Source organism: Melospiza melodia, chromosome 4 (assembly GCF_035770615.1).
Source record: "Melospiza melodia melodia isolate bMelMel2 chromosome 4, bMelMel2.pri, whole genome shotgun sequence".
NCBI lineage: Eukaryota > Metazoa > Chordata > Aves > Passeriformes > Passerellidae > Melospiza > Melospiza melodia.
Window position 1 is genome coordinate 87,959,548 of NC_086197.1, and position 288,358 is coordinate 88,247,905.

General features: G+C 37.7%; 2 protein-coding genes across 2 annotated transcripts; one reads left to right on the forward strand and one right to left on the reverse strand.

Annotated features, from left to right (window-relative positions):
• Window positions 1–47,748: 47,748 nt before the first annotated feature.
• Window positions 47,749–188,875, reverse strand: TBC1D22A (TBC1 domain family member 22A). Its single transcript, XM_063155450.1, has 13 exons — window positions 188,721–188,875; window positions 185,998–186,054; window positions 183,963–184,303; window positions 183,097–183,276; window positions 168,270–168,340; window positions 163,926–164,054; window positions 162,719–162,781; window positions 157,004–157,118; window positions 137,969–138,078; window positions 127,880–127,955; window positions 115,022–115,149; window positions 80,512–80,607; window positions 47,749–50,986 (listed from the first exon to the last, which is right to left on the reverse strand). The coding sequence occupies exons 1-13, from the start codon at window positions 188,780–188,782 to the stop codon at window positions 50,858–50,860; spliced, it is 1,557 nt and encodes a 518-aa protein (XP_063011520.1). The 5' UTR covers window positions 188,783–188,875; the 3' UTR covers window positions 47,749–50,857.
• Window positions 188,876–217,231: 28,356 nt separating this feature from the next.
• CERK (ceramide kinase) lies at window positions 217,232–258,443 on the forward strand. Its single transcript, XM_063155451.1, has 13 exons — window positions 217,232–217,370; window positions 226,223–226,336; window positions 227,554–227,676; window positions 229,598–229,723; window positions 230,237–230,300; window positions 234,450–234,595; window positions 243,326–243,400; window positions 244,883–245,035; window positions 245,851–245,956; window positions 247,710–247,780; window positions 252,412–252,617; window positions 254,571–254,779; window positions 255,709–258,443. Exons 1-13 carry the CDS (start codon window positions 217,232–217,234, stop codon window positions 255,806–255,808), a joined length of 1,632 nt encoding a protein of 543 aa, XP_063011521.1. The 3' UTR covers window positions 255,809–258,443.
• The last annotated feature ends 29,915 nt before the right edge of the window (window positions 258,444–288,358 follow it).

Consider the following 288,358-nt stretch of genomic DNA (forward strand, 5'->3'; position numbering starts at 1 on the left):
TATACCAGGGGTATTTTGTTAAGAATTGCAAGGAGGATCAAATCTGAACTTGTATAGGATGAAGTTTTGCAAGGACTGAAATGAGATCTTCCCTAATGAGAGCAACATAACACCCATGCATCTGCTCCACCACGGAACAGTGAGCACATAATCAAAGAGTGTTATGTTATTGCGCCGTGCAGCTGAGGCTGCTTCCCAGCTTTTCATGGTGCTTTTCTTGGTGCTTTGGCCCAGGGACCTTGGTTACCATGAAGACATGCACAAATGTCCATACTGGCCAAGGAGGCTGTAGTGTGAGCTGGACACTGCACACCACGGGCACTCCTGGGATACAGCAGATCATCTATTTTTTTCCTTTAAGGCAACCAGCATTCAGCCTGTGTTTAGATTTCCTACAACTCACCACCACCACAGGATGGATATTCCCAGAGCTGCCTTAGGTCTTGAAAGGAAAAGTAATTGGTTATTCCCCCTGCTCTGCAAGAGTACATTCCGAATCTCATAGTAAGAGCTTATGGGGCAGCCAGTGACTGCAAAGAGAGTCAGGGCCAGACATCCTGCAGATAAATCAGCTCTGGAGTCCACTTGGGAAGTAGGAGACTCATTTGATCCCCAAGAACTCTAGCAGGCTGACTCCACCACAGCCCTGAAGATACTCCAGGGCAGAGAGTTTGATGTATTCATTGGAGCACTATTTTAGGGATATTTTTTAGAAGCACCAAATTATTATTTGTTGATATTGTTTAGATGCATCAAAGCCCTGTTGCACAGCTGCCATCCAACGTGCCTCTTGCACCGCTGAACCATCCCAGTCTGCATCCTAAAAGAGCACCAGAAGTGCTTGCAGGTGTAATGGCTACAGAGTTAGAGCTTGAAGGGGGAGGCAAGTCAGTTGGATCTGCAAATCTTAACGTAAAAATATTCTGAAATCAACAAAAAGAAATTATAGTTCCAAAAATACCTATAAGTTGTGTTCCTGACACAGGGATGATCTCCAAGCAAATAATCTTCTCTCATGATGAAAACTAGTCTGCCCCTGCACACTTTCAGTAAGGAGCCCACAGACAATAGAACAGGGACATTTTCATTTTCTTCATGTGAATGAAACAAAGCATCTCATAAACGTGAACAACACCCACCCTCTTTAACTAAGCACACTGGCAAATTTTCCCATCTAGTGTAAAGGAAATTGGAAGAAAAAAGGCTGAACCTCTCCTTGTGGTGGTAAAAAAATCCAAGAAAATTCCAGTAAAGTTGCAGCACAAAATGTAAAGGAGAGCTTAAGAAACTTTGGCACTCAGTTTTTGCTGAATATCAGCTGGAGGTAAATTACTAACTTTTCTGCACTCCTTCAAAAATCCTTCTGAAAACTATATTCACTTCATGACCTCAGTAAAACTTTGTCTTCTGCTTGCATATCACATATCCCATCAAACTTGGGACTTGCCGCTTTAAACAGAAGACTTACTATCAGTAAACATGTCTTTTCCAGGCTTACTCCAGCATGATTCTATTCATCAGTAATAAACTCTGAGTATAAATCTTTTTTACTGCTGTGCTTCCCTCTGTGTCAAAAATTCACATATAGATTTGGTACAAGCAAGTCCAACTTCCTCTGAAAGTTTAGGAGGCAAACTCTGCAATGACAGAACATTGCAAGTTATGGGCAACTATAAAAACATTCGAGTGACAAAATAAGCCTGTTTGCAATTCAGGGGGAGTATCAAGACAGCAATTCATGCTACCATTTTCAGAATAACTAAACCTCAATAGCTGGGACAAAAGATTAAAAAAATTCAGATCTCTGAACTAAGACACCAAAGGAAGTGACCAGGTTTTAATATAAAGTGAGTCCACAAGTTGTCTACTAGGGGCTCAGCATTTTCTCGAGCTAACTCCAGCTCTAATTGTGATCAGGTCTACTGAAAATTTAAAAATTAGCACATGAATTATTTTCAAGGTCTGTTCCCTAAGGACATTTCAAGAAAATTCTGGAAAAGATTATATGAAGAGTAAAGCAGTTCGAAGTCATGACTTGACCCTCATGTCCATACTGCTTAACCATCAGCTTGGGTGCAGATTTACCATATGGTAGTTAATTCATCTGCAGAAGACACACTCTAAGTCACAAGTGTCTCTTTCAGCTAGTAATATTTAGGCAGTAAGCATAAAAATGTGCTGCAATGTTTTGAATCATTTGGGGTTCCTACATTGGTTTACCTCAGACTCTTTCTCAAAGTCAGCTATCTTCTGGCTGGGAATAGGTGTAAATTAATCTTTTCATCTAGGAATAAATAATTCCTTCTTAGTACAGTCTTCCTCTGATTTTCCAGTGATTCTTTCTTCTTTAATGATGTTTTAAGATGTATCTTCAATTAAGGAGTAAACAACCCATTCTGAACTTGTTATTTCAGCTCAAGAAAAATGATTAGATCAGTTCCTTGTAGTCAAACTATTATCTTGGACAATTATTAAGGACCAATTAGTTACAATGCAGTTCTGAAAAAAGTTCTTAAATATATATATATGAATATAACCTAAATTCCATCAATTATATGCAAAAAGAATATTATACAGTAATCATGATTCTATTTTTGGAGAATTATATAAAACACATTTCGTTTTTAAATTGACAGGTCTGACAAGCATATGCATGAAAAACTTTTTTGTTTAGTAACCAAGAAAAAAGTTTCAAAAATAATGTGACAACTCAAAAATATATGATATTATCCTCAGTAATTGGCAAAATCAATACCTTACTGCATGACCTACAGTAACTGTTCCTAGGGGAACAGTAAATTGAATCTACTTCAGCACGGGGAACAGTGGTAAACAGAACCCTAATCTTTTCTAGAACTTCATTTGTCATGTATGATTTATCAGTATTTTTTCATTTCACAATGCAAGTGTCACTTGTTGGTTTCATCTTCTGTAGAAAGCAAATTGTTTTGATGAAGGTCAACTGTATGAGTTGGGTAAAAAAGGCAGACTGGTCATGATAGTTCACTTAAATGGAAAACCATCCTACATGAGTGCCATTAACAGTATCCTTCCTGATGGCAGAGTATCTTAATGCAGTGACCCAAGAAGGGAAATGCTCAATCTCTGAGTTTTACCTCAGGCATATTGAAATGCAAGTCTGAGTGTAGAAGACTAAATACAAGGTATTTTTCAGCTTTTCTTGCACAGAAAAAAAAAATAGACCCTAAAGAAGACATTTTAATTTGCATTGCCAATTTTATTATAACACCTAGAATTTTCCCTTCCCCTTAACCATGTCTTACCCTATTAAGCACTCATTTTGTTAAATACTGTTGATAGAGAGAGGCCCCCATGGACTGCAGCTCAATTGGAACAAAATTAGTGAGAAGGAATGGAGTAAGAAGGCTGAAAAAAATCCCATAGTTATTATGGTAGACTATTAACATTAAAGAATTTGTTATATGCACACAAGGAATGAGGAAAGGACCATGAATAAATGACGTTTCTTTGGGAACTTCTTTATGGGATTAATGATACACAGGAAAGAGCACATTGTCTGTAGAAGTGATTGGACTAGTGGAAATCAGTGCTTTTGTCAAAAATGGGGTGCATGTTCAAGAAAAATTATGAAGGAGAAGCTATAAAACCCCTAAAGGAAGAAGCTGTGTTGTACCTTGACTGCAGATTAAGGTTCAGTCTGATACTAACATGACCATGGTCTGTAGAGAACAAAACCACAAAATTTCTAGTTTTGGTATGAAAAAAGTAAATATTCCGTAAGAAGTTAGTGTCATGGAATCTCCTTGCTTTTGCAGAGTGCTCAGGGTGATTCACATTCCACCACAACTATCATAATTCCATAAAATCCCATTGAGTAGCATCAGTTTTTACATAGACTGTGTTCTGAGTGGAGCTAGCACAGATCTTCATTATTTAAATATGTCTGATATGTAGAGCAGCCACATTTGATGCAAATCATATTTAATAAAAACCTAAAGAACTCTGCTCCTTCTCAGCCCCAAAATTCTCTTGAATGGAAAAATTAGATGATGTCTAAAATGTCAGTCCCTTGTTTTCACACAGTATTAAACCAATCTCCCTCTAATGCCTTGTGCTACTCAATTTGTTTTCAGTAATGTAGTTTTCCCCCCTCTTTTCCTACGTAAGTAAAAGTTATATTATTTAATCACTAGAAATCTTTGTCTGATATTAAACTGCTAGCAATTCAACCACACATCTTTAGACCTTTCATGTCTCCTTCAAAAGTGAGCTGTCTCCTCTGAACAACAGAAATTGCAAGATGAATTTAAGAGTCCACATCAAAAAGAGGTAGCAGTAAAATGGAAGACTGATGCATATAAAAAATACTGAAGCAGCTACTGTTTTATATTTAATTTTAATACTTAAATATCTTCTGCACTAAAAGTTACTAAATCTTTTCCCTTGATCGTGATTTGTGCACAATTCACTCATCAGTTGCACAGATATTTTTTCATAATTCCAGAGGAAACGGAACTGTCCATACACTATGGTTATGCTGCAGTCTTCTGAACTGCAATTAATTTTATATATATTTTTTAAGATATTGTTCTGGGTAACTGTAGGAGTAGCATGGGCCAGGTGCTCAGTCCTGAGGTGAGCTGAGACCCTGGAGCCCTGGGTAGGGCATTCCAGGAGGGTCTGAGGTGAGGGGGGTCAGGGGTTCCTTGAGGATCTTTCATAGTCAAGGCTTCAAAGCTCAATTTCAAAGGCTTTTCTCAAATCAGGACCAGCATATTATCTACCACAAATGTACACATGAAACTTGCTCTGTATTGAGTCATCTTTCACCCTAAAAGGGTCACTCTCTGGGAAAACTGAAATTAATGAAGCTATCTAAGGCATTCTGTGAACAGTTTGGTCCTTCTCTTTTCCTTTCTCATGTCCTTCCCCTTGTTTTCCTCCCAACACACAACTCCCAAACATGGAGTACTCTGCCAAGTGTGGAAGAAGCTGAAATATTAAATTCACTGTGAATTATTCAAAGAAACAGGAAAGATTAAATCCACTTCCACCTCCAGACCAATTGCTCAGCTGCTTAACCTGCATTTGCAAAAGGGAAGAGGAGACAGTGCTGAGACATAAAATGGTGCATGGAACCACGGTGACCCATTTCATCTTTCAGGCAACCTCTCAGGCCCTGGTTTCAGTGCTGGCAGAAGGGGGGACCAGAGCAAAGCATAAAATTGCTGAAGTGGTGTGACAAGCCTCTTTGGCAACAATTAGAGACTGTCAGGCAGAATTAGCAAGAATCAATCATGCAGTAAGTTCATCGGAAAAAGAAAATGAGAATAACAAGGGACAAGCTAAACAGTAGCTCAATAAGGTGGAAAGGCAGATTCTCAACAGGCTGGTGAGAAGCAGTTGATGGAGGATATTACAGCCACTGAGGCAGAATTATGGCAAGTAATTAAGCATAGGGGCATTGTCAGGAGGTGGGAAAACACTGCCGTTCAAACATGGGAATGGCTCTGGCCAATGCTTATTCCAGCAGAGCTCAGCAAGAGGATGATCAAAGCTGTCATTTGCAAGAAAGGGTCTGATTAACCCCTGGGTGGATAGATATATTTATTAACTACTGTGCCTTGTATGTACTTGGTGCCTTGCAATAGAACATAACTCAATAGGGCTTATAACCTTTAACAGCAGAAGGACTTTCATATCCCTGTGTCTTGACATGAAAACTTATTTCATATTTCTGTGTCTTGACATGAAAACTTATTTTTACCTGCCCTATACATCATAATTACATGATCTTATGTCAATGTCTAATCTCATTTCATCCACAATAGTCTCACCTGTTTCAAGAAGGTAGTCATAAAACCCTTAAAGGCATATATCCAAAGGGTAACTTGGATATATACAGAAAAAAGGAAGATAGTATATAACCTAATAGCAAAATAGGGATCCAACTTCTGTTTACTTGCATTTAAAATGTTTGATTGTTTTAATAACAGCCTCACTGGCAAACTTCTAATTTGGATCTATTATCTTCCTCATTAGAATTCCAGTGGCAGGGTGAGCACATAGGCTGCTTATTATACAGGAGTTCATTATCAAAATCTACCAGAGATTGATTATCAATAAAGTGTTTTTCATTTCCTTAGAACTCTCATCACAGCACTCTTTTTATTTATTATCCTTCCACTCTCTTTTCTTTATCTAATCAGCCTGTGTTGAATCAGCTGCTAAGTATTCAAGAGCAAATGGTTTCTTCAGCCTCATAACCATTACAAGTCAGTAGGAGCTATCCTTCAGAGCAATTGTTCTGCTTAAGATCCAGCTCTCCTTTCATTTTTAAGTCCTTATCCATCAAGAGCATAATGATACCAAATGACGACCAAATGTTTTTCAGTTAGAAATAGAAAACACACTTCAAACAAAGAATTTACCTTTCCAATCTAAAAAGTCAGAGTGTGGACATGCACAATGGAACCCTCTTCCTTACCAGCTGGGGAGAACAAGTATTGCCCTCCCTGAATTTCTGCTGGGAGAGAGAGAGGGGCTCAAGAAGGGACCCAGGCAAGCTGGAACCCAGCAGCTAAATCTCAGTTAAATGTCTGAGGTTGAGTTGCACACAGCTGGTCTCTCTGGGTGCCTCTCTGATTAACAAGGGTGGGTTAGGAAACAACACATGGCAGCTGAAATTCCTGCTCATCTGCAATCAGGGAAATGGAAATAAGCCTCCTCCAGGGCAGTGATTGGTAGGAAACAAGAGGAAATCAGGGCAATGTTTTGACAACATCTTTTGTACATAGAAGTTATCAAAGGTCATATCAATAAGTTATAGAAAGAGGAAGTGCTGGGCACTCTTTTCAGTGGAAAAGAGGGAAAATAATTCAGGAGGCTTAAAGATCAGATCAGATCACCCTGTGATACTAAACCAGGGAAATACTACATTCATCACCTATTTGGGCTGAAAATAACAGAGGGAACTGAGATGGCTGGAAAATTTTACTAGCTCTAGTAAAGCTCATTTATATGGTAGTTACATTATTTGAGTCTTAGTACTAGTAGGTGGAGATAAAATAAGAGAAAACTACCTCCACCTACATGCTAGAGAGGGAAAAACCTAATTTCTGCTCTATGATTTCAATCCCAACTGTTCTTATTTACATGAAGTGTGGTGCAGAATGCAGTACATTACTCTGAACTAGTTACAACTAATGAGACTCAAAACTAATAATGACTCAGCTAACTTAGCTGATAACGTTCCATGAACTGCTCCAAGCACACTCTCACAAACAGTCACTACGAACTGACTGTGGTCCCTCAGGCATTTGGGAAAGAGCATTTCAAGGGGCTTTGAGATGAACTCCCCAAAGTTTCCCAGCTGGCCCATGACAGGCTGTGATGCTGGTTTTGGGGGACCCTGCAGTGCTGGCCGGGCTGTCCCTGGCTGGGGAAGGTGATGGCTCTGCTGGCTGCAGGCTGTGGCACTGGAGAGCCTTCTTTCTGCAGCTGAGGCGGATAATGCTCAGCTTCAACTCGGAGTGGAGTTTCTAAGTGGAATGGAGGACAACATCAGAGCACTGGCTCCAAACATGTCAACCACATCTAACTGGAGCAGCACTGCAGCACACGGCTGATTTCCTGCTGGAGTTTCACTCATCTGTTTGAAAAGAATACTTCATATGTTTTACCCACAAAAGGCACCTACATATCCCATTCTCAAGGATTTTTTTCATTACTTAAGGGAAAGAAAAATCTGTAAAGACTGTAAAGTACCCAAAAACCGGTAAGTGACGCTGTATCCATGGTATCCATGTAAGAGAAGTTCCTCAGCAAGTGGCATCTTGGTGATTCTCTCATCCCAAAGGCAGAGGTTTTAAGGAAACAAAACTACTGTCTAGCTGAAGGCTACCCAAAACTTTCTATCTAAACCTGTCTTCTCAAGTCTATCTTTCTAAAGTTATTGTCTCAGTTCCCTGTCTCACCATTGAGCTTTACTAGAAATAACCCTGCAACCCTGTCCTGTGTGTTCTTCCTTTACATTTGGAAAGCTGTCCTTTTTCTTTTTGTGTCTTGGACCACAAGTCCAGACAGTGTGGGTGAAAGACTCAATTGAATGTTCTTAAGAAAACTTTAGGAGTCATATATAAACTTAAAAGCTGAGAGAGGAAGGATCCTGCTCCAGAAAAGGTGCATAAAGCAAAACACCTTTTTGTTCAGTTGTTTTGTTTATGTGTAGGTAGACGAGGAAAGTTTTTTGTAAGCAGATGTTTTCTTAGCATTGAAAAAGGCTTCTCATTTAATATGCAAATAACCAACACAGTATTTACCCAAAATGTTGAAATGATAAAATTTTACCAGCATAAAGTACAGCTGCACAGAAAAAGGCCAAAGGTAGTTCATACTAGCTGAAATAAGAACAGTGAACTATATAAACTAAAGCCTGAGGGCTCAAACTGATCAATGCTGGAAGCCAAAGAGGATTTATATCCTCTTACATAATATTTTATTCCTGTCTAGATATCCTGTGAGCTTTTTCTGCCCTCTTTGACAAGCTAGTAGGCTTGATGAATCATTGTTTGTTTTCTGATTTGGTAATTCCCATGTTCTTATAAAGAAAATAACGTATGACAAGGTCAAGAATATGAACACAATTATAAAGGAAGCTTGACAGATCAGATAAAACTTCTGGGGTATAAAGGGAAAAAAGTAAATAAGGAGTTTGAGAACAGATATTAGGAAGCATAGTAAGAATACAAGCAAAAAAAGAGAGCTTAAGTCCTGGAAAAGCACAGCTGGAAGTTTTCTGTCAGTAATAGGAAAAAAGAGGGGAGATGTAAGCATTGTTACATATTTGCAAACCAAACTAGGAATGGTAAGATATACAATCATTGTTGAGATTTTTTTTAACTAGACCAAATTTAAATGAAAGAGAGAAAAAAAGAAAAGAAAGGAGGAATGAAATTCTGAGCAAGCATAATTGCAAATAAATCAAAACTGATGTCAGCCCACTTACATGGCATGCTCCCTGTGAGGATCTGGTCTGGATACACTGCAATTGGTGTTCAAAAGTGTGTGCAAGCCAACGGCACAGAGTTTGTCAGGAAATGAAAGACTGAGATGAGTAGATTCAGAATGAAGGAAAATAATCAGAAACTGCATATCAGGTTTCAGGTAAGCAAAGAAAAGAAAGTCTTCTTGAATGAAAAGCAATTTACAAGTGAGCAGAAGAAAAAAAAGATGATCTGAGGAACATCAAGTCTTTGGAACAAGAGGGGAAAGTTCAGTAAAAATTAAATTCTTTTGATATATATTACAGGAAATATGAAAGGATTTGGGGTGACAGTGAGAGATGGGTATACAGGAAGAGGAGAGAGAAGAGCTGAGGTAGAAAGAGGATGGTGTAGCAGTCCAGATGCTGAGGGTGGGACTGTGATGAATAGCATCTGTTTAATTTTCTGGTTTGCAGTTAGTGTTTTTTATGTTCCTTTTTAAAATCAGTGGCTGGTAGCAGGCAAGAAGACTGTTTGTCTGCCTTGCCTTGGCTACTTTGTCACTGGGCTTTGGCAATAGAGGAACCTTTACAGACAGGGCAGCTGCTTCTCTTCTGACAGCAATGAACTTGCTCAGTGGGGAAAAGGTGAAGGAGAGCAGAGCTCAGCATCTGGGAAGGGACAGACTTGGCAGGCAGGGAAATGCTAAAGTGGGGAAACAGGTGGAGGAGAGCAGAAAACACTCATGTAGTCCAGAGCTAAAGAAAAGGGAATTTTCTGAGGTACTTGGTGGGATGGTAGAAGCTGATCCAAAGCAGCAGGCTATTTAAATGTTCTAGACTGAAAACAGAGCTGGAAGGAAAGTCCTGTCCAGCCCAGTAGAGGAGATGAAGGTTTGTAGTCTCTTGTTTTCAGCCCCTTATGAGTTTGAAAAAAATATTTACTGTTCTGTTCTAATAAAAAAGTAGTGTTAGATGTTCAATGTATTCTGATACATTTTGCAGTAGCCACTTTAAGAAACAGAGGCAGTCTATGGCTTTACTTCAGGGTGAGGATATTTTCAGCTCAATTTCTAGTCCCAGCACAGACATTTTAGGGGATCTTGTATAATATCCTTTTTGTTTCTACTTCAGTCTAAGGTATCTGATATGTAGACAATAAATAGTCAGTGCATGACAATAAACTCTTGCTTAATTCTGGAAATTGCACATACCCATATAAGTATAAAGAAACTTTGTGTGTCCTTTGAGAATTTGTCCAGTTTCTCTCATTTGATACTTCTGCAAAAGCTTTTCCATTAACAAAAATACCCTAGGTTTTAGGTGTGGTATAATAGAATATTAGTGCTAGTGAAGGTATATGTTCAAAACAGGACTATATGGGAAAATTAAGTGCCTCAGAGAACAGGTTAAATTTTAAGAAGGGAGAGGGAGCACTGAAGATGGAGCGACTGTAGCTTTGTTGCTTCTGCCAGTTGGAAGTGATGATTCCTGCAGGCACACAGTGTCAGCAGGGAAAACAGGGAGAAAACAGGATCTGTCATGAGCTTACCCAGACTTTGTGTCCTTCCATTCTGAAAATCCAAAGGAAGACCTGCTGCCTTCCCTAAGCTCCTGCCTAAGACCACTGAGCTTGGCTCTGAACTGTAGGTTGTCTGAGGACTCCATTATTTTCAGCAGAAAGAGATAAAAAAGGGTTAATTCCTTATCCTAATGAGAGCTACTGGCAGCATGCACATCCTGGCTAATGGACCTGCAGCAATGGAAGACACCTTGTCAGTGAGAATGCCTCTGTGGTCAAATGCAAAGGGTACATGAACCATGATTTTGTTGCATTATTATAGACTGCACTGTGAAATCTGAACTGCATTTGTGAGACTACAACAAAGTAATGCACTTTCTCAAAACCCAAGATATATATTCATGAGCTCATCATCACAACAGTGATGCCTACAGTTAAGCTGATAACTGCTACTGAGGCGAGCAAAAACACAGGATGCTGAAATAGTGTGCTGTGATTTAAATTTAAATTTATCTTTAACCATACAGGTGAAACACTAGAGGTACTTTTGTGTACTGAAACACAGTGCAGGCACTTAACCTGTATCCTTGTAGTAGAGTTCAACCTGTTCAGTAGCAAAACTATTTAAGGAAGGAAAGCTGATATCTATTTCATGAGATCATAGTGCAATCACACTGCTTCAGTGCCTTTGGCTCTGTTTTGGTGTGGATGTTGTTTAGGAAAGAATTCTGATAAGTAGGCTGAAGAAATGCAGCATATTAATATGTTAAGAAAAGTGACATATTAAATTATGTGTACATTGCATTAGCTGACACTATCTCCATATCACCAGGCAGTGTGTCAACACCTGCTTTGAGATTTTTTTAGTTGATCAGTTATAAACAAAGGGAGTAAAATTTTTAAAAGGTGAACCTGTATTGCACCTATAAAACAGGCAATTTTGTGCCTAACAGGCCATACAAATGCACTCTCATGTTCTTGAGGCTTTTCTGAGCACAAACATTATTATGGACCTAACTGAGATTGAAGTGAAAAATGGTACAGCCTGAAGCTATGTTATCTATTGATAATAATAATCTTTCCCTCTTGAAAGCTGTATCCAACACATTATAAGATTTCAAGGTAAAATTAAAGAAATGTGTTTCCTGAAATGGAGTTTGGGTCGATACAGCCAGAGTTGGCTGCATGAAAGATAGTTTCAATCCTTTATTGCAGTCTGAATTTGCAGGGACACACCAACCTTTGAACCCAAGACCTGTGCAACTGGAGAATGGAATAAAGAAGTGCTAATAAATTGTGTTACTCTATTAAGGGCTAAGAATCTTTCAAGAAGCTGCAGCTAGTGCCTTGCTTTTTAATTATGTAAGATAGCATCTTTAAACATAGAGAAAAGCTTTGTTCATTACTTGTCTTTCTGCCACAAAAATGCGTATTATTGCTGAATTCAAAAGCATTATTTTTCATGACCCATTTCAGGCCAGAAGTTCACAAGTGCTTTAAGCTGGCATTTGCCAGCATTGACCCTAAGAAAATTGCCCTGCTGACTTCCTCCACTTCTCCTGCCTGCTGTGCATTTCTCCACCCTGGCACAAAGATATGTGAAGCTGAGTGGCAGACTGGGGCAAGGAGCTGAAGCCAGCTCAATTTAAAGTGGGAGAGGGGACAGAATGTTCATTACATTATTGCATGAGAAGTTTAAGCATGAGGATGAAGGCAATGAGCTAACAAGACCAGGCAGAAGCTGCTGGGGAAGGGTGTTTATCAAGGTTGGTGCTTTAGCAGCAGTGCCAGCTCCTGGAATTACAGTGTGTGATCATCCTGCTCTTGCCAGTGACACTCAGCCCCCTTATCCTTCCCTCCACTGAGAAATCTTCAAATGCTGAGAGGAACAGGCTAGACATAGCCCTAATTATTTAAATGTGTGCCTCAAGCATTTCTTAAATCAGATACTTCTAAAACTACAGGAAATCTGTAATTTACATCCTGCAGAGTTTTCATCTGCACACTGAAAACAAGTCTATTTGCTTTAGAGTTGTCAAAGCAAACTGTCAATTGTTTGGTGTTAGATTCATGTTATCTCTGTCCTAGGACTTTCTTTTTTGCTCTTCTGCAAGAGTAATTGTGACATTATAATACAACTTTGGTTCAATCTAAGAGATGTGTGCAGTGTAAGCATGAGGTATGTTGTATCCCATGCTTCGAAATGGAAAGTAATTAAACATCCTGAATCACAATTTGTTCAGAAAAAGCATCACTTGAATTCTCTGTGGGCAATATTCCACATTCTGTCTCCCTTTCCAGCACACCAGAGGAACAGTTCTGCTAGAGAATTGCATGTCTAAGGAGGTAAAGCAGAATTGCTAATAACTATTTTAGTAAGTGTTCTATTTTACATGATTTTCTTTTTTTAATGGTTATGAGTTCAGAAAAGAACATCTCATATTTCCATGAGATAAATAGGAGTGGGAGCAAATACTCATCAAAAGCTGATAGGTCATGACGTGCCTGGTTTGGAGTAGGTATTACCTAAGGAGAAAAGCTTTTGTTTCTGTAAGAGGGAAAGGGAAAAATATTCAGTGAAATAGAAAACCTGCATGATGATTTCATAATGTCGGGTCAGTGATCCTGTTTGATGGACTAGGACACTCAGTACCAGCAAATCTTCTGGCTAAACATGCAAAGGAGGAGGTTATTCACCCTTCCAGGCTTATTTAAAAAGACTGCAGGCATCATGGAGCCTTTTAAGGACAGTTAAAGACGGTAGTTGTCTTTGCTGGTCACATATAGTTAGGTAACTTGTTGCCTGGAAACACAATCCCAGTGGTTGATACACTAAAAGAGTCAATTTAAAAGTTGTCTTTGTTCCAAATTTTAGGTATTCTCTTATTTTCAGCTCTTGCCTCCTATAAGGCAACTGCTCTATATTTTATAAATTAGCCATAAAAGACATTACACTGATTAAAGCCTTTCATGAAAGTAACCCTTAGTAAAATAACTCATGGCAGGAAAGAGTACTTGAAAAAGCACAATTAACTTAGAAGTGGTGTAAAGGACTGAACATCCTTTTGTCCATCCTTTCTTGATTGACTGAGTAACAGAAAGGTGTGGGATAAAGTAAAAATCACTTTAAAGTGCCCAAGAGGTAAAAGTGAGGAAAATAAAATAGCAGTGGAAAGCTATTAAGGGAGCTGGCTGCAGGCAGCACACTTGTGTTTGCATAAGGGCTGTCCTTCAGACAGGCTCGTCAGAGTGCTTGGCCCTTTATAGAACATCAGAGACTCTGAGGCTCAATTTAAAATAAAACCTGATCAAACACTGGATGTAATCTATGCCTACCCTGAAGTGAAGGGAAATACTCCTGAGGAATGAGCTATGTGCTGTTTCTGAATTACAAACACCTCAGCCCAGATTACAAAGAGACAAGGTGCTGAGTCTCACGGCCCCATTTTAGGAACTTGGCTCCCTATCTGAAGAGATGCCTCAAGAAAGGATCACAAAATAAACCTGCTGAAGGGGAAGCTGCTTATCTAGCCCAGAGGAGACAGAACAGGTTTTTCCTTTTTTTTTTTTTCTGTTCTCCTTCCTTTCCATCTCCTTCCATCTGGAGGAATCTGTCTGAGATACTTAGTGCCCAAGGGTAAATCTTTCCTCCCTGAAACTAGCAGGCTTTCATGCATGACATTTAACCCATGTAAGATGCAGGCTGTTTCATTCCCTTCGTCTCTGCATATTTTGAAACTGGAATTTCAGAACTACCTCTCTGGAGGAGACTGAACTGCTGGCCAGGCTGTAAGGACTTAAAGAGCAAAGTAGCCCATCTCAAAACCCTGATCCACAGAAGGACCTTGCCATAAGAACAGCCACCACAGCAGGTACTTGCAATAAGCACAGAGGGGAGGAATTTGCAATAGGAATGTGCTAATTCCCAGTCTGGCAAGGTGAGATCTGGTTTGCACAACCTGGTTAATGCATCCAGACAAAAATTCCCACTGTGGCAAACTGAGGAAGGAGGCAACTGCTCATACATATATCACCCTAGTTATAAGGACAGCATCTGCAACTACCCTGTGGATACCCAGGAGCTGGGCTGTGTAAAGGTGGAACCTGCAGAAGAACGACTCCAGGGCCCCCAGCACCCCTCTCTATTTCTTTCCATCTCTCTATCTCACTACTGAATAAACTCCATATTACCGACTTTGGCATATGGTCTCATTTGCACCTTACTTTGGACAGAAGCACCTCTCACTTACCAAATCAAAGCACCAGCTCTCGCCTTTGTCAAAGTTACAGCACAGTCCTGGCTGAAAAACCAGCCAAGGCACAAAGAAATCTCCCAGCAATGAAACTGGATTGCTGCTACACCACGAGGGAACATGCTGGGGAGGGGATCTCTGGCATTTCACATCCCAGTGTAAGCATTTTACAACCTAGCTAGCAGCTTACTCAGATACTGCACAATATATCAACAGTCCTCAGAAAAGGACTGCAACTCAGGATTTTCCTTTCCCTTCTTTCAAGTGAGGATCCAAATTTCTGATCCAAGAGCTAGGCTGAGAGCATGTTTAATACACCAAATATCCATGCTGAGACAGATGGCACAGCATCCACTTTGTGAAACGTGAAAGCACTCAGGTGTAACACAGATGCCAAAATGCTCGATATTGTCAAATAGAAGGCATCTGTGAGCATGCACGGAGGCGAAGCTCCATGTTTCTGTAGCACATAGGGTTATCCAGCAGCTGAGCAAAATGCTTTGGGATTTAGTCATCAAACAGTATTTACGTCTCTCAGAGCAATATAGGATTTGATCTTCAAACCCGTGAGTAGGATTATTGTTTGATACTTTGTCACTGGCCCATCTGGAGCCTGCCATTACAGCTTCCTCTGGGATGAGCCATTTGCAACATGTGGAATCTGCCACCAGAAAAGAATTAAGCTCATTTAATTTGCAGGATTAGAACTCAGTCTACAGGACTGTGTTTTGTGAGGAATGGGTAGGTGTGGTACAGCTTCCAAAGGAGCAGACAAGTCTGCAGAATAATTGCAATACAGGGACATGAATTAGTAGCTATTATCTTATTATCTGGTTTATTATGCACTCCAGACCAAAGACACAAATTCATTTGCATATTCTCTCATACAGAACTGCCACATTTTATGTCCCTGACATGGATTCCCTTTTCTGCACACAGGAGGAAATGGGTACATTGGTCTGCCTGGAACTGCTGCAGCAGCATTGTGAGTGTGGAGAGAGGTCAACAAAAAAGAAATGCTGAACTGAAGCCTGAATCTGAAGTATTTTGTGCAAAGGGGATCTGAAAATATTTCCTAGGGTGAGGTACTCATATCAGTTTTGATATACAGACTTTTCATCTATTGAGGGGGAGCAGTTTGTGTGCATGTTTGTATTTAATACAATAAATTCAGGTGGGAAGGGACCTCAGGATGTCTCTAGGCAAACCTCCTCCTCAGAGCAGTGTCAGGTCTTAGATAAGGCCAGGTTACTGAGGGCTTTATCTAGCTGAATCTTGAAAAACAAAAAAGGATAAAGACCACACATATTCCGTGGGCAGCCCAGCACAAATTTTCCCTGTTCCCACAGAGAAAAAGGTCTTCCCTTTTTTTGTTTCTTCCTTTCCTTTCCCATCTGAACATCCCTGTTTCAGCTCATGCCTGCGGTCTCTAATCCTCCTTCCATTTTCCGCTGTGCAGGGCCTGGCTCCACCAGCTCAGTCACTTCCTGCAGGCCCCTGGATGTCTCTGAAGCCCACCAGCTATCCCTGCTCCAGGCCAGACAGCCCCAGCTCCCTCTGCCTCTCCTCACAGGGCAAGTGCTCCAGTTCCCCATCACCATGGTGGCCCTCAGCCAAACTCATTCATGGCTATGAGTTATGAGTCTCTGCTTGGGGCTGCTGACTAAAACTTCTTCCTCTCTTTTCTACACTTTCACTGGTTGATACAAATACTCAGGAAATAGAAATCTCCTCTTCAGTGCCTTCTTCCCTTTGTGGAGTCAGCTTCCAAGCCACTTCTCTGTCCTCCTTAAGGCTTCTAGATGCCTGCTGCTGTAGGATAGGAAGGCACATGCTCTGCAGGTACACCAGGCCCTACAGCTCAGGATGGAAGGTGGATTGAGCCACTGTTCCAAATTTTTATCTCCAAGTTGTTTGGGAAAGGGGGAAGAAAGGTGAGCTTTTCTCCTTTTGCACATCTTTGTTTTAGCTTAACAGCTGCTTCATTCAGCTGAACTTTGTAGTTTCTCAGCCAAAGTGATTTTGAAAGTCCCAGCTTCTCCAGCTGTTTTGCATGGCTGTAAGCCTTAAGTTTCCTTGTTAAGATGAACTTCGTTTTCCAGCTATTGATCTTACCTTCTAAATTTTTCATTCTCTTTTTGAAGCTGCAGCCAAATAGAAATGTTCCTGCCACTGACTGTGATTTTCTCACATGAAAATTAAGCTCAGTGTACAGTGATATGTGAAGGTAATGAAATCATCTGAGAAAAATCAAAGCCTTTACCAAGCAGCTTTTATGAAGTTTTTCTCTTTTTTGCCTGTACAATGGAGGGCCGTAGTCTCTCTTGGCCTAAGTGGAGCACTATTCAGAAGATAAAGGTATTCTGATTCCATATAAGATTCATAATGATTCTGTTTACTCTCATAGATTCACTTTCAGCAGATTAATGATTGTTTTCTTTCTAGAGAAGATGATTCAGTAATAATACTTTCATGTAAGAAAGAAAAACTTACCAGATAGAATTGCTAATGTTTAGGTGAAATATTGTACAGGACGGAATTGTAAATTAATGCCACAAACACATACATGAAATGCCTAAAATTCAGCTGAATTTTTTATATATTTACTCTTCTATGAATGTGGGGAAATTAGTTAGAGCAAGGTGGTGATCATTAGTCAACTATGAGATTAAGAGGTAGGAAATGTTGAGTTCCTGGACCTGCAAGACTATGCAATTAAATTTTCTCCTATTTTTAATCAGTGTAACCCTAATTATAAATTCATAAACCACCCTACTGACCAAACTACTCCATGTAAATTGTTTCTGTGCACAGCCCCTGACTTGCAGGAAGGGTATTTGTCAAAGAAATAGAGGGAGCAGCAAGAATTAGAAAAAAAAAATCCCAGAGTTGCTCTGAGTTCTATTTTACCATATCTGGGAGAGCTCTTACTTATTGTAGGGAAGCCATGGTCAGACAGACTTTTTAGGCATCTAGTCTAAGCTCTGAAGCCTGATCTGGTACCTCCTGGAGGCAGATGCTTCAGTGTCCCCAAGTCACCAAGTAGCCCCTGAGGTGTGAGTGCAGCTCAAACCAGCGGAGTCTGAGCAGTGACAAACAGCTCGGGCACAGCAGTGGGATGCTCCTGAAGCCTGCCAGTGTCAGAGCATGGACACTGGGATGTCTGGAGAGTGTGGGGCCACAGGACACACTCAGCACTGTGAAGCCTGGCCCACAGCTGTGGGTGGATGCAGTGGCACCTCAGGGCTTCCAGAGCCTGGCAAGGGGAGCAGCGGCTGCCAGCCCTGACAGGTGCCAGAGGGTGACACTGCTGGGTGTCCCCACCAGGGCCAGCTGTGCGGTGTGGGAGGGCCAGGCACTGCCCTGCAGCTGCAGAGGGACAGTGTGGGACTGGGGCTGAGCAGCCCAGGGACTGGTGGACATGGTGGGCTGTAAATCAGGCTCTGTCCTCAAAGTCAGATGGGCACAAGAGCCACAGGGATGGCACCAGATACAAAATTTCCCTGTGTACTCTCAAACTAGCAGGACTTCTGGCTACCCTGTGCTGCCCTCTGGATTTCAGTTTCAGCTCCCAGTTTTACATGGAAGTCACTCAGATATCCCAGGGATGGAAAACTGTTTAAAGCAAACAAGCAATTACACTTTCTTCACTCCTAAGCATGGTAATCACTGCAAATGTTAATACAGCTGTTAATTCCCCATTTCATAATGAAAATGCCTGTCTCAAAACTGCCTGACTTTTATCTGTAAGCAATGATACTAGAATGCTTTGGCCATCCTTTGATCTTAGATACAATGAGACACTGAAAAGCAGCAGACTGTCCATTCCAGCCTCAGAAGTCTCCTCTCTGATCACAGTGTTTCTGTCAGAACAGCCCTACTTTAATGCTGCACTTGCAAACAAAGATCCTGCCTTCTTTCCTCACCTCTTCACATCTCTTGCGACCTATTTCCCAACAAAACTTTGTTCTTTTCAGAAAGTAGCTAAGAAAAATTTGCATTTCTCCTTCATTTCTGATTTTTTCTTTTCCTTTTGTTGCCATTGGTGACATGCTGGACTCAGGACTCCACTCTCAGCACTCCCTTCCTCCCTCTGGCTCCATTTGTGCCACCCCTCCCCACCTTCCTGTGCTCCTTCCTCTTTATGCTATTTGGTTTATGAACTCAATGAATATCCCTGTTCTGTTTAGGAAAAAAAAGATCACATTTTCTTTTGATCCACTTCCAGTGCTCATTCTACTACCTCTTATCCCATTTCTTCTACAAAAGTCATTGTTAAGCCCTTTTTTTCAGAAGTATATGCCTTTTTTTGATTCAAAAATCACTACTTCAGTGCCTTTTGAAAACTCTTTTATCAGTGCCGATATCTTTTGTCAACTCCCACCACATTTTCGATCTCCATTTCCCTCAGTGTGATCCCTGAAGAATTGCTGTATTTTTCTTACCTCTCTCCTCCTCAGTGCTCATTTCACACAGGTTCCCATGATACAAACAGCACAGTTACTGTAATCCTTCATATTTTTTGACAAACTGCACATTTTACCTTCTGAACATTAGTACACTGAAATTAGTTTCATATCTGCCATTCCAACTCATTAAAGTCATATTTTTTTGCTCTGCAGAAACAAGTGATCCTGCAAGTAGTTACATTCACCCTCCACTAATCTTTGAACAGTTTACAGTTTTCCCTGTCTCAAAAATGCCTGTGTTGTGATTTTCCTATATTTGTGCGTATTTACTTTCTAAACTGAAGAATCAGCATCTTTCTGACCCATACCTTGTTTTTGTCCCATTGTCCCAAGCCACTTAGAGGTCAGCTTTTGAGTGTACTAAGCCCAACAGTGCATTGGACCACTTAGACATTGACTGACTCTTCAGCACACATAATATGTGCCCCAGCTGGAAGCACCTGCTCACTTATTTAAATTTAAGTATGAAATGAAGTCCTCAGGTGGATCAGAGTTCATGGGTCGGTTGCAGAGCTGAGCCTCATGTTTTCCTCTGGCATCCTGGGATGCTGCTCAGTGCAGAACCACATCCATGCAGCACTGAGCTCTCCAGAGACAGACCTAAACCACTACATTTTTTGCAATACTAATGTGGAGGAACTCTGTGCCTTCTGCATCCTCCAGTGCTGACATTTGATTCCAGTAAAACTAAATATAATGCTGGCAGGCACACCCACCTGCCAATCCCCACACTACCAAGTAGCTGTCAGTGGATGTACTAAGTCATTTTACCAGTTCTCTGTTGAGCAATTCCCCCATGCTCTTCAGCCACCACCCCAGACACTCCCCAAATTAAACTAGATTTCCTACACTACTGTTGCAATAACTTTAACATACATCCTAGATTGCTTTTCAACACAATGATCTGTTACTTGTAGCACAGGAGGAAATACAGCCTGAAATATAAATTTGGAAATGAATAGAGTCCAAGTAATTATAAAACCTGATACTGGAATATATTACAGTTATGAAAAGCATACCAGAGAAAGTGGAATAAATTGAAAACTTATAGGAGAGAGGATATTAAAAGAACAGTACAGTGCAGGGATCAAATTTACTTGTGAATATCTGAACAAAATCAAAAGTGGTAGTGCTGCATATGCTAAATGGTTAAAAAAAATTAAACACAAACTAATTGTGTCTTTCCTACAAAGCTATCTCATTTTCTGCTTACAAAAGCAGATGATTAGTGTCCCTTGAATCAGTGTCCCTTGAATATCAACTTTTTCCCATGCAAACTTGGCAAGGAGTGATTGAGTTTCAGTAAGATAGCTGTAACCCAGGCTTTTTTGCACATTTGCCTTATGTAGCTGCTTTTCCTATCTAGATCATTTCTTCAAATTTCATGAGGAATTAATATTTTCACTCAGGGTCAAGATATTAATTTACATTCTAAAGTATTTTCTACTACTGAAAATGCAAAATATAAAAGCAAACCATACCAAAAAACCCACTAATCCTCTCTCTGTTTTTAAAAAGCCACTGTCTTGTAGAGAATAAGTACCAAATACTGAACCTAATCTTCAGAAGTATGTGTTCAGTTTTATAGCACCTTCAAAACAACTGGAAATTGAATAAGACATTTAGATTAAAAAATATTCTGGAAAAGGATTGCTTCAGAGCAAGTTTTGGCTGGCATTATTTTTAATCCTTTATAAACTTCTAAAAGGAATGGAAGGTGAGACATGTTTTGCAGATTTAAATAATTTAAATAATAATAAAACACAGACTAGTTAAGGGGGCTGGATTATTACTCTCATTAGTGCCTGAAACTCCCAAGTGATCTGACCACTGCAGCCACTCACAGTAGCTCTGTGTTACCCTGAAGTTACTCAGGTTTCCATCAGGGAAATATCCCAACATTTGGGGATATCAGGAAGTTAGAAGCTTGACTTGATCATCTGACTCCAGAAAAAATAAGGAGCAACTTCAGTATTGCAAGAGCCTGCATTGGCTCCCTCCAGGGCTGAGTCCCAAGCAGCAACTGCAGTGACTGTGAGCTGCTTTAAAAGTTACCTAAAATTCAACTGAGAGCTTGGGCACAGAGCTCACAACTGAGTTAGGAGAGATAAGGACCTGAAAAATCTCTTTTGTGGACTTTCTGGACATGCTCCAAACACATGTGGTGTGAGCAGGCTCACAAGTTTAAAGCTAAACAGATGCTGAGACATCCATGGGCCCAAGGACAGCCACAATCCCTTGGAAAGAGCTGTGATGTTCAATGAAACAGCCCTGGTGGCCCAGCACCTGCCTGGCTGCAGAGATTGCAAGGCAAGCTGAAGAAGCTTGTTAAGAAATGCTTCCAGCAAAGCAGAAAATATCGTTGTAAGGGGAAAAAAAGGGAACACTTCAAACAGAGCCAAAAATGATTATTCTGCAAATAAGTACTGCCTTCAATCTCAGTAAAAATACCTGTTAGCATGAAGCCAGCTGTGGAGGAGAACAGTGCACACTTTAACTTGTAAAGCAAGACAGGAGACACACACTTTGGGGTCACACAGCAGAGCACAGCACAGCATGTGAGAAATCTGCTCCCCTGTTCCCTTTCCCCATGACATCCCCACAAACCTTCCTCTGTGCCTCAGGGGACAGCTCAGCCTCACCAGGAGCAGCTATGGAGAGAAGGGCACTCAGTCTCTCCAGGCATTCCCTTGCCCTCATGCCCAGCTTTTCCTGGGCTGGCAACACCCACAGCACAGCAAGGCACAGTGTGGGGGCACCTGCCTGGCAGCACCTGCCTGGCACATCTCCCAGGTACTGCCCCAGGTACCTTCCTCAGCACCCAACCTCAGAAACACAAAGGAGAACTCAGTTGTCCGTGGCAGAGACCCATTTGGGAATGCTTTGCCAAGCTTCTTTGAAAACAAAATTATGTAAATACAGACCAGCCAGCCTGTACTAGGAATTCCTTCTTCCCTTACAGCCTCAGTTCAGGGATCAGCAGGACTTAGAAACAGATGGGGTCCTCTGGAGAGAGCCAGGCTTTGGAGTTTGCAGTGTGTTTGAAACACTGCGCTAGCTCCAGCTCCTTCTTGCTGGCCCCTCTGGAAGCTCAGGAGAGGAGGATGCCATGGGCCTTCCCCTGTGTGCAGGCGATGCTGCTGCAGGGCTGGGACACCCCAGGCTGGCTCTGTCAGCCCTTCTCATGTCCAAAGGGACATGGACAGGCTTGGCAGCCTTCCCCAGTGGCTGTGTGGCGCTTCTCCCCTACCATCACAAAGCAGCTCTGTCTTCTCCTGAATACTGCCCACCACAGGAGGAGTTTTAGTGCTGCTCAGCTTTCTAACGGGTTGGGATTGCACTGATGTTGTGCTTCCTCTCCTCAGATGGTTTCCTTTGTGAAACTGCCAGGAATGAAGATTGAACTTTGCTAAGTGCCAAATCCAGTAGCCTGGCAGAGGAAAGGCTGCCACTGTTCCTTGTTCGAGGCCACTCCAAAGGGACTTTGTCCTGGTTCAGGGCAAATTTGGGAGAGAACCCCTAAAGGGGCTCTGGTAGAAAAGCAGATTCAATCGGCCCCTCCCCCCAGCCAGTCCAGGAGGAAATACCTCCTTGGAGAAAAGTAGATGGAACCTGTTTATAAAACAATAAAACCTAAACATTATTAAACGATAAAACCCCTTGCTGCTCCAAAAGAGATGACAAACTGAGAAAGTCCCCTCCCTGGGCTGCAGCTCAGCTCACTCAGTCTCTGATCAGTCCCTCGGTGCTGGAAATGCCGCGGGCCAGGCCTGGCCCGGTGGGCCACAGCTGCAGCTGTCGGTGCTCCCCTGGGTGTTCAGTCCAGAGCAGGTTTAAACTGCTCCAAAGAAAAGGGAAAAAACCACAGTCCAGGGAACTTCTTTGCCTCAGCTAGCTAAAACTAACTAAAAGCAAAGGCGAGCTCTGTCCCGCTGTCTGTGCATCCGCAGACAACACAGTCCAGGAGCAGGAATGTGGAGGAGTGAGTGCAGTGTCTGAAAAAAACCTGCAGCTTCTTCTCTCCCTGCTTCACTCTCTGGAACAAGTCTTAAAGGTGCAAAATTTATTATTCATAATAAATAGAACAAGACGATTGGGACTAAAAGCATCATATAGTCAACCTAGGACAGACCTGAAGGTCCATCTGCCTACTGGGAATCCATGGGGCTCCAGAGACCATTTACACCAGGCTTCCAGTCCCTCCTGTAGCCAACTCAGTCTCTGGACTCTCCAGCGCCCATCCCAGAGTGGGAGCTCTCTGCCTGACTGGGCTACTGGAGCTGACCCTCTTGCCTTCCCTTGTGCCCCTGTGTTCTTTACATGTGTGTGGAGATGATCTTTTAATCCCATCATTTAAACATTTATGTTAGTATCTCCACGTTGTGCTGAAGTGAGACGTTTTACTATAGAGACTATAATTTGGTGGCTACTAAAATATTACTGGAATTCATGTGGTCAGTAAAAATATGTACCTTTTAAGAATATTTTCATATTTCCACACCATAATCATAACTTGCTTCAGATGGGCTGAGATTTATCACACAGGACTAAGGAAAAGATCATGCTGTTTCTACAGCTGCTGCCTTATGTCTCTGTTTTCCTCTAATGCCTGGCCATGTACCCCCCCAAACTAGAAAAAGCTTATTTTGTTGAGCAACTGAAAATCTTGAGAGTGAGATATAGAAAGACACTTGCACCTAGTTTTATAGTTGAGACATTTCCAGATGATTCTCATATTTCCATTTAGTAGGTCACTTACAAAGAAAAGAATATAAATTATTAATGGAAGAATGGATCTCTTATATTTTTCTTTTTTATCACTCCCACTGGGCCCTGATCAGTGGAGTCACACCAGAGATGAACTGTACCACAAGCAGGTTTTTTTTTTTTTGTCTATTTTGTACTAATCAAAATGCATAAGCAGCTTGTTAATCAAATTACTTCAGAATTGCATCCTAGTGTTCAGTGATTGTTCTAACTCATTACTGCCAGGGCAGAATCATCTTTCAGATTCTTTCTTTTTTTGCTATTCTGAAAGTGTATGCACTTCTACAACATAGAGGAAAAGAAGAATGTTCATGGATTCACAGTAGAGATTTTGTGTCATCAAATGTTACCTTTTCATGCTGGCATATATTATTGCTCTTAAATAATCAGACCTATTTGTGCCAGCAAAAGTATTACCATGATTATTGGGGAAACATATTTTGGAGATAAAAACCCACTCTGAAAGACCAAACTGTAGCTCTCAACTTACTGAACTCAGTAGGACTTAACTTAGGTTCAGTAACAAAATTTCTGGAAAACTCAGGTGAAAAAAGGGTCTGTCTTTTTGATATTAAACATCTGCTTTTCCTTTCCATCTCTATAGTTAAAAATATTGAGTTTGTTTCCAATTATCTTCTATTAAGCTTGTATAATAAATTGGGCTTTTTAATTACAGAAATAAAAAAATTAAAAGCAATTTGAAACACAGAATGCTTCTTTCTGCCACCAGAGGTGGAAGATAATTACCACCAGAGTAAAGTATTATTTGTAAAAGACATCAGGGGAGGAACAGCTTTTCACAGTCACAAGTGGCAATTATACACTAACCTCTCCAGGAATCTCCATGGCCACTGAATGCTATCAATGCTTCTGTGAAAAATCCCCTTGTTAATGTATTTCAGCATCTCTTGCTAGCACTAAGATGGGTTATAACCTGTTTACAGAATAAAACACTAGAAAAACACTGGCAAATCTACATATGCCACAGCTGACATCCAGAGGTTTGTGAAAGTCTAATGACTGAAAAGCTCACTACTGCCCTTGCCAGGTGAGCAGTGAAGGAAGCATATTTGTACATAGGCAAATTTTATTTGACAGTTATGCAGTTCCTTCTGTGGAGTTTTTTATGACTAAAAATTTAGTTTTGCCTAAAATATTAGTTCATGTTTTTACACTACAACTTTCAGTGGAAGAAGATGATACTGGCAAAAGACAGTGTCAGTAAAAACCACTCTGGAGTAAATACAAATTTTAGATGCTACTCAGTGGGAAGATGTGTGGTTCAGAAAGTGCAGGGAAATATATTACAAGAGTTAGTGCAGGCTAAGTAATGAAAAACATGCAGAAGCACATTCTGCAGTTATGAATCATTTTTCTATCACAACTATCATTTTTATTAGCTGCAATACTAATTGAGTTTCTTTGTAGCTACTTCAGTTCATCTCATATTAGCAGAAGAGATATTAAATTGCAAATCAGAGCCTGTGGTGATCTCATGGAGGTAGGTTCATAATGAAGGAATAAAAGTTCCCATTTCTGCAGCTATGCTTCATGAAGCTGCAGAGAGAATTTACTGAGATCTCACTCAATTTTCAGCTTCTGAAGCTGACAGGTAAATGTTTACATGCCACAGGAAAATTAGGGAGAGTGGGAGAAATATGATATAGAATAAGTTATGGTTCTCATCGTGCCCTGATCTTCTTAGAGCCTCCTCAGGAGTGTTCTAGCGGAGCCCCAGCAGGAGCAGTGCCCGAGCCCCTGAGCTGCCTTTTGTCACTCAAAGCTCTGCTGGCTGCTGCAGCCTCTGCCCACAGGGCTTACAACCAGAGCTCCCTGCAAACCTGACATCACCCCACAGGGATGTCAAATCCTGCCCTTAGTCAGAATAACAGGGCAGCATCCAGTTTTCTTTTCCACATAGCACAAAGGGGATAGCTGCACATGAATTCTGAGCAAAACTGTGCCCTAACTGTGTTTTTTTCCACACAGAAACCAGCCCAGCAGATATCCCTTGTGCCATGTAACAGTTATCAGTTATTAGTTGGCAAGTTGATCAATTTTCAAATAACAAGTAACCTGCATCAAAGTTCTGCAATAATGATCTGGTTTCTCTTTTTCTCTTTACTGTAAAATATTTTGTATGCATTTGTGTTTTCCTGATTGCTAAATTTCTGAAATGAAAAGGTTATGCTGTTGATAATTGACTTTGGGGCTAGAAAGTGGGAGTAGATATGAAATGTAAATACTGGAATGTCCCCTCTATCTGGAAGGGTTTTGCATGCAGTGAGCTGTAAGGTTTGGCATGTCTGATATCCAAGATCAAAGTTAGTTGCCGGCAGGTCTGTCCATTGTGGACACAGCCAAGTTAGTCACAAAGCTGGTTTATGGAGGTGAGGAAGAAAGGGGATTATAAGTTCCAGTAGCACAAAGTTGTGAAGGAACCAAAGGTGACTTCAAGCTCTAAAATGCCATTGGTGCCACCAGGTGGACTGAACCAAATGGCTGCCAGAGAGAGGCTGGGCATGAACAATTCTGTAAGCAGAAGAGGAGCAAGAGACTTACAATGACTTTGTTCAGAACAGGAGAGTCTCTGTAAGTGAAGCAAAACAGCCAGAATCAATGAATCAAACTTATTCAGAAAGTGAGGAGAAAATCCACATGCTTGCTTGTCCATCTTTGGGGTTTCAGCAGTTTTATTTCCTGCAGACTATGTGTTCTGTGTTCTGCTGTAGGATATGTTCTTACACCTCAAAGTCACAACAGACCTTACCTCTTTCAGTCTGTGAAAGTTCACCTAACACACATTTGCATGGAGCAGTAACTGTTTTTGACTAAAACTGTGTTCTAGATAAGCACTAGGAGCTGAAGCATTCAGCGCTCTCACAGTTTGCTGTAACAGTTAATCCTTATGTGGAGGACCTGAGCTCTGTTTCCTCTCTGAAACAGGACAAGAGCTTTGCTCATGGCAGTGGTTGCTCAGAATGTTCCTGTTCTGTTTGAGAGATCTCTCTCAAAACCATCCCATGCAGTGCTACAGGACAGAGTGGCTGCTTGGCAGAACAGGATCCGGGGGTGCTGTACTTGGGGGTGCTGAGCCTGTGTGTGCTCTGGTGGGCAAGAAGGAATCCTGGCTTGCATCAGAACCCGTGTGAGCAGCAGGAAGTGATTGTCCCTTGGTACTTGGCATTGGTGAGACCACACCTCAAACCCTGTGCTCAGTTTTGAGTCCCTCACTATGAAAGAAAGATATCCAGGTGCTGGAGTGAGACTGGAGGTGTTCATGAAATGACTGGACCTGGCACGTAGTGCCATGGTCTAGTTAATGAGGTGGTGATGGTTCAAACGTTGGACTCAATGATCTCAGAGGTCTTTTCCAACCTTAATGATTCTATGACTCCTAGATATCAAATATATTTTTCCTGGGAAGTACTTATATATTAGAGTAAATCATCTCTCTTTCCTTTTTGATAAACCTTGATAAACCAAACCATAGCAAGGTCTTTAAACTTGGTATTATTAGGTTTATTTTCCAGCCTCTAATCATATTTGAAGGTTTTTTTGACAGCTAGTTGAATTTTTTTCAGTGTTCGTTGCTTGTTCAGTGTTTGCTCTTGGACTGTTCACATGTATTTGATGAAGTTATAGAGACAAAGCCCCTTCTCAGCTTCCCTTCTCTTAGATTGAAGCTGAACTTCTGCTTCTAAAGCAAACTTGCCACTCCTCCACCCTACCTTTTCCTGCAGCTAGTGAACACAGAAATCCCCTTTCTTGACCAGGAATGACCAGAAATACACACACACATTTTATTCATCATCTTACCCCCATGTCAGTGGTTTTCCTTACAGAAGTCTCTGTAGTTCTTTATGGTTTTTTTTTTTTGTTTGTTTTGTTTTCTCAGGAGCTGCTAAATACCACTAACATTTGTGCCTCTGTGTCACACAATTATTTCCCAATCTTAACTTTACAGTGCTCCCTCTGTCTTTGGCAGTAAATAAGTTCTGGAATATTCAAGGAGTGTCTTTTCAGTCATTCCCTTGCTGTCCATATCTGCTACCTGGTGCTCAGTGATAACCAGCAATCCGAGTGTGCTGCCTGTGCCAGCGAGCCCTGCTGGCGCTTCAGATGGATGTGCTTGAGAGTGACTGGGACAGAACAGGTTCTGCAGGGACCTGAGAAACCCCTCCTCAGCTGTCATTTGTGGCTAAATAGAGACACATCCATACCTCCAAAATAATACCTCTTATTTATTCTCTCTCTCTCAGAAACCATAAACTAATTTTTGCTGTTTAACTCTGGTTATTCACTGAAAGAGAGATCATTTACTCAAGGACTGAAAACACCAAATCACCTTAGAAGTCTAAAGATCTGAGCCCAGTGCTCCTCTCAGACAAAAAAAGAAACCTCTTTCTTAGACATCAGCACCTAAGAGCCCAAACCATGGAAAAATATATAGGAAATTTATTCCTTGCAATACTTTCTCCCATGCCTCTGCATTTGAAGGCAGTCAACTTGTTACTCAGGGAATCAGTGCCATGGGATGTGGCTGTTGGATAGCCAAGGTCATTTTGAAATGTGTGTTTCCTATTGAGGCACATTAAGGCACCCGTGGTGCATAGTTGAGAGCATTTAGAGTGTCTTCACAGAGTGCACACATAAAGGAATCAGTTTAGCTTTTGGGCTCCCTGTAACTCACTGGTAGCTACTTCCCCAAACAATAAAAGCATCAGCCATCAAATGATTGCTGCATTCAGCTGTATTTCATTGAAGTGAAATTGAAAGTCCTGACAAAGAAAGGGGAGAGACAAGATCTTGTTTTATCATTTTGTTGACTTTTGTCTTCTAAAGAAAATGAATAAATTGTAATTAAAAAAATAAAACAGTTCTTCAAGTGAATATCTCTCTAGGTATTAAGAGTAGACAAAGTGTTATAAAGGCTGTCAGAATAATAGAAATCTTATTAAAGAAAGAGAAAAATGGCATCTTGTATGACTCAGAGTCTCAGACTTCTGTTGCAAATTGATGCCTAAAGTCATGCTCAGCAAGCAAAGGGCACAGTTCCGCACCTGTGTTTTCAAATATCCTACAGTACAACTTCCAAAGAAGCCCTGCTGTGTAACATCTAGGCTCAGTGCAAGACCAGCCACTGAGATCAATACAGACACTCAGAACCCTGCAATACTTATAGGCCATTACAGCAATTCTAAAATCAATGCAGTATTTAACAAGGTGCTAATGTAACTCCATTGAGACCAAGATAGTGAGCCAGCCATAACATGCTTGTGACAGATTTTTGCAGAAGCATTTTCAACTACTGTGTATTTTTGAAGACAGGATAAATAGCAGTGCCCTTTGTGCCTGGCATCCTAAACAACACCTCCTCCCCAGCACGCCCCACTGTGCAGCTGACACGGGGCGGTGGTGAGGCTGCTGTGCTCAAACCAGCCCGGCTGCTGGGCCTCTCCTGGCAGCTCACAGCCCACACCCAGCGCCCAGGGTCATCACTCTTCCAGTGCACTGCCAGGACATGCACCAGAGAGAAAAGAACAACCCTCAGAGCAGCCTCTTCAGCTGCAGCCAATTAAACTCCTCTAGGGTTTAAAGACCTGCACAGAGTACACCTCAAAGGTCACTTCTAACCTAATGCCCCTTCTTAACATCGAGTGCCCATAGCAGGGGCCATGGCAGCAACATTGATGGAAAATTCTCTCTTTGCATGGAAAGGTGTATATAGACCTGGCATCTTAATTTGCAACTTTTTGATCCCAAAGTAGAAAAGGAAGAAACCTGAAATGATATTGCTGTGATCAGTCACCTGGTTCATCCGGTCTTAGGCAGTACCTAGACACCAGCTCTCTACAACAAAGGCAATATAAGAAGTTCCCATTCTGTCCATTGTCCCTCACTGCAATTTTTTGCACCCAGTTGTGCAAGCATCTGTTGGAAATATGTTCTAAACCAGACCAGTCAAATGACTGTGTTTTTATAAACAAAAGTAATTTTTAAAAATGACAACAACTACCACTCATTTACCTTGATCCTACTGCACAAATGGTTTGGATTATGAGCAACAGGCAATTGCATTTGTGAGATCAGCTTCAGGCAGTGTGTGGAAAGATTTGCATCACAAGAGAAAATCAGCATGAAACCATGCAACCTGAAAAGCCACTTTTGTTGTCTTGGTCCCAGAGACCTTGCTTCTGGAGAGCTCATAAATCTGTCCTCTCTCCCACTCTGTTCAGCTGCTGGAGGATGCCCCAATGGTACAAATTAGGATGCCAGCACTATACTGATGGACTTGGGAAACCTTTGGTTCACGTGCAGGAACCTTTATTGTTTCCTAACTTATAGAAAATGTTGCTCCAAAGTTTTTTCTATGATGTAGCATTTGCACACAGGAATTTGAGACTGCAGAGAGAAAAGAAAGGTTAATTTTAAAAAAAATAAAATTAGGGAGTCAGTCAAAAACGTAGATGAAACTTGCAGTTGTTACTTCATGCTTTTTATCTCAAGAGTCAGAGAATCATAAAATGGTTTGGGTTGAAAGGAACATAAAAACCTTCCAGTTCCACCCCCCCTGCCACTAAACCAAATTACTCAGAGCTCCATCCAGTCTTGAACACCCACAGGGATGGGGCATCCTCAACCTTTCTGCGCAAACTGTTCCAGGGCCTCACCACCCTCACAGTAAATTTCCTCCTAATATCCAATCTAAACCTGCCCTCTTTCAGTTTAAGGCCATTCCCCCTTGTCCTATCACTACCTACCCTTGTGAAAGGCTGTAAAAGGCACTTGGGCTCCATGTCCCCCTTCCAGTCAATATCTGAAGCTGTGGGGTTAAACACAGCTTTCCTAAAGAGAGATTTTCACTCATCTGTCTTGCTTCCCTCCATTCTCCCTCATCCTTGTCACTTTTTATCTGCTCCCTGAATTCTGCTTTTATTTGACATCTTTTAAATTCACTAATCTAGTAATTTTTACAGTTCAGTCTTCTCCCAGAAACATTTAACTGGGTCAGAGCTTTGTCTCTGAATGCTAGATCCTGCAAAAAGCAAACTGTGCATTGCTAGGAACCACAGAAGAGTTGGTGGATACCATCACATTTAAACCATGAAGCTGCATGAAGCCATTCACTGGGTACCTAAACTCAGGGAGTTTTCAGGTGATGTTCTCAAGTTATTTTCATTGTGATATGATGCTGCAGTCAGTAATCTTTCTGAATTACTGAATTCTGGTCAAATTCTTTGAGTCTTGATTTCAAGAATCTGGAATTATCTACTGCCTGGCAATAATTAGACACACTTTTGAAAAACAAGCTGGTTTTGCTTGGTTGCTAGTACTAAGTATTAGGATATTCTTAGTTCCTGGTATAACATATTTTTCTAAGACTGTTTTTATAACATGTATCAAGCTACAATTATAAATCAAATAGCTTTAAAATTAAAAGACTTACTTAGCTTTTTTTATCTTGTGAACATTTGCGTGAAATTGGAGCCTTGATGTGGGATGGTTTTCTTACATAATTGAACCTTTTCACAAATCCCTCAATTAAAATGTATAACAGCTTTTTATTAAAAAAAGAGCACAAATTTATCAAAACAAATAACAGCCCAAATTGTCACTGAATTGTTGCATCTGTGCTTCCTTGTCACATAGTTATAGATCTGCAAAGTAATGCAGAGGTGCAGATGACATTTCATTTTTCTTCACTGATGTCACTACAGACTCCCAGCACTCCTCCACCTATTCTCCTTCAGGACAGCAAAATCAGTAGTTCCTTTGAATCATGACTGCTATTTACAGCTCCTTGATAACATCTTTCTACTAAACTATTGTTTTACCTGGTCTTTACCATTAAAAGTGTTTATGTCTGCAATAATACAGCCCTTCTCTTATATATCATCTGTCAAAGGGATTTCTACTCAAATGGAAGAATACATAATCCACTTTCTAGGAGAAGAAGTTATGTTTTTCCTTCCTATCATAGTACTACCTAATTTCAGAGAAAATTCATTTTCATTCTGTCATAGGCTCCAGCCTTCTCGTATTTGTCTCCACCATAGCATGGTGCAGTAAGCCTATGACAAAACATGAACTCATTTTTTGTGGCTGCAGGAAAAACCGTGTGTGCTGTGGGCTGCAGTAATTGGGTGATCCTACTGGGACACTCTGATTGTCACTGCAGGATTTGAAGTGGCAGGTGTTTAGTTGTGATGCAGATTCATCCTCTCATGCCTGCGCTGCCTAACAGCATGAAGGCAAATCCAAAGCTTCCAAAAGCCTGTAAAACTCTGATAATCCTGCTAAGATTTATTGCAACAGCTCAAGAAAGAGATACAAGCAAGTCCTATAGTCAGATAAGAAAAAAAAAGAAACTTTTTTTTCTAAAGATAAGCAAGTCCACTCTAAAGGAAGAAAGCCTGTAATTCACCTTAAGTACTATCCAAGGAGAAACTAATTCCTTTCAGATGCAGGGTCAAGGTTTATGTGGAGTCATCTTGACCTGTAATCAGTTTGGCTATGAATAAACATATGTACTCTAAGGACCCATAGAGAGAAGATAAAATATGATCACTAACACATCCAGTCCAAATCTCTTGGAGCTCTGTGGAAAGGCTGCCACTGATTTTGATGGGATTTGGATGTAATTCTGTCATTCAACACAGGTGCTTTCATTCAGGACATTTTGGTTCTCTCAGTGTCAGAAAAAAATGCAGCCCACATTATCATCAGGAGAAACCAGAAAAGCACGGTACTTGTCAAAATTAAGCTAGAAAATCTTTTAGAAAGAGTTGTGTTACCGCCAAATGAGTCCTTCTTTGCTGGTGGTGAACACTAGTTCAAGTGCTAGTTTAAATTGGAAAAGGTTTTTCAGCACAGCTGGAAAAAACATGGGGAGATTTTGTGAAGCTGGAGGTTTCTACTTTTGTCCTTCCATGAGTGGCACTTTGTTTAACATATGAATTCTAGGGCACTCTGATGAAAATCATCACTAACCAGTGGTTCCACTTCCTAAAGTGTAGGGAATAAAAATACATAATTGCATTTTGCAATGGTCAGTGCATTAACAAAAGAGGTCCCTATTTCAGTGATTTCTATAACTACCAACAAAATGACCCAAATTGCTCTTTCTCAGACACACCAGCTATAAAACTGAATTCACTTCACAATGCTGAGATCCATGGGCTAAGTCCTTCTTGATGCATGACAAACAGGGCCATAAAAATTTTAAATCATATTTCTGATTGTTAGAGACTTGGAAAAGACATAAAGAAAAATATCACTTTCCATGACTTGAAGTATTTGAATTTCAACTTCTGACTGGAACAGAAGCTGGGGAGGGAGGTTGTAGAACCTTTGAGGCAAGGCTAGAAGCAGCTGTTTAAATCAGATAGTCATACCAATCCACTCTGACCATAATGACATTGGACAGTAGATCAATGGCTGAGCATAACTTTGGCACTCTGTATAGAGCCTGTTGATAATATTTTGTTTCACAAAGTTTTTGTCACAAAACAGTCTGAAAATGAAAGCAAAATTCCTTGTGGAGAAAAGTCAATATCAATGATTCTTTCCACTAAGCAGAAGGAAGGACCCCACAGACTCTTGTCGGACAGGATTCAGCTGGAATATTTGTGCTTTTCAAGGGCTTGTCCTCAGCCCCCAGCAGGACAGATCCTTGTGCCCCAGCCATCAGTCCCCACAGTCCATTGGGGCCTTACAGCCTGGGGAATAAAGGGGGAATAAAGGGGATCCCTGGAGGAGCAGCTCTGGTGTCAGGGCTCACCTGGGCCACCCAGGACAGTCTGTCAGCCCAGTGCAATGCCAGCTCCTGTGGCACTGACACTGCCCGTTCCCTCATCCTCCCCCTTTCCAGCTGCATGCCAGACACTCCCTGACTCCGGCTGGCCACTGAGCCATTCTTCTCTAGGAGTTCAGGTTGGCTGAGTGAAACCCAATCTCCTGTCCTCAGGATAAACACTGAAAAATTATGGAGCCTTGCAATTTTGCCAGTTACTCTGAAACTGCCCCTAGGAAAGGGTAGCAAAAGCCAAAAGCAAATCTGTATAGCCAGTTCAAGGAGAGCAGCTCTGCTGTCTGTGGAAACAGTTGGACAGAAATGAAGGAAACGAAGCGTGCCTCACACGTGACCGCTCCGTTGGCACGGGCCAGCTGAGGAGGGGCCAGCCACTGTCAGCCCTTCTGTTGAGGACACTTTCATCCAACCTGGTGTCCTCCATTTGTACTCCTAGAAGAGGATGGGGTTGGAGAGCATCCTAGTTTCTTTCACAACCCAGCTCCACACCTGGGCATAGTCAAATTCTGAACTCTCCCTGCTTTTTTGTTTATTAACTCGAGCAGAAACATCTCTGCCTCCCTCACATAAAGTCTTTGCCTGTTACACCTACTTTGCATAGGCAATTCCACTCTCAACTGGTCACTGCTGACCAGAAGCAACCATGCCCAGAATAAACCTTAGCAGAGTATTCATAATTACAGAGCTTATCATAATTACTTTTGCAGGGATGTTATGCAAGGGTAGGAATAAACTTTTTCACATGTAAAATTTTAGTTCTGCATTTACATCCACCTTGTTAATCATGTTTAATAGGATGTCACAACGGGACAGATACATGCAGTGTATTACCATCGGTCAGTTTAGATAGAATGGTAACCAGGTCTGAGAAGGGAATGAATTTGGGATCCTCACATCATCCTTTCTCCTACAAGCTTGACTTTAAAGGTTCACTTGGAAGATAATCAGCTGGATAGCAGGATGGCAGTTAAATTTTCTGGACTCTGAAAGCAGACACTCACAGGCTGGGTTTCCCTGGAAGCACCTGTCAGACCACACATGGCTGCAAGAGATGCAGCTGACTCAAGGCACACAAGGCAGCAAATCTGCAGCCAAGCTGTCTGAAGCAGTTGAGGGAAGAAAAACTTTCAGTCATTCAGGCTGGAAAATTACAGTGTTTGGTTTTCACAAGGTACAGTAACACCTACATTGTTTGCCACTGAAAAATTATATTTACGGTCTGTTGAGATGAAATAATGTACTTTAATCCATGAAATTCAGAAAAGCTGAAATTTTACTTTTTAAATAGCATTCTCTGTTGCCTGAAAGTTTTTACTGCAGACTGTAAGACACAGCAGTAAATGTAGTCCCTCTTCGGAGCCTGAAAGCTGAAGTGGCAGTGCTGACATATGAAATAGTGAATAATACAATTAAAGAAGTCTGCTCTCCTTCTAATATGAGCTTGGAGATGTCAGTGCTAGTACTCTTCAGAGTAATAACATTGTGCATTATTAAAGACAAGATCTCAACAGCTGTTTAATGTTAACATAAGACACCTAAACACATTCTGAGAGGCTCCATGTCAGTCCAATATAGGCACTGCAATTTTAACTTACTAACTTCTCTTGCATTCTAAAAGTTTATTTCCTGTTTTGTCAGAAATCATTAATCTTTAAAAAAAACTCCTAAAATCTACCCACAGTTCTCCATATCCCTATTTGAAGAAAGTTACTCCAGAGTCAGCCAAACCTCTGCCCCCTCCTAGGGCCTTGGTATTCATGCCTCGTCTCCATTTTGCCTTGAGTAGGATTCCACTGCTCCTCTTTTCCAAGACCGAGCAATACTGGCAGCAGCTGTGGTTCCTAAAGAGCCTCATGCAGGATCTGAGTTTAAATTCTAGCTGTTCACACACTGTGTGCTAGCATATGCTATAAGCAACTATAAATTGTGTACAGATGTGTTCCAGAGTTCCAGTGAAGCCAAGCTAACAACACTGAATAACAGCTCGTGTGCTTTGTAATTATACATAATGCATTTGCTGCCATATAACAGAGTCCATCTCTGTGTCAGGATTTATCCACTAGCTTAGGAAGCAAGGATTAAGAATTATAGTGTAATTTTTTAAGCAAGATTTTTAATGCAAGATATGCAAACCAAAGAGAGATGACCAATTTCTGGGGAACATTTCATGTAAGAGATTCTGATTAAATGAGCACAAAAGCCAGGGCTTAAAAAAAAACGTTTAGAACACTCTTGAAGGTCTAAAGACAAAAAACATTCACATATAAGTGAAAACAAAAAGGACGCAAACATTGGCCCAGCTGGAAAAGCAAAGTGACAAAAAGCAGGAAACAGAGGGAAGCACAGTAAAGGAATGGTGTGGGGCAGGGGAAGGAGGAGGGCAGGCTGCTGTCAGAAGATGACGCTAATGACCAGGAAGAGCAGGGCTGAAGGGAGATGAGCATCCTTAAAGCACCCTGTACATATCCTCTGCTGTACTCTCATGCAAAACTGATTCTTTTCTTAGAGAGAAGATTTTTCTCTGTAAATTAGAGTTTGAGCAATAAATGTTGGGAATATTGACCATCTTTGTTGCATGGAAAGGGAAGCCCATCATTGCTCACATACCAGATGTGCCCTTCCCATGAGTCCAACAGCAGCACTGCTTTTCTTCTCTTCTGACCAGTGGCAAACACCAAAAAATACACAAACCTGACTAGAATAATCCTTTTCTTTAAGCTGTGTATTCAAATCAGTAGAGGGAAAAGAAAGGTCTGAACATGGTATCAAAATGTGAGCATAGGTTAGCTAGCAGCTGGCAGAAGATCAGACTTTTGTGGCCTGCCCCAGTTAGAGCCCTCAGGAAAAGCATCTCAGTATGTGTTTTAAGCTAATCTAGATCAAGCCCTGGTCCCACTGTCCTGCCCATTTCCAGCTTTTTATGCCCTTCCCTGTGACTTTAGCACAAGCACTTATTGGAGTACATAGTGAGGTGGTTCACAGGGCTGGAAAAACTGAAAGCTTATGAAATGTAATAATTAGCTTTCAGCAGGGTAAGTTCCCTGGATGGGATCCACATGAAATCAGAGATGCCAGGGCTAATGCAAGAGTGGGGATAGAGGTGTGCAGCTTTGGTCCACAGGGAATGTGCAGGTTACAATTACCCAGTCCTAGATTGCCTTGAGCTGCTGAGGCAGCCCACCCTGATGCCACTCAGAAAATATCACCCGCTTCTTTGCAACCCCATAGATAAAATTCTGCCTCTTTGGCTAATAGAGAGACACACCTTCTCTTACAAACTAAGATGTTTTGTGGTTCCTCTACCCCAGGTTGCTTTCCTGATTGAAAGAGGGCTTGTAGGTTTAATGAGAGTAGTCTCCAATAGACAGTAGCAGCAATCATTAGTGAACAGCATCAGGTCCGACAGAGGCACAGCTTTCAAGATTCATCCTGTGTTTGAAGGTGATTTGCTACATCAAAGCTGAGAAAATATATTAATACGGCAAAGGGAAAAAACTCTGGAACTTTGATTATATCTTGCTTTTTTGTTATTGAGCTTACCTTTTTGTATAGCTCTTTCTTCTTGTATTACACATTCCAGTGCATTTCTCCATATGCAGAGTATTTGCATCATTTGGCAAAGAACATGAAAACCTAAATGATGATCAGACTGTGCTGGAAAGGGTCTGTTAACAGAAAACACAGGCAGTTAAATCACATCATATTAAATCAACAACATTCTTATCCCTGAAGCATGGCATCTTATTATTTATGGACTATTTATTCTTGACTCCTTGGTCTCCTTATATCTCATGAGCCTGATTAGCTGCGTATTTGATGGTTTCATTTCCTCCTTTCTGAAATTCCTTGGATTAATCCATGGCAGGTCATTTTGCTAACCTACTTTGTCCACACTTGTGATACTGCTTGGTACCCTCAGAGTCTACCTTACAACGTTGATATAGCTTAACACTGGCTGGTCTCCAGCCCTTCTCTGCCACAAACAAAAAGATGAATACTCCTGTCCCTTATCTGGGAGGGACAGAGGCAGCTCTACTTCCTAGCTCAATTTTAACTGCATATTTCTGAAAGATTAAGTGCTATATACAAATTCAAAGTGAATCTTTTGAAAACATATCTATGGAAAACATGTAAAAGCACAGAACTGACACTAGAAAGGACGGCGGCTCAAACAATCTCAGCTAACAGTCAATCACCAACATAGATTTCTGCTGTTTTATTGTCTTACTGTCTTTTATTGTGCTAGATGCTATATTATTTCTTTGAATCTTCTCTTAAGGCAGACTATATTTGACCACTTCATACAGCAATGGTTGCTGATTTTCTGGAAGAGCTGGTCTGAATTACATACATTATGTCACACATTGATGATGGTAGGAGGCAGCAAACCCTGATACCACTTTCTAGCCAGGATAAACTGCAATAGAAAACTTGGTGACAAGATACACTGGAGGAATTTTTGCAAGGGATGACATTTCATCTGAGTCCTGAACTTACCTTAAGCATGTCCCATGTTGGGCAGTGGAGCTCAGTGGAAATGGTGCAGGACTTCACAAAGGGCCTGCCACCAGCTGTCAGACCAGAGTCATTGTGGCAGACCTGGTGTCAAGTACACAGCATCCAGGGTGACTTGGTAAGAAAGAAAAATATAATAAGAAATAAAATATGAAGGTAGTGTTTTGTGCATTTAGATTAACCCTGGTCTCAACAACAACTAAACAGGCCTTGTTACTGGCTCTAGGTGCTTTAATACTTTTTGTAGAATAGCAGCACAAGAGGAGTTGTTCCATCCCAAAGGGTGTTTGTTGCTACATCAAAGAGCAGCTAACTACATTGTTAGGACTTCAGCTGTTTAGACTTAGCATGCTCCACTGCATTCCCAGCCCAGCATTCCCTACTTAACAGATAAGGAATTAGTTTGATGATTAAATTATTTCCATCAAATGCTCCCCCTTTCAGCTGTGTTAGTTGTCCTTTGTTGCTTTATTGACCCCGTTTTCCAGGCCATTGAATTTCCAAACAGCAGTCCTCAGAATTATCCCATTGGGGAAACAGTTTTCAGATTTTAATTTATCTGGGGCCTTACTGGTATCTGGTTGCATTTCTTCACCTGTTAGCTTGCTTCAGGAGGTTTTACATGCCTTTGCTGCAGTTTTAATTGATTGCTTTGGTTTATTAGGAGAAGCCCAGATGCAAAGACCAGTGCCCAAGTACTCACCCACATTGTGCTGCCACACAATGTAGCAGCTCCAGAGCTCCCAGACTTCAGAGGCAGGGAGAGAACTGCTTGGAAATTTTGCTATAGGGGATAATTTTGTTGCCTAATGACAGGTGAGTTCAAACTGGAGAAGGTGAAATAAGTGCCATAGCTGAACTTTCAGAGGTCAGTCTTGTCTCAAGACATGGTCTCCCCACTGGAGCAGGAAAACAGAGTTGTCTTGCGCAAAAAAGGAGGCAGGAGCATAACTCTGCTTTTCTCCTTCATGATATCACAGGCCAATATCTGTCCTTGTAACAAAGAAACTATAGACACTTTAACTGAGATTCATCCCTACACGATGCATCTGCTCATTTTGTCTCCTTCCATTTCAATATTGAACCAAGCTGCAGAGACGAATTCTGGCCCCATGGTATTACTCAAGGTGAACAGCTGAAGCATTCAGATAGTCATCTTCTGAATTAGCTTGCAGAGGCTAAGTAGCTAGATTAAAAGAACACAGGTGGGAGAGCGATAAATCCCGTGATCAGAGGCATTTACAACGAGCTATGAGACTCTGCTTTGTGCTGTTTGTTGCTTTAGGCTGGGGTTTTTAAATCCCAGTCTTTGTTGTTTTCCCAGCTTTGTTTGCTCAAGGCAAAGTGATTGTTGAATACCTCACACAGAGGCCCCTGGTTCTGACTGGGACAGCCTGTAATATAAAACTTTAATGAGACACAGTACCAGGATGGAGAGATATGTCATTCCAGCCTCACTGCTGCTGGTATTTCACTAATTTTACCATATGGTCCATGTCTGCAGTATGCTATTTTCCTATAGATTCAGCCTATATACCAAAGTATACCAAGACTTACACTAAAGGTCACATTTTGCTAGATTTTTTCCCCTGAAGATGTGTCCTGTCGGATCTGACCAGCCCCCCAAAAAGCCACAGAAACCAGACACATGATTTTCCTGGCTCCAAAGGCAGCATCATGGCCGGTTAAGCAAATTCCTTTTGACTGGCCTGACTGAAGGGAAGCGAGTAATTTCTGAAGCGTGGCTTGTAATGTAGCTATCCCTGTCTGGCACAAGCTCCTGGACCACGGCTGTTTTTGCAATTGCCGTGTTCTAGCTGGAGATGTGATTGCTAAAGCCGGCTGCCGTGTCTCAGAAAGAAAGGGTTGCTGCTGCGGAGCCGAGCGCGGCTCAGGCGCTGCAATTGTAGGATTGATGCGCCCTCCCGTGTACCAGCGCTGAAGTGTTTGCTCAGCCACAGCCTTCGGACATCAAGGAAACCCTCTGGAGATTTGGGTTTGTTTGTTTTTTGGGGGTTTTTTTGGTTTTTTGGTTTTTTTGTTTTTTATTTCGTCAAATAGCAACTCTGCAATACCTGTCATTCAATCTGCCAGATCTTATTGATAAAAAAATTAATTTCGAAAAAACAGAGAAGCTTTGACTTGCTAAACAGCAATAATAATAGGGCTAAGTCCTTCCCACATAGCTTTTTTTTTTGTTTATGCAGAGAACCCAAGTCAGAAAAATCAAGAATACATCCACCAAGAAATTTTGCTACTCCCAAAGAGGATCTAATAAGACTTCACGTATCCACCTTTCATAAAATCAGTAAGATTTCTGTCAAATAGAGAAGGGTAAAGAAAGAAGTATTTCAAGGTGACAGTCCCTTTGCATGAACTTCTTTGAAGGAGTGTAGCACCAGCTGTACATTTTAATTTCAGGGAACTACAGCAGAGCTTAGGTAGAACCACTGAGAAATCTTTAAGGTTTTACTTACTTTGATTTTGACACCATCATTGCTCCACTGATTCACCACAAAATATCAGATGAAAATAGCAGCCATCAATATCCATGGACAACTATGGAAATTATTGTGTTTTTCAAGAGTCTGTGTTTCTTCCTAAAGTATGAGAGCATATTATTAAATTGTAAGGTATCCACATTACAAAACTGTAATACAAGAATCCCCAACCTGCCCAAGAAATGTTCTTCATTAGCAAGGAAAAGGTCCTGAAGATAAATCTGTTTCAAGTAGCAGAAGAGTTATGTCAGATATTCTTTGTCACAGCATATATTGCAGTTGAGATGGCCACAATACACAGAGTACCACCCTACCATTTCAGAAAGCTTCAACACATGCAGAGTAACACCATATCACTTCAGAAGGCTGCAAGCATCTGCCCTTCTTGTTCTTTAGCCCAACATTTATTCCCCTCGTGTTGATGCACTGCCCTGTGTCCCTCTGCTCCCTTTGGTGTTGGTCAGTGCCCTGGGCACTCCCTGGCTCATGGCTGTCAGTGCTGCTCACCTGCTGCTCACAGCTGTGCCCGCTGGGGATGGGCTCAGCCCAGCCCCATCCCAATCACCACAAACTGTGTGCCTACAATTCTTTGTATTTTCCCTCAGCAGTGGCATGGAGCAGGAAAGGGAGGCATTGCTATTGCCCATTTTCATGTAGCTGACTGATGCATCTCAGTTCTTGGCACATGCCCTCAGTGACTGGGGGCAGGACAGAGGTTGGAGGCTGTCTCCCTGTCTTTGTCTCTTTGTGGTCCCTGGACGCAACTTAAAGGGATCCTCTGAGCAATGCAGGGCAGTAAATTGGCATTTAAAGGTGGCACTGTGAATAATACCTGTTGGGTGACAACATAGCTGCTTCAAAAATATGCTTTGCCTTCCTTCTTTCTTTATCCTGCTGTCCAAGACAATCAAATGGTCAGTATCTTTATTTGGTTAGAGATGTATTGGACTGCTTTCCTTTCAACAGATTATCCAGTCCGATTAAATCTTGTCTATTTTTTTTCCTTTTTTCTTCTACAGAAAATAGTGGTATTTCTGTCCTTGGATCTTTTTCAGGCTATTTCTTTTCATCTCCTATTGTAGTTAGGGAAATTCCAGATGCATTTTTCTTCTATTGATCTATTTTGCCCAGTCACCATAAATTTCAATGTTCTTCCTCTGCTGCATTTGTTCCATCAGTTGTCTTAACTGGCAGTTTCTTTAATAGTCCTTGTTCACATATGAGATTTTCATAGCTTTGAGCTACTTCATTTCTCTAGAGAGAAAATTAATTTGCACTTTAAACATAAGCAACACTTTGTCCCCATTCAGGCTGCTCTTACACTGTGGGCTGCCTCAGATCTATCAGGTTTGTTGTTGGTTTTTTTGCCTGAATTTGTTTCTTTCCTTTAATAAAAAAGAATGTTGTAACTGGAACCTGGTTTCAGGTCCTGAAATGACACTCAGGCCAACCAAGAAAAGAAACCTACCAATTATTTCTGATGCTTAAATCACTTCCTTTTCAATAATCCAGAAGTTGATGCTGTATCATTTTCTCCTTCTGTAACTCCTGTTAGTGTGCCTTAAAAGACAGTTGGGGAAAAAAAAAGCTTGTAATGATTATAAAAAAGTGGAGATTGATGTTTGTGCCATTACTAAATTCTAAAATACATTTGATGCATACAATATAAAGTTACCACATAATATGACAGATTAGGAAGATTTTTTTTACAGTTCTAACACCTAGGCCCAAAACTGGATTTCACAAAAAATTCAACAGTACACACAAATGTTTTGCAGAGTTGTTTGTTGAACTGAGTTTAAAACCTAGCTGGTAGTGTTTACTGGTCTCCAAGAGGTTGTCCAAAATACATGTTGGGCCTCAGGACCCCAAAACTATCCTATATTGGTTTGAAACCAATTTCTACTTGTTGGGACAACATCAATCCATAGATATAATTTACAGGTAGCTTGCATGAGTTCCATGACATGGAACTAATTATGGCATCCATGCCCTCTAACCACCATTTTCCTCCAATCATTTCTGATATCTCTGAAGTTAGAGGAAAGTTGGTTTGTCCTGCCAGTTAGAAAGAAGTCTAACAAAATCTACATCAAGGGCCCAGAGCAGTTTAGGGAACTGAAGCAATAATTCAGAATGAAAAGAGACATCTTCACAATGTTCCTGCTCAATAAAACTTGATATATTTTTCCCTAGCTCTGCTTGATAATTTGAAATTAGGAGAGTACCTGTGCTGTCTTACAGAAAATTTCAACATCAATACTTTACAAGAGCATCGTATAAAATACAATCAGTGTATGCAAGTACCAAGACAAAAGATTGATGCTATTAATTTAGTTGTGGAACAACAACTTAAAGTGGACTGGTTGGGCTCTGATACAGAGATGGGTTTCTAAACTAAGGAGGGGACTACATGGAAACCTGACATATCTGAAGCCGTCTGTATCAAAGCTTGCCTTTTCTCCTGGCATAGTTAAAAAACCCAACCCCACTCATAAAAATGAATGCAAGGTTTAAAAGAGCTCTGAGAACTAGCCTAATCTCTAATATGCAGACACTGTATGTCACCTCCCATCACATGCAGGTACTTCTCAGATTGCTGTTTGATTTATTCTAAACTTCAGCAATAGCCTCCAATTTTCCATTGCTAATACTGTTGCTTGATATCAGTGTACTTCAGCAATGGTTTCACAACACTGAAGTTACTTTGTTTATCCCATGGGTTGATAATATGCTACAGGTGGGGAGGTTGTTTATTTTTGTTTTAATAAAGAACACAGGACACAATCAGGCCATTTTATTGCTAACATACTGTGTTCCCAAGAAACATGCAGGTATATGAAGTGAATGCATTGCACACTAATTTGTGGATTGGAAATCTGGTCAGCTAAGCAGGGCCTCCTCTGGGCATTTGTCAAGTCCTTGGTCCCTGTCAGATATCACCATCCCAGCCAACGCTCCCTGTAGTGCTCCACACACTCCATTCTCTGAGGTAGGATCTTTATCTTCCTTACTGTCTGGAAAACAGACTATACAGTTTGGATGCTACTTAAATGGGAAGAGTAAACCCGACCATTACTATTACTTTTGGTCAGACAGAATGGGAATTTGTGTCCTATACATTTTAGTTAGCAGCCTATAACATTTATTTACATAACAGGCGGTAGGAGGAAGATCACAGTGCAAAGATTCCATTTTAAAATGAAGTAATTTGTCAACATTTGTTTTTCCACTCATTTCAATTTGCATGCAAGGATACTAAGTTTTATCTCTGGCGGTGCTACAGGGCTATAGTTTATTCACAGCAGGAGAGAGAGCAAATATAAACAGCAAACTAATGGGCTGAGCCACCATCTAGCTGGAGCTGAAGCTTACCTTCAGTTGATGTCACAGTACAGTAGCTGCAGCAAACAAGTCAATATGAGCTGCAGATTATAACTTATTTGAGAATATAAATTATGAGAATGAATATAAGATTTGAAATTCAAGTGTGCATTTTAAGAATGTATCTGAGGCAGCTGGTGATTCTTTCTAATTTATGTACAGCAATGCTATTTCAAACTGCAATTGTAGCAGCCACTTCAAAATACCAAAGTGGCAATGTTGACATCTATCTATAGATGTCCACTATTTGTCCTCTAAGCTCCTTTAGAGCCAGTGGAGACAGAAATCTTTTTGGGTGTCACTCATTTAGAATCACAGAATCACAGAATGGTTTGGGATGGAAGGGACCTTCAAGATCATCTAGTTCCAAGCTCTCTGCCATGGGCAGGGACACCTTCCACTAGACTGGGTTGTTCAGTGCTCCATTCCACCCAGCCTCGAGCACTTCCAAGGAGGAAACCTCCAGAGCTTCTCTGACCAAACTGTTCCAGTGCCTCACCAGCCTCACAGTAAAGAACTTCTTCCATATATCTAACCCAAATTTCCCCTCTTTCAGTTTGAACCCATTACTCCTGGTCCTGTCACACAGTTCCTTGTTGGATTTGGGAATCCTTTGCTGGCTACAAGTATCAATTTAACTTAAATTGCTATGAAAATTGAATAATATTATATATGCATATTGTATATAAAACATATTGTTTTCAGAGCATTTACATAATGAATACAACTTTCCAAAACTGAAGAGGTGTCCTTGGATGAAGAAAGATGGACTTTTCCTTATTCCTTTCATAGATAACAGAGACATCATTATCCAGTGTGATTTGAATTATCTGGATTAGCTATTATAGCCCAGAGGATGACTGCACATGCAACAGACTGGCCCTTACTATCAAAACATTCACATAAAGATTCTTTACTGAGAATGTGATGGCTGCTTCACCTGAATGTGAAGAAGTCTGATGCCCTGTATTTGATGACAGTGATGGAGAGAAAAGTACTCCTTTTTAAAATTTATAAAGAATTTTTCACTGATGCAATAATAGTAAAATATCTGGGGAAAAATATAACACTGAAAATTTTCTTTACTGATATGCCAACTTTATTCATTTCTGCATGCAAAGGCTGAATTATTTATTTGCATGAGGCAATTCATTCTATACAGTTGCAGCAAATACTTGCTGATGTCTTAGGAAAAGTTTTTACTTGATCACATAAGTATAGGACTAAATTTCTTTTTCCAGATATATAGTTTATTGTTAGCTACAGTCTGAAAGTGCTTCTACAAACACAGCTTTGAGCAGGAGCTACAGACTTCTTTTTTGATGACATGAGATGAAAAATTACCAAGTCTCTTTGCTGTTTGAATGGGATTTTATGAGTGAGATAGCCATCTAACTATTGATAAGCCTGGGTATCTCATTGCCTCCTGTGAGCTGTCATGACAGATACATATTTTGTATTTCTGCTGCTGCTAAAAGAGTGAACAGAATTGATGAAATGGGCTGGTAGCAGGAACTGTTCACTGGAAATCTCAGATCTTTTGGAGGAAGATGGAAATATATATGAAAATACATAAGCTGAATTTCAAAAAAGCTTTGTGTGAGAGATTGCATCCTTAATTTAAGGATGAAGTGGCCTAAATACCCCAAGAGGCACATTTTCTCCTTTCTGGAAATCAGAAATTATTGGGAATAAAACTCCTCTATTCTCCCTGAAGGTTTTGTTGTTTTTTTCTTCTACTGCTGTAAATTTCAGAATGCTCTTCCCATGAGGAGGATTTCTGAGAAGGCACAAGTAAGCTATGGTTGGATAAGAAATTTCTGAAAAAAGTTCTGGAGTAAAGTATCCCCAAATCCAGATCTCACAGAAATGAAATCTTAGTTCTGAAGGATACATAACAGGAAAATTAGAGAAGTATACTAAATCTTGATTTATTTGATAACAAAGACTGAGCACTTCTGTCCATATTGGTTGCAATTTCAGACTTTAATTTTCTCTAATGTGGAAGCTTGATTACAAGAACAAACATGGGAGCCCAGTTCAACCATTTACTGTACACATTAATTCTCCTTTGGAGAAGCTTTGGAAGCTTGTAGGAAATTGTAGGAAATTCTTGTGGCCAGAAAAAGCCCAATTTTCAGAGCACCTGTCTCTGAGAGACTTTCTCTAGCATCACATCTCTCAGCCTCTCATTTCTGGCACAGGCATTGACTGTCCTGTGGGCTCCACACAGAAGAATTTGAAGCATTAAAAGAGTCTCTGATACAGTGCCACAGCAATTTAATTATTTTCTCTCATGCTGCCTCAGCTACACTAAGCTTAAGGAATTAGATGGGATGCAAGATTTTAGCTTTAACTTATAAAAATGCAAATGATCTGGAATTAAATTGCTCAGGAACTTGACTCCCTATCACACAGTGATAAGAAGCACTCGAGCTGCAGTTCTTTCCCATGGCACAGAATTCTGCCTGAGTGATTGCTGGACTGGGAGCCTTTCCACCTCACATCCTCCTCCAATCTCCAAAGAATTTAATGTGCTACAAAGTACTTATCTCCACTCTGTTTTCAAGGAGGAACTGACCTGAAGTACACATCAGATTTACAGAAAGTCCCTTCTGTTGTACTTCACATTTATATCCATGGAAAGTCCTCCATCTGCCCAGACACTTTTCCATGACTCCTTTTGCACAAGAAAAATCAACAAACAAATACCAGCACATACTTGTGACCCTCTGGGCCTTTACTCCACCTTCTTGATCTCTTCTGCTTTTGAAAAAGCAATTTGAAAGACCTCCCATTGCTGATTTTATGCAGGATCTTTAGAGAATTATAGCAGATAAAGAAACACAAGCTTTACTGAAGGTGAGAAACCAGCATGATTACAATTCATTGTCATTCAGGCACCTAACAGACAGACTGCCTCTGCATCCCTGTCTCCACACCCGTGAATCAGGTGGGGAGTTTGAAAGACAGAAGTTACTGTCCTTGCCTTCTCTGTATATTTTCTCACCAGATACACAGGATTATTGGAAGTCTCCCAGTAACTTTCTTGACATAAGGGACTTGAGCTACATATATGATATCTCTCCTTGATGGTTAATCTGCCTAAATCATCTTAATTTCCAGATCTTATTGACCCTATCAGGTGTTTATTGTTTCCTCACTATGAGCTGAAGTTTCCCCTTCTCCTTTACTCCCAGAGCCATACAGAATTCTGTGCTTCCTCTGTGTGCCTTGCCCTGATTGGCTTCACCTTCAGTTTGATTCTGCTGTGGTGTCAAATCCATCTTCCAGAAAATGCTCCATACCCTCTATGTACATGATCTATGCACAGGCACACCCTTGGAACTTGCCTGTATGACCAACTTGCAGAACCTACAAGGTACCTGGGCAGAGAGTGGCAGAAATGTAACTGGGAACTGAGGTTCTGTTAACCCATCTCCTCTTGTGATAAAGGCTTTTGAGGCTGTAAAACAGAAACACACCGAATCCATGCTCTGGCGTAGGGTGCAATGTGTTCAAAAAAAAAAAAAAAATAAACACAAGCTTTCCACTCTATGTAGCACTTCATAAATATGTGTTTATTTCCTCATCTTTCACCAGTTTTACAGTTTTAACCAGTGCCTCAGGGGTAATGTTCGTCAGAAGCATACAATGGAACTTCAGATAGTTCTATTCTGTAGTTAAGAAATGAAAAAAATTAACTGGCCTTTCCATACGGAACTGCGCCAAATAATAATGAAACAAAATTTTTTTAGCATATTACAGAGTTACCTAAGATTTCAACTTACATTTCTATCTTACTCATGTACTGTATTTACACAGTTAACTAATTTATTATTTACATTTTTCAAATTCTGTAGTCATAAATCTTTTTTATATTGTACATTCTAGTTTAAACTTTTATTACAGAAATTATTTAACACACATTTCAGACACTGCAATTTAAATATTTCACATGAGTTCTAGGAAATGACTGCCTGGTTTCACTAGTGACATGTCAAGATGCCTCCTTCATAAGAAAATACATATTACAAAGGAATTTTATCATATTCAGAATCTTGAATTTTGAGAAAACTAATTACATGGGATGTAACCATGATAATGCTATTTCCTTTTCTATGCAATATTTTTTTTTGGAATGACATTTTACCTGAGATGTAAAATTGTTAAATGTGTGGGCTTTTGATAAAAATTTGAAATTTTACATAAACGTTGGCCTTCTATTTACTGAGAACTACTCCTATCTGCATAGATATATAAATGTTATTTATATATCTATATCGTATTTTCAAAAAAATTCTATATCTACATAAATAAACATTGGTATTATATTAGGAAACTTCCCACTATCCTTAAAAAGCAATGTGCTCAAGTACAATATTCAACTTCTGACACAGACACAATAGTAAATGTGACCTCTAATGGTAATACTTCCTTCCAAGGGAAGTGAGAGGTACCTGTTGAATTTGGAAGACATGACAGACAACTAATGTGGACCCAATGAAGGGAATTTTATATATCCAGTCCCAAAAATGTTGTGCAGGAGCATCTGACACAGCAGACAACTTTGGGTCACTTTTCCATGTTACATGTAACTACCTAAATAATGTCTTAATAGAAAAAAGTTAATTATAGAAAATCTTACACCAGTTAATGCTGTGTTGTCTTCTCTCGTTACAATAATATGCATTTCTATTACCAAATGATTGCAGATACCAAGTTTAAAGCAAATGGTCACGGATTTCATGTTTCTTTTATTCTGTTATTGGTAGACACTGTTAGGCACAATATGACATTCCTTGTAAACATAAATTCTGATACATTAGACCACAAACTGAGGTTACAGAAAGCAGTACACAGACATGTGAGAAGCACAGATCCACTACACATTCCAGGCACAAATGCAGCCACCTGGGAGGCCTGACCCTGTATCCATCACAACTCAAACACCCAGCTGACACCAGTGGAAAACAAATGCATCCCAGTTGCCAAACCAGGTTTTTGAAATAATTCTCTTTTTATCTTCTACCAAAGATTTCATATACTTTTAAAATATAGATGGTCTCATAATAACGTGGTGGTAAAAATGTATTTTACTTTATTTACCCTGAAACACCTAATTATCATGAAGTCTGTGAAAAGAACTAAGGCCCCTAAAGCAAGTAATGTAACTAATACATTTAGAAAGCTCTCTTCAAAATATGTATCTACATATTTTTAAGAAGTTGAAAATAATCTTTCAATAACAAGTCATAAGAGAAAAATCTCTTGAAGGTTTTTTATTTCCCAAACTTAAAAGTGCACTACACTTTCTGTGCAACGCTGTGCCACTCAAGAGCCCAACTGAGGAATAGGAAGTCTGAACTTTTAAGTGTATTGCTTATTGCAACTCCCACCCTTCATAACCTGCATGTGTATGGTAGGCACAAATTAATATGAGTTATGAGTTATTTACATCCAACAGAGCAAACTTAGAATTCTTAGCAGAAAATATTTCTTGAAAGAAAACAGTGCACTTGAATTATGTAAGTTTTAAGAAATTATCCAGTATTCCATGGTTATATGAAGAAACATTAATTTTAGTCTATAAACTCATAGAGCATTTTTGTTCTGCTAATGACCCATGAGCAATCTGAGTATACAGTTACTGCTATTGTTGATGGGAGCTAGCTCTCTTCCTCTGAATAATCAGGAAAAGGGTATTAAATTATTTAACAAAAAAGCTTTGGAAAGATATATTAATTTTCCTTTTCTAATCGCTAGAAATGGAGAATAAGGCAACAACTGAGATAAAAATATATCTTGCTTAGTAAACCAAGCTTCTTAATACATTTCTTAAAAGTGAAATTTCATGCTGAAAAATTGCAAGGTCTTAAAAGAGAAACTTTAATTACTTTGACAAGACCATGCCTTCTGTTTAATTCACTATTTTAAAGCACTCCAGAATATATTGAGAGGGACTTATTTCAGTGTAATAGATGAGTTTTCAGCTTTAAGTAACTCCTTTTTATGGCTAAAAAGCTTCTATAGCATCCTTCAAGACTGAATAATGTTTAGAAAAACGCCACCAATTTCCATTACAACCTTCTATATTCTTATATTATAGAAGTAATCTAACCTAATTCCATGGGAAAACAACAGATGGTGTGCTAATATCAGTGTCTTTTGAGCTATAATGAGACCCCAAAACACAGGCCTTGCTGTCTCATGTGGTCTGTATGATCAAGGAGAAGTTCTTTTTCACCACTCAAAGCAGATTTCACCAACCAAATCTGGCTGATAAATTCATGGCAGGTGACACTGAAGTAATGACAAAATAATTCCGTAAGTAGTTTTAAGTCTAAAGTACAATTGAAAAATTGCTCCACATAAATAAGAGAGACAACTATTCTATTTAGACAAGGGGAAAAAAGAAGAAAATAACAAGACTTCTGGACTCATTTTTCATGCTGAGCAAAAAAATTCACTTTTAAGTTCATTCGGTGCTCGATATCCTGCTTTGTCCACTTCTTTGGTATTCTGTTCTCATTCTGCAAATTCCAACAGAATTTTAATGGTCATCTTACTTCAAATGAAAGAGCAAGGAGCTGAAAGCATAACCAGAACAACAGATGCCATAATACTGCAGAACACGTTGCTTCTAATGATTTCTGTCTCTTTATATTCACTTCTTGTAATGATTGGGGGCGTCCGCAAATGCAAACTTCAGTCTGTAGGCCTCTGCTAGGAGCACACTGATGTCTTCATTTCCCCAATGTACTGTGGGCAAATTCTGTAAAAATATCAGTAACTCCTAATTGAAAAGGAAAAAAAAAAAAAGAGAAGTAAATATATTTTTTCAAATAGCAGTGTAATAACTATATATTACTTATACAATGACCATTTATAAGCAACCACTCATGTACCACCTCTGCATCCTAAACAAATCTGAGATCCAATTAGGTTTAGGGATTTTTACATAGATACTTGCTATTCAACCTTTCAGTTCAGAAACCTGCTATTAATTGTAGCTGAAATATGGTCATTTGATAGATAATTTTTTTTTGAGAAAAACAATCTCTGTTGCTGCCTACCCAAATTATTTTTTGTGCTCCAGGGCATGAAGTTATACAACTGGATAAATTTTCAAAATTATGGATAATTGCTAAGCCTGGGAGTCTCTCACACCAATGCAAAGATAAACTACTTCACTACTTATACATGAAGAATTATGAAATAAATTATTACTTCAGTCAGTTGCAGTCAATTCCCACCTCGATTCTTAGCCCAGGTTTCCCACTCCCTGCTGGTTTCTGATCCCAAAGCATTTTCCTGTGGGTAGCTTTTCCTCTCTCTCATTTTAGGTTTAGGTGAAATTCACTTCCAAGAAGCCTAAGCCCAGGAACAGAGGTAACAAGAAGCTCACTGGCACACAGTGCCTCCCTGTTCAGTTCTGATGAAAATGCATCAAAATCCACCATGATCCTCAGCAGCACAAAGCCTCAAATCCTCATCTGTAGGCTGAGACCTGCCAGCTCTGAGAGGACTCTTTGGAGGATCAGCTACCACAGTCTCCTGACAATTCACACGAATGACAATTTTTATAAGGCTCCTAATTTGACTAAACTCTGGAAGTTAGTTTGCTCTTTAAAGAAAAAAACCTGGTGACCCCTAAAGTCAAAAACCCTCAAATGTGATGCAAAAGCCACCCTAGGCCAAATTTTAAGTTCATGTTTGAAAATTTTCATAGAGCAGATCACCTGTCTGTTTTAATTGTGTTGATAAACTGTGGCAAAACAGCAAATGAGAAGTTTTGTATGAGTCACAACAAAATAAACACGGACTTTTACGATGGGAGGTATAAGGTAATCTTAGGAATAAGTGAAGTTGTTAAGCCTGCTTGTATCTTCTAGGTGCTCTATTTTTGCAGAAAAAATGCAGACAATTTGTGCACATTTGTATACATGCATATGTATTTGTGAGAATGTGTATAAGTATATTTTTATGTGAGTACATCTGTTCAGGTTTATTCTGAAGATCAGGAATAAGTGAACTGGAATGCAATTAAAACCACAGCCATTATCTTGTTATAAATCAGAATCCTGCAGTAGCATGTATAAGTACCCAGGGAAATTATTCTTCTTCATAAGAATCATATTTTCCTTGCTCCCCCTGCTCCCTTTTAAGCACCTTCTTTCATAGAAGATGGCTGTAGAAGCCCTTAACAAGGATTCACTGATTTTAAGAAAAGTCAGGAGCAGAATTAACATTAAATTATTTCTTTGTGTTTGTGAGAAAATTATTTTGACTTCATCTATTTCACAGTCTTGCTATACTGGTTCTTGTAATATGAAAAGAGAAAGGATAGAAGTTGAGCAGTACTGTATATTTAATTATGAATACTAAGTAGTAATACAACAGAGTTAGCATGAGAATGTCTCTATTACACTTGAGAGAACACATTTTTAATAAAGTATTGTATAATTGTCAAAATCCCACTCTTCTAAAAAATTTCAATGTACTTATTTGACAGTTATGTTGATAATTGTAATTAATTAATTAGCAGTAGAGTGTAGGAAGGTTGTGTGGAGGGATCATAAATGCCTTCTTCCATGAAAGTTCTTTTCTCCTTTTAGAAAACTTTCAAGCAGCCCTAAGACACAGCAATTAATTCAGTGAGTTTTGTGAAATTACCTCTTTTACTCTTTGCAATCTCAAGACTTTTCTGGGTCAGACTACTGGTGCAAACAATTCACATTGCTGGAGCAGAGTTTTGGTTTTCTTTGGGCTTTGGAACATCCAAAGACTATATCAATATATATATACCACAACATCCATGCTATATGGAATTTAACATATAGCTCAAATCTGAAATAGGACTTTGGAACATCCAAAGACTATAGCTTCAACATGCATGCTATATGAAATCTAACCTATAGCTCAAATCTGAAATAGGACTGTTAGTGATGAACTAGTTTAATACTTCAACCATTAATTTCAAATTTGATAATAGTTTTCATCTGAATTAAATGGCAGATTAATGCATTAACTGTCTCCAAGTCCACTTCTGTTTGAGTGGGGATTTTGCCACTGTTACCAGGGGAGAAACCAAAGTCTAAGACTGGTACTGACTAGTGAATATGTGTTACAAATGCATGTAAAATAACTGGCCAAAGACATACTACTTGTATGACCATCTAAAGATAAAGCTTTATCTTCCTGTGATCTATGACAGAGCTTCAAAACTTGCTCAGATAGAAATAAAGCTTATATCTTTTTAAAAATAAAGTTGGCAAAAGCCTCACTAAAGAAAATGTTATTTTCTTTAAATTGGAAAATTTTATTTTTCTTTGACTGCTAAAGAAAATCATGCTGCCTTTATTGCTGCATATGGAGAATTCTTTGGAAATAAGGAAACTGCTATAAAGAAACTATCAAAAACCCCCAAACAAAGTCTTTGGATGTGAAGAACTGTACAAATACACTGCTTAATATTTAAAAGACCACAATGACAAGTTGGTCTAAAACTGCTCAATTCAGCATTTTACAGTTAAAAAAAAAACAAAAAAAGAGCAAGAATTACTACAAGTGACTCAAGCTTAATAATTTATTTTTAATTATCATTATTTTTTTGCCAACAGATAAACAGCTAAGCAGCATGTACAAATAAGGCATGCATACTAACTTCTTAGATTCATTTTCTTATCCACAACAGTATAAAACTACAAGGCACTCTTTGAAATATGACGACTCATAATGTGAATTAACATTTACCATTAAAGACTTGTAGATGATAAATTGCCTGGTCTATTTCGGATGAAAACTGAGTCTAAAAATCAATCTTTGTAAAATATTCCTGGAAGAGTTTTGTTTTCTGCTTAATTTAAATGGTATTGTGATGACACCTGGCTGAAGAATCAGGGCAGCCTGATCATCATCATCAGAGCTGGGGTTTCTAAAATCCCAGGCCAATGTTTGTTTATATTTTGGCTTTACCAACAAAAAATATGCTCAAAATTATGTCCTTTGAATTTGGCAAATAGAGTGCCCTGTTTTCCTGGACTCTTACTGAGAGGAGGATCTGTATCAATGCCTTGAACTGGGGCCCATCTGCAAGGCCCAGCCTGCCAGCACAGCTTCAGCTCCGTCTGCGGCGTCTGCCCTCTCAAGCCACACCAGGGAAAGGCATCTCCATCCTCCCTCCCTCCCTCCCTCCTTGCCAGCCAAGCAGAGGAAGATCAAGGTACCACTTGCATTTGCTCCTGCCCCTCATCAAGCACAAAAAGGGAGGAGATTTTAGGCACAGTGTTACTCTTATATTTAGGGGCTGCAGCTGATGTTACCCAGGGCAGTGTGAGGAAAATGGCATTTGTTAGCAGGGAGAAGAGAAGGCTAAGGCAGCAACTAAGAGCAGCTCCACACAGAGGGGGCAGGAAAGAAAAGAGGTGCCAAGAGGCAATAGGAACAAGCTGAAGCTAACTTGTCACACCAAAACAATCCTTTGCAATGAGGGTGCTTGAGCAGCTTGCCAGGGAAACTGCAAATCTGTCCACTGGGATTTTCACAGCTCTCCTGGCACACCCTCAGCAGGCTGCTCAAGCTCCAATGCTAGCCTGGCTTGCAGCAACAACACGCACGAAGGAGCTCCCTTCCACAGTGAAATTTGCCAGTGTTTTATTTTGTAAAGGACTTGGGCTTAAATAGAAAAGAAATCCCAAAGTGAAAAAAAAAAAAAAAAAAAAAAAAGCTAAACATTCACCCCCCTTTGGACCATTTCAAGAAACAAAGGTATGTTTCCTGACAAGTAGAAACTTGTATTTTTCATTTGTAATTAAAGGATATAGGGGGCTGGTGCAGCAGAGTTGCTGGGTCAGACTATGAATAAATTAAAAACCTATAAATCAAACTGACATTTAAGTATGGCAAAAGATCTGAATGTAAACTATATACTAGCCTTTGTAAGGGATTTCTGGTTTACAGTGACTTATTTAACCCACAATTCTGAAATAATTCTTCAGTACATTTGAAATTCAATATTTTTGTTACCAAACAAAAACCTTATTTTTTATAGAATTCCACTCATCATATTTCCACAATTTTAACTACATTTGGATTTACATGATACATTACAGATGTGCATTTGTAAAATATGCTACATGTAAAATAGCATGCTACTATATATAAAGTATTTTTAAACACTTAGAAGTTGATATATAGAGTGCAGTTTTAAAGTAAATGCACTTTTAAAATCTAATTTTTCTAAGATAATTACATTTTTCTAAGATAATTACATGTATTCTAGAACTACTGTCTTCACCTTTTAGTCAAGACAAGACAGTGATAAACGTGCAGGAAGTGCTGTGGTATAAAAGCCCCTCTGGATGTATGAAGAGTAAAAGTATGAGGTCTGTGTTTTACACACCACAACAGCAAGAGCAATACTGTTAAGCAATGGCTGTTGTCAGACACAAAATTATTCTTGAGGGAAAAAAATGTTATCCCAGAAGATCCAGTACACATATCTAAAATAAAATACCAGACTACCAGACAGACAGCTCAAAAAAGGTGATTTCCAAAGCTTCTATTCCTCAGTTTCCTCTAAAATCAAAAAGGTCAAGGTCTCCTCCTTGTAGACTAGATCAAAACTGAATATTAATAAAACTTCACAAAATACATTTATAATAATTATTACAAAGTTATCAGCCTCTTTGTCCTCATTGAGATTTTAACCCAATGAAAACTCAGCATATTAAAACAATTTTTAAAAATCCCAAACCCAGAGCAAAGAAAGCAAATTTTATCGTGTTTTGGAATCTGGTTCATTACCAAATCTCCTTACAGTATGACGTCTGCTATAATCCTGTTAGAAATAAAATTTTTAGCATAAGATTGGCCAATAATACTGTTTTTTTGGCAATAGCTATCTGTAGTTGTTACCCTATTTACTATCACCCCTACTCTGACTCCATATGAGGATCTTGAAGGAAGGAACATAAAAAGCAGTTCCAGGAAACATATTGATAGTTTATAAAACATAAAAATGTTATTCTAATGAGTAGAACACTAAGGTATCTTCTGTGCTAATCAAAGCAGTATATTTAATTTGAAAATACAGAGGTTTTGTCTGTGTGAATTATTGACAAAGTTCAATTGCAAGGTTGTTTTGTTTGCTTGTTTGTTTGTTTTAAGAAACTTAACAGGACATAAAAACCAGCAATAGTGTTTTCATTTTAGATAATATAAAATGGCAGTAACTAAGGTTAAAATCAAACTTGAACATACTGAGGACATTACAGAGTTAGCTTTTAGTGTCAAAACTGAGAACCCATCTATTAATTTAACAAATAAAGGCACACCTAAAATGCAGTACTTTTCTATGAGAGTTGTTAATCCTTCCTGCTGTTAACTGCAATGCAATTACAGCCTGAGCACTCCTGGTCTGCCACACCTCTATTTTATACTCATAGGCAGAACCTACAGTCTTGCTATACTTTGTGATCATAAACTTTACAATATTCTGCTTTAGGTTTGTATATAAGTAACACAGAGGTAAATTAAATTTATATATAATCTTCAATGATTTGATAAGAAAATGCTAACAACTATAATTTTAATAAGAGCTGTATGTTTTACACATTATGAACACATATAAAACACTGCAAAATTTATGATGGCAATTTGATTAAATGGCCCCTTCATTTGTACATTCCAAAGCTGTACTTGAAATCCCAGAATATGGCACCTACTTTTAAAGAACTAATGAACTAAAATTCTACTAAAAATTTATTTAGAGTAATTATTGACACAACCTGAGGAGGAAACCAGTTATTGCCAGGGAAAAAAAAAAAAAAAAGGCTCATTTATCTTTTTAGATAATTGTCACAGACATATTTTATGAAAAATTCTTTCCTTAGGATTTTTTCTCCTGAGAAGCTGAGAGGCCTCAGGAAAATGTAAACAATGGTTATCTGCTGCTGTGGAATGCAACAGGTGCATCAGTGATTGGTCTCATGTGGTTGTTTCTAATTAATGGCCAGTCAGTGAGTGGGCTCAGACAGAGAGTCCAAGCCACAAGCCTTTGTTATCATTCCTTTTTTTTCTATTCTTAGCTAGCCTTTTTTCTTCTATTCTTTCAGTATAGTTTTAATGTAATATATATACTAAAATAATAAATCAAGCCTTCTGAAACATGGAGTCAGATCGTCGTCTCTTCCCTCATCCTAAGACCCGTGTGAACACAGTCACAGCTAACAGAAAAGAGAAATAAACCTTATGGATGTATTAAAAGAAATCTAAATTTTTTTATGGTTTTATAGGAAATTGCATAATGTTGGACTAGAGATAGAGCTGGATGATTCATACATGTGTTTGCAACCAGATGTAACCACTAAACAGGCAAAAAAAATCCTTAATATAGGGATTATTTAACTCCTGTTTCCTTCACAACATTCTTTTCCACTTGATTGCATTTGGGATTGCCAATTGTGAAAGGAAAGGATGGCTAGTGCCAAGTGGGCATCCCCTGTGTGGGATCCCCTCAGCCCCCTTCCCTGCACTGGGAGCAGACAGACAGATGTGCCTCACACCCTGCAAGAGCTGCAGGAGCCAGGCTGGCACCGTGCTGTGCCATGTTAACCTCTAATCCTCTTCCCAGACATTTAGGATGAGGGATACCTGCTGCTTTGGGACTCAGCCAGGCTCAGTACAAATCCTCCCCTGCCAGCCTGCTATCAAAGCAGTGACTGCAGTGCCCAGTGACATGCAAGCACAGGTCCAGCACACTCTGCAGAGCCTGGGTGACCTTGTTCAGCTGCCTCAGTGCCACTTTCCCTTCTCTCTGCCCCTTGCTGTTGATATGATAGTGCACCAAATTAATTCAGCTCTAGCTCTGAGACAAGTTCTCTTTTCTTTCTTGAGTGCTGTTTCTTGCAATATGCTCAGCAAATATTCCCTATGCTGCTGCCACTTCTTCCTTCTCCAGATGTCCTAACCTGCTACACAGAGTTGCAAATAATGAGCTCTATTTCTGGAGTGCTGTGCTTCTTATTAATTACCTGTGTCTTGGACTCAGAGAAAACATTTCTTTCCTTTTGGGCCCAGCTGGAATTGAGAATGCTAAGATTTCAAAATCTAATATTAAAGAGATAGCAGGAATAGGTCACCTACTGCAGCTTAAGAAATATTTGCTGCAGATATGGGTTAAGAGGCATAAGCGGACCCGGATTGTCGCAGACATCTTTTCATGAAAATCCTTTCTTTAGGATTTTTTCCTGCTGAGAAGCTGAGGTTTCAGGAACAAAATGTAAACAATGGTTATCTGCTGCTGTGGAATGCAACAAGTGCATCTGTGATTGGCCCATCTTGGATGTTTGTAATTAATGGTCTGAGGCAGCTGCCTTTGTTATCATTCTTTCTTTTCTATTCTTAGCCAGCCTTCTGAGGAGAACTTTTCCTTTTATTCTTTTAGTGCAGTTTTAATGTAATATATATCATAAAATAATAAACCAAGCCTTCTGAACATGGAGTCAACATTCTCGTCTCTCCTTTCACCTGAAACCCCTGTGACCACCATCACACCAGATCCTCCAGTGGTACAGCTGAGTGCCTGTGCTGCTCCCTAAGCATGGAAAGCACACAGCAGCAATGGCTCAGGTAGCACAGAACAGTCCCTTTTGGATCCTGGATGCAAAAATGCCTTCCTGGTTCCTTCAAAGACTATGGATGAACCAAAACTTTGATAAGAACAAGGTGGGGCAACACTGGTTTATCTATGCTAAGTGGTAGGAGCATTGAAGTCTGCACTTGACACAGTCTGAAAGATTTAAGAGACATATTCTTGGCCAGTCATAAACCAGTCTCACTCAAAAACTTGCACCTGAAATATGAAAATATAGAGGAAAGAAACAAGAGTTAAAAAACCCCAACTCAAATATTTGCTGAAATACTGTAACATTGACCTTCCTAAATTCAATGCTAAATTTGATCTTTTCTTGTACATTCCTTTATTGTGCATTACTTACATTATGCTCCAAGAATTCCTTGAAATTAATATTGTTTCAATCAGTCTTATACATCTTAATTGTGACCTTTTTTCACACACCATGACATGCCAATCAACAGACTATGGCACACAGAACTCAAAACAGTAGGAATAATTTTTTCTCTACAAAAATTATATTCAGAATTCCAACCAGACTTGTTGCATCTTAAAATGAATATTTTTTAAAAATCTAAAAATGTTAATGGTTAATTTCTTCTGCTATCAGCTTACATTCACGATCTCAAGGACAGTGGCTCTCAACAAGGATACATTTTTTTAATCCTTTGATTCAAATACAGTACAAATATATATAGATAAATATATATATTCTTTGGTTCAAATATACATTTTAATTCTTCATTTCAACTGATCAGTCTGCCATTATCTTATTAAAACATAAAGAAGTATGCTATTATCATAATTAATTTCATATTCCTAATAAGAATTTCACAGAAACACACCTTAACATCCTGAAAATGAAAGCTTATGAAAAGTTGATGGTTTTATCATTTCCTTTTCATCTTTTCCTTTTCATGACTACTGAAAAAGATTCCAGGACTCAGCACACTAAACTAGCAATTAAAGTCCTGTTTCATCTGGTATGGATCTCTTACACAAGTCATTAGCAACCTTAATCACTAATCATGAAATATGTGGTTCTAAAGGACTCTGTCAGAGAAGCTGTGCTTAGCTTCAGCTCACTTAGCTGAAGAGATTTACATCTTCATTTCCAAGAGTATTGGTTTAAAAGTACATTAAAGGACCACATCTCAGCTGGTATTATAGGTAGTCTTATAAAATAAAAACCAAACCCACAAGTAATCTCCATCCCTAAGACAAGAATAAAATTTGAATGCTAGACCTTTTTCTCAATTGAACTTACTATCCACACATTATCATCTCAAGTTTGTAAGACAAGGTTAAGGAGTTAGAATCAAAGCAGGCTTTGGCACAGAACCTAAAGGATTTAAGGTCCCTTCCATCCCAAAACCTTCTATGATTCTATGATACTCGAAGACTGATTTAAATTCAAACTTAAATTGGCCAGTCAAACAAAACCAGTCCTGGTTTCTTTCTCACATTTAAACTAGAGAAAACAGAACTTCTATTTTACATATCTCAAATGGAAACTGAGTATCTCTGGAAGCTTCACACTTGTCTCCAGGAAATAGAGCTGACAGTTCCAATTGCTAGAGCTCAGAACAGAACAGTCCTAAACCACTCTGATTATATTTTTTGCCATATTGTTTTAGAAAATACTGTTATATTGATGGTATTTGGAGACATGTGTACTTCTTATGTACCAAAATACAAATCATAACAAATAAATAATAACAAGCCCAAGTATGTCATTTACCACTAGTTCCATCCAAAACACAACAAATAAAGGAGAACAGATGCAAATATCCAGAATATAAAAAGTCATGAAGACCAGTGGTCATTCTATAAAAAGAACATCCAAAGAAAATCCCTCCAAACACAGAATGTACTGTACCAATTAAGGCTGCAGCAATTATGGCAGAATTTAATTTCTGAAATGATTTACCAATAAGTTACTACTCTCTATCTATTTTTTTCTGTAGTCAAGCAGGATCAAAATATTTCTATAGCAGATCCCAAGAGAAAATTTACAATTCTATCTTTCCATAAAGTCCATATGCTAACCACTCTTCTTGGTTTGGTTTTCCTTACCATAATTTGGCAATGAATTTTAAGTAGAACAATTTTACAGCTACAAATTCACACATATTTCATTTCCTTCTCTACAATGACTTAGATTTTAACACTGTAGTATGTATAGCTAAAAGCTCAGCCAAAAATAAAGGAAAGAAAATCATAAAATACCAACTGAAGCACAGGAGAAAAGTGCATTAAAATTGTATGTGTTTCTAACCAAAAGTAATGTTTATGTTTTGACAAAATGCTGTAAATGGTTCTGAGTAAAATCTCATCTAGTTTTAGAGAAAACATATATTAAGGATGACTGATGCAAAATTACCTGTTTTATATAACTTCAGTAGTATTGCCTGAGATATGTAACTTTTACACCCAATAAATATGTCACAGTGCAGAGCCTACTTAAACCAGTGTAATTTTAGAAGTAAAACAAGTAGTCCTAAACACAGCTCAAATGGAATATTGTCAGTATCCATGGGGATATAGGGCTGAAAGGCCAGTTCCATTTCATTGCTCAATCACCACCAAATGAAGCCACATTTTGGTCTTTTGTTCTGAATAACAGTCATTCCCCACTTGCCATGACAAAGCCCATAAAACATTTGTGCACCTCTAAGACAGCAGTACAGAGAACCAATGACTTGCCAGTGGAAGAGACCTTCATGAAGATATCACTGTTCAAGGAAACAACCTGCCCCATCTGATAACTGAAAATTTCCCAGTTAACTTGAGAAGCCTCACAAAAATCAATAAGAAGTAATCTGAAAATCCCTTCATCTCTGAGGAAAATGCCACTGTTCAAATTAAGAAATCAATTAAGCTTCCTTGGTGAGCATAGCACGCAGGCACAAGAACACAACACAGGGGATCACTCAAGCTGCATAGGTTTTCCCAATGTACAAAAAACAACAACATCTCCTCAAATTTCTATACATTCCTTGATGCCTTAAGAAAAAAAACATGAATGCTTCAATCAGAGAGAAATTCCAAAAGTGCATCCATAGACAATAGACTGAAGCATCAATTCAAATTCACACAATGGAATACAATTTCACACTATAAGCTAAAGAATTAAAATATACTAAACCAATAAATACCACATGAGAAACACAATTAATAACTGAGATTGTGTTCAAGACACCTTCAGTTTTTTTGGGGACAAGAAAAATCCCAAACCGGGATGAATCTTCCTGTACCACACAATAACATAAATTTATCAAGCTTCGTTAGAAAATATATGCTGCTGTTTATGCCCTGATATTTCACAGAGCAGATGCTTCACTTTATCTAATAGTTTGTAAATCAAAGTGAAATAATTTATATACTTTTGATCTTTCAGCAAAGTTACATTATGACTTAAATCTTCATCCCTTATATAAAGCAATCTAAAGGCATTCTAGAAGATGATCATATTCTCTATCAAGGTTTGCTTCACAAGGTTAAACAAGCAACATTCTTCTAATACTCTCTGCTAAGGTCAGTTCTTCATTTCCCAGTCTACTGTTGTTTAACATAACTCTAAAGAAATTACATGAAACCCAAATAAATAATTCTCATGCAAGTGCCAGAGAAATGAAATTTTTAAAAACAATTAATATATTACTGGAACCATGGAAAAATAATAACTCTAATTGGAGTACTTGGAAGCCCTAAGGTACATACAAATATCCTAAGGCCCTGGACTTCTAAGAAAATTAAAATACCATCACACTTTCTTTATATAATATTTAATTGCCTTTCTTACACATCACTATACTGATAAAACCAGATATCTACAACTCAACTTCAGCTAGCCAGAATTTGAGATTAAATTTCTTTATAAGATTACAAATGCCTCAAGTTTCATGAAAAACATGTGTTCGTAAATCTAAAGCTGAATGAAGGGCTCCAATGCAAAAGCAGCACATTTCTTTATTTATCTACAAAAGAACAGCCTCCAGACAAACACGAGAGAACTGAATGTCTTTTCAATACAGTGGGTGACAATGGGCTGGGTTAATCTTTTCAGACTGCTCATTTTTAAGATTTCCAAGATGAAAGTCATAAAAACTCTGAGGCCATGACTACCTCTTGGTAATCCTGGTCCACACATATAAGGAAATAAACAAGTTTACACTCAAACTTTAAAGGAATCTGCACACTGAAAGCAGTGGCCTATGTCATGGTATCAAGACCCAAAGAGCAATTTGGCCAAGGAACTCTGAAAACCATCAGTTGCACAGCAGCTCTAGAATGGTCATCAAAGATCAAACAGGTCGAAGTCCTTAATTTCCCACTATGTAAGGAGAAATATTACTAAAGCCAGAGAGAATCAAAATGGAGAGAAAACCACTGTTTTCATAACAATTATTTGAGCATGTGACAACTAGTATTACATAAACTGAATATGAGTAATATTTTGCTGTATTTCTCCCAGGTGCTGGATTCTTATACCCACTTGGTTTTATAAAAATTCCAATTACATTAAGAAGAACGTTGCGGCCTTCAAAGATTCAAAGAAAAGCCTCCAGAAAAATCTATCTGAAATGGTTATCAAAAGAATCAAAACCACACATAAACCAAATAAGTTTTAAGGGCAGCATTATACCTAAATTCATTCTCTTTGGATAACTGGATTTGTGACAACATTATTTCTTTTACAAAACCATACCTTGTGAATAAAATGTCATTTTGTTTAAATAAATAAACATGACCAAGAAGTGTTTCAGGGTCTGGCAAATAACCATTCTAACAGCTCTAATGGATAAACATTTCAGTGATGCATTGTGTAGTATAACATGTTTGATGGGCTGGTCACCGACAGTAACGCATCTCTCATCTGTCTCTGCTTCTTCTGCAGGCAGATGAGAGGAGCAATTCCTGTATTTATCACAATAATCTCCTAGAAAGGACACTATAGCACAGCTTGGAAGATGTGACCTTTTCTCACAGAAGAGAAAAAAGGCATCAACTACATGAAATACAACTTTCAGAGGTGCATTGCTGCTGGCAATTTCGGGCTGCTTTAATGGGCTTGCCCGCGAGCTGGCACTGCCACAGCAGTTCTGTGCCATGCTCTGTCCTCTTTTCTCAGGGGTGGCAATATTTAAGAAAGGATGTGGTAGAGAACAACAGCTATTATGGATTTCAGATGCCCCTTTTTAACCTGCTGACCTATGGGGATCAGCGCCTGAAACTAAGCAAGATGTGTGAGAATTGCAAGGAAAAAAAATTAACACAAAGCTTTAGTGAACCAGCTCCCGAGGACTGGATGGAGCCACTGCTATTCATTCAGCTAACAGCAAGCAAATGCTACTGTGAAGAAAACAAATTAAGATGGGATAAATGAGAGCTCTTCATATATTTGAAAAGGGATGTCTAATGCAAAAAACACTACAGAGAGCAAAGAAGTTGTGCAAAGATTTTACTCTTTAAGGCAGCTGAAAGATCTAACCAGGAGGCTACAATAGTAAATCTGCCATAATAACATTTCTGGAAAAAATCTAATTCTGATTTGTTTACGAGGATGAAAAAACAATACGCATTTCAATTCTTGTTATTTTTACTGTCTTAAAGTTGCAAAGAGACAATTTTGTTGTAAGACAGCAAAATCTACATGCACTAGCATTAAGGAAACCATAGGAGAGAACAGAAAATTGAAAGAAAAAAAATTAATCCTCCTCCATCTTCTTGTCTCAAAGAAAAGCATATGTGACTTCATCCTATTACTAAGCTCATACTCCAAAAGCTTCTGGTTTCTCTTTGTTCTCTTATCAGTAGTTTTGATTGAGTTTGGTTGTCAAGTGTACAGGCTCCTGTGATTTTAGTCTTCTCCAGGGTTACACACTGATAAGGCCAATAATTGACATTGTTATGCAGCAGGTTCTGCTGAACAAATAAACATGGAAAGAAAACAGTTTTCTTTGTAGAGAGATGTCTCCAGTGACAGCTGTGAATTACTAACTAAATGGAAGTCCTGCCAGTGCATTTAGTTTAGCAGGTCACTTAAATTGCTCAGGATGAACAGGAGTTCTTCCTTTGTTCAAGAAAAATCCTTTTTATATTGAAATGGGGAAAATGCAGACATCCCTTTGTGGTATTTACTGAAAATAAATTTTAAAAAATTGGTTGGTGAGAGAAATATAGGATACAGGAATCAGAAATTGCTTTTTCTTGAAACTTACAGGACAGTAAAATTAGATTTTCATTCTGTGGAAGATTTGATTTAAAACTTGGACAGTAACAGCAGCACTCTGAAGTAGAATCCATAAAGCAGGTTTACCGGAAATCCCTTCAGATTACACACACCCAGCATCACATCTTTCCTTTCCTGCAGCAGGAATCAGACCAAACACAACTCTTGCCAACATGTGCAGATGAAGGGGACCCCAGTTCTGCATCCCAGCCTCCAAACCACACTGCTCAATCCCTAAGGAGTTTAGTCCCAGCATCCTTAGAGGCACAGAGGTCTGAACAGAAAATATGCATCTATTTCTTTTTTCTTCATGTTGCCTTCCAGGACAAGGAAGGACACAACTTAGAGGCAGAACAAAATCAACTTACTTCTAGAGTTAAATAATGTTATTGGATACGATGACAAAAAATAAAAACAATAAGGAAAAAACAGTGATTACTCAACAATTATTGAACCTTTTTAACCAAAATAGTGCTTTTCCTCTGCAACTAGGTTTTATGGAGAATCACAGTTTGAGACATATTCACCCCTGCAATGTGGTTCTAACACTGTGTGCTCTCAGTTGGTCATGATAACTAAAAATTACTAGAGTCCAAAATGTTTAAAGGTATTTGTAGACAAAAACATTATACATGTTTTAGACTGACAATTCAAAATTATATTCTAAGGCCAGTTCATTATCTAACTGTTTCAACAACTGTGAGAGCTTCAGAATCTTTTTGTACCTACACATGCTAGCAACCATGTATGTCAGTGGGAGTATTACTTGACAGGTATAGAGCATAAATTTGGGGCTGGTTTCTAGAGTCATAGATGAGATCATTACTTATCCTGGTCTGACCTCCTGTGTGGATAACAGGAACTAAACCTAAACATATGGTTAGTGGTTGTTTTTTTTTAATTTCAGGAAAAGAGTTATAGAAATTCATTATTAGTTAATGTCTTGGGGTTTTTTTTCTATATCAAATTTCTCATATATGAATCAATTCACCTCTTGGTTTTCTTTTTGACAAATTAAGTATGTCAAATACTTCAGTTATGCTCTCTGAGCCCTCTCTATGAGAACTGGATGCAATATTGACAAAGAAAGAAAACCACCAAAAGGCAAAACAAGCTCTTAGGTTCATTAATTCAAGGATCCAGTCACTCCCATGTGCCACAGCATCATTCTGGGAGCTCATTAGGAGAGATGGTGGCATCGCCCACCCGTCTGAAGCCACATGTCACAGGGTACAGCCTCACACTCAGGAGGTATGACCTATTCTAATTTACTTTATTTGCAGATTTTTTTCATTTGACTGTATCAAAATACAGCTCACCTGAAGAGTTCAACTGAACAAGTGATTCAGGATTCGTTTATGTAACTGCTCTGTGCTCCCCACTTTGTCAGAATGGTGGACCTGTGTCATCTGCAGATTTCTATTATCAGCTATTTTGTTAGTGGAAATGCTGAATAGCCTCATATTGACTCCCACTAAAGAAGCCTCCACTTGAAGATGATTAACAAAAAAAATTATTTAGGACATTGTATTATATTTTTGTTGATTCTGTTAAATGCTATTTAAGTGTACAGAATAAAGCAGACCACAGAATAAAGTAGACCAAATTATTATGTTGCACTTTTGCATCATCAATGTAGATTCACTTTTCAGAATTAAAGATAGAAATAAAGCTGTTAAGAATGACATGGGGGAAAAAAATGTTTCATTTGTTCTTCTTAACTGATAGTAAGAACACTGGCTAAGTAAATATGAACAAATAATAATTATTAGAGATAATAAGTAAAGATGATAGAATACTTGTAATCAAAACTATATCTTTATTATTTTCCTGATCACAGTATTTTCTTCCCACTGTGCCTTCTGAGATAGATAAAAATTGCCGCACATAAAGGAAGCACTTACATGTTACAAGATTTCCATTAAAATCCATAAAGAAAAATTAACTTCTAGCTCTTTTTGCAGACAATATTAGTAACTCATTACTATTGTTAGCTGGACACACTGTGGTCACTAGAAAACCACTCATTACAATATTATCCTCTGATATGTTGGAGTTTCACTATTTACAGTCTTCCTGAAAATTAGGAAAAGCTTTGGTTAGCCTACTGTAAAATGAACAAGCCCATCAACTGGAAGAGCTCTGATACCTGTGTAGATATATTAACAAAAACTGCTGAGTATTCAAAATCTACACGAAGGCAAAAATAAATATCCAAAACTATCCAAACAGCTAAAAATATCCAAAATAATTGTAATTTCTTTCTAAAAAGTAAATGTAAATAAAGGTAATAAAATGGCAAATTATTTCATTGCAGTTCCACATTCATGACCTAGAGTGTATTGCTTATTGGTGAGTGATCATGTTGCCACAAGGGAAATGATAACACACTCAGCAAGACTGAAACAGGACTGAAGTATGAAATAGCATCCTTGCAGCCCCAGCAAAGCACAAAGTCAGACTACTTATGGTGACTGGAACCATTCCAAGCCTAAAGCTACCCCATTTATTTTCTAACACTGTGTTGAGAGAGCAAAATTGCAGCACGGATTTGGAAAGCCCCAACAGTCCACTGCTGACTCATGCAGTTAAATCATGCTGCTCCTACATTACACTTGTGCTGTTATCACACCACTTCACGATGGGAGACTTCACTGTGGCCAGAGCCAGAGCAGATGATGAACTACATGTCAAGAGGAAACATCAGCTCCTTACCTGTATTAAAACACACAATCTGAATACCAGGTGGAATTAATTCCAGTGATTAAGAACCATTCCCAGTTAAAGATACAGTCACACAGAACCCTACTGCAATGATTATACAAACAGCCGTGTCTTGCCAAATGAAAGATTTAGCTGTTTAATTACATGAGAACAGCTTATTTACACTGAGGCTTTAACAAGAGTTTTTGTTTTTCTTTGATCCAAAGAGTCCTACTTTAGCTCTGTGTGTTCTTTATATCTTCAGGAATAGTGTGGTTTGGATTTTTCTAAGGTTTCTTATAGGGCATCTTCACCAACTATAACAAATAACCTGAACAAAATTCCTGAGAACCCAAACAGCAAGAAAATGCCCTGGCTTACTGACAAGATTTTATCTGAAAAGTCAGATTTGGAAAGTGCTATAGAAATGCTGTCTATTGATCACCTGCAACCTCCAATCAAAAATTCACCTTTTAATTTCTAATTTCTTTGATCAAATCTTCAAATAAGCTCAATCATTCCTCTGGAGTATAATTTTGGGTACTGAGTTTCTTTTGCTGAATACCTGAACTTCAGCTGCTCTGAATTTTCCATTTTTTTTTTTTTCAATTTTATGATATTCAATTAATTACTTAAAATACTTTTAGATATTTTCATCTTTCTGTAAGTAAAATCTAAATTTATTCTGTTTCTAATTCTCTCCCCACTATGATTGTAGAAATGGGCATTATATAAAACAAATGTTAATCCACCTTCCAATTTTATGTTTCCAGCATAAATCATTTTGTTTTGGTCAACTTTCTTAATTCTGTTGATCTTCACCACATCAATTTTAGCTGAATTAGCTTCAGTATAATTTGTTGACACACTTGACAGTCTGGCATTGCTTTTCTACAGCAAATATCCACTATTATGTAGCTATTTTTATCCTAAGGCTCAAATTGTTAAGACAGGCAACTTTACTGAAGTTAAAATATGATAATTCTGCAATTAAGACTAACCTAATGTTTCGTATGAGAAAGAATAAGTAATTATGATTAAACCATTCAAGATACAGCATGACTAATGTAGCAAAAATGAAATCTGGACTGACAAGAACAACCAATATAATTTAGAAGAAATTTAGAAAAAAAGATCCCCTCCAGTGCCCAGAAGTGTACTATTCTATCAGGTGAAAATTCAAACATCATTACACATTATGTGCTGTTCCAATGCACAAATCATAGCTGGAATGTATATAAATGAGCCCATGAAAAAGCTCAAACAGTTGGTTTTTTTACCAGGCAGCACAGACAGATTCTTCTGGTTTGGATGGCTTTGGCTGGGCTTGTGGGGGCTTCTTTCCTCATTTGCTTGTTTTTTTTTAACATAAAGGGACATCCAATACCTTTGATGCTTTGCCAGACTGAGAACTTCTGGTGATAATTTTATTTTCTATTGGTAGAATGCCTTCTCTGGTTTTGGTACCAAGACTGGCCAAGAAGAGCATATCCAGAACAAAACAGCACTTTTTAAAAACACCAGAATATGGATGCAAAAGCCTCAGCTCAGCTTTTCCATATGATTTTCTGTCAGGATTTTATGCAGTATTAACAATGATACATGTAAGTCTTAAATATAAAACAGAAAGACTAAAACCTTTGCATCTTGGTAAAATGCTCTGCAAATTATATTTGAATTGCTCTGCATATTTGCAAAACACTTTTTGTTTTGAAGTCCATTTACTGAACTTATATTCTATTGATTCTCAGTGTGCCCCAGTGAATATGCTTTGAAAAGAGGTATGATTGTATTTATGTAGCAGCAACGTGCCTCTGGATCCCTGAGAGCCCACTCAAAATATTCAAAATCCTATGCCTTTTTTTTTAGCTCTGTGATCAATTTAACTCTTCAACAGCAGCATTTACTAAAAATGGTGAATTCAATTTGTCAAATAACTCAACTGAAGCCAAAATCAAATTATTATTCTGGTTCACTTAAAGCCATCCAAAGACCTAGAGGGTTATCAAGAAACTACTTTATGGATAAGAGAACAAAAATCAATCTGTATTCTTGCATCCTTCCCAAAGGGTTATTAGCCCAGCAATATTCATTGCCCATTCATTCTGTGTGAATACTTGTAACCATATTCTTTTTTTCTTGAATAAGTAAAATAGAGTCCCGTTTCAATTATGGCATGCACAATGTGATTTTTGGATGTAATCACAATCACTTAACCTAAAGGTTATTAGAAAATTGTGCCAAAGCCATAAAGATTTAGAAAAAGTTATTTATATAAACTTACTGAAAAAAGGCCAGATCTGTTAGAAACTGTCAAGAGTCCTCTGCCCCTAAACAGATATTTTCCCTCTTCATATATAACTGTCTTTTAAAGAGTTGGAGGAGAAAAAACGTTTCCTTCCAACTTCATTTTAACCTACAGATTTATGAATTCTAGGATAACATTACATTTTCATAAATTTGAATTCACTGTGCTCTTTGCACATTAGAAGAATTAATGATAAGTGTCCTTCTGAACAGCTTTTCAACCTCTATCTTCTGCAGTTAAATATAACAAAACTGTGGTTCCCCAGTATCACAGAAAAAAAAATGGTACTAAGGTTTTGGACAGTTTATTTGTTTGGGTTTTTTCCTAAAAGAACCTATCCTCACCCTGTGCAATACTCTGATAGTGTGAAGAAACATAAAAACCATATGGGTGTCATCAGCTGTAAGACTACATTACAGGCCTGTTAAAAAAACAAACAAACAAACAAAAATAAAATATACAATCCACATTATACACAGCACTGTAAAATCATTTTCTGATCTTGCAATGTCCAAGTACTGTTTAAGTACTTGCACAGTAAAATCCACAGTAGAAAATCCAAACCACAGTATTCCTGAAGATACAAAGAACACACAAAGCTAAAGAAGAACTCTTTGGATCAAAGAAAAATAGAAACTCTTGTTAAAGTCTCAATGTAAATAAGCTGTTCTCATGTAATTAACAGCCAAATCTTTCATTTGGAAAAACATGGCTGTATAATTCTATAATCACTGAAATATGGTTCTGCGTGACTATATCTGAAACTTGTAATGATTCTTAATCACTGGAATTAATTTCATCTGATATTTATTTTCTTCATGTATTTTAATGCAGGCAAGCACGTGTGGAACTCCAAGTGCTGCTCTTCAGCTCAGGAAAAAGTTGTTATCCATCCTTACATATCTTATGCATGAATGCTTTATGACCTTATCAGAATATCTGAATCCAAACACTGGCTTCTGTAACACTGTTCATAAAAAAAACCTCCCTTAAAATAGCAATGATTGCACTACATTCTGTCCAGACCAGTCTCATTCACTCTAAAAGCTGCATTTGCTGTTCATTCTTGTTGCTACATCTGGGCCTTTTTATTAGGTGGCAGTTAATTCTGCAAGGACAACCTTCAAGAAAAACAATCTCATAAGAGACATAAAGCCATATTAACATTGTCCTACAATCAAAAACATCATTAACAAAACAATAAAGAAAAAAGCATTTAATCTAGCACAAATTTCACTAAGCAATTTCCATTAAAAATTGAGAATTAATTCCTGAGGAAAACAGGAAAAGCTGACCAATTACATTATAAGGTTAATGGGATCAGTCTAATCACATTCAAAACATGCAATTTTCAGGGAGCAAAATGAAATAAAGATTTTGGTAAACTGCAGAGCTTTGAAGACACTATGAATTCAGCTTCACAAGATTAAAGAACTGAGATCCTAGAGCTTTTATGGTACCCAGAGTTCAAGACAGAATTTATTACTATGCCATTGTTACTGCAATGATCTCTCAAGTTCTACATCCAGGAAAATCTCCATGTCTCCTATTTGTTTTAATCCTTTACATTTCCTTCTTCAAGAAACTCTGATTCTCAAGAGACTGGCAGATAGTCAGGGACCAAGTGATATGTTGGTAATACTCTTTTTTAGGTTGCTCTGCTAATCAGTCACTATGCAAAATGGGTAGTAATGGAAAGGTTTAAACCCAATCAATAAAATACATTAAAACAATTATTGGCAAGAATATACAGAAAATATAGTGTGATTTTACAGAATAACTATAAAATAAAGTAAAAATTCATTCTAGAGCTCACTCAGTGACAGTAAAAAGTAGGATCCATTACTAAACAAGAAGTAAAGTTATTTTCCTATTATAATCACAAGAATGCATTTCCCACAAAAAAAGCCCAAATCATGTTCAAATCTGTAACACTAAAATCCTTAAATTCAAATAATAAGAATAGAGGTGCACACAAAGGCAAAGGCTCAGGCATCTCTAAGAGTCAGGTAATTCTGTCTGAAGAAGTAATGCCAGCTAAAGAAACAGATACTTCTTCCATGAAAATATACAGAATGTAAGGGAATCTTCCAAGCAATATGAATTGTATAAACACTGTGTCCTACAGTTCTTCAAGTACAACAGCAAGTTTTAGAGCAATTATGTTCAATAGTCTTTCCCTCTATCGAGCAGTCGCTACTGGAGCTTCCATCCCTCTTCTTTACTGGCAACACCTCTGGTAAAAATCAGTACAGAAAATAACATTTGGGCTTGCAAAGAGGCATTCACATGCTCAAGCAAATCTTCACAGAGTATTTAATATTCAGACCATTAAATGTAGGATTTGACAGATGAATTCTAATTTCTGTCAATGCCATATTCCTTCATAAATAATACAGTGACATAAATATTTGCACAGGATAGGGTGAGATCAGAAGTGACTAACTCATACATGTCTTTCCACAGACTACAAATGTAATTTAAAAGTGACTTTATTTCTAATTTAGATCTGAGTTAGAGGATTCACTTTATTTCACTAAACCTTAAGCCAAAGTACATTTTGTAACACATTTTCAATCTAACTGGTCTCTGAAACACGAATCATATCTTCATATAATATTTGTACTGAACTATGCAGCTTGTTAGCATCTTTGTTACTTAACAAATTAATATTTGAAAAATAAGGAAGACATTACCTAATATCACACATAATTGATTTAGAAAATAGAAATAACTGCTGACTTTGTCATATAGTTGCTTAGAGTTTTTTTGAAGAACACAGACAAACACTAGAGTAAGAACTCATACTATTATACGATATAATGAACTGAGCGCTCAAATACACTACATCTGTTGTTAAAGATTTTGCTCTGTATGAAAGAAGGGTTAAAAGTTAATGAATTGCAGTTTGTCACACACGAAATCCAAGCACAAATCTGCACTTTCAGTGCTTACATCTGAACTTTTTAATTTGATGCATTATCTAAAATTGCATCCCTTGACTATCAGAAAAGCAAACTATTCAAATAACAACTTAATTTGAAACTAACTGTAGAACAAAACCTGATGAAATGCAATTTTTCAAATGGCGTGAACCTTTACATAGAAGAAAATACAGACTATTCAGGACTATAAATTATTATATCCCTTTTGGTTTGTTGTTTTTTTTTTAAATAGTCGGCAAATGTGAAAGTATTACAAACTGACACTTGCGTGCAATGAGTCAAAATATATCTCCAAACTGCTCTGGCAAGAGACATACATTCTTAAGACCTTGGCTCTTTAAGCATGCTCCCCATCTACTTTCAAGAAAAAGTAGCTGGCCATCACTTCAAAACAATTCTCTGTACTCTTCTGACATCTTACACATTTCCTCTAGAAGAGCCACTGCAGCTTTCACAGTGAGGTACCTCATTCCCTTTCAGATGCTCTCAACTGGTGGGCTAGAGAAGGAAGCAGTTGCTATCTCCCAGTACCTTGATTTTCAGATTTTTTTAAACTCCTGAGAAATAAGTGACTTCATAAAAGCCACGTGCCTTGGAATTACACTTAAAACAGGTGAGGCTAAAAATTACGTTACTAAATCTCAACACTTGTTGAGTAATCTCAAAATAAAGATTTAGTAATTTTTGTTACTCTAACTGTAACAAAGATTACAGTTAGAAATTTATAATTTATAAAGTATTAAGACCTTTAAAAATTTTTTAAATATTATTCTACTTAATATCAAATGCTGAAGATCCTTGTCCTGTTCCTTATAAGCATGGTTTCAGTTTTCCACTATTCATGCTGCATCCCAAATAAAATTTCTACCAATAGAGTCTGCTGGCCCTGTGGAACTGGTCTCCTTCAGCAGGGATTTTGAAAATTTCTTCCTGTTTTGACCAACATATTTCAGTGGAAAAAAAAAAAAAAAAAACACCAAAAAAACAACTGGACAGATTTCCCAAGATAAGTCATGGCTGCAGGGATTAGGTATTCAAGGACTCCTGTTTTTCCTCAAGAGCTTTGGAGAGCAGGGCTTAGTCTCACTGACTGCTGTGATTTATTAGAATACATCATATCACAGAATAACTTCTGAGTTTCAGTAGCAAACACATATATTTAAGCTACTTGTAATTCAAAATCATTGTACTATAGCTAGTAATTTTACTATGTGCCACTGTTCCAAATATCTTGAGGAGGAAGGAGGACTTCTGGGAGAGAGCTAGATGGAAAAAGGGCAACAGAAACAGGGGCAGATTTCAAATTCAGATATTACAAAATTTACCTGTATTACTGGTAGTATATTAAATATCACTTTTAACATGCCAGGCATGATAATATATTATTCCTATAGGCTCTTGGCCCAGAAACTCAAGCAAAACAAAGAAAAAGAGGTAAATTTAGGAGTGAAAATACACACATTCCTAGGTATATAAGATATAAATCAACACTGGGGTTGGTTTGTTTGTTTGTTTTTTAAACTGCTTTGCACATTTGAAGCCAAACTTAGAGGAAAAACAATGTATAACTTAGGAAAAATAGGCCTACATTATAATCAAAAGAAAATGGAAAGCCATATAGCAAAAGATAAGTAAGGTTAAAGTTACTTTTTTTCTTTTTCATGCTTCTTAAGCCATTTTTAGTGTACCATTTAAACTGGTCAGAATTTTCCAGTAGCTTTCCAGACAGAGGGCAAGTTCTCCTCCTTGTACTAGATAAGTATTAAAAGAAGGATGACCTACAGTCTATCTGTTACAGTTCAGTTCAATATTAAAATTTTGCAATAATAATTTCTGTGGGACAAAACCTGTCCTTCTGACTGAATGTTAAAACATCTTTGCACCATTCTGTTTAATTTGCAATACCCTCACATGCGGAGGCCAAGTCAAGATCTCCATGACAATCAAAATATGCAGAAGCTTTTGACAAAGTTGAGTAGGGTCGATAACAGAGCAGTTACACTATTACCACTCACATCATTCTCTGTTCATTAAGCCCTGCGTGCAAAAATGAAGCCAGCAATGTTATTATTGCAAATTGGCTCTTTTGAACATGAATGATCCCAGAGTGTTGAATCCCAGCTGTCTGCCATCAGTACGCAGAGATTCAGAAGTGATCTCGCGTTCGGTTGCCAGCTATGACTCTCGAAGTCTAAAGCAGCAGAGCGTCCAGATTCTTGCAACACAGTACAATATACTGAACGTCTTCCAAAAGTGCTCTCTGCAGGGAATTAAATCACAGCAGTGGTAGTAGTCAGGCTCTTTGCAGTTAGGAAGATTTTCATGTTCACAGTTTTTAGTTCTTTACAAGTTTTGGAACATCCACTGAAAAGACCCTATTAGCTTTCATACCCAAAAGAATGAGGGCACAAAATCATCTAATCATAGAGCTTAGAGAGAAGGAGGGCAAACATTCCTCTGTTCAAAAAACTAATCCTTTCAGAAATAGATTTTTTTTTCTCTTTAATTGAAAAATATTTCTTTTTACTGCAGGAGCAATGGAAATTAATTTTTTAGCACAATAAATACCAGGAAGCTAAATCAAAATAGATTTATTAGCTACACCTCATATGATATGAAGTAAGCACTCCTATACTTTCAGGCAGAAAAAGTAAAATCTAAAAATTTGCATCATTAACTATGTAAAGATCACAAAAGACTAATGAAGTCTATATTACTGTGGTTAAGTGTAAAAAGAGTACAAAATTACATTTCTGATATCTGACATGTTTCTAAAGTAGATAATTTCTAGGAAAGATATTAATATAAAACTTTTTAAAATAAAGCCCATTACTTATATAGGCAGCAGACATTAATTTGTCTTGTATGTATCTTGTTATTCAGCATTTATCGAATTTCTAATAAGACATACAATTGTGTGTGCATTCATTTTGAAAAGCAAGTCAATAAAACTTACTTCCTATATCCAAAATAATAATTGAATAATCATTACTTAAAATATGATATAAACAAGAATAAAGCACAGTCACTATTCTGAAGATTTTAAGGCTCAAGCGCAAAGCAAGAAACAGTGAATTCACAGAAAAATAAAAAGAAACAACACAAAACTCATCAATGTGACTCTAAGTGCTACTAACAGACACAACCCAACCTGTCAAATCTATTCTGGGCATAGCAAAAAACCAGAACTTAGCATGGCTTAGAGCAAAGTAGCTGAATATCTGCATTAGGTGCTCCATTTAAGTGAGGTGGCAAAGTGGGAGACAGCACTGCTCTTTCTGTGAGTGCAGGTGGGTGATGGAGCTGTCATCACGGGCTGATAGACTGCAGTCAGCATCTCACTGCTGAATCTCAGGTGCCATGTAAGGTGTCAGTATTAGTCCATTAAAGGCCTCAAAAGAGAAAGTGCCTAAGTTCTCCTTGGTGCTCTAAAAAAGAGGGAGCTAAGGGAGATGCAGAGCAAGAAAGCAAGAAAAAATGATGGACTGAAAAATTATCCTTACAGCTTCTTTGCAGTCTGGGTGAATATAATTGGAGCAAAAATGCATTTGTCAATGACAAAGAAAAGGACAATGCAGTAATAAAGACTGAGTTGGTGACAGAATGGGTGAAAATGTCTTTTAGACAGACAGAAAAGCCTATACCTTAAAATCATGAATAAGAAAAGATCTGCAAGAGAGATTCCTTACTACAACATACTGAATATATTTTTGTAGCTCAGCTATGTCAACAAAGTGATAACTACCTTAAAGTACAAATCTAACAGATAAGCCAGTATGAATTCAACTATTACTAACTTAATTATAATTACCATTAGCATATATTTAGTTCAACAGTTGAATCTAGTCCCTGAAGCCTAGTTTCTGTAAAAATCTTTCAGATCTCTTGTACATTCCAACTCAGTAGCCATATTTTCTACTAATATTTTAATTCCAAATATGTTCAAAATCATTAATATTTTATCACTTAACAGCATCAGCTATCCACACCTCTCAAGAATTCTGGAGAATTTTGGATTTATGGCTGTAGTTAGGAAAATTAATAACAGCAAGCCAAAGTCTGAGACATGCTGATGAGTAGAAAGGTTTTCATTACTTGCACATTTAGATACTTAAGCTAAATGAATTGCACATTTTTATTCAAAAGTTACAGTGTATCACATTTTTAAAAAGTATTTCTATTTATATTAAGCTTACTGCTTTTTTCTTTTTTTTTTGTCTGACACTAGTATGGAACCAGGAAATTAACACAGAATATTCCTATCATGAACAAAAATGTCAGAAACCAAGAACAACCTGTTTGAGTCCATAAAACATCACACTGGTTACAAGGGAAAAGTTAAAGCAGGATTAAAATTTCTGCCATTTACTGCCCAGCCATTGTGTTCTCTGCTCCCCCACATGTGAAGTATAAACTGCTGATCTGAACTCTGAACAGAGTAACAGAGCCATCCAAACTTCCCCTCTGTACCTGGGTTTGTGGGGCACCTATCTAGATAAAGAGGACTCTAGAAGTGAGAACCAAGAGAGATAACAAGCTGTAATGAAAACTAAAAGACCTCTTTTCCATAATGTTAAACTTTGTATTATACATGGGCATAAAATATTTAAAACATCTCCCTGAAAACATGTCAGTTTAATTTCACTGGTATCAAAAAGTGACTCTGGGGAATTTAAAAATTGCTGAATGGACTAATTTTTGTCCTCATTACACAGCATTGCATCACACAGCTCCTTGCATTAAATAGCAAATTTCAAAACGGGATTGTAGCTTACTAGAAAGATTACTGAATAAGTAGGACAAAATCTAAGCAGCTTTAAACTCCTAGGAAAATAAAACCATCTGATATTTTGTACTTAACCAAATAAATGGCAGTGAGACCAATGACTAACTCAAATGATTCAAAAGAGGACAACTATCATCATTACTTGACTATCATCTTACAATGAAAAAAACCAGCTTTATCTGCCTGTGTTCCAAGTCTATAGATACACCTGTTTAGGTATATATATGTACATCTACAATCCATACATATAATATATACACAAGAACATGTGAACATATGGAGACCTGAATTGAAACATTTATTTCTTCCACCCTTCTCTTATCAAAACTTACTTCCCTTAATATCTTAATATTTAATTCTGCAGATATAAACCAAATACAAAGCAATTTTCGGATTGTATCACTCTATAGTGAGTCTAGCCTAATTTCTTTCATTTCAAAATTATTTCTCTGCTACCTGACAATACACAAAAGAAGTCCCCAAAACTACAGTCATACACATTGTGTGTCTATAATGAGGAAATATTAAGTCAAAGTCAATTAATCTGTTCATATTAGAAAGAATAAAAATCATACTTTTACTGATTGCTTGGTTTCAGACATACTTAAAAGAATGAAAACAAGTATCTCAAGAGCAAAGAGTATTTTCTATCATCATCATGTCTGTAATGTTACTGATAATATACTTCATCAAATAATAAGAATAAAAGTATTGCATAACCAATTCCTTTATAATTGGTCTTTCATTCAAAATCTGTTCAGTGTCTCCTCTGATGCACAGTGCTACATCTGATGTTCTTGGAAAATTATTCCAACTTGAAATTCCTGTGAGGTCTGTACTTCTACTGAAAGAGGTCAAGCAGACACGTAAAAGAAGAGCAGGAGTTTTCACAGCCAGTAGCAAAGAACCAGGCCCTCTGGCTGACAGCTAGGAGAAACTTCCCTTATTCCTGTCATATGCAGGAAAACAGACACAGACCACGCTATGTGCAAGAGAAATGACTGAATGCATGTGGTTCTTGATACAGTTTACAGAACAAAAATCTTCTGTACAGAATGTGCTATAGCTGTGACTTCTCAATAATGTGAATTCAATGCACTCAGAGTGCTCCAGACAGCACATACTGAACTCCCCAATTTTCCAATGTAGTTTAAGTGCTTATTACTTTGAAGACTAGGCACTGATCTACAGCTATTATTAACAAAGCAGAAGAATAATGGATATTCTTGCCAGTGGGACAGAAGTATCATTTAGAGAATTGATAACACTTTAGTTCAGCCATTTTAAAAGGTCATGTTGTACAATAAAGAAGGCCAAGGCTTTTAGTGATAACATATGATGGTGATAAAACTAGCATGGATCTATAGACCCTCAAAATTACCAATTGCATTTCCATGTTGTAAGCAAGCCAAAGCAGTGTGATAAATGCATTCCAGTGTATTCCTGATTTCTGTACTTTATTTTCTAGTTCACATGGCCTATAAAGAAATTAAACCATACAGAAATGCCTTAGCTATTAAATAAGTAAACAAATCTGAAAGTGTGTAAGGAGAACAAAAAGTCTTCATGGTACTATACCATGGCATTATTCACTTGAAGCATACTTGTAATAGATTTGGTAGAGAGAGGAAAATTATGGCCTTTGGTGTGGGAAATCAACATTAACAATTTAATAGGGAGGATTAACAGTGAACAATTGTAATCAAGAGGTATGGATACCAACATTAGAGATGATTTTGACAAAGTACCATAAATTGAGAAAATCTGACAGCGTTAGCAGGTAGTAGAAATTAAAGCTGTTATGTTGTGCCCTTAGGGATTTATTCATTTCAAAGACAGGCCACGACAGCTCTGAATAAATCCTTTCATGAAGATAAAATAGATTGAAGTGATACACAAATTTGCACAATGGTTCATTTGTAGAGGGCCACAGAGTTCAGTCATCTGGAGAGAAAATAAGCTGGTAATGGGCCATTTCCCCTGGGTAGGCAATGGTGGGGGCTTTGCAGCACAGGCTATTCACATTCAGCCTTCAAACAAGACTTTAAAGCCTTTTAGGCATTCAATGTGTATCATAGGGTAAAATTCAATATAAATATTTCTATGAAAGTGAACTGTCACCAGTTCACAAAAATAATTGGACTTCTATGGATGTATGCAAATGATCTGCCTATCTACCATTTTCACATCTTCTTACAAACAACGTCCTGATATGCTTTTTGCTGAAAAGGTTTTGAAACTTAGAGGCCTGAAGTCATTTTAATTCCTAATGAAAGATAGGCTCCTTATTTTAAAAGACTGTTTGTCCAGCTTTTTTGAAAAAATGAACATGACCTTGTTAGAGAATGTTACATTATACCGATGAGTAATTACAAATAAATTCTTCAGTGACGTATTTAAGATTAACAAACTTTACCTTTTCAACAATCTCTGTGAAATACCAAGGTTACAACATCCCCAGAAATCATCTTTTCAAAGTCTGCCTCAGTTAAAACAGCATTATTTTTCCAGAGTGGACAAAGAAAAGACATCTCCTACTGCTTGTAGTCCATCACTTCAGGTCGAACAGTTTTGATACAACTCTAACAGTAAGATATCGTCAGTCTTGCTGCTCCTGTTTTGTCCTAAATTCATCCCCAGAGTAATGTTAGGAAGGTAAATCTAAGAAATGGCACCCTGTGCTTGAAAAATATCCTTTTCACTTACTTGAAAATCTTTCTCCTCCAGGATCTCTTTCCTCCACCTGACAAGGAAGGCAGCGCAGACGTACAAGTGGAAGTGAGAAAAACCCTCTGGTTCAGACTGGAAAAAATAAAAATAGATCATCCTTTCAATACACAAATAATAATACTTTTGATCACCATATGCCCCAAGTGTATTTTATGACATTTACTTCTAACTGCAAATGTCAGCCACATCTGTCTCTCTTTGTATCACAAACAGGCTTGCATTTAATCCATGCCAAACCTATTCATTGCTATTATCTGTAACAGGGACAGAGATGAGGCAGCTTCCATTTCTCATATTTAAATCCATTCTTTACTGATGTGTTTTCCATTTCTGGTGTTATCCATTAGCTTATATCTGGTATGAAATACTGTACTGTCCAGCTCAACACTGTGGTGTGAACATATGTTTCATCTCCATTATTAAGTCAACTCCTCTACTAGCAGTAGCTTTTGAAGTATAAATTTTGATATAGGAAATTATTAAGCATTGTAAAAATAAAAATACCTTGTATTATACTGAACTGAATTAGATGTTTTCACTATAGGAAGAAAACATACTCATGAGATGAAACATGTACAGCCCAGTTTTGTATTCAGATCTGCAGCTTTCTGTTCTGGTGCGAGTCAGCAGATTCCATCCCTTTATAAAACTCCCCTTGGAAATTAGTATTTTATAATTTCACATAAGAGTTGAGAAAATTTTGTGATGAGGTCATTAAAAGACATCACTAAGTTTGCTCATATTATCAAGTTAATCTCAGATTTTATTTTCTATACCACTAAGACTGAAAAAATAATTATGATATTAAATTATCAATGTTATGACTGTGAAATAATGCTATGTAAAATCTCATTAAAATAAAATCTGAAAATAATAATTATGAAATTCAACTACATAATCTGACAAATGGAGGTGAATTTAATTGCTGATACCTATATAATTTACAAGACCTAATTATAGTGCTTTAAAAATGTAGCAAGTTTTTTCATATTCTTTGCTGGTCATTTCAAAACTGAAGTTTACTCTTTATAAAAATACAGTGTTCTGCTCAAGTATAGTGAACTGAAACAATTTCTTACATAAAGAATAACATGATAAAATACCTATTTTATTGCTATTTAACCTAAAACAACATGGTATTTAATAGTTTTGCAATAAATAAACCTCTAAGCTATAACAAATGACAAAGGAAAAATATTCTCCTACTACTACTTTTGTTTCTCCTCTGTCCTTGACTGATAAAAGAGCAGAGTGTGCTACAGGAGGTTTGTAGAAGACCTTGTAAACAGCTACAGAAACCACAGACCATCTGGTCCACCAAATCAGTAAGGTTCCAGAAAAGAGACAATGCCAACTACTTAGAGGGAAGCTTTTAAGTTTAAAAGTGCACTTGGAACTGAAAATAAGAATTAGTTACTTTTGAAAATACTTTTAAGGAATTGTAGAAGAATTATCTGGATGTGTATAAAAATCTGTACTTTGTCTTGTGATTTTTCTGGTTTTTTTCACCAATAAAAGTTTCTTCAAAATGAAGCTCTTTTAAATGAAACAAAATAGGCTTAAAAATGCAATTCATTAGAGAAAAAATGCATATCCCCTACAGATTTAAAAATTCATCATGCTTCAGAGATAAGTCTAGGTACAAAGTATTTCCAATGGATAGTTTTAGACAGTTTTAGAAATTGAGTAAAACAGCTAATGCATAATTGCCTTTTCTAACACCTGATACCTATTACACTTTTCCATTTGCAGCTTTTGAAGTTACAAACAGTTTGATCTCTAAATGTACAGAAATGCAGACTACCAGCTAAAAGCTATTTAAAATCAAGTATAAACAATGACCTTGATTTAAATATTTCAGAAAAAAAAATCTCAAGGCAGATGTACAACCTTCCAGAGGACTTATTCTGAACATATTACAGATGACTCGGAGCACATTATCTAAGAACCATCTGTCATTATCAATAAAAATCATTTAGATTGTTAACATCACAAGTATCTCATTGCCCTGCAAATGCTGGATCTCCTCTGCAGCTGAAAAAAAGGCATTCTTTGGACTGTACTCCCTAAACTTCTTGAATTTGACAACCACCAAAAGAATGCAAATTTTGTTGTATGACTAGACTGATTATTGACTTGACAGTGATTAGTCTAAGCCGCCTTCCACCCTGGATACTTCAACATTTAGGGAGTGTAATACCTCATGCTATTATATTTGTATTTATATACAAATTTCATTGCATATTTGAATTTATATACAACACAAGATTATTGTTTAAGAACTCAGAATAATTAAAGCTATGAAACTTTGTCAGGGTTAGGTATTAAAACCACATTTCATTACTCAAGTAATAGCTCAGACACAAGGACTTCCAAACACTCAATAATTACACATGAATAAAGCAACCTTAAGCAACTCCATTTCTACAAAGAGCAGATGGTTTAGGTGAAAAAAGATTTAAATAATTTTTGCCAAAATATCCAAGCAATCTATGGCAGAAAAACAGAAAGAAGCCAACACACGAACATCATGAAAAGTGGAATATGCTGGCTGCTCCTCCAACTTTTACATTTTTGATCAACCAGGAGCCTTGACTTCCTAGGCTCAGACTCAAGTCACTGTCCAAAGAGACTCAGGAGTTCCTGTCTGAGAAGAAACAAGCAGGAGCACACCAGAGAGGCCCATGACAGTAGTGAGCCTCCCACCAGCAATGACCAACAGCAGATGACTGAGTACAGGAGTGCAAGATACAGCAGTACCTCCCCAGAATACTCCAGGTTTCAAAGGTTTCATGTTCAGAGATCTCCTAGGAGAAGATGCAGAATATGTCCATTTTATAGGAGTTAATGGATTTGTCTTAACTTCCGAAATCTTTTTGCCACTGTAAGCTTTTTGTAAATCACCGAGTCCTGGAACAATGAATTCCAGAACATGAGTGCATGCCATAAAGCATGTCTGGTTTAAACCTGCTAGTTTCAGTCAAAGTAGTTTAGATATTTGCAGTGAAAGAGTATGAATCACTTCCTGTTCACTTTCCACAATCCATTCATATTTCTTTCTCTTCTGCAGAGTAGAACAGTTTTGCTTATTCCACTGTTTCTCATGTACCAGTTCCACCTCCTTTGCTCAGCCTTCTTAACCATCCTTTCCTGTAGTTTTCTCCTTTTGAAATAGGGTCTGACCTGTGTGCAGCATGTAAATTGCAGAAAAAATATAACTCCCATAGTGTTCATAATGATATTTTGTTCTTCTTACCTTTTCCAGTAATTCTGAACCTTTGGGGGGGTTTTTTATTATTTTTCTATTCTTGACTGCTACTGAGCTTGTATTTTTCTCTGATGTTTGACTGTAGGAAGCTACCTTGAAGCCCATAGTTATACCACTAAAGCTAGGATTGGTCCAAACACACAATATCACTTTATTTCACTTTATTCAGTCCACACCAAATTCCATGTTATTCATGCCAGGCTAACACATTTAACAGAAACATGAAGTCCTGTGACTCTTTGTTTTCCACCTCTCACCTTTACTACCCTTAGTAGCATGGTGTTGTCAGCAAACTTTGCTGTCTCAGTTGCTCTTCTATCTTTTTTTTATCTCTTCAGCAGAAAGAGCTTAAGCCTCATGACAAATTTCAAAAGAATGACATGTTATTTCCTTTAATTCTGAAACTTGCCTACTTGTTCTTCACATTTGTTTTCTATCTTTCAGGCAGTTATTAATATTCATACAAGGGCATTCCCTTGAATTTCACAGATGTGTCTCTTCTTTAATAACCTTTAGTGAAGAACCCTCTTCACTGTTTTCAATATTCTACATCAGCCTGGTACGTGTTCACTGGCTCTCAAGCTTTGTGAGGTGTGATTTTCCCCTACAAAAATCATGTCAACACTTTCTTAAAATGACATAATTAGTCATGGTGAAAGAATATTACAATCAAGTTTAGAGAACACTGAATTGAAGTCGCCTTAATCTTGGCATTCTAAAAGACACTGGAATACTCTGCACACTGCAACTATTTTTATTGTACACAGCAGCCTAGCAGCTCATGTCGGATCATAACCTCTGCACTTGACAGTTTTCCAGTCAGTCATAAAATGAAATTTCAATTATTCCAAAAGTGCTAAAAAATTTAATTTTATTCATTATACAGGTTAAAAAGTTTTTTCACAGTTATACGCAAAAATACCTATTAACAACACTTTGCTGAGTTTGCACTTTTTGGATTCTCTTGTATCATTGGTTTTGCTTCACTGTGTCTATTCCCAAGAGGATGATTCTAAAAGCAGTAAGTGACCAAGAGCACTTGTCTAAGCTGAATCCATTCTTACCATAAATGCAGCAACAAAGTTGGATCTTTTATGCTTAAAAAAACCAAAAGAAACAAACCAAACATAACCTACAGGTAAGGTCTACAAGCAGCTGTTTCTAATGTGAACATCCATCAATTAACATGAAAATTTATGGGCAGGTTTGATCTTTGCATAAAAGAAAATCTGATCCAAACATATTTCATACCATTTCAAAATCTTTAATGGAAAGTAACATTTCCAGGTCATAACATCAAGCTAGAAATATCTGTCACAGCCAAAAAATATGCAAATACCTCAACCCTTAGAGTTCACTAAATCCCTTACAGAAGAGCTATTTTTAAATAAAACGTTACAAGAACTGTATACACATTCCCTATTTCTGCTAGGCATATTAAAAAAAAATTACTTATCATAAAATCTTCCATTAGATTTGGCAAATTTATGCTGAAAACAAGATGAAGAACAGTTTTCACAACAATTTAGTCATTGGCCTCTCTGATCTAGTCACCAACAACATGGCAACAATTCTTAAAATACAACTTCTGATATGAACCTCTGCTGTGAAATCCCAGCCACAAAGAACACAGACCACTGCTGGAACTTTTTTGGATCAATACCTTGCCCTGTTGGAATGCTCCATGTGGCATGCAAAATTCATGCTAAGACTATGAATCAATGTCAAATATAAATGCATGCTAGTGATAATTACTATTTACCCGATTTATGCACTCTTCAACTAATAATTTAGTTTTATGAAGTGTCTTTCATATAAATTTCCACATGACCTTGCATGTTCAGAATGGAGTTTAAATTACTGTCCTCTTCACTTGCTAACATGCTCAATTCAAATAGATTAAAAAAATAACTAACAAAGTGTGTATTTGACTTTTCTGTCCTAGCTTTTCCAGAATACACTGTGGTGGAAAGCAAAAATCAATGTTTCTCATTTGGTTCTTTTAAAGAATTCACCAAGAAGTCTTTAAAGAGTTCAGTCATGACTAGGATGTCAAGTGGATTCTCACTCAATCAAACACTTTCATATCCAACACTGAACTGCCATCTTTTACAGCTGTTTTTCCTCGTCTTGGGTGGCAGTTTATTACCTTTGCACACAGGAAAGAAATGGAGCTTCTTATGCAGCTCCCTTAAAGCCTTTTCTTGCTGAATTGCATATTGACAGAAGAAAGTGGAGGAAAGCAGTTTTTTTGAAAAATGCCTTGGATACAAATGCAAGAGGATGCTGAACTCTACACAAGGGAAACACTTTGCAACACTCATTTCTAACATTATTTTGAAAAGAACCTAGATAGACACAGAAGCATTAGGGATGGTGAGACTATCAGAAAATACAATTTTTTTTCTCTAATTTCCCATGTTAATAAGCCTCTTGTTATCTGTAATGAAGAGTGACCATGAGCTGTTCTTTGTACTTGCTGCAGACACTATTACTAATCTGCTGCTTTGAATTTCTACAATTTGAAAAGGCAGACAACTTTCATTTTACCTAGCAGTTATAACTACATAGAACATAGCAAAACAGGGATGTGGCAATGTGAGCATGAATTCTGCCAGCAATAGTTCAACCACTGTGATTTTACATAACAATAGTGAGGGCTGTATATAAAACCCCAATCTAATATATGTATTTTACATTTTGTTCCTCTAGTAGGAACAAAAAATTACTTTCTGCAAGTAATTTGTTTGTCAATGAGAATGGAAGAACCAGCAGCAAGAACTAATGAAGCTCTCTCAGGTTGATTTCAGTGCATTAACAAATAGGAGCCACACAGCATTATAAACTCACATTAATAACAATAGATAATTTACACTGTTTAGGTTTTAGAGAGCAGTTGATTACTTACAGCTATATTTTCTTTGTTCATACAGCTGATGTGTTAAAAAACAAACTATTTAGGTTAGAGCCATTAATATGGTTCCTAATTATCTTCCCAAACCATGACACAGTGTAATGACTCAAAGTAGCGAATCTCTGCCTCATTAACACCCAACACCACTATGTCATTTACTTCTTCTAACAGCATGAAATACAAGCATACACTAATTCTGTTTCTCATGTATATAAAGGTGAAGCATTTCCCTACACACCATAGTCCTGAGTCTTTTCCTCAGAAAAGGCTTGGGCAGACAGATCACAGAAGCTGAAAGAGCATACGAGAAGGCAACACTACCAACAGCCTTTTCAAAAACTTCCACTGCTTGAAAAGTTTAATTCTCTAGCTATTTCCCAGAAAATTCACTTTGCATCTTTTATTTGCGGAGATTGCCCCGCCCAAATTTAAAATCCCTCATGCAGGTGTGAAGTTATGGAAGCACTGAGTTATGGAAAGTCTGAGGAGCAATAAAATAGGGATAAACCCAGAAGTGACCAACTATCTGCCTCCCCAGCATAGGTGAAGTCACATAAAAAACTTTCGAAAACCTGTGGGATATTTCTTTTTTAATAGGTTACCTGGCAGATTTGACTGAAAATATCCAGACAAAACATTTTCAAAAGCATGCACATCTGGGATACCAAAATTTAGATTTCATCTTTGTTTCACCATTCAATGATAGAAAGAATATGTACCACAAAAACTTCTTATATTTTAAGCTAGGCCAAAAGCTGGGCTTCATTTATTCAGACATGACTGTCCGGCTGGAAAGAAATTTGTTTTGAAGTTTCCTTCTAATTAAAACCCCATTCGTTCTCTCTGAAATCACTAATTTAATTTGTTCTTAAACATTCAAATTCTGTCTCGAGACTTGACAGCAATTAGTCGACCAAAAATGTGGTGGGAAAAAAAAGCAAAGCTATGTCACACTAAAATCAACACTGCTTTTAGTCACAGAATTCCATTTAAAAGTATGATTTAACTTAAAAAGCACAAACTTAATCCAGATCATTAATAAATATGATCAGCTGCAACTGATTTAATTCTGAAGTACTTTGCGGCAAGGCAAAATATCTTTACACAAATGCCAACCTGCTTTAAGCAAACTACTGATTGGATATAGGGACAAGCACAATTGCACAAGCGCAATCAAAAAAGAACATGATAACTTTTCCACCTGTGAGAAGATCACGGGAACCAAAACCACACCACACTTCCTCACCAACCTGCTTTTAAAAGGCAAATGAGCACAAACAAGCAGTATGACTAATATTTACTAAACTAATTCCCTATTTCACCTTTTGAATTTCAGAATTATTTACCTCATGTATCATTTTAATTATTTTTACAGTTCATTCCCAGAGAACAGCGATACTGGGAAATTAATTAATGGGCACAATAGAAGAACTGTCAGCATTGTTTAAATATAATTTCTGCACTAGCCTCATTTACATGTAGCCCTTTATTCTAAACAGAGGTACTGCTGAATATTTGGTATGAAATTGTTAGTTCATTAAAAAGAGTACAATGACATCCTTTTCTGCAGATATTCATGGGTTATCAAATATACTGAAATACAAAGCTTGAGACAATCATTAGAGCTTTTAGTCCATGGACTTCAAATATCTGAAAAAGCTGAATAATAGTTGTGTCATTGTTTAATTAATTTGCTTTAGCTTTATCATATTATTAGCTTTCATAAAAGTTATCAAATTAATACTTCAAGGCAGACCTACAGAAAGCAGTAAATGCTAGTCTACCACTTCACAACTGAAAGAAGTAGTGAGAATACCTCTACACATATATATCAGATATTTATACTGAGGGATTAAAGCAAAATCTAAGTATGAACAATATTAAAAAATAATGGTTGCTTATTCCAACTTCTCAAATAACAAGGAAGTGCTTACTGACACACTGCCAATACGTAATTCAAAGAAATCCTCTCATGAAGTATGTTTTAGGCTACATATGTCACCTCCAGATAGAGAGAAGTTCTCATGTGCCTTTTGGGACAAAGCTGGTGATCAGATTACAATGAACTCTAAAATTAAATACAATAGGTAATTTGAGAAAAGCATATTAAACCATCCAATAAAGATATTGCTGAAATTTTTTTTCAGTACATAAAAACTCTACAATCCCCAAATTCCTACTTCTGTAAATTAGGGGATGATTACATCAATATAATGTAAAAGTTTTGTGAAGATTTCTGATTAGATTGAATTTATACCAGAGCCTTGTCTGTTCTAAGAAAAACCTACTTTCTTCTTAATAATAACAACAAATAAATTTTCAAGCAAACTATTTCCAAAACCTTTTCTTTCCCTCAAGGAACACATCATAAGAGCTGAGAATGAACAAATATGTCACATGTTCAGTCACATGTTTTCTAATAGGTGGCCTTGTTGACTAAGATGATAAGTAGAAATACCAAAAATACATTTAGTAATAAGCATGAGATATTACCTTCCTTGTTCTCCAAGCTAACAGGTTTAGGCATGACAGAGTTAAATCATAACACAGAGTCAAGAACATCATCCAACTTTCTAGCACAACCATTATCAAGATGCTCAAGACACATCACTGTCTGTTTCCCCTTCTCCCATCATTAAACCACATTAAATCACATTCTACAAAACAAGAAACAAGCAACAAAATGCTTAATTTTTGATCACCATTTTTCCTATTACAGGCTAGGAAATAGCTGGGACTGTTATTTTCCTTCATTTGTTGTCCTGTAAAAATCTTATTCATGAAAACACTTTCATTGCACAGCAACACTATCTGAATCAGTCACTACTCAGGGATGGCAATTTGCCTGAATGTTCAATCTTGCTTTGTGATGATGACTTAATTATACCAAGTTTTTTGTGACCATGTGACTGCTTACAGCATTCTTTGGTCTGCATGCTTCACATTTCATTCAACTTCCATTAAAACAACCTAATAATGCCACTGAAACTAAAGTAGGCAGTTGCTGAATGCAGCAATATCTTGTCTGAGTAAAGAAAAGCACAACATCTGAAAACAGTACTCAACAGCTCTTCAGCTCCATCCAGCACAGAGGCTCTATAGTCATGATGGTGCTAAACTGCAGGTTTATAAAGGGGTTTATATCAAAAGCAACTGAAAAGCCAACACCATTAATCATTCCAAGTATCTGAAAATTGCTAGTCACTCAATATCACAGCTGGAAATGTTAATAATGCACGAATTTTAATTAAATACATTAAATACTTGATAGCTATCACCAGGAGTTTGATCTTGTTGGGATGAATAAGACTAGCTGCTTCTTTTGTTAATACAAAAGACTCACCAAGCTAATCCAAAAACACTCTTCAGAACACTTCTATTCACATCCACCAACTGCTTAGCACACAAAGAATTAATAGTGATGATCAGGTGCAGCTTTGGTGAACTCTGATCAGAATGAGAGACTACATCTACTACATCTACATCTACATCACATGACTGCCTTCATTGCATTTAGCAAAAATATTTCCTGTGAGTAACACTACGGTTCTGAGAATGCTAAATGACTCCATAGATGCCACAGCCTGTTCAGAACTTAAATATCTTTCAGGACACTGAATCAAGGCAAGATCTTTGACATAAATCTCCTTAAGATGCTGACAATCAACTGCAGATCAAGACAAAGTCTGCTTTAATAATAAGTCTTCACACCAGACCACTGACTGAAGACAGCAGCATAAAGCAAAAGACTCACTGGGAATGGCAACACCTGTAGAGTTGCTGCAATCTGCTTTATCAAGGTTCTCTGGAGGTTACCTCTGATGCTGCTATTCTTACCTCTGAAAAACAAAATATTTATGTTGACCCTAAAGAGCCTTGAGCAATTATGAGATATTACAACAGTAACATTTTTATACTTTTCTCCATCTCAGGCGTACCAGACACTAACCATCAAGGATTTCCTAGCAGCCACTTCCTTAGAAAAGCTCCTACAAGAATATCCAGTAGCAATGCAAATGAAGCAAAAAATGGCAGAAAGTAAGGCAAATTTTAAGGTATTACCACCTACATGCAACTTTATTAATTCTAATATTACCAATAATGCATTGGGGGTTTTTCTAGAAAACCTTACTCCATCACAAATACAGCACAAGGGCTTAAAAAGCTCTTGCTCTTCAGCAGCTTTGCCCATCCCGAAAGCCTGATGCAACCTGCACAGCTTCGTGTTTTTCCTGTGTGACATGACATCACCAGACTGAAGTTTGAGCTGCTCAAATCTCTTACTGCTGTCAATAAACATGACTTGCTGTTTTCCTTCCAGCTTTTGTGAGCAACGCTGCACTAATCCATGCTGACACTGGAAGGACTGAGTCTGCAGTACCAGGAGCCTGAGACATTTCCAACAGAAGACAAAGCAAACAAGAGTGCCCTCATCACTACCCCTACCCTTAAGCAGATCAAAATAGGAGGACAGCTTTGATCCAAAGAAAAGCCTTCCACCTGGTTTTTTTTGACTGAACCCAAAATCTTCAACTGAAATTCGCAGTATAGTATCTAGTATAGCATTTCTGCAAATTCCTTTATCAAAAATATTGACCAAATTCATTGAAAGGACAGTGGGACTAGTCCCACTGAAACAGCCTGGACACTGCATTAGATTCCTAAGCATCTCTCCAAATTTTCAGAAGCATTTTACTCATTTATTTTATTCAAGACTTTAAAAGAGTACATAGTGACATTATAAATGGCACTTTCTGGATTCATTTTTTACTATTATAAAAGAAAAAATATTACATACAATTTTCTTTAAATCTCTCTTATTAAGTTGTAACAGGCAACAAAAAAGCAATCATAAAAAAATTATGCTGCCAAGCTTCAAGATGAATTTTATCAACAAAATGAATGTGAAAAAAACAAACAAATATGCTCCACAGTAACAACTCAGCCCCTAGAAAATTAAAACAGAAAGCAAACAAAGTATTATCTACCCAAGGTGTGAACTAAAATATTTACTTATTAAAGGATGTAGCATCAAAATGTAATTGCTAACGGTACCTGTCCTTCAGCTTTGTAATATTTTTCTCATATGATTTTGTTTATAGCAATGAAGGCTTTGAATTTTTAGACTTTAAAATCTGACCAACATATCCCAAAATGCTGGAAAGAAGGATGTAAAGCTGTATGCTCATCAAGCATAAGTTTAAGTTAATGTCAATGTTTAATCTCACAAATAATTTAAACTGCAAATATAACTTATTTTGCTACATAGATACAAGATTTTTAATACTGTTTACTCTGTTACTTTGTGTACATAGTGATTTCTTGATTCCAAAACACGCTAAATCAATATCAAAATAGCAAAGGATATTAAAAAATTAAATAAAAAATAAACTATATTTAATGCAATTACATACTTTGCAAAAAAAAAAAAAAAAAACAACAGAAATTTTATGATAATCAATACCAATTACCAAATACCATTTTGGAAAACTGTTTTCTGTACACCCTATTTTTCAGGGTAGCATTAAAAACGTACTGGTATAAAATCTCTGCCATCACAGAATGGCTCTATGGAAGGATGAAGCTCACCACACACTGACAACATCTGTAGCTCATTCCAGCCAAAACAAAAGCAGCACAGTGTGCATAGCTGGAAGAAACATGCTTGAAACAAGCAATGTGCAAAATGAGCTGCAAAACAAAGCATCAGCTCACGCAAAGTTATACTGAGAATTTATACACTGAAGAGACTCCCAGAGCCAGGCACAGTGGCAGAAACAGAGGTGGCAAACTACTGACTGATTCCAGAAGATCTACAATTTATAGGACTAGTGATGAGCCACTGAAGATGGGTCCTGGCCACCTTTCAAGAATCTGCATTTGCCACATGACTTTCAGACAGCGAGGACTGTGTCAGGAACATTCCAAGGGCTGTTAATTTTCCATGTTATCCCATTAAAGCTTGGCCAGCCTTTGAAGGCTGTGAAAATTCACTGCATCCCTGGGCGCCTAAACAATAAACCAAATTAATAATCACTTCTCTAAAACAACAAGGTGCTGCAACTATGGAAACAGGTGGGAAGCAAAGGTTGTGAGCACTGCTCAGTGGGAGCCTACAGGGCACCAAGCAGCAGAGTTCTGTTCCTGTAACGGGTACCGAACCCGAGAGAAAGAGAATTTAAAACAAAAAGAAAAATGAGAAAAAAAGAAATCATAGCCCAGACAGAATAAAAGCCATGAAGAGTGCATGTGTACTGAAATGGGACTCAATACCAATGAGGAAGAGAAACTACAAGTCAGAAAACCAAAAGTATCTTTACCATAGACCTAATTTACATAGCAGATATTCAGAGATTATATTAATAATCACACTTGAAAAAAAATACACTGCAATCATACAAACATTTAGTCTGAATTTAAATATTTAACTGCAAAAGTCATACAGTATCATGAAACAAAATGTTTCAAATTGTATCTTACAGAAAACTGAACACAATTGGTATTTTTAACTATGAAAATGCTTGACTAAAAAGCAGGTGTTGGCTTGTTTCAAGACAAACCAAAAGCACATAATCGCCAGAAAAAGATTTTTTTTCTGAAATATTAAAATAAAGTTATAAAATACTTAAGAGACAACTTTTCTCTGTCTGCAACCTAAGGTTTAAAAAAGTATCACCAATGAAAGTTGTTTACACTTCTCAGAAAGGACAGATTGATTTGCTCTCCCATTAAGACACTGATTTTCCAGAGTCTTGATAAATTACTACTAACAAGGAAAGAATCCCATTAGAAAGAAAACCTGTTTATTAACCAACAGGAAGATCATTAGAATTTAAAGGCTCAATCATGAAAATCCTACTATTAGTTTTGTGGACTGTTTTGAGCACAAATGTGTAAGACTTTTTTCAGCAACAAGAGAATCTATTAAAGGACAATCAGAAGATACAGTTTTTGTTGAGCTGATTGGTATTTAATAATTTATATAAAACTTCCACAAAGTCTGTTCTTTTACAGAAAGGAGACAGTAGGTGATGTTATCTGGAAATTTTCATCCATAACTTATTGCAAGAAAGAAAGAAAAACTGACTGTATTTAAATGAAAAAGCAAGAAAGCATAGATGTTTCAACTGTAATCTCTATTGTCCTATCTGCTAGACCATGTTTCCTGTCCAAAATGTTAATTTCTGCCTAGAATGCAAAAAACCTGCTGTATGCCTATTTGTATCTATTTAGCTTATTCAAGGTATTATTATATTTCCTAAGTCACCACATCAAACTTGCATTTTCAATACTATTTACTGTGTTTCATAAAAGTTTCATTAGAAACAAATTCAGAGCAAATAGAAGTTGGAGGCATAATTTCCATTTATTACTTTTCATAATTTGTTTCATTAGAAACAAATTCGGAGCAAATAGAAGTTGGAGGCATAATTTCCATTTATTACTTTTCATAATATCTTTTCTATTCAGACATATCAACACAATCTAAGGAATTTCTGCCATTGTTCTCAAAGATGACAAAAAATAATCTCAACATGCAATTGTTCTAATCTACCAAAACCAATGGAAAATGTATTAAAGGTTATGTGATCCAAAGTACAGCAATCCCATGGATATTTACCATGACTCAACGGAAGAGATTAAAAAAGATTATTATTTGCTTTCAGCTTGTGGGAGCTGTATTCATTTTCAGAAACAGACACAGGAGGTCAGGATGATGTCTCCAGAGGAAAAGTGAGATCCCTTAGGAGCTTCCCTTCAGACAAACTGAAAATTCCAGGGATCACAGTGAACACCTGGAGAAAAATTCCAGCAAAGAACACCAGCCAGAGCCAGAAAGACTGATGGGAGGATCAGGAGGTAAACAGAGTTTGATGAAAAGAATCTTGTAGAGGCCAGAGAAGGCCCTGAGGAGTTTTCTAGGATTCAGAAAGTAATTTCTGAATGGCACAGCTACTGTGGTTTGGTTTGGATTGCAGACATCCTTTTGAAACACATTCTCACATATAGTCATGTACTGAACCACGGCCAAGGCCAACCTGAGGTTTCATGGAGCATCCAGGGTCTTCACAGAGCTAGTATATGTAGTTATTACATGAACTATTCTCTTGCACATGAAAGTCTTCTTGCAAAGTTTTATTTATCTCCTATTCCTTCATTACTTAAAAACATAACAGAAAAAATAAGTCAGGCTGGGAATTTCATTTAATGTTTTCCAATACACTCCCTCTCTGCAGGAAAAAACTATCAGATACAAACTATATTAGTTTCAAAAACACTCAGCCAAACTAAACCACAGAAGAGCCTTTGATTTTATCTCAGTCACCTGTTTCATTTATAAGCAAAGACTGCTCCATATACTGCAATAAATTCAAAGTCTTCAATCCGTCTCTTGTCATAAGAAAAATGAGAACGTTGCAGTGTGAAAGATGGGGAAAACTATGCATTTCCATTAATAACTGAAGTGGCCAAACACCTTTTGACTCCAGACCAAAGCAGAATATCATGCCCAATTTCCTTAATTCTGGTGTTCAAAAATAGAGAACTAACAGCCACAGCTCCAATTACCACTTAAAAATGAAGATTTCTCAGAGCTTGGTAAACATTTATGACACAGTTCTTAGTACTCTTAAGTCAAATGGACACCCCTATCTCCCCTCAAGGCAAGGACAGCACAGATAATTCAGAATTATTACCACACGCTCTCTTTCATTATTTGATCTCTAAGAAAGCATGGACATGCACAATTGCCAGTCCAACCTCCAGCAGTAATGGTATTCATCAGTAATCTTCTTGTGAGCCTTTACAATGGCTCTACTACTTGACTTCAATCAGCTGTAAAGCTCTTTTATTCTGTTATCACATCAGTTCGAGGGAATGAATGCCAAGGATTGAATGCCCTCCTAAAGGAGCACAGTCATGCTCCTGGAATAGCAATGAGCTCCATCTGACACTGCTCAACACCTCCTTTCACACTCCCTCACTCTCGCAGAGAAACACAGGCATGACAAAAATAAATGTCTGGTGAGTGGGAATGCTAGGAAACAAATCTACAGAATCATATACTAAATAGAGCATAGCACAGTTTAATAGAAAGAGTTGGAAGTTGATAAAAAGGATGCAATTAAAAGACAACTGGCAGCAGTTGGGTTCCATTTGTCAGACAAAAAGGATGACTGGAATAATTATGCTAGTAGTGGAATAATTATGCTACTAGTGAGAAAAACTCAGAATTTTCTATGGAGAATGTCTCATCTATTAATACGCCGCTCTTCTTAAGCACATTTTATTTTTGCTGATGTAAGGACTTAAGCACAAACTTGTTCTTAATAATTTTAATAAAGTGACAAAACTAGAGGTCAGATCAAAAAATGTACGGCAGTTGATATTCTAAGTAGAATCTTTTGGTAGCTCAGCCTGTCTCCTCCCCGCACTGTTTGGTGCTGTGTACATGGCTTTAGCCAAAAGGAGCAGATAAGCCTGATATGAAACCTCTGCAAATATGCCCCCAGAATCTAGACTGCCATATTGACAAAGCTATCAGACAATGCAGGAAAGCAAATAAATTGCCATTTATAACTTAATATTGCTTTTTGAACAAAATCAGTGGTTTTTTATTTTTATTTTTGTAATTTGAAATACATCATCAGAACTCCATCATGAAAGTAAGCTATGCTTTTTTGGTCAGGAAAAATAAAAAGTGCAGTAAAAATAAAAAGTGCATTTTTCTAGCTCACGTACATCAGTGACATTCAGTAATAAATACATTATAAAGCGCTTTTCAAAAATTTATATCTCAATAGTTAATTATGATAAATTCCACTTTCTGACCAGCTATAAAGCAGTGTCTTTCCCCAAGAAAGCTTATTTCTACTAAATATTTTTTAAATATATAAATCGAAATTTGTTTTCACAATGATAGGGAAAAATCTAGGCAGTCTGTAAGATGGAATGGCTGAAAGGAGGAAAGACATCAGAAAGCTGGCGGGAAAACAAATCAATTAAGCTAAGAAAACTTAATTCTTTTTGTAGGACATTCTCTTTTAAATCAACACTAAATTGCAAGTCCATTAATTCTCTAAAACTTACACTTCATAATCACAAACCCAATGGGTTTATGCTCCTACTTCCGGACATCCATTAAGATATTCTGACTTTCTCCCTTCATTTAAAATGTTTATACCAAAAAGAAATAATCTTCCTTGCATGAGAGCTTATTTAAATTCCAGTGCTGCTCCATAAAGGATGAAGGATGGTGCTGTAGACTGTGAAATGCCTTTGTGTTTGACCAGAAGCAGATTATTTCAATAGTGCACCACGCTCTGCAGTCCATTTTAGAGTGAACAGGAACACAGTGAAATCTCTCTGCTGTGAAGTGTGCCAGCATCAACTCCAGCTTGGAGAACCAGAGAATGACTTTTGTGCCTCTTCTCAGGAATAAGGCATTGATGTGGCAAGAGAATGAGGCTTCTGAACACTGTTTTCAGAACACAAACTGACATCTCAGCACACCAGAGATGCAATAAAACTTAATGAGTGACTGAACCGATCACATTCCTTGAGAAACTACACTGCTCCAGTGACATAAACAGCACCTTTTCCAGTAGGAATGTGTTAAATAGTTTCCTGCACCTCTCAATCATGCTTGTAAAAAGATCAAAACTCAGGATGAAGCTCTACAAAACACCTGCCCCAGTGAAAGTATATAGCCAAAATTGTATCTGCAATGGTGCTAGAATTTAGTATATAGTATTTTGGTGGCAACCTTTCCTAGCAATGTAAGGAAGAGAAGTCATCAACAGAAATCAGTAAAGGATAGATATTTTTCTCTTTTTTAGTGTAGGTGAGCAACAAAAATTTATAATAACGTAGTCAGGCAGTTGGACTAGATGATCACTGTAGGTCCTTTTCAAATGAACTATTCTATCCAATTCTACTAATTACATCACTAATTACATCATATCAAACAGTTATTAGCACATGCAGTCAGTAAAACTGACTCACATCTCATGTAGAAATGGGCCAGAAATGACTGCTTCTAACATGGTCGGCCATCCCCTGCCTCCTCTCACAAAAGCATGATACAGAACTGCTCAGATTGTTATAGCACAAGCATGCTTGATTCCTCATGTGCTCATCTTCACACTTCCAAGAACTCCTTCTAAATATGAAGAGTTTTCTGATTCAGGATTTATTTGCACTTCTACAAGCAATGAAGCAGAATAAGGGCAAGAAGAAAACAAAACAAACTGCCTTGGTGAGTAAACACATTTAATGAAGATTTAACTCTACAAAGTCTACTTTTCTATTGATACTAGCAGAATTTTTGGAAATGACACTAGGGAAAAATATTTATAGCAACAAGCTGATTAATCTGAAAAAAAGCTAAGGGGATAAAATGCACAGAGTAACAAATCATAAATTGAAATGCACCTAAAAGAAAACAGATAGTCATTACATTTAAATACCAAAATGAATAATTGTTAAATTCTCCATTAAAAAGTACTTTACAAGACTTATTTACTACAATAAAACTACCTGCAACATTACTCTCACTTTGCATAAATTTCTGTTAATTACTTAGGCTTAGCAATATGATTAGGAAAACCTAATAATGTTTAGTACTTATATAAAGGGACAACCTGGAAGAGAACCAAATTCCAAATGATTTTAAATTACTGAAAGGATGAAAGAAAGTTTTATCTTCCCTTCAGTTTCCAAGGGAAGATAAAAACTTGGAAACTTATTTGAGGGATCAAAGCAGGTTAACACAACTGCTTTATTTAGAAATATTAAAAACAAGATGACTCATCTCTCCCACACTTTGTTCTCCCCACTTCATCCCTGCTCCCCTGCTGAAAGAAAAACATTAGGTTTTGTTAGTGCTGTTAAAAAATATAAATGTCTTATCTGTAGAGGAAAACTATCATGATTAAAATTAAGAAATATTTATTTCCAAATGTATTTGCTTCTGACATTTAAACTCATATAAAAGCAAAATGCTTCTGATATGAATAATGTGGTACTAAGTAAGATACAAATTATTTAAAAAGGGATTACTGGAAACAGTGAAGGTCAAAATGGAAGTTTGCTTGACAACAGGAAAAGGAAGCAGTAAAGAGAGAACACAAACAAAAAACAGGTCTTAACTCTATGAGCAATATTAATACCTAAAGGAAACCACTTTGCCATTTGAGTAAGTTTATTAACACAAAAAGGTCAACCTATCATAATCCTATTAAAAGTAAGAACTTTGATGAATAATTATTTAAAGGCTTTCTTAATTAGAAGCAAAGACACAATTTTCCTATACTATAAATAATATTTTATGTAAAATATTTGTATCCATGCTTTTCTTGACACTTTCTTCTGCTTATTTATTTGTCAGCAAATCAAGCAACCTGCTGACCTGGACTGAGTGAAGAAGCCAGCTCTCCTCACAGCTCTCTTCATATATTTGAAACAAACAAGGAAGTTAAATTTTACTACTGTGTTATATTGCCAACTGCTCAAATAAAATATATGTGGAAGGAAGAGCAGAAAATATATTTGAAAAGTAAAAGAGGACACATTTAAGAATATTGCTTTTCAACAAAACAAATTTATATAGAAAATATAGATTTCAATATTTTGCAAAGCAAAATGTTGCATTTTTCTATTTAAATATTTAAATTAGTAGAAAAATTCAATATCAATATTGTAAGCTAAAAAATACTGTAGACAAAGAAATGCTGCCTAATTTTGCATATCAACTTTACATTCCTCAGACCCTAGAGATAACACAAAACATTCCAACCATTATGTGGTTATGAAAAAACACAGTGCCTTGTGGAAGAAAAAAGAGTCTTGAATCACATGGAGTTTGTAAAAAAAATTGTAAAAAAATAGCATCTTCTTCAACCTTTCTAACCTGAAGATGGTTTTTTTTAATGTGGAATATATGCACAGAGTTTCAAATATCAACAGGGTTTCAGAATATATCAACAGTTTCAGAGTCCAGTATGGCTACTCTAAAAGAATCTAGGTTGAGCACCTTGTCTTTGAGTAAGGGAAAATCCAAACAAGTGCAAGTTTTAGGTAACTCCTTCCCATCCACCAGCATCACAGCACAGAGGTATCTTGATCCAGATATTGGAATCTACTTCAATTCCTAATGATAGATTTTTCTCTCACAAGTTTTCTCAGTCCCTTTTTGAATCCACATAGCATTCAGGACCCACAGAGTGTTGTGGTAAAGAGTTCAACAATTGAACTGTTGTGTTAAGAACTATCTTTGGCTTGGACCTGGCACCAGTTTTTAAATGTGACTAAACTTTCCCCTTTATCACATGTACTTTGTAACCTGTTCTACATTCTCCTCTCAATCATTTCTTCCCCTCCAGGCTCAAGAATCTTGAAGGTGCAATTCTTCACTTTGACTTATTCTTGACTTGCTCCAACCTGTTCCATAGGAACACTGTAGATTTATATAATGGCAAAATTTGGGTCTCTTTCATTTTTAGTTCTATCACTTTCCTAAAAGTATTCTGACCTCCAGTTCTTGTTCCTGATTGGCAACACACAGTTCATGGCCAAAACTATGTACAAGAATATAATTTCCTTTTTCAACTCAAATCTTTCCATGTCCCTTTACACTTACCTGAGTGGGAATTTTAAGGGCCATTGTATTTTTGTCACTCTGTCTCAGACAGTCTTTCTGCTTTTTTTGGTTTGTAAGTTCAGTTCTATGCTTATTCAGAATGAGTTTTTACCAGCTGCAGGCTTTTCTATTCTGTTACTCACTTTTCTTTTCTGATGACTTGTGATGATACTGCATAACACACGTACAACGAGCACACATATGAAAAATACAGACATCTGCAGTACTTTCTGTTCATCAACTTAAAAATGTATTTTCATCTGAAAACTTTCAACTTGTTATGCTACCAGATACTATTCTTTTGTTCAGATATGAAATAACTGAATATCTGTTTTGTTTCAACTTCATCTACTGAGCATTTCAAAGTAATTGAAATTGGCCTTTTTTTTAATTTCTAATCAACAAAGTTCCCTCACAGTGAATAAAGGAGAAATAGTGATACATCAAAATACCTTTCCAGTAGTACTTCCCAGAGGCTCACAGTGTCTTCTCTGAATTTATAACTACTCAGCAACTTTATTATGTTTAAACTGATGACAAGAAAAGGCTCACCAATGATACTTTAATTTCAAATTGTCCTGAAATGTGTTTAGTGGGGTTTTTTATCTGTTCCCCAACAGTAGTATTTCTGTGCACCTTTTCTCCAATTTGACATTTTTATAATAAATCAACACAGCTATTAATATTTCCTCTGTGTTCAGTCTCTGAAATAATGTGATACAAAAGAAAGCAATAACAGAGTTAAAATAATTAAGTATATCTAAAGTACACTAAGATAAAATGACATGTAGACATGTCTTCTTAATCAGTAGGAAAAAAACATCACATCAAATTTAGAAATAAATCTCTTATAATGAATCTCTGTTTTAAAATATGACAAACTGCAGGTTGAAAAATTATCACACAGGAAGATAATGTGAGTTTTGTATGAATCACTACTAATCAGCTTTCCTCAAAAAGGAAAGTATCTTTGATTGAAATGCTATAATAAAAAGTATAGAAAATATGTACCTTAGTTCTTTTTAAAGTATCAGCTGTAAGTTTACAAACCATATTTTAATTATTGTTGATGAGCATGGCATAGGTTTTCTTGTTCATTACTCACAGTTGCATACCAGCTTGCCAGTTAAATCTTTGTTAATATTCTCATTTCTAAATGCTTTGAGTATGATCACGGCTTACTTTCTGCTAGGAAAAAGGCATAAAACACAAGCTCAGATGCTTACTGGGTTTATGAAGAAGAATATTGTCAGAAGGATTGCTTTGACAGTTTGATTAGATTAACACAATCCATCAGCTTGCACAACATACGTTGCTCTTCAAAATGCAGGTATTGCAACTTCCTTAGTGGATGCTAATGCATTTAAATTGAAAAGCACCGGTATCACATCTTTCCAATGCAAATTTCCATGGAAAATAAATTGAAATACACTGAATGGCATCTGATAATGGTATTTCCAAACACAGTCTTCTCACAAAAGAGTAAGCTAAAAAGAAATGAAGCACAACTACCTGTATGTTTTCTCATGAAGATGCAACTATATTTTAAAAATTTACATGGAATTTGTAACTATTTTACATATATGGAAAACTACATGACAATTTCTGGAATTGTTGAGCTGTATAGGTAAAAAATACTACAGCAGAAATTGAAAAATTTGCAAGATAGTCAGCATGGGTTTATGAAAAGCAGGTCCTGCTTGACTAACCAGAGCTCTTTCTATGACAAGGTGACCTGCTGTGCTAGGTTCTGATTTATGGTTGCAAAAATAAATTATTGATTTTTATCACGTAATCATGATACAGCAATGTCATCAAATCTAAATATATGTGAATTTTTGTTAACCAAGCACAAGTCCTCTGAAATGACTACTGTAAAATGTGCACAGCTTTTCAATTTTTTTTTCAGCAGATGTTGAAGATGCACTGAGTAACATTAGATACTGACTAAGAGCCATTTAATAGACTGCACTGACTTCCATATAATAACAAAATGCACCACTGGCCTTGACACAATATCTAATTAACCCAGGATTATGTAACATGGATTGAATAGGGTTATCTCAAAGCTGATGTCAGCATTCACATTAGCAAGTAACTGAAGGCAACAGATGACAGGAAGATGAGAGCAGCCTGGGTGGAGGTTCCTACAGGATATTGCCTATAAACATCTACAAGAACAAACCTCAGAATAAGCAACATGGATATTGGCACCACACTGTTCAAAAACCAGGAAATTTTCATTTCCATGACTGTAAAAAATACATCTTTAAAACAATAACTTAGAAATACTGGAGAGAGAAAACATTTTTAATTTCAAAAAATGAAGGAAAATACAAAAGCTGCAATTGATGGACTTGGAAACAAAGGTAGAAAGGTTGGTGAATTGTCAGTGCTGCTTAAAACAGTGGAGAAACAAAAGCTAGCCTGTGTGAAATTAAAGCATTGTGAACCCCTGCAAATTAAAGCATTGTGAACCCTGCAAATGGAATGAACAGAAATCAGAGTAATCAACTAAATACAACTGTGCTTTATTGTCCTGATAAAGTGGGATGAAGTATTCTTAGTGTAATAATATTCAACATTTCAAAATAATAGTGGCTAAATTCAGTATATAACCCACTATAAACATTAGAGAACTTAACAAATTGCCAGAGGCACTTTAAAAAAGAGAGCATTGCTTTTTAAATTCATTTCATAAGTTACCTTCAAATGAAGTTTCCAAATCAATTTTTTGCAACTTCTGTCAGCACACACGATTGAGAAATTTGTGCCATTTGCAACATACAATTCAACTTCTATGTGATTGCATGAATTCGGTATTTCTCAAACATCAGGGTCAATACAAACTGAGAAAGCCGTATAAAGTACACTGTTCCTTCTTACAATTAACTTCTTCATTAAACAAAAATCAAGTCCTATTTTTCCCTCCCTACTGTGGAAAAATACAGTTCCAGAATTTAATCCACATATCTCCAGCTGGAATCAAAACTTATCTTTCTTCAATTACCACCAGTCACAAATTTCAAAAACTACAACAGCTGATGTGGAGTCACCGTCTCTGAAAGATGTTTCCCACAACAGCTTTTTTCACTTTGTAAACTCTTTCTTTCATTCTTTACAAAGCCATGACAGTACTGCAACACAGCAATGATGGTGAAGGTGTGATTCAGACATTATACTTAGTCTTGAGTGACTGTTTTAAGGACATGAATTTTAGCCTCATTGAAAGATATCATTACTCTATGGAACATTATTGAAGACAACTGAGTTGTGTGAAATGAATCTTCCCCACCAAATCCCATGTACAAGTTTGTTTATGGTTCATTGTACACACAGTGAAAATGGATTAGGGTGTAGCCAAAAAGGTTGAACAGAGAAATAAATGAATGTTCATTCACAGACATATGTTTTCAAGAAGGTAAATAGACTAGGCAAAATTTAAAACAAAACAGAAGATGGCAGCGTCAAATTAATTCACTAATTTAAAATATGCAGTAATTATTAGTAATAAATTATTTGTATAGCTAATAACCAGTATATTAGCTACATATTTCACCCTTTGTACTTTCACAGTATATACTCTGTTCAGAGATCTGAATAATCAGGACAAATTTATTTCTGAACTAGTGCTCAACTGAAAATTTCCATGTTGAAGTTTTTTGTTGTGTAGAAATGTATCTTTACAGATAAAGGTAGCAAAGACTTAGTGGAATAATGCTTACTAAAGACAGCCCAGAGGAGGGCTAAAATCAGATTTCACTTGAAAACTATTTCTGATGCCATATTAGGCATCACTTTAGAACTTCTTCATATTCACTTACAGACTCTAGCATTATTAGCATTATTTCTGTTTCATACTACAAAAAAATTAATTCCAACTAAGCACAGAACAGCCAAAACTCATCAGATTTATATACACTCTGAAATAGCAGGAGTTTTTTGAACAGTAGGTTCTGACCTACCGCCTGGAGAACAGAATCTAAATTGGGATAACCCTACGAATACTTACAGAGAAAAATGTCAAGAAAATGAATGAACTGAATGATGGAACATCTGAGTAATGAAGAAAATTACATATTCTATCTGATTTAAAGAGATTAATATTATTTCTATTAGATGAATATTTTTAAAAAAAGAATAGGAATTGGGCTTTTGGAAATTCTGTGAGAGAAAAGTACAGCACAGATTGTCTGGAAAATGTAAGAGAAAAATATGTTGAACAAAAAAATCCTATGCAGAATCTACTAGAAAAAGTTATGAAATGAGAGAAGCAAGAGCTCTATTGAGGAAAAGAGGAATTCTTGATATCAGTAACTGTTGCCAGCTATCTCAGGAGAACTGTCATGCAGATGCTCTGAAATGTGTGTCTTAACTAAGGAAGATAGGTCAGGAAAAAAAAGCAGATATGCAAATCATCAGCATAAGCTGACAGTGAAGTTGTAAGAAAGCCTCAGATCACCCATGAGCGGGATGGAGAAGGAAGAGTGAAAAAGAACCAAGAACCCCTGTGAGACAGGAAGAAAGGGCAGAACAGCTCTCAAAACAGACAGCCAAGGACAATGCAAGTGGCAGAGCAAAGCACAAGATTGTCACGTATCAGGAATACAACAAAGGCCAGAATTTTAAAGAAGTAGTGATCACTACTAGGAGCCAAAGGACTGGAGAGACAAAAGAAGATAAGATTTTTATGATTTCATGTAGTTCTAATGAGGTTATTCATTCCAGAAACAAACAGTAATTATACCAATTTCATAAGCCCTTCACAAGGATCTATGCTGCTATAAAGAAGTTATTTTTATGAATTTTACTGGATTTGTCAAATATTAGTTTGTCCTTTCTTCCCCGCCCCCCCCCCCCCAAAGTTGTGTTTGAATCTAGGTATTATGTCTTACACAGTGGAAAAGAGTTAAAATGATCTTTAATATTTAATAGATTTTCTGTGCAGGCTGTGTTAGCTATGGATGTCTTAATAAATTTGAAACAAGGAACCAGAGAACTGTACAACATGTTAGGACCTTTGAACATTTGTTTTTAACAAACAGGTTTTAACAACAACAAAACATCAGAACAAAAAAGGGAAAGTCAAATGGCAGTAATGGTTTAGTTGCTAGTGCTCACTTCTACGAACAATAATAACTAACACAACTAACTGGAGCTTCAGAAAAGAAAACTAAGTAGATTTAAAATATTAAAGTAAACAGCTTGAAATTGTAGTGTAATCTTAAATGTAATGTAGTCCTAAAACATCAGTGAAGCTCAGTGAGGAGAGGCTCTGTGGGAGGAAGGAGCATAACATTAAAGAGCACATGGATGTAAGAAATGAAATTTTGCTTTTTGTCTTCTTGTACAGCAACACAATTTTCTTCCGGACTTTGGGCTTTGAGAACAATATTAATTTTAATAAAGCCTTCTTCTAGAAACATTGGCTACTTCAAAGTAGCCAAGGAGCAAAACAAACTGTTTTCAAGACTGTATCTAACATTCTACAAGTATTCTATACTCATTCATCAAGATCCTGATCAATAAAGCACTTGAGACTACATGCTTAAATAAAACAATTCATGAGTCGTTCTATTGAAGTCAATGGGATTATTCACATTCTTCAAGCTAAACTAAGCTAAGCATAAGAAAAGTACTTTCTCCCTGCATTCACAATCAACTTTCATTTAACCACAGAAAAATTAACATCTATTTCAACAGTACTGGAAGCTGCCTAAAGAACTTGAACTTGGAAAAACCTACAGGCTTCCTATGCATATCACTGAGTTTTGATTTGCTGGTTTTTTTAATGTCTAAATATTTTCCTCATAAAAAAGCATGGGTTCTTATCTTTTTCCTTCTTTTCCTACCCACACTGAATCTTCCCTGATGTCCATGAATGCCTCCAAAGAAAAATGGACAAAAATTAGCAATACACAAACATATTTCTAATTCACACTTACTGACATTAAAACAGTGGTCAAGAATTTGACATCATTAGTCCTTTTAAATACTATGAAAAGAATTTTAAGTCCCTCTTTGCAAAAAATGCAGAGAACTTCCATTTTGAGATGAAGATTTTTAAATTTGTGTGGCTACCAGCATGCTGTGTACTTATGCTACAAAGCTAATGAAGATGGAGTCAATATGTTCAATGGAGCCTAAAAAGGCATTCAGCTGATAAGCCACTTTAAACCATACATCTCATCAATCACTCTAAATCCCTCTCTAGGCTCCTGAGTTTATTTACTGGGTGAAGTTTAGAAACACAACACAGCAATGAACACAAACTTACAGAAAGACACCCCTCTTCTTGCATTTATTTCTCAAACTGAGCCCCACCTCTGCTGCTCACAGCGAGCCCACTGGTAGGAAGGACTGACCAGGAACTTCAGAGTTCTAGATCTGACAGACCTCTAAACATACAAATTCCCATGAATTGGCAAGAAATAGGCAAGCCCATTCAAAGGCATGCATCTGTGCCAGTTAACAACTTCAGCTGTCATGGGGAGTCACACACAGAGGCTGCCACGGTCAGTTTTATATCTGCCAGTGCCAGTGAAACTGCAGATCACAGCTGGGAAGCTGAATGTGCACACTGCTCTGTGCTAGAATGTGGTCCTGCAGAAAATCAGGACCCACTTAGTCTGCTTTCACTGAGAATTTGGGAACCCTGTCTCTCCACAAGAAACCACAAAATAAATAGGAAAAAGTAACAAACTAGACTTGGATGATCAACAAAATATACACATACACCATTATAATTCTACAAATACCATCCAGCTTTTTTCTATTATAGGAGAAAACCTGTGAGCTGTATTTGTATATAAAACACTGTCATATATGAATGAGAGTATTCTAAATTCACACTGAAAAGCTAAATTATTGTTCAAGAAATTTGTTTTTTCTCTCTTGTGCACACAATCCTTAGGCATGTCAAAGACTGTCCATAATGTTGTATATATATATATATATGGTTAAAGCAGTGTGGCTCTTTTTTTAACTAACACTCTTACCTTCTTTTCTTCGAGTTTTCCATTATTTCAGATTGCACTTAACACAAGACAAACAATAAGAGGTTAGTGACTTCGGTAGTGCTGTACTACTGAAATATAATTGCCTGCCACAATAAATTCCTAATGAGCACAACTCTTACCAGTGGAAGGTTGCCCTGGCAACAAAATTATTCCAGAAGGTAACTACTCATTTGGTAGAAGGCAATGACACTCAGTTGTCTGACGAAGATTTGAAAACTATAAAAACTTTTTAACTGCTTAAGTTCAACAGAAACTTGCTGTACCAGGACTCTCTGGACACAAGAAAATACTGAATACAAAGGGATTGAGAAACTTCCAAATGAATGCAGAGTCAAAACAAGGGCATTATGTTAAAACAGGTAAATGTTTGGATTGCCAGTCTTACAATAAAAAGTTCTTCTCTCACTTGTTCATGTCTTCCTATAGTTCCAAATAACTAAGTATTATTTAAACCACACTTTTACATTTACTTTTAAAGAGTGAAATGTGAAAATGTTTTCCTGAATTATAATGGAAGTTGGCAAGATCAAGGCTGGGCTCAGTAGACAGTAGGATGGTGAATTTCATCTCTGAGGTAGGGAGCTAAAAACATTCCCAAGAGAAACCAAGAAATGGCAGAATCAAAAGTAGAGGCATGACCTGAGTACAGCCTCCTGAGGACACTGATGCTTTTTAACCCAGGAGCTGCTTTCTCTTACAGTCTAGGGCAGATAGTAACAAGAAGAGTCACTACCAAGACACACAGAATTTTTTACCTTTATTTCCTAAGAAAATTAAACTTTCATGCTCACATTTTACATCTGGCAGGAAAAGTTATATCCCACTATGTCTGTCTCCCCTACTTCAGAACATTTAAACTTACTAGCCAGTTTCAAATTGACAAATGCTTAAAAATTTGAAAGACGATCCTACCCACATGTTAGTAATTGGATATTAAATATTCATATGTCCAGACACTTCTTACAAGGTAACTAAGTCAGATTCTAAAATTAGGTTATTGTCAAATGAGAAAGTGTTCATAAATTAAAAGGAAAAAAAGAATAGAATCTGTGTTGTTCAATAAAATACTAAGGGGTCTTGAAAAATATTAGCTTGGTAGAAATGCAAAATTATTCTGAATAGCTTTTACTGATAAAAAATAAAGTTGGCTTCAAAAAGTTTCAGAAAGCTATTGTGCCACTGAATAATAAAATGACAAATGAAATGCAGTCTGGATATATAAACACAGAGGTAAAAACACTGCAAAGCAGAAACATCTGATGTCATCCATGACATGAACCACTGAGACAGTCAAGTTGGACTAACCATGAACAAATACCTGATGTACTCACCTTTGAGAGGGGAAATGGATTCTCAGCACTTCTGTAAAATTGTACACATATTATTTCTTAAAACTTAACATTAGATGCCTACTTTTAAACAAAATCCCCTTAATCAAAATCTAGTAATGAGTTACATTAATGATATCAAGAAATAAATGGGAAACAAATATATATGTCTGTTACCATATTGGTCAATAAAGCATGAAGTCCATTATGAGACAGTGTTCATTTTTATTTTCATGTAAGTCAAAGAAATGAAAAGTACACTTCAGCCTTCCTTGAAGAAGGGAAGATATAAATAGTAGTCAATACATTTACATTTTCCAGAAAAAAATAGTGTTTATTTTGGGCAAAGAAAGCATTGGTCTCCTCAATTACGAAAAAAGAATAAAATTCAAGAAGGAAAAAAATGTATTTTTCTAGACTCACTGGCAGGATTTCAGGAAGAAAGATAAAGCTGGCAGACTCCACCAGGAACAGGTGCTCCCTATTGAAGTTTGTCTAAGGGATGCAACCTGAGAAATGTACTATCTACCAAGAAAGAAAATGCACTTTGGAAAGATGGCAAATAAGGACAAGCAATCATTCTGATCTAACACTAGGGCTGAAATCACAGCTCTTCTCTCTCATCCTCTCTCCCTTGCACCGGCTGTGGTTCTCATCAGCCTCCTCACTTCCCCAGTGTGAAGAAAACTAATAGATACTGTCAAGGAGCTGAGGGGAACAGAAACTAGAAGAAAAACTTATTTTAGCAGTGAGACAGTAAATCAACTCACCAGTACTGTCAAATTCAGTCGGTGTTATTATTTGCCTTTTTCTGTGTCTTTTGTTAATCTTTGTTACTGTTTTGCATTTTAAATGGTCGGATTTTATAAATTCTTTCATTTGTGCCTAATTTTACACAGTAAGCTTTAAGTACCTTGGTAACAGTTAAGTTTTCCTCACATAAGAACAGGGCAATGCTGCTAAGTAGGACAGCAGGGCACTGTAAACAGTACCTACCCCACTTCCATGGTTTTGTGTTTCCAATGAGTCTGAGTGCATTATTCATGTCAACTGCATCAGCTACTTACTGGGGAGCTGGCAATACAGCAGTCAGCTAAATAATATGAAACAAAAAAATGCCTCCTGGCAGGTGAAAATATTAGGCTGTGCACTTCAACTCTAAACATTCACGCACCATATGACAGCATGTATTTAGAACTGAAAACTAACATACATTGCTGCTACTTTATTTTCCTTTTCCCTTTTCCTTTTCTGAGCAAGTTTTTAGATATGAAACTTGTTTTGGTGTCTCTTCTGTGAATTATGTACCACTGCTATGGTGAGTTAGAGTAATCACAGCACAAAAGAGAGCACAAAAAGGTAATTTACGTGAGAACATCCAATCAGAAGGTAAACACTTTAATGAAAAATACACCCACTCCATTCTACATGAAAAATAAATTAAGTACTTTTATGTCTATGAAAATGCCTATCCTATTTAAAACACCAGTCAGTATAACACCTTGTTATCTTGCATCCAGATAATTCAATGGCATTGTTAGAGAGTTCCTTCCAGCTGCAAACTGCCTGCAAGTCAAATGCAGTTTGAAATCCATATTAAGCAGTTAAATATACTGATTCTCAAAACTAAACACTGTTCTGCTCTGAGTATTGGTATGCAAGCACTGACATTCAAGTCCTGTATTGCCATTTCTAGTCAGGGATGAAGAACTGGGAATGGCTGCCATCACTGAAATGGCATCGCTTCCTACCCCAACACAGGAGCACACAGCTACATAACAGAGTATCTTACAAGTGCCTGAAGAACAACACACATTTTAAGAATTTAAATAAATGAAAATAAAAACTTCAATGGAAACTGACATCAAATGTCTTAGTCTGAAGAAAGGGTACTTTCTGAGATTTTATGGTAAGCATACAAAATACTTATCTAGAGTAAGACAGCACAGATGCTGAGCATTGAGGCATCTCTACATTTTCTAATACAGTATGTTAAATCTTGAGTTAAACTTAGAAGCCCACAGAAGTCACTTTCAAATAGCAAAGAAATCTTTAAAATAGTGTCAAAGCATCCTTCTGTCAAGGACCAAATATAAAACTAATTTGTTTTTTGTAAGTCCATGGAAATGCGTTAAACACTTATATAGACTGAATAATTCAGCCATCACACCACTTTGTTTTACCAATCCTTTGTGCCAAAAAAGATGATAACATATAAGATAAAAAGGCAAGATATAATAAAAGATAAAACTCAGGTCTTATGTTACACTATTTTGGTTTGTGGACATGAACATTCATATTTATCAGTTTCAGTTCTATGGATTTAAATTTTAAATGCCTTGGGTATAACTTAACAAGCAATTGGTATTTTGAAAAAAATTTACAAGATATTTACTGCATTAAAAAAAAAAAAAACACCACCAAGGCCTGAAACAAGTGAAGAAGTAGGATAATTCACTCATCAAAATGCAAGTCAGGTTAAAGAATAAATCAAACTAAATACTTACAGCTAAAAAGCTTTCTCAACATATCTTTTGTAAGCAAAATTCATAATGTCTTTACTTTTTCTACTTTACACAGTTCTTCAGAAGACAGTGATGTATTTCAGTGGATTTCATAGATCCAGCTACAGAATAACAGAGCATTTACTGATGTGAGGATCTGGGAGCCTTTCCAAATTTCTCTTCCCCTCTACTCTAACTAGCTCAAGTACAGGTATTTTGGATATGTTCAACGATTTACTCCACAGACCCTAACAACTGACTGATGAATCCTAAATTGAACTAGACAGAGAATATGACTCCAGCCAGAGGACTCTTACTACCATACATTCCACCACAGAGGTGGGCATCATTAAAGTGTCCAATTCTATTCTCACAAAAGTCACTGGAAGAACAGTAACAAATACGAGAGACAGAACGCAGTTCCAACACCTCCAGCCAACAGCAGTTATCTCTCACACTAGGAAATACACAACAGCAGACGATTTAAGCGTGTTGTTATTCCCCTGAAAATCCTCTGCTGCAGTTCATGAGAAACTGGGGCCTGCTGTGAGAATCACCAATCTAGAATTTAAGCTGGAAACAGCACAGTATTTATTTTTTCCACTGAAACAGATGAAAACAGGCAGCTTGGCGAAATAAGGCATGGTTTCAGCTTTAATGGGGAAAGAGGAAGACAAAAGAGAGAAAAATGTTATTTTCCATGAAAGCAGCAGCAGCAGCAGATCCTCTCTTTCAAAAGGTGCCACTGGTCTCTTCTCATGGATTTCCGCAGGAAACAGAGCCAGAATGCACTCGGGGTGCAGACATGAAGGGATCTGAAAATTCCACCTGCCTTCCTGTTCCTTCCACATGAAGGAATGTGACTGTCCCACCCCTCCTGAACCCCTCATCTGACACTGCTTCTATGCCATTCCCACATCATGACACCCACTGGGACTAGAGATGTCTATAAACAGGGCCTTCAAAACGCCCCATCCCTTCCCAAGAGCCACAAGGCAGGTAGATCTGAACAAAAGCCTGACATAAACAGTGGAGGGATGAATGCCTGTAGTCCCTGCTGATGTTCCATAACAACATGATCAGTTCACCTTTCTGAACTTAAAGCGCAGATAAAGCTAATTCTGTTTACAGTAGTTCAAGATTATCAGGGGGTAAAAGTCAGTACAGGCACATCCTAAGTACTCACAAATAGCAGACAGTAAAACGGTGTAAATCTAAACAGAACTCCTATGTGTTCTTAATTTACTGCTTTAAGACACATGAGGTAGCAAAAGCAAGACTGATGATAGGATCATCAGCCTTTGAGTACAGGAAGAAAAGCAGTTAAACATCTATCCAGCCCTTACAATTATTAGTAGGATTGCTCCTCCCATCTGTATCTGGAAAGCTAATTATATTTCTTGCCTTTACTCATTTTACATGTCTCTTTCAAATCCAACGTCATAGGTCCCTCCATAGCTAAACCCTTGAAGAACTTCTTTAACAATATATCTCTAAATGAGAGAGATATTTTGGCCTATAGCAGGCTTTACAGTTAAAAATATGACAAATATTCAGTTGGTTTTCTTGTTAAATAAAAATATTTAACAAGAAAACCAACTGAACAAACTCCATCTCTGAAGTGTTTTCCATTCAGAAAGCAGCACTGCTAGTGCACTGCTAGCTGTAAACAATTAATTCAGAAATCCCAGGCAACAGAATGGCTTAATGACAAGTTGAGTAAAAATCTGTAACATTATTGCTTAACACCTTAGCAAAAACTTTGCATGAACTTTACTGGCCCTTGCAGGTTCACTGCATTTATTATCCATAGTATCAAGGTGAAAAGATCCATATTATAGGTTGCTAATCAGTGTAATACAAGCACGACTGAAATCTGATTAGCAACTTGAAGAATTGCCTGAAGTTGTTTCAGAAAAAGGTGTCTAAGAAATCCTTATTGGTTTTAAAAACAATATTAGACAAGATATGCATACAGAGCAGTCTACTAAATAATGAAACCTAGAAAATAGCACAAATCTGCTGTACCTGCTGAGTCAAAACACAGAATTACTCCTTAAGCTTGTTTAATACACAAAAATAGTCCCCACTCTGCATATAAGTATTCCATTTAGGTATTTGGATAAAAATACATTGAAGAAACCTTGATTTAAAGGATACCCTTGGAAAGACTTAAGTATTAAGCTTTTAAATACTACTTTAAATACTCAGAATTTTTTAAAAATTATAATTAAATAATCAGAATTATTATGGATAAAGATCCCACTGAAGTGCAACTTGAGAGATGCCTATGGACTAGCAATGAGAAAGGGCTCCTTTCAGCACAGCAATAGTTTGAGAAATTAACCCCAGACTTCCTTTTCAAAGGAAAATTCTCAACATTATCATAAAATCATAGCTCAGAGATGAACTTAAATTGAAATTCTGTCAAAAACATATATTTTTTGGGGCATGTATCAGCAGTTAGCTGGATTAAAGAGGCTAAGATAGATAAGGCTAATTATCACGTACCAAGAGCAGTGCTAGAGGTAGCATGGTAAAAAACCTTCAGGTGCTGGAAATAATGCAGCAACAGCAACAACAATTATTCAAATGGGGATAAATTAGTTACAATAAAACATTTAAATAGCTCAGTCTTTCAAACTACCAGAAAGTTTTTATAAATAATACATTTTTTACTCTGGAATAAAATGCCAGTTAATAACAGATATCACAATGAGTAATAGATGTTATAATGAAACAAAGGAAGCAAAAGAACCTCAGATGAAACCAGTAGCCATGTTCAATTCAGATATTTGTTGAAGATAAACTCTGCAAGGATACCACCTCTTAGAACAGATTAACAGTAGAACTGATAGATTCCTCATTTCCTAACATGTTCTTATCAGATCTGGATATCGTCAGACTTCACTGAAACAACATACTGGACTCATTAAATGAAGAGCAAGCAGTTCTCACCCTCAGTTACTGGTCTGGATAAATGATCTATTAGACATTCTGACATTAAAGTGTATGAAACCAATAGGACATTTCTACATAATGAGTAGATATAAAGACAATGCTATTTAAAGATATTACATCTCTTTACAAGGCATAAATTTTGAGGTAATCTCTTATTTACTGACTAATACAATTGAAAATTCTTAAGGAATTTAAAATATTGTTACTTTTCCCTCCCCCACTAACTTCAACAAGGAAGTTGTTAGATAAGGATATATAGTTTAAACATATAGTCAAGAATTGCAACCAAAAGCTACTGAAACATCAAGTAATAGAACTAAGAATGCATAAACCACTTTTCTCAAACATCAATTCTTTCTCTTGACAATAAGAAAAGAAATTATTGAGGAAAAATAATTACCACACCAAGAGGTCAGCAACACGGAGCTTTATCCAAACAAACAGACAGATGACATGACAAAGGACAAAGGCTGAGAACTGAAGACTGAAAGCTAATATTGGATTGAGTAGCTAAGCAGATGGACTATAAGAAGCCTGGAACTCAGAATTGATGGAGGGCATTGATTAGGCACAATTCAATGTTTCACTTCTCTGAAGAGACAGAAGGGAGTATTGAGTGAGTGTTCAATTTAATACTACAAACTATCATGACATCAAATGCTTGGCTTTGAAGGCCAAGAAGACTGAAGACATTAAATGTTTCTAAGTAGTGATGATCATTGAAGGTTTTTTCTTTTATTATGATGATACTCAGACAACACTAAAGAAAAAGGTTCAAGAAAAACCACTCACAAAGATACTGGCATGTCCAAAACACTTTACTAGAGTTATAGAGGTTTAAAAAAGTACTTACTTGGTATGTGTCCCATAACCTGATGGTACACCGTAAAGGGACTTCTCTCATCAGCAAGTTATTCATCCAGCGGAAAGCAAATTGCAAGTATTTCACCTCATGCTGATCCAAGTGCCTATGAACTTGTTCTGAAGACAAAATAAATAGGTATTTTACTGCAGCTTTTCTGAAATCTTGAAGTACCAAGTTCTCTGTCTAAAACAATCAAATACTCCTCCAATCTCAAGGAAAAAACTTGTGGTGGTGCATGCAAATTCTCACAACCAAATGAGAACACTCAAAATATAAATTAGTTAAACATTACAATGGACTGATTTTTCTGCCACTTCATAGATTAAATAACTGGTCTGAGTTGCACTATCTTAATAAAACATTAAGATCAGAGTTTTAAAATATACCACAAAAATATACAAAGTTCTAATGTGAAATCATTAGGTACATATATCCTCACTAATTTCTTAAGCTACAAATTTTTTGGGACAATACAACAAGAAATATGGTTTCCAAATAACATAAAGGCCTCCAAAAATAAAATTTTGGCAGTCAAAAAAGAAAATTATTAAATTAAGAAGGTAAAGAAATATAAGGAAAGGACATGTAAAGGTTGCATTCATTTGAGACAAGAAAAAGTGAGATTAATGTGTAGGAAATACAGTGAGAAAACTTAACTAACAGCTTAAATAATTTCTTGGTATTACAAATAAATGCAAATAAAACCAATACAAATCAGTGGTTTCTAAACCAGTACTCTCACACACTGTGTTTTTTGTAGAACACATACCATTTGAAAGCTGTGATAATCACTTGCATGGATTATTGCTAGAGCTAATAGAACTAATCTACTACATGGCTTGTCTATACTGAGAGAATTTTCTGCAAAAAGGATCACAGACATTCTGTTAACAGGCTTTAGTTAACAGGCTCAAATATGACATCAGCATGGTGTAGATGACAAATACTGCAGAAATGCTCATGTCTTATTTTGAACAAATTTATAGCAAGAAGTCTTTGTTAAAGCCTAAGTAAAATATTCCCACTGTCCTTCTGTATACAAATACATTCTTTGGAGATTTTGCTGCCCAGATTACCCCTTTATCCAAATTCACAGAGGTGTATTACCAGCTAAACAATGAGTAAATGCTCATCTTCCAAACTTTACAAATTTAAGAAATACTTAAAAAGGTATTAAACCACTAAATTAATTAAAAGAATAATCCCAAGAGTATGGAAGCACTGTTATAGGAAACATTACCTAGAGATTAAGGGAACAGAAGTTAAGTGATGCTAAATTACGATAAAGACTAAAGCTGCTCAATTTTTTTCCCCTCAGGATGTATTTTTTGGCTATATGAAAGTCTCGGCCAATATAAAACAGTTTTTTCATTATGGAAGCTGGAAGTACAAACCTTTTAGATTTTAAAAGCAATCAAAAATGAGAGCTTTAAAAAAAACTAAGACACAACAACACATTACTCCAAAGGTTCACTTAACACATCTTGTGTCCAAAGATAACTAAAAACAAATATCAATGAAAATGTATTAAGCACTGGTATTTCCCCATAGCACTTGTCAGCCTCCATTTATCTGTGGCTAAAGCAGTCTTCACCAGACCTGGTATTTATGTTCCTAAAGTCACACCCTTCCACAATATAAATATAAACAAATATAGACAAATTCTTAAATTGTAAGGCCCAGAACTGCACACCATGCTCAAGGTGATGCTACAGCAACACTGAACACAGTGGGATAATAAACAGTGGGATAATCAAGTCTTTTGGGCAGCTGGCAATGCTGTGTTTGGTGCACCCCAGGATGGGATTTGCCCTCCCAGCCAGGACAAACCAGATCCCTTTTTTCAGAGCTGTTCTTGAGCCCATCCTCTCCCAATCTACACCTGTGCTCAGAATTACTTCATCAAGGTGCAGAACTTGTGACTTGTTTTTGTTAGATTTTAAAATCTTAAATAAATCATTGATGATTGCCCAATGCTCCAATCTAGCAAGATCCTTATCTAAGGCATCTTGCTCCTCAAGAGTCAACGGTGAACCCCATTATAGCATCATCTGCAGATTTGGTAATGCTGCCTTCAACTCCTGCATCCACATCACTGATAAAAAAATTGAAGAGAGCTGGCCTTAGACTTGAACACTTAAGGACATCACTGGTGAATGCTCCCCTGCCAAATGCAGCCTCACTCACTTTGAGCCCTGCCCTCTGCCAGCTCTCCACCCACTGCACCATTATTACATCCTTTAGATCATTAGACTCATGCCAAATGCTGAATTACTATTGTGTGGCTTTGCTTTGGAAAAATTTAGCTTCAAGCTAAATATACTGAAGTGAGATACTGGGTTAAATTTATTATTTGAATGTCACATGTGGATACATACATTACAGCTATGATTTGATAATCTAGTACATCAAGCAGGACACAAAAAAAAAGGCAGTTTTATTTCTAAGCAGAGTTACTAACTCACAAAATTTTTGTTCTTCACATAGCAGAAACAATTTTCATTTGCTAGTTTGTAGCCATTAAAAGTAAGTAATGAAGAACAATAAATTGTGCCAGTTGTGATATTTCAACTATGGTAGTTAATGGGCCTAATGAATTTCTTGAAAGTTGCTTTCTAGTCTAAACAAGTTGAAAAATGGATTACTAAACTCTGTGCTTTATACCTAATTGATGCAAGGCTGGAATAGAAGATGCATTGAGTAAAGAAGCTAATTCTTCCTACTTTGCAAGTAATTGTAAGCAGAAGCTAATTTGCTGATAAAGGTAATTTGGACTGGCATAATCTAAATCTAAATTTTCCATTTCAATGAAAATAAGTATGTATGTGCAATGAACAAGAAGTTATATAATTACTGTCAGCTTTAGGACATGAAGTATTTTATAAAAACTACTTCTACTGCAGTTTCTGATAACATAATTATTTTACAGTTTTAAAACAACCAATTCTTTTATCAAAATTCAAAAAAATAAAAATTACATTTAGTAAGCTTCCCAACATTTTCAATAAATCTATATATAAAGTTTGGGTGAAGGAAGTCTTCTGATTAATGACCAAAATACATTACAGTGATGCATTCCAAAGGAGCATACTGTCAAAAATAGGTAACCTGTAGACAAACAGGTTTATTTATAACTATTAATATTTTTATTAATTACACTATTGGTACATTAATTTGATCACATATAGCCACCTTAAACACATGCTTCTCAAAGCAGATGGGCCTACACACATATTTATTCTTCATGTTCAGTGTCAGCATCTCATGCTGTTTCACCGAAGTCAAAATTAAAATCTCTATGATTACAAAATCATGAGCTAAACAGTTAAGGACAGAAACAACATGTCAAAACAACTCAACTGCTCTCCTGACAGGAAGATGGTGTTAGAACTAGTCACTAGGCAAGCTTACACATAAGCAAAGAAAAACAGCAAAATAATCTAAGATTATGCCTGAACCGCCAAATTACTGTGGCACAGCATGGTGTTACCACATCTATCTGTACAATTCAACATTTCAGAACATTAGCCTTTTGGCACTCACCTTTATTCCAAGATTCCTACAAATCCTATAGTTTCTGATGTTTGACCTAGTTTTGAAATTTTGAGTATTACTTACAGTCTATTTTTCAGTCATATTTCATACCCTGAACACTTTGCTGTTAGCTCTATTGTATCAATATTTTATACATATTCCATTGTAAATATAAAAAGCGCTAAGTGTTAAAAATTATCTGAAATGCATGTAAGCTAACAGTCTCTCATAAAGAGGCATTTTAGTTCAACAAAAGAAAGTGTATATTTCTCATGAAAACCCACACAATTTTTCTTAAAAAGTGCAAGAGTAACTGCTCTGATACCAAAGCAAAAGGAAATAATGAGCCAATCTTTGCCACAGGAGCTTATTGGCATTGTCCTTTGCATGCACAATGACTTTTTTGCATTGATCCTTAATGTATGAAAACATGCTATAGAAACACATCAGCACTCCTGTCTTCCATGGAATCATATAATCATTTCGGCTGGAAAAGACCTGTAAGATCTTGATCCTACACCATTAACCTAACACTGCAAAGCCCACCAATAAACCACGTCCCTAAGGGCTCACATCTTTTAAAAACCTGCAGGGACAGTGACCCAAACACTTCCCTGGAAAGCCTGTTTCACTCCTTGATAATCCTTCTGGTGAGGAAATGTTTCATGATATCCAACCTAAACCTCTCGTGCCACAACTTCCTCTTGTCATTTCCTCCTGTCCTGTCACTAGTTATCTGGGAGAACTGACTGACCCCCACCTGGCCACAGCCTCCTTTCAGGCAGCTGTAGACAACAAGGTCTCCATTGACTCTCTTTTCCAGGCTGAACAGCCCCAGCTCCCCCAGCTGCTCCTCATCAGACTTGTGCTCCAGACCCTCCACCAGCTCCATTGCCCTTCTCTGGACACACTCAGCACCTCAATGTCCTTCTTATTGAGAGGGGCCCAGAGGATTTGAGGCATGGCCTCACCAGTGTTGAGAAAGGATAATCACTGCCCTGGTCCTGCTGGCCATGCTGTTTCTGATGTGAGCCAGGATTACATGGGCCCTCTCGGCCACCTGGGCACACACTGACAGATGTTCATCCAGCTGCTGCCAGCACCCCCAGGCCCTTCTCTGCAGGGCAGCTCTGCCCCAGCCCGCAGTGCTGCAGTGGCTGCTGTGACCCAAGAGCAGGACCTGGCACTTGGCCTTGCTGAACCTCACACAACTGGCCTGAACCCACTGATCCAGCCTGTCCAGATCCCTCTCCAGAATCTTCCTACCCTCCAGCAGATAAACACTCCCACCTGACTTGGTGCAAACTCGCTGAGGGTGCAATCCATCCCTATCTTACAGCTCCCACATACAGAACCTTGCAGTCCAAAACAAAGGACCTTGCCACCAGCTCATGATTGCTTTCTTTTGTAGTGCTCTATTTGTTGAAAGCTAATTTTTAATCTAATTTTCTCTCCTAAATAATTTCTACATTGCTTAAAGCCAGGATATTTGTGGGATACAAAGGTAAGAGTTTGGAGTGAAATCTCAACACCAGATGTTACCAGCTGCAGAAGCAGAAAAGGGCTTACAACCCCCAATATAAAATTCTGAGAAAAAGTAATTCTGTCAAGACCACAGCTTAGCAATGAGTTATTAGTAGTTATGTATATTAACTTATATTAATATACATTAATTGCAAAAGGAGCTCCTGATGATTGAAGAAGACATTCTAAAGATCATAAATGTGCACCTCAAGAAAAGACCTCATCACGATACATAGTTCTACTTCAAGTAATAGCAGAGATCCAAGTCAAATATTTACATGCTGATTATATCTTGTTCCACAAGTTTATTTTTTATAACTGGTTAAAACTGTCCACTGTAAAAAATTACAACAAAAGCATTAAAAAATACACTGGAAAGTCCTAAAAATGAAAATATGACTGGCAGAAACACAGAAGTATTGCCAATTACATCCTCCTCATGACCTACAATTTAAAGATAATGGTCTATTTAAATTGAGCTCACTAAACATATAGCTCATAGCTATGACTGAGAAGCATCTTCATCATAACAAAAGATATGGTCCATATGCTAATAGTGAAAAGCACAAGAAACTGATAACAAAGCAAAAGAAGAAAATACTAGAGGAGGGAAGGATGGAAGGGAAGGCCTGGTTCACTCATGGAATCAAATGAAAGTAACAATTCTGCAGCATGTAACACCAAATGGAGGAAAATATTAGGAAAAACACTTAGTAGTAATCCAAAAAGATCTACCCTTCTAGCTAAAAGTTAAGAAAAACTCTCATGTTTGCAGGTGGTCCTCAACATTCCAAGTGCAACAAACAACAGGGAAAAACATATGTTTGATGGGACACCTCTGGGTACCATCACTGGACTTCTCTAGCCTCTTTTTCTAAATCATAACTGTATGAATTCATAAAAGTGTTTATGCCTGACACTTTTTAAATCCCCCATCAAGTGAAACATCTCTTTTCTTCCCTTTTTTCTTTTTTTATTTTTTAATTTGCCATGAAAATAGTAAGGTTTGGCAATTTAAAAGTTAAAGTACTTACAAGTACTCAGGAACTTACAAATTACTTTACAGTCAGGCTCAACTCTTGGTAAGGTTTCTGAACTCTGTAATAGCATACAAATATAATCTCCATAGTAAAACATAAAAAATATTATTTTAAAGATATATCAATTAATTATAATGCCCAGTGAACAGCACTTACAAGTGGATTAAAGTATAATACAGTAATTACAACCATAAAATCAGATATAAAATAACTACTAGTGAGCTAAATAAAGCAGCTTTATTAAAATGAGAAAGAGCTTTGGAGTGCAAATTAATTAAAACAATTATGAAATGCTTACAAGATTTTCTATCACTTCAGCACCAAGCTGACATAGAAAGATGGACCAAGAAGCAAGGTCCTTATTAATCACTCATTCTCAACAGCAGCAGTAAGGTCTAAATAAATTCTAATAAAATTCTATGTCCATTTCCAATTCAAAATGCTTTCATAAGGCTAAGAATACCCATTTTGCAACTCTTGCAATTAGAGCTCTTTTTTCCAGACACTTCAACACAATCCTAATTCAAAGTTATTGGTGTCTGTAAAATGTTTTACAGTATAATTAAACATGAACATAATTTTGCACATATAATTATGCATTCTTCAACCATCAACCAAAAAAATCATTAGCATGATTAAATACCTAACAAAGATAGATCAAATGTCATATATTACCACAGTTTCATTATCAGTTCATTGTATGAACACCCAAGATTCAAATTAAAAACAAAATTAATTAATCTATATCTATCACATATATTGAACAAATAACTTGTTCTGTGAGTTCTGATTAAACAACAGTAAGTGGATTAATAAGAAAAAGTATTAGTCTTGGTTGATATTTTGTCTTTCCGAGAGTCAGATTTTCCAAAAGAAAAAGGTAAAACTATTTTCTCTGCAGTTTAACTGAATGTCCTTCAGAAACTGTGGAAGCATTAAAAATACTCATGAGGTATCTCTAAATACTTTCTGCCTTAACTCGTCATATGAAATGAAGTTCTGAGCAGAATTGTGAAATGTTTGTGTTTGGAGCATTGGACAGCTCTATGGGAATAGGCACCTTTATCTCCTGGGACAAGAACCTGCTGAACATCCACACAATACTCAGAGAGGAAACTGCAACAATCCCAAGTGAAGTCTGGACATTAAAAACTTTGGCAGCCCGTTAAAGAAACACAGCTCTTAAATAAATTCAGACTTTTGAAAGGATAATCCTACAAGTACTAATCCTGTTCTAATGAAGGATGTTTTATAGACTTCTCCAATTAAATAAGAAAACGTATTATATATAATTTTAAGAGCTTTATTAACCAACCTTTTAGACATTTCTACAGTAAATATTTCAAAGCATGAGAAGTACACAGAATGGTACAATAAAATTAGCCTTTCCACTGTGGTTAACAAAAATGCACACAAAAATGAAAAAATTTCAACTGAATACATTTCACTAAGAACTTGATCTGTGCATATTTACACACAACACATAACTATTTACAAGAGAATTATATTTTAAAATTTTATGTGAATAGCAAAATTATGCAAAATATGAATTTAAGGCCACAACATGAAGGTACTTTATTACAAGTCCTTAGTTCTGGCATCATCTACAGAACTTAAGATAATGAGCCAACCAAGACATTTGTAACCTACGAGAGAAATAAGTAAAGAAAGTATGATGAGTGAAGTCAAGATTTATTTGCTCAGAACATTAGGACAAGAGGCATTATCTAATTTATCTGTCATTTAGTGTGAATGAAAACATATATTGAACATGGCAGCAAAAAGAAAAATAGGACTTGTAAAATTTTTTAAAAGAAGATGGTTTTAAAAGGTGAGATAGCAATTTAACTGCACTTAGGAATAACTAACAATATTTCTCCAAGCAACACTATTCAGTATTTATTAAAAGTCATTCTTTTAAGCAATCCAAATATAATAACCTAAACTTTGCACTAAAACACCTCTTTAAAAATTTTTAACTTTTTTTATAACAATAAAATGCAAATAAACTAGAAATTGTCCCGATGAAAACATCCTATATAGGAAAGCTGTGGTAACTCTCCAAAACAGATGATGAGAAGATGCATTCACAGTGGAAACAGCAGAAATTCTGAAATTTTACTGAACCTTTGAAAAATGCAGCTGAATTCCAGAGAAATCAAAGTCTTCCTTATGAGCAAGTTAAAATGCAGCACTCTTTTTATGTTCCTAGGTATTTTTCCATTACCTCAATTTTGAAGAGAAGGGGGAAGGTATACACAGCAGCTGTAAGCTTTTCAACTATTATTTTCAATAATTTTCTGCATTTTTCCATCTCTTGTTACTAAAATTCAAGGGAAAGTTCTACAAAATGATTGGTGATTTTTGGTGAAAGAATGTGAAACAGTAATAACAGAGACTTTATCTATAAAAAAAAAAAATTTGTGCAGAACACAAATGCAAAACCTGGGTTGAGTTGTTCTAGAAAAGATGCAGAAAAAAGTCTTTTCAAACATATCCCCACACAAGGCACAGAATATTTTTTTCTGAGTTGTCTATACTGGCTTAATAATTTTTGGCAATACTAATAAGAAGCCAACATATATTACAAATACATTTAACATAGGCTATGTTTTTTTCCTAGAACTGCCTTATTGTTAATTTGGAGAGAATGCTACATGACTCTATCACTTTTTATCAATGTTTATGGAATCCCCAGACTACTTTTATCTACAAATGCTCAGACTTCTCCAAATGGCTACCTCAAACTCTCACATAATTACCAGCTGTCATAATTACAGTAAATTGAAGAAGCTGAGACTCTTCCAGCCAAGTGCTAAGCACCTGTAAATTCTGGAAACACAAATCCTGAATAAGTTTGGGCATTCCTATACTGTGTCTATTTGATTTCAACCCTAAATGAAGTAAAAGTGGAAGACAGTATGACCTTTTGCATGAGTATAACCTTTTACAAACCATGAGAAATGGTTCATCATTTAGAGCAGAGAAGCTCTGCTGGCATTACAGGAAACAGAAAAGATAATAGGAAACAGAAAAGATAATGAGAAATTCCTTGTATTATTGAGCTATCTATTGATTCTCCCTCTCAATTTTTTCATATAATTCTGAGAAAAATCTGAATGATGATGACAAGTAGACTAATGAGATTGAATAATGTTTTATCTTCAAACTCCATCTCATCTATAACAACATTCCATCAGCAGACCAAAAAATTCCATTAAACACAATTTATCAAAATTATTTTCTGGAGTTTAAGCAGAGAGATTATGATTCAATTAAGAGGGTATTTTGGCTGTTTGAAGTCCTCTGCAATATTCTGGAGTGTACACACGAGGACAGTTACTTTGAGGGGAGTTGTGATCCATAAGGCTGGGTTAATGAAGGTTGCTTGAATCACTGACATAATGCATTAGCATTCTCCAAAGCACAAGCATCACCTTTCATATACTGGTAATCCATTACTATTAGCAAAAAGGCAGTACAGGCTTCATCCACTCACACAGCTACTTACTACATCAAGATTTGCTTCACTGTGCAGTTACCCAGCATCAAGAAATAATGTGACACAGTACCAACAGGAATATTATTTTCTTGCACAGTAACCTTAATAAGCACTTAGAGTAAGTACAGCAAATACAGATCATGAGGAGCTTTTCTAAAACGCAAAGTCACTGAATTTATATCAGCCATACATTTCCCTTTAACTGAAGTACAGCAAACCCAGAATAAAAAGACAAAAGCAAAAAGGAAATGAAGAGTAAACCACAATATTCAATCAAACTATGTCACGATTCCACCAAAAACCCAATAAATTCAGGATCCCTTAGCTGAGGCATCCAAAAGGTTATGACTGCAATACACAACCACCATTGCCTAATTAACAACCAAAACTTTATTTTAATCTTAGACATACTTTGGCGTGCTTTCCTTGAGAAAGAAAGTAATTGAGTGGACAGTCTTCAATACAAAAAGAAACAGCCCAAAGAATAACGAAAAATGTGTATCTTTACGACACAAAACTTTTAACTGGACCCTTGTATTAAAAGGTTGTGATCAGCAATACAAAGTCCAGCTGAGAACAAATTACTAATGATATCCCTCCAGAGTCAGCACTAGGGCCAGTATCTTTGTTAAAAACTAATGATAGCATAGAATACACACTGTGTTTGCAAATGATATGAGATTGGGAAGGGTGCTTGACACACTGACAAAGAGGGCTACTATTTAAGGAACATCGGCAAGCTAAAGGAATGGCCGAGAGGAATCTCAGAGATCCAGGAGAGGCAAGTGTCCTCTGTTTGGGATGGAAGTCTCATTCAACAAGCACTGACTGGGCACAGCTTGATGGAAAGCAGCTCTGCCAAGAGGGACGTGGGGTTCCTGATGGACAACAGGCTGTATCCAAGTCAAGAATGCCCTTGCAGCAAGAAAGGCCACGCATTTGTTGGGCTTTCTAAGCAAGAAAGACAACAACAGGTCAGGGGAAGGGATTCTTCCTCTGCATCTACCACTTGGGAAACCATGTCTGCAGCATTCTCCCCATGCTGTGACACTGGCACACATGAGCAAGCCCAGTGGGAGGCAGAGGAAGCTGGAGCGCTTCACACATGAAAGGAGGCTGACAGAACTGGGTTGATCCAGCCTTAAAAAGAAGTCTATGAAAAGCTGCAACTACCTAAAGGGAGCATGCAGAGAATGTGGAACCAAATTCTTCTCAGAAGTACACTGAGATAAAATAAAAGGTAGTGGACATAAGCTCCATTTTTAAAAACAATTATTTATATAAAAAATAAAATGACAGTGGAAGTAGTCAAACTTCTCAAACAGTTCTACCCAAAGAAGCTGCAGAATCTCCATCCCTGGAATCACTCAAAACTCAACAGAGCAAGACTCCACAGAGCCTGCTCTAAATTGGTCCTTTCCCATTAGACAGAGGCATCCAGGCAAGGAAAAAGGCTTGGAACACTGACTTCCAGAGGCCCCATGTAACCTAAGCAGTTGTAAATGTCCATCAATATTTACTAGCAAACACTCATGATATCTACTAAAAACTACAAAAAAATTATAAAGACCTCACAGCTTTATTTCAAATTAGATAAAAAAACCAGGAACTCACACTTTACTTTCAGTTGCAAAGGATAATCAAAGAACAGGATAAGATGACACAGCTATTTGTTACAACTGACTTATTTTTTTAAAGTGTGAAGCTTTAAAAATAATGCTTCCTAAACCTAATAATTGAGAGAAATTATTTAACTATATCCCTAAAGCACTGAAGGTATAAATAAGACTTCAGCATTTCTTTTTTCCTTAAACTAAAAAATAATATATTGTAGTATACTTAATATTTTTATTCAATTGAACAACAAAGCTGACTATCAGAATGCTATTTCTAATTTTAAAAACTTGGTTAAACAAGTTGCTTATATAAACGATCGTTGACCAAGTTAAGGAAGTCTATTTATAGGAATTTGAATTATATACTTCATTTAATGTATAATAATTTGCTTCTGAAATGAAAACATCAATTGATGCAAGACTAAAACTACATATAAAAATCACATCACAAGAAGTTAGAATATTTTTTAAGTAACAAAATACACTGATTTAACTATATTTTAATATAAATATTTAGCTACCCAATATACAGAAATATGCCCTTACATTTTTCATATTTACTGACATTTTAAAAAAATATATCAATAGCAAAAATTTTTACATACATTTAAGTTTATAGTGAAATTTTACACAAACCTTTTTCTCCTGCCATTGGTTTGTGATCATTAAAAATACCTTAATATCCTAGAAAGCACAGAGACGATTATAAAATATTAAGGATGTACACACAAGGAGGCAAAATCTCCTATGAGAAGCACAGGCACAAAAAACCCCTTCACTATATGTAACAGAACCAGGGAATTAATGTTTCCAAGAAGATTATCAAATATAAAGCTACACATGAAATATTTTTTCTAAGTCATCACTGCCATGCTAGTGTTGCAAATATATGCCCGGTTCTGCTTCGCAACATTTTGTTAATACTCTGTTCATTAATTTAACAAACTATCAAGAGATTATGTTTAGAATGGGCAAGCATTATCTCTTGCATTTCATTTAATTAAACTCTGTCCTAGCTATATGACAGTCAGCATTTCATGAAAGGAATTACTTTAAGGATGAAGGTAAAATATTTCAAAGCGCGCCGCTTAAACATGAAAGAATAATCTAAAATTACCCCTGCACATACTGTAATTTATCTATAAAATTAAAGATGTTATTTCCAGAGTTCATAATTAATTGGATTCCACAGAGAAATTATGCAGGCATTCCAGATAGCAAAATGATGCACAAAGGCACAAAACATAGTGCCGAAGGACAACCATAAACAACCACTGTGACTTGCTGCATTACAACAACCATTGAGGCTTAATGGGAAATGAATACTGGCTGCCTTTTGTGTGTGGTCATTACTCTGCTGCAAAGAAATTGCCATTGAATTTTGATTATATTGCCTTAATAAAAAGTAATGAAAGAGGCTCATGCTCTAGTGGCTTTCTTTTAAATGATACACGACAGTGATCCGCAAAGGCCAGCGTGCCACAAGCCAGCGATGACACCTCACCTGAGGAAGGTGATGTTGCTGCACCACTGCAGGTGACTGCAGTGATGTTGGCTTTTCCTGCATGCATTTTAACCAAACACTTTCAGTGTAACATCACTTAGAAATCAGGTTGCCTTTGAGACTTACCATCAATCCGACTAACAAGTTCTTCCAACATCTTCACTTTCCTTTGGATTCCTGGCTGTGCAAACGTGTAGTTATCCTAAAGAGGAGACCACATACAAGTATTAGCTGCAGAAAAGCAAAAAAGGTTTCTTTTCTTTCAATTACTTTTCTTAATCCATGTATTTTTCTCTGTTTTCTAATGGTGTTTCTGTTTTGTGACTACATTTCCTAGGTCTGCTTCTACAGTAAAATAGTAAATCATCACACTGTACAGTTCTGTGAGTCCCCACCTCTAACAGCATATTCTGTATAGCTATTCCTACATCAACTGTTCTCTACTTGCTAATCTAGTGAAGTTACTTTATTGCAGAAATTCAAATAGCTTTAAAAGGCCCTCATCTTACATGCCAAAATGTGCCATGTTAGATATTTTTAAGGTGATTTTTTTTCTCAGAAATTTACAATTCTACAAATAATGTAGGAAATATGAAAATTTAGCCTATAATCAGAGGCAGGGAAATAATTTGATCTTTTGAAGTACAGAGTAATAACTTCAAGCAGCATAAGAAATCAAAAGTCTGTTTTAATGCACTTATAACTGTTCTGAACCCAAGATTGCAGTTAATATCATGAATCAAAATCTAACACACAAGCAATGTAGCTAAAAGGACATTATATTTGCATATATTTCTTTGAATGAATTAACTCTAAATGGATTTTTAATTTGTGGATTGCAGCTCTATAAAATAGACTTGAGTTTGAAATAATGAGAGCAAGAAAGATATCTCCGCTTGAAACCCAAAGTGATCAATCTTTTAAAATAATGACATTATTCAAATATACAGCAATGTTTCTGAATATTTAATTGGCAATCCCTCCATTCAGCTCTTTTTGTTACAGCTGTCTTCCTGTGGTTCTTGAGAGGTTCAAGAAAAGAAAATTATACATACATATTTTAAAAAAAGTTGCTATGTAGAAGGTTTTTTTGTGTAACCACCACAAGCACAAAAATTAGAGTATTGGATGTTTTACCTCAACTGCTATTGTTTGAGTAATTCCTTTATCAACTGGAGGTAAGTAATCCCAAAATATTAATTTTTCTTGACTTCATTTCAACTTTTAACTTGGTCTTAGAGTAGAAGAGATGATTATCTGTTCATATCTTTTATGTGTCAGTTAATTTTTATTTTTTCTATTTAAAACCAAAAAAAGTTCTCCTTGACTCTCTTGACTTTATTTACATGGAGGTTTTAAGGTTTTATTTGACTTATGAAAGTAAACCACAATTTAATCTTCAAATTCTGTAAAACTGCTATAAAGTGTGAAGTCTAAAAGTTCACAAGGCAAAATGATACACTAATAATCCTGTAAATTAAAGTAGTTCAGTCTATAAGCAATTTACAGTATCAAAAAGTCTACTGTAAGCTCTGATCACTTGTAACTGACCACAGTAACAGCCATTTTAAAAATTATAGCAAATTTTTCTACTAGTTTAGCAGTAGCCCTTTCACAATAATTAATATTAGAACTCAGTGTATAAACTAAAACAGTATGGATACGGAAGCAAGAATAATTCCCTGAATTTTTCAATTTTTCACAATCACCAAGTAAAACAAACTTTCAGCTTGTTGACATTATTTCACAAACAGAACGTGAGCATCCTTTTTAACCTTTTTAATGCAATAAAGCACCAAAATGGAAAGAATGGAAAGACACACAGAATTCAGATCTATTACACTCTCATTTCAGGAAGACAGAAACTATCCCATGCACTAGAACACTGCCTTCTACACAAGTCTGACAGACACCTGTATTAGTCATGGATAATATCCAAGGCACAGAATCTTTAGGAAATAATAATCACTTTCTTTACAGAATGTACTCTAACAACAGAAACTGTATTCACTTTTTTTTGTCGCAAAACGGTTGTTTACTGTTCTATTTATTTATTTAAACAAAGTTAACTGGTATTTCTAGAAGTAGTACTGCACTCAAAGTACAGCAACATGGTATTTAATTATTTCCTCTGTAGAAGAATTCTCCTGTATGTAATACTGAAAGTCGACACAGAGTTAAAACACTGGTGCTTCGATCATTAGTTTCTCCCCAGGTAGCACAACTCTTGACTGTGATCTATGAATCTGAAACTACTTTATTTCTCAAAGCCTAATTTAATCCATACAAACCTGGAAATGCAACCCAAAACTGCCATCTTGGTTTGAAAACAGGTAAATTTGCTTTTCACTACATTTGATCTTTTGCTTATTTATTTCTCTGTTCATTATTTCAGCTGCAAATGAACACAGCTGGGGGTCACTCTTCTACTTGTGTTAACTCACCTAAACTGGAAAGATCTTTATTGGATTCCCCAGCACTCTCTTCTAATTAAACTGTGTTGTACATATGCCCTCCTATGACACTTGTAGTTGACTTCCTGGAGTTTGTGAAACTGTGAGAAAGACTTTGTAAATGTAAAAGCTATTCTGTTACCCACTATTCTTGCTCCTTTTGTGCTTGTCAATGAAGGAAAAATAGTAAAACAGAAAAGAAAAGACATGCTAAAGTCACAAAATCCATTAATTTTTGCTCAGAGCTGAGTCAAGACAATTATTTTCTCAATTATTTACCACTATTTCAGAGATTGTCTTTTGCTCATTATGGATGGTCAACATTTCAAATGAGGAAATAATAAAAAAATCAGGATGAAAACTAGGAGTTCACATAAAATATCTCTTATTTCCAAACACTGTTCTTGACAGTGAGCATTCACATATGACAAAGTATGTATTTACACCAGAACCCCTGATAAACAAAAATTCATGCACTGGTGTGCAATAAATATCTAAATTCCTTGATGTTCTACTCAGATAGGTTCCAACACACTTTCAGTGAACTGTGCTAACCTACTTCACAGCTGAATGGGCATAATATCTAGTTCAGACTGACACATAATTAGTTTCACCTTACAATACAGAAGGTTAGGACTTAATAATGTCACAAGAGATCTAAACTTGCATCAGCTTCAAATCTTTGTGTTAAGTCTGTACTTATTCTGTAGAAACTGGTATAACACCCTACTTCCCTGCAACTACAACTAGGTCTGGATTTCTCAAAAACTAGTTGCTATCATTTAAAATAAAATATTAAAATTATAGGCTTCACAGAATATTTTAAAAACTATTAAGCAATTCCTTACTTTTTTAAGGGTAGAGAAATGTTAAATGGAAGAAACTTGGAAAAATGCTCAAAACAGATTTAACTAGGACTGTCCTCCCAGAGAGGGCAAGGGGGAGAGAGAGAGAGACTTCATAGGCACTAGCTGAAGAAAATCCCTCATCTTTTTCTACGTGATGATGGGATCATTTTAGAAGAAGAAGCAGCAAGCTGAAGAGGAATGGAAAACAACCTTTCATGACATCACGAAGAAGAAACAGAGCCAGCCTAAGTAAAAGAAAAAAGCACTGTCAGTAATTTGACATTGTGACTGCCGCCAAGCAGAGGTGCAGGTACAATGCTTCTCATCTTTTCAGGTCATACACCAACAGTTCACCAACAGTGCACTGAAGAAAATATCAGAAACATTTCTAGAACCAAATGGAAAGTTTTGACACGAGGTGTTCATTTGTTGTTTGCTCATGTTTCATCAACGAGATCAGAGCTTTTAAATGTAGAGGATACACTAAGCAATCCATACAAATCATACAGACTTGGATGGCTATTTTCTCTACCAATTCATATTTAAGAACTGCTATGCATCAATTTAGTATGTTCAAGTATAGTATCACATGAACAAATGACAACTGAAAGAAAAAGGTTTTCTTATCCTCATTATGTCACAAAGAGATCTCCTGAATTCTTCTTTTTTACACATTTAAGTACTTCATTCACATATTACTGAATTCTATAAGCACACTCCTACTAAAAATCTTGGTTCATCTTGCTCAGAAAGTTATGCAAAGAGATAGGGGCAGGAGGGAGGGAAACATGACACCAGATAATGATAGCCACGATGTATATTTACACTATCCATGGAACCACACTTCACCCAAAATGTTTCTAAAAGATAGAGATTATAATGTAAATTCAGTCCTGAATACAGCTCAGGAGAGAGTGTGCACACACAAGAACAAACACACAAGTGTGCTGAACAATGCTGTTAGCACAGTCCATAGCATGTTCCATTATTACTCCAAGACACCTTCTTTAGAAGAAAGGGTCTGTCAACTGAGGCGTTCTCATTCTCTGAAAAAAATCCCTTCACCCAGGATTTTTCTCCTGGGAAGCTGAGAAGTCTCAGAAAAAAGGAAAACAATTCTTATTTTCTTCCCCTGTGTTTTGCTTGTCTGGAATGTGTTTGGCGAATTTTTACCCACAGGTGGTTGTTTCATTGGATTTTGGTGTGAGTTTTTTTGACTCTCTAGCAAATCAGGGCCAAGCTGTGTTGAGACTCTAGAAAGAATTATGAGTTTTCATTATTATCTTTTTAGCACTAAGTATCCTTTCTGCATTCTTTAGTATAATATAGTATTCTTTAATATAATGTAGTATTATAAAGTAATAAATTAGCCTTCTGAGAGCATGGAGTCAGATTCATCATTCCTGCCTTCATTGGGACACTCCCAGCAAATACAATCGTCAACCATTACAACTATTAAGCCTGACTTTTCAAAATGCAACATTTCCTAAGTAGTAGGAAAAATATTTACAAAGCATCACAACCCAAAATTTTGCATAAGTATGCAAAACAGTATCTTACTTATGCCTACATAACGGGACAAAAAAACCGACAGTTTATTAAAATGTAGGTACTGTTTCTCCTGTTGGAGTAGCATCCACAGAGCCAGAACAAATGATCCAACCTTCTACTGGTGTAGTCAAACCTCAGTTTTACTCAAGTGGATTTATTATAAATTACAGAAACTGTTAAAGTGGCAATGACAAAAGCGCTCAGAGTACATTTTTGGATTACAGCATAGGCCAGGCAACAGTTCAAATCTGGATAAGAGGTATAAATCATAAATACAAACTTGTACAATTCCAAAAGCTGATGCTGCAAATTTTAGGTGGAGGATAAAATATTTTAATGCTGAAGTATACTGATAGTGCAGTATATTTCATCTACTGATTACAAATAGATTTGTTGTCTTCCTGAAAATTTTACTCACAGTGACAGGCCAGAAAACTGCACTATTATGCAGAAACTTGTGCAGGAGTTCAATCAAAAGGTACAAAGAAAGCTATATTTGACCTATTCTTCCTTTCAAATAAACCAGGAAGGTCCTATGAAGAATTTTTAGAAGTCTTACTTCTGCACATTCTTCTCAACAATCGAAATGCATGTTCATGTTATTTATTGGATCTAGCTTTCCAAGCACCATTCCTTCCATCCATTCATGCATATATAAGTAACAACTTTCCATAACCCAGGAGTGAGAAAGAACTCTGCAGGATTCCCCTTAAAGGTCATAAATCTTGCCATTTTATCAGACATAGAAATAGCTAATATGTACCTCAGCACTCTCTAGTCCCTGGATATGAATTATCTCACTTTTGTTCTAAAAATTACCAGGCCCTGATAAATGATTATGTTAATATTTTAGTGTTATTTTTAATACATCTGGTTAGATCATTATGCATTGCATGTATTTCCCCTTTGGTTATTTTATTACCAGTATACTCGAACTTAAAATGAAAAGTTATACTCTATTTTATACATGAACATTACATTTTCAGGTGGCACAGATCAATGTGAACTTTTTACTGGAATGTTAATGAGACACTATTGAAGAAAGTGTTATAAAGGACAATTTAGTAATAAAAAAAAGAAGTTAATAATCTGGATATATGGGAATGTCTACTTAATTACATGAGAAAAATACTCATGGGATAATTCTTGTTTTCCCATATGAACAGCCACAGATGAAAATACAAGAATGTTCATGCATCATCTACAGTTTAGAAGTGTTGCAAAGACAACCAGCTTTATCACACACATGGAAGATATATTTTGCATATGGCCACACACAGCCTCAGAACCAGGTTTTCATAAATCAGCATAAATCAGCACATCTTGCAAGAATACAGGCTGGAGACGAGTTCTGTGCCAAAGGACCTGAAATCTCAGCAGACAGAGAGCTCAGACTGAGTCCCTGGTGAGCCCTAACAAAGCCAGCCAGCAGACTGCTGGCCCATGGAGGGAAGTGCTTGGCTGCCCGAAGCCAAATCACCTGGAGCAAGCTGCCCAAGGCCATGTGGACTCTGGGTTTGAACTTCCAGAATGAGGATTCTACAACCTCTCTGACCAAACAGTTCCACAGCTCAATCTTTACTGTGCAGATTTTCCTTCCAATGTTTAAAAATAATTTCTTGTATTTCAAGACCGTATCAAAAATACCATGTCCAGTTTTAAGGACCCTGATACAAGAAAAAGGTAATAAGTTTCAGAACAAAATGAAGCAAGAGCAAAAGGTCACCAAGATGCTAAGAGATATGGAGCACATGCTCTTTGAGGGCCTGGGGAAACTGGGCTTGCTCAGCCTGAAGTAAAGACAGCTCCAGAAGCACCTAATCACAGCCTAATAAAACCCAAGTTATCAAGACAACAAATCTCCATTTTCCATAGTGGTGCCCAGTGGGAAGATAAGAGACAAGCAGCATAAACAAAAAATATTCCATCTGCCCACTGGGGAGAAACTTCAATACAAGGATGAGGAAGCACTGAAATAGGTTAAACCCCAAAGACTGTGAAGTCTCTGTCCTTGGAGGGTTCAAGACCCAGCTGGAAAAAGCCCTGAGAAACTCAGTCTGACCTCAGAGCTGGTCCTATATTGCACAGAATTATCCTATTTTCTTATGATTTCAGAAGATCTCATGTGTACTCCTGAAATAAATAAAAAGCAATTGCAGTGAAGCATAGTCTTTCTGGGACAAAAACTAAAAAAAAATTCAGAGCACAGACTCAGGAAGCACTGAAAAGGAAAACAATTACATACATCATCATTCAAAATTGACTGCTATAGGACAGCTACAGATTTCAAGATTAAATTATATTTATATTTAAATACTCCTAGTATTTGTTGGATCAATTTTTAAAACTTTAATCAAACTGTGATATGACACATGTGCATTCAAACTTAGAGACAATCAACAAAGAAGATGCAAAGTAATCTAAGAACAAAAAATAGATTAAATTATCATGCAAGATTAAACATTAACTGTTGGAAAAGTTCTGCAAATTCTCTAGCTGGAGACAAAAACATACTTGCATAGGAACCTCCAGATGACAAAAAAACCAGCACTGAGGAATCTGCTAAAGCGACAGATTATTTGAACAAGTTTTTATTTATTCTCTCAGCTGAGAACTGTATGCATGTCAGGAAGTGACTGTCCTGCTGCCAACCCCTGTTCTTGGGTCTTGTTCTATTGCACAGGTCTCTGTGGTTCAAAGATGCTTTCTTATATTAAAAATACACAGTCCATTAGATACGTAAGTGAGGGAGGTAGATGAGTGAGGAATGAAGAAATAATAGATACTATGTGTGGTAAAACTCCAGCAAGAAATGCATATGTCTTAATAACACCTTTGACAACTCTAGAATCAAGAAAATGAGACCATCTGGATGGTTTGGAAAAATAAATGAGTTTTGTGTTAAGAATAATAAAGGGGTACAAATACAATCATACAATCATTCTTCCATTACACCTTTCTGCAGTGAAAAGACAAAACAGACAAAAAAATGTATCTAGTTCATATTAGCCAAAAATTTCACAAGATGACCATATGAGTTATCAAAGTGCACTCTTTAAACTTATCCAATACTGGTAGGGCAACATGAAATGGAAATTTATATTGACAAATAAATCAATGGAAACACTCTGCAGAGATTCTTTGATTGTAGTTACATGTCACATATCCCTGTACAGTTTATTCAGACATCTCAGGCAAAATCATCACATCCATCACACAGGAGTCTTCTATGCCATATTTTCAGAGATAAATGACTGTGCATCCAGAATGCAAGTCATCCAGAACTATAGCATCACACAATGAATCCACTGGGAATCTTTAAAGTTCATCTAGTCCAAACCTCCTGCTGTGGGCAGGGACAGCTTCAGCTCAATCACGCTGTTTAAAGCCACATCAGTCCTGACCTTGAACACTTCCAGGAAGAGAACATCCACAACATCTTTGAGCTCCCTCATCATAGAAAATGCACTCCTAATGCCCAATTTAAGTCTCTTCTGTTTGAAATGTTGCCCCTTGTCCTATTACTACAGACCCTGGCAAAAAGTCTCTCTCCAGCTTTATTAAAAGTCCCCTTGAAGTACTGAAAGGTTACAGTAACATCTCCCCAGAGCCTTCTCTTCTCCAGGCTCAAAAACCTCAATATTCTCAGCCTTTCCCTCGTGGGAGAGATGCTCCAGCCCTCTGATCACCTTCATGGCCCTTCTCTGGACCCACTCCAGCAGGTCCACGTGTGCCCCGTGCTGGGATCCCTGAAATGGCTGCAGCACTCCAGGTGGGCACTCACAATGCAGGGTAGAGGGGCAAATCCCCTCCCTCACCTTGCTGCCCACCTGCCTTGCACACACCCAGGACACAGCTGGCTTGCTGGGCTGCAAGTGCACATTGCCAGTCACGTCCACCAGCATCCAAGTCCTTCTAACAGGGTAACTTCTTCCAACCAACCCTACCTTCAATTACATGACTGTTTTATCTGCTATGTGGTATCATCACAGAAAGGAAACAAAGCAGGAGAATGGGAAAAGAAAAACAAGAAACCCTTTTATTTCAGCAGCACTGCAGTTGCACTGAATTAACTGTAACATCATTAGTCACACCACTAGCATAATCTTTCAAGCCTTCTTTTGATGGATGAGTGCATCCTTTAATACATCCAACACTATTCCATTTATATAACAGCTTAAATTTTCATTGATGCAGTTTAATTCCATTGCAATTGGTTTCCATATTTTGCTTCTTAGTACTTGATAGTTTTGTATGAAAACAGAATTTTAGGAGAAATTGACTAATCTGTGAACTTCCTTTCCAAGAAAAAAAGTAAAGCAACAGGCTACTGACAATAATGTCCCAGAAGCAGATAAAACAGTTGGAGGAGAGCTTTCATTTCCTTACCTGGCTTTCTTCCTTCCCAGTAGATTTCAAGCTCTCACTTTTTTCTTTATAACTTTTCACATAATTTTGCTATGTGGCCAAATAGTTTAAAATTTAGGAGGTCTGAGACATTGAAATAAGCAAACCAGCATTTGTTACAGGAACTGATGTGAGAAAATGACTGAGCATTTCAAAAATGCTACAGAAATACTGAGCTTTAACCAGGAAAAATAAACTTAAAACACCTTCAAAAAAGTTAAAGCCTTTTGTTGCTGATTCAATCCTAGAACCATTTTGTCAAAAATGAATTCTGTTACAAGGTTCAGTTCACAATGTGCCTTAGCCAATGAAACATTCATATTAAAATAAGTCATAGGAAAGAATGTTGTAGATACTTGTAATCTTTATAAACTTTTAAGCCCATGAACATTTACACAAAAATGTACCATTATTAGATTCCAACTTGCTGCCTGTAACAGAAAAATTGTGCCTTCATTTATAGCGTTTCCACATAGAAAAAATCAAACTCTCAGTGAAGCAGCGTAAGTACCAAGTTTTAAATGGGTATTTTAAAAATATGAAGATAATTTCAGGAACTATTAAGACAGCAATCACTTATAGGTTCCTATAATAACAACTGAAAAATTAATAAATAAGCCAGGTTTTTACCACCTCAGTGAAATTCTGAGCAACTATTCCTCATGCTTGGTAACAGATTTGTAAAACATGCATCTAGAACTGGAAGTTTCTGTTCTGCTCTAGAACATCACACACAATGGAACATGCAGACATTTTCATTAAGAGAAGTTGAACGGGTTTGTTTTTTCCTTTCCCTTCCCTCTTTTCTATGCCAAACTCAGAGCGGATTTCTCCAATGGGAAATTCAGAAAACCCCTGTTTTTCATAGATGTACTCTTTTTCAGCCTTAAAGTAGTTGAAAGCCATGACATTAATCAGTTAACTCCACTATTCACAGAGAGGAAAAATCAATTTACCTGAATGCCATCAAGCAACTTGCTCATGCACCAGTAACTGTCAGCTTCTATGTTCTGCAGCACTTCTTCAGGCAGACTGGAAACATCAAAATTTTCCACTTCTTCTTCTTCTGTTTCAGGAAAAGAAAGAGAAAGACAAGTCAACGAAGTGCACAGAATAAATAAAGCAAGAATGAGGAAAATAATTGAAAACAAAGACAGCCACCACTTATCTTTGAGTCAGAAACAAATGCACATTTACTTTAACAGGGCCTAAATGAATCATTTATTGCTTAACTGTGTCATCTAATGGCTTTAAATGTTAATGAATACTTAATTTCTTGCAGACTGTGAAAATCTCAAATCATGCCTGGTTAACCAGAATTAATATATAATAAATCACTTTATTCTAAACATTTCACACCTGAAGGAGGATCAGAAGCACTTTGAGAGCCCTCAAGCTATATATGAACAATCCCTGAAGAAGATGACTATGTTTGCACCATGCACAGAATGTGCAAATATGTTGCCAGTATTCACAGAACAAAAAGCCCTGAAAAATACTTCTCAGAAAAGCACTGAACTTTATGTAAAAAAGCAGACTACAGCTTGAATTTAGAAAATAAAAACCTTTCCAAATAGAAAAGAAAATTAATGATGTATCCACTACAGCAGGGAACAAAACTTTGGCATATCTAACACATATTAACTCACAAAAAAGTATTGCAGTTATACAGTTAATTATATTTTCATAAATCAGTGCCCCACTGTAAAAAAAAAAAAATCTAGTTAATATTTACAACTTTCAGTTTAATATTTCAAATGACAAAAAAAGAAGCAACCCATTCTCACTCTGCCTCACTATGTCTACAGAAAAAAACAGTAAATGTACAGAGTTCCTTGTATTGATATAAAACACAAACATATATGAAGTGCCTTCCCTTTGAATGAAGTCTTCAGGCCCTCCTCCACCCAACATTTGCTGAAAGAATGAGATTACAACTACTTTGACCATATGCTCCTTTGCAAATTTTCTGCCTTGGAGCACCTTTTCTTTACATGACACGGTATCACATTTCTGAAAGAAAAGGCAGCTATAAACCATGGCACAACACACGTGGGTATGAAAAGATAACAAATGAAAAAGACTTGTTATGTTCTCTTTCTCATCTTTCTTATCTTACCTCATTTTTGTCTCTTTCTTTCAAAATCTACCATTTTGCACTATATTCTCACATCAGGTTTTAAACCAACAAAAAAGCTGAAGATCCATATAAACATCAGAGGTGGGCATCTTCACCTCCCTTCACAGCCAACAAAGAACACCAAGAAGTGACAGAGTACTACCTGACTAGTTCTAAACTAAAAAGCTAAATCAGATGAATCACATTTTTAAAAAATCTTGCTTCTCAGTATTAGGTATCATTTGCTTTTAAAAGGATTGCCTCAGAATGCAGACCTTTAAACTGTGGAATTGTAAACTAAGCTGAATAAAAGCTTTAAACACCCACCAAATGATCTGCTGTCCTGTGACTGAACTACCTGCAAGTTGTAGGAAAACCAGGGCAGTTTGTAGGTAGGCTAAATGATGCAACCTGGACAGCAACAACAATTCAGCAGTAATATTTTGGAAAAACTAGATTCTTATTGTTCTAATAAAGATGGATTGTGAAATTAGAATGACCAATTTTTATTCCCTCCAGAAAACACACTACAGCTTTTAAGAAATATCTTTCAATGGCTCCAATTACTGTTCATCAGAGGTATGTCCCTCAAGAACAAAGAGGAAGTCAGGCCAGGCCTTTCTGAAAAGAACACAGGTCTGACACAAATTTACTACTCTGAGTAAAATTCTCATTATTCCACAGGGAACAACAACCTAGAAAAGTATATAGATAAGATATAGAATAGCTTTTAGGAATCTGTCTTCACTGAAAGAATTGGCAGTCTCCAGTTATAATGTCACAGAACCACATGCTCTGCCATTACTGACATTAAAAAAGCAGTTTTATTAAGTACTTGTCCAGCTGTTTTGTCTCCCCTCTGAAGAGCTATCCAAGAACATTTTGCTTTTCTGTGGCTTAAAGAGCCTGATCTTTAGCATTTCCATAAGCCTCTTAAACACAAAATAATTATTCAGTATCTTTTATATGGTCTTTAAATATATAAGCTACTTCTAGACCAATTTTCAATCCCATTGTGCTTCCAATTCATCACACTAAGTCATCTCTTCTAAAGTCAGATAATAAAGTTTTGAAATTAAAAAAATCTAATTAAGTGTTTCAGAATACTCAGTTGTATTTCTATTGTACCCTAGCAGTATTTCCCCTGTGTAAAGCAACTGTGTCAAACTTTGGCTTAAAATTCTGCAACCAAGTATTTCCATAAATAAACCTAATTACTTGGACCTATAATACAATACAGTTTCATTAAATCAGCTAAGATGTATATTTTTGGATACGTTACATTAACTGGTACTTTTTGATTCAAATGTGGACTATGATGAACAAGGAGAAGCACTGAGGATGCACCCAAGAACTCTTCTAATAAAGATGGCACAGCATCCCAAAAGTAAAGTCTCAAACAAGCAAGTGCTCAGTGATGTCAATGGTTTCTGCTGCACCAATCCACCCTACCTTGCTACACTTCACTGAGGAAGTTCAAAACTGACACTGAATATCCAAAGGACCCTTTCCCAAATTACAAAGGAAATTAACAAAAGGCCATCCCTTTTGACAAGCTCCAGAATTACAGAACATTTGATTGGCAGAATGCTATGCAAAATCGTAATTTACATATTCAGCATTTAATCATTTATTTGGGTATGTACATAGTGCAAAATGCTTCATTTTCCCTGCAGTTTTAAGGAGAAAAGCAGTCAAGCTCCATGTTGCTCTCTCTCTCTCTCTCTCTCATCTTTTTTTTCTTATTTGGATGAAGAAATAAACACACTAGAAAAGTTTTGAAAGCAAGACCATAAAGGATTTCAGAAATAACAGAAGCAAAAATAACAAAATAACCATCCCAAAAGTACCTAAGATATTATTTGTGCTTGAAAACATAACTGCAATTTCTGGTTTTAAATAACTTTAAATTTATTTTCAATGAGTGAAATCTGAATGGACAGTAACATAAAGACTGAATAAAAGAATGCGGACAGAAACAGCAGGCCAGCATGCGCAATATCTGGGGGAGAAAAGATCACTGCCTAAAACTTCCCAATTACAAAGTCCTACAGTTTCCTGTGGAGATCATTATCAAATTATCTATACAAGTGTAAAAGACAGGAAAATGCCTGGTTGCCTGGAGGAGAACTGCTGTAGCATGGAGTCTGTGACATGCTGATCTGAATACATGCATTGCTGTAAGCATGGGATTAGCTCTTCTTTACTCCCTCCCAGGGTATGCTTCTAAAACTTCCCACCCTGCAGAAAGACTAACTTTTTCTAAACAGTTCTAACTGGATCCACTCACAAAAGCAGAGACATAAGGATAAAATCAGCATTTAAAAAAATACTGCTTACAGCTACTTACAGATTTAGTTTCCCAGAAAGTAAACATGCTGAACAGCTTGCCTCCATTAAAAGTAGGTTTTAATTCAACATTAAGCCTAATGGATGATTTTGATTGAAGTTGTACAGAATGTTAAAATTAAGTTCACAATCTTAAGATCTTTGTCTTTTAGCTGTAACAGACTTCTTCTAGAGAGTGCTGGAATTTTACCTTTTCAGTACAGATCAGGGGTAAAAACACATGCAACCAACACAAAGGTCGTTCGCATTCAGAACTTCTCTAAACCTGCTACTGACAACAAAACTCAATCTTTATAAAGTGTGAACAAAATTATTGTAACTTGATAGTTTTCATACTTCATTACACCAAGCAAGTTCCTACAAAAGATACCTACTTTAAATAAAGCACATGTTCTCTCAAAGGATTTTTTTAAATGAAACAAACATTTAATTGTGTTACTAATGTTTTAACTGTAGCTTTTTATCTTGAAATTGTTTCTCAACACAGAATCAGCAAATCTCAGATGAATTCACTGGGGTGCGAGGTAGGGGATAAAAAAAAAAATGGATGGCAGGGTAAAATAGACTTAGTGCTGAAGCCCAAAACAGACTGCAATATCCCCAATAAATTATGATTGCTCATTACATACACTCAATATACAAAATAATACATAAAGACATTAGATCAATCAATGAGCTGAACAATTTAAAATTGGGGATTTTTTAGCACTATTTTGTGCAAATGTAGACAAGGCATTACCATATACCTGAAGTCCAAATTACATATCCCTCGCAGCAGTGCAAGGAAACCATTCTGACCACAGAATGCACAGGTATTTCTCTGTATAAAGCTTACTGTGCTGCAATCTATTTCAGATGTTACATCTTCAGGCAGATCTAACATAAAGGTTACCACCCAAGTATGCAAGTACAAAAAAATCACACACACATGATTGCATGCAGAGGTGCACAGCAATATTTCCACAGCTAGATCTTACGTATTCCACTCCAAACTCAGTTTTCAAAAAGCCTTATGAAACACCTATTCAATCACTGCTGCACTAAGGCAATGTTAATCTAAGATCAGGACATAATAGAGCATTTAAATGTAAATTCTTTCAGTAACAATTGCCTAATTAAATATGTATATTACCATATCAATATCTCCAATTGAAAAAGTCCTAGTTACACATTAATCTTGATAGAAATAGCTCTTGAGCTGTTAAGGATGAATCACCAAAGTAAAACTTTCCCTTTTCTTTGTGGTACTGCAGTCACAAAGGTAAAATTTTTGAAAAACCTTAATCATCTCATCAGTCCAAGCTTAGGTAAATATGACCTTACTGTATTTCAAATATCTCCCTATAAACAGTCATGTTCTCACATACATGATATATTGACAACTCGTCTATTTTAATACTGTTAATAATCTTACATTGTTTTCAACTGATCTTCCACAATATCCTTCAAATGCAATAGGAAGCAAGATGAATATCTTTATGCATCCGTGTAAGAATAGTGTTTCAAACATTAATCATTATATTCTATTCATATGAATTCTCTAATTTGCTGCACATGGCAACTGTTACAATCTTGTGTGACCTGGCAAGGTAAATCATCCTGTCCAAAAACACTGGAAACTCGATCACATGCACTGAACTTCTATGCTCATCAAAATTAATGTATGACCCTGCAAGTACTCTCAATTTGTTCTGTCACATGAGTGTAGATCCTTCATATACTTTTCCTCTAATTCCAGACTCTGTATGAAAGTAATCAGTAAACCATTCAGAGACTTCCTTTAGTGGGTCTACATTGCTTGCCAGTAAGATCTTTTCTACCCAGGTTTTTTTTTCTACCCAGATTTTAATTATCTTTTTTTCATCCACACTAAATAATCCAGAATTTGCCTTTATTTAATATTCATGCCCCACTGCACATATATACACAAAACCAGACCTGTTTTTAAGGATGCTAAATTTATTTTTAAAATGGAAACTCTCAGGTCACGTTGCAAATTAAACAAAAGACATCAGTTCCTCATAGGCTGCAGACTGAGATTACTGCTTCACGTGTCAGACAAGACTAAGACAAAGTTCTATGACCAAAACAGGGTACAAAGGAGAATTAAGTAAAACTGCTGGCACCAACATATCTTTGACTCACAGAACTTGCATAATGCCAAATACAGGACTGAGAACCTCTTCCACACAGGTGAGAAATCAGCCAGTAAGTGCAGTTTGAAATTAGAAGAGTGTAAGCTACATCCTTGGGCATGACATCATTATGACATAGAAGCCTTCAAGGCTTTTAAGATGGCAGCTCTTCTTAAAAATGGATTTCAGCAACAATGAACACAATGATCAGAACAAATTCTTCTCACAGTACTCACTTCAAAAGGTTTGCTACTGTCAACCAAAACAGCCTGCCAGGGAGAAGCTGTGCATGTGACACCAAATTAAGGGACTCATAATTAGCAACCAGTATGCCTGGTGAGCACAGGATGCTGATGAATATTTTCTTAGAATGCCACATAAGGGAATTCCCTGAGAAGTCCAAAAGGTGCTCGGAGAATAGGAAATGAAAGATTAAAGGTTGAACATGTCTCCCACATTGCATTTTTAATTAATTAGTTTGTGCTTTATCATTTAATTTTTTAAAGCATCAACACACATATCCACAAACACACAGGAGACAAAACACCAAGTGTGAGACAAGAGCAAACTGTAGTGTGGTCAAAAAAGTTTAAAGCAAACCTCAAGACCACAGGTGTTCCCTGTGTTCAGGTATGGGACTGATTAGAGACTTAGTTCAGAACTATCACCCTAGGACTGGAAAAGCCTTCAAAGAGAATCCATAAATTAATGTAGTTTTGAAAAAGAACTATTTATTGGAGACGGAAAAAAGAAACTGTACTAAAAGCTACAATGTATATAAAAGGTAAAGAAACCAGTACATGTATCTGCACATGCAAGGGTGAACTTTACTGAAAATTAATACTTCTTTATTGAAAATATTTTTTAAAAAAGTCAAAAAAATAAATTGGATTGCATGTAATTACTTAATAATAGAAGGCTGGCAAAGAGAACTCAGTTGAACAATTTCATAAACAGCAATATGTTTAACACATCTCCTGGATAACTTAAAAAACTCAAAGGTTCAACTCTAACTTGGGTAAATATAAAAACAGTACAAATTATCCAAGAACTTATACGTGAATATAAAAACTCAGAAATGTAATTTTTTGTGTGACTGAAGACTGAAAAATTTGCCACTGTCACATAAGCTCACCAACCATTTCCCTATGACAATAACTCTCTTTAAGTATAACTTCACTCACCCATGAAGCACTTTTTATTTTAACCTATTAATGTAATTTGAATGGCATAACAAAATAAGTTCTCAAAGAAAAATGGATGGCAGAGGAAACAACTGTCCTTCAGTGACAACATGCCCACATGCCTCTGACTGTGGCAGTTTCCTGCAACCCACATTGTGCAATATCCAATTTTCAATTGGATATATATCAATTTTCTTAACCAAAATTACATGCTTCTGTGTTTTGTAATCTCCCATATGATTCACAGCTAATAAGAAATCCACCTAATAGATTTCTTGCCTTATTTACAACAGAAATTAAGTGACATCCATTATTTCTGCTTTTTAGCAAAAACTGCAGATACTGAATTTGAAGAGAATGCACTCTGCAGGAAAAACTACTTCTTCTATTGTTTAATTGCTGAATGCATTCCTTAACTACCTTAATCTGCTGTGACTTACACTTTCCTAATGAAACTGCTACATATGCTTCTGAAGCAAAAAAGCCACAAGGCTTGCTCTTTTCATAAATTTCAAACATATTCTTACTGATTGTATAGGTATTTATTGTCAAGATAAAGAAATAATCAAACCTCTAGGGAAAAAAAAGCCTGCTCTGTCTGTTCAAAAATAATAGTATGATCTCTAATTTTGTTCAACAATGTTATTGCAAGAAAGGTAGTTCTTCTTAAATTTCAGTCATACCACAGTAAATTTCTGTCATAATTAATTAAAGATGGAACACAAAATGAATTCACAAATGTTTTTGATGAGAAGACAATTGATAAGCCAATTTTTTTTAAGTACTGGGATTTGTCAAAGTGAATGTCCCATGAAAGTACAAAGTATTTTCTGCTTCTATGAAATAATGCAATGAAAGCCTAAAGAAGAAAAACTGTTTTGCAAGAATTTTTTCTCCCTTTTTTTCATTATTGTGCTCAAGTACATAATTTTTCACTTCTTCTTTAAAAAACTTTTTCCACAGCTTAAAGTAAAAATTTAAAATATCATATTTCTCAAATAAGAAACCAGCAAAATATCCCCATGCTAATGAAAAACCCAATGACTTCAATTACTATTATTAAAAAAGGTTTGCATTTAAATTACAAGCAAAGTCAACTCAAATTGAAGTTTCAGCACACAAACTTATCTGTATTGGTTTGACATCTATAAATTATTAACTAACCATGTATCTCATTGAAAATAAGAAAAAAAATTTGCTTACAGTTTTTTTAAAGCACTGATCCACCAAATTTGAAAATCTTTTCTTAGATCTTCAGCTCCTACTGATCTGTGCAACAGGACTGGAATGTTACACTTCTGGCATTTATAATGCATGTTGTCATTGCTTAAGCATTGCTCTTTCTCTTTTAGCTTTTTTTTCCCACAAGTTACTTCATAATAAACACACAAAGCTGTGATATTTGGATGTCAAGAGCCACTTTTAATGGCATAAAAGCCATTAATTTCCCAGTCTGTTGGAAAGCATTCTTGAGAAGTCTTAGATCTGGAAGTATAAGCACTTCTGTGCCGCTTCAGTAAAAAGAGATGATCACTAATTATAACTGTATGGAGACCATGGGGAGAGGAGAAATAGGAATGCAGAAGCCAAAACTAAAATATGCTGCTCCCTTTGGAATACATGTCTCTCCCATAGCTATATTTATTGCAATTAACTTCCTTCTTCGCAATTCTTCCGTTTTTATACCTGAAGAAATTTTTTGGCTTCTCTTCAATTTTAGATTACTGCTTCTACCAGTATTCAAGACTTTTTTCTATGTATTCCCATGACCCAACATTTCCAGTCTGTAGTTTCAAACAGAACACCCTTCACTAATGTCTCATTACTTTCTCATAGTATCAGTCTATTAGTTTAATTGCCTTCAAAAATGAGACAATATAATCCACAAAATGTATTTCAAACCTGAAAAATGCACTGTTTTTACATTAGTATTCAAATTATAAAATAATTTCATTTTTAAAATACTGGGAGTGTGCATTAAGCACCATGAAATAGCACATCTTCTTTAGACAGATATATCTGAAAATTTAGAATTACACATATAGATGCAAAACAAACTTTAAAAGCAGGTCATTTGAACCCACATCATCCTATGCAGTAAAAGAGGACTTTCACTGACAGATTTGATTTAATATATACATGGGGAGCTAAAAATCTTTTTTCTCAAGTTCTTTTTAGTATACATCAGAGAAGAAAAAAAAGCAAACTTGAATGAGACAAAAAGTGATTTAAAAGACAAATTTGAGTTAGCTGAAAATATCAAACACTTCAAATCAATAGTTAGTCTAGACCTGACTTATTTATTCTGATTACTTACAGCAGAAGTTTGAGTAGTCCCTTTTGACCTAAGAATTTTTTTTTATTAATTCAGATTTCTTCTATACATCTCTTGTAGCAAAGACTGAAATGAACACCTCTTATTTTGCCCATAAAACAGGATTTGGAAAGTTTCCTCACAAGAAATATCTAAGCAAAAAATCCACACAATCTCCTGCTATGAGGTGGTGTTTTATAGGTTCCATCAGAACTCTTTCAGACTTTTTGCCTCTTTGATAGACTTCTAGGCACTGATATGATTGAAGAAAATTTTATTAGTAACTTTCAAGTTCCTACTTAGCTTTTCCTCTGAAGTGTAAAAACTATGAAAGTCATCTCAAAGATGGGCTTTACAAAGGCTTGAACTCCCCAGTTACTTTTCAAAAAAGTATTCCCTTTAAATCACAGCTTTACCACAAAAAATAAATGGAGGGTGGGCCATACACTGCAGTATGCTGATCAGTATTCCCAAGACACACTTCTTTGCTATGACATGGAAGCATGCAATAAATATTTAAAACAAACAAACAAATTAAAATAAAGGCTAACCCAAAACACTGAATTCCACCTGCAGATGCCTCCACTCACAAGAATGGGGAGAGCAGTACAACAAATAACAAGAAGCTATACGTTTAAGGAACTATAATCCAATTATTTTTGCTTTAACATTAATAAGAAAACTTTGTAATGTTAAGAAGAGTAGGAAGATGATTGTAATCTCACACCTACAGATGTAGTCAAAAACATATTTATGAAATGGCAATTGCCAATTTTTCCATTCGCAAGTTATGCCACCAAAGATTAAAAATTTTCATTTAATTCCCTACTTCACAGGACAGCCAGTCATATACATTTTTAAGAAAAGAATATTTAATTTAAACTGTGGTACACTGAAGCTATTAGTACCAGCCATCAAAAATCATTAGGTCTGAAAAATCCTCTGTCCAACACTGATTTTAATCTTTGAGAAAGTAAGGGTTTGCTGCTCTTTAAGCTGTGCTCCACAGCCAACCTTTCTTAATCAATTTAGAAACATTTTTTAAAGCTTGTAAGTCATAACACAAATCAAAACTGCATCAACTCTTGCTACACTTTCAATGAAAATAGGATAATTAGGTATGAGTCTCTTTTGAAACATTTATTTACGTAGGGTAAAGTGACAGGTTTCAGACTTGGAGCACAGCAACTTCATATGCAGATGCTATTCTGAAAAAAAAAGTTATATAGATTATCCTTTCTTGAAGATCACTTAAAAAAATTTAAAAATTTGGAAGACTAATAGACCTTAAAATTTCCGGTGTTAAGGGAGGTTGGGGTTTTTTTCTTCCTTGTTTTAAACAGACACTCATAAGAGACTATGAGCAATTAATATCATTACTCAAAATACTGATTTTCCCTCACATAGAAAGCTAAAAATAACAGGCAATTAAGCAGTTGGATATACTTGAGATAATCCCAATGTCTCTTTTTCACTTCTGACAGCTATTATTAACAACAGCCAGAGAATTCTAACTTTAATTAGGCTTACTCCACTGCAAATAGATAGAAGCCTTTTTTAAAATTATCCACAAAAACAATTTTAGTTGAATTACATTAATTTTTTCCTGAAAGACAGTGAAGTTGAGGTACATCCTACTTTGTCAACTAATATATCCTGATGATTTAAGTATACAGGACTACTACTACTCTAATCTGTAATCAAACTGAAGAAGATATTTTATCACAGCCCATACTTTATTCAAGCTAGAATATGCGCCACTTCATAAGAACAAGAATTTTCATTTTACAGTTTATTTGGTTAACTGAACAAATTTTCAAGGAATTAATTTTGTTTCAGTGGAGGTAATGAAGATTTACTACAATGCAGTTACTTTCTCCATTGCATCAATATGATATGACTTTAAACACTTTGATTACTAAGAACTACAAATGTACTTAAAAAAAAAAAGGCAAAATTATAGAAAATGTGACAAAAAGTCTACATATGAAAAGCAAAGGAAGGGGATAAAGCCCAAGTCTACTGGATGGAACAATGCATCCAACATTTCAGATGAACTATTCTAATTAGCTCAGAAATCTAACAGTATATTAGAGAGAAGAACTGATTTTGTAAAACTGCACTGTCTATAGTAAATCAAGGTCATTCAAGACAGTACTAGGAAGCAAAATAATAGAAAAGCATGTTGCTATATCCCATATCTGCCTATGATGCCTGCTAAGCAAAAAGTAAGTGTAATTCACAAATCCTTATGATGAGCATGTGTTACTAGACAGCTAAAGCAGTCTCGGTGCTACCTGGCACTAAACACACCTTTGCTTCTCCCTTCTTCCCTGACCTGCTCTTATCCCCCACATCAGCACTCATATTCTTCTCTCATTCTCAAGATGAGTGCAGAAAGTTAAATAATTCAGTTTATCATGGGTGTAGTTTCCAGCCAGTTTTAACTGTGCCCAAGGAAAGCCAATGTGGACCAAAAAGAGAAGACAGGAATGTACAGTTTGGGTTGGAAAAGAAAAAGCAAAGGCACTTATTTTGACAGTAGAAAGCCCTGCTTCAGCTGTGCCATATAAGTACACAGCAAGCAAACCCTTTTCTGACCAACTAAACTAATCTGGAAATACTCAAATATGTGACTCCAGTGTGAAGTTTAAGGAATAGAGAAATGAAGCTACAACAGGCAGGGTAAACTGATCTCTTGAAAGAACAAAAGGGAGCTGGAAGATTCTACAGCACATAAGAACCCATCCACACTGTCCCAAGCCCTCACAAGGAATCAAATACATTAATGAGTAAAACATATGCAGCAATATACTACTACCCAACTACACTACACAGTTACTTATAGATCTACATTCAGCTGCTCATTGTTGACACCTTCTCTCAAGGTTACTATGTTGTAAAATATGCCAAAATTAAGTTAGTGTAATTAGTCAAAATTCCACTAACTAAAGAAGTAAATCACCTCATTGTATCAAAGCCAATAGAGAGCACTTAGGCCAACAGATCCAGTCATACAGTTGATACTAAATGCCACCACAAACTTCCAGTAGGTTAAGCAACCAGAGAAAAACAGCAGGGAATAAACTCTACCACTTGCAAGTCACACACAAACTGTGTACCTGAGTAAAGCTTAACTATGTTCATTAGGACTTGTATACTATTGTAACTATATTGAAACATATTCCTTAAATTTAATAGTTTTATAACCCTAAGCCAGAACAAAATGCCCACTACAGAATGAGTCCACTGCAGCTAAAAAAGTAATATTACAAGAAGTCATGCTAAACGATAAAGATTAATTTTTCCAGGTAAATAACTAAAATAAAGATTAAAACACAAAAGGATCAAAAGATAAATAGGAATTTATCATTCACTGGTTCCTATCAATCAATTCTCTCCATGATACAAGTTCTGCCAACATATTTGCCCTTCTTCATGCTCCCTTATTCCCTAACCCCTCACAAACTAAGCATGAGATGTTCTCTTAATAGTGTCCCTGTTTTCCTTAGTTCTGTTTGGAAAGCCTCCAAACACCTTGCTTTATGAACCAGCCCTAGACAGAACAGTTTATCATGGCAAGCACTGCTAGCTGGCAAACAATGCAAAGAATTCAGTACTAGTTATTTTCACATGGATTCTCCTACTTGTTTAAAGTGAATAAAAGGATGTAAAATAGTAAGGTTTCTTTATCCAATTAGGCCTGAAAAACAACATTATATATTAATAAAGACAATTGCTCAGAGATTGTGAATAATTCATTTGTGCTTAAGTGAGACATACATAAAAACAAATTAACAATTTAAAAGTATAATCTGTCCAAGTGCTTCAAAAGCATGTTTTTTAAAGCACTAAAATTCAGGTCTATATTTTTATAGTCTTTGTTTCCAGGTAATTCACCTGAAGGAACTTAGAATTTTTTTCAAAAACTACAACTCAAAAAAATTTAAATTAATGGAAAAAATTTCTAACTGCTTTCCCACTGCAGTCAAAATCAGTCCTGCTTCACAGCACAGAAGCAACCAAGTCCTGTGTGTGTGGGCTCAAGAAAGGTTTGTGCTTACTTCTGAACCTTTCCCATGGTGCAAACCAGGAGTCATCCATTTGTAAAACCAAACTCAAGTACTGCCTACCTTACTCATTACAGGTCTCTCTCTCTCTTCAGCTACCCTGCAGCAAGTGCAAAATACTTTCACTGACAACAGATTGGCCCAGCAGTAGGGGGAGAGCGGGGCAACATATTCCTAGAAATTGGAAAGGTGAACAGTGGATATCTCCAAGCCAGCTAAGACAATGCTGAACAACTTCTATACCATGTTACAGCTATAAATATGTATGTACACACATACATGTAATCCAGGTGTACATATACTAAGTGTTCAATAATATATGAAAGCAAAGAGTGCAGCAAAGAAAACTGATGGAAAGGAAAAAGATTCAGGTCACTGAGTGGCTTGTGTGTATTGCAGCTTTTTCAGAGGAATGCTTCTGATGTTTTCTGGACTTACATAGAAGATGTAATTGGCTTTTCAGTACTTTCAAGTCTTGAATTCAACAGTTCTATGTAAAACTTCTTCATTGTTTGCTCACCAAAATCCCACAGATAACAATACACCATTTAATTACCAAAGAATGTTTCATGGAATATTGCTCATGTTTATGATAACTTGAGTAAACTTTCCTGATGTCATTAGTATTACTATAAAATTATGGAAAGATTAAGAAAGAGCACTGAAACGTACTTTTGTATATGGAAACTACATTACTAGCAATTTGTATTAAGGAGAAAAAAATCATTGTGATTAAATGGAACTTGTGCTATGGAATTTTCATTTGACAGAAAAGTGATTTTAATTATTTTGAATAGTTTTTCATAAAATTTTACAAGGGTTTAAAAAAACCCTTATTTGCTTAATACTTTCACAACTTGCAGGAAAACATTAAAATATAAATTATACTTCATGTCCATGCTTTTATGCAAATTCATTTTGTGTTTCATAAATCATTTCAGGAAATGTGTAAATAAAAACATTTAAACACAATATTGTGCAAAACCTTTTATTTATTTAAGCAAAGAAAAGCCTGAAAACAGTAGAAGTTTACTACAAAGTTTAATGATAAAATTAAAAGAGAAGTTGAAGAGCCTACTACAATTGCAAGTAAAACCTTTGCAACTCTCTCAAACTGAAGAAATCTCTTATATTCCTGAACCTCAGTCCTGGGAAGTCTTCCAGAATTTCTCTCCTGATAAATCAGAAGATGGAGAAACTTGAAGGCCCTGGGAGAAGAAGCATCCAGTTAATCCAGTTATAACTCCTTATTCTAGTTTATAAAAACAATTTGTCATCCTTCATTTTCAGTCAGTCTCTTCTAAATAACTACCAATATGTTACATCTTTTCTGCCTTCTTTCCTCAAAACTTCAATGTACAAGTCCTATTCATAATTCTGCAAGGACTGAATAATAAAGGTCTAAATATTTAGACAGCAGGATAAATTATCTCAAATTAATTTATACACGGTAGCAATCAAGGCTTCAGCTTGGTCTTGTAAAGCAAACAATGCATGTTGAACAAAATTTTACCTTATAACCCTGTAAGTATGAAGAAAAGCAGTTCCCTAAATTCAGTGGGTTAATATCCTCTGCTCTCTGGCTTGCTTTCTCATCATTCAGAAATTCAGTTTTATGTACATTCCAAACAGATCTATTCATTCTGCAAAAATTACAACTCTCCTGAAAAAAAAAATTCTGCTTAACTAAAATTTACATATTTTATAAACAAACACTGAGGAATTACCTCAGATACAGCCATGATAAAATGCTCCAAAACTGTACTTCAATTATACAATGAAAACACCCATTTTTGATACAGTATTCAAACTTTAGGGGGAAAAAAAACCCCTAAATTAATAGTTTTAAATACAATTATTCACTGTTGAAAAGGGCAAACAGAAGACGAAAGTGAAACTGCATACCAGTTATAAGAGTAGGAAGACTTCCTGTAACATATGAGAGGGAATGGAAAAAGCAGTAAACAAGGGAGTTATAGACAGATGAAGGCATTTTCAGGATCAAAGAACATTTCTTCACTCAAAGGAAAAGTAGTCTGGGAATAAATCCTATCCCATTTCTAGGATTTGGGCCTAGATTAATTATCCCATAAAGTTATAGCAGTATCAATTCAAAAAACACTAGGTAACAGAAGTTTCATTTAATGCCATCTACAAAAGGATTTAAGATGACAAGAAAAAATACTTACCAAGGGTAAGATCTCTCTTCTTGAAGTTTTCAGTTCATGAGTTCTTGTAAGCATCATCAACTTGTCTCGAGCTCCTCTATTTCAAGAAGATTGCAGACAATATCTCAATCGCCATTCCAGTCTTCAGCAGCCTCATTTTTCTTGTCATTCTTTATTTGGCATAAAATGACCAAGTGCTACAACAGTGTTCACGTCCTGCCTTGACTTCCTACTGACTGCTAATTTTCCCTTGAGCCAGTACTGCTAGGCATCTTAAAATTATTTCATACAGCTATTCCACTCAGCAACAATCTGACATACATCCTTATCATGGTGGTACTTCTCTGAAACTTTCATCTCTCTGGATGGTGAATAAATCCAGGTCCTCTTTGGGGTTTTAGATACACACACAAGCCCAGAGAACGATGATGGACTGCAATGTCAGATAAAGTGAAGTGTAGGTGAGCCAGAGACCACAAGTAATTGCACAGCACAACTTAACACTAGGAAACAATGTAGCTCTACAGGAACCCAGGGCAAGAGGAAGGTGTACAAAGAGCACATCTGTGGCAAATTGGAATAAATAGCACTTGCAATCCAGTGCAAAATCTCCTTGTCCACATTAAGTCTACAAACAGTGAGCAGTCACATGGTATATCTTATCTCATTAACAAAAACCCCTCTGGTGCATCTGCAGGGATGAGATTCATTTTGACACAAACTAATATGCTATAAACACAGAGGGCTTTCAGGAAAACTGCCCTGACAGTAATTAGCATTTGCTCTGACAGCACATATTACAACACCACTATGTCATGCAGGAGGTTAGAAGTAAGCCCAGAATACTTTTCTTGCAACTCCACTGTTTATATTTCTAAAGAGGCTGTTATAGTAAGACAAAATAAGATTAAATACCTTCAGCATTTTTCATGAGGATGAAAATCTTTTTTTAAATGTCCAGAATAACAAACACATGACCATCTGGTATAAGAAACCTAAGGTTTAAAATCATCCTCCTCCTAATTTTGACCAGAAAATCAAACCTGAAACTACTGTATTCCAGTAGGGGCCAGTATCTACCCCATCTGAAATTTTCTTTAATTATGCTTTTCCCTCTCCTGGCTTCATTTGACAATTACGTTTCATCTTGCTGAAAATGTTACAGCATTATAGTTTTATTGCAAACTGGAAACTAATGAGACATCACCAGATTACACCTTCATCATACTGGTGGAAAGTTTGAAAGAATGTCCTGAACATTTAGCACACCCAATTCCTATATTCAATAACTCAATATAGTCTGGATGTGTGAATCCATGTGCTAAAACTAGGTACCTCAATCTGTACTAAACCATCAAAACATCTATGACTTCAGCACTTGTATACACACCCAAAAATCTACTTTATGGCATTTGGATTTCAATGAGGAGTAAATTAGCATTTTCATCTGTGTCATTTTCATCTTCAGAAGTTCCTTAAGAACACTTTTCCAGTTTGCTGATGTCTTTAGCAAAGCAAAAAGACTCCCCTCACTAGGATAGCTATGTCACACACTTGTTATGCAAGATTAAGGATTAATTAAGGGCTCTCTCAGTTGTCCTAAAGCTCAAATAAACATCATGGCTTTCCTCCCACCAAAATACCTGACAAAACTGCAAATGTTTTGTCAATTACCAGGATGTACCATCAGATGACCTACTCAGCACAGATTTATTATTAATGGCATTCTCAATCATAATAATTTATTATTAATATTCAATAATTCTTTAGGACTTTTTTAACTACAGAAAGAAAATAAAAGTATTCTTACTTTCAACTGTATAAATTAGGATCCAAGTGACAGAATTGCAGCAAAAAAGTTTCAGTTAAATTAAGAAAATACAAAAATCCACAGTGAAAAGATTGCAATAAATAAAACTGTTTAATGTACAAATCAATATTAGAAAGTTTCAAATCAAAAAGCTATTTAAAGAAAAATCTTTGAAAGTTTTTGTATGTCTCTGGGGAAATAACTGCTGTTAGCACTTAGCCATGACCACCATTATACTGAAAGAAAAACAAACCTTGATTTTGCTTTTCTTCTTATGATATAGATACTAGTTTTTAAATGAGCTTTCAGAATACAGTTTTCTGAGCTTCATACATTTCCCCCAACTATCTTTTCAGGTTGAACATTTTCAAATTTTGTCTTTCTTCACCAAACACTCACAGGAACAGCTATGCTCTCCAATATGACAATCCTGACAAAGTGGCAAATACATTAACAATCATGAGTCTCCAAATGTAGGTTGGTGGTAAAGACAAACTTATTTACCATATTAATTAAATGGCCTATTTACCATGGAATATCAATTCTCTAATCACATCTCATTTGAACTTCTTATTTCAATTAGCAACCCTAAAGTCTGTTAGAGACCCTACTGTTCTAGGATCATTAAGAACATTTTCATGATCTGTCAAATGAGAGAGTAAAAGGCAGAAACTGCAAATACTCTCAGGAGTAGGCCTCTACCCTGCTTAGGAGATGATTAGGGAGAAAGCAGCAGTAGTTCTCATTAGTTGCTTAGCAATGAAACATCCTCCTATGAAACAAGAAATGAACAAAGCAACAGAGGTGTTGCCATGCAAATGAGTAAATGGATAGTCTATCATCCACTCAAGGATAAACTGTCCTTCATTAAAACTAATCAATCTGGATTAATACACCTATGGATAGCTGGCACAGGCAAGGTAGGAAGAATCCACTGCAGGTAGCCCCACTGAAGTAGCCAGACAATACATTGCTCAAGTTTACATATACCACACTTAAATTCTCACTGTATGTGTGTATGATAAACACAAGTACAAGGAAAACAATTTCAGTTCAAAGCAGATTAACATTATCATTTTTACTGTTAAACCTTACCTTTTATACCCATAGTTATACCCAAGTTACTAATGACTTATTGTTAATAGTCCATCATTCTCATAATGCTTATAACAACTTAAACATAAACCTGTAAATTAAAGATTTAACTCATGTCTAAGTTGTTTATTTTTTCAAAAGTATATTCACACATAAAGCAAAAGTCTCAGCACAAATGGAGTTGTTGACACTACCATTGTTACCAATGCTGTAAGTCTCAGAAGAGCAGAGTTCTTAACCAGAGAAATTTGATTACTGTCGTCTTACTTTTCAGACCTTAATTCCAGGATGCCATTATTTCAGTCACAGATGCAGTTTAATAGGTTCCCTTGATTTCAATTTCCCCACAACTGATTTTAAAATATCCATGTTTCATGTGTTACTTTTTTTGCTTTAGTGTGGTTTTTTTTCCTGCAGGGTAGGCGTTTTTTGTTTTGTTGCTGTTGTACAGTTCACATATAGAATATAAAGTTTTCAAAAAAAGCATGATTGAGAAGAGAAAATAAAACAGTGAAGACTTCTTGAGCAGAAATAAAGATGGCTCCTGAACATCACTGACTACTCTCAAAATCTGGTTGCTTCTCAGTATATATTTAAAGCAATACAGATTTATAATTACAAACATTTATGATAAAATTCATGTATCAAATTATGCTTTGATTAGCTCATCCAAACCGTTAGATTAAAACAAAAATGATGCTTCAAAACCGATACTAATTCGTAATTCAGTATTAAGACAAATCTTACCTATGTATTCACAAACGAAGACTACAAAAAAAGGAGTAACAAGGTCATTTATGCCCTGAACATATCCACTGGCTGGATGACGTATTGCCCAGATAAACAAAATTCTTTCAAAGATCTGAAAAAGAGTTAAAGAAACCAGCAATTTAATTTAACAAGTGATAAGCACATTTTAAACATAACACTTGTAAATTATCATAACATCACAGAATTACAGAATATCCTGAGTTGAAAAGGACCCATCATGTCCACCAAGTCCAACTCCTGGCCCTGTACAGGACACCCCAGGAATCACCCCATGTGCCTGAGAGCACTGGCAAATACTTTTTGAACTCTGTCAGGCTGGTGCTGTGACCATTTCCCTGGGGAGCCTGCTCCAGGGTCCAACCACTCTTGGAGTGAAAAGCCTGTTCCTGATATCCAACCTAAACCTCCCCAGCTCAGCTTTGCGCCATTTCTTTGAGTCTTGTCACTGGTCCTGGGAGTGAAGAGATTGGTACCTGCCCATCTGCCTCCCCTCATGAGGATGTTGAAAATATCCTTGCAGATAAACTTCGTATCATGGAGTTAAGTAGCATAAAAACCATGCATACAAAAGCATAAATGAACACTGGTATTCATAACCAACTCCCAATGCTATGTAAGCTTTTCAGTTCTTCAAAAGGAAGCATTTTCAAGGTATTAGCACATATTAAAACCAGCCTAGTGTATAATTCAGTTAGACTAGTTAATACAAAGTGGCTCTTATTCACTGGAGCTTTTCCAGTAATACAAAATTCCTCTTTTCTCAAGGGAAAGAAATATGAAATTATCTTCCCATAATTTTTCATCTCTTTGAAAAAAGTATTCTACTAAATATTCTATTTATCCATAAGTAACAGAAAGAAGGACTTGATATAGTTTAGATTTTTTTAACAACATGCCCATGAAAAGAGATTCCATGAAAGTTAAGCTTGCCTAATACTCCAGTGTGAAGTTTTACATTCCAGGCATCTGCATACTAGTCAATAAAAAACCTGAAACAATCAGGAAATGTTTCTACAGGCAACTGCCTGCTGTATCACAGAACTTCACCCTCTCAACTCCATAAACTGAAGCTTAGGTATCTGTAACTGAAGTTTAGGATCTGCAAAAGCTCATGAGGCCAAATTATATCTCAGTGTGAGAAGAGAAGAGAGCACAGAAATCAGAGAACTTTTTTCTGACTCCATTTAGGTCTGTAACAGGCTGTATCTTGGCTCAGTTATTTGCTTCTGAAGATATTATGTGCCTTTGAAAGACTGCAAATAAGCAGCAGAGTGAAAGCTGCTACATGCTTTGTCCTAACTACAGCCATGCAATCAGGGATACATAATCTTCTGCAACAAAAGAATATTTGCTCATTCATGAGAGCACAAACTATACTGCTCTTCAGATCTGGCCTCAATAATAAAAGGAGGAGACATTTTGGAGGGAACCAAAGGATTCTGTGATTTGCCTCATCTCCAGAAGTCAATGAACGCTCAGGCTTCAAGAAAGCCAGTGAAGGACCTGCCCTGAAAGGATGTAATACGTGGAAGTAGTTTATTTGTGAAGTCAGTATTATTCATATTCAATCTCACTTTAAGTTTTTTTTAGATTAATAAGCTGACTGTTTTAATTCAATTTTAAATAAAGACTCATTATTTAGTTTAAAAATCCTCTTGGAGTTGTTTTTAAGTAAGGAAAGGTCTTAGCATAAAGGACTCACATCCTGGTGCTTGAAATTCCCATCACAGGCTTCCACATAAGTTACCTGAAGCTGAAAAATATTTGCATCTTTTGCTTTGAAAACAAGTCTCAATATCAACATCTATCCTTCTCCTACAGGCTTTCTTTCAGGAGTCAACTGTTCTCCAGATTTTGTGTTTCCCTGGCTGAAAATTCACAGAACAGGGGAGACAGTCAACAACAGTAAATACAAAAAAGTTTTGGTGGGCACTGAAAAACAAATCTTAAGACAGCTCACATCTGATCCATTACAACCCCAATTGAGAGTCAGTTTTTGTGCAGTGTGATTTTAGAGATTAGGCAAAAAGGGAAGTATTCATTAGCAAATCCTCTATAGAAGCCTCTTGTTTCCATTAGCCAAGATGCTCTTTCCTTTAGCTACAAATTCTTGGTACTAGTTCTGTCACCACATGCATTTTAACAACAGCTGCATATTAAACCAAAAAAAACCAAAACACCAACCTCTGCCCCTTAGGCAAAAGCCAGTGGTGTTTCACTGTCTGTCAATAACTGTATAAAGATTTTACACTCAGTCATTTACAACATGCTTTTACATTTCATGTAATCATACCCCAATGAAATTAAAGCTGTTTATGTAATATTTTTAGTATTACTGGAGAGCTGCCAATCTAGCAAGGTTAGTTAGCTCACAGCTACTCTGCTGCCTCTGTCCATTGCCACTTCTACTTTCAGCAACAGTAGTTTCTCAGTATTATGAGAGTTATCATTCTGTGTTTCACTTCTGAAAAAGGACATGTTTAACATACTGCAAATTCAAACAACTTTCTAAATGAGCTGACTAGAGAAACCTATTAAAGTAGCAATTGCAGAATGCAGAACAGGGTTATGCACTAGGCTAAATAAAAAACTCATGGTGTGATGGGGCTACAAAATATGCACAGTCAACAACCAACCAAACTCAGTAAGAACAATCCATCAAAATACCCACTGCAGAAACTTTAAACATGGTGTTTTTTCATGAAGGCATGTCTGAAGTCAAACAATTCACAAATTTGTACCACCAACCTTTCATTTCCTCAGAACCTGACAAGATACAGTTTGCACTGCAAATTCAGAAGCCTATGCATTTTAAAATGTTTTTAAAATCCAGGTATGAGGGGGTGGTATTTGCCTTTGTTTGGGGTGGTGGGGGGGCAGGGGAGGTGTTATATTTTTGAGCAGGAAGCATCACTTAGTGAAGGCACATCAGCTTTAATATCCCCATTACTTCCAATCAGAAATGCTGAAATACACACTGAATAGCATTTTCAGTTTCCTATCCATTTTCATAAAGTTTCATTTACTGTTTTGAATCAATAAAAATGAACACTGAAAACCTGAACAGCAGGCTGGTTTAAGTTTCTATACAACACTCATGACTGTATTCAAATAGGACTCATTAAAAAGGTCACTTTCCCAAAAGGATCCCTTCTTATTTCCAAACCAGCAACAAAAACTGGAATTATTTTTCTACTATGAGACACTACATCTCATGAGATGTCATTACCAATCTATTATTCTCTTTTGAATATGATTCTCATTCATAATTACAGCAAGAATTATATTCATATACATAAAGAAAAGAATCCATCAGCTTAAATGAAGGTTTGAATTACTTGTGGGTTTTCCCACCTCAGAGGAACTTCAAAACCTCCAAAGCCTTAATTCAAAAGCTTTTGAAAATTTGCTTTTTGTTTTCTAAGTAGAGGAGGGAAAGGAAAAAAAAAGAGAGGAAGGACAAAATTTAAACTATTTAAAATTGTGCAGTTTTCTTGAAGCTATTATGCATAATATGCAAGCATAGATGGGAAGTACACAGCCATGTGCTTTCCATTTCAACAAAATACAGTTAAAGTAAGAAAAGATAATAAATTAGACCAGTCTATTAGCTACTTATTGTTTAGTTGTAACAAAATTGATTAGTCTTTAAAATAACTTGACCGCACTATATGAAAGATCACCTCCCACTCTTTAATTCTCCTTTTCCAGGAACACTACTAAGTCATTTTTAGTCCTTTAAATCCTTGCTCCAACACTGCCTTCTCCTCACCCAGGATCCATTCAACTCCCATAAAAAAGAAACACTTTAAACTGATTTTAAAAGAAACACATAATAACTAGTTATTTCAGCACATCAGATTCAAAATATCTTTTTCTAAAGTGCAACATTTTATTACAGAAACCAAACTCTGAGATCAGATAAGAAATTAAAACAGCCTTATTAACTCTAATTAAAAGCTCTTTGGCAACAGAGACTGATAGCACCAAGAAGAGCAAAAATCTTGGAATAGCAGCATTTGAAAATTTAAGTCAGGAGATTGTGAGGTTTATAGATGTGCTGAGTTTCTGAAGCTTTAACCAGTGCTTTTATCCAGTTCTGTCAACTACAGTCTCTACATCTTATTCTATGGGAGATTCTTACCAGTAGTGGTACCACTACCCTAAACCTTTGCAGCATCAGAAGTATGTACAAAACTCACCGTAATATCCACAACAATGGTTTTGCACATAGTGTTATCCTTTAAAACCTGTCTTTGACCTTCACTCTGATTCCCCTCTCCTCTTTATAACCCTTGCAGTCTCACCTTAAAAAGGTGGGAGTGACTGTTGCTCACCAGAGACCAGCATCATCTTCTCTCTCTCTAGTAAAATCAGCTCTGGGAACAACACATCCTATCTGCAAGAGCCCTTGGGAGGAAGAAAGGATCCCTGTGGGGCCTGAGGGATTTAATGGTGCTATGGTAGGTCTCCAGAAACTCAGGAAGCAAGAGAAAGAAACATTGGAGAAATTGGGTGGTATGACCCTTTTTTACAATGGCATTAAGTAAGTAGAGTTTGGTTAAGATCACAGAGAGAGTAAAAGACAGATGCAAGCCCATTCTCTCAGTAGCCCTGATCTAATTAATTTATTTGATAATTTCTTGCCAGTATTGCTTTGTTACTGTCCCTTGATTGTATTTATACTACTCCTTGATCCATCCCTAGAACAGCCCAGGTAAAACACACTGTGCAGAAAGCAGGGGGACAGCCCTATATTTATAGGCTTTTCTTTTGAAACACTGTACTAGGCTATTTCTTCAAACCAATTCTCCAAAGTGTGAAGAGCACTGCCATTAAACAAATAATTGTTTAAACAATGGAAAACCAAATGAAAGCTAGTTCTGCATTTAAGTTCTCATAATGAACAACCAGATTATGTTCTATTTGGATCTGTAATTGTATGAACAGAAGCTTCATGGCAATACATTTGAAGGTCTAACTAGAACCATTAGAAAAGACAGTAAGTTGGAGAGTTAAATTAAATAATGGAAAAAGGTTAATCCACACCATCAATGCTATTTATGATCTATATACATCAAAATGAAAAGTCCCTATGAGATTCAATTCCCCAACAATATAGGCCAATTTGATTAATACATTTACCATTAATGACATTATTATATATTTACATTAATTTTATAGTTATAATATTAGTAAAACAATTTAAATTGTGTACTCAACATACAAAACTTACAAGGATGCAAAATCAGATAAGGCACTCAAACCAGCCCTGCTACAAATTCAAAAAGGAGAACTTCCCAAGTGGAACACTCTAAGAACTTCAGACCTTAAATGATTTTGACAAATACATGGAACCAAAGGACTGTGCTCTGGATTACTTAAGAAACACAGTATTAACAAAATACATAAAAAGGAAAAAAAGGGAGGAAAAACCCTCAAGGGCACAAGACCACAATAAAAACTGACAGATTCAATACAGGAAATTAATGAGCTGCCTTTGCTTTTATTACTCATACTTGCACTGCTATTCTTAACCTCTACTTATATGTCCTTTTTTTTTTTTACGTCTTTAAGCATGTTCTGAAGTCAAAATAGCAAGTGTAATGAAATCAATTAATAATCAAACTGTGATATCAGATGCATTAAAAAAATGCTTCCTCTAAAAAAAAGAAAATATATCATTCTTACCTCTGTTACTTTGGGCTGAAGTCTTAAAACTTCAGGACTCATGCGTGGTATATCTATGTGGATCTAATTAGACAAAGAAGAATACTGTAAAAGGAACCAACAGCACACTTTCTAAGCAACATGATACTTAAAACAATTCCATTGGTTTACACTATTAGTTGTAATTCCATTGTTTCATTACATTTGGGATAACATGGATTTTTACTGTATTTCAAAATGTACAGCCAAATCTTTACGTTAATCTTTCAATGAAGCAAAATTTAAAAACACATATATTTGTATTCACATTCTAGGATCCTTACATCACATTTTAATTATTTGCAAATTATTATCATATTGGCAATACTCATGACCTTAAGGTAATTATGAGTAAAAAAATATTACTACTTCTCCGAAGTCATATTCAACTGCCACTATTATAGAATCATTAAGAATGGAAAAGGCCTGTAATATCATCAAGTCCAAATGTCCAAAGGTGAAAGAAGGGTTTAGACCTATTTAACATACTTGACAATCAAGAAGAGAGCACAAAAATACCAGTATTCCTAAAGTTTTTTTCCAAACTTCACAAAGGACTTTTATGCAACAAAGTGCTCAAGTGATGATTTTTTCTTCTACTCACAAGACTTGTATTAGTGATGCTACATACTTCTTGTTAGTAAAGATTAGTCTTGAAGCTGAAAGAAACATCGTAGCTTCTTCTGTCCCAAGGAAGGCTAAAGTATCATTGCTCAGTGTTACAAAATACTCATTTCAATACAAAACTTGAACAAAAGTTATCTGCTTATCTGGGTGACTGTGAAAGTTTGACACCCTATGTTTATTTATGTTGCACATCATATCCAGTCTCAACTTCTTATGCAGAAGTTTGGAGCCAGTAAGAAACAGTCACCATTGTACCTTCCCTGTCCATCTTCACTTATTTGAAAGAGGGTTTGAGCAGGAGATGAAAGATTTGAAAATGCAACTATTTTTAAACAGAAAACCATGGCAACACTAATGCTAACATTAAAAGAAATCCACTATTTTGAATTTCAGATGAAAACTACTTCATATTTTTCTTTTAAAATTTAGGAAAACTATTAGAGGGCTGTCTATCTGATAAGATTAAAGAAACAGAGAAAAAAAACACCAAAGTTCAAAAAGAATCTTTAAGTCCTTTAGAAGGTGTTCTGTAGATAAAGGTAAATTCAATCAGGTGTTCTACCTGTCTGTAGGTATCTTGGTGGTTTTCATCATTTCTGGAATCATAGTATTGTTCAACAAATGCAAAATACTCTTTGCGTTTTCTTTGTAAAGTGCTTTCTCTTCGGTCCACGTTTGCAGGAAGATAGCCCTGAAAAAACAGTGAAATTATAAAGACATTATTCTTTGCCTTACAAAAAGCACTGCTGGCATTTGATTACATGTGATAAGAGTTCTAACAAACTGATGCAGTGCCAAGTACTCCCACACAAATCTAAATAATCCTTTACTAAACTATTTTTTCTAATCCCTCCAACTCCTATAAAAGTTCAAATACAAACATCTCATAAAAACAGCTGCTTTTTTTTTTTTTCTGCAAAATGCAATTTCTCATCAAAAATACTAAAATGGTATTGATTTTGGAGGAGAAAAGCTTAAATAAATAAGTTTAGGTAACTTTAATAACATGAAAGTTCCTTAATTTCTATGTGGCCAGTACTGGAGCAATTTTATTAAATTTTTAAACACTGTGTATTAACTCAATTGCCTTTAAGTAGGCATTATATACATTAGCAAGGGAGGCCTAGATTCAATATTAGGAAAAACTTCTTCATGGAAAGGATTATCAAGCACTGGAACAGGCTGCCCAAGGAAGTGGCTGAGTCCCCATCCCTGGAGGCAGTAAAAGACACACAGATTGGCCCTAGGGACATGGTTTAGTGGTGGACTTGGCAGGGCTGAGCTTATGGTTGGACTACACAGCCTTAAAGGTCCTTCCCAACCTATACAATTCTATTATACTATATTAAAAGTATTAAAAATGTTATTCCTGTACACTTTAATTACTTCATTTATAATGACAGGAGAATAAGTATACAAGCCATATTACATTTCAAATACCTTAAGAGGTACTTTCTTTGGCAAAATGAATTTCTTTAAGATATACAGACTTGTGTTTGACTCCAAGTACTTTAAACCTCACCAGCTTCACTTTTTCCTAAAGACTTTGTCTGACATTTAATATCCTATCCCAGTGTTTTGTGTTAAATATTGAATTTATTCAATAATTTTACTGAATAAAATTTATTTCTTCTCAACAGTAGTGTTCCCATTTATTCTCAACAGTAGTGGTTTCTTCCCTGTAGGATATCTTATTTGGTTGCTTTAGAAAATAATTCATTTTTTAAATCAAATGTGACTGTTTGAAGCACACCGATACTTTCTCAGCAAGTCTTTTTGCCATTATTCGATTTCAAAGACTGAACTAATCTTTCAATTCCACATGTCATGTTTCCTGCTCACTTTACAAATTAGGTTTTATTTTTAAAAGTTGGGAAGGCTTGCAACGTATCAGCAGAGAATAAATTGGTGGAGAGTTTAATCCGTTTACTCATTAATTTCCTCCAAAGGCTTTTGTAAACATATCTTTGGTTTTGTTGTTCAAAAGAGAAGAGAGCCTCTACAGTTCTTGCTGTTTAGGTACAGTTTGCTTAACACTTTAGCTATATATTAAAAATAAATCATGCCTTTTTTTACTATATGTTGTTACCAGTAGACATGCATAACAGAGTATTATAGTGAAAAACTCTCTTCAAACACTTGTTAACATTATTACCAATAACTGATCCATTTCTTAAGTTATATTTTTAGAATTCCAATTTCTATGCTGGTTTTACAAACAAAACAATCATCATCTGCCTCAGTTAGCACCAAGTATACTCTGTTACCTGAGAAAAAATTAAGTCTGGGCTTTTTAAATAAGACTTTTAATAACTGTGAAACAAACATAAAACCATAACATGCTTTGGTTTCTTCAGTTGTCTGGTTGTTTTTTTAGTATTGCAACAAATCTTTCACCAAAATGTCACTTGATTTTTATGAACACTTATTTCCCCAGGAGCTCCTGGTGACTGTATAGAATCATAAAATGGTTTGTGTTGGAAAGGACCTTAAAGATCACCTAGCTCCAACCCCCCTCCCACTAGACCAGGTTGCTCTGAGCTCCACTCAGCCTGGCTTTAAACACTCCCTGGGATTTATCCTTATTAGTCCCCCTTACCTGGGACATTAACAGTAGGTCACCATTAGGTTACCACCAGAAAAGCATGGTGGAGCTTATGACCAAAAAACTGAAGGCACTTTTCTTTCCCACTTGGGAAAGAAGATGAAAGAAAATGCTGCCTTACAGTATAGAAAAGTAATGATTACTAAAAGACTTGTCTTTGAGTTTCCAAAACGTACTAAATGAGGGCCACATAATAGATAAGAAATCACAGCAGGACTTACTTACCTAAGAAAAGCTAAGAATTTTCAAAATATTGCCATTTGGAGGTAGAAAAAAACAAACAAACAAAATAAAAAAGCCAGTTTCATAAAACCCTTACTCAAAAAAAAAATCCAATTAATTGACAAAGTACAAAAAATGTAATCTGAAAGCAGGTTTTTGCAGAGATAAGATAAGGCAAGATGAATTTAGAAACTGAACTGAAACAGATTCTGGAATTGTTAAGGCAACAGAACAAGAGAACTCTACACTTAGGCATTATCTGGACCAGGAATACTAAATTAAAATCAACTTCTGGATTTAAGTTAAAGCACAAGGAAAGCCTATGCTCTTACAAGAAAGCAAGAGGAGTCAGCTCATTTTATATTTTTATAATTTGCATAACTCCAACTCTCTAAACCCTACTGTCAGTCTTCTGATTCAGAACTTAAAATGCTTATGCTTTAGCTTACTACATTTCAGAGTCAACTTTGAGTTAGTCATAATTTTTCTTACTTTTTAAAATTTTAAAACAGACATCCTAAACTTCAAGAGAAAAAAAAATGCCTTTTTTACAAGCAAAATCACATATAGCTTTGGAAACAGAACTAAAATAAATTGTAAGCTTCATGTTTAATTTCAATTACAGCAGGATATTTGAATATCCACCATTAAACTGCATCTGCATTTAGCATTAGAAGGAACTAAGCTGCAAATTTAGTAGAACTCATCAACAAGAAAGACTCTTTCAGTCACTGGAAATCAGTGTCAATCTGAAGTAAATACTTTGCATTCCCTACAGAATTATTCTATAAAAAGCAAAGCTATTTAAGTCTACTCTCTGAGAAATTCGATAGTGCTAAACTGGTGTGTGTGTATAATTCAGAATTTTAAACAGTTCTTAAATGCACAAAGATTTGTTGAGAAAGTGTCTTTCACAGCCTCTGGAGAGCAGACATCATGAGAATTCTGCTTCTTTTTTATACAAACATCCTCATAAACTTTCTCCCAACCACAGGCAGACAAATAACAGCTAAAATGCTTAACTAGTTGTCATCACAAGCATTATAGCTGAAAAGATAGACATGAAAAATACCTTTATGAAGAACTGCACTTTTGCAGAAGAACCTTTTTAAACATAGTGCAAACACCAAGATGAAAACAATCCTATTCTGTAACACCAAACCCAGTGAATCACATATTTCCACAAGCTTCTCCCACATGCCCAACTGAAACACCTCCATGGCACTTCAGCCAACCTACTCCCAAGTGTTGGAATCTATAAGGTTTGAGGGTTTTTAGGAAATGGTTAAAAGAAGTTCCTTTTCTAAGGCATGGGTTCCTTTTTTAAGGTGTGGGTTCCTGACACCATTGGACTTATACCTGTCCCGTCCCCCACACCAAGCTACAGCCATTGCAATACCCTCTGGCCATAGGGACGGAGAAGAGTGCTCAGCCAGCCAAAAACTCACACCACAAACAAGGGATTAGCTTTTTATTGAGGTTGTCTCTGAACTGCCTCACAGGTCTGACATCAGGAGAGCCAATGCCACAACGCAATTGACACAGTGGTTCAGAATTGTTCATCATAAAGCACTACAGAAGAATCAGCCAAAAACACCCATAGATGCTATCACTACTTTTATCACACTACAGTGTTAATCCTTTCTTGCAGTTACTTTAATGTGAAGTCAGAATGAAGCCCTTCGTAGGACGCTGATAGTCTTTGCTTTCCCTACTGTGTGTCTGTTTTCCAGAAAACTGTCAAGAATGTACTTGTCTTTGAACTCTCCACCATTCCATCAAAACTGGTTGAAAGAAGCCACTGTTATCACGAGCCCTTCTTTCACAGACAGCCAGGCTGAAAAAAAAAGATATACAGCTGGCACAATTTACTACTACTTCTCATCCCCCTCCTTTCAATTTGATAGATTAATCCTGAAACTGAGTAAAAGAACACAACTTCCATTACAATTCAGCACAAGACACATTTCCAGCCATCACTGATGGATTACAATTCATACAAAATCATTTGCAATGCTTGAAAAAACTATTAGTACTAAATGCAGAGGAAGAATAAAATAAAAAAAAACCATAACTTACTGAAAGAAGCTTCCATGCAATTGGACGAACCCGTTTGGGAATGCCAGACCAACTCAATTTTCTCAATTCATCTATTAAAACACAATGGTTTCATGAGAAGCAAGGAAATTACTACCAATTTACATACACAGATACATTCAAATTAGCATAAAGGCGTTCACAACAATGGTCTTCTTAGAAAATCCAGTGATTACAGAAATATAGGGCAATCCTAATGAATTAATAAAATACTGGATAATTGCTATCCATAGGGACACCTATGGTAGTAGGTACTGAGTGTGATAAGGTAACTCTCTGGAGTATTTCTCAGCATTACTGTTTAGTATACATGCCTTATATAGTCACAGTTGGCAACCTACTACATAAATGTATTATTCTTCCAAATATTTTTGAGATACATGTGAAAGGAATACAGTGTATCAAAGCAGGTAAAACAGTTGTAATATTATTGAAGTCTGCACAAAATAAGGGGCAGCAGTATATGCTTTCAAAAAACATTAAGAAGTTCACAGTACTTCTGCACACTAAATATGCATGGATGGAGGAAGCATGAAAGCATGCTTGTACACATAACCCCAAGAAATTTCACTGTTCACAATAAATTTCCCCCTTATCCTTCCTCTCAAGGATTGAGAGGCATTGGAAGAATAAAAAAAATTACCTAAGGATCAGTAACATTAGAAAAATATGACACTACTAGAGTCCAGTGTGAACCAAAGTTGCAAAAAAAAAAAAAAAAAGAAAGTAGAACTTGTCAGACAAAACAGACAGATTAAGAGATAAATTCAAGAAGTCACAGGCTGGCACAACAAATACACTTTGTTATGAGTATGCCATCACTGCAAACACAAGGATTCAATGAGAAAAGGTGCAATAAGCAACTGAAAGAAGTTTAATTTATTGTCATACCCCAGCTGTGATCATCATGCACAAGCTGCCCAACACGAACCCCAGACAGCAGCTGGTCACATCCCTTAACCCTGTTTCCCATTTTTTGATCTTCTTTTTCCAGCACGCTTCTACTTCCTTTTCTCTGCCCCATTTAACAAATCACTCCAATTATTTCTTCCCTTCCTGGTCCCAGTTTTGCTACTGCTATACCTAAATATGGAATTTCTGAAATGATTATCAGGCACCATTGGACTTGTAACACTGCACTTCCCTAAGGGACTTCTCAGTGCTTCTCTCCATACAACGGCACTGTTTGGGCACCTCTCACACAATTCCTCCTTGTGAAATTCCTACTTGTGAAATCCAGGCATACCATAGGGTGCCATCTACAGCTTGTGTCAGCTTCTCACACTGTGGTTTGTTACATACAGCCATTTCTCACATCACCTACAGTAGCTCTCCACAGCCCAGGGAGTTTGCCCAGCCTCCCAGCAGCTTCAGCATTGGCTTGCAGCCCCTACCACTTCTGCAATTCCACCCATGATCTGATTCCAAGTAAATCCACACCATACCAAGCACTACAGCATAAGTCACAGTACCACTGGTTATATTCCTCTAAAAGCCAGAAAGGCAGGAACTGGTCAGAATAAACATATAATATGAACAAGAGTAGAAAACCAGTATTTCGTATAGTTTATGAACAAAAACAACAAAAAAGAGATATCTACCTTAACGAAACAATCTACAAATTATATATATGTATTTCCCTTCCACCCCAAAGCATGACAGTTAGCTCCAGTTGTTTTAATACCAATGAAAGCCTCAAGTCTTCAAAAGCAAAACCTCCAGCTGTGCATATTCCTGCTCTACTTGTCCTTGTGCAGTATTTATGAACAAATATGCTTTACTGGGTCTAATCTATTTGTGTCCAGGCTGAATGAAAACTTATCTTGTGCATTAGTTTATTATTTCCCTACACAATCATTTTGCTCAAGTTTCAAGTTTTGGCTACCTTTATGCACAATCACACCATTTACAAACTATGTAGTTAGTATATGAAGAAAATAGAAAATAAATTGTAACTCAGCAACCACTTCTATTATTTTCTAGTAACACAGTTGTCAATTCTCAACTCTATACCCACCGAACCCACTCTAATCTTTCACCTTTCCATATTTTTGCTCCACCCTTAACTCACCTGAATAGAAATCCATGCACAAACACGGATCCCAACCTCTGAAAACAGCACATGTAAAGTAAGTATAAAAAAGGAAAACATGCAGATCTACTGTCACAATCAGAAATGTGAAGCATATGATTGAGTGACAGATCATCCCAAATCACCCAGTATAAAAATTCCACTTACTTTTAAGTAACTCATTTAAGACCAAAGATAGAAAATACAAAAGCAAATTGGAACACAGCTGATTTTTCCTCCCTCCCCTCCTGATGCTATTCTGCAATGAACATACACTTCCTTTGATTAGGGATAGCTTGGGCTATCATGTAATTTCAAACAGAAACACACATGATGGGAGTGGGTTCAAAAGGACTGCTCTTTCTGGAAGGAAATCTCAGCACTGGTCATGGAAATAAAAACCAGGGACAAATGATGTGGTTTTTTACAACATAACACTTATTTGAAACAGATTCTCTATTTATCCATCATGTAAGATTTGGGAGTGAATACATCCCTACATTCTTCCATGCTGAACACAATTATTTACATTGCTTTGCCACTGCCTTATCCTCTCTGGGAGCTCTTTTTACACCTAGATTGTCTGCTGGGCCCACAAAATCTTCAGCAACGCTCCTTCTCCCAACATATCTGAGAAAAACATTTAAAGCTAGTTTTTATATGTTTCCAAGTTGTTTCTCAAACTCTCATTTAGAAATGCTTCCATTCATTTGGCCTGACAGGATTTATATTCTGCTCTGCTCTCCTTATTTGACACAGAACTTTACCTTTTGGATTGTATTTAATAACCTTCTATTGCATTTAATAACCTCCTCTGCTCTGTTGTCATGCCATCCTTCTGAACTTTCTCAAGGCTTTTGTTTCTGGTTTTGCTTTCATAAGTGGTACAGTAATTGCTTTCAGGACAGAGGACTGTAAGACAGATGATTGCACAACTGAGAGTTAAGTCAATTCCATCACAAACCATTAGCCCTGGGTATGTGATAGTTCTATTTCTTCACACTGACTGCTGTCCTATATCATAGCCTTCTGAATTTCCAGGATCCCAGACTAATCCAAAAAACACAGAATTCCAGCCTAACTTCTCACTATAGTGACCTCAACTACTACTTTGCCAGTGACAAAGAGCACACAGTAAAACTCAAAGGGGCCAGAATTCTTATCAGGTGTAGTAGCAAACCCCAAAAGCACACAGTCTGACCCCTGCATGACCCTACTGCTAAAGCATCAAATCACATTCTGCTTTCCTCTGATGGTTCATCACCAAAACAAGAGGAAAGAAAACAAAGGACCCTGCCCTATCCAACAGCAATTACAACAGCAGGACCAAAGTTATTCCTGGAAGGCTTAGACTAATGTTAATATAACATAAAATAAAAATGCTTCTGGTGAAGAGGAAAAAAAATTAAAGCATATACACAGGAGTACCATTTTAGACATACATAAAAGACTGACAGTGAAGCTAAATTCTAATACTGCTGTTAAAATACATTAATTACATGTGCATTTTATTAGACATACATAACTAAATTTTACAGCGTCTCTATTACAGTCTTTAAGATGGGCTTTATTCTTACCAATTACTCAACAGGTGAGTTCCTAAAAATCAAATAACCACATGTAATTGAAATACTCACATTCCAGTTCTCAGGTTACCTTAGAGACTTAATTTTTTAAAAAAAGAGGACCCTGGAAACTACTGCCTGGTCAGCCTCACTTTTGTGCCTGGGAAGATTATGGAACAGACCTTCCTAGAAGCTCTGTGAAGGCAGGACAGTGATGTGATTTGAGACAGCCAGCACAGCTGACCAGAACAAGTCCTGCCTGAGCAGCACTTTGGCCTTCTACAATGGAGTGACTAATCAGTGGACAAGGAAAGGCTTTACAGGTGTCATCTACTCAGCAAGGGGGCAAGGGGGAAGGGAGAGAGGTATAGGCACACCTGGGAGGTGACCTGGAAGTCTAAAACAGGACATTACAACACACCGCAACATATTTAGACTTCTGTAAAGCCTTTGACATGGTCCCCCACAAAATTCTTCTCTATATTGGAGACAGAAGTGGATTTGATGGATGGACTCTGGTGAATGAAGAATTGCTTGAATGAGCACATCCAGGGAGTAATGGTCGAGCTGGAGATCAAGGATGAGTGGTGCCCCTCAGGAGTCCAGACTGAGCCCAGCATCATTCTGTGTTGGTGACACATACTGTGGGATCAAGTGCACCCTCAGCAAATTTACAGTGACCCTGAGCTGAGTGGTGTGGTTGACACAGCTGAGAGCTGGGATGCCACTCAGAGGGACTTGGACAAGTTGAAGTGGGATCATGGGAATGTCATCAGGTTTAACAAGAACAACTGAAAGGTCCTGCATGTGGGCTGGGGCAACCAACCAGTATCACTACAGGCCAGGGGATAGAGGGATTAGGGCAATACACATGGGAGAAGGACTGGTGGGTACTGGTGGACGAGAGGCTGGACAGGTGAAAAAGCCAAACGTGTCCTCAAAAAGCAGCATGGCCAGCAGGTCAAGGGTGGTAATTGTGCCCCCTCTACTACTCTTTGGTGAGACCTCCAGGTGGGCATGGAGTGCTGCATCCAGCTCTACAGTCCTCAGTAAGAGAAAGACATGAACCTTTTAGAGTGAGTCCAGAGGGCCATGAAGATGATCAGGGGCTGTAATGCTAAACAGATTTTTGGGTTTTTTATATTTTCCATATAGTTGTAGCTCTGTAGACTACTACTATATAGTTATATAGCTCCTCAACTAACTATAGTTACTTTTCCTACCCCATTAACTAAATTTTGGAACAATAAGCTAACCTTCCTGGAATCTTATTTAGTCTTCCCTCTATAGTGTGAACCACTACTTTGTCACTATGTATTATATCCATAATAATGGGGGGTTAGAAGCTAGGGGCAGCTTCAGTGGGGGGCAGAAACAAAAGGGAGATTACTTAATTAACTGTTCTTCTAATTGGATGATTTCTCTTAAGTATGCTAATTTGTTAGACTAATAAAATTGTCACCCTGTATTATGTGTGTATCTAGCTGTATTTGCACCATGAAGAACTTTCATTAAAGGAAACTGTTTAGCTTGTGGCATCAGCTGGATCACCTCTCCTATAAAGACAGGCTGAGAGAGTTGGAGTTGTTCAGCCTGGAAAAGAAAAGGCTCTGGGCAGCATTGTTGTGGCCTTTCAATACTTAAAGGGAGCTTATAAGAAAAATGGGGACAGACTTTTGTCAGCATCTGTTTTGATGTGACAAGGGGTAATGGTTTTAATCTGAAAGACAGTAGCTTCAGACTAGATGTAAGGAAGAAATTTTTTATAGTGAAGATGGTGAAACACAGGCACAGGTTGCCCAGAGGAGTTGTGAATATCCCATGTTTGGGTGAGGGTCTCAGAGCAACCTGATCTAGTTGAATTTGTCCCTGCTAATTGCATGGGTATTGAACTAGATGTCTTAAGGGTCCCTTCCAACCCAAACTATTTTATGAACTTTGTAACATTTCAGCCAATGACAAATAGTTTAATAATTAATTAAATTACTTTCTCCCTAGTCAAAGCATAACATCAATGAATTGTCATTAGAGCAACTCCTTCCCCTGGTAGATTTCCCAAGGAATTAGACATCCTAATTTTGAGTCACTGAGCATGTTCCCAAGCACAGACCTTCTACAAAAGAGTATTAATAGCACCTACAAATCAGACACACATTTTCAATCAAGAGAGTACTGCAAAAATATTCTTGTTTCAATACAAATAATGTTTTCCTAAACTTCCAGAACAATTATTTTGAAAATGAGCACTTGTAAACATTCTAATTACAGACACAATCACTTTTTAAAAGAATGAGCAAAGAACCAGCTGAAATAAGCCAGATCCAAAAACAGTACCTGTAAAACCCTGTCTGTGAACTCTTTCTCAAACTAAAAGGACACTTTCTGAAAAACAGTTTAAACCCCAATTGTTAGTCTGTTTTTCAGCTGCCTCATTACTTGACATAATTCTGTAACCAATTCTGTGACCAATGTATGAAAGAATTTATAAATCCCCATAGATTTTAGACAAAAAGTATCTCAATTTGCTCCTACTAGCCAACTATCACTTCTGCTTAGGAGACAGCAGTTACTCTTCACAGAAACATTGCTTTAGGATATTTTATTATGAAGGTATAATGTGGTATGAAAATGCTTCAAATTAATATGATTAATTTAATTTAGGAAAAAATTTGATCTGGCTTACTACAGTACATTTCCAGATACATTTCCTCTTTCTGAGAAAGAAAAAGTTTAAAGCAATTGTTCTAACAAATCTTAGGACTATCCTTTAACTGCATTTAGATTTAAAGACTTCTTATATTCCATAAATATTTCATGGAGAATTTTACAAAGAAAACATGCCATTAGTTTGCCAGCTTTTAACTGTACAAGCAATTACTGGAGTTATTACCCACTACACCTAAAACACGAGGTCAAACAACCAAGTCGACAAGTATTTTTCTTGGAACTACAAGCTAATCATTCTACCCATTACAAATATATAAGAAATAAGAAATATTAAAGGAGTTCAAAATTTCTCTGTATGTATTATTCATTTTTGATACAGCTGTTATTTCATTGATATTACTATACATGGCTACATGAAGTCATGGCCTGCATGAGCAACTCCATGATAGATATGATAAACTAGATTTACAAGTTTTATGTTCCTACAACATAAATTCATTGGGTATTTTAACTATAAAAAGCTGGAAAATTCTTTCAAGAACAGAGATGCACAGAACTGCAGCTCCCCCAACAGCACGTTATAATACAGGCAGTACATATAGAAAATAACTTTAATACAGAGCTTGTTATTACTATGGCAACCACAGCAACTGGTTTTCAAAATGAATAATAGCTGTGTTAGGCACTTCATTAATTTTTTTTTTTTTAATCAAACACTGCCCTTAATCTTCTCAATGGAACAAAGAATTATTCTGAATGCTGCAGAAACAGGAAATAAAGTCCAATCCACCTTTGTAAATACAGGGTAAGATCCTTTTCAGAGCCTTTGCTAGAAAAGAGTAGGAAAGTACATCCTGTCTGCTACTTTACATAAGAAGTCAGAAACAGAAGCAGATGAGGTTGGTTTTACAAGGTACAAGAAAGCAAGTGATTAGGAAAACTAAGGCAAAAAGAAGAATATTGAAATTGCCAAGACCTGCAACATATGAAGCCAGTGATCCAATGATGTAAATGAAAAGTAATGGAGAACAACTGCGGCAGCAGCAGCAGATGTTGTTTTTCATAGTTCTCCCAAAACATCCAAATTCTGTGCAATATCAACTGTTTTTATTTTTACACTAATGCCATTGAAACAGTTTCTAACTTGTCATGTACAACTAAGGGAAAACTTTTTATACCCTATTCTGAATGTTAAAAAAAAAGCAGCTCTTAAAGATTTAATTATGAGTCTTCACTTCAGTGGTTGCACTGGAAGTATTATTTAGTTTAGCTTTACTATAGGTTCTATTATATCAAATTCCTGTATAAGGCTAGCCCTTAACCTCTAATCCATGTAAGTTTTTCTCAGTTAACTGCAAATATACATCACATCCAGAGTAATTGTCCATTGTGGCTAAAACACACATGAGGGCAAACCTAACCAATAATCTGCAACAGGGAGGCAGCACAGCAGACATACACTGTGAAACTTGCTCCACTGTGTTTACCATCCCAGACAAGTTTTATGTACTTCTTCCAGTTCTGGGCATGCTGCTAATGAAGTAACAATGACTTATGTTCCAACATTATTAATAGTGAAAGAGATGTTGGCAAGAAAACCTAAAGGATTAATTATACTTCCTTGAGCCTTTGTAAACTGATTTACAAGCTGTGCCACTCATTACAACACGCACATTGCTGATCTTGATGCTCAAAAGCTTCAGGACACACAGCATGTTCACAGTTCTCGGCAGTCTTGTTGGTGACATTCCTGCTAAGTCCCACCCATGCCACCAAGTCTGCAAAACATCATGGGAAGAGGCAAAGCTGCTCCCTCAGTCTGACTTCAAGAGGGAACACTGACCTTCTCACCCATGTATTTTACTGGATAATACAGGTTTCACAAAGTGTTAAGTTCAGCTTTCATGATGCCCTCAGGTAAGGAAGGGAGATGGCACACCAAAAACAAACCAATAAACAGCCATACAAACACACAAACTACAAGAACACTTCATCATATAATACTTCTCTTCCTCCCAGTTCATCCAGACTAAAATACCCCTCTTCACGGTATTGTTCACCACATGGCTAAGACTCACAGACTGTTTTTGAACACCTGATCAAAAATCAGTGCAATGATCTCCTAAAAATTCTGCTAAAACTTTAACAGACACAAAAAACCCCTTTTAATTAACCAATCTTGTAATCAGGAGTAGAATGCTAACTCTTTTCTTTTATGATGATCAGTTAGTTGTAACTACCACGGCAATTTTTCTATGTACACAGAAATTTGAATGAGAATTTAGTGTTTGTTTTTTTTTTTTAACAGTAACCCCTTCACATCAGCTGAACTTAGGGGTCCCACTGTAATTCTCTACGTCCAAATCCACTTGGGAAAAGACACAGTACAGAACTCCACTATTCATTAATGGAGCCATGAGTATAACATAGGAGTTTTAAGGACTGTGCTAAGGGCACACTTCTTTTTGAACAGATCAATAGTTTTAACCTGAAATGTTCCCTGTGGACATCCATACAAAAAGAAACAGCTTAGCCTCTAAGCTATTCTGATACTAACAAAAATCCCATAGATCTTCTATTTATAGACAAGAAGTCCAGAACCTCAGAACTAGGCTCATCTGTGTAGTTCACAATGCCTCTTACCCATTTATTAATTTGAGTCATACTTGAATACCAAAACTCTTGACAAAAAAAAAAAAAGGTAAAGCTTTAGGTGACAGGCTCCTTTTTCAGAACTGAGAAAAGGGAAGGATTATCTTGCTTGTTAACAGGAGCTGCAGCTGGTTCAGTCTTACTCTCTTTTTTTCCCCTCAATAAAAACTTAAATCAATGATAGGTGGTGTTTGGAACACATAAGAGTAAGGAGTCTTCCCTCAAGTCAAAATTAACAAATCCTTGTTAAAAAACAATATTAATCTAAAACTAAACTACAGTTCTTCTGCAAGCCTTTGATACAGTCCCCCACAACATCCTTGCCACTAAAACTGGAGATATTTGTTGTCAGTTCCTTATCCAAAGAGTAGCTCCAAGAGGAAGCCAGTAACAAGTGGTGTCCCACAAAGGCCCACAGTGGGGCCAATACCATTTAGGGTCTTCCTCGATGACACTGACAGAGGGACTGAGTGCACACTCAGCAAGCTGGCAGAAGACACCAAGCTGTGACACAGTGGATTTGCTGGAAGGAGCACATCCCATCCAGGGAGACTTGGACAGGCTGGAGAGGAGGGCCAAGGCAAACCCCATGAAGTTCTACAAGGGCAAGTGTAAGGTCCCGCACCCAAACTGGAGCAATCGCCAGAATCAGCACAGGTCTGGAACTACTATGTCAATCTTAACAAAGGAAGAGAAATGCATCCTGAAGAAACAAACTATGCAAAATCTTCTCAAAATTGTTTCAGGAATCTATTATCATCTAGTTACAATGAAAAATCATAAATTAATATCTTTAGATTGAAATATTCCACCAGAGCAGTAATCAGAATAAATGCTTACTATTAAAGGAAAATACAAGTTATGAGACCAACCCACAGAAAACAGGAAGACAAAATACTAATCCTGCAACAAGTAACTAAAAAGGGAATAAATAATGGATATTTAACATTCATTTCTTTCAGAAGACTCTGAATTAATAAAAAAAGATATTACAAAATCTATTGGTACAATACTGCCTGGTTAATAATCTTTTTTATTAGCTAAATAGGAAAGCACGCTTTGTAGATAAAAAGCAACTAGAACAGAACAAGCATTAGAGAGGACACCTTTTGGTGATAATCATTTGAAAAGACAGATATGACTAATAGTACATCACATGAAGCAGCAGTAGGACACATGTTAACTTTATACTATATATCAACAAACTGAAAGAAGAATAGGTGCTCACAGGATCAACTACAAGTAATTCACAGCTGTAGGGGGCATTAAAATTCTAAATTACATGGATGTACCAGGAGCACAGAGATAAATCACTGTGTAGCTTAGTGCAGATAAATTAATGAAGCTGGGAACAAAATTAATCAAGCTCATTTCAATTAATGCATTTTGTAAAGTTATTGAAACTCTTCAATAGCACCAGTTTGGCAAGCAATTTTATAGGACATAACAAACTGGTTACAGAATACTAGATTTATGAGCCATAAGTGAAAGAAAAGGTAATTACTATGTTAGATCAGGTTTAATATAAATCTACAATGGATGTGACCATGAATAGGAAAATCCTATTTCAAGTTGCTGCAACAACACAGAAGACTGCTGTGATGGGGAAAAGAGATATCTAACATTTTTCTTTCCGAATTTAATCTCTAGAGAACCACTCTTAAATTCTTTTATTATAGCACAAAGAGACAACCACCTATTGTTACAAAATAATCTGAGATTACAGCATTTTAAATCCTGTAAAATGATGTAATTAGTTTTTGCCACCATTGGATAAATCCAAAGTTCAGCTACTCTTTACAAGTTCTGTAAGACTTCACAACATTATCCACCACTTCCATAGCAAAAGACTAGCTAAAGACAGCACCCAACTCAGCAGCCTCCAGTACTCTCTGAAAAGGTTTCCTTTTTGAGATCTGGTCAAAAGGAGGAAGAAAAATAGATGAGTTTTTAAGAAAGTACAATGGAAAGTGCTCTTGAATGTGTACAGCAGCTGGAGTAAAATTAAGATGGGAATACTTCACAATTCTCATGGGCGCTTTTACAGGGCCTTCTATTATTTTTATCAAGGTAGTATGCTAAAACTTCAACATATTTTATTCAGCTTGGGATTTGTCATGACTAAGTAGGAAAAAAAGTGACTCTAACATGCAAAACAATTTTACAACTTTAGAAATTAGTTGGTTTGACTCTGAAATAGTACATGTGTTATGCTGCATAACGGTAGCAATACAATGTTTTGAAGCTTTATTAAATGAAGAGAACAGAGCACACCAGGTTTTCCACTGGTTCTTATTTTACTTAAACACATTTCTCACATCCAATTACATACTCATTAGCCATATGTGTAAAAAACAGAAAAACAGTTCATCTGAAGATTAAAGCACTTCCTTAATGCCTTTATCACCTAATTTTTTAATTTATATTAGTAACCCATCATACATCAGCTGTGCTGAAGTTGCAAGTATGCAATAACTTGTTTGTTGCTTTGTCAGATTTTATCTACATTGCTTACATTGTGTTTGCACAGTCAACATCTCCCTAAAACATTTTACAAGATTACTAAAAACACAAGTTTGACAAAAAGAATTAAACTTTAATTGGAAACCTGATAGACACAGCAGTAGTGTTCCTCTAATATGTACAAATGGTCTGTGAAGGAAAGAAAAATTTCTTCTCAGAAATACTACCCCCAAACTGCTTTGTTAAATTTCTGTTCCCTCCACCGTTAAAGCAAGCAACTGTTTGCAAAAGTTCTGCAAGCCAATCTTCACTTAGTAATGCAAGGTCCATTACAAGGAAAGACAAGACCTGAAATTCAGTAAATCTGCAGCAAACTGACTGCAAGTCAAGCATAAACACAGGATGATTGCATAAAACCACCGTGAATTATTGCTGCTGAATAAGCTGGCATGCACTGGCAGGAGTGGGCAGCTATGCAGACAAACAGACCCCACAGCTGTCTCCTGAGCTCAGCCATCCTACCAGCTGCCCCACTCTGCTTCCTGACCTGCACCCACACAGCTCACTACCATCTAAATGACAGGGGCCACTCCTCGAGTCCCCATCCAACCAAACTGCTTCTTACAACAGGCTCCTTCTACCAGCCCACATTTCTTGCAGTAATTTTCTATTTCCACGAGCTCAAAGTAGCCAGCCTGTGGACCAAACCCAACTCCAAAATCTACTAGTGGTTTCCAATTACTAAAATAATCTTCACTTCCAAATTTATACACATAATTCATCTTATTGAGATTTTTCTTGTGAAAGAACACACTCTTTCACACCTCTAGTTGGCATACACAACTAAAATTGCATTTTACACTATCTTTATAGGATAATAATTATTCAAGTGTGACTCAACGGACTTCAATGTCATTTGCATTACTTTGCATTTACAGTCAATGTTGATTTCTCTTGCTATGATAAGAGAATATGTGCATGACGTGGCTACAAGTTCCACAAATTAACTTACTTCTATTTTGTTTTGAAAGGACTTGTTACATAATCTATTTCAACAAAATGTGAAACTACACCAAGAAAACAAACACAATAGAAATACTTGACTTCAGTTTACTTCTACTTCCAAGCAAAACCAAGCCTAATACTTGCAGAAATTAAGAGAAATATTTACAAAAATGTCTCCATGTCCTACTAATTTAACTCACTGTGACAAACAAAGCCCAACTATTTGTGAGTCTAACACAAAACATACACATACCACATCACCCCCCCACACACACAGACAGAATAAGCCATCTGCACCAGAAAAGCCACCTATCCCTATATTACTCACCACAAATTTTAGCTTGGAGCCTACTGCCTAGCTTCTACCTTAGTACATTTCCAGTATTGTTCTGAAGAAAACAGGGAAAAAAAAAAACAACACAAAATCACCCCAACAAAAAATTAAAAAGTCCACCACACACAACCTGTAACACTTTCCCAGGCTACTGCTGTCATTATAAATCAAGAATACTTTTTAAACATAACCTTCACTGTAGCACAGAGCTAAACCAAACATCTTCCAAAAATGCATACATAAAAATGTATATATACATGCACCCACCAGATTCTGATGAACTGTGCATACAGCAATAAGCATATGTATATTTGCATATATGTGCACACACACTTTCCCTAACAGATACCAGTAGTCCAAGCACTACTATCATACATGATCTACTCCTGAGAGCCTCATGACCATCAAGAGCTTGCATGTCATGAATAACGAGTCCATTTCTTTCACTAAAACTATAATGTATTACCTGTAGATAGATATATGTGCTACTGGACATAGTCCAGATACAAAAGTCAAAATATTTGCATTAAAAAAAATTAAAACTGGGTATAAAATTCTATTCACACAACTTCAAACTGTACTTATCAGTTTGTACAGCAAGAGAAAGAACAAGCTTCCTACATCTACAGATGTAGAAAAGGCATTATTTAGTGGTTTGTACAAGAAATAATATTGCGAGCTTACTAGATATTTTTCACACTTTAATATCAAAGAAGCATATTCATATTTCACTTTCTTACATATATTTCAGGGTGAGATTCATAAAGTTCAATAGCAAAAAAAAATATATCATTTGTTTTATATTGACTAAGTTCACCACAGACAAATCTGATTTACTGGTAAAGTACTCTAAACTAAATAGACAGCAAAAGTGAAATGGATAGGTTTAAACTGAATTCTGTCTTTCCTCTGATTTTGCAACCTGATATAACCAAGATTTCCACTATCACAACATTCTTAAGCTATGAGTTTCCATGTCAGTCACAATCACAAAGGTCACAACATCTGATAGATCAAAGGGCTAAAAAGCAATATTTGATTACCACTTTCCAGTTTATGTAAAATATGTTTTAACATTTCCCTTTATTCACAGTTGCATTTCATAAGAATGTCCTCTAACTCACTGAAATGCTCAGTCTCATGCAGTTATTATAGTTTCCAAAATTGTACTTCCCCAGCATCAATCTGACAATAAGACACAGCATGAGAAAAAAAAATATAAAAGCTACAACTTGGACTGTATGATATTGAAGAAGCCTCATGACAATGACCAGGCAGGAGAGCATCAATTCAAGAACTGTAAACATGCAATTTCTACTTCTTTCTCTAAGCTTCCTGGAATGGTCTACCTTAAAGACATTTTCTTTATTCATTATTTTGCCCTCAACTCCTAATCACCAAGTTCTCCAAATGGAGTGTACTAATCCTGCTTCAGATTCTCACTTGGGATACAAAGCCATTTGATTCTGTGATACCCTCTTGGCACTTGTATTGACTATTCAGCAGCTAAAATCCAGTAAACAAAGGGAACAGTCAAGTTATCTGACAATACATTTGTTTTGCCATTGACTTGTTGTCAGCATTCACAGATGAGACACAGAACCACTGTATCAGCCTGTGAACATGAAGGCTCAGAGCAGACAAGCAGCAATACTTACACGCCTCATCATTTGTCACTCCTATTTATTTCCAGGCATGAAAATCACACTTCCATACAAAGCTGTTCCATTATCAGGCATTAACAATAAACACAGCTAATTATACTGAGGGGCTTTTTTCTACAGAGATTAGTCTGCTAGGAAGAAATAATGTGAGAAAGAACAAGAACCCATCAAACACCCTATATATATCAGTAGGATGTATGCAAATCACTTATTAAAAGCAGGAGTGCTACAAACTTTCAATTTCATTTTCTTTTGTAAGATCAATTTTCAATGTTGAAAGGATGAGATCCTAACCAAACCATTTGGCAGGACAGTACATCAAACAGGAAAATTCTACAGTTTAGGAATAGTTTAGATGTAATTCATAGGTCCTATGAGAAACACTCACCAAGATCTGTATTTGGGCCAGCAAGGAGCTGCTTAAATTTGTCCAGCCGAGACGCTTCTCTCTCAGTTAATGCAGGAGTAATTGAGGTGCTGCAGTCTGCCATTCCACTTGCCAAGGGAGGTATGCAAGTTTGTGGAAGTGACTGTGACCTCTGCATGGAAGAATTTTCACTAGCATTATCTGAAGGGAAAAAGAAGTATGGCAGTTAGCCTTGGCTAGTGAGAAGATTACTATTCTGTTGAATTTAATTTGTAAATTTAAAACAGAATTATGTTTTTGGAAAATGTAAACTCAAGTACAACAGATGTTTGGACTTCAAATTACTTGGATTTAGCAGAAGGAGCATTTCTCTTTGAAGCAGCATTCCACAATTAAAATACATTAGAGATCATATTAATAGGAAGGCGTATGGATTTCTAAAATCTGTGTTACAAAAAGCTGTTTTCATTCTCCCTTACATTCTTAAAAAAAATAAAAAATAAAAAAACAACCACTGAGGAACTTCGAAATTATTGCAATTGAAAGCATATATAAAACCATGGAAAAGAGGGTGAATATCCCAGTCCACCTGCATGATTTTCTCCTGCTTTTCAATATATTTTAATTACAATTTAATTATAATTTTTCACAACAGTGAAAAACAAAATCAAATAGTGAAAACAAAAAAAGTTTCGTTATTCTTCCCTCACACACATGCATTACAATTTCATAAGGCATGCAGTCTTCCTCTCAAATAAATCACTAGTGATAAACAGTATTTTCCTGCAATATTAATAAAGGGTTGGGAAGGGTTTACTGTCTTACAGGGGCAAATATGGTAGCTCTCATCCTTTAACTCCAAAGATCTTTTTCACTTCTCAACATACCTAATGAACTTGATGTATGGCCTTCACTGACTGATTTAACAAGCCTATTATCACCACATGCAACTGGAGTCAGCTGTGCAAATTCCTCTTGTTTTTCTTCCTGTAGATGTTCTTCCTGAAATTTATGCTGTTCTTGTAGCTTGCTGTGATTCTGAATTACTTTGTGAGCTGTTTCCATGACCACTTCTGTATTTAAGTTTTCAGCAGCTATTGCTAAGAGTTCATCATCATCATCTCCAAGATCCCAAGCATCACTTGTGTTACTTTCAAATTCTTGGAAGGTGCTGACTTTCTTCAATTTCACTGGAGTTGTAGGTGGCTTTGAACCTGGTTTTATCAAGCTGTTCAAAAACAAATAAACACTATTTAGAAAACTAGTAAAGAAGCAAAACACTCTGGGCAGGACCAAACCCTGAAAGTTCATAGCTGATACTACATAGGTAACAAATATTTATCTCTCTCCATGCATGTTGCCACTACATCCACCCACAGTGACATACAGCTAAAGAAATCTGGAAAAAGGGGCTGTAAAAACTGACACTTTGTTGCTTTGAATAGAAGCGAAACAAATCTTTCCTTCCCTTTTCTTAACAAAACAAAACTCAAATAAAAAAAAGGACTACCCCCAAAATCACATGAAAGGATTACTACTAGAATAGCTTATAAATAGGGCACACTGCACTGCTCTTGCTTCATCCATGTCTGCAGATTTCAGCCCTTGCAATGCAATTGCTGCATAACAGCACAGGAGCTGAAATCAAGCCATGGCCTACTCCTAAGTCATCATAAGCAATCATGCAATACAATCACTGTCATAAACAAACCAAGTGTCACCTTAAAACTCATTAAATCTATCATTGCTTTTCATCTCAGCATGCCAGCATGGATTTCCTTCAGAACTTTGCTCTTCTCAGAGGAAAGATATTTCTTCCAGTTACTGGTCTAAGTGGACCCTGATCAGCTCCCAACCTTTTGCCCCTCTGTCAACAGGCAGTGTGAGATATGAACCAAGTACCCCTCCCTAGCCTGGAACTTGCTCTCACTTACAGTAATGCAGAGCAATCACATCTCCATTCAGAAGTGAGCTAAATAAGGTATAAAGATGAGAGGGTTTCTTAGTCTGTTCTCAAGAAATAAAGAAGTTACTGCCATTAATTTAATTGTGCTTTCACAGAATGGGTAAGATGGGAAGGGATCACAGAGGGTCATCGGGCCCAAACTGCCTGCTTAAGCAGGGTCATCTGGCACAGAATCACATCAAGATCATTCCTGGGTTTGTTTCTGACCTCCCCCTCTCTCCACCTGGGCTAGTTTTTTGTTGGGTTTTTTTCTGTTAAGACAAAGCAGGCAGAACTGCAAACCAGAAAAAGTTCTTACCCAGTTTTCACAGAGTATCAGTTATAATGTTGCTGTTATGTCCTACAGGGAGTATCTTCCCTAACAGGTGCTACAACACACTTTCACCTGACTTGTCATCACTGTCTAGAACAGCAAGGGCTTTCTCTAGTTCTGTCACTTCAAGCTATAAACTTCCAGGTTTTGTTACTGTGTCTCTATACCTCCATATTTTGAGCCACTTAATCTCATTTCTTTTAATTTCACCCTCAGGATCACACATTTTAACTGCCTCAACTCTGTATCATATGAAAATTAACCAGAATGTTTACTTCTTGTACTACCTGAAACCAGCCCTTGAAAAAATTCAGTAGAAGTATGATGTCCTTCCAACCAAATACTTGTCTTTGTAACACTATTTTTTTTACTTAACCACAATTTCCTGTGTATAAAGAATTAAACATAAGTAATAACAGTTGGCAATCTATGTTAGTTAAGATCTGAAAGAGCTGATTTGTTCCTGCAAATATGGTAACCATCAGGAAGTCACAAAGGAGAAGTTAAAACAGGGAAGTCAAGATTATGACAAAAATTGAAAAAGGAAGATTAACAGTAAACTTTACAGCCATCAGGAAAAAAAAAAAGAGAAGACAAATGAGACACAAAACACTTGGAATATTTAAATATTAGGTTAACTCACGTTCCATGCAATAATGGGTCGAAAGGTGGATGCTGAGCTCCATACACATGTTGGATACTAAAGGAAAACAAAGAGAGTTACCACAAAAATAATATTGTAAAAGTTTCTGTGTATTAAATAGTCAATAATAAATAGAACTGAAATGTTCCAACAGTTGTCTGTTTCAAAAACTAAAAATAATGAACCTGCAATTGATGTGCATACTAAGAAGTAATTTAATAAAAATCATAGATTTGCTAAACAGAACTCTGTGAGACCTAAGCTAAGGCTATTTTATTTTTCTAACCAGGAATTAAAATAATAAATCAGTTAGACTCTGCAGTAAGAATCTACAAAAATTCTCTACTCAGATTTATCATTTCTTCATCTTTTGCAAAAAGTTAAAAATTCTCAAAGCAACATCTATAGAGATTTAATCTTCTACGTACCCTTGTCACCCAAAATCCAACCAGACATTAATCATTACTAAAGTACAAGGATGACAAAGCTACAGAAAAATGCAGAAGGTGACAGCTCAGAGAATAAAGCCATAGGAGTACTGAAAGAATGCTTTGAAACAAGCTTCCAAGGACAGATTTACTCACTAGCCTCTAACACTACAAAATAGCATGTTATTGGGTGGAAACCAAAACTATCTACAAACTACAAGTTCATTATCTCCCAGTTATTGGTTATAAAACTATTCTGTAACTAAAAAAAAAAATGCCACAGAAGACATATCAAGACTTACATGTGGCTTCATATCAGAAATTATTACAACAGAACTGTCTAATTGTAAGAGAAATCAATCATATTTCATTATGATTATAAATCTTATGCAACATTAACAACTACCCAAACCTGTAATAAAAATCACATAGAACAAACATGCCCTCCTGACACACCAAAAACTATTTCCAGACCATAAGGATAATTCCAACCTTAGTAAACCTGATCCATCTGATTTATCTGATATAGAACCAAGCCAAAATGACCACAGTCAAAACAGATTTTATGAGAGGCTTAGATTTTCACAAGAGCTGCAGCATTAACACCAGTGAAATTAGCCCTAGGAGTGACTGAAAATGGTGGTTTACCAAAACTCTTAATGATTTTTATGTGATTCCATGGAAATCAATTCCCCACCAGGCTTTCCACAGAACCACATGCCATCCTCTCCACAGGCACATCCCTGCTCTAGGCCCACATGAGGGTCAGGTGTCACTGCCCATTTCCATACACATCACCTTTGCCTTTTCCTTACATCACTCTGAATACCTGCAATGCAAACCCACTCAAACAGAAAACAACAATCCTCTCCATATCATGAAAAAAATAAATTGAAATCAAAAGCACATTCTCCACAGTGCCCTTGTTTCTCCACAAGCATGCAGTTGCCCGCAAATTAACTGCAACCATTTATAGATCCTGTGCAAGGGAGGAAGGCCAGAAGTGTTTCGCCCTCAAGAGATTCAGCAAAGTTACAAAGAAAACATAGTAGAAGAAGGACAACAGGTGAACTGCCAAGTTAGTTTGTAACCAAAGAAACAAAACCACTCCCAGTTAGTGCTTATGGGTAACTGAAAATATAAGAAGGTAAATGATGAGCAAGACCACGTTGCTGAATTCACATAAAGGGTACAAAATACAGAGTTACTGTCCTCTGAGAGCCACAAGTACGCGTTATTCTTACAAAAAGAATACAGAAAACTGTACTGTGAAAACAATTTAAGGATAAGACCAGAGAATGTTATTGTTAAATAATAATCTGAACATGTATTTCCATGCTGATGTAACAGTCAAAAGAGTTAACACGACTTTGGGGATCCATTCCCTGGAAAATCTTGAATGGGACAATGTGCTCGTAGCTCTTTACACTACAACAACGACGGCTCTGCTGCTCACACTTCAGATGAAAGCTGAGAAATTGACAATGTTTTGAAATACACAGCAGAAACCAAAACACGTCTCTATGCCTAGAAAATACAGCTTCCTACAAAGCATTTCAAAAATCTCACAACTTGTATCAAGTTTCAAAACATCCTAACTCGGCCCTGCTGAGAGCTACATTCTCCCACTCAGCATTTCCTGGCGAACACGTTCTCACCATCACGTTAACTCCTTTAACCGCGGGGTCAGCCTGGGAGCGCACATTCGGACAACTACTGAACCTTTCTGACACAGCTGGAACCAAAACATTCGGACAATTACCGAACAACCTTTCTGACACAGCCAGAACCAACACATTCGGACAATTACCGAACAGCCTTTCTGACACAGCCAGAACCAACACATTCGGACAATTACCGAACAGCCTTTCTGACACAGCCAGAACCAACACATTCGGACAATTACCGAACAGCCTTTCTGACACAGCTAGAACCAACACATTCGGACAATTACCGAACAACCTTTCTGACACAGCTAGAACCCACACATTCGGACAATTACTGAACAACACCTTTCTGCCACAAATTACAACCAGCGCTGACCACCACCCATCTCCAGCACACAACTGGAGGCGCCCAGCGCCGGAGGGCTCCGAGCGCTGAGCCAACAAGGGACCCGCGGCCGAGCAGCGACAGACCGGACCCGCTCCCTGCGGGGAGACTCAAGGGCCCGCGGGGTCCGGCGGGGCAGGAACGCGGTGTTGGGGTCACAGTGGAGCGGGACGGGCACGGACGCCTCCCCGGCCCGGCACCATACAGGGGCCGGCCACGCCGACTTTCCGCGGCTCCTCTCACCTGCCCGGCACCTTCGCGCCGCTCCGCTTCCAGAACTGCTTTCGGCCCCCGTCGCTCGCCATAGCGGCGTCACCTCATCCCCCTCCGCTCTCCCGGCCCGCTTCCTCAGGCTTCACTCCCCGCCATTCCCTTCCACAGAAGCACCACTGAGCGCCGCCATCTTGGGACGGGAAAACAACCCCGCGCCTTATTGGCCCCCCGAAGGGGCCCGGAAGTTTGAGCCAACCAGAAGTGAGATTGCTGCCGGGTGGGCCCGCTCGGGCCAATCGCAGCGAGGGGATGCTGCGGGGGGGCCCCGGCCCGGTGCCCCGTCAGGGCTGTGCCCGGGGTGTGCCCGGGGTGTGCCCGGGGTGTTCCCCGGGCACAGCTTTCCTGTAAATCCGGAATTGCTTCTCGGCTCCCCGAGTGGGACGTTTTCAGACTTTAGTCCTCTCTGGCTGAGCCGTACAGAGCAATTCCTCAGAGTACTCCTCAGAATGCAAAACTTGCCTTGTAAATGGATGGTGGTACTAACTGAAGATCGGTGGGCATCGGTTTATAACAAAATCCATCACATTTTTTCTACTTTTATATTTTTACATTTATATCCAGTTATTAACACAGTGAGGACGAGGGGAGCAGGGGGCCTTGAAGCTTCCTCTGTTTGAAAGTCCTCCCATCATTGTACCCATTTCATTTAAGGCTTTGGGATGATACAACACTGAGGGGTTTTACACGTATCTACCTGTACATTTCCCAGCAATACATCACTTCATAAGGATGCATCACTTCTGCCAAGAAAATAAGTCTGGTTTATGTTATTCTTTCAACCATGGCTTCTGAGAAACAAGTGCTGAATTACAGGATTTTTTGCTGCCTCTCAATGCAATTTAGCATCTAATTTAACATGTAAACAACTGTTCAGGGAACATCCTGCCACAATTAAGCCAAAAAAACTGGCACATAGTACAAGACCTGATCTGCAGTGCAACCTTTGTTCTTTAGTATGTAATTCATGTGTAAGTCATTTCTTAAGAATTGAAAAAAAAATGTTTCCTTCTGCTTTGGGATTTACTTTAGCAGTTGCCTTCTAAAAACTGACAAAAATGAAATGTTTCACAGATCTTGCTAGATCACTGTCCACAGGTGAAAGCTGTAATTTCAATGCCTTTTATAGATATGTATGCTGTAGAAGTATCACCTTCTCCATTTGTGTCCTTTAAGTAGAATTCATCTTAAACATTCTGGACTTTGAGTATCATTAATGGAAAACATAAGAAAAGCAATATGATTTATGTCTGCTAGCTAAAGGGAGATGAAACCTGCAAAGTCATGACTGGAACTTTGTTTCATCGTAGCTAGATACATTTCAATTATACTTGTTGCTGCTAGAATACAAACATGAAGTGCTTTTCTCTTGTGACAGTCAAAAAAGTGATAAATCCATAAAACATACATTCCATTGTTACCATTAAGATGGATGTTAAAACTGTGTTTCAGTTCTTTTTATTTGTTCATTGTTGATATTTATCAAAGAGAAACACAGATTCAGCCTAGCTAGCCCAAGCCATCTGTGATCCTTATGACAGTAGACCTGAGTCCTGAAGTGACGCCGTTTAATTTTTGTGTCAGTCTGATGCAGCCATGTGGAAGTTCTGGTTGATTTTAGCAGTGGAGGTTTTGCTGAGATAATCAAGTCAGCACAAGGGGAACTGTATTATTAATATTTTGTTATATTAAGTATATGTTACCTTGTGCCTAGGTTTTTAATTTTTCAGAACTTTGTGCTGGAAGAATTGGCTGTTGCATGGATTGCTCCCTGAATAAATCTGACTTGCAAATGGGACTACATTTGTATCAAGAACTGCAAGTGCCCTCCTCTGCTACTGTGAAGGGCTGCTGCCAGTTTGAGACCTGTGGGCTGAAGTCCTACAGAGCTGGCTGCTGTTGACTTTCAAGAAGGCAAGGGTACTGTTTGTATTCCCTTCCCATCCATTTTTATATTTTCTCCTTAACCCGAGTCTCGTTTTATCCCTGGAACAAACCTGTGTTGCCAAGGTTCTGGAGATGCAAGGGATTTGGAAGAAGGAACCTTTCAAGACCTCACCAGGTAAGTTAGGTGCAATTCTCCATGCCCACCACTCGAGCTGATCTGGCCACAAAGAGTGTGCCCTTGAAGAGAACTTATCACATGGCAATAACTGAGTGTCACAAGAAGGTAAGTTCACAGCTATGGGAGGAGGATTTGGTCTGAGCATGTGTTTCAGCAGTGTCACTGCTTAGCTTTACAGAAATGTGACATGGGCAGCTGAGGGTGTGCATGGGTTCCACTGCCAGTCTCTTTGTGTTTGAGGAGAACTGCCAGTGTCCAGGTGCTGACATTCAAAGAGTGCAGCAACACTGCAGTCACTGCTGGGACTCACTGCTGGTCAGCACAGTCCTCAAGAGCATCCCAACAGCCAAACCAGCTATTTCAGTCCTCAAGAGCATCCCAACCTCCAAACCAGCTATTTCAGTCCTCAAGGGCATCCCAACAGCCAAACCAGCTATTTCAGTCCTCAAGAGCATCCCAACCTCCAAACCAGCTATTTCAGTCCTCAAGAGCATCCCAACATCCAAAACAGCTATTTCAAATCTGCACATCTGTATTAACTAGGCTTTGCCTCATGTATTACTCAATACAGGAATATTTCAGTACCTATTTCTATAGGAATTTCTGTTGTTTCAGAATAATAAAAAATATTCAAATATCTACTGGAGTATTTGTTTTGTTTCATGAAAAGTTGTATGTAAGAATTTATAGTTAGGAAATGGTCTGTTGCCAGTATGGTCAAATAATGTATTGAGCTACAGGGTGTTTGGTAGACTTCTTCTTTTCCTTTTCTCCCTTTTTTTCCCCTTTGAATTTTTTTTCCTGATTTGTATTCCTCTGAACTTGAGCATTTTTCAGAATCAGGTAACTGCATACAGTAAGTGACTGTTACTGAGGGTGCTCAGGAAGTTTCTGTACATTCTAGAATCTACATGTGTAGCCATTCTCTTGGCTGACCAAAATTAGGAGTGTTGTAGTTTGCACCAGCAGTGTTTTGAACAAAGTAGTCACTGAGATGTTTATTTAGTGTGTAGCTCCTGAGCTGTGCATCCAGGTTGACATTCAGGTTAGGTTTTAGAAGTTTTCCAGAACTCATGTTCTGGAAAGCTTCTGCTGTGCTGGTGTGGTTACACAGCTTTCTCTGTGGAGGGGCAGTGGTGTCTTGGGAAAATTAAGTTTTTCTGACAACAGATGTATAGTATAGGTGCTAAACATAGTTAGCTAAGCTGACAACAGCACTCCTCTGCTAACTTAGCTGCACTCAGAGCAGGAGGATTTGCAGATAAAGTTGCATAAGCTGGGGAGTGCTTTCTCATGCTGATCCTTACGCTGCTGTGTCAGCAACAAGCTCAACTGCGAGGTGTGGCCTAAACGCACTCTGCAAGCTGACAAGGCCATGTGTCTCTACGTGTGGTGTTTTCTGTTTGCTTTAGTCAATAAGGACTTAAGTTGACTAAGTCAACAAAAATTAATGAAAAGTGAATTCAAATGAGACACTTCCATGCTGAAGCATTATTTTATGCACTTTTTTACTGTTCCAACAAACTAGTGGAAGTTCATCTGAAGCACATAAGGCTTTTTATGGTTGCTGGTCGCTCTTTTGTCTGGTCCGTGGGCTTGCCTTTCTACCAAGACATTGTCTGCATGTACTTTATTGTGAATATCATGGAAGAAACAGTTGTTGAAAGTAAAATTGAGCAAGTGGAGTGAAATTACCAAGCAAAATCAGAATTCAGGTAGAATCAGAGAGAGGAAGACAGCAGTTATTCTTGGGTAGAAAACAATCCCAGAGAGTATAGTACTTGGTACTTGATACAAAAATATATGAGGCAAAGTAAGATAAAAGGAACAAGCAATCATGCAGAAACAAGGAAGAAAGAAAACAGGGATGTTAAAAAAGAGGGATAAGCAATAGCTGCATTCAAAGAGGTTGGATGTGGTCCAGCAAATCACACAGGCACAAGACCTCTGTCAGGGCAGTGCAATTTTTCTCCAGAAAACTGGAGAAGAAAAGAGAGAAGGAATCAACATGGGAGAGTAATGGCCAGAAGGAGTTCATCATTGAAGACAAGCCATCACTGTAGTATTTTGTAACTTTTACACTGAAAGTGCCTTTCCTATTACACATTAATTGAAAAAGATTTTGAAAATAATAGCAAATTTATGAAAATACATTTACATTGGTAATGCAGATGTATAGAATCATGAACACTCACACTCTATATCAGTGAAAGAAGATTGTGAGACAGAAAAATAAATAAATAAATAAATAAATAAATAAATAAATAAATAAGTGCTGGTTTGGGGTAAATGTCTTTGTCTTGTTTCTCCATCTAGAAGAGTGATTGATGTGGGTAGTTTTCAAAAGTTGTCATTCACTAAAATATTAGTGGCAATGCTCATGTTGACATGTCATGCATTTTAGGTGAAGGTTTTTTGCTTTATTTTTGTTTGTGTCCACACATCAACTGACACAGCCTGCTGGGTGTAGCCTGGCACTGCACTCTGTGCCCAAGGACTGCTGCTCATGGGCAGCCCAGTGGATGGAAATTGTCTTTCCTGAAGTCTCACACAATATGTAGTTAAGACTTAAACGACTCAGAGAAAGAAGGACACTTTGTAAGTGGATGTTCTGGGTAGAAGACAGACAAGTTTGCAAAAAACAAAAGATCCTCTTTCAAATGTATTTTTAGTTCCTTGAAATTCCACCTAATTTTGCCTCCTCTACATATAGGGGGTGTTTAAACATAACATTACAGCATGACAGAACTTCGCACCCAGAGTAATAAATCAATGTTTATTTTTCTCTGAGCCATGATAATTGTCTTACATTCATTGTTGAGAGAAACTTATTTTCTTTAAAGTGTTTGGTTCACATCAGTTTCTGAATTTCATGTTCAACTTACTATCAGAACAAGGTGAAAAGCAAAATCATTGGAGCATTAGTTTATGTTTCTTGAAGTTAAAAGGTCTCAAGCTATTGGGAGAGCTTTAGAGCTGGCAGGTGACCTGCTTAGTACTGTGTTTTGATGAGGAGATAGTTAATACCGTTTCTCTATGATCAGTAGGAGAAGGCAGCTCCTTGGAACAGACACAGAAGCTCTTTTGTTTTTGCTTTTTTTTTAATGCCCAATCATAACAAATAACAAAGCTATTGCTTTAGGCTAAAAACTGGTCACGTATGAGAACAATGTAAAAGATGTCTGTCTGGAGCTTTTCTGAATCTAAAAATTGGTTTGGTTTTTTTCATTAAGAATCATCCATAATGTACTTGAGTGCAAAACTAGATTTGAGCATGGAATATGAGAGTGAGCAAGGCTGTCAGACCCCTTGGGTTTCTGTTTTAAACAGCCATACTCATCTTACTTACTATGTGCCTCACTTTTTTCTTCTTTTTGTATTATAGAAGTTTGTATTATAGAACTTTTTTGCGAAAGTACCTGAAAAAAAGTGTCTTGTAACTTTAAGAAGAAATTCAACAACAAGCTTAGGTGCTTTGGTTCAACCACTGTATTTTGGTCATTTTTCTTCTAATGGACAACTTAATCTCAAATTTCAGGAAAAACACCGGACACAGACAGATGTATTTATCAGAATTATTTACTTTTTTGTTATTTCAGTTCATTCTCTGGACAGTCTGTCTTTCTTTTTGTATTTGGTCCATCATTCCCAGATGTATTTAGCATGGAGGCATTGCATTTGGCATGCCAGTAGCATCAATCATGTCCTTGGTCCCTTCCTTGTTTTGGTCAAGAAAAGCTCTTTAGAAGTAAATCTTTAACTCCTCACACATATCTAAGAGTGGAGACATGATGATACACAGAAATTTCAATGGATTATCTACAGCAGATGTTTTCAGATGTTAGAGTGCATTAAACTGTGTGTTAATTGACATCTACCATTTATCTTGAGAGCACACATTTGTTATCTCACAATATTTATGACTGACAGCAGCAGGATCTGGGGTTTGGAGATTTTTTTCGCTTGTCTTGTCTTTGACTATCCAGCTTCATCACCAGTGCTTTTATGGCTTTTTCTTGGATCTCTGCGTCTAAGTCTGACATGTCTTTTCATGTCTCAAAGCCACTGTTAGTGCATTTTTCATATCATTTGTGTCTATGGGAGGGATTAATTTTTGTTGGTGTTTCTTGAAGATAGCAAAGCCTTTACCATGCTATTTGACCCTATTTATCTCTCAATTATTTTCTCATTGATCCAAATGTGTATTAGAAGGTAATTAAGTTTCACAGTTTGCTTTTTAATCCCATTTCAGGGTTTCTCTGCCTAGCAGTTGAAATGTACGCTTGAACTGAAAAGAGTCTTATTCCTGTCTTTCTTAGTGTTCCACACATTTTCAGCATTAAAATCCTATTAATGCAATTTCTGTAAAAAAAGGATTAGTGGTAGAGTAAGTTCAGGTAGTGTAAGGTGAATGAAAAATCCCAGATAAAATTTAAAAAAATACAGCTGGCCTTACAGTGTATTGCATAGATATTTCCCAGAAGTATCTTCAGTGTAATACATTATAGTTGTTATTCAATTCAAGTAAGTTGCATCAAAGCCATGGTTTTTTCTTCTGAAAGAGGAATGGACTTTGCTACTTAAGAGATAAGTCTGTATCAGGTCTCATGAACTGACTGTTATTGAATATTTATTGTTGGTTTTGTGGCTTGTGTATGCTTTTGTTGGAGAGCAAATATAAACATGAGCAATGAGTGTAATGAAGATAATGCAGCTGGAGTCCCAGGAACAGAGTCTTTCCAGCGTGACTTTCAGCAGAAAAGAGTTACTGAGTGCTCCTGGGGTAATGCTGTTGGCCGAGCTGCCCATTTTACTGGTGAGAGTGTTGGCAAGGCTTAGGATTTAGTAGCAGAGAGGTTGAGAGCTTGGTGGAAGAGACATAAGCAAAATTGTAATGCAAAGAAAATGGGGGTAGCTACAGATTTTTGGGTGAAAATATATGATAAATGTAACAAAGTATTTTATACATTTTCTTTTAGATGTGCTGCTCCTTATCCAAGAGGTATGTCCTGTTAGTGAGTTGGATTTGCAAAGTAGTCTTTAGCTGAAGATGATAAATGCTCTCACATATTTAATACTGTTGGGGGAAAAAAATCAAAACTTGCAATTTTTTTCTTTTTAGATCTTGTTACTTTTGAGAAGTGGATAGGAATAGTAGACATTTTTCAGCTAAGTGAAAAAAAGAAAACTCAAGACTAAAACGCAAGATTTAAGCATTTTTCTATTATTATCACTTTCTGGTATAACACAGCATGTAGCATCATGTTGTAAAAGTAATAAAAGAGAACAGCTTAGCTTCTAAACCTTGAAATGAAAATTTGCAATTTTGCTTGAATGGTCTTGACAGTTGTGTCAGGACTGGCGATCTTAGTGCAAGAAATGAACTGAAAATACTGATGTAAAACCACCAGAGAGTCCCTAAGTTTTGAAGAGAAATTGATAAGGTAATCACAGAAAGCTCTCAGAAGTTAAAGCCATTTTAAATTGAAAGAGCTCAAAGGTTTAATCTCTTCTACTGAAATCTTGAAGTATAGTGGTAGTTAATTCTAGTACAGGCATAGTCATTAAAATAAGATTTCTCAAGTAACCAGAGCAAATGAATACATTAAATGTAATTTTTCAAAGATCTTTCCAACACTGAAACTCAGCCACAGCCCATGGAACAGAAAAAATATTGAAATACTAATGAAGTCTGAAAGCTTCTGTGTTTTTTCCTTCTTGGTTTTGTTTTGTGAGAAGAAAGACTTGCTTAAGGAGATTGTGTCTTATGCTGTACTAGTTAATGCAGCCAAGGGAAGAACAAAGAGATTTCTACCAGACAAAACTTTGTCTATTCTTTTACAAACCTTAAAAAAAAAAAAAGCTCATGTCATACTATATTTTTGTTCCCCTATTAATAACGCTGCAATTATTATGACTATCTGTCTGAACCCATGCCACCTTTGTTGTCTATGACTTACATAAATCTCTATGTGATGCTCTTCTGTTTGTACCAGTTCTCAGTCAATGCTAGCCAACATTTTTACTAATGCTCTAAAAATTCAAAATCACTTGTGGCAAAAATTAAAAGTTTCAGGTAATGATAATGGCAATCACTACTCCAGAATGTAGCAGAGCCATAACATCAATTAGTTGTTGGGAAGTAATTCTGGAGAAAGTGTTATTAGTTTTAGATATATTGCTGAAAACTTTGCTATAGTTTAGCTATAATTCATTGGTCCTGACTGAGGTTTTTACTGTGTGAAAAATCAATGTTCTTTGTGCAGAACATCAGAGAAGATGATCATAACCATCCCTTGGGCTGCAGAACCTATGAATTGCCCTCTAAACTATTCTGTTTTTAATTTCTTGGTATTATTCAACTCTTTTTGGCTGAATTATACTCTCAACAGTATTATATTGTTTTAGATATGGCATATCTAAAACAATATATGAATATATATGAATGCATATGAGATACAGATGCTTGCTTTTATTTAGAAATCAAATTAAAATGTGGTTTTGTTAGAATATCACCAAAAATAATGGACTTTTCATATTTTTGGCAGAAGGAAATTTAATGGAACAAACTTATTGAAATTATTGTGTTTAAAGCCTCAAAATGAACTTTCCTGTGTTTGTGTACTGAAGAAAGGAGTCTACGTGGTGTTGCATAGGTTTTAATCCAACTAAAATTTAAACATCTGTCTGGAAATTTGCTCTGTCTCTCCTCACTGAGAAGTCAGGAGAGTTGGCACCTTCTCTAATACAGCTTATGGGAGGGGGGTCTGTCTTGAAACCTTTTCCTTTGGAAACAGTAACAGGCAATTTTTTTGTAGTTCTTAAATAATTACCCAGTTGAAGTGTGAATATATGGGAACTGCAAAGGAATAAATCACCCCAGCAGCAGCTATATGCATTTTTTATAGTATCCCAATTTTCTCCCTTTCACACTGCACAATAGAAGAAAATGTCCACTTTATTTCATTGCTAATAGTTTCAGTATGCTGAAAACTAGTAAAGTGAATGAGAAAATTATTATGGCAGAGAAATACCGGTCAGTTTTCATCTAGTTTTTGGAAATTATGGATCTAGGATAAAACTGCTATTAGTAGGCTTTGAATTTGGTCATTTTCCCTAACACCCTTGCTGTTCTGTAACCTTTCATTATCTAACTTAGCTTTGGAAATTTTCTTTTATATTTATGAAGTTGAAGCTTTTGTTTTTACTTTTGCTTTCACCCATGTCAAAATGGGAAACAAACATATATGTTAATAAATCCTTGTTTGCATTCAAGTTCTCCTTTCTTGAAGGCAAAGAGCTATTCATCACTGCATCTCTGATGGTGATGCAATCTGAGCAATGAGATGCATCACTGCATCTCATTGCTCTTTTCAGGGCGCTCAGGCATCTCTGTAGAGGGGCTGAGGTGCCCTTGGCTCTACTGGAAACATTATGTCATCATCCAAACAAGATGTTGTTATGCCAGGAAAGGATCAATACTTTGATGAGTAGTTGCTGGCTCAAAACTGCATTGTTATTTTATAAAGGACCACTTGGAATACATTCCAAAGCATTTCTCGTGGTATGAAGCTCTAGGGATTTGATTTGTCTCTCTGCCCAGGAAAATGAGTTGATTCATCTGTAAATACATGTCTGCCAACCTCAGATAATAAGAAAACATGCATCTTGTGCTCACATCAGGCTTCAGCCTTTCAGCCATTTAAATAGTTTACTCTCTTTGGGAAAGAAGTACTTCACATACCAAGAATTAATTCAGTGGGGAAGAGAGGAAAAGCTTTTAGCCTTTTTCCTGCTGCTGAGACCAGGTGAGCATAGCCTTGTGTCTGTGTGAGCACACAGCCCTGGCAGTGCTTCCCTGGTGGGGTGCAAGGGCTGGCAGCCCCCAGAGGCTTCACTTGGAAAGGGTGCAGTGCTGCAGTCCTGGAGAGGGTGCAGTGCTGCAATCCTGGAGAGGGTGCAGTGCTGCAGTCCTGAGGAGAGTGCAGTGCTGCAGTCCTGGAGTGGGTGCAGTGCTGCAGTCCTAGAGAAGGTGCAGTGCTGCAATCCCTGAGAGGCTGCAGTGCTGCAGGCCTGAGGAGGGTGCAGTGCTGTAATCCCTGAGAGGGTGCAGTGCTGCAGTCATGGAGTGGGTGCAGTGCTGTAATCCCTGAGAGGGTGCAGTGCTGCAATCCTGGAGAGGGAGCAGTGCTGCAGTCCTGGAGAGGGTGCAGTGCTGCAGTCCTGGAGAGGGAGCAGTGCTGCAGTCCTGGAGAGGGTGCAGTGCTGCAATCCTGGAGAAGGTGCAGTGCTGCAGTCCTGGAGAAGGTGCAGTGCTGCAGTCCTGGAGATGGTGCAGTGCTGCAGTCCTGGAGAGGGTGCAGTGCTGCAGTCCTGGAGAGGGTGCAGTGCTGCAGTCCTGGAGAAGGTGCAGTGCTGCAGTCCTGGAGAGGGTGCAGTGCAGCAATCCCAGAGAGGGTGCAGTGCTGCAGTCCTGAGGAGAGTGCAGTGCTGCAGTCCTGGAGAGGGTGCAGTGCTGCAGACCTGGAGAAGGTGCAGTGCTGCAGTCCTGGAGAAGGTGCAGTGCTGCAGTCCTGGCGAGGATGCAGTGCTGCAATCCTGGATTGGGTGCAGTGCTGCAGTCCTGGAGAAGGTGCAGTGCTGCAGACCTTCCCCCTGCCCCCTCAGCCGGCTCCCCAGCCAGGCTGCAGTGCCTGTGCTGGCATCTGTGTCTGCCTGGGGACCTGCAGCTGAGACAAACCAGAGCCACAAGCCTCTGGCCAGTGGGTTGGGAAAGGCAGGACAGACACAGCTGAAGGGCTCTCTGCTGGAACAAGCTCAGCTCTCTGCTGAGAAACAAGTCTTGGAAGAGATTAGTGTTGTTCAGAGTACTAAACTAGCATTGCTTTGGATAATATCACAAGTATGCAACAACCAAGGATTATATGACTGGTTAGCAAAATGGTTGAAAAACTTTTGGGGGTCTTGTTGTATCCTTTTCATGCAGTTGGCAGTGGCTTTAGCAAAAAGGCTTATGGAAGTCCTATAGCTCCTTATGAACAGCTGATATCTGAGGGGAAAACATGACCTTGCTAGATATCAAAGCATCATTTGACCCTCCCATGGACTCCTTTAATTCTTTTGTTGGCTCAAGATCCAAGTAATCCAATTTGAGGATTTAAATGTATAAAGACTTGGAATTATTTTTCCTTTTTCCTTTTATAATGATGAGGAAAAAAAGGAGAGTTCAAAATCTTTCCATGATATGTGAATTTTCCTTATTCTTTTTAGATTAATTGTCTGTTTATACTAAGCTTGATAGAGACTCAGTTCCTAGTACAGTTTTGAATGAATTTGACTTGTCTAATCGTGAGAAGTTGGTCATTGTTTTTACCAGAGTTAACAGATATATTTACCTTGACAGAAGGCATTCTTACCTCATCTCTATTAGGTTCAGACCTAATTTGTCAAAAATGCTCCCAGGTTCTACTTCATGTTCTGGGGTGCTGAAAATATTGAAGAATTCCTTTTCATTCTAGCTCAATTTAACTATTACAAACCACCATCAAAACACTGATTTTAACATTAGGCTTGTAAGAGCATCTGATTTATTGACAAAAATGATGGTTATTTTCTGGAAACATAACCAATGCAGAACCTGCTTTTCATACAGAAACAATGTGATTCACTGCATCTGGAGGACAAGGTCAGCCTGAATACTTATTTTGCCTTAAAAGAATTCCTCAGTGTTTGTTTGCTGTTTTGTTTCTTTCAACAGCGAAGCCATATGATATTTCAGCTGAAGAAACATCCAAGGAATTTTATCAGTGCTCTTGTGAAAAGCCTTTCATAGCATCCATCAGCTCCTGAAAACTTCAGTGGGATTGTTCATCTCTTTGATACCAAGGAGATAGGATCAATATCTTAGAGATCTATTGTAAGTTTAGGAGTCCTGAAGAAATCAGCCAGCAATAGGCATCTGTGGTTCTTTGAATGTTTATTCTTTCATGCAGTCTTTTTTTCTTTTGCCACCTGCACATCTAACCTGCATTGTTATTGATTTTTATCTGGCAGACAGGCCTCAATATACACATATACGATGTCTGGGAGAAACTGAACCTAGGTGGGAAGGTTTCACACTGCCCTGAGAAGCACTGATTTTTCTAAAAAGCTCAGATACGGATATTATGAATTCTAAGAACAGTAACCTTGAACAAAGACTTTTTTTCCTAGAAAATATCTGAGAACCTTTTAACAGACACAAGAAAGAAGAGCCTTGTGTGCTTTTGAGAGGACTGAGCTTTATAACTTTGCCCCTTCTGTTACAATTAGTCCACTTCATTTGTTCTGTATTATGCAACAAACTGAAAGCATCACTGTATAAGTAGCACTCACAATCCCTTCACACAGTGTTTTTTTCTCATTTAAGCAGGCAAAAATAAAAATTTGTCTTATTATTCCTCCTATAAAAGTATCATCAAAGCCCATTGTCTTAGTTTCAGTTCTCTGTTGACCAAGTATTGGACTTTTAATGTTCAATTTTTCTTATTGAAAGAAGGACATAGCTCAGGAGCATCTTCCCCCTTGCAGAGGAGGAGCTGGGGAACACCTTCCTTGCCACCAGCATTTCCATCCTGTACTCTGCTGTAAATGGAGTTTCACATTTACTGATGATTCCTCCCTGAGAAAAAGCAAGCAGTTTTCTCTGAGGTTGCTATTAATACCTCATTATGAGATTATGATAAGAGATCTCCCTGGAGTCTGCCAGCAAAACAGCTGTTGGAGTAGATGTGTCAATACTGCTCAGGGCTGTAATGTTTTGGTAATCCCAGACTTGAAGGTAAAGTCAGGCATCATTTGCAGCATGTCCAGGTGTCAGTCAGCTGCAGACCAAGGAGCTCTGGAATGGTGTTTGAACCTGGCCTTTCTCATGTCAGCATGACCACAGGGCCATTAATCTGCATTTTTGGAACCTACCTAGTTTGATAATTAGTGTATTAGGAAACAAAGTGTCTTTCTTAGAGTAACTACAACGTTGACAACATTGTGATGGAAATATGTTAATACAGGAAAGGAGAACAAGAGTCATTCCTGAATTTCGAAGAGCACATCTACTTTATCCCACACTTGGAAGTGTTGTCCTTCTATACAGAAGAATGATTGGAGGGTGATTTCTGCTTGAGATGAGTAAAAATTCCTTCATGTTTCTTGATCTATTTTTAAGGTGGGTTTTCAGTCAATTCATACTTTCCCTCTACAAACTTCCACAAGATCTGGCAAAAAATTATTGACTTAGAAAAGAATTCTTCTTAATCCCAGTGCTATGATAGCTGTGCCAACTCATACAAAAGCTGCTTGAGCAGCAGTAGTAAAAACAGTGCCAAATACATTCAGCTGTTTACTTTCAAGCTAGGAAGTGCTGCAGGGATCTTGGCATATGGCCCCCACTATTTGAAATCTGAGGAAATTCCCACTGGGTCTGAGACCAAACACTTTCTTGCAGCCATTTGGTGGGCTTTTACTACTGTGGTGTTTTAAAAGCTGTGATGGTTAGCAGCCTCTCACTGCTCAGGAACCCAGCTGAGCTGCCCCACAGAGTGCTGTTCAGCTTGCCATGGTTGCAAGCACAATTCAGCCACTCCCAGCTGTGTTCTGCCTACTTACAGCAATGATTAATTTCTTCCCAAGACTTCAATATAAAAGTCATCTGAACTGAGTGATGTGCAGTGCTTCATTCTTCTTTGCTATGTTTTTTAATATCAAAGCTGTGAATGATTGTTTTTTCACATTAGAATTTTCAGAAAAAACATCCCTTACAGTCCTGTTTTTATTCTAGTGGACCTACATAAGCAGGCTGAAAACAAATCAGTAACTGAAAACCGGGGTGGTTTTTTATGTAAGAGGCAGGATTAAATCTCTTTAAACAGTACTTACTATTTATTGATTAATGTAGAATTCATGCATATTAATAAAAATAGTGTTGGTAAAATCTGAGGCAAACCCTCTTTCCTTTCTCATCATTCATTTCTCACCAGTTTTTTGTTTCTGTTTGTTTGTTCTGTTAGTTCTGTTCTGGATATTTTGTGTTTTATGCTGAGCAGGAATCAGGATGTTATGGGGGTTAACTTATGATAATGACAGTAAAGTGTAGAAAAGTTGATTGTAGACTGCAAGGTTAGTAGGCCCAACATTTCCCACATTTGGTCAAAGTAATTTTGGTTCCAAAGCATCCCCATGGCTTCTTGTCACAGCTTCACTGCTGCAATTCAGACTGGTGCCCAGCTATGGTCAGCTGCACTGCAGCCTGAGAAAAGGAGGGTAACCATTAAAATCAACTTGTGTTGATTGTCCTAGAACATTGTAATAAAGTTTTTGTAATGGAAATATTTTCCAACAAGCCTTGAAACTATTCTTAAAATTGCCTCATTTTGCATCAAAGAGAAAAATGTTATAATTTGTTGAACAACCACTGATTTGATGAAAGTTTTTGCCCACTCAGAAATGAATTTTAAAGCACAATGGAAGAACCTGACTGTCTGAGAGAGCTTCCCATGGGCATTGTAAAGGTCAACCAAATTCCAAGCCAACCATTTCCCCCAAACAAATGTTACCAAGAGATTGCATCTTAGGGACGGCAATCTTATGTTATTTTGTGCATTTGTGCTATGACCTTCCCTCAAATGATGAAGAACATTTACTCCTGAGCTATTCCATACTACAAAATCTCATTCAGGATTTGATCATTCACTAGCAGCTTGCTGTAAACAAGATCATTAGCTTATAGGCTGATTTTCTGCTTCTACTATGAATTTTCAAATATTGGTGTCTCCAAGGAAAACAAAAGATTGTTTACTAAAGAGGAAAATGCATTATGCCTTCCAAATTAATTGGTAGGAATAAACTTGAAACTTGACTGCTTGTGTGGTTTAGTTATTGCATCAGCTTGAAGTAGCTTCTTCACCAAATTAAAGAGACACAGCCCTTCTGTGCTCACCATGCTCCTGTATGAGTCAGAGATTTCCATAGAAAACGCATCCACCTGTGGATTTCTGATCTATGGAGTGTTCTGTGTACCTGTTCTTAAGAAAATTATACTATGCCTTTTTGGGTTTAGCTGGATTGATTGGATTTTTGAGTCATTTATAAAAAGTCCCAGCAGCACTGGGTAATACATGGGGTTTGGGTAGACTTTATGAAAAGTAACAAAGTTAATTCTATACAGTCAGCTGGAATACATGAAAAGGAGGATGGATGGTGTCGTAATACCCCAAAGATACTCCAGAAGCAGGTTTGACTGAGCATACCCTGCCAGCTGGTGCTTCTGGACTCCTAAACCAAAACCAGGAGTCTTCTACAAGGGGTTAGACGTAGCTACAAATGTGTTAGCACTTGCACCCTTACAGCAACAGCATCTTTGAGACGATGATAATGATGAACATGGTTGTGAGTTCACAGAGTTGCCATTTCACTAGCTGTCCATTACATCTTTCAATAAAAATAGATATTAAAGGACACAGACATTCTATACTATTTATTTAAGGTGTGATAGATCACTTGTAGCAGCAGACAATGTGTTGTATTATTGGTAGATTGGAGAAGAGGAGATAATGAGGTGAGCTACTCAGCCAAATACTGATTTTGTAGAGGGTGTCTCTTTAGATTCAGTTCCAGATGGGTGAATACAAGATTCATTTGAGCCTGATGATAACTTCACCCTTACAAAACTGTTTAAAACCAGGCTGTTTTACTCTGATGGTTGCCAAAATATTTCTACATTAGCAGCTGTCTCTTGAAGTTACTGAGATATCAGCTTGATCAACCATCACTTTCCTTGAAACCTGTTTGGCTTTTTGAGTACTTGAACTATAGCTGGACTTTGAAATGCATGAAACTATGGAAGATCAGGTAGTGGCCATCAACTCTGAGTTGTACTAACTCATTTTTTGCCAGGTGCCCATGACAATTTGGAGCCTTGGGTGACATACAAAGGCCAGTAAAGGCAAGAGAGGTGCATTTTTAAAAAAAGATTCTGTTTTCTAAACCATGGAAACTACTACAAAAAAATGAAGTTGATAAAACCATATAAAAGGTCTGGTCTTGTGGCCCTGGGATCAATCTAAGTTTTGAATGAACATTGTAACCATACCCAGCTTATCAATATGGTTCAGAGCAATAATGCAGTTTTGAAGCACTATTGGTAGAAGCAGATACCTTGGTAAACTTCATTTACTGTCTGTTCATTAAGTTCTAAGGACAGTTGTGGTACCCATGAAAGATTCTGTTTGGAATAAAACCAAATCAGGTGCTGCAATGCTTTTCAGTAACATTCCTGATTTGGTTGTGGAATATACCACCAAAAGGTGCTCCAGTTTGTGCCTATCATTTTTCCTTGAGCATTGGATGTAATGGAGATATCGTAACTGGGAAATCAGCTCACATCTAAACAAGGGGGAGCCTCCCAACACTCCTATAATGGATATGTAAGGAGTCTTAGCATGACATATTTTCATCTGACTGCACCTCTAGTAGAGGACAAAATTAGTATATTTAGAAGTTCCTTTGGCTAAGACACTAATCCTGGGATTTAGGTGATAAAACTCTTGAGGTCTCCCTGATAGGGAGTGTCATCAGCCATGAGGCACAATATTCTGCTGCTCAGACCTAGGCATTTAGTGCTGTTCTAGACATTGAGTAGCTCTAGGGTACCCCCCACCACTGGCTACTGCTACAGAGCATGTGGTTGTGACGGTGTTCACAGGGGTGCGAGGTTGAGGGAAGAGACGAGGATCTGACTCCATGCTTCAGAAGGCTCGATTTATTATTTTATTATATATACTACATTAAAACTATACTAAAAGAATAGAAGCAAAGATTTCATCAGAAGGCTAGCTAAGAATAGAATAGGAAAGAATGATAACAAAGGTTTGTGGCTCAGCTCTCTGTCCGAGCCAGCTGGGCTGTGACTGGCCATTAATTACAAACATCCAACATGGGCCAATCACAGATGCACCTGTTGCATTCCACAGCAGCAGATAATCAATGTTTACATTTTGTTCCTGAGGCCTCTCAGCTTCTCAGGAGGAAAAATCCAAAGGAAAGGATTTTTTATAAAAGATATCTATCTGCAACATGTGGGTCTTTTTGAGACCCTGTGTCATATTCTGCCTGTTCCAGACAGGCATCTTGGCTATCCAGAGCCTCTCAATTAGCATTGGGCACTTTGCTTTAGGCAAGCTGGATCACAGTTGGGTTCAGCTCCCAAGTACGTACTAAACAAAACCAAAAAAATCTGAAAAAAAAAAATGAAGTTGTGAACAATGTCTGAAGAGATTAGCAATCCAAAGGCTTCCGTGGCTTGCGTCCAAACTCAGAGTTTTGGTGTCTGTCCAGGAAGTGGAAGAGAGATAGGAAGTGAGGTTGAGGACTTGCATTTTAAGTCTGCTTTATCCACATATGTTTATGCCTTTCCATAATTCAAACCTTCAAAAGTAATTTAGGAGACAGCACTCTAACACTCATTAGGCTGTATCTCACTTTCTGGAAAGAAAGCATGATTTATTCTCATATATCACACTCTGAACAGCTAAGTAGATTACCAGAGAGTTGAACACAGAAAGGAGAAACTTTTAGGATTTTCAGAATTAGCAAATTAAATTTCAGAGATAAAGAAGTCTAGATGCATTATATTTTCATCACTCTGAAGTGTTAAATAGTGGGTGAGGTGTTAACATCATTAGCATCCAGTGAATTTGGAAGTTCAGGTAAATGTTTTTCCAACTGGCTGTACATGCACACCTGCACCCATACCCACCCACATGTTTTGCAGCATCTTCAGAGAGTGGAAGGAATTAACATCTTTCTTCAGTTTTGTCATTACTCGTGTTGCTTTTTATCTGATAGTTTTTAGAGAGCCACGTTGTCATTGATTCAAATAAGTAGGAGCAGTTTGTCTGTTTTAACCCAACCTCATGCTGTGCTGCTGTCGACATTGCTATGCATGTTTCCCTAATCAGCCACATGAAACATTCATGGTTTGTCTTCTGAAACACTGAGTACAGGGGTTTGTGCTGCTTACAAAGGGAAGATGTGAGGGTTTATCTCCTTCTGCTTGTCCTGTTTGTTGTTGGGTACCACCAGCTTCTGGTAAGTCTAGAGCTGCATTTCTGGTTTCTGCTGAGGCAATCTGTAGGACACGTCTCCATTTCTCTCTCCCCACTTCATGTTCTGTCCCACAGTGTCCATGGCACTTCCATGCATGACCAGGATGGTTTGTGATGTTGAGATTATTAACCATGTGATACAGGCAGTAAGTCACACATGCTTTCTCAGCAGACAGTGATTGCTGGCTGTGAAAGATACATAAAAAAAAAAGAAAAGAAAAAAGAAAAGCAAGAGGAATGAAATGTTGTACAAGTTTAATTAGACTGAATATTTATTTTAACTCAATACTACTTCCCTGATTCCTATTATAGTTGCTGTTCTGTCCCTTTATGGGTTCATGCCCATCCTACTGTGACAGAAGAGGAAGCTTTTTGCAGCTAAATCCAGTACAAATGTTTTATTAGTTCAAGTCTCATTATTGCATTTTCTTTTCTAATCAAGACAAATAATATGCCATTAAGAATATAATCTTTTTTCCCACTTATAGCTACAACCATAAAAGCAATTGGTTTGAATTGTTTCTTTGCACTCAAGATTCTTTTTTGAAACATTGATTACTCCTAATTGCCATTTCTCATCCATAATGATTTAAAATTGTGTCTTTCAGAGTCATGATTTTTGCAAAACAGTTCACATTACAGTGTCTGGACATAGTTTTGAGATGATTTATTTTTCAAAGCACTGCACTGAAATCTGATTCATCATTCTGACTAAATTAGCTGATTGACTAAAACCCTGTGCAATATTTTAAAAACATAAAACTTTCATCAAAAGCTACAATTTGTATAAATTGTATTTCAAATTATATGTAGACTAATCAGCTCTAAATATGTTTCCCATAAAATGGGGTGCTCCAAATTAGTTAGCCATTGCCACCTGGTAAGACAAACAGCTTACAAATGTGTATTACATTACTGTTCAGTCTTTGAATTTTCTTTTCAGTATACTCATAACTATCCCCAAAATTACAGTCATCCCTTTGAACAACTATGAAGTTGGGTACAGCAAAGTTCCTTAAATATATTTGTTTACTAGAAAGAAATTTTTAACTTCAGTTATCAGCTGAACCTCTTTCCTCACCATTGCCCTCTTTTTTACTGTGCCTCTGTTTTACTGCGCCTTCTGTTCTTAGCTTTCCATTTAAATATAATACCAGAAAATCAAAAAGAGTATGTCATTTCAAGTCAACATGCATGCTGAGATGTCAAAAGGCATATGCATAAATAACTCTGCTTTGGGGATTTTATGCAAAGTATTGGCATGTATTTGCATTCTAGTACCACTGATTCAGACAACTTCATACCAGCTGTCATCATCTCTACTCCAGTAGCGATCTGACAAACAATCAAAGTGAAAATTACTCTATTGAGACAAACTGCTGCAATCCATCTTTGATCTTGCCATTCAGAACCTTGGTCTGAAAAAAAATTTCACCTACATTTCTAAGCATTTACTTTAGGTTTGTATTCTATTTTTGAAATATTGGACTAACCACAGAAAGCAATGTTGTTAATTAAATCACATGAATTAACTAAACTTGTGCCTAGGAGAAAATTCACTCTTATTCAAAGAAAAAAACCTTTCCCTCATTTACCTTAAATCTGAAAATGCAACTCTGAAAGAATGTACAAACAGGATCTGTATCTTTACAAAGGTAGGTAGTTATGAAAAAATAAATTTGTGCACCTGTGAACTTTCCAGTTATGTAATGAATCAATAACACAACTGATGAAACTGTGTCCCAAAACTAATAAGATGGAGAAAAGAAATAATGCTTTTTATTTCTTACATTCCTATCTTTTAGGAATGAGTTTATTCTGCTAAAGGTATTGTGTAGGTTCACTTTTTTTCTGATGAAATCAAAATGGTGGAATAATTTAAATGAAAATATGAAAATAGAAATCTTGGTTACAAATAATTAATTTTTCAAAGTGGACTTTCAGCAAAGTTAACTCTGTGCTATTCAATTTAAAAATTACGGCACTCATAAGAAAGAGTTAAATCCATCAAATAATTTTATTTTAGGCAAATAATACCTTTGCCCTTCTGAGCATCCTTCCTCCTCATATAGTAACTCTGCTGTCTTGTAAATAGTGTCTGTGTCTTTGAACCTCTTTTGCTCCTGTAAGAAGATGGAATTCAAGATCCATCTTTAACCAATTATTCACAGTCATGTAGATGTAATGAATGACACATGAGCCTGTGAATATCAGTCAAAATGTCTTCCAAGAAGGCTGGTGTGGATATTTGTGTTTCATAGTATATTTGATAGGTGATAAGTTCAAAAGCAGAAAAGTTGATGAAAGTGTTGAAGAACCTTCCGAATGTCAAACAGGAAGTAGGAGGATTTTTTGGTAACTGGTCATTAGGGGTTTCACTAGCTCCTGAATGAGCTCAATCTACCTGTGTTCACAGGAATGATTACAGCTTTAGTCAGAAATGATACATCAGTGTCATTTCCTGGGTGATGAGGAAAAAAAGGAAAATTTTTTAACATAATAATATGATTAGGTTTATGTTTCATCTGATTCAGTCTGTATCAGGTTGATTTGTAATCTTGGCAGCTATACAGAATCAAGAACATTTTTAAGAATGTAGATTCTTTGCATAAATATACTGATGTCTTTGTTGCTTATGTTTTTTTGATTTATTAACATTGGGTGGCTACAGATATTTCCACTGATATTTGGAAATGAATAATTGATTTGACTGCCATGGATGACATTGCTGTTCATATGGTTTTTATAAATTTTATTTTTATTTTCTTTTATTTTATTTATTTTATTATAGTAAGACGATCATGGTCATTTATATAGTATTTATATATTATTATAGTAAGACCATGGGTGGTGCCTACAGAGATGCTTCTGTGGTTGCCTAATTACTAGATACTTTATCTGGTTTTATCTGCTAGACTGATTAGTCCAACTAAGTATATCTTACGTAATATTTGGTCTGAAGTGTCACAATAAATAATAGGGAAGTGCTTATTTGCTAGTGTTGATAATCTGATTATCTGTATTTCTATTTAGTACCTGTGTTGTTAATGAGGCTATCCAGAACTGAAGGAAGTAAATAATATTTTTCATTGTGAGATTGTTTTAGTTTAAAAATATTTCACTAGTAGGTTATTTTAAGTCTTATAAATATACTCCCCATATTTTTCTTTTCTGCTTCAGAGAAACAGAAACTGGTTTGGTTTATATCCTCCTTGGAAAGGGGCTGTTTCTACTGCCTCCACAGTCTGTGTGATTTTTTTTTTTCTCCCCTGTGCTTTCCTATTATTTTACTTGCAGTGTTGATTAGTAGTTTTACAGTGTGTTCTTCTAAAAGCAGCATAAAAATAAGTCGTCTCCCCATCTTAAGTGTAAGAATAATTTTCCCTCATTTTTTAGTTTATGGAGGCCATGCTGCCTGGTGCAAGTTGGAAGAGCCCTGATATGGATTAGTGCCCTGCCTGCTGAAGCAAAGCAATTAGCGAAGTACTCTGGGAATAAAAGATCCAGTTAATATGGCTCCACTTAAAAGTCTAAAAATGAGTTGGGAGAAAAATTATTGCTTTGGTGATGTTGGGAATATTTATGTTAAGAATACTTTCATCCTGAAGTTATTTTATTGCATAGATTGGAGCCTGCACTTGAAATTTGTCAATGGTATCATGCTGGTGGCACACACATGTCCTGCAATAGTGTAAAAAACCCTTTAGGCAATTACAAACCATAAAAAACCCTACTGTTGTTATACACAGAATGTACAAAAGTTAGTACATACAAGGGAGGTTGCTATTGAACATGATACATAGTTTGATAATACTTCAATATTATAACTATAAAAATTTATCTTCCTGCCCAGAGTTACAGCTTCTTAGAGCTCTCCTCAAGAACTGGTCCCTACACGTGGTTCTGTAAAAAAGCACCTGGACATGTTCCAGGCAAGGTCTGCGTGGGCCTGGTTTTGAGGGACTGGAAGTATCAGCAAAGCACACCTCACAGAGAAAAATAGACTCTTATTATAGAGTTGAGGGCTGGACAGAAGACAGAAACTTTCTGATGTCACCAGCACTTTCTTCATGGACTGGCAGAACCATAGAGTAATTTGGGTTAGAAGGGACCTCAAATGTCTCATTCCACCTCATTTCACTGTCCCAGGTTGCTCAGGGCCCCATCCAACCTGGCCTTGCACACTTCCAGGGAAGGGACATTCACAGCTCCTCTGGGCAACCCATGCCAGTGCCTCACCACCCTCACAGCAGGGAATTTCTTCCCAGTATCCAATCTAAACCTACCGCTTTTCATTTTAAAACCATTCCCCATTGCCATATCACTCCATGCCACTGTAAAAAGTCCCTACCCAGCCTTCATGTAGGACTCCTGCAGGTGCTGGAAGGTTGGTCTGGCACTGCCAAAGAACAGAATCATTCTGGCAGACAGGGACCTTTAGATTTCATTGTTTTTAAAAGGATGCACTTAGTTGAGAGGGAGGCAGGGGTCTTACATCTCCTCTGGGACTTTGGTTGAGACTAATAATTAAAATAGAAATAAAGGACTTAACAAAGAATAACAAATCAATATTTCTGTGTATATCTGTAGGTGGGAGCTACAGCTACAGCAGCTTGAAACAAATAATTAGTATTTTTCACAGATAGGCAGTTTTTGCAGAGAATATACAGGGAGGTTGGAGCTTTGGAAGAAAGGAAGGATTCTGTAAATTTCCATGGTTCAGGAACAGCATGTAACATTTCCCTTCATAAGAAAACAAAGTACCTTCTGGATCTCTTCCCACATCCTGCTGTATATCAACAACTTTCTCTCAATTACCTTTTGGCTCAAGCGAATAAAGGGCTGCAATCATCCTTTTTAACAAGCCTTTAAAATTACTCTTTTCTTTTTTTTTTTTTCCAGATCCTCTTCAACAATAAAAGCAATTTAAACTTTTATGATAAAAGTGTGGAAGAGCTTTAAAATAGCTCAGGTATTTTTCTAGAGAAGGTGATGTCATTCTTTCCATCAGCAGAAATGCAGAACTCTTGCTTTAGTCTTTGTTTGCTGATAAGTAGAAAAGGAATTAGAATATTAGTCAGGATTTTGATATTTAAAATGATTTATTTTCCTCTGTTATATTATCTTTGTCAGCTAGTTTTCATTTTCCAAGAGTATTTCAATTGCCAAACTTGACCTCTTGGTGTGTTTACACTGTTCTAATGTGACTTATGTGTATAACTCAGAACAGAATTTGATTTATGTGTAAGTACTTCAAGTTGCCTGACATGAACTGAGATAAAAAATTTTTATGACTCCCAAGCAGCCTTTTAAAAACTTTCTTGGGATATTTTTCTTTGGAAGAAAAGAAATATTTCATAGTTACTTGTGGACAGTTAAAAAAAAAAAAAAGACAAAAAAAAGAAAAAGAAAGAAAAAGTAAAACCCTTACTGATTTTGGTTCCAGTTTTAAATTCTTGAGCAAAGAGATTAAAGTTTCACTTCTGCACTAGTTGTCATTTGGACAAGACCACAGCTGACTCTCACATACATATTCAAGGAACAATATTAGGAACAACTTCACTGATGTTGAACTTCCTTCTCTTCCCTCAGCAGGACTGAGCATAGTTGCAGACATTCCTTGGGGCATGGAGGAGTCCTTGAGCCTCTACCCTCCCCCTGGAAGCACTGGGCATAGCAGCTGAGGGCTCCCTTACATGTCTGTCACCAGCTGTGGTTTTCAGAATTCCTGCTACAAATCTGTGGTTCCCCCTAGAATTCCAGCACATAACTGAGTAGAGTGGCCAGTTATGGTGGAATATGATTGTTCTTTGTTCTTCAGCATATTTATGTGAGCATTATCCAGCTTTCACTGTAGCTAAGATCTTTTTCACTCTAGACTCACACTCTCAGATAAGACTGGAGACACAGTATTTTCTACCTCTGCCAAAATAATACAAGGGCATGCTTGATTTTTCACTATGGAAAATAAATTAGTTGCAGGATCCTAATGAAGAAGTACACATGCAAGAGATTTGGAAGAGTGATTGCTGGACTTTATAATTATTTAAATCAATATGTTGGTAATGCAGGTCATGCTGAAGAATGTCTCTGCTGCTGTTGATTACATAGATGTACCTGCTTAGAAGAGTTCCTTAATTGACTGCCTGCATTATCATGTAATGATCCTGTTCAGTATAACAGAGTTGCCGGAGTTAAGTACTTTTTATAGAGATCTCAGAGTCATAGAATGATTTCCAGCTATGGGAGGGACACTTTCCACCACACCAGGCTGCTCAAAGCCCATCCAACCTGGCCTCAAACACTTCTAGGGATGGGGCATCTCAGGTTGGTCTCTGAGCAACCTGTTCCAGTGTCTCACCACTCCAGGTGGGTCTCACAGGAGCAGAGTAAAGGGGGAGAAATGTCTCCCAGGGTGAGGCAGGCTGGCCACACCTCTTTTGATTCAGCCCAGGATACAATTGGCATTCTGGGCTGCAAGAACACATTGCCAGGTCATGTTCAATTTTTCATCCACCAGCACCCCCAAATCCTTTTCCTTAGGGCTGCTTCCAATGCCTTCATCCCTTATCCTGTACTGATACTGGTGATTACCCTCACCCAGGTGTGGGACCTTGCACCTTCCCATGTTGAACTTGCTGAGGTTTGCAAGGGCCCACTCTGCAAGGCTGTCAAGATCCCTCTGGATGGCACCCCTTCCCTCAGGAGTAACAGCTGCACCACTTAACTTGGTGTCATTTGAGATGAATGACCTACTCTAAACTCAGACACTGAGGAGAGAAATTTGGCTTTAAACACTGTGTTGTTTTTTAGATAGGTAGTAAATGGATCATAGCAATAAACTTTGTAAGTTGTGTTACCTTCCTGCATTCTTCCCATTTGACATTGTGAATTGTACTCGTTACATAATGTATTATTGTTCCCAAGTTAACTACAATTGCAACCTTTCCTGTGGCCTCTCTAGACCTGTGAATAAAGTGAGGTGTTTTTACAACTATGCCATTTCTCAGGATGTAGCCCTGTGATGGGACATCTTTACCACCAAGGCAATAAATCCTGCAATTTACTGGCATCACTGCATCCACAGTAATGTCCCCTCAGTGGTAATTACAGGCTTAGGTAATAAGTAGTAAAACAATAATTGATGTGTGTGCTTTAGTCCACTAAATCAGTCATCCTTTAGAAATTATTTCTCTGTTACAACCAGGGAAGAAAAACATAAAGTAGTAAAACTGACTGAAAATAAAAATATGTTGGCTCAAATTTGACCTTTACTTTTTAGAGACAGATGCACCTGTTGATATTCAGGGATCTACCAAAGAGTACCAGAGAAGACCCAACAAAGCAAAGGTAAGAATTCCTGCAAGACATTCCTGTAGCAGCATGGAGTACCCCGAATCTTGGGCTCCTCAACACAGGACAGACATGTTGCTCCTGGAGCAGGCCAAGTGGAGGGCAACAAAGATGATGAAGGGCCTGGAGAATCTCTCTTATGAGGAAAGGCTGAAGAAGAGGGGCCTTTTCAGTCTTGAGAAGACAAGAATAAGAGCATACCTCATCAATGTATATAAATATCTGAAGGGTGGGTGTCAAGAAGATGGAGGCAGGCTCTGCTCAGTAATGCCAAGCAATGGGACAAGAGGCAACAGGCAGAAACTGATGCAGAGGAAGTTCCACCTGAACATGAGGAAGAACTTCTTTACTGTCAAGCTGACCATGGACTGGAACAGGCTGCCCAGAGAGGTTGGGGAGCTTCCTTAACCAGAGATTTTCAAGAACCATCTTGATGCAATTCTACTCAGTGTGCTCTAGGATGGCCCTGACTCAATAGGAAGGTTGAACTCGATGACCACCGTCATCCCTTCCAATCTTAACCATTCTGTGATTCTGTGAACAAAACGCTAAAACAGTGTGCAAGGAAGAAAGAAGTGGCTTTTTCTTATCTAAACAAGTAAGAAATGTGGATGCTATTCCTGGTAGTGGTGCTGGTACACTTTAGTAGGCATCTAACAAACCAGAGAATATTTTATCAGTTCTGTATTTTACAGTTCAAGACTTCAGCCTTAAGTAAGGAAAAGGATTTTTTTAAATTAATAAGAACAAAAGGAAACCATCATAGGCAGGAATGGTAAAAGGAAGGAACTTTTTACTTCTTCAGCTAACATGGATCACAGTTCAAGAATATTGATTTTGGTGACTGTAGGCTATAAAAGATTAGATCTACTTTGCCCATTGGAGAAATGATAAATAAGTACTCCTGTGTAATATCTTTAAGATAACAGCTTTGTATTAGTGATCCATTCAGTCTTGGACCAGGTCTGAAGGGTTCAACAGGAAAAGCTTTCTGTGGTAGGGAGCCTATGTTGGAGGAGGGGAAAGACTCTCCCTGCAGCGGCAGAAGCAATGTGTGATGGACTGAGTTACCCCATGCCCCATTTCCCTGCCTCTGCAGGGGAAGGAGGTAAAACTGGGAAGGAGGGAGGGGTGGAGGAAGGTGTTTTTAAGGTCTTACTTTATTTCACATTATCCTGCTCTAATTTTCTTAGTAATATTAATAAAAAAATTCCATTATTATCTCTAATTTGAGTGTGTTTTGCCTGTGACAGTATTTGGTGAGTGATCTCTCTCTGTCCTTGTCTCAATCATGAACACTTTGTTAGATTTTCTCTCCCTTTCCAGCTACAGAGGGGAGCAATAGGCTTTGGTGGATGCCTGGCATCCAAATAGGGTCAACCCACTATGCCACCCAAGAGCAAGATGGATGATAAGAGATGACGCAGGTGGCAAAATACAAGGAACCAGTGAGATATTAATGACTGCTCAGAACTGCACTTGGCTGACTATTGTTCACAATGGACTTTTGCAACAAACTTTAACTCTTAGTATAAAGAGCTCTACAGGTGTTTGTGGAGGGACAGATTAAAATATGTAAAGAACAAATCAGCTGACAAAGTATTCCTCGAAATTGTGGAAGTGAGGCAATTTAGGTTTATTCACCAATAAAGGTAATATCATGTCTTTTAAGGCCAGAGGAAAGACTATTGGAATGGCTGTGATAGATGACAGCTAGTATTTGTTGTACAGGAAGACTATCTTCAACATAAATTGGATGACAGTGCCTAGCTCATTTGTTTTCAGAAAATGAAATCACAGAATCACAGAATGGAATAGATTGGATGGGACATTAAAGATCACCTATTTCCAACCCCCCTGCCAATGGGCAGGGACACCTTCCACAAGATGGGCTTATTCAGAGCCCCATCCAACATGGCCTTGAACACTTCCAGGAATGGGGCATCCACAGCTTCTCTGGGCAACCTGTTTCAATGTCTCACCACCTCCTCAGTAAAGAATTTCTTCCTAATATCTAATCTAAACCTACCCTCTTTCAATTCAAAGTTATTCCCCCTTGCTCTTTTCCCCCTTGCAAATGTGTAAGTCATTCCCTCTTGTAAAATGTGAGTGAAATATGCATATATATACTGTTCAGAGTAGAGCTGAAGTGCAGAAGCTTTTTCAGCCTGAACAAAGGAAGCTGGAGTGCTAGCCCTGGGCTGGACCCAGGTGAGAACAGACCAGAGATGTTTTCTACTAAACTCTGTAGGAAGCACTCAGATTTGAAGGAAGGCTGGAGGCCAGTACTGCTGCTCACTCTGGTCTGTATTTTGTTATGATGCTGATGGTTTTATGCTTCAGCAACACCGAGGAAAGGCAGCAAAGACTTAAGAACTCAATTATAGTGAGTTACTCTCCCTATATTTAAGGCAAACCCAAAACGTTTTTATGTAAAAGGAGTTGAAGTTAGATGGAGAGATTTGCATCACCAGACATTTGTATGCACTCATTGCACTTTAACTGTCTAAAGGGAAAGAGGGAAGAGTGCATCCTCACTGACACAGGTGCTTCGCTGCCCCGCAAAAAAACCCACGAAAGCAATCCAAGCCCGTACACCGGGGTGTCAGCCCCGGTGTCTCTGCCCGGAGCTGGGGGCTTGGCGTGGGCCGTAGGGCACGTGTCTCTCCAGCGGGCCGAGCAGACAAGGCGGGCCCGCTGCCGCTGCCCGGGCCCCGGCCCCGATGCGGGAGCCGCCGCCGCCCCGGAGCCGCGGCCCCGCCCCGCGGCGCTGGCGTAGCGCTGACGCCGGGCCCGCCCCGCCCGGGCCAGCCGGGGTAGCGGCGGGCCGGGGGCGCCGTTAGCAGCTGCTGGGCTCGCCCCGCGGCGCCCGCCCGCTCTGCCGGGCCATGCGGTAGCGGCTGCGGCGGGCCGGGCTCTCGGCGGCCATGGAGCGGCTCCCCGGCGGCCGCCGGCCCCGGCTCGTGTCCTCGCTGGGGCTGGGGCGGCGCTCCTGGGAGGTCACCTTAGACGAGGAGCGGGGGCGGCTGGCCTGGCGCGACCCCCGCCCGCCGCGCCGCGCTGGCGGTGAGTGGGGCGGGCGGGGGCCGGGGCGCACCTGCCGCGGCCTGGGGCGGGCCGGGGCCCCCGGGAGGCGCCTGCCCTCGGCGGCGGGGGAAGGAAGGGCGTCCGCCGCGTCCCCGGTGCCGCGGCGCGGGTGCCGGCGGGGGCGGCCTGCGGCCAGCGCTGCCCCGGCGCCCGCGGCGGAGTCTCCGCGCCCGGGGCTCGCTGAGCGTCCGGAGAGCTCTGCCGGCGTGAGCGCTTCCTGCCCTCGGGCGCCTGTGCGGCGCCTCCGGGTTCGGAATCCGACCGAGGGCGGAGGGTGGCCCGGTCCCACACGGGGCCGGGCAGGGCGCTCGGAGCGGGGAGATGCAGGCGGGACCGTGCTCGGCAGGGCGCAGACAGACCGCCGGCTGTGCTGGGCGCTGATCGGGCTGTGCCTTCCCAGACAAAGCCGAGAGCTGCTCTCGCTGAGCCGCAGCCCCTGTGGGAGAGCGCAGCCCGTGTCGCGGAGCAGCCCGGCCGAGCATCCGCGCCCAGCGTGCCGCCGGTGGCACCGGGAACGCACCTGTCCGGGCACAACACACATCTGTTCGGCTGAAACACGTTGTTTCTTGGCGCCGCGAGTACGGAGAAGCATATAGTTTGTAATGTATTTAAAGTAGCCCTAGAAGTACATAAGAGACTTGAAAAACCTTAAAAGCAATTTTGGTTTTTTTTAGTTACAACAAGGCTTGTGGTTAAAAACACTTTCATACTGGGTCAGTGTCTCGGGCAATGACTACTTTTGTTATTTGGGTTGGGGTTGTTTTGAGCTTTTTTGGAAACTCTTACCTTTCTCAGGGGTTTAGTGGAAATTTTACAAAGCAAGTTTAACTTTTGAGATTTACTGGTTTGGAAATATTTAATACAGGCTACTAGTTTGCAGTGTGGTAACAAAGATTTCTATAGTTCCCCTTTTGTGCAGTTAGCATAGTGTGAATGAACAAAACTGCCAGTCTGAGAGGTCACTGATGAAAATACCTGAAAAAAATCAGATTAACTTGTGAGGATGTTTGCATATCAGACTTTCTACTGTACTTTTGACAGGTATTTTTTCAGGGTCTTTGACTTCAGTGGTTTTATATAGTAATTATTCCCATTGTTAATGTAGCCATATTAAAAAGGCCTGGGAACATTTGAAAATGTGTAATGTCGTTTTTTTTCACAGCAGCTGCTCTAGAGTTGAAAACTGCTGTCATCCCCACTTTAGAGGTTGCAGGATCTGAGACAGACACTAATAATAGAAAGGCTGACTAGAAGCTTTATCTAAAAAAGGGTTGAATATAGATGTTTCTAATCCCTGGCAAGTCCCCAAACTTAAATAGTTAAATGGTACTTCCATTCTTACCATGTAGCTTCGTTAAATATTTTTCAGATTTTATCATAATATCCTATTGGCCTGAGGCTTTTTTCAGGAAGGTGAGGGAAAAAGGAGAAAGAGAACTCAAGAATTGTAAGAATTTGGTGCGACAATTTACATAACTGAGATTTGGTTATGTTTTAAGTACAACCGTTCTTATTCATAATACAAAAATAGAGTTTGTTATCCTTCCCTTGCTATTGTGCAAGTAGTTTGACATAATCTAATGTTCATCAATAATACTGATGAAAAAAGTAATCAAAAATTCCTAAACTTTTCCCAGTTAAAGGAACTTTAGACTTTAAGGACAAATTGATTCTTTGATTCTGCTGAACTTAAAACATTGTTGTGAAAAATAGGCTGTATACTTTTCAAAATGATATAAAATTAGTCTAGATAAAGGTACCTGGATCTTAAATTTAAAATAGAAAGTTTCAAGGCCTTTTGGGATAATTGTTCCCACTAGGTAACCTAGCCCTTACTTTGGGGATAATTTGGTAGAATTGTGTGCAATCCTTCTAAAAATGCCTGTGCAAATTCACTAGGAGACTGATGTCTTGGCTAGAGCAAGTTCAAGGGCAGTGCCATTCTCCTGTCTGATGAATTCCTGTAGACCAAGCACGAGTGCCACAGATTCACACCAGCTCTCTCATGAGCACTCTAAAGTTTACAGCTGCTTGCAGTTGTGAATTCTTACTACTTTTTTAAGTTGTAAGTTTTCTTGACTTGCTCCTGGTAGACCAAACAGTGTATGCACCTGCTCTGAAGCATGTTCCCAATGTCAGAATTCTGGGAGTGGTGGAAGGACAGTGGGACACAGTAAATTAGAGTTAAATATGAGTTAGAGATGAGGCAGTTTCTGGAGCAGTACCCAGCTGGAGATGCTGTAAGAGGCAAGTGTGGTTAGAGTGCAGCCTCTGTCTTGTAGCACAGCTATTCACAATATTTTGGAAAACATCATGTGAAATGACAAGAGAAAAGAGAAGAAGAAGAAATGCCTAGGTGTTCTGGAGGCACAGGTATAATTTATGTAGGGCTCAATGCAATAGATAATGTACCTTCTCTTCTTTACACACTCATTAATTCATGTGTTCCCTGCATTTGAGCTTTAATTTCCTCATATTTCTGTATTATTGCCCTGTTGTCTCCAAGCTCTTTTTAAGACCAATGATGATTCATTGTGCTCTCTACAATTATTTTGGAAATATGAGCAGCATACATGACAATATATAAATAAACTTAACAATATGGAAGGTGGTTAGTTAGAAGCCTATAATTTCAGAAGAGTTGCTTGGCCAAGATTGGTATCTTTCTACCATTTAGCCTTTGACTACATGACTACATTGTGTCTAAATCCAGACTAAATTATGGAGTATAAAAGTGCTATATTTCTTGTTTAGTAGGTAGCTATTACAGTGAACCAGTTGTCTTTAAACTGTAAAAACTCAGCCTGCTTATTTTCAGAGCATTTATTACTGTCTTGAATTTTGGTATATAAATGAAAATTGGTTCATATATGTTTTTCAAAGGTTTTCAGACCCTGACATGTACAGAACTAGAACTATAGCTAGGTGTAGAAGTGTTAAAATGTTCACCTTTCCCTGTTGCATCCAAAATCAGGAACAGATAGGAAACAACACACACTTTGTCCTGTTTTCCAGGAAAATACATGTAGTTTTAGAGACTATGGGGAGATTCTTCTATTTTCTCATCTCCGTACAGTGATATTTATATGCATACATGTATATGTATATATATATGTGTGTGTGTGTATTTAAATCCTATTCTGTCAAAATGCAGAAGTATTAATTCAGGACAATTCTTTTTAATGCTGTTATTTGGAAGATACCAACAACAACAAAAACATCAAATGTTTGTTCAACTCATGGTGTATTTTTAAATTCTGAAATACAATTTCGTACTGTTAGACTTTGTTTAACAGCATCATAGTTTAAAGTTCTCTCTTCAGCATAATCAGGTTCCTGTTTCCTGTTCTTTGATGGTTAGACATGTTTGAACTTACATGGAAAACCTTGACCTGTAAATTTTCATGTGTTTCTCTGTTACTTTAAGCTGTGCATCTTTTTTTCCTAGGGATGCCTTCATCTTTAATTTTTTTGGATGAGCTATATTTTTCAACCTTGTTACATTTTTCCACGAGATTCAGTCATGAATCATAAATAGCATATGCAAAGCTGGTCAGCTAAATTGTTTTATTATTTCCCTCATGTTGATGGCTGAGTCAGGTTTTTCTCAAGTAACACATGATAAAACTTTTTGTACCAAATTCATAGCAGAGTGTATATTGTACATATATACTTAGAGGTATTTCAGAAGCATTGGCTAAAGTTTTATTGTGCCTGGTACTAAAAGCATTACAAATGCAGAATGAGATTCTCCTATCATTTTTCTAGGATTTTTATTTTTTTTTTGCTAAAGTACAAACATGAAGGGGCTGACCAAACTAGAACCTCAGCTCTATGCATTCACTTACGGTGTGTGCTTTCTTTTAGCCTTTGTATTTCAGAATTCTCTTCCATGTGTCCTTTCCAAAACAACCACCTGAGGAAACCTCAGTACTGGTGTTCACAGCACTGCTGTCATTCTGGTGGATTCTAAAGAAAGCTCAGTTTGATAAACAGGATACTTAGCAGAGGGTGGGCCAGCTTGGCAGCAAGGTCTGTCCAGCACCTGGTGCCTGCAGAGTGTTGGCACATCCGTGGTCAAGGTCATTTGTCATCAGTCATTCCCAGCTGGCAGCGGGCGTGTGCAGAAACGTGAACCACGTTTCTCTGTAGGCAATGCCACAACTGCATCGCACAGGGAGGATGTGGGGAGCAGTTGCTGCAGCTGGCATTGCCTCTTTGGAATGTGTTGTTTTCTGGGAGATAGATTATTCAAATACACTCCATTAAACAATACATGTTCTTTAGCAGACACCTTTCTGCTGGGTTGTTCCCCCTCCTTAAGGTGAATAAGTGCATCTTACTCCCTGCTTTATAATTGAAATATTCGTAGTTGAGCAGGAAAGATTTTATTTGGAAATGCGGAAGAAACAGTGGGAAGGCATTCAATAGTATGATTTAAATATTCAAGTTGACCCAAGTTCAAATTGCTGTGCTTTGATTCAGATTTATGTGATGTGAAGTAGCTGTGTGATCATAGTAGAAACTGGTCTGTTGGTTTACAAAGTACTTGAAGATTTACTTTAAAACAAAATAGGGAAATTTCCTTGTACATGGCTGTACATGGTGAAATCATGGTCTTTGGATGTTTGTGACTCCTCCACAGGATTTAAATCAATTGTGAGACCTTTTTTCTTCCCCCTCCTTTAGGATGTGAATTGTCAGTAATTCTGCTCAATATCCTACCTTCTCTTACTCTGGTGTTTATTAAACACAGCTTTCTATAGTGCATGATTGGTATAATACCATGTACCTTCTGATAGAAAGTATTCCTGTTCTCTTGCTTTTAGGTGAAGGCAAATCTTAAATCTGAAATCTTAAAGCTTGACCCTTTATGTGGGCTCTAACAGCAAGTTAGTTTTCAAAGTGACTGAAACTACACTTTTTCTTTAAACTTATATCCCAGCTTTTTCATTGTTGATATTTTTAAGTCATGAGAATATGCTAATAGTTTAAATTAATTCTAAATGCTGCTGCATCTGTGGGCCTCAGCTGAGTTTTAAGAATTAACCAAATGCTGTGATCAGCAACATTTTTGTGCTTGTGTGTGGATCTAGGTTGCCTTGAGCTGACACATTTGTGAGGGGGAAGTTTGGTCTGTAGGATGTGTAGCTGGCAATGATGAATGAACAAGTCTTGACTGGAGTTGTGAGTGAGTGCTCATAGACTCAGGAAGTGTTCTGTGGGAGTGGCAGACAGCCATGACACACCAAAAATCTTTTCTTAACGCAGAAAAACACACTTCCCAACTGCTGGCTGCATTTTGTACAAAGAAGGCCCACTGTTAGTGTGCTTACCTTGGTTTTGTTTCTGTGAGGTGTTTTTTTCCCCCTCTCCCACTTGCTTAATGTGGGAAAAGTAGTGTGCGTCTAATCCAGCGTTCCGCTGATTTATCAGTTTGCTTTTAGGAAGAATGTTAAGATTAAGAGCACTGTGACCCAGATTGAGTAATGACTGGCCCAGCCAGAGTGCTGAGAAGACTGTCACCTGTTTACTGTGTATTTTGTTTGGCTTTTTAACTTTTTACTCCTTTTTTTGCCATACCCTTTTGTCCACCTTCTGTGGATGGTCAGCTCTCTGCCTCTAATATGCTAACCATTGACAATGGTGAAAATTTTGTCTAGAAGCTGTTCTGTGCTGCTTGGTTGAATAGATTGGACTGAGCCAAGTAAAGTTCTTCATTTGATATTGTCTGAGCCCATATTTCAACCTTTTTTCATTAATGTTGATCTTATAGTACTGGAATAAGTAACTTTTTGTGTGTGTGTGTTTTGTTAATGTGGCAATAAGGTTTTCCATGTTTTGGGAGAAACACATCAAGGTGAAGACCTTTGAGTGAACACCTTGATGCTATGTCAGTGAAATAAATGTCTCATTCTACTTGATAATAGGGTAAATGCTCCAAAAGTAGCTGTGGGAAAGGACTATAATTAGTGAAGCTGTGTAATATGTGAAGCTTCAAGAGAGGCTGGGTTAGTACTATATTTTGTGGGGCAGGTTTTGGTGACTAAATGGCAGATGAGGGCATTGTGTTCCTGGGAACTGGACTGTTGTGCTCGTACTGAAGGTCTCTGCTTCACATTGAAAGCTTCCTCCTTTCAGGGAAAAGGGGGTGGGGTGGGACTAAGTAGTTGGTTTGCAATGTGATGAAACAATATTCTGTGTAGCACTAAGTCAAACAGTGATAGAGATATTTGGACTGATGGAAATTCTTGAGTTCTATTCAAGCACGTTAGAATTTGCTGTTACAAGCAGTAGGGAATGTTCTGAATACACATGTTATTTGAGACAGCTCTGCATCTTTCTGGCCATCTGCAATTACTGGGCTCAGTAGTGTGTGATTTCTGACTGCTCAAGATTGCAGCGTGCTGTCAGGACAGTGGAGTTGCTTGGTGCTTTTATGGTGCTGTGTAGTACTGAGGGGTATAATCGACAGAGCTGGTATACCCAGAACAGAAACTCCCCAGACTTTCACCAAAGCCAAAGGTTTACAGATGGAGAATGGGATCTGTTCTTCACTTTTGTTCCTTTGGTTTTTTCCCCTTCCGTTTTTCAGGAATCTGTTTTTCAGATTTGTAACTCTGGTGCCATAAGATTAAAAAAAAATACATATAAATTAAGAATATTTACTTTTTGCTTTTTTTTGCCATGTCTCTGAAGAGATTTGCTGGAAAATAAATACAGTCATGCAGCTATCAGAGTGGGAACACCAAATTAGGAGAGCTTATAAGTAGTTTCAAGGTTAATATAAGCTGTGTAATGTGTGCTGAGGTATATACTCCAAAGAAATGCTTTCAGTGATACAGATTTGGAAGTACTTTAAAATCGATTAGCTATTTGTTCAGTTGGACAGCTTTATTATATAAAAATGCCTAATAAGATAATTACTTCACTTGCTGCTCCCAGCATACATACTAATAAGTATGCACCATGTACAGCTATTTCCAAAAATGTTATTTAGAGCACTGTCATTTAAATTGTGATCTATATATAGTTTCTAAGTTTTATAGCATATCTTTGAGGAGTAACAAAACAAATTACCATTTGAATGCAATCTTCATAGATGCAACAAGCTTTTTTTCATATTTTGACATATGGATCAGTGGCAGAGCCAGTAGAAAAATAAGTAGAAGCAGTTTTGGAAAAGGAAGATTAAAGAATGTACTTCCTTTCCTTTATTGTTCCATCTCTGTTCTGTATTTCTTTTCTTTGGATAAATGTGTAGGTTAATCATATTAGCAGATCTTGTATCTGTTAGGAAGATGAAATAACTGTTACTGTCCAGTACTAGATATAGTCTTAGTATGTGCTTACTGTATATACTGTGTATATACAATAAGTACAAACAGAATCATACATCTCAGAGTTTATCTCAGCTCTTGGATCTTTATAACAACATTATGTGACTGCTGCACTTCCCTGTTGTGCCTTGAGTACAGTAAATATAATTATTATAAGCTGTGAAATACAGCCAGATTCCTAAATGACCTCAGAGTAAAGTTTGAAGGCTGCATTTCTTTTGAATCATGGTAAAAAATTCAGGGAAGATAAAATTACGAAATGGGTATAAATCATGTCAAATACCAAAACCCCTTAAGTGAGTAGTCACAAATTGTCAGTACATGTGATGATATGTAAAGACTCTTTTGACTAAACCAATTAAATAGGATGGGAAAAAATAATCAAAGTGAATTAGTGGCAAATTAATTGCAGTCATGACTGTGAAGAGGTCAGGGAAACTTTTCACTCATTTTACATTCCTCACCACTTCCACTGTACTGCTGCAAGACAGTGAGGAAAATGAAATGTAGAATAAACCCTGGTAACAATGGTATCATTGTCTGTGTTTTATGTGTCAAATATCTTGATATCGCTCCCTTTGTACATGAGAGAAGCAAGTATATTATAATTCTTATATAATAAGAGATTATTTACATAAGACTATATAATAATAATAATATTAATCTTTTATATAGGTGTATGCATACAGAGGGTACTTGCTTGTACATAAATACAAAGCATACATTATAAGTTTCACTTTTTTGAGATGAAGTAACAACAGAACTGTGTTGAAATCAGTAATGAAAATGAGACAAAAGTGTTCAATTTGAGAGGAGTTAAGAAGTCTGAGATGATGTTTAGGAACTATAGGAGAAAAGAGAATGAGGTTGGAGGAAATTATTTCATAGTCTGAGAACAAGAGGCCTTTAATTCTGAAAAACAGTAGGTTTGAAATTGATGCGAGGAAAATATTTCACAGCACATAAACATAACATCTGGAATTCTCTTCTTAAGAGATACTAAACTTTAAAAGCTTAGTGGGATTTAAAATCTTAAGAATTCATATGAATGCCTTTCTTTCATAAGCCAGATACTTACTTGACAATAACAAATAGCCTTTGTAGTCTGTGCTCTAGATTTAGTTGCACATTCTTTGAAATAGCTTGTGCTGTTCACTGTCAAGTATCTGGACTAGACCTCACAGAAGGGGCAGTTTAATTACTCTGAAATCAATGTTGCTGGATTTTGGCTTCATGCAAAAATATTTTTATACATGAAATACCTTATTTTCTGAGAAGTCGTAGGCATTTAAAATACTGGTTTGGGTAGTTGATAGGTGGTAATGGATTATGTGCTTTGACTAAAGACAATTCAGAAAATTTCTAGTTATGCTCTTGGTTGTGCTTATTGAACAAGTGCTCTAATCATATGTCTGTATCATATTAGGTATAGAAATAATCATTCAGGTGATGTTTGAAGATTCTAACATGTAAGATCTTGTGTTCATACAGAAAACTGTGTTGTACCCATCTCTGAGATCATTGCTGTAGAGGAAACTGAGTTTAACAAGAAACAACGTAACATTGGCAGATGGCAAAAAATGGCAAAGCTACATGCTTTCACAGGTAAGGCAAATAAGTCTCTGGATGCTTGTGCTTGCCATTCTGTGAAGATAGTTTAAGGCAGACTCAAAAGGAATTGTCAAAGTTTTGGAGGTTTTTTAACAGAAATGGTGTGTTGAAAAAAACTCCATATCCAAAAAACAAAAAAAACCCAAAGAAAACAAAAACAACACCCAAAAAAACCACCATAAAAGACCCCCCCCCCCCCCCCCCAAAAAAAAAAAATTTACAAAAATCCCCAGGAAAATCTCAAACTGAAATAAACCAAAGCAAAAGTCCCACAAAAAACAAACAAAAGAAACCCCACCAAAAATCTGTTGGTTTATATTTAAAGATCCTTATTTGGAAAATAAAACTCTTCCTTTAAGATCACATGCTGTGTTTAGCTATTTTTTAGTGAATTTAAAACTAATGTCTGAATGTTCACCCTGGAGTCTTTTTGCTGCTGAATGACTGCTTCAGGACACCTGCTTTCTACTTCTTGACCAGAAAATCGAGAGAGGGTGAAAGAATGAGTCCTAAATGTTTTTTAAATTACCCCTAACCATCAGGATGTGTGCATGAAAGTTACTTTGTATTATTGACTGCATTCTTAAAACAAAGTGCCAGAAATATGTGTCTGATTTAGGAAAAGAGTGATGACTTCTATGCTAAAAAGATGTCATGCCAGAATTTTATGCTGTACTTTCCTCACCTTTAGTTATCTAGTAAGAGTGATTTGAGATATTGTATATGAAGTGTAAGTATAAGAAAACAAAAGAAAACATAAGAAAACAAAATATTTTTTTCTCAAATTTCAGCTTTATAGAATAAATTCACCCTGTTGGTTACATGAGAATTGATGTCAGCATGGCTTATCTTCTTAAGCTTGCGGCTTTTTATGTAGATATTGCAGACTTTAATATAGATAATATGTAAGCTCAGTGAACTTTTGAACAAGTATGTCTATAATAAGTTGATGAGATGTGGCTTCTTTAAAAAGAAGTCTTTGTTTGGGTGTCTGCTTGTTAGCGAGTGTTTTCATTTATGTTTTCATTTGGACTCGACAAATATGCTGGTCATACTCTGAATGCTTCTGTCATTTGTAGAAGTGTGTAGTGGAGGTTAATTACAGGTCAGTATTTTGGAGATCTTTCTGAAATGCAGTTTTCGTTTCACAGAACCATCTCATTATGTTGGGGTTTTTTTTGTTTGTTTGCTGTTTTTTTGAATTTAAATAGTGCATTTTGTGAAGAAAGCCCGAAATCACCGCTGGCGGTGCAGTGCTGCGACGTTCTGGTGTTCTGATGAGCACTTATGTAATCAGTGGACACAGGCACTGAAGGAACTACTTGAAATGCAGAGTAAGTTGGAATAAACTATGAACATTTGCACCATCATTTTGGAGGCTTGTACACCAATCAATGTTATTTTGAAATATCTGCTTTTTTTAACTCTTAAGAGCAGCTTATGCTCAAAAATTGAGGAAGCCAAGAGTTGAGGTGTTTCCTTATCACTACTTTATCTTATGTGTTCACTAAGTTTTACTGAGTGCTTTAATCAGTCAAGACTGTTTGTGTCATACAATTTTGCCCAGATATAAATTATTTTCACAAAATAAAGTCACATTGGAAGCTTAGCATAGGCTTGAAATGATTGTAGCTTTGGAAAAAGTAATGGGCAGATGTGAGCTCAGGGATTTAAGGTACTCTAGAGATTTGAGGTCAAGGACTGTAGCAATTGGAAGATTTATGGGTGTGTTTCACCTTTCTAGACTCTGTCATCAAGAAAATGTGTTCTATGTAAGAAGAGTTCCCATTAGTAATTTCTGAGACTCTTGGACGTCTACTTCATGGGAGGTTAAAAGCAATTTTGAAGGCATTAACCTTAAAAGATGTCAAGAAGCAGCAGGAGCAGAGTAACTGACAGAAAGGAGGTCAAGGGTGATCACAGCAGAGGCAGTGCCTTGCTGACCAGGGTCCCACTGTATCTGAGCAGGGATAGGGATGGATACAGGTCCAATTTACAGGTGAGATACAGTAATTGCATCCATGCAGGGAGGCTGGAGTGGAACAGCTGGAGCTGGGATTAGGGATGAGCTCCCTACAGGGTAGGTCTGAGGCCCATCTGAGATACAGAGCTGGAGAATGGGTTGCATACAAGTACACCTACACTGGGACTTGAGCAAATACTTAAAGCTTACAGAATAAAAATGAGTATTTTAGAAAAACTGTTCTGAACGGGCAATGGAAACATTCTTAAAGTTTTTGTTTTGTATACATTACACAAAGTACATCTGTTTTTTTCAAAAAATGGCGTTTGTGCACCCATTCAGTACACCTGTGAGAAATGTGGCCTGAGCAGTCAATTCATTTGAATGCAGTCGTTCATTTTATTGGTAACAAATTCTTTCAGGAAAGGGAGTATTTTCTCAGATGGGCAGAAGAGTGCTTTGAGTGTACAGCAGATTTAAACCACTCAGTCTATCTAGCTTGGGTGGATTTGTTGTAAAAGTATGCTGATGTAATAATCTGATATTTTTTCCTTTTAAACTAATAATCTAGAATGCCATTTGAGGAAATATGTTAATGTTTTTGTCTGCTCTATGAAAAAGGAAGTCTCTCAGGTGCACCAAGCATTACTGTTTTGTATCTCTGTTCATACAGAGGTGTAATAGTTGTTTTAATTGTTATAGTGTAAATCCATAACTGTTTGGACAAATTTGAGATAGTAATATCAAAGGTGCTTTTGGAGGGGGGAAGGGGTAACACTTTAGGGCAACTGACACTGTAGGACAAGCACTTACTGTGCAGCATGTAGTTTTGTGAGGCATTCTTAGTGTGACTTGATCACTGAAAGGAAATGGATTTTAACCATGTTATTAAAAAAAAAAAGAATTTAAATTTATGTAAAAGTATTTTTATGTATGCTTCACTTACAAGTGGCTTTGTTGTTGCTGCCCTTTTTGTCTTCTGTGCCCATAATACTCATGTAATTAAAGTAACTTGTGTAGTGGGAAAGTACTGCAAGAATGGCAAGTAACAATGTGAGATAGGAAGTAGAAATGATTCTGAATTTCATCTGCTGTCTTACTAACAATTTGTTCAATACTGTTGATACCAGTATAATAAAGAGAGCAGATGAAGCAGGTTTTTATAGCTCTTTGTTAAAGAGTTACAGGTCTATTAGGCTGTGTTTGCTCTGTTAATAGGTTGGGTTTGTATGGCTTGATGAATTTTTCGGTTTGTGTACAAAAGCAGTGCACTATGGTTTTCCTTACTGCAGAGTCTAGACCAAAGCAGCTGCTTGTGTATATTAATCCCTTTGGAGGAAAAAGACAAGGCAAGAGGATTTATGAACAGAAAGTTGCTCCACTCTTCAGTCTGGCTTCTATATCCACTGATGTTGTTGGTGAGTAATGAGTACTTTAATTTCTTAATAAGCACAGCATGAACTCAAAAACAATCCTGAGTAGCTGAAGTTCTTTCTGTTAGTTACCTTTTCTCATTAAGGAAATGAAAGAAAATGGTAGAGAATGCCATTTATCTGGCTACCTATGCTTTACTTAGAAAACAACCTTCTATCAGCTTCCTGCTTACTAAAATAAAACTTCTTGTGGTCTTGAGCTATTTGAGCTCTAAATAAAAGATTCTGCCTTTCTTCTCTTTTTCAGTTTCACTGTTAAAACTAATAGATCATTTGCACAGTTTTTACTGAAATATTTTTTCCATATGCACTATGTATGTCTCCTTAATTTTTTCCCTGGCAAAAATCTTTTGAGACACATCTTATGGACAGGCTGTTTTATAGTCACATTGGTAATACAATCATGGTTATTAATGAATTTATTTTTATAATTCTATATTATATATACCTTTATAGTAGTTTTTAATAATAAATTTTCACGTGCTTATTTCTTCACAGTGACTGAACATGCTAACCATGCTAAGGACAACTTATTTGAAGTTAATATTTATAAATATGATGGGTAAGTAAATTTGCTTGCCTTTTTTTTATTATTTTTGAGCCAATAATTATGTAATTGGTCTGTTCCTGTCTCTAATTTAAAAGGGTAGCCTTCATTACTAATACATTTATTGCAACAGCTGAAAGTCCTGGGGCATGTTCCTTTTTGTAGGAGATCCACATTTAGGAGTATAAAAAGAAAAGTAAACTGTTTCAGTAAACTTGTTCAACACAATATATTCGAGCATAGTGTAACAATGTTTGCATGAGATTTGTGTTCAAAAGGTGAATGTTAGATTACTTCTGCTCAGTTGAGCATTCTGTTATAGCTCAAGAGCTACCCAGAAATGTTTAGTGGTCTTGACATACATGAGTTCAGAACACTACACCAGTAGCATTCAGCCTGTGTGTGAAAACATGGACTGTTCAGAAATGTTTCAGGTGGTTCCTCTTGCTGTATATGACTGTTCAATAGTGCCTACAGTGTGGCTACGTTTATTTGCATTTCTTCTGTTTCAAAGTTATTGCTTTAAAAGAAGATCTGACTGAATGGTGATCTTACATTCCATTATTGAGTCTGCTGTAGAAGCAGAATATTTTAATAAAAATGCCATGGTAATTTCAGTTTCCAATCCATGACATGAAAGTTACATGTCTGAAAAAACATGAAAATGTATGCAGATAAGCTCTCATAACGACAGTATTTTAGAATTCTTTTTGTGCCTGTTGACAGGTACATTTAAACTGGTAAGTTGCAAAAAGAAAACACATTGAGTCTTTTCAGAGTACTTTTGCTGTGGTACTTGGCTATATACATTGTGTCTGTTAGGAAAGAATGTTAATATGAAATGACATTCATAGGCTGAGTTCCCAGACTTCACCTGCTTTAAAATGACTTGCCTTCAAATAAACAGTTTTGTCTATAACTCTGATTTTTCTTAGTTTTTCAGAAGTTCAAGGAAGGGAAGCATTGATCCTAGATAAACCTAGTTAGTTGTTATTCTTCCTTTTCATTTGATCTGTGATTTGAAATAACTGTACTTATGGTTGATGAAATTTCAATACAGAGCAGAAAAGGAGGCAAATGAGCCCATGTCCACTCCTAGCAAATTGTTTTTTACAGGAAGTGGCAGTGGCCAGTTGTGGTAGTGTCTGAAGTGGTTTTGGCAGATTCAGTCTCATGTTGTAGAATTTTTATTCCTTTGGGTTTTTTGTTTGTTTGTTTTGGGGTTTTTTGGGGTGTTTTCTTTTTTTTTTTTTTTTTTTTTGTCTCTCTAACATTCCAAGATGCTCAATAGGCCAGAACACTGCATCTTTTTAGACTCTTAGGATTCTTCTATTCCTGGGTTAGGCCTGAGTGGCAGTTTGCTTGGGATCTGCAGCCTGTCTTTCCAAGCCTAACTTTTGTCCATCTTATACAACTCTTTTTCAGTGGTCAACAGTGATGTTAGGAAGGACTTCCTGAATTAAAACTACTTTTTAAATAGCTGATTAAGTGGTTATCTTGAAAATTTAAAAAATGGTTGAACCACAAAAATATGTGTTTCTTCAGGTTTGACTTTCCTCACACAGAGTAAAAGGTTCTTTGGATTCCTGCATCTAACTGATGTTCAGCTGTCCTGTAGACTGGTTCTGATGTGTGGCTTTTCCTTCATTTGGTGATGAATTTCTTCATTTCATCTCCAGATTCCCTATTTGGCAAAGCCATACATGGAATTCTGCAAGTAGATACAGGAATCTTAATGATAATTGCTTTGCTTCATTTCAAATGTTTCACTTTAGACAGCTGATTTAAATATCTTATGTGTGTTTCCTGTTTTTTCTTCCTATTTTACTTTATAGGAATAAGGTATTCATATTTTGCCTTATAGGAATTTCTTACAGTGAATGTAGTCACCTAATAGCTCAATGACAGAACAGCTTTTCTATAAGCAGTTACTTAAAGTTCTCATTTGGTTACAACATAGCAGGGTTTTGTGCATCACTGTACAGAACAATTAGAACATGCTGTAATATCATGCAGGTAATAGCCATGTTTGGAAGCTGTGACACATAGCCCTGTGCTTTCTTATACATATATTTGTTCCACAGGCCTTTGTAAAATTGTTTCTGGTCGGGGTTTTTTCCCTACTTTTTGAGTTAGTTCATAGAATGGCTGAGATAAGAAGGGACTGTAGTTTTTAAAAGCTCAATTTACTTGTGGGTTACCTTCTGAAGTCATCTAGATGTGGTTTGCTGTTGTCATCTATCTAAAAAGTGAAATGCTCTCCCTCTAGTAAAATGAAGCCAACAAGAAACAATCACTCTAAGATGCTTCTTTCAGGCATTCTTCACCAGGGGCCTTCACATGTGCAGTATATGTCTGACTTGTACATTGATCTTCTGATATTTCCCGTGAATTTGGTTGTGCTGTTACTGCATATGTGAAGTTTTTATCAAATTTACCTTTGATAGCTACAGACATTGATGTAACTGTCCCCTCTGAGCCTGGATATAGTGTTTGGTTTGTTATAGATGACCAAAGGGCTGGAGCACCTCTCCTATGAAGACAGGCTGGGAGAGCTGAGCTTGTTGAGCCTGAAGAAGGGAATGCTCCAGGGAGACTTTAGAGCACATTTCAGTACCTCAAGGGGACTTCAAAGGGGGCTGGAGAGGGACATTTTACAAGGGCATATAACAACAGGACAAGAGGGAAGTTTTAAACTAAATGAGGGAAGGTTTAGATTAGGTTTATGTAAGAAACTCCTTGCTGTGAGAGTGGAGAGGCACTGGAACAGACTGCCCAGAGAAGTCATGGATTCCCCATCCCTGGAAGTGTTAAAGGCCAGGCTGGATGGAGCTTTGAGCTAACTACTACTGAGACAACACTGACCTTGAACTGCCATGGAAATTTTTGTTTCTTTAGCCCATTTTTTTGAGTCTGCGGAGCAAGATAAGGCTAAAATTCAGGAATAGTATAGTTAAACTATTCAAAGAGAAAAAAATTAGGAAAATTGAAAACAGATATCCTTTTATTCCTGCTCTCTCAGTCTCCTAGGTCTTAACTTAGAGTTGGAGAGTTCACATTTTTAAGACTGTACTCACTGTTAATGGAAAAAAATTACTGTTTTTGTTTCTATTGTTTAATGGAAAAAAATGACAGCTTTCCATCTGCTGAAAATGCAATAATAACTAGCATTAAAGTCAACTATACTTAAAAATTAGATTAATTTGTCTTGCTCATTCTGCAATATCTGTTGCTGATGATGTGAAAGAGTATTATTTTATGAGTGGGAAATGATTGCTATATAGATAGCAGTACACATTCCTAGACTTGTGTGCTAGGAACTACATATGTAACTCTGGATTTCTCATGTGTTCCTTTAAAGTGTATTTGAATTAGTTTGTTTAGTTAAAGAATGTTTATGCTTGCTGGATGCATTTGATTGTTGTTCATAAAATGTATACTGCTGTAAAAGAGTCTTTTTACTTCCTAGTTTTTGCTTGGCTGTGGGCTCTCTGCTGAGCTTTAACATATTCAGGATCTGTGCAGCTGCTGTACCAGCTCTGACCTGAATTAAACTTGTGAAACAAAGTTTTGCCTCTGGTAACATTTAGAACTCTGTCTCCTGATGAATGGTTATGTAGATATAAATGACTTCTGTCAATTTGATGGGATCTGAGCATGTTTAAAAGAAGATGCAGGCATTCACTTTTCTGGATTTTCGCTTTCATCTAATGTATATTCCTATTAAATAGTGTAAACTACACTTCTGCCTGAGGTGGCAAACATTAACTTTTCCCTTTTTAGTAAAGGTACCCTATTTCCATTCTGTGTACTTCAAAAGCTGTATGTACAGTCCCGTTCAGTGTTTTACTTGTATAGTGAATTTCCACTAATATTTGTTTGTCTGCACACAGTAGTAGAGGATAAAGATTTTTGCAGGTTGCATTTCAACATTTTTTCCTAATGTTACAGATATATCTAGGTGCATTTGCAGTTTTGTAGCTTGAATTTTTTTCCTTGCTTTTTCTTAATTGCCTAGTTGACTGTGGGCTACTATATCCTGTACAAATGAAGGAAGATAATAGAACAACTATTTTTGGTGTGCCCAGTGCATGCCCTAAGTAGAACACTTGCCGTGTTGTTTATTGACTGTTAGTGTGCATTCTAATTTGTGTTTCCTGGCAGTGTTGTTTGTGTTGGTGGGGACGGCATGTTCAGTGAAGTGATGCATGGTCTCATTGGAAGAATGCAGAAGGACTCTGGCATAGACCAAAATAATCCCAAAGCATCGTTAGTCCAGTGCAATATAAGGATTGGCATAATTCCTGCTGGTAAGAAAGGGCTAACTTTCAGTTCAATTTATTCATTCATTCTTGAAATTTTTTCCTTATTCATAGCTTGATGAATTTAGGCCTAAGTGTAAGATCTGAGCAATGATATTCTATCAAGACATTAACTAAAGCTGTTTGTATCCATATAACATTTTTGATCACATGCAATTTTTTTAGGAAGAATATTTTGTAAAGGAAATCAAATCTTAATGTAACTTCAGAATTTAATAACTATCTTTTTTAGTGTCTTACTGTGTGTTAATATGAGATAAGATGTTGACAGTAATACCCTACTAAACACATTAAGGAGTAGAATTTACTAAACAGAAATTTACCTGATAAATATTTTTCCAGTTCCAAATCCACTAATTTAGTTAGATGTATAATGAGAACTTTCTGCTGGTCTGGCAAACTCCAAACAAATGCTAAGATTCCTGGACTCTCTTTTCTTCCATTTGTTCTCACAACAAGTACAGGGCATCTACAAATGAGGAACAGTTCTCATTTTCCAGACCAAGTTGCAGTTTCTGCTCCTTGTTAGAGGTGCTACACATTCACAATTGTCAGTTTTAGCCACTTTTTCAGGCAGTCTTGACTGCTGTCATTTGAGAGAATTCATTCTTCAAACTGAGGTCTTTCTTGATATGATTATTGTTATTATTATTTACCATAAAGGCATTCTTTGGATCAGTCTTACTGTTTTCAATCTGGTGTCCCAGCTGTTACCTCATCCTTTCCCTTTGGTCCTCAAAGATTCTTTCAACAGCAGATTAACATATTTGCTTTCTCTTACAGGATTGAATTAACTGTTTTAACTCTTTAACAGGGGACAGTCCAGTATCTTTACTATGCTGTTCACTTTTCTTGTCTGATGCTTGAGCTTTGAATTAAAAAGCTGGGTGTGAAATAAACATTGTAAGCTTCTAGTTAGAATTAAAGTAAAGGCTTCTGAGAAAATTTAGTTCAGGTTGTAAAACTATATCAAGTGAAGTACAACATTTGTACTCTCAAGCTATGGGTGACTAATTTTATGTTCCTTTCATCTTTGAGAAAAATGTATCCAGACCCAAACGTTCTGAATTGTTACTTGCAAGAAGCTTAACCTTTTCTGCCTGCAGTATAATAAATGTTTGGTATCTAAAAGTTACAATGTGAATATCCCCTTATGGTTTTTCACCCTTCTATTATATTTAAGTATATTCTGATTTTATTTGTTACAGCTTTGTATTAAAGTCAGTATGTATAATGAACTCCACAAGAAAAGAATTCAAAGTGGTGTTCTTCTCATCTTTTTTCTTACTTGAGCAAATTTCTTGAACTAAAGGTATTTTGCTTACATGACTGGTTTTAGGAGATTTTGCCTACTGGAGATATGTGACCGTAAGAAGATACAATTGAAAAACCAGAACCTCAATATTAAGAGCTATTTCTTTGTCCTCAGGAAAGATTAATCTTACTTTTTCAACATTATCTTAAAGCATTTTTGCATTGGGTGCAGTACTTTTGCACCCAAAAAGTATGAACTTCATTGACATTTTAATTTTGTTAGCATGTATCAAGTCACTTCTCTTACATTTTTTAATGTTTTGTTTTGTCCACTGTATCCTTTTGCTATTTGAATGTGTACTTTATGTTCTATTCCTAGAACTGACATGAGGCTTGTAATCAATGCTATAGTTCAAATATTTTCTCCAAGTTATTATTCAAATCCCTCAGAAGTTTTTATAATGATGTGTAAGGAAGTTGACCTTAAAGTTCTATTAATAAAATGTTTGGAAATAGAGAGGATAATGTATAAATACCATACAATAAACAAACAGATCAAGATATATATGATATTTCAAATGATCCATTTCTGTGTATATGGGAAAGTGCTTATTTATTGAAAAAGGTTGTCAAGTCACTGAACAAATCTTGACACATCTAGTCATTATAGTGACTTTAAATTGAATATGAGACAGCATAACCCTCCCTCAAGGCAGCAAGGTTTGGGGGTTTTTTTCTGGTTTGTATTTTTCCAGCCCATGGTGAAGCTGTTCTGTATTCATCTTTGCTTGATACAGTGGAGTTCTGACCATGTATTGACCCCAAAAGATTCTCTAGCTCTATCACTAGTGCAAGAAGTCTGTTCCAAAAATAAGTGAAATTCTTAAGAAGACCTTTTTTGTTTTTTTAAAAACGAAACCAATAGTCCTGAAATACTAGTCAAAAGTAATAATTAAATACTAATAATGCATCTAATAAAACTTCATCCATTGTGTTCTACTTCTTTATAACCAACCTTTTTAAAATATCCTAGGAACTCATTAATAGATAGTGAAAACAAAGACTACCAATAGTTTAAAGATGAAGATCTAAAGCTCTGTTTGTCTTCTGATACATAGAGGTGGTTTACTCAGTGATGACAGGAGCCTGGGGTAAGGAGAGAGTGGATCAGTGTTTTCACCTTTTTTATCACTTAGTTCCTGATATCATTGTGCTAAGAGAAACATGGCAGGTTGTGGTTTGTGGTTGTGATTAAATAGTTTCTGTATTCAAACAAAACTAAATTCAGTAGATGGTTTCAGAGACTGACAATTTAATTGTACAGAGGTTTGAAATTACAAGTGAAAGAGATTTAATGCTAAAACACTCATCTAAATGACTGGGTTTCAGTGATAAGCTTTATTTCATAGCAGAATTCCATCGTGCAGGCTCTTTTTTTTTTTTTGAATGTTGAATACTATTTGTGTATCATGATTCTAACTTTCTGCAGCAAATCCCTGCTTGGCTCTTTTTTTTTTTTTTCTTGAACAGTTATGTCAGTTTCCCAACAGCCTCTTTCTTTAGTATATCTTATTGTTGAAAAATATAATTTATTCTTATGCATTATGGAACATTTCTATAAAATAACTTGTGGTTTTGTTGACCTGTTGACCTGGATAAAAGACTTCTACTCAAATGGCAGTTTTAACTTCTGAATTTCTCTTAGTTGCAATCATTCTTCAAATCTGTCAGTGGAAATTGATTGTTTGCCATTGTAAGTGGACTTAGTGTTAAGAGTACTTAGAAGCTGTAGTGTATATCTGAAAACTTCTGTTTAGTTTTTTTTTCCTCTAGGCCTTAAAAGCTAGTTATTTCTTACTAGCCTTAAAAGCACTTTCAGCCATGTGCTCTCACTGCATTCAAACTAATAATATGTGTCCATAGAACTTCAGTGCAGAGAATGATTCCTGATACAGCTTGGACACTGATGTTTCATCCACATGTTTTAGTATTAAAATTGCACCCTCTGGAGTAAGCCAAAGTAATTTGCTGTTCTTATTACATAGAATATAATGCTGTTCTTGGCACAGAATAGGACAAAGCTGGCAACTGCTGTTCTTTTTTTTAGTTTAAAAGAACTTACTAGATTAAATATTTTTCATAATCTTAGCAGATAGGAAAAAACAAACCCACTTCACTCTGTTGTTATACTCTCTTGTTTCTGCATTCATTGCAATAATCAAGTCTGCAACCCACTGTGGGGGAAAATCTAAGCCCTTGGGAATACTGATCAGTAAAGTATAGACACAAAGTTAATAGCTATAGTGATTTTTGGCTTCTAGTGTATCCAGATTGGGTTCTGGTGGTCAGCTCTGTACTGTCTAGATTGAAGGATGCAGTATGATTATAATCAGAATGTTGATGTGTCACTGTAGAAGTTAAGAATGTCAAAGGCAGTACATGCTTCCTGTATGAACGTAATACAGGAAAAAGATGGAGGATTCATTCACAAGCTTAAAAAATAGATTCAAGTCAAGTTGTGAAGTGTGACTGGACTCATACTGCTGTCGTTTAGAATGTAAAATTATCTTTAAAATGTGTTAAAGCATAGCAATAAAAGCTATCTTTCTTGTTTAATTACTCCAAGTGGTCTGTTCTCAGCTTCTCAGCTACAAAGCTTGTAATATTTAATGATCTTTGCCATTTAGTTTCAAAGCTCACTATATCCACTTTGAAATCTGAAGTGCATGTTTTATGCTTCTCCTTCAGTACTTTAAATCCAGTAAACTTCTTGAAATGACAGTCTTAGGGCTAAATACTGCACTTAATATAGTGGGCCTGTCATGGAGACAAGTAAGTCAATATTACTTACTCCTATAATTTTAATTTCATCTCAAAAATCTGCCATTATTAGACTAAACAATTTTTGTTGTCTTGTGTTACTCAGCTACGCTGAAGTAATTATCTACCAAAAAAATCCTACACCAAAGTCTTTCTGGACTGTTTCTCTTTAAGCCAGTCTGTTGTTATGCAGATGAAACTTGACTTCTTGGTTTCTGTATGTGTAAAGGAAGACATACAAAACTTTGAGTAGGTACATGGGTGAAAGCCCAGAGCCTTCATCTCTCCCTGTAGCAGTAGCTTCTCCCCTTATTTTGAACGTGCCAGCTCCTTCTCATTTAAGAAGTACTTCTCAGAAAAGTAGTTTTGTAGAGTTTTTCAAGATATTAAATGCTGCTTGATCCAAAATCATGCAGTTACACTGTCATTAGGGCAGCTTACCTTAGGGCAGACATTTCATCTATATGATGACTGCATGGATTATGGATTCACAAAAACTCTGCACAAATATGAGACCCCCTCTGAAGTTGCTATTCTACCTTTTTTTTCACTACAAATATTGTTCTTATACTAATTTGTCTGAGGATTCTCTAGGTGCCATGGGAGCATCTGTTTCTATCAAGAGTATCTCACATAGAGCAATGCTCATAAGCTCTAAAAGTATTTCTATTTCTTTATTAAATTCATGGTTTTCCATAGGATCAGCATCTAGCTGACTTGCTTCTGTCACCTGCTTATTTTCGTACTTCAATTGTTTGTAATTTTTGTTTTCCATCAATAAAAGCACAAAAATAAATACATGTACCTCACACTATGTGTGTGTTTTGGTTTAAGAAACCTTAGTTGTAAGTTAGTAGTCTAATCATGATTCAGATTATTAAGTCTAGCACTTTGTCTGTCGTTGGTCCACCAATCAATGGCATGAACTCTTCCATACAACCAGCAAATTATTGATTTTTGCTTTACTACTTTGGTAGTTCTATTATCAATTTAAACTTGTGACGTGGTGTCTGAGTGTACCTGTCTGCATGACTTGTCTGCTCACAAATATCTAGCAATGTTCACATGCAAAGGGGAAGTCAGTGATTTGGCTGTAGTTCATTCTGTGTAATTCAGTCCCTCACTTTGCTTTCTTTTATATTGCTTTGACAAAATTTATGCAGAGTGCGTGCTCATTCATACTTCAATAAATATCTTGATTGTTCTTCCTTGTGATTGATTAACTAAAAGGAAGGATTTCCTGAATTTTTATATCATTAAATGTATTTATATAAACTATTTCATTTTTCATACTTGTGGAGGAAAAAAACCACAGAACTTGCCTGTGTAACAACCATGTGGCTGTATGAGACCTCCTAATAAAAAACAACTTAAAGGAAAATGAGTGATGTGTGGTAAAGATTCAAAGTAATTATACCTACCTTATCAAACACAAAATGTTGTGCCTTCTACATATTTCATGTTCTCAGTGAGTTCTTAACATCAAAGTCTCTGGGATGAAAGCTTTCTTTAGCTGGGAGAATTCAGACATTCAGCATCTGCCTGTGGTATGGTGGTGTGGTGCCACCATTGTTGAAATGTACTGACCCTATGCAAGATGATTGTAGTGCTAGAGTAGGAGTTGGAGGACAAGCAGAATAATCTGCAGCACTGGTGGTTGGTGGCATTTTAGGTAAAGGAATTAATATCCTTAAGGTAAGTTTCAGTTTGAAACTGGCACTCAAATTTTCATGCTTACATTTGGTGTCTGCATTGACATGGGCATCTAAATTTATAGCAGAGAGCATCTGGTCAATAGGATTAGCAGAGCCTGTTCATCTTCTGTAGCATCTGTTTGTCACATGCAGATGTCTTGCTTCCCAAGGCCTTCCCCCGAGGCCTGTGCGTGAGTACCTTGACTCAAGCTGAAGCTGCCATCAGCTATTCCTGGCATTATGTCCTTGACCAGGGCAGAAGCTTTGGCATATTGTCTGCAGTATAACGTGCACACATATAGCTGTGTGTGTCTTAAGCTGAAACTTAATCATTGCTTTGCATGCTGATTTTCTTCTCTACTAATAAACCAAATGCAATAATTAGTTTCTATACTGAATGGGTTTGTCTTTTTTTTAAGTGAATTAGGACCCAGTTAGCAAGTAGTCCAACTACTTCCTTCACATTTCCATGTAGTTCTCTGCAATTCATAAAAACCTCTTTTATGTTCCTTCACTCAGGCTGTTGCCCTTAAAAATCCCCAAAGAAAATCTGGCAGAGTATGTACATAATTTTTCTGTTGGTTTAGTCAGAGTGTACAATACCGACCACTTAATATTAGTCATGCTCTATGGGAAGCTTCTTGCCTAAACTGAGTGCTCTGGCAATCCCAAGATATTAATCATGGGATATTATTCAAGATATATTTACATTATAATCCTGCTTTTCATATCAGGCTTATACTGATGAAATAACCCAGATTTTGGTGGGTTTGTGTGTCCATCTGTTCAAAATGGTGTGGCAGCAGTTGTAGATTCCACATCTAGTGAAGATTCCCCCTAAAGATCTAGAAGTCTTGTTTAGTTAGGTATTCAAAAGAATTCAAACCCTGAGTCATCATGAACATTTTTGTGACCTTTAAACAAGTACTGTTTAATGTTAGGTTCATGCTTGGTGTGGTGTTATGGCAAGTTACATTCTCTTTCCATGTGTATGGAATGCTATAGTAGTTACAGCCATTGTAAATAGGTCACTGGTTTTGTTGCTCCATACTACCAGCTCCAAGAGGAAAAAACCAACAGTATTTTACTGTTGATATGTCTCCCATTTTAGAATCTCAGAATTAATTTCAGACTTCAGTTTTAATTTTAGACCTTCCTTACTAGTTAATGAATAGAAATGTAAATAAGTTCTGTGTAATTGCCAAACAGATGAATCAGCTTTTAATTGAATATAGAAGATCACAGGGAGATGGGCCTCTGGTGTTGAAAAGTAGTTTGCACAAATTCCCCTCTTCTCCTCCCATCTGTGTGTAAAACCACTTGGAAGCTCTGTTTGCGTCAAGACAAATGTAATTGAGGTAATTGTAGGAGCAGAACGCACACAGATGTGGAAGAAATGAGAAATGCTGGATTAAGTGTTAGGCTTGTACATTCAGCAGTAGAAGTTTAGGCCAGATCTCTCAGTGATTGTTTGTTTGTTTTTCTTTTCAAAATAGTCAGAATTTTCTGTTAATGAGCATAGGAGACAATATGAAACTTGGCAGTAAAGTATAGCTTCACCTTCAGAAGTCCACTTAATATTTTCTTTTATAGAACCTTAAATTAACACAAGATCATCATCTGAGTACTCCATCTGTTGTGATATTGAGGGAAATTGGAGTCCTCTGTTCTGCAATTGGCATATGCCTGTAATGGTACACTGGCACTGTCTTGTACCTCAGCCTTGTAGTGAGAGGCCTGTTTAGTCACCCTAATTCTTTTGTCCTGCAGTTCTGTTGTATTCTCTTAACTGGCTCCTGGAGCTGCTGCTTGTTCACTGTGGTAGATTTCTGCATAACATTTACTTGGTGAAAGCTTCTGTCCTGCCATTCACAGGCAGGGGAAGGGAAGTCTTCTGAAAAGGAAAGGATTTTCTTTGCTCCCATTATTAATTGCTAATGCCCTGGCTATTTCCAAAATGAAAAAGAATTTAAAAGTGGTTTTTAAGTAATGGTTGCTCATTCCTCCATTTTTAGTTTCTGTTTCAATTTGATAAGGCCTTAGAAATCAAGTACACTTTATTTGAGCTGCTCTTCCACCTAATGCATCGGTAGGAAATCTGAGAACGTGTGTGTGGACAAAGTTTCTCTTTTCAGACATCTACCTTTGACTTTAAAGGAATTCAGTTTCGTGGAAGGGATGGGAGAAACTGTAAGATAAATTCAGAGTTAGGTGCTGCACCAAATGCACTTCTGTCTGTCTGGATCTGAGTTCCAAGTTCCTGCTGCAGAGCAGAAACCAGATCCCTATGTTAGGCTCTTGTTTTCTATAGGAAACAGGGAGAGTTGTCCATTTCTGAACAGCATATAGGTGAAACCTAAAGCTTCCCCACTTTCTTCTTGTAGGTATTTTGCATCAAGTCTGTAAAGGTACACCTCTGTCCATTTTGTTACCCTATCTAGAAACTAATTCCTGAAAGCAAGTATTTTTACTAATTTTCAAATAATAGAACAGAGCAGAAATTTCTGGTATAAGATGACATCCTGAAATTTAGATCAGTACCACAAAAAACAGCAGACCAGTCAATTTCCCTTCCTTTCATGAGATCTCAACGAGCAAGAAATCCTAAACAGAGGAGAATCAATGTATGCCTGCTTCATTTGATATAAAAGCTATAATGTAATAGTGAAATTTTCCATGTAAATTAACTCCCTTCACAACTGCTACATGTTTATTGCTTATATTGTGAAATTTTTGTACTTTATATGGAGAGCAATAACTTGTATTCATTGAGGGGTGGGATGTTATAGTTTAAATAATAAAAATAATAATACAGTATTCCTGTATTTACTTTGTTCCATAAAATGGAAAGGAGCAAACCAAAGGAACATAATGCTTTTGTTTGGAGGACTGCACAAATAATACTTCTTTTGCAAAGATACAAATTGATGCCTAGTTTTTTATTTTTCAGGATCAACAGATTGCATATGCTATTCAACTGTTGGCATTTCTGATCCAGTAACTTCAGCTCTTCATATTATTGTAGGTGGGTGGTCACAGTTTGCTGTGTTGTTACAAAAGCAATGGAAGTAGCCCAAAATACATTTTCATTTAGTTCTTTCTTTATGTCTGTGAAATGTAATTTGAACATAATGGCTGAGTTGAAATACAAAGTTTTTTTTCTGGGATTTAAGTCTCTGATTTGAAATATAGGAGGTTAAAAACTGATTGCTTTCTCTACAGTAATTCATTGTTTTCAAGGGAACATTATTTCAAAAAAGTTGTGCTGAAGTTTTCATGAATTCTGTCATTCTTTTGAAATAAAGTAAATAGCAATAAGCATCAGTTGTTGGACTATCTCTACATATATATATATCTATCTTAGAGAAAAATAAAAGCTTTGAGAAATGCTTGTACACTTTAATGGTACTATTTTGTGCTAGTTGTCCAATTTTCCTGGGCAATTCAATATTCCCTTGCCAAGTTAGAGTTACAATGCCTTCCAATATCATTACTGAGTAACAGCTGCAGTTTTAGGATCTGGTATTGCAAAGATTTACACATGTGTTTCTGTTACTAACCTATGGTTTACTCTGTTCAGCATCTGTGGAGTTAAAGCCTTTGGACTAGGATTGGAAAGATGTGGCTTTACTATATAATAGTATAGTTTTAGCTGTGTTAAGTCCCAGAATCACAGAATGGGTCAGGTTGGAGGGGACCACAGTAGATCATCTGGTCCAACCTCCCTGTGAAATAGAAAAACCCCAAACACCAAAATACCAAACAAAGCAAAAAAACCCACCCCAACTCGCACCATCACTCCAAAGTTTGCATGAGGAGGCCATCAGAGAAGTGGTGTATTCATTGTTCTTGGGGATTTCCAGGACTTGACTGGATATGCCCTGAGTAACCTAATGGGACCTCATAGCTGAACCTGGTCTGAGTGGAAGGTTTGATGAGAAACCCCCAAAGGCTCCTTGCAGCTTGAATTATCCTCTGATAGTATGCCACAGAGGTTAAAGTAGTACCAGGAGAAGTACAGGAGATACTGCATCAGTCTGCTTAGGGAAAGGGGCTGTCAAACATTGACACAGGGTGCCAGTACTTAGAAGACAAGGTGTGTGGCACTTAGGGACATGGTTCAGTAGTGACCTTGAGGAGGCTGGGTTAGCATTTGGACTTGATGATCCCAAAGGCCTTTTCCAATCTAAATGGTTCTTCAACTCTATCCCCCCCTACTGCTACAGGGTAAAGGACTGTAAATTCTTCATTACCTGCTTTTAGCATACTGAGCCCTTCTTCTCACTTAGTGTTTAAAGCTTTTGAAGTATGAAATTAAATTAGTATTAAAAATTATATTTCCTTTTCTTTATGTGTAAGAAGTATATGCATTTATTACATATATATTGACATAAATGCAATATGTATTTTTTATTTTTAATGACTTTGCAGTGTTAAAGTTACTATCACGCTTGCAGCTGCAAATGAAATAAGGCATGATAAACCCTTGTACTTCTGATCTTCATAGGTGACTGTCAGCCTCTGGATGTCTCTTCTGTACATCACAACAACACATTTTTGAAATACTCTGTGTCATTGCTGGGTTATGGGTTTTATGGAGATATATTGAAGGATAGTGAGAAGAAGCGGTGGATGGGTCCAATGAGATATGACTACTCAGGTAATTTTTTTAATTACTACATTATTTTGTCAGCATGTAAGCATATTGAAGCAATTGGTTTATTCTCTCCAAACCAACCTTCTTTCAAGCTTGTAAACATCAGAAACATACTGAGCCTGATTTTAAACTCCTTGTAGTACCAAATATATTGAATTACATTATATAAAGCTCTGTAACTTTGGGGTTAACATTGAGAGTGGGCTCAAAAAATTTGTGTTGAATATGTGCCACCTATTGAAAATGGCCTGAAAAGTAATAACTATATAACTTAGTAATAAAATGTCTTAATCATTTTGACTTTCTTTCTAGTCACTTAAAGAGAGATAGGTACTCCTCTGTCTTGAACATTCAGTTGATGGAATGAATTGTTAATTTTGCCCTTATAGAGAGAGAGGAGTGATTTAGTCTTGTTACCTAATATTTGGATAAACCCTATGCTAGTGGAAAGCATCTTTTGCCTTGTTTGATTTATCTTGTGCTAGGGAAAGAAGATGCATGAGGAAAGTTTTAGTGCAGGCAAATTTTAAGATTCAGCAGTGATGTATAAGTAAATATTTTAGTTGGTTTTTAAAGCTGTCAAGTGAAATAATGGCACTTCTGACAAATGTTAAAACATTGGAGCGCTGCTGTGGTATTTTCTTGTTCCTTACAGTCTAAAACATCATAAGAAAAGAACTTCTCAGCTTGAGGAGGGCTACTATTGTTTTGCAGTCCTTAGAGAAGGAAAGAGATGAAAAATCAAGGAATGTATGCAGAGATATTTGCCATGTGGATTTATAATGACTTCATGCTGCATAATGCCTTTATTTATGTAGGCTTCAAGACTTTTCTTTCTCATCACTATTATGAAGGAACAATTGCTTATCAACCAGCAAAACACACACATGGATCTCCACGAGATAAAGTGAGCTGCAGAACAGGGTAGGCTAATGTTTATCTCTGGATATTTGGTGTGAACTATTTAAAAAGGCCTGTACATAAATAGAGGTTACGGAACTGCTGGTTTTAATATCAAAACACTTACTCTGAAAGAGATAAGCTTGTAAAAACAATTATTGACTCATTAAAAAGAACTCCTCATTTTATCAGATCATTAAACAAAAATCTAATAAAATTTTGTTAGCTGGTTCTCCTCCTCCCTCAATTTTAAGTAAAGCAAAATATAATAGCACAGGACTCAGTTACAAGATGCTGAGGATACTCTGCTGTGTTCCTACTAAGAAATCAAAAATCTGGATGGGTTGTAGCTTCTAGAAATGGAAATAATAATTCAGAAATTCTCAACTGTTCACATCCTAACTGCATCTAGAAAAGTTAGTGGTTGTTTTAGTGCCATAACAGTTGGCATGGCTTGTCCTGAGGACAAGTCCTCTCAGGAATCAGCCTATTTAGCCTGTTTCTTTGTATACTACTATGATGCTGTATGAATTCTTTCTGATATGCTTCACTTGTTTCTTTAGTCAGGGGATCTGCCTTAATCTCCCAGTGCTTCTTCCTTTCTCTTTGCTTTCACCTGCTTGAAATTATGCACTAGTATTAATTATTCCTCTTTATTTAGCTCTGATTTAGCTATCAGACATAAAGTACTTGTCACAGCACCAAACAGCACAGCAGGATACAGAGAAGTCACAAACTTTGTCCAGAAACAATAAGACTGCTGTGCCAGTGCTGTGACACACTGGGGATCAGATGCCAGTATCAGCTGGAGCAGCTATCCTGACCCATCAGGTGCCTTCATGCACCAGAGGGAGGGGAGGCTCCAGAGGGAGAGAGCTGTCATCCAGGTTTCCATCCAGGTTTCAGGAATGGAGTAAGGAATCCTTCCTGATAACTGCTGGAAAGGCAGTAGGGCCGGGCACAAGAAATTTAGGAGAATCCTGGGGTGTGGTAATGAGATTGATCATGCAGGTGATTGACAGGCTGGCTAGAACAACTACTCTGCCAGTCTTGATACAGAAGATAAAAAGTGGGGATGTGATGGTTGAGGTCAGTTTTAGCAGTGGGGACTGTGAGATTATAGAGTTTAAACTTCTGAGAGAAGTAAATGAGACAAAAAGTAGAATTGCAGCCTTGGACTTTGGTTTATTTGCATATCTTGGCAAGATTACATGGGAGACTGTCCTAGAATACAAAGAGGCATAGGAGAGTTAGTTGGTACCTCCTCAGAGTTCAAGAATAATCCATTCTGATACTCAGAAACTTGATAACCAGGATAGAAAAGCAATTTGGATGAGCAAGGACACTTGTGAGATGGAGTGTCTCCAGTATGTCAGTGTTGGAGCAGTCACATGTTGGAACAAGGTGCCCAGAGGTCTGTGGACTTGACCCTCACAGGTCCTCAAAACCTGACTGAATAAGACACTGAGCATCCTGATCCTGTAAGACCAACTTTGAGCTCTCCTGTGAGACCAGCTTTGATCACATCAGAGATCCCTTCCAGCCTGTGTGGTCTTCTGGCTCTCTGCTGCTGTTACCTCTGACATCCAGTAATCTTTAGAACTGTACTTAAATAACTGCACTGCCTGCAGGGCTATGATCATTCATGCCACATGAGGATTGTCAGTGCATCTTGTGGTGGGGGAAGATCTTGTAATGGCTGGGTAAAAAAAAAAAAAAAGTTGAAATGAACAATAGTGGAGGTCTTTCAGGAATTGAATGGTATTTTTGTTTTCAGATGTTACATTTGCAAGCAAAGTGAGAAACAGCTGGCAGAACAGAACAAGGAACATGGGTTGAAGAATGAAGGTAATTTATCAAAAGAAAGTAAAATGTGATAGTATTACACAAATTATTCCTTTTCAGAAGATAGCAGTTCAAGTGTGCATGTATTTTGTTTTTTTAAACATTGAGTTACTTTGTAATCCCATTTTTTTTTTCAGTTTCTACAAAACACCTGTAAGTGTCATCGCCCCCCTGTACTCATCACTAGTGAGGCCACACCTTGATTCCTGTGTTCACTTTTGGGCCCCTCATTTTAAGGATGACCTTGAGGTGCTGAAAGATGTCCAGAGAAGGGCAACAGAGCTGGTGAAGGGTCTGGAGCACAAGTCCTGTGAGGAGCAGCTGAGGGAGCTGGGGATGTTTAACCTGGAGAAAAGGAGGCTCAGGGGAGACCTCATCACACTCTACAACTGCCTGCAGGGAGGCTGTAGGCTTGTGGGGTTCTTGTGACCTCAAATTATGCCAGGGAAGGTTTAGTGTGGATATTAGGAAAAATCTCTTCATGGAAAGGGCTGTCAAGCATTGGCAAAGGCTGACCATGGAAGTGGTGTCTTGGAATTGTCAGATGTAGGAACATCAGTTGGACTCTGATTTTAGAGGTCTTTTCCAAACAAAATGATTCTACGACATCGATTCTAAGTATGTGAAAAACATGTAAGGTGTCTTCTCTACCCAAACCTCAGAAAATTCTGATAAAATTATACTAATTGTATATTTCAATGTGTTTAGTTTCTTTTCTTTAAGAAAAATAATATTCTGTGAGCTAGGACAATGGGTTTTTGTGAAAAGGACTGAATGGATGAACTGTGAGGTGTCATAGAAGGAAGCAGTTTATTAAGATAACTTTTAGAAAAGATCAGGATTAAAAATTTGTGTTTGTTAGCACAAATGTCATCCTACTATGAGGCTGTGAACTTGGACACCTAGTAACTGATCTAGTGGACTTGAGTATTTCTGTACAACATCCCACCAACACTCACTATAAATGATAAATGAGATTTCTGTCCTCTTTCTGTAGTTATGCTGTCCTTACTCTCTCTTTTATCCCCATTCTAACCCCTGTGCACACTTGTGTAGGGTTTTTTTCTAATGAGTGTCACTTTTCTTTCCTCTTGTTTAAACAAGTGTTAATAAATTCTCTTCAGTCATTCCCCCAGTTGTATCTCTTTATGTCTGGCTGCTACATCCTAATGGGAAGAAGTACTGATATTGCTACACCTGGGGCCTTGCTAGAGGAAGATGATGTAGATTCACTTGAGTTTTGCCTTCAGCTTTGGTTCATCATTTTGGATAAGCCCCTCTTAAAGAGCAGGCTGGCTTTCTGTGGGTGCTTCTTTCTGCCTTTACTTTGTTTTTGTTTCTTATTATAGAGCCCAGTGCATACAATTATAATTTTCTTGACAAGCATTTGGGCCTTATGACCTATATTACCTTACAATTGCTGGTTTTTTGCACTGTGACTGTGCCAGGTTCTAGGCATTTGTTATCATACTTTGATTATCATACTGTGGAGATTCACTGGTAGCATAAAGATTTCTGTGCAACTTGAATTCCCATTACACTTGTTCAGTGCTTTCATCCTAGCTGATGCTTTTAGATCTTTGATATAGTCAAGAGATGGTCAAATCAGAATATTTCTTGGGTTATTTTAATCTATACCCAGATTCAACTAAAAAATTTTTAGAGTATAAATAATGCATAGAAATAATAATATAAATATGACAATAGGTTCTTTGGTAAGAAAAAAATTTGTCTTTTTGAGAAATGATTGTAGTTATAAATTGCCAACCTTTTTTCTTTTGTTTGTCTGGGGGTTTATGTGCATTTTTTAATGTTCCTGTGCATTGTTTGGTTGGTTTGGTTTTTAAATTTGCCTTTTTTGTTCCCTTTCATCTAGCAAAGGAGCTACTAGAAAGCTACAGGTTAGTTAGCAATCAAGACAGTTTTAGCCAACATTGCAGGTGACATTAAGCAGCTGATTATGTAGGATATTGTTTACTTTTTTCCATTCTACTTCTGGTAGCTGGCTTTCTTTGCAGTCTATTCTCGTATCCATGCAGTACTGGTGAGGAAATAATACAATCAGCTACTTTTGATTCACTGTAGAAAGGATTTTAAATCTCCACTTCAGAGAAGCTTTTCACTCAGCAGGGTATCTTGGCTGACTCTTTCATTGTGCCTACCAGGTTTGTGTGTAATTCAGATCAGTTTAGAAGGATGCTTGATTGGCTGTTGCTGAACATATTTCTTTGTATTGTGCAGGAGTCTCTGTGCATGTGCTGAGTAAATGTTGACTGTTAGCACTTTATGCTGATTTCAGCAACTTGCAGTGTGTGTACACAATAGGCCACTGATGAGTGTCACTTATGCACTCCCTGCTTATGACTGCCCTACTGTGGGATATTTTGAGCAAATAATTTGTGCTGTTACAGAGATACACACTGCAAAATCATTATAAAAAGAGTTGCTTATTTAAAATGTGATTGATACCCTGACTTCATTCTTACTTTGAACAGTGAAGGTGTTCTTGGCTAACATGCTGAGATTTATACCAGATGAAAACCATCTATTACAGTAACATAAAGAAGCATTTTACCTTAAGCATGCTTAAAATGTTAATACATATCTAGACACACTGATGACTAAATTACTAGTGCTTCTCAGAGAAACAGCAAAAGAATTTATCAGTGAAGGGAGATGTTTGCATTTTGTTGTTTGTGTATTTTACTAACATCTCAGAAAATGTCTATTGTTTCCAGTTCCAGTAGTTCATGTTCGGTTCAGTTACCTTCATCTCAGAGCAGGGTCTTGTCATTTGCCTGCAGCCTGAACTGTCATTCTATAGTCTGACATTTAGATATGTCTCAGCTCTCTTAAGATGCACATTTTGAATCTGATTTAAATTATTTCTTTTGGTAATGTCATGTTTGAAAGCAACATAAAAAGATCAGTAGTAAAGCAAGCAATACTAAAAAGCACTGTGGCAAATTAAGCAAAAATGTTGAATTTAAAAGCCATGTTTTTTTCTTGCTATTTCTGATTCGTTTCTCAGGATGTAGAGGGGATAGTCTAGATGGAAAAATTATGATAAAGTTTTTTGTTTTCCTTAAGTCTTTTGTCACATGGTTTACATGGTTTTTCCTGGAAAATTGTTTTTCTTGCTCTGTTACTAGAGAGTGGATAGTAAGAAGTTTCAATGAATTCCAGAAAACAAGAGAAGTTCAAAGAGTGAACAACTGCAAAATACTTCGGAAACTTTTTTTTTCTTTTTCTTTTTCCTGATGCATAGAGCCTGGAACATGTTGATTCAAAATGAATGCATCACAGACTTCAGGTTCAAAATGACCTAGACAATTTTAATAACGATTCTCTAAAGTAAATGTGAAGTTCCTAGAACTGAGACAGTAAGGAATATCAGAATTTCAGGACATACAATATAGAGCATAAACATCATCTGTAATCTCATCAGAAAAGCACCTTGAAAATCACTGTAAGTTAACCAAAATGTGGGGAGCTGAATCATGTTAGATGTTGGAGTCTATACCAGTTAACATTCCTCAAAATCTCTACCTTGTATACATAAACAAACATAAGCATTTTTTGTTCACTCCTTAATTTTACCCCTAATGGCACTTCACTCGTCCCAATCTTAGAACAGCGTGCATGTCCATAGTCTGTTCTGCACTCATTGCTTCTGTGGAATTGTTCATTTGAAATGAGTCCACTTATATTGGTAGGAGAAAAACAGTGTTATGACTGCTTTTTGGCTTTTTCTTATTGTGATAAGGAAGACAAATATGCTTAATCTAAAAATAAAAAAGGCATTTTTAATATATTTTATCCATATTCAAGAAAAAACAGTTTTGGCAACAACAACTCTGCATTGCCTGCCAATGCTTCTTTGTTCTAGAAAATTTCTCTGCTTCCTGGTAGTATCAATGCCAGCACACATTCAGTTTTCATGTAGTCTCCAACAGAGTTTCAAGGTATTGAAAAGAGGCTTTGTGTTGTTTTCCAGAAATCTCTGAAGATTTGCACACAGGAACGTTTCACTCTGTTAATAATTTTAATTTTGGGGCATTTGGAGCTAGAGTGGAAGCGGACTCCTGGTGTGCTGCCTGCTGGTCCTTGCTGCGCCCTGAGTCATCCCTTCCCTTTGACTTTTTAAAAGTATTAAGTTGCTGCATTGAGGCAGAAGAGGAATATTACTTCAGAAACCAAATACTAAACTACAATCCTTGCATCATTGTTTATTCAAGATTAACAAGTTGAAGAGCAGAAATAGAATTTTAAAAAGTTAATCCCTCTGAACTTTGACACTACAAGAGTTGTCACTTGCCTGTCTTTTCTTTTCTTATGGCTTTGCAGGTTTCCCCAGATAGCACTGGTCCTGAATTTGACATGCATATGCCAGAGCAGGCAAGCAGTTATGAGAGGTAGTCACAGTCAGAAGGGAGAAAACAACTTTCTCTGTTAGTGTATGAAAAACAGATACCTAAAAATATTATTTTTAAATGTAGTTTATTTTAGATATTTATTGACAGTACATGAATATGGCCAGGGAAGAATTTTAAGTTGCCATTGATTGCTTTTTAGTGTTCTTGTGAATAGATCAAATGATTACCTGTCTCCATGTCTTTATTGATGTGTTTCAGAAGGTGAAGAAGAATGGAAGGTTATAAAAGGGAAATTTCTAGCCATCAATGCAGTAAATATGAGCTGTGCCTGTCCACGAAGTCCCAAAGGTCTTTCACCAGCAGCTCATTTAGCAGATGGTTCAGCAGACCTCATCCTAGTTCGGAAATGCTCCAGATTCGATTTTCTGCGGTATCTTGTCAGGCACACAAACCAAGATGATCAGGTGTGTATTCCTTTTGACAGTATCCATCAAAGGTGTAAATATTGGTATTATTATAGGATAGAAATAATATCTATAAAGCAGGTTTGTTTTTGTTTTTAATTATGCATTTTGCATGATGCAATCTCAGCATGTGTATCATGGGGAAAAAAAGCAGCTCAAAACATTTTACCGAAGTCAACTCCTTGGCCACAGCATTTTAACAAAATTCCACTTTTGCCATCTGAATTCAGTTTTGTAACATTTTCCATGTATTTGCTGTTTGAACGGTATTTAAAGTTATTTTATCACAACTGTGCCCTCATGTAGTTGTCATAAAAAACTGCTCACAGCATGAGAAACTACTCAGAGCATGAATAGTTGAGGTAGATGTGGTGAAGAATCATAAATCACTTTTGAGAACTGTATAAAAATTTGTTTTAGAATTAAGTTACCAGAACTGCAATTTGATTGTAGACTGCAGGCTTTTAGCAGTATTTTACTACATATTAGTGACCAGGATGAGCTTTATGCATTCAGCTTGAAAATTATTTCTTGCATGTGTTGTAGCTGTCAGACAGGAAGATTCATCACTGCTTTGGATTCTAATATCTCTTGAAACCAAGTTATGACTGTGACTACACATATTTAATATTTGTCACAACCTGATTTTATTAACATCTCTGGAAATTACCTGAACAATGGACTAATGTCATATCTAGTGCATACAAGCAATAAAAAATTGCTTTTATCCCATTTTTCTCTGGGATATGCTGGTTTTGCTGTGGAGATTAAATGCAAGGTTGTACATATGTCCCAGGTTAGTGTCCACCATAAAAACCCTTCTTGGGAAACCCTTCTTGAAAACTTTAGAAAATGTGGAAGAAAAACCAAAAATAAAAGGATGACTATACATTACTACAGATTGGTTTTCACATTTGCTTCCCTGTCATTCCCTTCCTGTAGTCACACACAGACATACTCCATGGCCTTTGCTAAATGACCTGTCTGTATTCCATACAGCTTGCTGAATAGTTAGCTCTGTATCTGTTAAGTTGCTTTTAGGGCTGATGGAGGCATCCTCTAATGTATTGTTGCTTCAATTGATGATTCCTGTATTAAAGCATTTGTTCAATATTGTAGTGTAAATCTGCAGCCTCGGTTTTAAGAGCAGCCTTCTAAGTGACCTGCTTTTCCTAGCTGAATTAACTAGTTAAAATTATTCCTAGTTTTTTGGAATGTAATGGGAATGGCAGGTGGGAACATCCAGGTGTGTCCCCTGAAGGGGGCAGGTGTGACACTGCCCCCTGTAAGACTGTGGATCTGTTGCATCATTTTGCATCATATGCAGGGTCTGGGACCCCTTTGAGGCAGCCTTTGATGGGCCATGACACCCCCTCTGCTGTCCCTCGTGTGGATGTCCCTTGGATGTGCCTTTCCAGGGTGAAGGCCCCTGGAGCTCCTCTGCACAGCAGAGGATGGGCATTCACTGATTCTGACCAAAGGCTTTTTCAGCACACACCCAGATCCTCTCCCCCTCTCTGCTTTGATGTGGGTCTGGTGAGCCTGGCAAGTGATAGCCCGGGGTTGTGGTCTCCTCCCCAAAGATGCTGGGCATAATCCTCCTGTGCATGTATTCTGCTACCCCAGCCCAGACCCGAGTCTCTTATCTCCATCACCTTGCAGTCCAGGGCCTTAGTCAGGAGGCAAATCCAGGGTGGGATGGTCTTCCATGCAGCTTTTCTTACACCATTTTGCTATAAAAGGCATTATACAGTGACTGTTGAGAAGTAAGGTTTCATTTTGGCTTTGTATTTTTTTTGACTTATGCAGTTTTTCAAAAGCAAGTGTCACTTTATACTCAGGTAAGCTTCTCTAGAAAATGGGAGTGGACAGACTTTCCTGGAGTACGAAATGCTGAGTGGCATAATGTATTTAATTATAATTGCCTGATTTGCTTTTTTCTTTTCCTTGTAGTTTGACTTTCCATTTGTAGACGTTTATCGGGTTAAGTGTTTTCAATTTACATCAAAGCTTTCAGAAGACAATGAAAGCAATGTCATGGACATTGGAAAGAAACGTTTTGGCCAGTTCTGCAGAGATCATCCTGCCTGTTGCTGTAATATTGTTAATAGCACCTGGAATTGTGATGGAGAAACTCTGGATAGTTCAGCAATTGAAGTGAGGTGAGCATTGATTTTTCTGTCTATATAGCAGAACACATTGAGCCTTCTCATTGATTTTAAAGATGCTTATAAAGGCATCCCAGAAAGATGCCTGTGCATAGCAAGTTTGAGTCTTCTGATAATAAACCTAAATATTTTTGTTACCATTTTGAATCCTTTCCAGAGAATACTGCAGCCATGTATGTTGTAAATGATCGCTCTGAGTGAGATGGGTGGCCCTACCTTTGAAGTCATACTTACTTCTTAGGAACTGTTATTATGTGTTTAAAGTGCTGAAAGTGAAGATGGTGTTGGAAGGATCCTTTTTAAATGTGTGGAATGCCTCATTGCTCTGAGCAATCGCTTTTCCTATTTGCTTAAGTAAACATCTTTGCCTGACAGAAATACTGTGTCGCATACTTTGTGGTTTTTTTGCACACAGCACAGTCTTATCTCCAGTCTTCACATGTGGAGAAAGAATTTTGCAGTTGTGCAAATAATCAAATTAGAAAATAAGTTTGTGAAATTTGAAAGGTTTTTTTGGTTAGTTTTTGTTGTTGTTGTTTTTGTTTGGATTAGTTTTGGTTCCTTGTTTTGTTTGTTGTTTTAGAACAAAGGGAGCCAAACCCATAATATTTACATACAAGTGTTAAAATATAATCCCTTAGCAGTCCAAAGGGGAGTTTTATAAATGCTGTATATTGTACAAGATTTACTCATCTAGGTGCCCATAGAACTTCTTGTGTGGACAAGGGAAATAAAAGAGGACGCATGAAAGCATCCAGCCCTCTTAGCAGGGAAGGATTGTAACTAAAATGAGGGCATGGTTTCTGTAGTCAGCAGTAAGAAACTTTGTCCAGCTGTTTGAAATTAATGGACTATTAGAATTAAATTACTATAATTTAAAATGTTGTACCCATTTATTTCTTACTATTTTCTGTATTTTTCAGGGTTCACTGCCAGTTAATGAAACTGTTTGCAAGGGGAATTGAGGAAGACTGTAAAGATGAAGCTGCCCACAGCCAGAGTAGCATTGAACAATTACTATAGACATTGTTCCTCTAATGAGGAGAAGAAAAAATAAAAGCTCAAGGAAATTGAGTAAATATGCATTTTAGTCAAATTGACAAGTATTTTAAACTTCTAGATTTTTTTTTAATGGCTTCACTATAATTTTAGACATCTTACTATATTGTGTCTTTTTTTTAAAAAACATTGTAATCATTAAAATATATATTGGAGCAATGTAATCTGTTATGTTAGAAAATATGAGATTGGCTTATATCTGTGTATTCATGATGACTGATAAATTCTCTTTGCTTTTCTAGAGAGCTAATTTAGTAGTTGTGTTGCAATAATATCTAAATGTTATGAAACATTGGACTTCCCACTGGCACCAAGATAAGACATTTTCAGTGTCTGAGAAGATGTTTTCTGCTGGGAGTGTTATGTAATTTGTGTGGCTTAAATGCTGGACAACATTGTTGTCATTTGCCTTTTTTTTTAGTTAAAATATTTCATTTTGTAAGTCTGACAATACCTTGCAACTTATCAATGCAATTCAAACACACATTCCTGGCTTTAAGTAATAACAATAGTAGTATACAGATATTTGAAAAATAAAAGCACAACTATATACAGGTCACACCTCATCCTATATATTCTGTCTTTGAAGGTTTCCTTGCATCATGCTTTTTGGGATTATAAAAGGTTTTATGACTGTTTGGATGATACCAAATACCACACAGTGCAACTGAAATGTCTTGCAAGCAAATTGCAGGAGTACTTCTATAATATCAGGAAGGCACAGGAAAGGAAAATAGAAAGAAGTTCTCAAACACCAGCAAGTTTTAGGTTTTAATAATATCTGATATTAACATATTAAAAGCTTCCCTCTTCACAATTCTCTGGACATTCTACTCCATGTGATAAAATGTCTTTGCAAAATAAGATGGTAAAGTGTTAAGTTTAGAAATATGATTTGATGATTGAAAATCCTTAAAATAATTTAACTAAATGTGAAATAAAATAATCTGCTTTGTGAAGCCAAGGGAAGAAACTGGCATCTGACAAATCATGAATTCACTGTGCTGATTTGTTTTTATAACAAAAAACATGAGACTGTCACATAGAGCTATGGAGTGATTATTTAAGTTGTATATAGTTTTGTGTATTGTGGCACATATATGTTTTGTGTCCAGGGTTGGGGCTAAATTTTGCTCTTCTTGTACAGGCTTATTTCTGTGTGAGGACAGAAGTCAGCCCCTGTTCTATTTTATGTTTTTTAAAGTGTTTCTTTAAGTTTAAAGTTCTCTTTAAAACTGACTTCATCTGATTTTTTTTGCATCCAAACAGCTGATGATTCTGTATTCATATATATTTATTGGTACTTCTGTCATCCAGTTTGTGTTAGTTTCATGTCTCTCATATATGTGATTAATGTAAGCCATGGTGATTGGTCATTTCATTACTGAAGCACTTGAATATTATTATAAATGGCAGGTTATTTTTTTCCTATTGAAGTTATTTACATTCCAGTTTTGTGTATTGTCACAATTGTGTTCTATATCTTTGCTACAAAGTATTATTCATATTGCTTTATATGAAAAAAGCACTTGCAAATTATATTTGCCTCAAGTACAATCATACAAAGTTTAGGATCTTTATTTTGTTATATAGTATTTCAGGAAAATACTTGAATACTTTTCCCCAACTACTGCTCTTTGCTTTCGTTATTACTGCAATGAGTTGAAATGTTGATCCATCCAATGTTTTTCTGACACTTCTAACACAGCTGTTACATATACTGTATTTTTAAAGCCATGTTTAAAAAGCGAAATAGTACTTTTGAACTAACATCCCACTGAAAATGAAATTATGCAGTTCTGCAAATGTGAATATTTTTTGAAAGTGTCATTTGTTAAAAAATGTCTATGGTTATTGTGGATAATCCATGAATATTGTGAGAGTACCCAGACTTTGAAGTTACAGTAATTCTTGTTCAGGAGGTAATGGTGCACACTCAGCTTACCAACAGTGAGGAGCTGGAGGCATTGCAGCTATCCAGAGCACATTCTCATCAATGAGAACTGGAATAAATACTAATCAGCTTTTTCCATTAGTTTACTAGCAAGTCATGAGACCCCTACTTGAAAAATGGAGACTTAATCTCATAGTGAATGTCTATTGAAATGCTTTAAATATTTCAGTATCTGCAACAGAGTGCTTGGTGTTTCCAAAGAAAGCCACAGTGAAGGTCTCCTTTCTGAGAAAAAGCCACCAGAGAAAGATGAAAGATCATTGTGTAGTATGGTAAGGAAGTGTGAAGTAAATAATAAAGGTATTGCAACATAATAAAATTTAAAGGCCATAGGTAATAGAAAAGCTGCATAGTTGCATTTAAATAATTGTATTTGTAGCATATTAAAGTAGCAAAGCACCATATGTGAGTTGTATGACATGTCCGGTTTATTTTTAAGAGAGTTGTGTAAGTAATTTTCTTACATTTTAATTCTAGGGATTTTTTTTCTCCGAATGTAATCTTAGTATGGAAATTATATATAGGAAAACCAGCTTTGATTTTTCTTTTTTCCCAATCTTGCTGGCTTCAAGATTAGAAAATGTGTTCTGTTTTATGACACTAGGGCATTTCATTAAAGAAATAAAACTGCGTTGTACGACAGCACATTGGTGTTCTTCTTTTCACAACTTAATTTGAAAAAAAATCTCACTTTGACAGAAATCTGGCAGTAGCATGCTTAATGTAACCACTGTGAGCAGATCAAACAAAGTGAAGATCAGACAGAGGGAAGCAATTCATAACCTTCCAGTTGGGTTGATGACAGTTTTGTGGCAAGTGTGAGTGAACAAACACTGAGAATGGAGGAAAGCAACTAGTGAAGCTGGACTGAGGCTAATACTAAGCAACTCTACAAGGGCAAACTGAATATGAAACTTACTATAATGCAGGTATTTAGAGTTTTAATTGCTGTAGAAATAAAAGAAACTGGTGTTCTAAGATGCATAAATATGTATTATACTATAAATAGTTGATAAATAGAGGGGGGATCTAGAGTTTTGTTGCCATAATTGCTACACATGAAGTATGTTTTCCAAGTAAAATATGTTCATTGTAGATAAACAGTAGACACAGAAGGAGAACATGCTTTTCAGCACTGCAGACACTTCTGCTTTTGAAATGTAGTGTTTTTGTGTGGCAAGGCTTTGGGGGATGCAGGGGGAACTTATGGCTGAAGGCAGCAGAAGATGTCCCCATGTCAGACAATCATTTCTCCAGCCAGCTCCAGGATGGACCTGCCACTGGCCAAAGCTGAGCTCATGGGATGGCATTGCTAAGAACTTCTGTGATAAATGAGAAAGGGTAAAAAGTGCTGCTTAACAGCTGTGAAAGGAGTGAATGGAAAATAAACATCCTGCAGACATTTAAGGTCAGTGAAGAAGGGGAAGGAGGTGCTCCAGGCACCAGATGAGATTGCCCTGCAGCCTGTGGAGCACCTCACACTGGAGCAGGTGGATGTGCCCCCAGGAAAGCTGCAACCTATGGAGAGCCTATGCTGGAGCAAGTTTCCTGGCAGGGGCTGCAGCCATGGAGAGGAGCACATACGTGAGCAGGTATTTTTCTCATGAACTGTGGACTGTGGGGGATGCTTTGCCCCTCAGAAAGGAGAAAGAAGTAAAGTGTTGAACTCACTAAAACCCCCACTTCTCCATCTCCCTGCACTGCTCAAGGCAGAGGGATGAGGCAGACGAGTCAGATGTAAAGTTGAGCATAGGAATGAAGCAGAGAGGGAGGAGAGGAGGTGTTGCATTTATGTTTGGGTATATTTGTCTTACTCCAGTATTAATTGGCAGTAAATTATATTCATTTTCCCCAAGATGACTTTGTTTTGCCCCTGACTGTAATTGCTGAGGGGCCTCCCTGTCCTTAGCTTGACCCCTAAGCTATTCAATCATTCTTTACCCTGTCCTGAGGAGGATGATCTAGACTCAGAAATTTCTCTTGCAAGAAACACATCTTGCAATTCCAGCATTAGAATAATAGGACCTTAGAACCTTTTAGGTTGGAAAAGACCTTTAATATCTTAAAGCCCAATCGTTAAACCAGCGCTGCCAAGTCCACCATTAAACCATGTCCCTAAGGGCCACATCTATGTGTCTTTAAATTACCTCCAGGGATGCTGTCTCAGCCACTTCCCTGGACAGCCTTTTCCAATTCTTGATAAACCTCTCCATGAAAAAGTTTTTCCTAATACTGAGTCTAAACCTCCTCTGACACAACTTCATAGGAACTTGGATTGGAAGAGACTTCAAAGATCAACTTCACTCTACAGCTCATACTGGTCTCAACTTGAGGCCATTTCCTCTATTTCCTCTTGTTCTATTGCTTTTTTACAAAAAAGGAGACTGACCCCCACCTGGCTACAAGCTCTTTTCCAGTAGTTGTAGAGTGTAATAAGGTCTCCCCTGAGCCTCCTTTTCTCCAGAATAAACACTCCCAGCTCCCTCAGCAGCTCCTCACCAGACTTGCACTCCAGACATGTCCCCCAGCTCTCTGGACATGATCCAGCACCTCTTCTAATGAGGGGCCCAGAACAGAACACAAATTCCTTTCCCTAGAATTCCTGCCTCAATCTCTGTGAAGTAAATGAGTAATAGGAGTTCATTTTTATTCTCATTAGTGACTTTGTTCTTATTTCAACTTTTCAACAGGAGAGTGAAGTAATTTAATAGATTCTAACTGGTGTTTAAGTTGCAGTAAATGAGTTCTGTCCATAATGAAGGAGCAGTCTTCCCAGGCTTTTCTTACCCACGTGATCTACATCTCACAAAGGCTTATGCATGTTCTTAATTAATACATGACTAGTCCAATTAATTAGAAGGGGGTGGGATATTCATTCTTCAGTCATGCCTTTCAAACACTCTGCAATGAGAGGATTAACTATTTTTTTTAGTCAATTTCCTGCTGTTGAGAAATGATTCCTAATATGTACCTACCAAAATTACCAATGAGGTTGTCTACAAAAAATGTTAGCTCCTTTATGACTCTTGCATGTCTGAAAAGATTGTTTGCTCTTGTTGGTAGCTATTTTGTCTAAGGTGCAATCTTCTGGCTTATCTTATAAAAATCCTCCAACAACAAATAAAATTAACAGGTTTTTATGTTGTCATCTTATTGCAAAAGTCCCATACGTTCTTGGTGATTTCTCATGGGCAACTCCTTACAGCACTGACTCCTTCACAGTACAGCCAACAAACTCTATCTAGCCCACACTTTTATAGCACTCATCCTCATTGGACACAGCTGTGGCCTGTTAAAGGCAGCCTGTTCCTAATCTTTGGTAATTAATACAGCTGCAACTCCTCAGGTGTGAGACTACCTTCTGCACTATTTTCTTACATTCTATCCTTCCACATTTTTAATCTTTTTTTTTTTTTCAATATTTCAATAGTATAGGACAGGAAAAATAAAAGTGGAAAAATAGTTATTCATAAAGGAAAAACACTGAACAAATAACAGAAGTGATGCAAATTTAAAAATCCATGACAACTGAATTCTGGAAAGGATGAAAGAGATCAACTGCAAAATAAATATTAAAAAAAAAGAAAAATAAAAGAAAAAATAAAACAAAATACAAATCTTTTTCCCATTTTTTTTCTGCTGGAAAGCTTTGCCTGGGTACATGTATCGTAACTGCACAGTAAAGCTAGCTCTAAAGGTTTGAGTAGATTGCTAGAAGTTTGACTATTTACAACTGGTAGAGAGAATAAAAGCTTCATCACTGTTATGAAGACATATTTCTAAAAAAATGCTGTGTCACCCTCTGTATTTCCACTCACAAACTTTACCATAACAGCAGCACAGCTAGAAGAGCTGCTAAAGGAGAACTGTAAAAGCAGCTTCATAGTTTCCTGAAGCAATGTGAAACATTCTGAAATAACTGTTCAATTTAATCTCCCAAATATTGTTTTTCATGTTAATATTTAGCAGCTGTATTTTAGGAAAGGGGAGTTTGGACAAGAAGAAATGCTAGGTTAGTGTTTCAATGCTGCTGAGGTCAAGGTGGTGGGATAGCAACTCACCCCAGCCAAGGATCTGTCCCATAGGTCTTGTAACATTAGGGGAAGTCCCCACAGAAAATTCTTCCCTATGAAATACCTGTACAGTTCCTAGAACATGTTTGTGTAATCTGTTCTTCTGAGCTTTCAGTGGTGGATATTCAGCAAACCCAATTAGCTTATCAAAAGAGATTTCTTAAAGACTGTGAGTTAGAAATTCTTGGTCACTCACTTAGCTGAGTCTCCCTTGCTGTATTTACACGCGGGCACAGAGAGCAGCTTGTTGCCTTTGGGAAATTCACTCCCTGGGCTATTCTGTTGGCTCTCAGTCTCCTGTTCTTTGCCTAGACAGTATTACTATTCAGACAGAAGGAAAAACCCTACAATATCCAACCACTTATTGATAAGAAAAACCACTTGAAGCTGATTTTTGTTTACCACCGAAGCAGGGGCTCTGTAAAAGAGAGGTGGTACTGACAGGGCTGCTCTAGAATGAGCAGCTGCATAAAGTCTTCAATCAAATCAATTTCTGTTTAGTACCTAGATACCATGCTGTCACAGAATGCTGTTTAAAGCTCTGATGGATGCATTTAAGGTAGACATTTCCCCTCAGCAATGCCTATCAGATCAACAACTGCTCTGAGGATTGCTCTGCTGGTAGATGCTGCCCTGCCCCTAGACCAAAGAGCAATCCAGTAGGTAGCTCTCAGATAGTTGGAGCCTCTCATTTCTGTTGTGTCTCACAGTGTTTGAATTTTCTATGGAAAACAGGCAAAACCTGAACACCTGGATGTTGCTGTGGTTGCAATTTTCTAGTAAGGACTTTCAGAAAATCCTCAACACGTTGGTAGTAGGGTTGGGAAAGAGTAAACATAGGCATATTCTTTCACCAGAGCACCAGATAATATTATTTATTCTACTCTGTTTTCAGGCAAAGCTTTGAGCCAACAGAATTTCTATTTTTTGCTGCATTAAATACTTTACAGACTTAGTGGAAGAAAGTGAGGCGAGGAAGAAGCACAAGGTTGCCGCTTCCTGTACTCAGGGAGTCCATCCTGAAGCTTTTGTGGTAGGAACAGCAGGCACCAATGCATGGACCAGTGCAGAAGAGGGATGCAGAGAGCAGGAATATCCAAAGGTCACTGGCTATGCAGACTTGCCAGTCCAAACTCACCCACACAGTCAATAAAGCATTGCACTGTACCTGTGTCAGTTGCTCAGGTTTGGGACTGAAGGCCATTGCTGTCTGCCCTGCCTTCATTTGTTGGAGGAAATGTCACTGGTTTGGGATAAATCTATCCTGTAACACTGCTATAAGAAAGCACAGCAGGAATTCATTAGCAAAAGTGACTCAGTTCAGTGTTTTCACTGGAGCTGAAATAGAGGGAAAAGGAGGCCAAGAAAGAGTTGTTGATTCACACTGCCCTTACTGAAGTAACCCAACACAATGCACCTCACATTGAACATGCAAGGGGAGTGGGAGACTGTGGCTGCTTGCATTGGTTTCTACCAGGAGTTGTGGTTTCTACCTTCCAACAAAGCTACTGAGATACCAGAATTCTGTTCTCCATTGGCATGGGCAGTGGTAAAGGGAGTGAATGTTATTCCGATTTAAAGGCACAAATTCTCTTTCTGAATTTGAATTCTCTTCAGTTCCAGGACACTGCATACATCCTGCAGTAGTGACAGCCAGAGCTTCCTGTGGAGTGGAAAATGCCTTCCTATACTGTTAATGCAAGGTATCAGTGGAAAGTTACTGTGATTTTTGTGTTTTTCATGAAAAAATGATGCATTTTTCATGATGCATGCCCACTCAGGTGGGGATGCATCTCTGCTGTATTCAGAAAGATTGAGCAACTCACATTGGGCCATAATGACCCCTGCTGTGCCCTTCTTTCTGAACATCCACTGATGCCTTAGACAATACCAACAGGCTGTAGGCCATGTGAACGTGTAATCAGCTGACATCTATCAGGAAATGAGGTGGGTGTTACCTTTGAGTTGGGGCCTCAGACATTTTAGCAGAAGAGTTCATATTGTTGATGACTATGCAGCTGTCTTTCATGCACATTGAAATGTGTGCTGGGAACCCAGGAGGAAGAGGTGGGTCTCTCCATGGGTGGGCAGCTGCTGTGGGTGAGCAGAGGTGACCTGTGGCCCTCAGGAGCACCAACGAGGAGCATTGGTGGCAAAGGAGCTCGTGCTAGGATGTGCACAGATTTGGTGGCTCTGACACGAGCCATGCTCTGCCTCTACAATGCAGATGTGACACTGGGAGAAACAACCAACAGGGACAGACAGAACAGATCCTAGAAAACAAAATAGAGGGCAGAGATGGTGTTAATGGATTGGTGACTGTGCACTGGAGTGCAACAGAGACATTACAGGGTCTGTCATGGACTGGTGGCTGTGCACTGCAGTGCAGCAGAGACATTGCAGTGTCTGTCATGGACTGGTGACTGTGCACTGCAGTGCAGCAGAGACATTGCAGAGTCTGTAATGGACTGGTGGCTGTGCACTGGAGTGCAACAGAGATTACAGGGTCTGTAATGGACTGGTGGCTGTGCACTGCAGTGCAGCAGAGCTGCAGGGGCTGAGCACAGCCAGCTCACTGAAAGCAGTGAGGCCTAGAAGCCAGTGCACTGGCAAGTAAGGACTTGATCGACAAATAAAGCATTTGTAGGTGGGTATGTTGTACTAGAAAGGCTGAAAGGTCCTGAAGCAAGTCCTAGATCACATAGTAAGCCTGATCTCATGAGTGGTGGCCTCCAGCAAGTTACTGATGCTCCATTGTTTAGGTAATGGCTTGGGCAGCATGGCTTCTGAGAAGATCTGGGGCACAGCATGGAGGCTTTTTTACTTTCCCACAGCCCTCTCCAAGCTCCTGTTTGCTAATTTGCCCTTGTCTTCTCACAGCCAGCTAGGCCTTGAGGAGAAGCCACATGAGGAGTGGCTGAGGTCATTGGCTCTGTCCAGCCTGGAGGAGACTGAGGGGAGACCTCACTGCAGTTACAACTCCCTCATGAGGGGAGGAGGAGGGACAGACCCTGATCTCTGCTCTGTGGTGACAGTGGCACTGAGGGAGTGGCCTGAAGTTGTGTTGGGAGAGGTTTAGGTTGAATGTTAGAAAGAGGTTCTTCACCCAGAGGTTATTTGGGCACTGGAACAGGCTCCCAGGGCAGTGGTCACAGCACCAGCCTGACAGAGCTCAATGCTCTTGGGCACATGGGGTGACTTGCAGGGATGGTGCTGTGCAGGGCCAGGAGTTGGACTTGATGATCCTTGTGAGTCCCTTCCAATCCAGCATATTCTGTGATTCTGTGAGTACCAGCCTGTTAAAACCTCCCAATGAGCAGGAAGAATACTGACACTGAAATGTTGTTGCATCATGACCTTTTTCACAGGGTAGCAGGGCCTATGGGGTGCATAAGAATTCAGGTGGAAGAGCATAGCCTTGTCATTTGTGTTTGTGTCGCATGCCAGGTGACACGGATGTGTCATGGAGAGGACTGGTACAGTGAATTGAGTGACTGAAGAGCAGCCCTACTGCTGCCACTCCTGTGGTACAGCATATTTTTGACTGTGAATATTTGGGAGCAATCTGACATGCTGAAATAATTGTGACAAAGTGTATTTATTTTTGAGGCCTCTTCATGCCAGTCCACTGGAAGACATGCCTGCATTCTTGGATGTAGTCTGAGGCTTGTAAATAACATCAAATATTTTGCTGTAACCTCATTTTTCTCTGTTCAAGGACCTGTCAAGATCTTGTTTTTCCATCCTGGCTGACACTGCCGACAGAGTGGTGTCAGCCCAGAGAAGGCTCTTGCCAGCCTGAGCAATGCTAAACATCTGTGAACAGCACAGAGCTCAGATGTCACTGCCTGGCCTGCCTTGGTACAGACGTGTCAGGGGAAAAAGGCTCAGTGCGTGCGGAGGCTAAAGGATAACCCTTGGTAATGACACAGCCGCAGAAAACTGCACACACTCGAGTTTTGCCTTTGGGTAGGAGCAGATTATTTTGCATGCAAATATGAGCGGATGGAGACAGCACAGAGAACTCTGCCTATGGCTCTCCCATGTGCACTGATTGAATCTCTGAATGTGCAGTCTGCAGTCACCATATCAGAAATATTGCCACTATCTTTCAATAAGGGAAGAAATATAGCTTTGTTTTGCTTTTGGAGTCTTTGTATTACAAATCAGTGCCTATAATCCAGGAAAACAGAAGATTGTTTTTCAGTAAAGCATCGAACAATGCCATTACATGCAGTTATATACGTCACTTGTTTTTCCACACCCTAAGATGCAGTGAGAGTTCTAAAGTTTAAATAATTTTATGATAAGAAGCCTTCTGGCACTGTTTAATAATTCTGCATGTTAGCATAAATACTTTTAAATCCACCTTGCTGCAGTGACTGCTATTCAGAGTTTTAAGTCTGACCTTATCCTGCAGCTCCCTCTACTGAAAATTAGTTCTCTTGAAAATAGCTCCACATTTCAAAATACAGCACTCATTTTTAAGGTCGTCTGGCAACTCCATTTCCTATGGCTCCCTACAGATGAGATTTGCAGTAACGTTATTTCAGTTCAAATTGCATGTCACTTCACACCAGTGATTTCTGCTTTTAATTTTCTTTACAGGATTCAATGTGATCAAACAATGATAGATGCTATGTAGTTGCTTTTCTTCTCAAAGAACTGAACAATTTGAACTATGTATTTCTTAATAAGGGACTGAAACACCTCAAGTAGGGGAAAGGTACAATCATAAATTTTAGCATCTGGGACCCTTGTTCATATAGCAACTTTCTCAGCGAATTTGCCTGTGTTGCAAGTGTCTTGGGCACACTATTAAAGATGGCTTAAATATTTGTTTCCCCCAGGTCCCAGGTAGTTCTAGTTCTCACTTTGCTCTGCCCTAAGCAAGTGTCATAAATAGAGAAAATCGGGAGCAATATCTGCTAGGCAGAGAGCCTGCAAGGACAGACCAGATATTGTCATTTCCCATCAGCACCATGTGGTCTATGGGAGGTGGGAACAAACCTGACTGGATCTGTTGTGGTTTTTCTTTCCTTGCCAGTTCCTGACTCAGCTCTGTTTGCTCCTTTTATAGCCATAGCAGTATTTCTGAGCACTCCTGGTCTCCTCCAGCTTTTCCATTTCCTCATTGCTGTCCTGACTTTTCACCATTCCCATTTCTTTGTTTCACTTTCTGGAGTTCAAGTATGGTACCTGTATTACTGGCCTGATAATCCTGCTCTCTGTTCCTTTGGTCTCCTTTTCTCCACCTTTGCACTCCCTCAGTCTGACTGCCTGCTACTCCAGCTCACAGGCAATCAAGCTCTTCTCTATGTTGTTTCTTTTCTAGAACTCTTCTGTTTGATTTTGTGATGCAGACATATATCTGAAATGAGGGACTAATTTACTTGTACATCTCTGAGAAAAGATGTTTGACATCTGGGCATGTCTTTGGGCATCCGAGGGTTTTTCACGTTATGATGTATCCAAGCCACACTGATCAGCTTTGGGTTTGTGGCTTTGTGTTTTTCTGTCTGAGCATTTGAAAATTCTCCAAAACTCCTTTTATCAAGGGGAAATGCTGATGTATAATAAATGAGTAGCAATAGCAAATTATTATTTGTTATGTATAGTTCAATTGCAAATAAGTGCATGTCCCCAAGGGAGCATTTAAAAACGAAGTACCACTGATATGAGGCTACATAACGTCACCACTGGGGTAAAGCACTGTCATGTTCACACTTCTTTTCTGTCTAAAACACCAGGTAAAAGGAGCACATTGCTGTGAACCGTGAGCTTTTCTTATTTATTTCTACATTAAAACATATCTCCAAGGAAACAGAACTGCTGTGAGGCACTGCTAAGGTGTTTGTTCCCTCTCTTAACTTTTCAACGACCATCTTTATTGAAAGCCTTAAAAAAAATAATGATTTCTTTAGCATGTACAAGTATGAACAGTATGAATGTCAATATTTATGCTCTACATATTTTCTCCTCTATAGCAGAGCAGTGATATATGTGTAAGAGCAATTTTGCAGAAAATAAGGTGGAGTGATTTCAGGGCAAATGTTCCTTGCATTTCTTACTATGAGCTGGCTTGTTTACAGTGGGATCCATAATCCACACAACACTGGATTGGAGTGCATCCATCCTAATGCTTGTAACTGGCTTTCATCAGAAGCCATAAGCTGGAAAATGGCTGTTCCCATGGCTGAAAAGGCTGTGTAGTCTGTGTTCCTGTGGGCACCTTTTAATTCAGGAGCATTAAGATCTCTGGGGCCTGTAGTGGAAAATGATAAAACGGAACACAAATCTACTGAAAAGGTAGCAGGAGAAGTACCAGTCCCTGGAGGGGGCAGAGGAGGAATACAGAGCAGAGCAAACTACAAGCTGAAGCCAGACCTCTGCCAGTTGAGGTATCCCAGGTCAGGTTACTGGCTGAGCCCAAGTCTCAGCCAGTGGCATGCTGATTACAAAATGCAAACTGACTGGGCTTTGGAGCCTTTGGCATGTGGCCATTCCTCCTCAACAGCCCTACAGAAATGTTTTGAAATCAGCTGTCCCTCAACAGAGCCTTTGGCTGTCAATACCTTGCTGAATGCCAGAGGGTTTCCTCCTCTTCTGAAGGGCAAAGGGACAAGACATGAATGGCAGGTCAGCAATGTCCTCAGCTGATGGAAATCATCTCCTTTGACCTTTAACAGAGCCACATCAGTTTACCACAGATGAAAACCTGCTGTTCTGCCTAGCTGATATGTATGTTAAACCCAAGCACATAGCAGGAAGTATTGCACTGAAAATCTGAACAGACTTTGCACCCAAGGGATGACCTCTGAAATTGTGCTCTGTCAGCTCTAGTAATGAAGTAACTTTTTATTCTAATTCAATGTACTCTGAACCAGAGGAACTAGACTAATAGGAGTGTTAGGTTTATTTCCAGCTGAGTTTTGAGTAAGGCAAATTTGCATTTTCTATTGGATACACAAGGCCATCTAAACAGAGGAGAGGAGAAGACAGTCTATTGACATTATGTAAAGGCGGCATATCAGTTTAAAGGGTTCTGTTTGCCTAGAAGAGTGTGAAGGAGACTTTTTAATTACCTGTCTAGGGTTGACAAAGATAAACACCCTGTTATTATTCTATGTATTTGCTTGTAACTCAATTAAGGATGTGTACTTAATTGTATCACCAATATAAAGAAATAAGTGTTAAGGTGTTTGAAAGCTAGAGGAAATGAGATGTCCCTCAAGAAACATGAAAGGTCGGGGAGTAGAGAAGGCAAGGAAGCATAAAATTATGGCATTGGTATTCAGCTAAGATCAGAAGTGAAGGGCTGTGTTATCTGAATTCCCAATTGTAAGGTTGAATTGTGGAGTTAGCAGAAAAAGCAGAACAACACGGCACAGCAGAATGAACTAAATCAAACACGTCTAGCTATTCTGACAGTGGAAAGGAGAGCTTATGTTCTCAAGTTATTTCAGTAACATTGAATCATCCCTGACATATCTACAATATTTGCTGTCTTCTGTGTACAACACTCTTGAATGATAACATTTAACACATGGCACTGAGTGATCAGCTTGTTTCATTTTTCTGTTTCCCCATATTAATTTTCCTATTAAAACTACAGAAACAACCAAGGAGATGAGTTTAGGTGTTTTTTTCTCAAATTTAAGATTAATACACAGAGCTGTCTAATCATTTTCATATGTGTCCCTTCTAACATGCTTACTCTTTAGCATGGATTATGACAGCATATACCACATAAACAAAACCGGTTCAGCCCCACCTTCACCTGATGACCTTATCATTTTGCACAACGAGCAGAGAGGAGCAGGATGAATTTCCCCACAGAGGTGCATTGTCTGGAATTGTGGCTCTCAGGAACATGCTGTTCCTGCCAGCCCCAGCACAGAGGGGTGGTTCTGGCCAGCCATGACCAAGGCAGTGAGAGGAGGGCTGATGCAACACCGCAGCAAAGCACAGCCACGGGCTGGCCCTGTTGTGTGGCCCCCAGCAGGACAGGCAGTGCCAGACCAGGACCCATCACTGCACCCCAAGCTGTTGTTTTAGGAGCAGGCTCAGAAGAATAGTAAGTCATTGGGTGGCTTCTCACTGTTCCTGACTCTCTCTGTGGAGTCAAGTGTTCTCATGGGTGCCAGTCTGAGAAGGGCAGGCAGCAGTCAGGGGACATCATTTGGCCGTGTTGGGTGGGATATGGCCCTTCTGGCATGCTCCAACAGCAGAGAACTGAGAGAAACAACTTTCCCTTCTTCTCCCCTGTCAGTAAAATATCTCTGTCTAATCTTCCTTGTGACACACCTGACAATATAAACACGTTCTTTGTAACCCCAGGAGGCTTTTCCAGCTGCAATTTATCATTGAAATAGTTTGATTAAACTAATTTTGCTCTTTACAATTTTTTTTCCCAAATTACCTCAGCACTTTCAGAGGAAAATGTGTGGGTTTTTAATCAATCTGACAGCTGATTGTTTTGAGGTTTTTTTTACAGCATCTGACACAGCTGACACCACTGTTTTTATCATAAATATCTGCCACATTAGTTTAAAATGGTGATTAAAGCTGCTCCACATGCTGCTGGCAAGGCAGCTGGACCTGCACGAATTACAATAATAACCACAGAAGCTCCTTCCTGAGAAGAGTGCTGTTTCTGTAGTCGTGTCAGACAAATGCTGCCTTTTAAGAATGATTGCTCTGCACTAAATGACATTTTTGGCTTTCTCTTAGAAAAGTAAGTTATTTATTTTCCTGTGATTTTAACTAAAGAACACTATCATCCCTAGAGAACAATTTTGTTTTTCAGCACTGGAGCAATTACTTTCAGCTGTATCAAGTGCCTGAAGTATAAAAGTCTGTGGTTTCATGGGTTTGAAAAATGCCTGCTCTTAAGGACTCCTAAGCTGGATTCTCCACGGCCCTTCCCAGACCCACAGTCTCAGAGGAAGAGAGCTGCTTACCACGTGGCCAGTGCTCCCCTACCACTTGCCATTTGTGAGGAAGCACATTCATAACTGGGACATGGTTTTACTCAGGGCTGGAACAGGAGAAGGATGTACAGGCTTTATGATGCCATCATTAAGATAGCAGAACTCTGACTGGAAAAACTGTTTTCATACAGGGCGATAAGCACAGAGTCATAGAACTGCCCAGGTTTACAGGGACTTCAAAAGATCATCTGGTTCACCTTTTGTGGGAGAATGAGCCTGGATGACATGACCTGGCATCCTACCCAACTGCATCTTGAAAACCTCTGACAGCAGGGACTTCACCACATCTTTGGGGTTTTTTTTCCAGTGAATGAGTGTTCTCACTGTAAAAATTTCTTTCTTATGTTGAGATAAAAGCTCTCCAGCTCTCCTGGTGCAGCTTGTACCTGTTACCTCTGGTCTACTCCACGAGCTGCCTTGTAAAGAGAAGGGGACATCCGTCCTCTTTGTAGCCACCCTTTTAGTACTGGAATGCTTAATGAGGTCCACACTGAGCCTTCTTTTCCCTGGGGATTAAAAACATAATTCCTTCAGTCATTCCCCAAAGGGCAGGTTCTCCAGTTCTTTGCTCATCTTCATAGCCTTGCTTGGGACCCTCTTTCTGTGTCTCTCTTGAATTATTGGGGCAGAAGTGAACATGGTACTTCAGGCATGGCTGACACGTGCTTATGGCATTCACAGACGTGACAGGAAAGCAGCACATGGGGAAATTACCAACTCAGAAGGAGCTGGAGAGCTTCTGCTGTGTACAGGGGTGAGACACCACTGACTGCCAGCAGCTTGCATCTCCCAGAGACCACATCTCCCATCTCCCCCCTCTGCCAAATTTCCACCAGCCAGCTTCCCATGCACTTGGGTAGGCTCCACCTGTAACAATGCTGGCAGGACTCCCAGAAGCTGGCATGGAGCACGAGCTACAGTGCTGCCCTGCCCAGAGCAAGGAGGTCAGTAAGGTCAGTAACTCTGGTGACCAATTATGTACAGCCAAGGCCACTGCCAAGGTATCACGTATGTGTGTATATATATATATATAATGAGTATAGTCCCTGATGTTGGAGCAAGGAGAACAGAACCACAGAGCTGAAGGGTGTACTCCTGTGCTGATAGCTGATTGCTGGCATGAGCCAGGATCATATTGATGCATGATTCACTGAGGGAAAGTCTTAAAAATGCAACTCATAAGAGCAAAACATGTATAAACACAGATCAATCTATAGTTCGGGATTACCAGAGGCATTTTTACATTCAATTCTTGCCCTGTTAAATAATTAATGTATTCTTTGTGCTGGAATCCAGAAAATTGTATTAAATACATAAGACCATGCTATTGCCATCTACTCATGCCAGCATCTGCGGGGGGGGGAAAAAAGCAACAACTCCCAAATCCAGTAAAAAATAACAAAACAAAAAATGATACTTGTAGTAATCTGGGTCTTTCTTCAGTTCTTACAGGTTTAAGACAAAACACATGGTCACCAGCTAGTGTCAACATTCAAGGCTTGTGTTCTGCTAAAAATCCATTTGTTGTTGTGTCATCCCATCCTTTCATGGTATCACTCCCCAGCATGAGCCTCCCAGTGTCACAGAGCCCACTCAGACCCTGATGAGAGCAACAGCACTGGGGATCACAGCTTCTTGCAGAGCAGCTGCTTTGTTTGAGTCTTGTACTCAGCTAAAATCTCAGTCAGCATTGTCTCAGTTTGTTTATGTCACCTGGGTTAGAAAGTATTTGAGATAAAAATAACAGCAAATATTTTTGATAAATGAAATAAATTGGATTGGTGTAAATAAGCAGGTTGGCTGTGCTGCCAGGGATCCATTGCACTGGGGACAGCACTGTGGCTGTGGGGCAGGATGATGGTTTATGGGCTGGTGGGGCTGGCCAGGAAAGGGTGGAGACCTGGGCTGGGGAGCAGCAGAGATTGTAGCTGGAGACACACAGAGCCAGAGACAGAAGACAGGTCCTGAATGCAAGCTACTATGCTTGGCCTGGTGCATTCACCACTAGTTCCTGCTCAGAGGACCTAGAGGAGCAGACTTGGCCATGGCAGGAGGCTCTTTGGTTGTTAAATCCTGTGACTTTCATCTACAATCTAGTTTTCAGGTCTCATGGACAAGGTCTGCATCAAAAATCGTAGGTCAAGCAAGGCATGTGCATTATGCAGCGCCTTTGCAATGGCCTTTAGACAGGCTGTCAGCAGAATTGCTGTCACCACCTCTCCTGAGATGTCTGTGAAACCTACTGGAGCTATTCTGGCCTCTGGCTCTTTTCTGTGCCTGCCCAGGCTGATGACTAGTACTGGTTAGTGCGTGCTCTCCGAGGGAATTTGTGAACATGCCCTGCAAGAACATCAAGAAACTAATTTGTTAGCACACCCTCTAGTATGAGACCAAAATTAGACCTTGAGTTCCTTCCCATCCCATTAACCCAAGGCTGAGGGGTGAAAAGGATTGGTGAGCCAGCCCGTGGTGCTGTTTCCACATTTGGACACTGTGACAGCATTGGCCAGCTGCAGTGGCTGGTGGTAGGGCACCCACACCCCAGATTTCTGCTCATGGCTCCTGTCCTGGGGCAGTCACAGCCCACTGTCACTGATTCAGTCTGAGTGACTGCTGTGACTGCTTCTCCTCCATCAGCCCCCTCCACATAAACCCTCTCTGTCCTTGGCTCCTCACCTCCTCCAAACTCTCTGCATGGCTCTCGCTGCTTGTCTGACAAGACAAGCCAGCCATCTCCCAGCTTCTGTCCTGGAGGGATCCCCTGTCTGCGTGGGTGGCTTGTGTCTTGGAAGGTGAATGCATGGGGACTTCTGCCAAATGGGGAAAAGGCCCAGTGTGGTCTGTAATGGCAGAACATTTCATGATATAGCATAGTGGGGGAAGGCTTGTGAGTCATGCATGTGGGTTGGGTTATGAAGCTCCTGTGTGACTCTGATACATCTGAGGATGCTTCCAAGGAGGATTTCTGCCTCTCTGGGCTCTTCTGTGGTGAGTATGTGTGAGGAGTGGGAAGCTGAGTATGGGAAACTCTTTATTTCCTTCATAAACACCAAATATCCTCCATATTTTTCTCCTTGTCTTCTCCCTAAGAGATTTAAAGGGACAGTTCTTCCCTTATACCTCTCCTTATTCTAGGAGAGTTAAAGTTCACAGTGCGCACATGTCCTCATCAAAAAATATGGGAAGCCTGAAAACATGGAAATGATAGCATGGATAATGGACAGGATGCCAGTAACCCAGCCTGGGTTGTGCACTAGGGACTGTTCATCTCTCCAGAGACCTGTGCTGGGGCAGCACTTGTGGCTGGGGAAGGCTGGGAAGTCAGGCAGCCCCATCCCTTGATCAGGCTTTCCAAGAGATGGATAGCTGTGACAAGGCTCTCAGGTGTGTGCCCAGCCCCATCCCTTGTCAGGCAGCCCCATCCCTTGTCAGGCTTTCCAAGAGATGGATAGCTGTGACACAGCTCTCAGGTGTGTGCCCAGCCCCATCCCTTGACCAGGCTTTCCAGGAGATGGAAAGCTGTGACACAGCTCTCAGGTGTGTGCCCAGCCCCTGTCCCCCCTGAGCTGGGCACCTTCAGTGCCCTTGCAGCATCAGGAGCAGGGCTGTGCATCCCTCTGGGAAAGGCAGGGGGTGGGAGTGCTGCTGATGGATGGCACATCTTGCAGCCACCTCCCGGGCATGAGGGTGTGAGCCAGCAAATGAACCTAAATGGGGCTGAGTGGCTCCAAATAGTGTCTGGACATCTGGGGTGTTATTAGCAATCCAGGGGAATTAGATCTGCTGTCTGGGGCAATTGCATCATTACTCAGTGTAAGTTCATACCCAGAGGGGGAAGTTCACCCTTTGAGAGCCCTAACTAGGGCAAATGAAACTCAGTCGCTGGGCTTATGGATAATTAATAATGCTCTCAATACATTTAGGCCATTTTTCTCTTTGTCTTTTATTCCAGAAGAGACAACCTTTATTATTTTATTAATTTGCTTGTATTACTTAAAAAGTAATTCACGTACAGAGTAGATTGCTTGTGATATTTCTTCACTGCCAATATACTTGACAAAATGGCTATGAAAGCTTGCCCACAGCTCAGAGAGCAGGAGCCTGGACAATGGTGCTGCCAGCCCAGCCGTGCCGTAGGGAGATGCCAGCATCCACCTGGCTTTTACCTAGCCTGGGGACAAATCTGCCCTTTGAAATATATTCTCTCAAAAATATTACAATTGTCATGGGCTTTCATTGATTCTGTGAGTCTGTATAAATTGGGCAAATAATTCTATTTCCTGCCCACTCTACCATGTCTTGAGGGACTGTGCCATTTGAAGGTAAAAGGGTCAGGACTTTACTCCTTGGTTTTGGGTATATTATGTTATTTTAGCTCATCAATTTTCATGACTTTGTTTCTGTTCTTGGAAAAACATTTCATGTGGATGTTTTGACCTCACAAACCAGCAGTCAGTATTGCTCCCTGAAGTGTCTTGAGAGGGGTGGAGGGCTGCTGCTCTCTGTGATTTTTATGGGAGTTTATTGCTTGACTACAGTTCATGTCTGGCTAATACATATTTTCTCCACCCTCATCACTTTCAAACCATATTTTTCATTTGTTCCCCTTCCTTAAAGCCTGTGCTCTGAGGTTTCTATTTATGCTTTCCATTTCCCACTGGCTGTATAGGATAATTCCCAAAATAAGGTCAAACTCCTAACTGGACATAGACTGCACTGGTCATACAGGTGTCCAGCTGTGGGCTGTTTTGTGCAAGAACCATAATCTAAATTAGCCAAGAAAACACAAAAATACATCATCATTTCTTAAAAATTTCTAAATACTTTCAGGTGACAGGAACAAAGCAATTATATAATGGCACACTATTACAATAACAAACCAACAAATATTTATGATTAATTAAAAGTACGGAAGGAAGGATTAGAATCTAAAACAAGAGCTGAGATGCTGTTTGCAGCAGCTGGATGATGTTCCCTGCTCCTCTCCCAGCATGAGGCCCTCAGAATGTGCTGGGGTGTGGATTGCAAGTGCCCCTCTGTGCTGCACTCCAGGAGGAGGAAATTAAATATGTTGTCAGACACAATTAAAAATGACAAATGCTTATCCTTCTTAATTAGGCTGTAGAACCCTTATCACCAACCTCCCCAAAGCTCACTGTTGAAAGAAAATTATTTTGAGAGCATTTTTAATTTTGCATTTTACAACTTGCTGAAATCTTTACTTCTCCTTTAGTAAGGCTGGTGTCTTGAGACTGACCAGTCGAGCTCAGCCATGGAAGAAGGCTCACACAGAATTTAAACTAGACAACTAGCAAAAGCATTTCAAAGAGAGCAATGGCCTTGGCTTCAATCTACACATTCCTTCTTGGTGACTGGGAACTTCCTCCATTGTGGGAGTGAGCATATTAAAGAGAATGGTAATGGGAAATCACATTCAAACTGTGACTGAACTGCTGCTGTATTCTGATAAATGTAATTTACATTATGTTTTAAGTATATATCACTCTGCTAAATCAGAAATCCTATATAAAATCTTCAAATGGGTGATTTTGGCATTAAGCCTCTCACCCTTCACCCATGGCATATCCAAAAGAAGCTGCTCAGAGAGTATTGAACTCCAGCATGTCAGTTTAAGAATAAGACCATTTTGGTACTGTGTTGTTCCTAAGTTTACGTGGGTTTGAGTTTTGTCAGATAGTTTCTCATCAGAGAAACTTATTTAAGTAAGCGCTAGCAGCAATGACAACTGGCAGCTCTAATTACACTTGACAGAGTACAAGACAATCTTTTCTCTTCCTACCAGATGCTTCCACTGCTGTTTGCTCCCTCATCTACTAATTCCTGCCCCCGGTAGAACTTATTAAGACATGCACCTGTCATTTGGCATATCACAAATATCTGGCGAGACATGCAGAGTGCAGCAATGTGCAGCAGAAGTGCCAGGGCAAACAGCCTCCCTCTGTCACAGAAGACTGCCTCCAGAAGTGAGGAATGACGTGGGATAGATGCTTGTCACCAAGGCAAGGTGATGGATCTGCAGCGGAGGCAGTCAAGGGTTTGCATCCCAAAAAAGGTATCAGGGCGTATCCCTGCCCACACTGTTGGGCTGATGTGCTGCTGTGATCCCCACACAGTCGTGTCTGCGCCGTCACCACTCGAGTGCTCTCTCAGACTCGTGCTTGATTAAGTAGTGGAGGCAGACAGGATGATCTGATGACTGCTGTGGTATGACACCACAAGGTAAACTGGCTTGATGTTTCTGTTCCAGATAAATCACAGCAAAAATATTCTGTCAGCGTGCACAGATATTTTCTCCCATTTTTCTTCATCTGTGTATGAATTTTTGTTTAGTGTCACATTAGTTTGCCTTCAATGTATAGAATGCAGTGACCTAATTTTTGGTGCCAGGCACAAGGAAGGGAGAGCAATAAAGGTGTTCTGTGGGGGAAGGAAACATATCATATTTCAAAGATCCTGGAACAGCATTCCTGAAGTGGAGCAAGGCGATAAGAACAAGAAATGGCTGCACACTGATAAGGAGGTTGGTAGTGAAACCTTGCCAAGTCGAAATGTCACGTCATTGGGAAAATGCCCAAGCAATGCCTCATCAGCTAATTGTGAAATATTTTCCACTCGTCCCAGCTGCTACCTACTGGAAATGCTTACTAATGAATTCTGGGAAGCATTGAGATATGCAGATCTATAGATCACATTTGCCCAGTTTTGTATGAATACAAATACACCGTGTTCTGTCTGGGCAAGAGACATGTGCTGGTACTGATGGAGAGGTAAAATTCCCTTGCCTTTCTTCCTTCTTCCTGATAAGCCTACCTCAAACCATATTCAAAATACAAACATTTGAATTGGAGTTTGAAGCATTATGGGCTGTTGTGTGTTCTGCTTTATACAGAATAAGAATTTGGGAAATCTAGTGGAGCTATTTTGTGCCTTCTGGGGAAGGAACAAAATGTCCTCTTATTTATGTGCAGCAGATAAAAATCAGGATGCTCCTGATAGTTGTGAGAATTAACCCAGTCCATGAGCTTGTTACAGAGAAACAACCAATCAACCAGAAAACAAAATTAAAACAACCTACTTACAAAGTTTAGGAGAAATCTTGGTAGTCTAGAAGGTATATTTTTCATATCTTCCAATCTCAAGAGCCAAGAGCTTTTATGGTTACTAATCCAGATATTTTGAGCCAAGAATTAGCTGTAACATTTCAAAAATGGGTTTTATATGCTAGAAAATAATTCATACTTTAAGGGTCAGATTTTTTAAGTCTTCTAGAATTGGGAGACTGGGAATTTTTCCTTTCAATTGGCATAAAGGTTTCTATTTCTAGCCATATACAATGTAGTATATATGGGACATTAAAGCTCTGACATTCCTAGGCAAAGAAAATTTGTCACTGTTGTAGCACTGATTCTTACCTTTCTAATAGCTCACACAGGTACCATTTTATGAGAAACTTTGTGTCTGAAATAAAAAAAGAAAAAATATTAGCTATATGAAGTTGTTCCTATTTGGGGGCTGTTGAAGTAAAAGCTAGGTGGTCAGGTTTGAGAAGCAGATAAAGTGGTTGAAGGTGTATGACAAATTCAAATATAAGGTATGTCTGTAGGTCAACTCCCTATCTCAGAATGTGCCATTATAAATTGTCTGTGAGATCTGTGTGTGAGCTCTGGTGATTGAGTATTAAGGGACTGAGAGGCAGCAAACACAAAACTCAACAGAGGCCAATTGGTCTAGTGCAGGTGGGTGGTAGGTCCAGCTTCCCTGTGTCCATGTCCCCACCCTGGAAAGGAGCCCATGGCACCAGCAAGGGGCCCATGGCCCCAGAATGGAGCCCATGGCCCCAGAAAGGAGCCCATGGCCCCAGGCCTCTCTCCATGATACTGAGCTCTGGGGGTCAGGTCAGTGCTTTGCCTGTCCCACCAGCACATCAGTCTCTGGAAACTCAGGGAAAAGCCAAGCTGGAGTTCCACAAGATCCATGTTCTTCCTGCAGCCCCTTTGCTAATTTTTACTAATAGCCTCATCAGTCAGGAAGGGTTTGAGGAACCATTAAGAGCTGTGCCAAAAGGGTCTCTCTGGGTCAGGACTGTGTGAGACTGTACAACACAATCTCTGCCCCAAATCACACCCAAGAGAGCTCAGCTGCTGTATTGATTAGCTGTTTACCCTGTTACTACATGCTTCCTCTGGGGATGGGGAGGCAGAAAATGCATATGGGCTTTCTTAGCATCAGCTGATGCAGATTCCCAGTGATTGAGTAAAATGCTAGAAATTTATTTTGTTGTGCTAGCTTTTGAGGGCTAAATGCATACAGAATGCACCTAAGTTTTTAACTTTGGATAATTAGATTATTAAGTTGTTATGATATCAGGAAAGTAAGTATATAATACTTAAATAGTCATGTCTCCAGACTTTTTGCACATATAAATACAGCCCAGCCCCCCCAGCCTTTACTTTATCTGCATGAACATACTGCTTTTGATGATAATGTACTCCCTAGTTTGTTCTTCCACTGGTTTACATTTCCTGTAGCTAATTTTTCAAACATATAACAGCACTGTAGTGCTTAGGCAATTATTTCCAGTGTCTGGGCATATTTATCAAGTGGAATCAAGTATTGATCATCTGTAGAGAAGGTCTCAGCATTCCTTCATATTTTCCAGCTGGCCAGCTGGAGGGGAAGTTCATTTTTATCAGTGAATTGAAAGCTGGGTTTGTGTTCCTTTTTTTAGACAAAATTCATCAGGCTCTGTGGTTTCAGGTTTGTAACAAAACTCAGTCATACTGCCTGCTTTTCACAACGGCTGCCATTGATTTGTTTGGCTGTTCTGTTTGAAATTTGGCACACCATGTTTTCATCATACTTAGATCAAAAGAGTTAATGTAAAAGAAGATAACTGCTTTGTATGACAAAGATTATTTTAAGATTCTAAGACTAAGTACTTAATACATTTTCTGTTCTTTTCTTTTTTAGCTGCATGTCAGCTAATTCAGTCAGAACAAATTTCTGTCACCTAAACATCCCTTGCCAGGAGAATCTTGCTGCTTTCAGGAATGAAGGTTTCCTTCCCAGCATGATTCACAGGCCCAGCATCACACCAGTACTACTGACCAATGCTGCCTCTGCTCTTCAGTCTCTGCTGCTGAGGTCCTTATTGCCAGAGGCTTTTACAGAATTTTGAATTCTAAAGAATTGTGACTTGTGTCACTCTAATATAACAAATATCTGTTACTATCTCTGCTTTATCGATGAACAACAAAAAATTGGAGGGAAATAGGGAATTTACCTTACTGGATAACCTGGTGGAAGCCATAAGTCTGTCCCATGGTCTCCTTTCTCTGTGTCTTAATCCTAGGTCCATCATTACCATTTCATACTGCTGCTAATACCACTGTTTCTGCAAATGCCATGTTGAACTGATAGAGGAAAACATTCAATCTCCAGTTTTTCTCCTTCTGTCCTCTATGTTGCAGTGCAGAGGACTTTTTGGATGAAAAAGCTATCTGAGAACAGGTGTAACAAACTCCTCAGGCCTTTCACAAGGACAAACCTGCATTTCTATAGCATGCATTCCATGCGATAATCCATATCATATATTTTCACTGAGAAACCTCTTGTGCAGCAGATTTTTGCATAAATGATGCATAAAGTACATTAACACAGAGAATTCACAGAAAACTGAGATTTTTATACTGATTTCCTCACATTTGTTGTTTGTTTTGTGCATATGTAATGCCACATTAAGAGCTGGGGGAGTTCGTAAGAAATCAGAAGCCACAACAGGGTAGCTCACAGCTGGGAGATGTCTCTCAGGGTAGCTCACAGCTGGGAGATGTCTCTCAGCCCCAGAGTGAGTGGTGAACCAGGTCCTCAGCACCTCTTGGGCACTGCTCCTTGTGGAAGTGCAAGGGCTGTGCTGCCACCACTCAGCCTTGGCCAAGGCGCACAGATTCCCCTTGCAGACCACTTACCATATGCACTCAATGATCTCATATTTAAGCAACAGAGTCATCCTTTTTGACCATTAAATATCTGTCTGTGTGTTCCTTTCCCAGCTGGAGGGGCAGGACTGCACAGGAACAGGGGTGAGCAGCAGCAAGGAGGGCAGTCACACTGGTCACAGCCAGACTGGCCATTGCCTAAACCAAAAGTTGGAAATACACTGTGAGCTGCTCCTCTGTTCTCCATCCATTACCTTACCACGTGATGTGTCCAGTCTGCTTTTAAATCATTTCAGAGATGTGACTTCTAACACTTTTTCTAGGGAAGCTATTTCACAGTCGATTACACTTCCTTGTTAAAATTTTGGCTGGATAGTCAACTCAAATCTCCCTTTGCTCACTTTCTTACCTTTATATGCAATTATACCCCCGAGAAGTGCTCTAAACAATCTCCTAATGCCTCCTTGTTTGTATCTCAAGCACATGTAAACACTTATAGCAGTTTTGGATACCATGTGAGGCATCTTAAAATCTGTAGCTCGTAGGTGCTTTCTCCATGGATCATCCCCTCTAGCCCTTATGTTAGGCATTTTATCCTTCTTAAAGTTCTTTATAATTAGTCATCATCTTCCTAGAAAGGCTGGTGCCCAGGCCTGAACGTGAGCTGTAATTTGTGCAACAAAGATTTCATATTCATAATGCTTCTAGGCTGCACATAGTTTTAAATTATGCTCAGTGTCCTACTTTCATCAGTAATTGTATCTCCTTTTCCCTAACCTTATACAGAAAGAGAAGTGAGCAGCTTTTCAGTTTAATTAGTTTGGTTTCTGACAGCCTAAATGGGCAGTGCTGTAAAGAGCTGCAAGGTTAAAAGATTTTCCTGGGATGTATATAACTGCAAAGAAAAATACACACACTTTGCTTATAAAATAGAAGCAATGGTATAAGGGATAATGAAATATTTTCTTCCCCTTAAAGCACACAGCCACTTTTGGAACATGTGTTTGTCATCCTCACTCCTAAAATAAACTATACATAAACATATTCCTAGTACCATCCAGACATTTTTCATGACTGTGTGACAGTCAGAAGTGACAGACAAGACGTTCTCTGTTGGGACTCAGAACATTCGGTGTCGCTGCCTGGTAGGAGCTCTCTCTGCATAACAAAATGAGTAAGGTCTCCATAGAAGCTACTTGTAATGTTTTGATAGAAAAATTCTTTCTGGCAATCAATAAAAGCCACTTTTTAGCAGGAAAAAAAAAAAAGTGCATGAATTCATACCAACATCTGATTTCAGTTTCTTAATAGGTCTATGTGAGAAACTGCGTGAAAACTGGACATTGTGGTAAAAGTGAGCACACCAATAGCCTATGGTATGGTATACCATACCCTTCAGTATGGTTTAGAGCAGTCAGGATGAAAATAACCTGGGATGATTCTGTGTAATTTTTAATTAGAACAACTTTCATGAATATGTAGAATATTACTATTATTACAAATAATAATAATTTGAACTAAATTATGCAAAAACTCAAATTAGGACCTGAGTTCTAAAAAAATACAAGATCATTCTCATATACCAATCACAGGATCACCTGGACTCTCCAATTGTTCTCAAGAAAGGAGAGTTGTTTTTTCCTTTCAGGTGAGCAGCCTTTTTGAAGTAGTCTAAGCACAGCTGGTATCATATCCATCTTCTTGCCTCATTCAGTACAGTGAGATAAAAAATATGAACAAGCATGTGAGGAAAAAATATATGAAAACAAAAGATAATATCTTTTCATGAATAGCATGGTAGAATCCAACTTTTGAAAGACATCACTTTATTAACTTTTCCTACCATACATTCACTTGATGATATTTCCACCTCAGACCTTTTCAGTAAAATTTTACTTTCCTCAGTGTTTATTTCCTGGTTTCCATCTAGCTGCTGATTGACACCCCAAAACATAAAACACTGCTTGCAAACTCCAGCTCACTCAGAACTGCTGGTGTGTGTTAGCAATCTTCCCTTTCCACCCTGGCCCTTCTCCACCAGAGTGCCCAGGGTCAGGGCTGGAGCAGGGCTGAGCTTCCCCAGCAGTGCCTGGGATCAGCCATGTGCTGCTCAATGGGAGCTGCAAGCAGGGCACTCTGTGGCCTGAGCTGCTTCTGTGAGACAGTGAGTGGGGACTGCAATTTCAGGAGATGGTCTGATTAAAGCACACAAGCCTTTAATCTATTCTTGAATCCTTGTTCTAAGATTACAGTGCACCGGGCTGCTCTGGAAAGCATCTGGACAACACAGAACCAAGCATCTCTAAGGGAGGAGATAAAGATGAGTTTAAAGAGGAAAATAAGACTTCCATTTTGTTATTCTCTCAAATGGATAAAAATAAGCTTTAATTTTTATTTTATTTAATTTTTTTTTAAGAAGATGGGGAAAATATTGACATGGGACCATAACTCATAAGACAAAGTGGCCATGTCTTCAATATTTGATACTAAACAAACCCAGGGACAGCTCTGCTCTTTGCATGACTGTCCCACATGGGTCATACCTGCTCACAAACTGCCAGAACCTGAACATGAGAAGACAAACCCTGAATGGGCCTCTTGTGAATGGGGTTTACCAGGAAGACTTTTTCTGGGTGTTTGAGTACTTTTGAATGTCAAAATAAATTCATTAATGTCGCAGACATCTTTTTGTGAAAATCCTTTTCTTGGGATTTTTTCTTCTTCAGAAGCTGAGAGGCTTCAAGAACAAAATGTAAACAATGGTTATCTGCTGCTGTGGAATGCAACAGGTGCATCTGTGATTGGTCTCATCTACTTGTTTGTAATTAATGGCCAATCACAGCAGAACTGACTCGGCCAGAGAGTCTGAGGCAGCTGCCTTTGTTATCATTCTTTCCTATTTTATTCTTAGCTTAGCTAACCTTCTGAGATGAAACTTTTCCTTCTATTCTTTTTAGTATAGTTTTAATGTAATACATATAATAAAATAATAAATCAAGCCTTCTGAACATAGAATCAACATTCTCGTCTCTTCCCTCACCTGAAAATCCCTGTGAACACCATCACAGATTCACCCTCAATATGTAACAACCAGAGACAGAAAACTGCAGACAACTGCTGATGCAGTGCTGGCAGCAACAGCAATGCAACCCCACCATTTTTCCTAAGAGATGTGGTGTGAGGCTGGATTCTGGCAAGGTCTGGTGTTCCTCAATACTTGGGCTGGCTAATTTGAATTGGATAAAAATTCAACCATTTCTACAGATCAAAGATATTGGAGTGGTTTTTTCTTTATGTCATATTTGAGTGAATTTACTTTGGCAAAATTCCCTCTTCCTTGTGCTTTCTGTTAACTTCCCAGTTATTAAATCTGGTGGAGGTGTTCAGAGTGGGTTCATTTCAATACCAGTTTTGTTCTATATCAGGTCTTATATCTTACTTCACAGTATCAAACTCAAAAGCTTTCTTTCTCAGAGTGCATGAAGTAATCTGATGACAGTGTCTCTGTCACATTTGCTGTGTCCAGGGATAGGTGTCTGCAGTGCAGCACGTGGTGCTGCTGCTCACACAACACATCCCCACCACTGATGGGTGTGCTGTGGGTGACAACTGTTGGGCAGGGCATTGGGAGGAACCCATTGGGAGGAAGAGTCCTTCTGTCAGCACCTCAGCTCCTCGTTCCCACTGAATCTTAGGTGGATTACCAGCTGACAGAAACATTTTCATAAACAGATTTACACGCTAGATGGGTCAGAAAGAGCATTGTGGTCATCGGTGAACAAATACTTCAAGATAGTTCATCAATTACGACTCAAAACTGCCTAAAATTAACATTGAAAATGTTCAAATACTTGAAACAGAAGGAAATGTCCTCCTCTGAAAAGCCTGTGAGTGTTTGACTGCTTGCATTTTGTGCAAGGTTGGAATGAAAAAAACATGGATATTGCCTTAAGTTGGGAAAAAGGTGAATGTACAGGTGAGAATTAAGATGGAACTGCTTTATTGTGAAGATCTTGTCTAATATGCAATTTGTATTCTTTCCAATACTGGTTACTTCCTAATCTTTACCATAGAAAAATTAGCAGTAGAGAAAAGCCTCATAATCTGATGAGATGGATACTGAAAATAATAAACATTAATTTAGAAAATGAATAAATTCGTAATTCATCATAACTTCTCAAATCTAGATTAAGTTTAGATTAATTTAAGAGAACTCTATACTCTCAGTCTCTCTCTTCTCCCCTCCCTTTTTCTTTCTCTTCTTTGTTTTCATTAAAGTCACTTCTATTTCCCTTTTAAAACTTCAGGTTGTGTTTGGAAAGGAGAATGCTTTGTTCATAGGGCTGCTCATGTAACCTGGAACCACCAGGAGCTTTCCTGTAATTAGCTCTGCTAGTCTGACTGTGCATTTTAATTTGAATGCTTGACTGATCTTCCTTTAATTCTGAGATGTGGCCTTCATTCACACTTATTGCAGATATGGAGACAAAAAAGATTTAATTTCTTAACAGTGTTTTCTCTTTAATTTAGTTGGGGGTGTTTTTTTGGTTGTTTTTTTTTTTTTTGTTGTTGTTGTTGTTTTTTTGTGGGTTTTTTTGGTTTTTTATTGGTGTTTTTTTTTTTTTGTTTATTTTTTTTAGTTAAAACCTGGCTACCAGGCTTCTAAGACTCTTCAAAATATTCTGTGTTTGATTTTCAGTGTTCAACACTGCCATAAGGCCAAGGAATGAATACACCAGGGAGCAAACAAGTCCTCTTTGAGCCAGTTTTCCCAGTATGGATCAGTTTTCCATACTATATGAAGGGACCATGCTGGTGACATCCATTAACACACACACACACAGAGCCACTGGTGTTTTGCTGCTAACAGGTGTGCACTTCTCCACCAGCAAGCACAGCACTGATAACCCTGAGGCTGCCCTGCTTCCCACTACACTCCATGGGGGTCTGGAGCTGCTAGCAAGGAGCAAGGTCCAGGTCTCATCAAGTGCACCATATATTTCAAACATACACAGCAGGCAAAGTTGCTGAGAGAACTCAGCATCAATGGGTGAGAAATCAGCATCAGTACCATACATTTTAATGTAAATTTACATTACACAACTCTTTCACTGAGTTGTGGCAGTGATCAAGAAAGGTGGGATGGAGCTACATTGTGAGTAACCTTTCTCATCTCAGCACCTAACACGAAGCTATCACACATTTACACAGCTCCTCCTTCTGGAGCTGCAGTTGCTTGGGGAGATAGGTGCAAAAATGCTCAACAGATATTACTGTCAACACTGGCAAGAGCTGCCCTGAGCAGAGAGCAAAGTGCTGGAGTCAGTAGTCCCTGTTGAAGTCATGGGATACAGCCCGGATAGTCCAAGCTGTGCTTTCCTGGTAGCTTAACATTTCAAAAGGTGACCTCTTTGTGCTGCAGAAAGGCAGCTGCTGTGGGTGAAAGCCCTGCCAGGCCCTGCAGAAGGGGTGGTGGCGTCCCCCACACAGTGAGATGGGCACAGAGTGAGTGTGGAGCAGCCCGTGCCACTGACCCAGCAGTGGACAGCAGCACAGGACAACGCCTCACAAGGCTTTGCCAAGCATCCTCCTCCCAATCCACCAGCCTGTGTCTAGCCCTTGTTTGGCCTTAAGAATGTGACAGCCACTTGGTGTCAGAGGGAGGGCGAGAAGCTGGTGTGGCTTTGGCCATCCTCTGAGAAACCAGACCTCTACATATGAAGTGTAAAATCTTCCTTCCTTGGCCAGCTGCTGACTGGCTACAGAGCATCACAGGGGTGGGGACCAGGTGTAAGATAGCTAAGTGTCTAGTCCAGCAGCCTTTGGGCTCTCTTCAGTACAGAGTACAGAGTCTGTCCCTGCTGTGGAGCTCTTGTCCTCAAGCCTTTTGTCTCTGTTAACCCTGCCATGCCATGTGCCCCCACATGCTTGGCAGCAGTGTGCAGTGACTCCAGCTGAACTCTGCCCTGCAGGGGAACTGGTGTGATTTGGAAAACTGAGATTCTTCTGCTGGGTCTGACATGTGGCAGAGCAATAAAGTACTTCTCATTATTGACACCCGTGGGGTTGTCTCACAGGTCCAGCCTAGTGCCTAATATCTGTCTTTAAGTGTATGCAGACACAAACACCAGGAAAATAGCTTGCAGGTCAGCCTGGATCCTCTCCCCAGGAATGTGATAATCCTGATTAGCTGATACTGTGGACAGACTTCACTTTCTTCCCAAACAAGCTCTGCTACTTAATGAAATTAACAAATCCACTTCCAACCTCAAAAGGGATTTTAGCTTCCTGTTTCTTTAAATTGAGCCTGCATTGCCTCAAACTTTTACTGAAATTTCAGCAGGTACATTCCAAAAATTACATCTGTAGAAACAACTGTCTTCCCCTCCTGCTATTCTCTGTTCATTCATGTGGAATCTAATTGTAAAAAATAAAGTTATCTGTTAATAATAGTGATCAAATCTCTACTCTGAGATCTGACAATCTGTGGGGCTGGGTCTAACAGCCTGGGTGAAGTGATTACCACTCAGTGATGTACCAAAACAGGGGCATATCCACACTTTGCCCAGCTATTTCGCTCCAGACTACTCATCAAATCAAATTTTCATGCTGTGGTACTGGTCCATTGTGTAGCAAAAAAATGCTATATATTTTTTCATAGCTCTGTGAAAATTAGTTGCATAATGTGCTGCATATCTCAAGACTGTTTTTATTTGAAGGTTCATGTCCACTTTCCAGTTTTTCATATGCTCACAACAACTCAATAATAAATACAGCAAACATCAGCTTTGGTCAGCAACTAAGCCCTGCACAGTCACCCTCTCTCTGCCCCTCCAGCAGGAAGGGGAGAGAATGGAAAGAGTTAAAGTGAGAAAACTTGTGGATTGGGATAAAGATGGTTTAATGGGACAGAAAAAAAAAAAAAGAAAAGAAAAAAAAAAAGAAGAATTGAAATATTGAAATATACAAAGCAAGTGATGCTTAAGGCAATTGCTCATCGCTTGCCAACTGGTGCCCAGCCAGTTCCTCAGCGTGATGCCACATGGTATAGAACATCCCTTGGGTCACTTGGGGTCAGCTGTCCCAGCTGTGTCACTTCACAACTCCTTGTGCCCCTCCAGTCTTCTCACTGGCAGGGCACGAGAAGGTGAAAAGCCCTTGACTTGTATGAACACCACTCAGCAACAACTAAACCATCAGTGGGCTATCAATATTAATTTACTGCTAAAACAAAAACACAGCCCTATACCAGCTACTAGCAAGAAAATAAGCTCTATCTCAGCCAAAAGCAAGACAGCATCTTTCAGCTGGACCACTCAGCTTGGAATGTGTTTCACCCCAATTAAATGTCACTTCACGTGGTTGCTGCAGGATACATCACTCAGAACTCAGCACTGCTCTGTCCCTCTCTTCTTGGGGAGATTGCCATGCAGCTTTGAGATTATGTTAGAAATCTCTCAATAAAAACAAAAATTCCTCATCATGTTTGTTAAACAAGGAAATGAGGTGATGAGGACACAGATGTGGGAAGGTGT

Bases quoted from the DNA above. Each gene is read 5' to 3' on its own strand.
- CERK (XM_063155451.1), top strand. From the start codon at position 217,232: ATGGAGCGGCTCCCCGGCGGCCGCCGGCCCCGGCTCGTGTCCTCGCTG. The intron at 229,724-230,236 runs GTGAGTAATGAG...ATTTCTTCACAG, and splicing joins TATATCCACTGATGTTGTTG to TGACTGAACATGCTAACCAT. The intron at 230,301-234,449 runs GTAAGTAAATTT...GTTTCCTGGCAG, and splicing joins AATATTTATAAATATGATGG to TGTTGTTTGTGTTGGTGGGG.
- TBC1D22A (XM_063155450.1), bottom strand. From the start codon at position 188,782: ATGGCGAGCGACGGGGGCCGAAAGCAGTTCTGGAAGCGGAGCGGCGCG. The intron at 162,782-163,925 runs GTAGAACACCTG...TTGTCTAATTAG, and splicing joins ACCAAGATACCTACAGACAG to ATCCACATAGATATACCACG. The intron at 127,956-137,968 runs GTAAATTGATTT...TCTCCTCTTTAG, and splicing joins AGTTGCTTGATGGCATTCAG to GATAACTACACGTTTGCACA.